The sequence below is a fragment of the Ambystoma mexicanum genome, chromosome 13, assembly GCF_040938575.1.
Source record: "Ambystoma mexicanum isolate Mex_15411 chromosome 13, UKY_AmexF1_1, whole genome shotgun sequence".
NCBI lineage: Eukaryota > Metazoa > Chordata > Amphibia > Caudata > Ambystomatidae > Ambystoma > Ambystoma mexicanum.
Window position 1 is genome coordinate 671,853,113 of NC_090938.1, and position 288,358 is coordinate 672,141,470.

Here is a 288,358-nt window from a genome sequence, read left to right on the forward strand (position 1 = left end):
CACCCAAGCTCAACACAAGCATAGCACCGCACTCCAGCCATAAACCTACCACCACACCACTTACCGCCACACCACCAACACACAAGTGCACCCCAAATGCACCTCTTACAGGCAGTGCCTCGTCAACCCCCAGACCCGCATAGTCACCTTCCAAACAAACTCCAACATGAATATTCATCATCCCTCCATTTAGCCGCATTAACCACAAAGGAGGCGATTACATAATGGGGGATGTAGAGGTGGAAGGAGGGAGTGGAAGGAGGAGAAAAATAAGAGTTCGGAAGGATAAATTACCAAAAAGACTTTCCAGAGAGGAGGGGTGTGGTTAAGTGGCTAAACTGCAGACATTTGAACCAGAAGATAAGGAATAGAGTCAACCAAAATGTATCTTGGCCTGATCAGTTTAGCTGTACTCCACTTTTCTCGTCTGCTAAACACAGGAGTGCTTGGAAATAAACTGGACAGTAGTATATTATGCTACATTGAATCAAAATGACTCAAGAGGAAAGGGGGCAGCTGCAGACTAGCAGCAAAGTTGAAGACTTCACAACCAGAATATCAAGGTCATAATCCAGGATTGTCCATTTAACCAAAACTGCTTGCACTTGAGTAAGTCACTAAACACCAGTATAATGGACAATAGAATATCAAAGAGACTGGAAGGAGGCATGTGGTATATTGGCAGGTTTAGAGTCATGGGAATCATGTGAGTATAGACATTTACCAATTTCTATGTTGCTGCTTCCAACCGTCATGGACTTTGCTTTGCAACCCTGTGATACAATACATCAGATAACTGGTCTGTTGGATCAGTGTGCCTTCAGCTGGTGTTTGTTTCCACAATCAGTCGGTGTTCATTAGCGTCCTGTATTCTCAGTTTCAGATTCACTCTGGTTCATCATGCGGATCATTTGATGCCCCTTCCTATGAGGTCACTGACGCGGTCAGGGTTTCTGAGAGCCTCATTTTGTGAAAGAATTCCGCTGATTTCAATTCCTGTTTGCTTATTTGTACAAAATAGTGTGATCTTGGGCAAACCTTTGGCTTCAGATTTTGTGGCAATGCATATAGAAATATGAGTCATTTCAAATATAAAAGAAAGGTAAAAAGGAACTGAGAGGATGCAGTTAAGTTCCAAGATACAGATTTGGAGGACAACAACCTCCTAGGCCTGCGACAATCCGGCTTTAGACCCAGGCATGGGACGGAAACAGCCCACCTGGACCTAAAAATCCAAATGGATGAAGCTAAAGACAAGGGTAGCCTGGCCATCTTGCTCTTGTTGGATCTTTCCGCAGCATTCGATCTGGTTGACCACCAAATCCTGACCAAAAACCTCTCCTTGGCTGCCGTATTCTCTCCAAATGCCACTAACTGGATCCAATCCTTCCTTTATAACAGGACGACTAGGGTCTTTGCACCACCGGCTGCGGCAGACCCAGTCACCATCCAGTGCGGCATCCCCCAAGGGTCCTGTGTTTCACCTGCAATTTACAATATCTTTACTAAGCTCCTTTTTGATCGTCTTGATGATCTGGGTGTCGTACACGAATTACGCGGACGACACCCAGGTCCTTATTACCCTCACTGGATGCTATGAAAAGGATACTGTAAAACTTAATGAAATCTACCTAGAAATTTGGCACACAAGCCCGTCTCAACAAACTTGACCCCCGCTACCAAACTTTAACCATTGACGGTAATATCATCAAGGTCGCCAAAGAGGTCAAAACCCTTGGTGTCTACCTCGACTTCACACTTTCACTTAAAAAGCAAATAAAGTCTACAGCCTCCACCACAGCCTATAGTAACAAACTAATCAATGCATGCACAACCTTTCTGTCCACCAACAGCTGCCTCACTCTAGCGAGGGCCCTAATCTTGTCCATACTGGATTATTGCAACACTCTATTCCTTGGTTCTACTAATCACAACTTCAACAGGCTTCAAATTCTCCAGAACAATGCCCTTTGTTGCGCTCTTAACATTTATTTTATTTTTTATTTTTATTTTATTTTACATTTGTATAGCGCACAAACAGCCCATCGGTATCGTGGCTCTGTTACTTGCAGGGAGCTTAGTTACAGGGAGGTACAATATAAATAAGGGAGGTATAATATACATATTTCACATATTTTACATAGTTTACATTGGTAACACATTAAAGCAGTCAGCTAGTTGCAGATACATTTGCAGGTTTATCAGGAAATGTGGCACAAGCTCCTATAGAGAGTGTGGTGTTGATTAGGCGAACAGAGTGGTTTTCATGGCTTTGAGGAAGGCAATGAGTGAGGCTTCGCCACGAAGCATCATAGGATGGGCGTTCCAGTGTAGGGAGGCAAGGCAGGGGAAACTAGCGCCTCCTGCCCTGGCTCTTTTTACACTGGGCACGATGAGTATGTTTGCGTAGGGTGTTCTGATTGGCATTGTAGATGTGGCGGGGTGGATTCTTTGTGATAGGTAAGCTGGTGCAGAGAGGTGGATGCATTTAAGGGTAAGAGTCAAGGCTTTGAATGTAACCCTCTCCTTTATTGGGAGCCAGTGGGCTGATATTCTAGCGACCGAGAGGTGTTCTCTTTTAGAGCTACCTTGGGCTGCACGCAGAGCACTATTCTGGATTACTTTGTTTTTCTAGATTTTTACTGGAGGTCCCTAGGAAGAGTACGTTACAGTAGTCCAACCCTGAGCCGGTGATAGCTCTGGCTATGTTGGTGCAGTTCTCTTTGGAGAGAAAGGGCCTGGCAGCGTTAATGAGTTTTGCATGGTAGGCTGCAGAAGAGGCAATTGCATTGACTTGTCTCGTCATGGATAGATTGGAATCCCTATAGACTCCAAGGGTTTTCACTGTGTCAGATACTGTGATTTTGATGGAGTCCATGGTGAAGTGGCTGAACTGGGTGTCAAGATTTTTGAGCATGTCAGTGGATCCTACCAGCAGGAGTTCTGTCTTGTCAGAGGTGAGGCAGAGTCCGTTGACAGCCATCCACGTTTGGATGGTGTTGTAGATGTTGTTAAGAGTCGTGGAGTCTGTGTCGTAGTTGCCTGTGAGAGTGAGGAGGATCTGAGTATCGTCAGCATAGTTGGTGTAGGAGATACCCATGGAGTCAAGGATGAGACATACCACGTGCTAATCACATCTCGACCATTAGACAAGAAGTACGATGGTTACCGGTACGTGACAGAATCAAATTACGCACCCTTGTCATCACTCACAAATGCCTGTCCTCAATAGCACCCCAATACCTTTCAGACAAATTCTCAAGGCACAGCTCCACCAGAGCTCCCTATCTACACAGCCTCAACATACCCAAGTTCAACTTAAAATCAGCCGGAGGATCGAGCTTCCCGGTACTTGCAGTGAAGTGTTGGAACTCGCTCCCTACTGACATTAGAGCAGATCCCTCCTTCTGGTCTTTTAGAGCCAAAGTGAAGGACCTACTCTTCTCCCAGCAACTTTAGCTATTTACATATCAGAATTGCTTTCCAGTAGCCGAACTAAGATTTATGTGCCCATTTTAACTACTGTGCTTGTACTATCTAGCTGACTACTGCTATGATCATTCTGTAACTGATCGTCCCAAGGTCCCCGAGTTGCCTATATCGCAACTTTATTATAATTGTATACTTATTATGTACTGCAGAACCATTTTGTAACTGGTCTTCTCAAATGTCCCAGTGGTGCCTATATCACTATATTACTGTAAATGTCTAAATCTTGTGTACTGCATCTGTGACATATGTTCCATGTTCGAGCGCCCAGATACCTCAGGGTTAGGCTGCGCTATACAAATAATAAAACTAAACTAAAGTAAACTATGGAACCAGAAGAAATGGGTCCTAATCTTAGCTCCGATGTTTGATACATGACAAATTACTTTGTTTTCCTGTGCTCCACTTATCTGCATAATGGCCCTCATTATGAGTTTGTTGCTCAATCGGTAATTCCACGTGGTAAATCCGATGAGCTTGGGCAGTAAGGTCTAAGAGTTACCTTTTGCTGGAGATTAATCAACCTTTTCAATGCCCAAACCCATAGTATGGTGGTCTGTTAATGTGGCAGTAAAGTGACAGTAATGGAATTACCGCCACTTTACCGCAGTCCCCCCCCCCCCACACACTAACATACTCGTAATGAGGACCATTGTTTTTGTTTTATTGTCCACAAAAAAAATGCCCCAAGTGCATGTTTGGGCACGTGTACTCACTCCTCGTTTTAGATTTTTTAGGTGGAGATAGCCTGCCTTTGTCGTCTGTTATACTGTTTCAGGGCACTGATGGGGACCTGCAGATTAAGCCCAGTCATTAACTGGGCTGCTTGTCCATTATGTAATTGATTAACCAAATGTGAAATATGATTTTCCACATGTCAGTTTATTTGCTCCTTTGAAAACAAGAAATAGTTCCCAGAAAATGTTAAATGAAACACAAACTTAGAGCCCCGGTTGGGGCATCTTTTGGACACCTGCCTAGGAGCAAAACACAGTAGGATACAGTACAATACGCTTCATCCTGCGCAGTACTCTTTGCCTAAAAACTGGGTTTTATTACACTGTAACCTGGGATACCTAGAATCAAAATACAGCAGCATGTGGTCAATAGGCCTTACCCTGGCATACCTGGAAGCAAAACGGCATAATACGCTTGATCGTGTGCGATACTCTTGGCCTAAAAGCAGGGGTGCAGAAGAATACGGTAGAATACACTTTACCTTCAGAGACCCAGAAGCAAAACACAGTAGGCTGTGATGCAGAATGCTTTAATTGGGAGACCTAGAACAGGACACTGTAGTATCCACTTTAATATTTTTAGCCCGTGCCACCTTGAGGCAATATCATACAAGGTGGCAGAGTGAAGGGTATGTTTAACTCTGGGGTGGCAAAGGCCTGAGTTACTGTGGGTGGCATAGGGCAGCATAGGGCCACTTGTTAAGGAGTCGTTCCTGTTTTTAGGGCAGCTTGGTCCAGAGGTAGGTGCAGGGTTTGTTTTTAGCCGAGTAGGGAAACGGGACAAATGAGCCGGCATGGCGAAGCCTGCTCACATATAAGAGCTACATCGAGGGGCCAGCGGAAACATCGCCTGTCTGGGCCTCCATTGCATCCTTGGCCCCAGAGAGTGCATCGACCATCGCAAGGCACTACGACAAATCCCTTTTAGCAAGGAAAGCCTCATGGAGCTTCTATAGCCTCAACAGAGCGCTTGCTCGCTTCAAAGTGGCCGCGGGCCCACCTCCATTGTTTGTAAATCTGCCCTGGGGGCTATTGATTTTAAAGATTGTGCAGACACATGAGCATGAACTGGTGTCCTGGTGGGCGGGAGAAGCAAGGGAGTGGGACAGAAGTCTGGAATTGTAATTGGGGGGTCCAGGAGCACGGGATAAATGGAGTGCATTAACAGTCACCAAAGACACTGGGGGACCAAACGAAAAGAAGGAGGCGGCAGCACTTACCAAGGGTTGAGTGGAGAGAGGTGCTGAAAGGAGGGTTTCCACAGAGGCGGAGGGCACCAGACACAGTGTTCCTGGTTTCTGGACCCCATTGAACACTATTTGGGCATGTATTGTATTGCATCATTAGTATAGCCAATGTATTGCTGAAATTCAGAAAACGACTGAAAACCTGGCCAGAATCAGAAGGGAACGAGTAGGAATAAAAATTCTGGCAAAACAGAAAGCCCAAGGAGGGACTGAAAATCCATTGCCTAACCATCCCCAGCTGGTGGGCCTAGGGAGGACATTTTGGACCTCTTATGTGCACACACTGCCAACCTTACAGAGGAATTCCTCAGTAGCCAGGGGCCCCCCCCACTAGAAGTCAAGGGAGCGACCCACAACTTTCCTAACCTAACCATCTATATCCCTAGGGGGGGAAACACACCTCTATCACCCATGTCCGCATACCGCTAGACTTCTACAGAAGACAATTACCACACCGCAACATACCTACCAACTAGGATGCCAAACAATATCAAAGCACACAGGATGGTCATAGATGCCAACCAAAGCAAGGAGGTAAAACAAAAAAAAAACCTGCTAACCCAATACTAAAACCTAATTTTTCCGCAAACTCTTCTCCTACAGAAACTCAGATGACCACATCACTGCACAGAAAACGGCACATACTGCACCACACTGCAACACAACCATGCACAACAGCACATGGGAATTGATCAGACTCGAAAATCGAACCTAAGCTCAGCGAACAGTGCAAACCAAACTGACGCTGCCAACAGAACATCATATCTCGCTTTCCAATTCCCACTGCACCCTACTAACCACTCCCACAGCCTCCTTGTTTCACACCGTCCTTTTTCAGATCTGCCAGAGCGCCAAGGGACCACTCCGGCGGTGATAGTGCACGGTACAAGTAACCTTTAAGATTAACATTAACACAGCGCCTTTCACCATTGGTATGGTCACAATGTGCTGAAGTTTGAACGCCCTCGGGGGACCGAAGTCCAGGCAGGAGAAAATTCAAGAGGTGCTAGCTAGTATGCGTGTGTGCATAATGGCCAGTACCAAGATCTGAAGGGTTGGCAAAGTCCCTGCTAGCCACCCATGTTGAGCTAGCATGTTGATGGGTGGTGAGAGGAAGTCTAGAGAGGGTATGCAAGAGCAGGATAGTCATTATGTGTGCAACGATCTATGAAATGTGTGTTGTGAACAGTAGCTACATTCTTATGGCAGAGGTGTTTGAGTGGTGTATGATGGCAGATGTGGCCGGATCGGCAGCCGTGCCTTCAGCTAATTAACATAAGCAGGATCGTGAAAGGTTCAATACATTGGCTACATTCTAACTATTACCTAGATTAATGGCTACAATTAAGGCCCACTTAGATTCAATACAATGGCTACATTTTACCTCCACCCATATTAAAACACCAGGCTACATTCTGCCTTCACTTGGATTAAAATGCAATGGATACATTCTGCGATAAAAATAGATTCAATCAATACTACAAAATAAGTGTAATACGGTGGCTACCCTCGAAGAATCATCTAAGATACATGGCTACCCTTGCAATTCTTCTAAGTGCAATACAATGGCTAACCATCCCAATTCTTCTAAGCGCACTACCTTCACAACTCTTCTAGGTGCAAAACATTTGCTAACCTTCACAAATCTTCTTAGAGCAGCACAGTGGCTACCCCCCTTAAGGATCCCTCTATGTAGAGAACATTGTTTGGCCATCGCAATTCTTCTAGGTGCAGTACATTCGCTAAATATACAATTCTTCTGCATGTAAATACATCTGCTGACCGTCACGATTTTCCTAAGTGCAATACAATTACTAACTCAGAGCACAGTGGAATTCAACACATTGAGAACAGGTGGTAGTAATATACCATCTAAGGGCTGCATGGAATGGGCAGGAACATCGCCTGTCTGGGCCTGTATTACATCCTTGGTCCCAGAGAGTGTATCGACCATCGCAATGCACTAATACAAATCCTTATTTGCAAGGGAAGCTTCGTGGGGCTTTTATAGGGGCTTCTATAGCCTCAACAGAGTGCTTTCTCCACTTCAACGTGGCCGCCTTGGGCCCACCTCCATTGTTTCTGCCTTGCCGGTTTTGAAATCCTGCTTCTGCTACGTGGATTGGCTGGTCCCTGATTACTTTGTAACTGAAAAAGAGAAAGAGGGGCAACACACCCTAATAATTTATTGATACATCTGAGCATCTATAATGCTCGTAGAAAGTTAAGAAATGCGTTGGGGGTGAGAAAAGCAAAAAAGAACTGACCACACCATGGCCCTCATTACGACCCAGGCGGTAAGGGGTTTACGGCAGCGTAAACAGCGCCGACCCTTACCGCCTGAGTACGAGGTCCCTTAGCGCCATGGAGCTTTTAACACCTGCTTTTAGCAGGTGTTAAAATCTATGGCGCTAAGGGACCATGGAGTTAATTACGCCACCGTAATTTACGGTGGCGTAATTAACGCCTTCCCCACTCCCATTATGCCCTATGGGGCGAAAATGGGAATGGGGAAGGGTAAAATGGGAAATGGGGACTTACCGCCCCGCCGACCTCGGAATGGGGCGGTAAGTCCGCCTACCACCATGGCGGAATTGCAACCTTAGCGGCATGGACCATGGTGCTAATAGCACCATGGTCCTCCGCCAAGGTCGTAATGAGGGCCCATGTCTTGAATCCGGGGAACAGAAGAAATTAATGAGATTGAGTCCCAGGGTTTAGTGAGTCTTGACATAGATCAAAAAAAACGAGCTGATTGGAGGGCAAACAAGTAGAGGATACAGAAGGTTCCATCTGTCCCCGCCAATCTAAAACCCTGCCTCTAGTCGGCGCTGGTGTGCCGCAAATCTAGTAGTGGATAGAGAAAGAAAAATAAGGACAACTATTATTTTCTTATCAACTCTTTGTTATTTCAATTCAACTCAAAATTCTCTCATGTTAACCCCAGTCAAGATTTCAGTATATAAAGTCCTGTTACAGTCAGGGGGACTAGTGTCAAGCCTTACTCCGATTGGATGATATTTGTAAATGCTGTACATTTTCATGTAATCTTTATGTGTATTTGTAACAATTTTTCTGTAAAACAATGTATGACATCCATGTAATTGCGTAACCTTAAGCTGAAAGTATTCATGTATCCTTCATGGTATACATGACTGCATGACTGCATGACTACAAGAATACATGACTGCTGGGGATATTTCTCAAACAGTATTTTGGCAAAGGTTACTTTAATGACCAATACTGTGGGTGAATATGTTCCTATGTTACGACTTGTGCTCTGGCTGCAGAGCTAAAAAAACATGATATGAAGACTGTTGACCAAAGGCTAAGACTATTTTGTTTTTGGGTCTGCCCTAGGTTCTGATGGGAAATGCAGCAGGAAAATCCCTGCTGTCTGCAAGTCTGTGTCAACCAGTTTCGGTGGACTCTGTAATTATTGCCGCCTTCTTCAGGACTGTCTTCTTAGAGGGTTGTAAGGAATAGTCGCTTATCAATTAATGGTTGTGTGAATACTGGCCATTCTCACGCCAAATCAAACTTATAAATACAAAATGGAACAGTCTCACCTGAATGAATTTTATGGAGACATTCAGTCTGCCCAGGTCACTCTAGTGACTCAGGATCGGGGTGATTGTAGGACTGAGTGTGTCAGATAGCACAGGGAGTATATCAACTTCCTGTGGCAATGCAAAGGCTTACTCCTTACGAACGCCCCGCTGTACAGTTGAGCCGGAATGGAGAAGCCTGCTCACATATGAGGGCCGCATCGAAGGGCCAGCAGAAACATCGCCTGTTTGGGTCTGCATTACATCCTTGGCCCCTGAGTGCATCAACCATCGCAATGCACTACGACAAATCCCTTTTTGCAAGGTAAGCCTTGTGGTGTTTCTATGGCATCAACAGAGCGCTTGCTCTGCTTCAACATGGCCCCTTGGCCCAACCTACATGGTTTCTGCCTGGCCAGTGTGGAATCCTACCTCCGCTACGCGGAGTGGCTGGACCCCGATTGCTACATCCTGTACAAGTGAGCCAGCATGGGGAAGCTAGCTCACATCTAAGGGCTGCATCGAAAAGCTAGGAACATCGCCTGTCCGGGGCTTCCAGCAGCCCGGCGCCAACCACCTTTCATTTCTGTCCGATCTTCCCTTCTTTCTGTGATGATCCTAAGCACCCCACCTGAACCGTTGCTTCCTCTCCACGCCACATTCATTTCAAGGTAGGAAGGCTAATTCCCCCTTCCTCTGGCCTGTGCTCACTGACTGTCTGCAGACTGTCCTGTGTCTTATCCCACTCATGAGACTAAGCCGTAGCAATTTCTACCCTTACTGCTCTCCTTGACATTTTACCTCTCCCTCACTCCACTAAACTTGTCTCACCGTACTGTGCATTACTTCACGCTGACTCCTACAGTAAATCTTCTCCTCTGAGCCACCAGCAACCTTTTGCTTCTTGAGGCCTGTTACTGCCAGACCTTTCTTCTTTATTGAATTGCCCTCATTTCTCCTTTCTTTTGGCTGTATTGTTGTATTGCCCCAGCTTTATGGGGTGAGGATCTCAACTGTTGCTTGATAACTACCTGCACCTGCATATATGTGATGTAGCTGCCTCCATAGGGCGAGACTTTTCATTGTTGTTGTTACCCACCTTTGCACCTTCATATGTGACGTATCCCCCTCCATAGAGTGAGGCTTTCCAGTGTTGTGGTTACCTACCTTTCCACCTGCATATATGGGACGTATCCCCTCCATAAGGCGAGGATTTCCATTGTTGCTGTTACCTACCTTTGCACCTGCATATATGTAGCCCCCTCCATAGGGTGAGGCGTTCCATTGTTGCCCTTTACCTACCTTTGCTCCTGCACTTGTGTTCTAGCCCCCCTCCATAGGGTGAGGCTTTCCTTTTGTGCACCCACTCCTATCTCATTTGTCATTCCAGCCTTTGCTTGTACCTACTCTTCTGATCTTAATGACCCCTTCTCCTTCGTCTCTCCCTTTCCTCCATCTTCCGTCACCTCCCCATCTCCCCTCTTAAGTTTTGCACCTTCACGCTCTGAATTGTCCCACGCCTTAATAAAGTTAATTACTTCCATCTCTTCCCCTTGTCTTCTCCTTCCTACACTATCATTGCGCCCCCTCGTCTTCTGTTTTAGTACTTGCACTCTCTAAATTGTCTCATGACTTATTAAGGACGTTTCTTGTCCGTCTATCCAGTTCACCCCTTTCTGTTCACCTCCCCTACTCCGCCGCACTCCTCACTTTTTTTTTTTTAAGCATTTGTACGATCCGAATGTTTCAGGACACTAGTAGGAACGTTACGGTTTGTTTTCCCTTGTACCCCTCCTTTGTCTTGAAGAGGCTTGAAACACCTTTTTGTGTATAGGCGCATTACAAATAACCAATAAATAAAAATAAAAACAAATAAACAATCCAGAGCACAGTGATGGCTTTGTTCTTCACCCTTACCAACTTGCCTAGTTGTAGCTGTTGTGTCTCTTGTCAGGCGTCCTGGCAAACGGGATGGGAACTGCCCCTTTGCCTCTGGCCCTTTGCAGGCTGCCCAGGTTGGCGTTAGTTAAGAGGCACAGATTTCAGTCATGTGTTATGACCAAAGGCCTATTGGCAAGGGCAGGGCGGGTGGTAAGGCAGGGGCTGGGCAAAAAGAATGAAAATAAACGCCAGAGGCTCGGGAAACGAGGACCATATCAAAACCAGGCAAGGCTTACCCTCCACTGTTCAGCACTCCACAACTATCCAGCTTAGATTTTCTAAAAATTATTGAACTGCAATAGACTTTCTTGGAAATCTTTACCACGGAATCACTGGTTTACTTTAGAAAGGACTTGAATGTAACCTACAAGTGCCATTGCTTGCATAAGTGTAGTACATTTCCACAGAATTACTCTTGGTACCAATTCCATTTGGAAACCTGCAGCAAGAACCAGTGTCCAGGTAACAGCTTAGTTACAGACTGTTTGAATAGTACCTAAGGGGGTGCTTTTTGTTAAAATGTAAGGAAACTGATATTTAAAGAATATTTATTCAGCAACAATGGTCAAAACTATTATTATTAAACTGCATATTGAAATAACTCAAACTGGCCCACATTGGCCAAAAACGTGGCCCATTTTTACTAGTCTACACTAGTATTTTACATTTTTGGTACAGGCATTGCCCTATAGGCCAGTCCGAGCCTGGCAGCTCATCTTCCACCCAGTGGCCCCCACACCCATTATGGAGGAGCAGAGGAGCCAGACCAGTGAAACACTGAGCACTCCCTCAGCTGCTTTTTCCAGTGGAGGGAGTGCTCCTGGGCTGACTGAACTGGCAAAGGGGAAATGCTTCCCCTTTGACAGTTCAGTTCCCCAGTCGCACATGCTCACTGAGTCATGCAACGCTGGGGGCATTTTGCTTCGGTAGCCTTGCATAGCTCAATGGAAATTCTGGCTGGGCTACTGCAGGTCTGTATGTGAGAGAGGGAGCTCTGGCGCATCCTCACACATATTGACAGAGCAACCTGGAGCGGGGCATTACAGCACCCACGCGCAGGCCCCTACAGAAAATACGTATATGTTAATTTATTTAATATGTGTATGGATGCGTGTATGCTTGTGTAATGAGTGAGCGTATGGTGATGGGTGTTCGTATGAATGATGGTGTGTGCGTGTGTGTGTGTCCGTTGAGCTGATTTTGGCGAGTGGGGCGTGTAGAGGGGAAGGAGGGTTGTACAACAAAGGCATTTCCACTACCCACCTGCCAAAATCACCTCTCCTTCATAGGTACTGTGGAGCCCAGGGGACAAGGATGGTATTTTTTTTTACTGGATATCTATCATAGATGTCCAGTCAAAAATACCACGCTTTCCCCCTTCACGCACCCAGCACCAATTGCAAACTGTTTGGCTTTTTATATGCTCTAAAGTACAACATTTTAACCTATTCAAAAAATTATTCACAGGCGGAACGCCCCATCCCCCCCCGCAATCAACCCGCATTGATCGGTTCGTGCTCCCACGCTGCTCTCGGTCGCTATGGCATTTTTGTGGAAAATACTTATGTCCCTCCATTTAAAAAACTCACCAGCTTCCACTGGCCCTTGGGCTGTGTTGGGAACAGGGAGCCCAGGGACTGTGGTGGGAGGTGGATGGGCGGGAGCACTGGGATAGTGGTGGGAGCAGGATGGGGAGTGCCCAGGGTCTGTGATGGGTGGGGAGAGCCCAAGGACTGGGTAGGAGTGTGATGAGGGAGCCCAGTAACTATTGTATTGGGTTGGGTTATTTATATAGCGCTCTTTCCCCACTTGTGTGGCCTCAATGTGCTTTTTCCTGGTTGGAAAGCCCTCGGTGACCGTAATCAATGTTGTGGAAGATTGTAAGTAGTTTAGCTTAGGGAATGCATGTGTGCATGTTGCCGTTCTAGGACTTGGGTGGCTGGCAAGCCTTGACTAGGCAGCCCAAAGAGGTCAGGCACGTGGGTGGGCGCTGTTGGAGGTTTGCGATAGATTGCTATTGTTGAGAAAGTCTGTGTGGGCAGCTATACCGAGCTCCTGTCGGATGGTAGTTGCTGTATGCTAGTGGCAGAGGTGTTGAGGTACGTCGGGTGTTTCAGTCTGGAAGGCTATATGTGATGCTAGACCGGATGAGCATAGCCATAGCAGCATTCTATTGTGCATGGATGATTGGCTGTGCCTGCGGCCTGTGTCCACTATGGTGGTGTGAGAAATACGTACCGTATGTTTCGTAATTGTTTGGCTGGGGCGATCTTTGTCCAGTGCATTAGAGGAAGCAGGCCTAGATTTGAGATTCGTGTACCTTTGAAGCCTAGGTTTCACAATGCAGTAGGGTTCGCCATATAATAGACCATGAAGGAGCCTACACACGCATTTGAGAGTCCTGTATAATGGGAGAAAGGCCTAAGTTTCACAATGCAGCAGGTTTCACCATATACTAAAGAAGAGAGAGGCTACACCTAGATTTGAGAGACCTGTATAGTGGGTGAAAGGCCTAGGTTTGATAGTGCTGTAGGTTTCAGAATAAAATAGTGGGTTTAGCGTTATAACAGGTACATATGGTTTGTCATATCTATATTTGAGAGTACATTTATAGTGGGAGAATACTAGTGTTGGGTGTTCCCCAAGAGTGATGCAGGTAATATTCGCAGTTCTATCTTAATACTCGAAGTTCTGCCCCAATGTGTCACCCTCTAGATGTGGCTCAACAGCTGAGTTAAAGGTTCCTGAGGATGTGACGGAAGTGATTGCTCTACTCCCCACTCATGCCCCACCTACCTGGGAGGTCGCTGCTGGTTGAAGGCTGGCTGCTGGCTTCCCCTGCTGACATCTGCAGACACGATATGGAGCCTCCCTTTGCCTTGGGGCCCCTAGCCGCAGGGGCTGCCCTGGGAGGGTTCATGATAAGGGGAGGAGGAACCAATCAGGGTAAGTGGGAGGCAGGCTGGTTCTTGGGAGTGGGAGAAGGAAGAGAAGAACCGAAGCATCGAGCGCACTGAATGTGCATGTTGCTAAAATAATAAAGCACATGGGAAAAGATATTTGGGCATGCTCTGTGGATCAGGCCTTGGGGTCTCAATGGAGCGCAGAGGAGCGCCTTGTAATGGGGAGCGCTCAGGGTCTGTGATGGGGTGGGGAGAGCCCAAGGACTGGGTAGAAGTGGGATGAGGGAGCCCAGCGACTGTGATGGGAGCCGAGGGACTATACTGGGAGTAGAGTGCGGTGAAGGCATGCAATAGTTGATAGACATTTGTACATACGATCCATTTGGCATTTTTTACGGGGGCCCGGTCTGCCCAACTTTTGCTCGGGTGGGGGGGGGGGGGCAGGCCAAAAATGTTTGAAGACCACTGGCTTAGGGTGATGTATGGTTTGCTAGAATAAACATTAACTGTAAGGACATTGCAAATAATTGATTGTTCAATACTTATTTCGACTCTGGCACTAAACGTACATGTTAAACAAAAACAAAAGCTTAATAAATAATCCATGTCAATTTAATAAGAAATGTAATGCTATACAGTAAACGTATTAAACTATATCCATTCTATTAACATACTGCAGTAGTTTAAGAACTACTCTACCAATGCTTTGGACCCATCGTTAAAATGGGGGGTCAAAATCATTTTGGGTCTATTGACATACATGGTAGACTTATCCCACATAAGCGAGATGCCTATTGCGGCTAGGACTTGCTTTACCAATTTACACCAATAGAGGGACTTTCCTACTGATTCCAATACATCACGGAGACATTCTCAATAGACCTCGAATTAAGCTGAATTCCAAAGCCTTATCTTGTACGAGAGGCTGTAGCATAATTCTGTATTCAATCTCTTATAACCAGTTTGAGGGCTGCACAGTTGAAGGGGCACTTTATGGGAGCCTCCAACAGTCTCTACAATCACTCTCTCACTTGCAGACTGATGTTAGAGTTACCCCAGATTTCGGCCCCATTGGTAGCCGTCGGGATTGCTTGCTTTGAAGATCTCCAGTGCGTGAGAATTAGTGGTACCAGCCAATTTTGGTCAAAGTAAACGGCACCACATCCCCTCGGCAGGGATCGCTTTTTTCAACCTGGGGAGGTTGGGAGATGCAACGAGGCGACTGGCGGCAGTCTGGCGAAACGTAATGGAGGGTTCAGGAGCTCCCGATGAATGGAGTGCTGTGAGGGTCATAAACGACACTGGGACTAACAGAAGAATATCGGGTAGCACTTACCAAGGGTGCATGGAGAGAGATTGGAACCAGAAAGGCAAGCTAAGGGGTTCCAACGAAGTCAATGTATGTTAGACCCTCGCAGACCTCCAAGACCCTATCAAGGTACAATACCCTACCCTGACACTATTGTCTATTCCCTTCCTATACACTGTTTAATTAGCCCAAGTAGGATGAGCCCTACGGTTTTCTTTCCTTAATGTAATGGACATTCACCCAACCTGTTAAGTTTGTCAGTTAAGATGTGAACAATATCCGGCTGTCTTAAGTGCTCTGCTGGTAGCTTCATCACAGATGCCCTCCTGTAGATTTCCCAATGTCCCTTCCCATCACTATACTGGTAGCACCATCCCCATCCCTCAGGCAGACCCACAGTCAAACACCTGTCCACGGTCTCATTCATTGTCCCATCCATCAGTCTGGCCAACAACCAATTCCTCATTATGCCCACTACTTCAGCCTCGTGCCCTTCACCTTGTCAGCTATTCTATCCATTACTACATTCATCACCCCAACCAATTACTCCCCTTTCTCTTGTCCATTACCCGGTCCATTATTCCCACCAGAGCTACGTCCATCACTACCTTTGTGGTGCTGTTCCTCCTCTTGTCCATTACTCCGTTCATCATCTAATCCATTGCTGCATCTGCTTTCCGGTCCCTCTGCTCATTGTGTCGTCCATTACTCGCATCTTTATTGCCGTCGATGATCCTTTTCCCAGTCATCCCGCCATTGTCTTTTGCATTCTCTGTCACTCATTACCCATCCCCTCTTTCCACACCCCATTTGTTTTCACTCCCAATGACTAGCAAGTTATTCAGGTCTTCAGTCCATTCCTATTCATTGTCCAGTGCATCACCCATCCATTGTCTCAACCAACATCCCATGCATCATTCTATGCGTCACACTTTCCCTTTTCTGTTGTCCAATTGCCATCCAATGTGTACATCACCAGGACTATTGTTCTTTCCTTCTGTCCATTGCCCCATTCATTGTTCATTTATATCATATATGGTGCTGGCCATGTCCCCGTCCATTAGTCCATCCATTGCCTCTTGCAGCATCTTCTCTTCTGCCCCTTCCCAAGCCCTGTCTGCTGTCCTTTATAGAATTACATGTATTGTACCACCCCTTGCTCTGCCCATCACCCCATCCATTCCCCTTTCCTTCTGTTCATCATCCTCTACATTATTTCACCCATTGTCCCATGCATCATGCCGCCCATCACTAGTTGTCCCCCATTCGTCATGCCATCCTTTCATATTTCAACATTGTTCTATACAATTAGTCCATCTTTTCTGGCTACTGTCGCATCCATCATCCTTTCAAGCTTCCTGTTTATCAACCTATCTAGGCTAGAGTCCATTATCCTGTCTTTCCCTCTATCGCTGCATTTATTGTTCTCCTATCTATCCTGTCCACGCATGGGTCAGGTCGTCTGCCCATTCCATCACTTCATTTATGGCCATGTCCATTTCCCCGTCCGTAGCTTACCCTTCTGCCTATCATCCAATCCATGCCCTTGTCCATTGTGCGGACCATCAGTTCATCACTGAACAGGTCATCCCGTCTATGGGAGCACACCCCTTTTTTTCCATTCAGGCTTCTATCAGGAGGGATGGAGTCACGGCTGCATTGTACCGTCACATCCGTGGCAGCATCACTGGAGAGGCCTTCTGGTAAAGAGCAAACATGCAAGACAACACCCGCACCCACAGGCCTGCACATATTATTGGCAGGTGATCACTCTGTACCAAGCGATCTCTGCCAGGCACTTATTGTTGCACACAACGGAGTCCTTGGCACTTCCCTCTGTGGAACTCCTAGCACTAGCCCCTTCCCTGTCCCTTCTCGCTCTCCCTGCACTTGCATGTTCTGAATGCTTACAATGCCTAGTAGGACCGCCCCTTTCCTGTTTATCAGCTTTTCTATTTGCCTTTGTTCCCATGTTCCCTCCCCTTTGCCCTCTGGGCGCTTTGAAATACAATTTCTTGATGTATGAGCGGCCTTACAAATGCACAATAAACAAAACCACTTTGTGCTCTCCTGGTGCTCCCATGCCCCCCCCCCTCCCGACTTGAATGAAACATCATTCCGTTCATCAGCAGTAAAGAGGACATTGCAGCATTTATTATATTTTCAAAGCTGTATAATTGTACAAAGTATGAACCAGTAATGATATACAATGATCTCAATATATTACAGAACACTCAACACTGTACAAGACGAAAGCAGACGCAGGTGGTACCATTGACAAATGTAGATGTGCTACCCCCACCTCCCACTATTCACACTCTCCACACATCTCCTTTTGTTCACTGTACTCCCACACCCAAATCCTCACCTCGGTTAAAACACCTGAGCCAGGCCAAACATCTGCACAAATACTTTCAGGATCAAGTGAAGAACACGGCTGTGTTGAACGCTTTGCTGCCCCACACTTCCAAATCTTTGACCTTTGTCACCGCTTTGTGAACCACCTTGATCAGGGACACGGACGCTGCCTATTACCGGATACCCAAAGGAATTTGTAATTGCTTCTAGTACAAGGTGAAGTAGTTGAGGCATAATTACACGACACTGCGTGGAATGTGAGGTAGGGCTTTAGACTTGTGAATCCAATTCCCTCCCACACCTACACTTTCATTGCTCGCATTGTCCATGCAGACCACCCGCTACTACGCTGGTTCCGAACAAAGACATTTTACCCTGTAGGAGCACAAGAATGTAAAAACAATAATCACTATGCAACACATCCAGCAGAATAAGTTCATGGTTGACAGCGTCTCACCGCGTCGACAGGGATTCTAGGTGGCGATATGATAGCAGACAAAGGGAAATGTTGAGGGTTCGAACAACCAGGCCAAGCAATGAAACGGAAAGAGGGCACGGTAGGTGACAGAGTAGCCCCATATAAAACTTTGGTCCCCGCTCTGAGACTTTGGCAGTAGGGCCGTCATCAAATGAGATGCAGGAGTCGAACAGACAGGCAGGATCATGATAGATGACAGAACTCCAACATGAGCCGACGAGAGAACGCCAAGGTCACAACAGGAGCTTGTGATCAGAATAGATCTTGTTAGGAGATCTAGTAAGCAGTTCTGCACCACAAAGGCACACGACATGTACACGCGCCTCCTAATAGAAAGGTCTGAAATGCTAGCTCAATAGGACCTGCGAAAGCATGAATAAATCTAGAAAAAAAACTAGAGCCTGATGCATGAAAAATGGCAGACGCATTGTCAGGCTGGATAGACGGTGGCGGGGGGTGCTTTATAAAAGGTTTTTCAGAGTGCCCAAGGGACGTGTTATGTACTCTATTCCGCCATCCCGATCATATTCTATTTAGGGATGGAGAGGTGGAGGGGATCCAGGTATGTTAGAAATTCAACTCCTGGTTCAGTTTCTTGTGGAAGCTCAAAAATAGAGCATGAAACCTGCTGAAGTTTTATAAATGGTGAATGTGCTCAACAGCCTTTCCGGTTGACTTCACCAACCCTCAAAATTCATAGGCACCTCGTTCTGGGTTCCCACCACATCCCCCTTTAAATCAAGGTCAATTCAGATTCTGATTCCGGCTTGAAAAAAAACATCTAAACTACATGTTCCCAGGAAGTCCCGTCAACCTGTGGCAGCTTCTATGCACTCCTAACATACAACGTGCACAACGAGTCCGTCATGTGATCGGCCCAACTGAAAGCCTTTTTTCCTTTATTACTAGAACGTGGACTCCACTGTGCATGGGCCAGTCAGCATGGCCAGCTGCCACCCTGTCTCGAGCTCACAAGCACACGCAGGGCTAGAATGAAAGCGCGGTACCCTTAAAACACAGATGCGAGCATTCAAAACACCCCCCCCCCCCTACATCAAAATGGCTCACCTGTCACCGTAGTGTCCTGCAGTGGAGCTCTTCGTGGTTTGACAAGTGAGGACGTTGGCATGAAATTATAGAACTTAAGGATGGGGCTGGAGGCAACAAAAAAAAAAAACCTATCAGCCCAGTCTGCCTACGTGCAGTCCAAACTCAGGGTCAACACGAGTACGCGCAGAGAATACCAGAACAGGTAATATTACCTCAGCTATGAGGTTCCCAATCAAAACATTGCCACCCCAGGAACAGACTGGGGCAGGGGGCAGGGGCCGTACATCCAGAACATGCAATTTCATAAATTACAAACATATTCGAACAAAAACAAAATGTCCCTCTCTCTTACACATCTGTTTTTGAAGTTTAAATTAATCTGGTCAATGAATAGAAAATAAGTCTGTATATTTTTTATGTACATAAGTATACAATCCGTAGAGCGCATGTGCTGTTCAGGTCAAAGGTGAGGGCGGCGTCCCATTGACAGTCATGCTCCGCCCTCGGCTGGCAGAGGGCGGAAACTGGTGGCAGTTCGAGGTGCCGTTGTGCATAGTGGAGGCAGGCATGTCGACAGCAGTGCCGCTGGCGTGGTTGTTGGGAGAGCCGTGGCCCGGTGTAGCTGGGCTGGGCAGCGAGGAGCAGCAAGAGGCCGATGGTCCTGTGGCCGGACTGTTGGCCTTGTCGCTCACAGAGTCGCACTCGGATGTCCCGCTGGTGTTGGTGCCCTCGGAATGCGCCGCGTGGTTCAGCTTCAGGCGCTTGTAGGCGGTCTGCACACGATACCGAAGTGGGAGTGGGCCGTTCTGGGTAAAGAAAGCGAGGGGGGGGGGCAGATTAAGGGAGGGCTAATACAAAGATGAGGCACCCAAACAAGTACACTGTAACATGAACATGCCCAGAAACAAACACACAAGCTTCCGTATAACAGTAAAATGTACCATCTGCAGATCACTGGGTGACCGATCCCCCATTGTAAGAAGGAGGCAATTTGGATTCGAGTCTATGTACACCTGGATGAACACACACGGCTACCGACATGCATTCAATACTGCACGTGTGTGTACATACGCGCACAAATTAAGTTTAGGGTTCCAGGTTGAAATGTCTTTGCCGAGTATAATTTGAGTTATAATTTTGGCTCATTTTTGTGTTCAGCATTTAACCAGACCTAGGATCCATAGCTAATCTGCATGTGGGACATGGCAACTTTGCCCCCGCCACCCCCAATAACATTAGCGGCTTAATGGCAGTGATACCTCATGCAACACCTCAAGCCACGCCCCCTTCAATGCCACCTGGAAAGATCAAACCCTGGGGGTGTACACAATGGCGGAGTGTGCATGATGCTGTGACTCGAAAGGAACATTATACACATCCCCCTTTTCTTTGGCTCGAGGAGTACAACCAACACCGGGAAAAGGGGATGTGTGCATGCGATGTATAAAGTCCACCTCATGTCTACCTACTTGTGCAGAGGCCGGGTGGGCCTAAGAGGAACAGCTGTCTAGTTTGATTTTACTTACTTGCATACTGCCATTCCAGAAGTCCATTATGCAGTGGTTTACTTTCATGAAGTATTGTAGTGGTTTTATATTGTGTCTGCTTATTATGATAGTACTTCCCTTTCTAAAGAATTCTCTTTACCTGTATATATATCTAAAACTCTTCTTTGGGCCTATGCATCGTACAAGTTCTTTGTACCTCCCTACATCCCTCTCTCCCTCATATGAGAAGCCTGGCTGCTCCACTACACTACCATTACCTTGAGTAGTACAGACTTATACTTAAGCGTTAACCACCCGCTCCAAGGGCTGGAACAGGTGGTAACAACCCAGGCCACAGTTAAAGGACAGAGTGTAGCGAGGGAGTTTTAATCGGGCCCTTATTACCACCCATTCCAGCCCTTGGTTAACTCTATTAGCAGCTATCCGATGGTCTGGGACGGGGCTAATGTAAAGTATTTTCTTTCCATGAACAGGTTGCCTCACAGCGTTCCATTCACGGAAAGAAAATACTATAGAAACATGGCTAGCATGGAAAAGGAAGGAGAGGTTCTGTACTGAGCCCCTCTTTGATTTCCATGGCGGCCAAACAGGGCGGAGCAGAAGAAGCAGCAGCAACACTCGCTGCCGCAATGAGGTAAGTGGGGAGGGGTTAAAAAAAGGTACCGGAGCGTGGGAGGAAGATGGCATGTGGGTAAACAGGCCATCAGGGGGCTTGGAACGTGGGCTAGATTGGCAGTATCCTGCATTCCTAGCCTCCAGATTGGTTGGCTCCCCCCTCCCCACAGGGTGCAAATAAGAGATGGAGTTTCTGTATTGCCCAAGGATAGTCTTATAAAGTCCTTTAGGTGGACTTTAGAAAAACTGTGCTAACACTGCCGCTGTCCGACAAACACACCCTGACCTCCTTTCTTACAGTGCCATGCATAGAGAAGCCAACACTATTGTCCGAAGGGTGCAACATAAGAATACGAATAAACTTTAACTCAGCTCAGCCTAGAAAGGAACTCTGCAACTTGCGACCAACCTCAATGGCGGAAAGAAATCTGAGGGACCTCTACGCAGTTCTGTTATTTCATCGTGAGGCATTTTTACAATTGCCTTTTAACCATGTACAAAATGGCAAAAAAGGTAATTGCAGTTTTTTTTTATTTCTTTGGGATGCTGGGGAGCCAAATCCCCCCCCCTCCGCCATCTATTTTTAGCCATTCCCGACCTCCCGACCCCCCCAAACCATTACCTGCCCTTTCCCACAAAAAATGTTAACCTTTTTAGTAATTTCGTACATGTTTAAAATGCACACGTAAAAATGGCTGGCGATGAAAGGACGTTATACCCTCTACGTGTAAAGGACCATGGGTACAGTACACATCACAAAAAGGATACATCTAGGGTGTGTAGTTTCACCTCTGCCGAGCTTTGTGGGTCTTGGAAGAAAGCCGGAAGCTCGATGGACTGGTTCACGTGGAATTTAGAAATAAACTTAGGTGAGAACCTGGGGTGTGTCCGTAAAACCAGTTTATCTTTATGAACTGTAAAGAATGGATCCTGCACTGACAGAGCCTGAATTTCACTGACCCTTCTTACAGATGTTATTGCTACTAAGAAGGCCGTCTTATAAGTCAGGTGTTTGAGACTGCTTTTATGCATGGGTTCGAATGGGGGGCCCATGAGTTTAGATAGCACCACATTAAGGTCCCATCCTGGTGGTGGGTTTGAAATAGGAGGGTGAAGTCTCTTTACTCCTTCCATGAAAGCTTTAACCACTGGTATCTTCCACCATGACACCTTGTTATGGGATGTGGTGTATGCTGACAGCGCTGCCAGGTGTACCTTCAGTGAGTTAAATACCAGTCCTGCATCCAGCAGGTGGAGCATGTATGTGACAATTGTGGAAGGAGTGCAATCAACTGGGTGACTTGCTTATTCTGGCACCAGATAACGAATCGTTTCCATTTGTCAAAGTAGCAGTACCTCGTGTTTGGCTTCCTAGATTCTTTTAGGATGTCCATACATCTCTGTGGTAATTTGAGATGTCCGAACTCTATGACCTCAGGAGCCATGCTGCTAGGTTCATTGAGTTGGGTTGAGGATGCACTGTTTGACCTTGGTGCTGGGACAGTAGGTTGTACCAGCCCGGGAGTTTGATGGGTTCGCACACCGCTAGTCTGCGTAGGTGTGGGAACCACGGTTGTCTCGCCCACATGGGAGCACCTAGGACGAGCGTCATTGATTCTCTGTTCATCTTGTTGACCACCTTCCTGATGAGAGGTGTTGGTGGAAAAGCGTACGCAAACATCCCTGACCAGTTCATCCACAGGGCATTCCCCTGGGAGTCTGGCTGGGGGAACCTGGATGCAAATGCTGGGCACTGTGTTTTCGCTTGTGGCGAATAGGTCTATAGTGGGGAAACCTCACTGAGAGAAGATATCTTCTACGATTTCTCTGTGTAGACACCATTCATGTTCCTCTGGGAGGGGATCTCTGCTCAAAGCATCCGCCAGAGAATTGAGATCCCCTGGAACATGTTGAGATGACAGGAAGATCTTCCGTCTGAGTGCCCATATCCAAATTTTCTGGGCAGGCTTGGACAGATTTGGCGAACAAGTCACTCCTTGCTTGTTTAGGTAAAACATGGCTGTAGTGCTGTCCGTCCGGATCTGCACTGACAGATTCAGCAGGTAGGGCTCGAACGCTTGAAGCGCTCTGAATACTGCCAGAAGCTCTAGCAGGTTGATGTGATTCTTGGCCACTGAGTGAGACCAGAGACCGTGAGCTCCCCACCCTGTCAGGCATGCATCGGCTGTGACTACCGCCTGTATCTCGGGATAGTAAAAGGGTTTCCCCTTGGACAGATTTTCTCTTGTCCACCAGTGAAGGCTTTGTACCAGTGTTGGCGAAACGACCACTAGATCGTCCCACTGACCACTTGCCTGAGACTACTGTTTCACCAACCATTCCTGCATGGGACGCATGCACAGGCGCGCGTGGGGGACCAGGTAAATACAGGACGCCATCATGCCCAGCAAACGCATTGCTTTACGTACCGTTATCTGGCGACCGGCCTGATATTGCGGAATTTGCAGCAGTATAACCCCTCTTGCGTGTCTAGGACAGCTCCTAGGAACTGTTTGGAGGTGCTTGGCACCAGACTTGACTTCTTCTCGTTTATTGAGAAACCTAATTCGAAGAGGAGGTCGATCGTCCTTTGAATGTTTGTTCTGAAAATTACTGGGGCCTCCCCCGTGATGAGCCAGTCGTCCAGGTGTGCTGCCGCCACGACCAGTACCTTGGTGAATACCCTTGGAGCCGAGGCTATCCCGAAGGGCAGTACCTTGAACTGGTAGTGCCGACTGTCCACCTTGAAGCGCAAGTACTTTGTGCACTGGGAAGATGGAAATATGAAAATAGGCATCTTTCATGTCCAATGTTGCCATGTAATCCCCCTTTTTTAGAAGGGGGATTACTTCTTGGAGTAGTCATGCGAAATTTTTGGGGCTTGACATACTTGTTTGCAGGCCGTAAGTCCAATACTGGGCGCATTGTCAAATCTTTTTTTGGCACAAGGAAGTAAGTTGAATAAATACCCTTGTTTACCTGTTGTCCCGGGACGAGTTCTACCGCGTCCTTTGCTAGAAGATTGACGATCTCCTCGAGGAGGATCGTCTGGTGGTCCAAAGAATGTATTCTTTGTCGTGGAGGGTGGTTTTGGGGACGCTCTAACAGTTCTATGCAGTATCCTGCGGACACTGTGGACAGCACCCATCTGTCTGATGTGATCCCTTCCCAAGCTTGGGTGAAGTTGGAAATGCGTCCCCCCTACTGGGGATGCGTGAGAAGTTACCCTGAACGGAGCGTCACTGTTTTGGTGGAGGCGTGCCTCTACCTTTACCACGTCCTCTCTTACTACCCCGCCATAACCCTGGGTAGACTGCTGGCTGTTGTTCCATTGTGTACCCTGCCCCTGGGAATAGTTAGACCCTCTCTTTGAATTTTGTTCGCGTGGGTGACGAAAATTGCCATCCCCTCTCTGGTTTGGGGGTTTATTGGTTAGGATTTGAGTGTCTCATACTCGTCCTTGGCATTTTTCAACGCGTCCTCGACCGCCTTTCCAAACAATAGATCCGGCTCCACCGGTTTATCTATCAATGATGCTTGGGTTTGGGCTTTGAACCCAGACTGTCGCAACCAAGCATGCCTTTTGATAACAGTACCTTCTGCTATCAATCTGCTGGTGTTATCCGCGGCATCAAAGGTTGCTTTTAATATGCATCCGGACACGGCTATTCCTTCCGCCGAAACTCGTGCCAATTGGCTTTTTCAGGGTTCTGGGGCGGAATCTATGAGTGCCGCGACTCCTTCCCACTGGTGGCAGTTGTAACTCGCCAGCAGGGTGGTGGAGTTGGCAATCCTTGCCTGGTAGGCGGAAGTGGAGGCTACTTTTCTGCCCAAGCCATACATCTTCTTGCTCTCCTTGGCGGGAGGAGCTTCCGACGATGACAAGGGTTTTCCCGCCCTCTTACGGGTGTTTAACTACCAGGGAGTCTGGTTTCAGATGCACTCTTATGTACAGTGGGTCTGTTTGGGCTGCCCTGAAAAGCTTCTCAACTCTGGGGTTTACCGCCCTAGTGAGATTGGGATTAACAGGGGAAGGGTCTATCCTTCTTTGTATTGATTTAAGGATAGGGATGGCCTGGGCAACAGGTCTCCTTTCTCCCAAAACTCCTCGGCAAAGTTCCTCTCTTCCTGAGCACCCTGGGTGTCAATGTGGAAGTGTTCTGCCGCTCTGGACGGCACTTCATTCAAGAGAGGCTGGTTGTCGACTGGGGAGTCGGTAACCGGGGGTTCTTATCTACCGGGGAATCTAGCCTGTAGGTTTCTGGGTTGGCCTCCTCCTCCTCCTCTTGGTCCTCGTCATCCCCATAGTAGCCCGTCCCAGTTTGTTCTTCCAACACGCCCAAATCTGGATCCTCACAAAAGGATGGATCTCCCTGATATTGAAAATAGGGCTGTATACTGAAGGGGTCTGAAGTAGGAGCTTCAACCCGGGACTTCTTACTTGGGGGTATAGGATCTTTAGAGCCTGAGGGAGTTGACCCGTCGGAGGTAAAAGAGAAAGTGTTCAGGGTTTTTGGTGTAGAAATCAGCCAATGATGACATCCTTGACATGACTCTGTCTATGTCATCACTAGACCATTCTCTTGAACTGGGAATGATTTTTTCTTGGAGGCCTTTCCCTGTTTTATCTTGACTAGACCTACTGGTTTGAACCGGGGTCTTTGGGATAACAGAAGACCGAGACTTGTCCATCTGTTTGTGGAGTAGAATGCTTTTGAGGTGTGTAAGGAGGCTGAGACTGCTTCCTCTGTTTTCCTCTTCCCCATGGGTGGAAGAGTGTTTACCCTGTTTTTTCGCCCCTTCGACACCTGCCGCCGAGGTTCGGGGGTAGTGCCCCTATCTCTGGAGTGTGGAGGTTGGGACTCGGGAACAGCCGTGCGCTGCCTATTGACGCCGACTCCTGGAGTGCGGTCTGGGGATAGAGGTCGGCTTCGTCTTCCGACGATCGAACCTCCGTTACCTTGAGTAGCGAGGCACTCTTGGCAACAGTGGATGGTTGCCTGGAGTCATGCGGCGATCTAGAACGCCCATAGGACACTGATTCGGACCGTTCTCTATGTGCCTTTTTCCGAGTACTCGACGTGTGTGTCGAGTCTCGGTTGGACTTCATGTGTTTTGTGGAAGTGCTGTGGGTAGCGCTTGTGTCGCCGGGGGTCTTCCCCATAGCCGCCTTGCCAGACGACCTTCCGAGGTCGGGGACTTGCGCTTGGCTGTCAATTGACGCCACGTTGGCCTCGCCGTCCGTCGCTGAAGGCGCCCTCTGCTGCCATGGCCTCTTGACGCCTGGCGTGGTGGGCCCAACGCTTGATCGAACGGTCCTCGAGTGTTTTCGGTTTGAACCTACTACACGCTCTGCAGTTAGCCTCGGGGTGGTCCCTCGGTAAGCAGAGATTGCACGTGGCATGTGTCAACCCAAGGGTACTTGCGGTTGCACTTGGGGCAAAATTGGAAAGGGGTAACCTCCATACGCACCTTGTGGCAGTGGGCTAATAAGTGTAGGAATATATAAGAATGTACCTATATATCAAAAGAGTGTAGAGTATGTCCACCCCCCACTCTCCCTACTTGCGGGGCCGAGGCCTTCCGAGGCCCAAATCTGTCGTGCAGCTCCCGACGGTCGATTCTTTCTCCGGGCCGGCATCGAGTGTGGATGTTCGGTGACTCGATGTTGGGGTGGAGAAATGGGGAAATATAACAATATTTTAGCAAAAGTATGGCTATGGCCAGGGAACTCCGCGGAATGCTTCCGACCAGTATGGCGGAAAAAAACAATCTGAGGGTCCTAGACGCGTGAAGGATCATAGGTACAGTGGACGTCACACTAGAGATAGTATTACTGGCATGCCGTGTGTCGACACCCATTTTCGAGTTTTGAAAAACGAACTGTAATACTCTGCAGCTTCCACTAGATGTCGGCCTATGCACAGCATGTGATCTAAGCAGATTCCACAAGCCTCAGAAATATATATAGGTTATATTTGTGTGGGGGTAAACACCTTAATGTGAGCAGACTCTCTTGGGAAGGATGATCACCCTAAGATACGGGTGCATGGGTTTCGGCACAAGAGCGCTGTGTATGAAAGACTGTGTCGACTTACCCGCCTCCAGGGGTAGATGTAGGCAATATCCATGAGGGTATAGTAGTCTTTCAGAGGCTCATCTTCATACAGGACCTCCACCTGCAGGAGAAAGGGAAGCACATTTATGATCAAGGAAGGTGGGGGGCGGATGGTCTCCTGATGGGGGCACAAAATTCTGTGGGCGCAGTTATATCCTGAACACAGCTCTTAGAATGGCATAATTTTAGCTAAAACACAGCATGAAAGCCTGCAGCAATGCTTCTGTTCTCCAATACATTTTCCATTAAAAACTTAGTGCATTTCTACAGGGAACTGCTAAATATGGTTTCTCCAGGCAAACTACAAGGGATAGCAGGCGTGAGTGGAAAGGAGGTGCTGGGAAAGGGCTCCAAACATGCATCATGAGCAAAACAAAAAAAGGAGAAGAAGGGTTAAAATAAAAGACATCAGTGAAAACATAAAATAACAAAAGCACAAAACCTGAAAAAGGTCTGAGGGAGAGAGGGGGCGAGGGGGCAAGAAGGATACAGGTGCCATAGTAAGAGGGGAACAAATACCTCCCCCCAAAAAAGAAGAAAACCTCGTAAGTATTAAAACTGATGTTAAATAACACCAGTAGTTTGTACTCCGTCAGGTTAATACAGTGCTGCAGGTGTTCATGGTTTGAACATTTAAATGGAAAAGAAACCGCTTTGCAGACTTCATCACCTCCATTTCAGTGAACAACTACTGCGATTTCTGGAGCAATAAATTAAAAGCAGTGAAAATCCTGTAAGCCGCCCACCATGTCCCACGGTTCCATGTTGCTTGATGGGATGGATTCGATACACCAACACTGGAGCCGGAGGGCACACCTGCCACCACCAACGTTTTTGTGCAAAAAAACACGCTACAGCACAAGTGGAGAAAACGTCATGTGGGCGAGTGAAGTGGTCCAACAGGACTGAGGTATGCAAAGGACTGGGGAACTAGTCCAGGTTTCCATTTCACTTAAGGTGGAACAGGTCTTGCGGAAATAAATCTGTCTGCCTGCTGGAGAGCTGGCGGATGTAAGCAGCAGGGTTCCAATAAATGGCCCCGACATTAGCGTTCATCCTCTCCAGCTGCAGCACACGCACCAGCTTATTTGGGCCTCCGATTTCGGAATTTTATGTGTTCCAGAACTTCCAGGTGTACTAAAAACGAAATCAAACACCAACACCTGGAAGTTCCCGCTTGCCAAAGCACAGCAGAAGCCCTTCCGGTTTCCCCGGAAGTCAGGCCTGCTACACCACTGGGTTTTAGCTCCCACCCCCGCCATGAAGACGGGGAAGGCGCCGAGGGTAAGGGCCAGGCGCTTACTTTAACATCTCTTTTGCCAGCGCTACGCAGCTCTTCTGAGGTGAAGATTTATTTAGGTGACGGAATTGGTGATATGGCGTTCCCATCCCTAAGGCCGCAGGAGAGCTCCAGTTACCCACAAGTCTGTGCCTTCTTACAAGACTATTAAAGGGAGTCGCAAAGAAAACCACCTTCTTCGTATATCCACGATGTCAGCAATTTTGACACAAAACGGTTAGCTTTTTACATGAATATTAAATATGACTAAATGCAGATTTTTCATGTGCCAGTAAGTGCTGAAGTTATAGGGGTGTGAAAGAAAGGAGATCTTTAGTGTGGCCAACTTTATTAAATGGTTATGCAAGACGCTTAAGATGCCAAGGTGTATGCCACCTCACCGTGCTTTGGCTCCCCCACCCGAATACCCATTTTTTGGGTAACGTTAGTGGCAAATGCCATTTTAAAACTGTATTGCTGTAATGCATGTAGGGTACGCACCCATAAACCTTCTCCTCGGCACCTGTGTTGGATTTCCCATACCCTGTGAGACTAAAGACATGCAGAACATCTAATTTGCATATGTATTGATATCAACATAAGTGACATTACAGAAAAGAACATTAAAAGCAGAGTCATCAGCCTTTAATACCTGAGGGCATCAGGGATAGGGACAGTCAAAAAAGTTGTCATGTGTAGGCCAGGAGACAAATAACTGCTGTGTACTACATGGAGGGCCACTGTTTATGGACCAACTCTATTTTCTAGCAAACCATGACTGAGGCTTCTCTAGCAAAAGCTGCAAACTCCCTTCTGGGGTCTCCCAATGTTGGCAGAGAAGACGCAACGTGATTTAATAATTTGCCTAAGAGCACACATGGTTAAACGGTGAAACAAGAGTAAATCATCCCCTCCAGACACTCGCCTCTCCTACTGCTATGCTCACTCTCTTATTTACGCCAACTCACAACAGAGCGCAGCTATACCCCTCGATCAATTTCGGCCTAGCTGCACACATACGAACAATACTCCATGAGCACCTCAACATCCTGCTAGAACGCAGCTATACCCCATGAAGAAATCGGCCTCCCAGCACACAAACGTCCTACACAGGCCTAATGCAGCCAGAATGCAGACTCTGAGACCAAACACCTAACTGCACACATTCGACTGATCTCTCACTATCATCCCACCTAACGTTAGGATGCAGCTACCATCAGGCAATCACACTTGCTGCACACATATTGAGTGCTCCCAAGCACCCTATACTACCCTACTCTCTCGACGGACCTGTACTGCAGTCCCCAAGGGCATTCAACCCACAAGCGCTTTGAGATCATATCAATGATATATAGGGTGCTATATAAATGCTCACTAACGATAACAAACCAGGCTTTGGACCCGATTTGCAATTTAAGTACTTGAACACATACATATCATGTAAATATTAGTTAAAGTTTGGGTTTCAAGAGCTTAAGTAATAATGTGTTTGATGCTTTGAAAAAGACACAAATCACAAACTAATCCAACAATTCATAAATCATTGTAGAAACCTATTGAGAAAACTTAATATGCTTACAGCTATATTTTCCCCAGCCTGAATAGAAGACTACAGTTTCAGCATGGTCTCACTACAACCACTTGGAAAGACCTCTGGTAAGTTATGATGATAATGATATGTTATTTATATAGTGCCTTAATTCAAAGCGCTTTACAGAGCACATATTTACATATAATATCACCCGACCGAAATTGGTACTCATTTATCGACCTCGGAAGGATGAAAGGTTGAGTTGGCCTTGTTGGGATTCAAACCTGCGACCGGCATATCGCGATCTGATCACAGCAGCGAGCGCTCAACCCGCTGAGCTATCTTACCGGCTTAGCGGTGCAGTGTCTGCCAATGGACGTGGGTCCTCAACCCTAGCCCCAATGTTACTTTCTTTGCCCTCTCCTGCTGCAGTCCGTCCTAGGCCATCCTGCTTCCCCTGCTTGCTTCCAGCCTCTGGATAGGCCCGTGACTGGGTCACGTGGCCCCGAACACCAACGAGGACCGGAGAGTCCTCCATACTGCTCGTGCTCATCAGAGGCCATTTAGTCTCACTACAGCCACATGGAAGAACTCTGGTAAGTGTGATGTTCTCCGCTGCTCGTGGGTCCTCAACACAACACTAATCGAGAGAATAGACAAATGCAGAGTAAAAGACTGCCTTAAAATGGCTAAAAGACTGCCTTAAAATGGCTAAAATCCTTCCTCACAAACCGAATCAAAAGAACCTACCTACCGCCTTTTACTTCAAACATCTTCTGTGGGGTGCCACAAGGCTCTAGCCTCTCCCCTTCATCTCTACCTCCATTCACCCTTTTTGAAAATCACTCAAAACCATGGACTACACGACTACAAAGACGACACACAAAGCCACGACCCAAGACCCAAACAACACCCTCTACAACTGCCTCACTGACAAAGAAAGTTGGATGTCAACCAAAAGCCTCAAATCATACCCCACCAAAACAGAAATAATGATCTCACCCCAAGAGGACAATGCAGCAGACTCCCAACTATACTGGGCGCCTGCCATGGGAACTCAACCGGAGACATCAGTTGTGGTAAAAAAAAAACCTGGTTATACTCATGGACAACGGATTCTCACTGGAACCAAAAGTCAAAGCTATCACAAAGTAATGCTTCTACCTCCTGACGGTAGTTGGAGGGATCCTCCGCTACCTCTTCTTCCCACATAGAACCCTCTTAATTATCTCCCTATTATCATCAAGAATCGACTAGGCAAACAGCCTCTAACTTGGAATGTCAGCTCACTAAAAACAACACATCCAAAACACTGCAGCAAGGACACTCCTGAGACTAAACAGAAGAGACCACATTACACCAGCCCTGAGAAGTCTACATTGGCTCCCGGTAAAAAAAAAAAAAATCAAAATCAACTTCAAAGATCTCTACATTGGCCGCAAATCATTACACAGACAAGGAGCTGAATTCCTCCAGACGAAGATCAACTGCTACCAACAAGGAAGAGACCGAATATTAAGCGATGACCTCCAAATCTAAATAATACGAAGAAAGGAAATTCTGAGGAAATGCATCCTCACGTCTAATTGCCAATCTATGGAACACAATCCCAAAGGAAATTAGAATGACAGAAGACCACCTCACCTTCAGAAAATGGCTGACAATATGGATATTTAACTCACAATGACCGGCACAAAATCAACGCTGCCATACTATACCAAAGGGGATGAAGAGAAGCCACCAACTATTAACACCCCCCCGCTTCTGACTCCTCTCCAGCATACCCCCCCACTGACTTCACACGGTCCTTCAGATCAGTCTAATCCCACTGAAACACACAACCCACACACATCCACCATGAAACTAACTGCTTCAAACAACACCCAATTACTGGACACTGCCCATCCTAACATAAACCCCCTAGTGCGCACAATCCAAACACTTCGAAAGTAGACCCACACTAGATGCCAGTTCCTCCTGGTTCTACAAGCACTAACAGAAAAAAACAACCTCCATCCTGCTCCCTCTAGCCTCACTAACCTACCCAATCCGCTTTCTTACAGAACAGTCTGAGCGCCTGGAGACTATGCCAATGGTAACGGTGCACGGTAAAAGACAACATAACATAACATGCTAAATAATGTGACCATGTGTCCTTTATATTACCAAGAATAAAAGTCATGGTGAAAGAAAATGCTACATAAGATCATCTGCTTGAGTAATTTCACATTGCATGCAGCCTTATGTACCCCTCGCATTTCTTATCACCCACCACTTGCACTTTTAAGAGGTAAAAGTGGATCCCAAGGGACCAATTACTGCTTTATCTGGGACATTAGCCTCTATTTGTTCCTAGTTTAACGATCTGTGGCTACATAGTAAAACCTCAGTGGGTGCCACTGTGCTGACCCGCTTTTGAAATATGACACGAAAAAGTATAATCTCTGCAAGCTGGGAAGGCTTTGAATGGCTGATCCCGCCACAGAGAAGCAAAGTTGAGACTTTCCCCACCCCACACAAGCTGTGCGCTGCTCACAAGACAGTCACAGGATGGTTGGCCACCCGAGGGATTTTTCAGGCTTGCAATACTTTGTATTCAGAGACTTTTAGTCTTCAAGCTACAATCCTTCACGTTTAGCTTAACATATTTCAATAAGGATTTTCAGGGGTGTACTTTACAAGCAATCTCTGTAATACGGTACTATTGAAGTTCTTGAAAGCCAAACATATTTGTGCCAACTAGTGCTTGCAATTGCAAGTATAGCGTTACGTTCCTGTGATGCTGGAAATGCATTGGAGGGACAGGGTCTCCCTGTCCTTGTTCTTTAGTCCTTTTTCGTGTATGTTCTGTGTTATTTTCTGCCCAGGAGTCCATGTGGGACTCCTGGCAGTGCAGCTCTACCTCTTTTTGGTTTGGTGTACAGACCCTTGGTATACCCTTATGGCACCCATGAGTGTGGGGATATTTTTGGGCACCTATGTCTGGCCCACAGACCAGGGTATGAGCTGGTGGCAGCTCCATGCTGAATTTGACAGGTGCTCGGAGTATCCTCCATTTTGGGATACCCAGGCCCTGCCTTTGGAATCAGTGGATTCCTAATAGGAGACAAGATGGCCCCTGTGGCCTCTTGCTTTCTATTACCCGTTACCTTGTTTTTCCCCAAAGTCCTGAGAAGCCCTGACTCTGTCCCTTCCCCGTGACTGGCTGTTGGGTGGAAGTTCCGTATATGGTATTGTGAGGAAGGCCAGGCCAGACTAGCTGGAGCCTTCCCAATGACTGTATGTTGTGGGTACACCCGTGGGGTGGGACCTGGGTGAATGGAGTGTGACCAATATGCACTTCTTGTTATAGGTGTCTGGTTTCTGGTATGTGATACAAAGACTGAGACAGCCCTGCCAGAAACTAGTATGAATGCAGTGTGGAGTACTGAATGGCTGGGCACTTGTCCCAATACACATTCCTTGTTGCGAGTGTCTGGAGGGAGGAGAATGACCTGAATGCACTGTGAGCCTGATTGGCTGCCTGCCTGCACGAATGACCTTCTGGATGATTGGTTGCTAGAGTGTGACCGAGCAGAGTGAATGGGAGACAAAACAGTATATCTGGGGACCTCTCACTGATGGAAATCGTTCAGAAGCTGAAGTTGATACTTGATGCTTAACCTTGAAGCCCACTGCAAGAAGAACAATTGCTGCTCCTGTCCTTCGCCAATCTGAAATCTGCTGTGCCTTCAAGGAACTAATCCAAGAGAGGACCTGGCTAGGATACCTCTCCCTGAGCTACGAGTGACCATCGTGCACCAGCTAACCTTCGCAGAAGCGCCCTGCAAGTCATTCCTCAAAAGGCTGCCGACCGGAGATGGTTACCGCCGCAGAATCACAAAGCGAAGAGCCGTCGCCCACCGCAGCCGCAGTGCTCCTTTGCCTAAGAACACTTTGAACGAAGGACTCCCTGGCTATTCACAGACGACCGCTTTGTCCCGCCGGAGAAAGTCAAGGCCGCCGACGCACCGAGGAGAATCCGCCGGTGGGTTTCCCGCCACCTAAAGACCACAAAGACGCTGATGACCCAACGACCTTGCTGGGCCATAGTTCTTCAGTAATTCTTTGCAGCAACAAACTAACGTCGTTGAGGTGCACCGCATGCCTCATCGACGAGCACCGCCAGGATGTAAGCTGCGGCCTTGACGCCTTTGTTCACCATTTCCTCGTGGGATCTTGATGATCCGTGACTCCTGCCTTAAAGGGGTCGCTCAAGAAGGATCCGTCGACGAACCGACGTTGAACTCTGCTATTCCAAGTATATTGGGGTGGTAGAACCTTTTTAGAGGGAAATGAGACTTATTGAACAATATATTGACTGGGCTTGTGTTATATCTTTATTTACAGGTTGCTCAGGTGGGGGGGGGATCCTAATACAGAAATGTGCCTAGTGGTAGGGGCCCAGTATTCTGCCTATTGTTTTAACCAACCTTCTTTCCTCCTATGTTTATTGTTGGTTCACATTATTAACGGATTTGTATGACATTTGAACTGAGTACAGTTGATGCATTTTAATGGAATCAAAGAGTAATTGTGGTACCACATAGAAACTGTATGTATTTACCATTTTAGATTATCTTGAGCACAAAGTGTGTTATTGTGATTGTGTACATAGCTTGAATCTTATTTATATAAAGAACTGTGATTTCACTAACAGTTGTACATTCCTTTGTGAGTGTTTGGGGACTACACTGTACTTAGGAACCAGCCCGCATCACCTCCTGAGAGCTTAATGGTGGATTGCTCATCCACAATACTATATAGAGAATCTTGGCTGGGGTGCTATGTGCCTTTACTCTGCCATATAGAGAGCAGGAGTACAGATACCCCCTCCAGTCTTTACAGTTCTTACATTGCACAGCAGGTTAAAATCTGGGCTTCACTGCTTTACCAGAATGTGAAATCCTGTACAAAACAATTCAATCTCAATCATAACAAAGATTTGCCCCAAAGCATATCAAGAGAGGCCTTAGCATCTCAGATTTGCTTCTGATACTCTATATTTTATTCACAAAACCGAAAACTGAAGGAATCTTGGATGGAAACCCTGTTTCACAAAGAAAGGAGATCTGGACGTGGAATCTCTGGATGTGTTATTATAACAAAAGACTGCCAGCCATAGTAGCTCAACCCAACTCTTGCCAGACTTTTAGCAACAACATAAGTATTTCTCTAGTTCTTGATTCACCCTCTCAGTTTGACCATTCACTTCTGGATGATAACTAGTGATATGATATTTTACTTGTATTGCGCTCGTACCCAAGTGTTTCAGAGCACGACAAGGCAAGGGAGGGGAACAGGGGGGAACAAAACAACGATCTTACTAGGCCCAGTGACATTGAGAATGTGCAAGTGCATGGGAAGGGAAAAGTGGAAAAGTGCATGGAAGGGAGAGAGTGGAAAGTGAAGAGCAGAGGATAGACAGATAAATAATAAATACAAAAATAAAATAGATAATGGAGCAATAAGCAGGGGTAGTGCAGCCAGCAAGTGCGGTGTTTACGGCAGTCTGGGTAAGTCTGATAAGTGCATAAAAAGAAGAAAAAACGAGGGTGTGGGACTGTATGGGTACAGATACAGTCCCCAGTGCAAGGGGTGACCGGGAGGCAGTGCAGAAGGGTGGCAGGGTGAGCAAGTACCTAGGCCCAGGAGACAGAGGGTGGCCAGGTGTACAGTGCCAAGAGAGAGCAGATCAGCAATGGAGAAGGGGAGCAAAGGCAGATGCAAAGAAAAAGGTCTTGAGGTGCTTCCGGAAACGGAGATGTTTTGCCTCAAGTTTTAGAGTGGAAGGGGGCTGTTCCAGAGGGAGGCCCCGGCCGAAGACAGAGATCTACCCCCAGCTCGTTTCTTTGAGAAACAACTGACCCTGAGGGAGTTAGAGGAAGAGGAGCGAAGAGCTCGAGAGGGGAGGTATTTGCAGAGGGATAGCTGAAGGTATTTTGGACCCATGCCCCAGAAAGCCTTGTGGACAATGCAGAGTATTTTAAATGTAATCCTTGCATCCACTGGGATCCAATGGAGAGATTTCAGAGCTTGAGAGATACGAGCTTGAGGCCAAGGACAAGTCTCGCAGTCCTGTTCTGGATTGGTTGCAGAGGGCGAAGAGTAGAGGCAGGTAGATTTAGAAAGAGGCTGTTACAATAGTCCAACCTAGAGGGAACCAGAGCTTGGGAGACAGTGAGCTTCTGGGGGAAGGGAAGGAGAAGAAAGGAAGAGTACCTCTGAGGTGGTGCAGTAGGAAGTTTGACTTTTTAGAAACCTCAGAGATGTGGGCGGAGAAGGAAAGTGTGGAGTCAAAGATGACCCCAAGGTTCTTAGCCTCACAGGTGGGGATAGGAGGAGGGCCAAGCAAGTGGTCAAACTAACCTCCATCTTCAACTCTTTGCAGAGCGCTTGCCAAACCTTTAACACAAATTGAGATCCTTGATCAGAGATCAACTGAGACGGTAACCCATGAAGTCTCACATTTTGTAAAAAGGCTTGTGCTCAAGAAGTAGCTGAAGCCGTCCCCTTGATTGGAACAAAGTGACTTGCCTTAGACAAAACAATCAACCACAACCAAGATAGTAGTACAACCATTGTCCGGGGGGAAGATCCACAATGTAATCTAAGGCAACTGTATGCAGAGGACGAGGCGAGACAGGTAATGGAACTAGTAAACCTACAGGTTTTTGATGTTCAGACTTAACTGGGACACGAGTCTCACATGTTTTCACATAATTCAAAGGGTCCTTACACATTCCATCCCACCAAAATTACCTGCGCAACAATTGCAACGTTTTCTAAAATCCAGGATGCCCTGCTAAAGGGGAATCATGGCAAAATCTTAGCGCCTCCTCCAGCTTCTCTTCAGAGGGCACAAACAACCTTGCGTTCACGTAAGCTAATCCTCCTTTAATCTGCCGAACTGGATCCTCTTTCACCCACTCACACATTTGCTCAGACATCAATTGGTGAATCCGCTCATCAAATTTCTCAACTTTTCACATCTCACCAACCACAAAATGTCTTTCTTGCAACAACGGAACTGGGGTGAAGGGATCTTCCTTGGTACTTCCTGGATATCATCTCGACAATGCATCAGCCTTGTAATTCGGACGCTCTGGTTTAAAAGTGATTACAAAATCGTATTCGGCAGAATATAAGGACAAATGCAATTGTCGCAGTGTTAACGTCTTGGCTGCACGCAGGAATGTTATATTTCTGTGGTCTGTTAAAACAGTTACTCTATGTCTGGCTCCATGAAGGTAGTGGCTCCACTCCTTGAACACCGTCTTGATCGCCAAAAGTTCTCCGTCAGATATTGTTTAGTTCCTTTCCAGGCTGAAAACGCCTTTGAATATAAAGCTACCAGGTGAAGTTGACCTTTAAACTGGGTTCTCTCGGACAACACGGCTCCTAAGGCTACATCAGAAGCATCCACTTCCACAAAGAACGGTTGTTCAACATCCCGATGCAAACTGACCGGTCCTATGGTGAACCTCCCCTTCAGAAAATGAAAAGCTTCTTCCGCTTCTCCTCCCCACACAAACCTCATTCCTTTCTTCAGTAGTCGTGTAATGGGTGCCACCACCTGAGAGAAATCTCAGAAGCTGGTCTCTCCACTATAACTCCTCTCGTAACCCTCTATAGAAAAGAGAGGACCTTTTCTCCTCTGTTGGCCAACCACTCTACAGGACCAAAGCCCTAAACTGGGTAATATATTTCGGTCAGGTCCAGACTCCCCTGCTTCAGTTCTAATGGCTCACTATCAACACTTTGGATCAGGGTACGCCAGTCAAACATTTTATTAAACTCAGTTTTAAATAAAGTCCAGCTCAATAACACCATCGCTATTCCTCCCATCTAGGTAACAGACCAGGCTGCTGCCTCCCCAGACAAACAGGAAATTAAAAAGGCCACTTTCGAGGCTGCATCAGGAAAAGACTCTGGTCGACACTTCGCACTGCAATAAAAATGTCTTGAACTTTCGTTGGTCTCCAATGGAGCCAAAGGAGTGGTCACTAACGAAATGAAATTCCCAGTGAAAAACGAACTCTGCTCTCAACTCCTGTCTTTTCCAGACCCTCCAAACTCTGGCTCTTCATACAACACAGGAGGATTCCCCCCAGGACTCCACCAGGAAGCACTTGGTCCCACTGCCTATGCTCCACCTTTACTAACCTGAAGACTTAATTCCTCCATCTTTGCATTTAGCTTCAAGGCTTCCCTCCTAGACTCATTTCTTCCCTCAACTCCATTAACATCTTTCCCAGGGAGCTCAACATCAACAATGACTCCATCTCTACTGGGCCTGCCTCAATCCCATTTCACTTGATTTGACAGTAGGATTTAGATTCTCAACACCCAGTCAGGGCACAGGCGATTGTACTATAATGGACTGACCTCAGCAGAACCAGCCCTAGAGACAAGGGGTGCACTGGCCACCTTTACTCCCTAAAATTCGGCAAATACTCCCCAAAAATAAAAATAGGGTGCAATAATACTCCCAAAGCAAAAATAGGAATCAGACACATAGAACATTGTGCCCCTGCTTTCACATGCACAGCTCCATGGATAGGTTTGTACCCGTAGTACCACAGGAAGAAACTATTATTATTACTGCCTGATCAGAACAAATAAACTTGTATCTTTTAATGTGCATAAATAACTAGGTGCAAAGAAATTATTACCAAAACATTTCCGTTTTCCACTTAAAACATATTTTTACTTGCTTATAGAATGCTCCCATTGGGAATTGGAATTACATTTTTAATCCCTACACAATCATTTTACTCCCAACTTAAAAAAATTAGGGAGTAAAATACTCCTACTTTCAAATGTTATCTGGAGAACTGAGCAGAACCCATTTTCTTTTCCTCCAATGCTACCGCAAGTCCCCGTAGTAGCTTGGTCGAGGCAGAGCTCTCCCCCAAAGGAGGAGTGAAAGTCTTTGCCAAGTCGTGTAATTATGATACTATTGAATGGCATTGCTGAGTCAATTTCATGGTCTTTTGGCGCTTCTGCCTTTCTAAGAGAAAGAGGTGGGTTGGGGTACTAATATAGGACTGGAAGGAGCAGTGCAAGGCTGCTCTGTTGTAATGTTGATGTGTGCAGATCTGGAGCAGTGGTTAATGTCTGCTTGGATTTTCATTACACGCTGCCTGCCATGCTCACATGTCAGGCAGCGTATACAATTAAACCCTGCTTGCCATGCTTACAATTGAAATAAAAACCTTTTTGGTCAGGGTTTCATTGTAATTGTGAGTGCTGCTTGCCATGAATGAAAAGTAAACGCTGCCTGGTACTCGTGAATGCCAGGCAGTGTTTGTTAGAGAGAATTATCAGACATGGGCTAATTACCTTCTACCTTAGAGACCCCCAGCTCGTTTTGCTGGACTTTAGGACTTTTAATCTCTAACCTGGAGAGAGAGACCTTTTTCCCCACTCTCTCATGTATTTTTCTGTGATTTGGACTGTGTTTCTTTACATTGTGACACACAGCACCTTCAGTGCAGTGACACAGGGAAGTCTCTTGGATTTCCCAAAGGTTTAAATACCTTCTCTTTGTGAAACTACTGTGTCCAAGAGCAGTGATGTGAAATTGACTTTACTTACATTTTGTAACTTTCTAGACACAGCACATACTATCTTACAATAGGGTGCTGGAGAGGTTACTTAATATCCCCTTTGTCTAGTTTCTCATGTAACATTTTTGTTACCCTTTCTACAATTAATGGCTGGTAGTAGTGGTTTACTTTTTCTTACCATTCTGTGTTCTTACTGTGGGCTGCAATTGCAGCTGCAGTAAGACACCAATGGGTGCCCATTTCGTCAAAATGGCCCCAGTCTTCTGTTTTGCCATTTCTTGTTGGAAAGGTCCTTCTTGAGATTTACTCTGCGCGCCTGCCAGGTTTGGTCCCTTTGTTCATTTTGTCTTTGGCGGAATTCACTGGTGAAACCTGTCTCTGGCTCCAGCGTGTCTGGCAGGGGAAGGAAGTGAGTGAGGTGCCCGAAGCTCCCTGTGCTTAATCCCCTTGGTTGCAGGAATGCACCCAAAGGTGATTGGCCGGCTGGCTGTCCTTGGAGGACAGCCACCCTGCTGTGTGAGTGACAGCTAGACTGCAAATGAATGGGAGAAACCTGCATAAAAGTTGAGGCTTTTTGTTTGGAAGTCAGAGTCGACCACTGGACGAAGGAATCCGAAGACGAACTTGGAAGAGACGCTTGCTGCAACTCCTGGACCGTTGGTTTGCCCGGTGAAGCCCTGCTGCATTGCTGAAGCTCCGAATTAGTCTTGACTAGAGACGCCCTGCAACGGACAACTTCTCCCCTTGGGTTGGTGGGACCAATCAACCCCAAAGTGAACTCGTTTGGACATCCGCTCGGAGCGGGCTGTACTTTCACTGCTGCTGCAGGAACCGAATCGCCAGGGAGAGGAACACCAGAGTGCATCGCTTTTAAGTCAGACCCGAGCTCCAGGAAGATCCTCCAGACTCCCTTGAAGCAGGACTGACCAAGCCTAAGCCATCTTAACAGAGTGATGGACCCCAGATGCAAGGGAAGTCCATAGTGGTATCGAGAACCCACAGTGGTGCTATATGCGAGAGACGCGAGGAGCTGAAACCGCAAAGTGCCGCTGATCTGGAGTTTGCCCATTACTGCCGCCGACCTCCCATTCGTAGTGCAGGAGTCCCCAGACGCCGTCCCTCTCGTCCACACGACTCTGGCCCAGGAACACAGGATCTGCAGACCTAAACAGGAACAGAAGCAAAGGTACTGTAAAACTAAGGAGGACTTCCCTTTTGTTGTGTAGCCTTGCTAGCTCTCAGTTGAGACTTGTCTTGGTTGCCCTTGCAGAGTTGCGTGCAGCGTTGCCCCTCACAAGTCTCCCAGTTTGTGGCCCTTCAGTGATTTCATTTCTACAAACTTTTCTAAAAACATTGTGCAAGACTTTTACTCACCTGCAAGAAGATCTCCAGCTCCCTAGATTTTGCTCAGCTAACATTGGCTGTCCTGGCTCCTTGAGAGACTCTTTTTACCTCCGACTTTGTGCTTTTGCCTTTCCGCCGGGAAAGGGTTAAATTACTTGCATTGAAGGGTTCAAAGAGTACTTACCAGTTTATGAATTATTAGTTAACCTTTGTTTAATTCCCATATCTAACCTTTGCACCAAACTCAGTATTGCTCTCAATGTACCAGTGATAAATCAATGTCCACACTGCCCTAGCTATTCAAGTCACCTGAGAGTGTAGGAAGTGTCTGTGTGCCATCCCCAATGGGTATAATCTAATTAGAGAAACTAAGAGTGTGTTTTGAAGTATATTTTAAAGTGTTACATGTTTTGCTCCCTTCTAAAGAAGGCTTATTCAACTGACTGTTAAATTAATAATTGTGTTATCAAGAAACCTTGTGTAGAAGTGTTTATTTGAATAATTGTGAAATTCTGTGTTACAACATTATAGCTCACATTGACACCTCTTGAGATAAGCCTGGCTGCTCAGTCACTCTACCAACTTGTGTAGTACATGCTTGCAACAAAGGTTGGGTTAACTATTGCCAAGAGGACAAGGCTGGTGCGGTCTCCCACAGGGTACTGCATACAATCTTGCCTAACAGTGTTTATTCACTTTGCACGGCAGAGTGCGAATGTACATGGCAATAGGTGGCAATGCACACATGGGTACACCGCCTTTTACCCTGCACGTTTGCACTCTGCAGTGCTCAACACCGTAAAATTATTTTTAGGAGCAAAATGAGCTCTAAAGTGCTTTTGAAATGTTATTGGGTGTAAGACTTCAAAATTAGGTGTGTGTCGCAGCTTGTCCCCAAAGGGCTGCAGGCCATGCCCCTAATTTCATGACCCCACCCTGCCACTGCATTTTTTTATAAAGTTTATCAGCACCACAAGTAGCCCCTCCAATGCACAATCAGAGGCATTCAAGGCATAACTATCTCATGACCACGGTTGGGTGGGCGGGGGTGGGGGCGTCAAGGCTTAGCGAGCAGTAGTTGTCTAATACCCTGGCAAGTCATAGGCATGCAATCAAAACAGATTTACTGTCCCGTGCTTAAGAGCCAATCGCTTCTCACGACACACGGCTAATAGACCGTTGAGGTCTACCCACTCCAACACACTCACCAGATATAAGCTTCAGACGGCAGGGGGATCTAGCTTCCCTGTCCTCGCGGCCAAACTTTGGAACACATTACCCGCGTCACTCCGATCCGATCCTTCAAAAACAAAACCAAACTATGGCTCCACGAAATTGACGCTTCTACCTCCAATTCCTAACTAAGTCAGTTAGGTAGGATGTATGTATCGTCATAATCACAGATGTGTCACCTGTTTCTTTAACTTCAGTAGACGTAACTTTCTGATTGTACTGTTGTAACTATTTGCCTACTACCATTGGGTCACTTGTTATTCGCTAAGAAAAGCTCTTTTGGTTTTTCCCACTTGGGAAATGCTTTACTCATGTATGTAACCATCTCCTTAAATTTTGAAATGCTTTTCTCATGTATGTAACCATCTCCTTAAATTTTGCGCCCAGACGCCCCGGGGCAAGGTGCGCAATATAAATAAAATAAATAGTCAACTGTTCAGAACCAGCAGAGGACCTACCATATGTAATCAGCAGAGGCCCCGGCTCTGGGATCAGAAAGGAGGTATCTGCAGAGCATCAATTCCCCTGCTGAATAATCAATGGTCAGGTACCAGCAGAGCCCCCTGCTGGTGATTCGGTTCTATGCAGGCAGCTGAGATGTAATCTCCCAGACTAAAACCTTAGCTGTCCAGTAAGAGCAATGGCTTAATACCAGTGATAAAGATCTGGCCACAGCAGAGGCCAAATCCCCTAATTTTATAGTTAGATTTCAGGTATTAGCAGATGCATTGTGCCCCCAATTGGGGAGTCAATGGTTGATTACTACCATGATGCAATGTAAGATTTCAGAAAGTGGGAGCACCGCGGCTTCAGAATTGGGCGGCAGGAGCACTGACCTTATATTTACTGGGTACGTCCATTTTGTTGCGCAGGAACTTGGCCAAGTGCATAATTGTCATGGCAGCCGGACACCTTAGAAAGCGTACGCTGTTCTTCTGTGGGGGACAAAGGGAGAGAAATGTTAGACATGACAACCACAGACGGGAGGGAGCTTGTGAATAAAACCACACATTAGCAAGGGCGGGGATGTCTGTCACATATGGTTTTCTATTCTGGATCGCACATTTAAAGAAAAGACAGAGGGTTCTTCCCACATAGTGGTCAATTTCAGTTACTCATTTCCAGAGTTGTGTTTGTTCTTGGTCCATAGACTTGCACTGGCGCTTTCTTGTGCACAGTCTTGTACATGTTAGGACTGATTTTATATCCTCTGGCCTGGTGGACAAATGTATAGAAGTCAACCTATATTGTGACAGGGACAATTCTAGGGAGCTGTAGCCAAACCAGCCTCAAGAGGTGGTGAGCTTGTAAAGGGTCCACAATGAGTACACACAATGGGAATCACAAAGTACACGTAGACAGACAGTATGTATAAAAATATAGTTATTTATTTATGGCCAAGCAACACTATGAAAAGTGACTAACAGGTAGAAATATCACACAACACTAATAGATTACATATGTGCAGTCACTGATTGAGGGCATAATACAAATCAAACCCCGGTAAAAGAAAGTACAGATTAGATTATGCACCAATGGTCCACACAGTGTTAACCCTAACTTCAAAAGTCCTTCCCCAAGTTTTCTGGGACCTTATGCCCGAAAGTTCTGACAAAGTTTGTAAAGTTGGATAAAATTAAGGTAGGGTCTCTGGGCTCCAGCAAACAGTTCCAAGGGTTGGAGGACAATGTAATCTAACTAATAGAATTGTCCCTAACTTTCAGAATGCTTGCGGCAGCAAGCTAAGGTAAAACCAAAGTATACTAAATGTTTTGCAAAAGTTAGGAAAACTTTTAAAAAGAGTTTAGTGGCAGGTAAAAACAACTGTAACTTACCCCCCGTACTCCGATTCTTCCCCAGACTTGGCAGGTCAATGGAAGAGGGTCCGAGGTTGGTTTTCCCACAGTCGGTTGCAGTCCTCTATTCGCAAGGGTTGCAGGTTCGAGCCGATCTCTGGTTGGTGTCTTTCGCTGGTGTAAGGACTCTCGGATGAAAAAAGCAGCAAAACTCGATGCAGGACCCCTCTCAGGACTGAACTTGGACCAGGCAAGCTGTTTCGGACGGTGATCACTGCAGCACGGCGACGCAAAGGGCCTCACTTGTGGCAGTCCGACTTTTCCTCCTATCTCGGGTCCCCTTGAAGCTAGGACTCTGAGGTAAGTCGTGTAGGACAAGCTGAAGATCCCCCGAATTCCAGGCCGCACCTCGAAACGGCGGCAGCACGATAGCCCAAACTCAGAGCGGGTCAGCCACAGGACGGTTGCGGGACACTTCCGAAAACTCTTCTTCACAGGATACCAAGCAGATGTCAGAAATTGATGTTTCCTCTACTCCAAGGGTCGCAGCGCCTTCGCAGGACTGCAAAAGATTACAAGCAAGAAAGGGCTCCACCAGGACAGCAGCAGAAGTTGGTCACGAGGCCTTTCGGACGGGTCTCCGGTATCTTCACGGGTCTCACAGCTGAACAGGAGTCTTGGCTCCTTCAGGTTACTCCACAATCTCAAAAGAATGAGTGCAGGGGTCCTCTTCTAAAAGTCAGGTAAGAGCCGAAACTCCCACTAGCCAATAGTGGGACTAGCCACAAACACAAACCCAGCAGTGGTCCAATCAGGACCACTGGCGGGAACACTCATGCATACCACCCAGACCCACCAAAACCAGTTTGTGGATTGGGACCAGACAGTCCCAGCTCACATTCTGCGAGCAAACACGCATAGCCCTCCACTAACCTGCCAAAAGCCTCTGCTTTCCTGAAGGATTTTCCTGGCCTCACAGGCCAGGAAGAAGGCTAAAGAACAAGATGGCCAAAGGACAAGCGAAAAACCATGAGGCACGCACATGTTTGGACACTAGCCACAGTTAGTAGTCAAACGCGGTAAACACAGTAAGGCTAAAACGAAAAGCGCCCAAAAATTGTCAAAAGTCACTGCTGCCTCTAGCTTACCCATTTAGCACACCTAGAGTAACCAAAAATCCCCTGGGCGTTAGTCTAGGGCAAAAAAAAAGTGTACCCCATAGTACTGCATTGTAAAAACGCATTGTGCAATGATAAACAGTTACCACAAGTAATAACAAGTTACTAAAAGTAGTAACAAAGTCGCAAGACTAAGGGAAACAATGTTTCTCAGTACTGACAGCCTGGAGGACATGTCGGTTTCCCCATAACAGATGAGCATAAGACAGGTGTAGCGAAGCTTAAGGCTTCACTGCACTGTAAAAGTACAGGTCAGGATCAAAAATAAAAGCAAAAAGTTAGGGGTCCATAAAAATGGAAGGAAAGGTGCAGTAAAGAGAAATCTTTCCTAACAGTACATAGCTCCCAACTCGACTCATGCAACATTCAACTAGTCCTGGCTTTTCAGCCAACAGAACTTTGCATTCTGGCACTCCGTTTTGCCTGCCCTCCTCCCATAGGCCCCCATGAGACTTATGGGCCTAAAAGGATCTGCATTCGAATTGCTTTTGGCTAAACGTGACGTGGTTACTTGGTAACTATGCTTGGATTAGCAGGTGTGCTCCTTAGATTAACATTTGTTACTTTTTCTCCATGAATAATAAATGTTTTATTTTCATTCTATAGACTATTTTGTTTCTCTTATGTTGAATTGACCTTTGCATAGCGCAAGAAAGAACCATAGCATGAGTTTTTTCCCTTTGTAGTGAAACCTTAATACTGAAGCCCTTTTCCGTAGCAACAAAGGGGTGCGGGCAGCCATGAGTACGGCTGAAGACACAAGATGGAGAAGAAACACCAGTTGTGGTAGCCCACAGAGTCACACACCAATTTCCCAGAAGAGCAGAGTGAAAATGTGAAGAGGGGAGACCTAGTCAAGTGAAGTCCCAGAGAGGGAGAGAAGCTTATGAACGTCCAACGCAAGCGATGACCCAGAGGCATAACAAATCCTGCAGACGATAAAGGCATGCAGGGACCCAGAGGCAGCGTGAGAAAAGCACCGCCACACGGAAGGATGCCCCACACCATAAACATAATAACGAAAAGTGATTTTTGCTGGAACCTGATGTCCAAGTTTTGTACGACCAATACAGAAACAAAGTGTATGAAGGTGGGTTGCCTGCTGAAACTTGATGTGCATAGATTGGAACTCCCTGTGCCTGTCCCTGAGATCTGAGCAATCCTACTGGACTTTAAAACTCTACTCTTCTCCCCCAATGGGCAAATGATATGAACTGTAACTATGTACTTTTCTGTCTTGTTCCTTACTATAGATACTTCTGTCTGTAACCAGTGCCTTGATGCCTTTGGGTTTAGTGCGCTTAATAAATGCAAAAATAAATAAAGGATCCTAGGGCCAACATAGACATTGAATGCAACAACGAGCCAAGCATGGCAGCTGAAACCTGATGAGAAAGTTCATAGGGCCCATTGTAAAGTCCATCAAAGGAGAAAGGGTTGAGAGTTGGAAACGAGAAGCGAAGGTTCCTAGAGTCTATGGAAAAAGTGAACGGAACAAAAAGCATTGAATGCTAGATCAAGAACACCGGGAAACCAACTGTAAATAGGATTGGTGTATTTCGTTTTATTTGTGTGTAGCATTTCCATAGGTGTGTGTGTGTTACAATGTGAAGCTTGATGGGTCAGCAGAGAACAAAAACCAGCGTGGAATATAAGAGCAGTCAAATTTTAACAGACAAGATTGATATTAAGAGGGTTTTTTCAAGAACCTGCTCTGGCAAGGGGTTCCGAGAAGCCAACTTAAAGGCGCAACCAGATTACACTTGGGCCTTTAAGCAAATTCTTAGTGGTAACATTGCTGAGCAGTTGGGCTTAGAGTCAGGATGAGGTAGGCTTGGTGTGAAGTAGGCTTACTAAGAACAATGTGTGTTGAGGAACAGCGGGTCACACAGGGAAGTACAAGAAGAACAAGTTACTCTCTTACCTGGTAACGTTATTTCGATGGGATGGTCTGACGACGTATTCCATATCAATGACAGTAATCACCACAGCTGTGCTGCTCCGAAAAATGTTCACCGGATGTTATAAGTAGGACGCATGACGCCCGTAGTCTCAGTTGTAGTTTTTTCCCCCAGAACGTGTGGCACCAAACTACTGCCAGTATGACCACAGAAAGCCTTGTGGAAACGTAAGCTGCAATCGCATAAGAAATTCTGTAGCGGGGCAGGTAGGGAGGGAGCGATATGGAATACGTCGTCGGACCATCCCATTGAAAGAATGTTACCAGGTAAGAGTAACTTGTTCTTCGAGGGGATTGGGTCCTCCGACGTATTCCATATCTGTGACAGACTCCCAAAGCAGTACCAACGTATGGAGGAGGGAAAAAGAATTTAGAATATAGAAATTTAGAATGCCCAATCAAATTGCAGAGTAAAGAACCGCCTTGCCAAAGGCCAGATCCTGCCCATGGATAGAATCTAGGGACTAGTGTCGTACAAAAGTATGGACCGAAGCCCAAGTGGCTGCTTCACAGATGTTTCGAATAGGAACACCACTCTGCAGGGCAGTAGAGGCAGCCATACCCCTAGTAGAATGTGCCCGTAAGCAAACCGGAGGGTCTTTACCCGCCAAGTGGTAACATTCAGAAATTGCCAAAATAATCCATCTAGAAAAAGTCTGCTTAGTAACAGCTTGTCCCAAACGCCTTCCAGCGTAACCTATAAAGAGCTGATCGTCCACTCTGACCCGGGACATGCGTGAAATGTAGAAACTTAAAGCTCTCCTAGGATCCAGCCTATGGAGCCTCTCCTCTTCCTTACCAGGATGCGCAGGAGGTTAAAATGCCGGAAGAATTACCTTCTGGCTTAAATGAAATTCCGACACCACTTTCGGAAGAAAGGAAGGACGAACTCTAAGGACAACCCTGTCCTTATGAAACACAGTGAAGGGTGGCTTAACTGAAAGTGCCTGTCACTCACTCTGCGAGCGGAAGTGACCGCAACTAAAAATACAGTTTTCAGAGTCAACAGTCTCAAAAGGACAAGAATGTAAAGGCTCAAATGGAGCACCCATTAGAAATTTTAGAACAAGGTTCAAATCCCAACGAGGCATCTGGAAAGGTGACAGGCGCCAGAAACACATTAATGAGCTCTTTGAGAAACTGAGAAATTAAAGGAATCTTGAAATAAGAACACTCCTCAGACGAGAACTTAAATATGGACAGCGCCGCCAGGTAACCTTTAATGGTACCCACTTGCAGGCTAACGAAAGCAAAAAAGCCAGAACCACAAGAATGTCACATGAAAAAGGATCCACATTCTTAACCCTGCACCAGTCGCAGAACTTTCTCCAACGGCAACGGTACAGGGACTTGGTTGCAAGCCTTCTGGCCGAAAGCAACACCTGCATCACGTCTTCAGGGAGGTCCCAATCCTTATACCTCAACCTTTCAGAAGCCAAGCGTGAAGGTTGAGGGATCTGACCTCTGGATGGAGAACCTGACCCCCCTCCCGTGAGAGCAGGTCATCTCGGTAGGGAAGACGACGTGGAGGGAAGATGGACTAGTCTAGAAGGTCCCGGTACCACGTTCTCCAGGCCCATGCCGGAGCAATGAGGATCATCCGGGAACCGAACCTCCGTAACCTCTGCAGCACTTGCGGGATGGCGGGGACTGGAGGAAACGCGTACAGCAGTGGGAAGGACCACTCCACCACGAACGCGTCTCCCAAGGCCCCTTTTGGAGGAAATTCCTGAAAGCAGAACCTTTTGCACTTCCGGTTGACACTGGCGGTGAAGAGATCCACTTGAGGGGTCCCCCAAAGGGCGAAGACCTCCATGAGAATCTCCTGAGCCAGCTCCCACTCGTGAGAGATCGCGCTCTGCCTGCTCAGAGTGTCCGCCGTCTCGTTTTCATCCCCGGCCAGATAAACTGCCGAGATCGAAACTTCCTGCTGGATGGCCCAGAACCAGAGCTGCATCGCCTCCCTGCAGAGACGAAGTGACCCTGCCCCCCCCCCTTTTTGTTGAGGTAGTGCATGGCCATTGTGTTGTCCGTCAGAATCAGGACATTCTTCCCTCGCACAGTCGGCAAAAAAGCCTTCAGGGCAAGCCTGACGGCCCTCAGCTCCAGCAGATTGATATGGAGTCTGGACTCCGACAGAGACCAACGACCGCTGACTGTCAACTCGTTGGCATGAGCTCCCCATCCCGTGAGGGACGCGTCCGTCACGATCGTCACCTCCGGCCAGGGCAGCCAAAATGGAGCCCCCCTCATCAGATTGCCTTCGATGGCCCACCACAGGAGGTCCTGGGTGACCGAGGGCGGCACCTGAATGGGGTCCGACATCCTGCCGGAGGACTGTGAGCACTGCATCTTGTGAGCCCATTGCAGAGATCTCATCCGCAACCTGGCCTCTGGCACCAGAAGAATGCAGGATGCCATGAGGCCGAGCAACCTCAAGAACTCGAACACCGGGAGACTCTGGGCATGCAGAAACTTGTGCACCATCTGCTGAATGTGATGAGCCCTCACCTGGGGAGGAAAACACTGTCCCAGGAACGTGTTGAGCACTGCTCAGATGTACTGGAGCCGCTGAGTTGGCATCAAGTGGGACTTCTTTAAGTTGAGGGAGAAGCCCAGCTGGTGAAGGGAGTGGCAGGTGACGGACAGATGATCCAGGACTTGTTCGGGAGAGCGCGCCCTGATCAACCAATCGTCCAGGTAGGGGTAGACGTGAATCCCCACTTTCCTGTGATATGCTGCCACCACCACCATGAGCTTGGTGAAGACCCTCGGGGCGGAGGTCAATCCGAACGGCAGGACCCGAAACAAAGTGTGAGTCGCCAACTGCGAACCTCAGGTACTTCTTGTGCTTGGGATGGATCGGCACATGAAAGTAAGCATCCTTGAGGTCGAGAGACAGCAACCAGTCCTGGAGTTGAAGGGCCTGGTGGACTTGAGAAAGAGTAACCATCTTGAACTTGTCCTTCCTGAGGAGCTTGTTAAAACCATGATGGGTCTCAATCCCCAGTCTTTCTTCGAATTCAAAAAATAAGGGGAATGCCATCCCTTGTTCCTCTCCGCTACAGGCACCAGTTCTATGGTGCCTTTCTCCAGCAGGGATTGTATTTCCTGCGCAAGGAGCGGATACGGACTCTTCAAGGAGAGATTCCCTGGTGGATTGTCGTGAGGCCTCTGCCAGAAAGGAAGACAGTAGCCGTGGGCTATGATCTCCAGAACCCACACATCTGAAGTAATGGCACGCCACTCTACAAGATGCTGCGCCAGCCTTCCCCCAACCGGCGAACCATGGGACATGGCCTCATGACTGAGCTGAAGTGGCTGCGGCAGTGCCTGCGGGCAAAGAGGCAACTGCCCGAGCGGCTTTGGCACCTCGAGTACCCTGTTTTCCACCTCTGGTACTCCTACGGTGGCCCCTTTGACTTGCAGCTCCCCTCGATTTACCAAAGGATGAGTAATATCGGCAGGAACCTCCCCTCCATTGCTGGTCCCTAGGACGAAAATGCGGAGGTTGGCGGACTGCAGCGCTCAATGACTTTGCTGCAGCTTTGGAGGTCTGCAACCTCTCAAGGCTCTCGTCAGCCTTGCTGCCAAAAAGATGTTCACCATCAAAGGGCATGTTGAGGAGCCAGGCTTGCACATCCGGAGCAAACCCCGACAAACCTGCGTATTACGGTGCTCGCTGCCATGGACCGGCTGACACAATCTGCCCTGTCCAGACCCGACTGAACGGACTCACACAAGGCATCCTTGCCATCCTGCACAATAGCAAGAAAACCATCCTGTTCCTCCCCTTCGGGAATATATTCAGCCGCTAATGAAATACAGTTCCACAGAGTGTGCATGAAACGTGACAAGGCACACACGGAGTTGGCTGCCTGTAAAGCCATACCCCCTGAAGAAAACACTTTCTTCGCACAGCCATCAAAACGCTTGTCGTCCCTATCAGGAGGGATGGTAGGGTACGACGCCTGCTTTGCTGGGGCCGCAGCTGCCTGCACCACCAAACTCTCAGGAGTGGGGTGCGTGGTCGAGTAGCAGGGGTCGCTACCGGCTGGGCGGTATTTTCATGGCAAAGACTTGCTCACTGCCGGGAGACTCTCCAGAGCAGCCCAAGCTGCTGCCACCCTTCTCTGCAAGGCCATATGGAATGGCAGTCGACAGCTTCCTCGGAGGTGGAGCCTCGAGAGAGTCCCTCGACGACCTTGGCGCCGAAGGCTCGATGTCTTCTTCGAAGACCTCACAGGCTCCGACGGTCTCGAGGGCGTCTAGGACCAGGACCTGGAATGGGCATGTCTAGAGCGACCATCCTTGTCAGACCGGGACCTCGAAGGTGCCAGGTGATCTCGACGACCGCTCGAGCCTGAAGGCGCCAGGTGATCTCGACGACCGCTCGAGCCCGAAGGCGCGTGAGTGGTGTCTATAGCAAGGTCATAGCCAGCGTTTTTCGACGGCGCAGACGGAAGAGAGCCCTGCGACTGAAAAATCGCCAACATCTCCTGCCGGAATTAATACCATTCCGCAGGAGTGGAGTGCTTGTTGGGACAAGCCACCCGCCGACGGGCGGAGTCCTCGACGAGGACGGGGAAGGCGACCGATGCCGGCGCTTCCGTGAGTGCCTCAAAGAGGCAGAGGAATGGCGGGACCTACTCCTGTACCGAGACACCCCCGACTTAGGCTGACGATGCGGAGAGTCGCTCCTCGAATCGTCAGTCGAAGGGCCAGTGGATCTCAACTTCCGGGGCTTGGCCACCTTACCTACAGAAAGCTTCTTCTTATGCTCCCACAAGGCCTTTGATGTAAGCGTCTGGCAGTCTACACAGTCATCCGTGTTGTGGTCCTCACCGAGGCACCAGAGGCAGCCGTTGTGCGAATCCATCAACGACATCTTGGACCCGCAGTCCCGACACTTCTTAAAACCTAGCCACGGGGTGGAAGAAGACGACATCATGGAAATCTTCACAACTAACAGGTTCAAAGAACCGGAAGAAGAGAACTCGGAAGAACCGAGGCATGCCGAGATCTCCGAAGCGAACACGTTCGCAGAAAAAACCGAACTGATGCTACGGGCGTCGTGCGTTCTACTTATAACATCCGGTGACGTCGGCTCGAGGGAGGCCCTCGAGGACAGCGTATCGACGTCATCGACGCAGGACGCCGAAAAGTTTCCGAAGCAGCACAGCTGTGGTGATTACTGTCATAGATATGGAATACGTCGGAGGACCCAATCCCCTCAAATATACTATTTATTAAACACAAAAAGAATCAAGTTCAACAGACTGCTGGTAAGTAAAAGCTCTATGAAACATATATATATACATCCACCACTTGGTAACACCAAAATGGATTACCTAGAATTCAACACTGTTAGACATAATCATATGTACTGTAAATTAGCTAAAGTGGGAGAAAGAAAAGTGTTACATATATCATCACAAGCCTTAAGGAGGCTAGTGTACCTGAACTTAAAAGAAAATGTATTATAACTATATTAATTATAATTATAATAATTGTTTTTTTATAACGCGCTTAATACCGAAGAGGTTTCTAAGCGCGGACCCGGGATCCAAACTGGTGTTGCTCTGCGTCGTCTTGCTTCCAAGACGAGCACTTTGCCACTGAACTATACAACGCATGCCAATGCTTTATAGGTCCACCCCTACCATTTTCAGAGTTCAGTCTGCAACACGCAGGTAATCTTATCAAGCAGGTTCTTGCAAAAAGCCAGAGTTTAAAATGCTCAGTCCTCCAGCTATGGAAGGGGTTAGACTACAGGGCCCAGTAAGGTAGCAACTTTTTAAATAAGGACTTTATACCCAATGCAAGAAAATTGGGATAGGGACACCTACTCAGGACAGAGGTGTCAGGTCCTGAGGAGCAGAGGGTTCAAGGAGGCCCTTCCTTGTGGTGAGACGACAGCCAGTTGGCGACGCCCCAGCAGAGCTCTAACGCCAGCAAACCTGCCAGTAACAAGATGGGAAGGTGCCGAGGAAATAATGCAGTCCAGTTCCAGACAGGTGCAGGCCAATGACAGACCCAGCGACAACTGGGGCCTTGGAAAAGCAATGGATGCATAGTATCAAACTGGTTGGTCCCATCAGTCCAGAGGAGGAATGCTCCTGGTTCAGGTTTTCCCAGTGGGATTTGAAGGCACTCTTCTGGTACACAGTGGGTGGCTTAGCTAATGCCAGTTGCAGCATTAGTCCTCCGGCGGGTCTCTGGTGAGCCTTCATGTGCTTGGATGTTCTGGTTGACAATCCTGAATGGCTCCAGGTTCTCTTCGACAGAGTTCAGGTTGGAGATTGCCCTAATCCACCGATTGAAGGGACCCGCAAAATGAATACAGATGGAGGATGCTCAATCCAGCAGCAGGACATACCCTGGCTAACGTGTAGATAAGGGCCAGCCAGTCGAAAGCCCAGTTTCAGCCAGTTCACTCGCATAGCATTGGACCTGGAGACCAGGGCTCGGCTACTGCGAAAGTGCATCCCATTATGCCCCAAGCAGGTATGGAAATGCTATTTTTTTAGTCCTTTCACTGAGACGGGCCCTTTAACAGCGCTCCTGACACTAATGTATGTAATGCGGCTGCACAGCACTTCATGTTATTGTCCAGAATTGCTTATGCCACCTTTGTGAATAAGGTGAGCTGAGCATTTCTGAAACTAGCGCAAATGACAAGTGCATTGTCTGTGCTTCTTTTATTTGTGCTAGTTCTTGAGAATCTGGCCCAAAGTATCCCTGTAGCACTCCACTGAAGGTGGTGTGTGCTAGACTGTAGAAATAAAGGTGAAAAAGACACGTGCACCTCAAAAGAAATGCGGGGGCGGGGGGGGGGGGGGGGAGTAGGCAAGTGAGGCATAATGGTCCCCATCCTAAAAATCATCTAGGATCAAATGGAGGCCATTGAAATCAATAGAGTAAAGTCGCAACAAGAAAGGCGTTCCCTAACAACTAACACGCGGAGTGAATTGAAGTGAGTACCAGCCAGGTATGATGAGGGTACTCATTACCAGCCAGAGAGAGGGGGAGAACACCCAGTACCATCCCGGCGAGTTCACTTTTCGATGGATTTGGCATGGCGTCATCTCGCAAGGGATCCTGACAAAGGGCGAGTAAGCCTAGATAAAAGGCAAACAGTCAATGCTCTTTTCCATGCACCCTTTGGATGTGGACGCCCTTGACCAGGTGATCAATACGGAAGCCAGTGATGGTCCCATGGCCAGCAGCAGCCAGGGAATGCACGACATTGCTTCACAGCAGTGCTCTGGCTGGTGGGAGCGAGGAAGGAGACACCGCCAGGGACTGAGAAGTGTCTGCCATGGTGAAATGACCACAATCCTCCAAGGTAGCAAAGGCCAGCACAGTCCTGGAGGCCCACAGGGAGTGGCCATTGCCTGGGCCCCAGGATTAAAGAGGTTACTTTCTGCTGGCTCAGGAAAGAGATGGAGCCTGTAGAACTTGATGCTCCAGGTTCCGAAAGCAAAGAAATGTATTGCACACTGGGACTTGAAGTTCAAGGTTCTAAAAGACATTTCCATCTTAAGTGAGTAGGGTAATTCCTTCCACTTCCTAGCAGATACAACAGAAGAAGCTCTACCCCTGACTTGGGCTCTTTGAACTACTACTTTTTCCATGCATCTGGCCTTCTGCAGCACCAATGCTTCAATTCCTTGTCAATGCAAGGAACGCAAGGCCAGTGAAATATGCTTGAAGTGGAGTGTTAATGTTGATCGAACCACTGCATTTTGAACATACGGAGTGTAGATAACGAATTGCACATTTTGTTAAAAAAAAAAAGAAAAAAAAATTGCGAATTTAAATATAGTCTATTGCCATGATCCAAACGAAACATGATAACAGTCAGCAAGGCTGGTAGTTGCCAGCGAAGCGTTAGGCAGGGGAAAAATAATGTTGAGCCCCTTTTCACTCTTGCAGCCAACTGTTGATCATTGAGAGCTTGTTGTCCAGGCTTAGACCTGAATTTTTTTCACTAAAACTGGACGTGGCTCCAGGTGTAAGGACCATAATGTTGGGGTCAGATCCAAAGGCTGGCGAGCCATTAAAAAAAAAAAACGAAAAAAAAACCCGGACAACTGGGACTTCAAATTCACGCTATGGCACTTCTGGATGCATAGGTTTGTGGGGCGAGGAAACAGGAATTTCTGTCATACAATACACAGCAACCCTGATCAGGAGTATCTTATGTGGCCCCATGCACTACTAAACCTTTGAAATTAAACCATTTGTTTTCTTGCAAATTGGGCGTTGACTCAGGTCGGTCTCTAAATCCAGCCTTAAAAAGGTGTAATGTTATCATACCCATTGTAAATGATTCCATATAATTTATTTATTGCTTTCACGACCCGATACTCTGAAATAAAGCTGGCTTTCACTTGATGAACCACAGCGCTCCCCTTGTGGATGATTTGGTTTTGTTCAAGCTGCTTATGTGATGAGCACAACAGCACTGCGCGGGGAGATCCTCTTGATTAAAAAGAGGAGAGACTCTGGTGTGGTTCATAGAGAGGGCTGGCTGCGCTGGGACATGTTGCTACTGTGCCCCGAAGGTGCTGCTCCTTTCTAGTGGGAGTCCCCGGAAACATGGACTACAACTGGCAGAAGACCCGAGGCATGGAAGTGAGGAGGAGGGGATGCCAGGGAGAGCCCCCAGCCAAAGCGAGAGGAAGACCACCCAGGCATCAGAGGCAGCACCCGGGGCATGGGAGGATAGGGGTGGGACAGAGCCAACATTGACTGAAAATTTATTGAGGATTAGCAGGAGGGCAGAGCTGATCACCTGAAACTTAGCCTTACCTCCCCCGCCCCCCACACACACAGACGCTGGGCGCCAGCTGTCGCCTCTACATAAAGGAGATGACAAGGTGCACAGACCACCTGGAAGCACCTCAGTGCAAAGTGACACATCATTACTTCAGGCAGCTCTATAACAGGAGTGCTACAGACCACCAGGCGGTACCTTGATCTGAAGAACTGCAGACCAGTATGCAGTATCTTTATATGAAGCGGTGCAGACCACCAGGCAGCACCTAGCATGGGGATGCCATAAGCCACTGCGCAACACCTTCATAAGAAGCACTACAGACCACCAGGCAGCACCTAGATGGGGAATACCATAAACCACGGGGCAGCACCTTTATAAGAATTGCTACAGACCACAAGGCAGCACCTAGATAGGGGATAACAAACCACTGGGCAGCTCCTTCATAAGAAGCACTACAGACCACAAGGCAGCATCTAGATAAGGGATAACATAAACCACTGGGCAGCACCTTTATAAGAAGCGCTACAGACCACCAGGCAGCACACTGGTGTATAGGCGCGTTATAAATACCATATCATATCACAGAGTTATACACTACCAGAAGGCAGCACCTTTACATGAAGATCTACAGACCACCAGGCAGCACAAACCACGGGGCAGCACCTTTATAAGAAGCGCTACAGACCACCAGGCAGCACCTAGCATGGGGATACCATAAGCCACCAAGCAGCACCTTTTATAAGAAGCGCTACAGACCACCAGGCAGCACCTAGCAAGGGGAATGCCACAAACCAGTAGGCGGCACCTTTACATGAAGATCTACAGACCACCAGGCAGCACAAACCACGGGGCAGCACCTTTATAAGAAGCGCTACAGACCACCAGGCAGCACCTAGCATGGGGATACCATAAACCACTGAGCAGCACCTTTATAAGAAGCACTACAGACCTCCAGGCAGCACACTGGTGTATAGGCGCGTTATAAATACCATATCATATCACAGAGTTATACACTACCAGAAGGCAGCACCTTTACATGAAGATCTACAGACCACCAGGCAGCACAAACCACGGGGCAGCACCTTTATAAGAAGCGCTACAGACCACCAGGCAGCACCTAGCAAGGGGATACCATAAACCACTGAGCAGCACCTTTATAAGAAGCACTACAGACCTCCATGCAGCACCTAGCAAGGGGATACCATAAACCACTGAGCAGCACCTTTATAAGAAGCACTACAGACCTCCATGCAGCACCTAGCAAGGGGATACCATAAACCACTGAGCAGCACCTTTATAAGAAGCGCTACAGACCACCAGGCAGCACCTAGCAAGGGGAATGCCACAAACCAGTAGGCGGCACCTTTACATGAAGATCTACAGACCACCAGGCAGCACAAACCACGGGGCAGCACCTTTATAAGAAGCACTACAGACCACCAGGCAGCACCTAGCATGGGGATACCATAAACCACTGAGCAGCACTTTCATAAGAAGCACTAAAGACCCCCAGACAGCACCTAGATAGGGGATACCATAAACCACTGAGCAGCACCTTTATAAGAAGCGCTACAGACCACCAGGCAGCACCTAGCAAGGGGAATGCCACAAACCACTAGGCGGCACCTTTACATGAAGATCTACAGACCACCAGGCAGCACAAACCACGGGGCAGCACCTTTATAAGAAGCACTACAGACCTCCATGCAGCACCTAGCAAGGGGATACCATAAACCACTGAGCAGCACCTTTATAAGAAGCACTACAGACCTCCATGCAGCACCTAGCAAGGGGATACCATAAACCACTGAGCAGCACCTTTATAAGAAGCGCTACAGACCACCAGGCAGCACCTAGCAAGGGGAATGCCACAAACCACTAGGCGGCACCTTTACATGAAGATCTACAGACCACCAGGCAGCACAAACCACGGGGCAGCTCCTTCATAAGAAGCACTACAGACCTCCATGCAGCACCTAGCAAGGGGATACCATAAACCACTGAGCAGCACCTTTATAAGAAGCGCTACAGACCTCCATGCAGCACCTAGCAAGGGGATACCATAAACCACTGAGCAGCACCTTTATAAGAAGCGCTACAGACCACCAGGCAGCACCTAGCAAGGGGAATGCCACAAACCACTAGGCGGCACCTTTACATGAAGATCTACAGACCACCAGGCAGCACAAACCACGGGGCAGCACCTTTATAAGAAGCGCTACAGACCACCAGGCAGCACCTAGCATGGGGATACCATAAACCACTGAGCAGCACTTTCATAAGAAGCACTAAAGACCCCCAGACAGCACCTAGATAGGGGATACCATGAACCACTGGGCAGCACCTTTATAGAAAGCACTACAGAGAGGCAGCACCTAGATATACCCTACCAGAAGGCAGCACCTTTACAAGAAGCACTACAGACCTCCATGCAGCACCTAGCAAGGGGATACCATAAACCACTGAGCAGCACCTTTATAAGAAGCACTACAGACCTCCATGCAGCACCTAGCAAGGGGATACCATAAACCACTGAGCAGCACCTTTATAAGAAGCACTACAGACCTCCAGGCAGCACACTGGTGTATAGACGCGTTATAAATACCATATCATATCACAGAGTTATACACTACCAGAAGGCAGCACCTTTACATGAAGATCTACAGACCACCAGGCAGCACAAACCACGGGGCAGCACCTTTATAAGAAGCGCTACAGACCACCAGGCAGCACCTAGCATGGGGATACCATAAGCCACCAAGCAGCACCTTTTATAAGAAGCGCTACAGACCACCAGGCAGCACCTAGCAAGGGGAATGCCACAAACCAGTAGGCGGCACCTTTACATGAAGATCTACAGACCACCAGGCAGCACCTTTATAAGAAGCGCTACAGACCACCAGGCAGCACCTAGCATGGGGATACCATAAACCACTGAGCAGCACTTTCATAAGAAGCACTAAAGACCCCCAGACAGCACCTAGATAGGGGATACCATGAACCACTGGGCAGCACCTTTATAGAAAGCACTACAGAGAGGCAGCACCTAGATATACCCTACCAGAAGGCAGCACCTTTACAAGAAGCACTACAGACCTCCATGCAGCACCTAGCAAGGGGATACCATAAACCACTGAGCAGCACCTTTATAAGAAGCACTACAGACCTCCATGCAGCACCTAGCAAGGGGATACCATAAACCACTGAGCAGCACCTTTATAAGAAGCACTACAGACCTCCAGGCAGCACACTGGTGTATAGGCGCGTTATAAATACCACATCATATCACAGAGTTATACACTACCAGAAGGCAGCACCTTTACATGAAGATCTACAGACCACCAGGCAGCACAAACCACGGGGCAGCACCTTTATAAGAAGCGCTACAGACCACCAGGCAGCACCTAGCATGGGGATACCATAAGCCACCAAGCAGCACCTTTTATAAGAAGCGCTACAGACCACCAGGCAGCACCTAGCAAGGGGAATGCCACAAACCAGTAGGCGGCACCTTTACATGAAGATCTACAGACCACCAGGCAGCACAAACCACGGGGCAGCTCCTTCATAAGAAGCACTACAGACCTCCATGCAGCACCTAGCAAGGGGATACCATAAACCACTGAGCAGCACCTTTATAAGAAGCACTACAGACCTCCATGCAGCACCTAGCAAGGGGATACCATAAACCACTGAGCAGCACCTTTATAAGAAGCGCTACAGACCACCAGGCAGCACCTAGCAAGGGGAATGCCACAAACCACTAGGCGGCACCTTTACATAAAGTTAGGTTATTGAGCTTATACCGTGCTACAGACAGCCAGCACCTTCAGGCGGCACCTTCATATGAAGTACTACAGACCACCAGGCACCACCTTTATCTGAAGCGCTGCTGCCAACCAGCTAGCACCTTTATAGAAGTGCTACAGACCCCCAGGCCATGCACTTCCTTTATAAAAAGTGCTACAGACCATGAGGCAACAGCTTGACATGGAGTGCCAGAGACCACTCTGTTAGGGATCACTGATCTGTGGTTCGACAGACCCCCAGTCTCGATGATGCCTTCATAAGGAGAGCTAGTCCTCTTACGACCACTAGAAGCACCTTCATGTAATGTAAAGGGGCCTTGTATAGCACCCTTCTGTCATGTCTATTGGCCTTGTTCTGTTTGGCTCTGTAAGAAAAAAGAGGGAAGGGGTGGAAAATGGGAAAGCAGGAGAGGCAGATGCAAAATATGTGGTGTTGGTGGGTCCAGGTCTAAAGTACCCGGACCTGAGTGGTGTTCTGCTTCTATGGGTTTGGCGGAGACAGATATTTTATCCATATGGAAGAGTCCAAGATTTGGTAGAGTGTGCGAGCGGGTAAAAGGAGGTCATGCATTGATTAGTTCTTATGTGCTAACGGCTGGACCTGTGGTGGCGGTCTGTGGGAGATGTGTGTGTAGTGTAAGGTAGTACGAGATCACAAGATAGAACAACTTGGTGTACTCCCTGCACGCTTGCAGGTCACTCTGTATGTCTCAGTCTCTCTCCCTCTCCCTGCGTTTCTCTTTCCCTGTGTTTCTATTTCCCCATGCCTCTCTGTTTTACCCGTTCTCCATCTCTCTGTGCCTCTACACCTCTCTCGGCCTCTCTCTCTCCCTCTGCCTGCGTCTCTCTCTCTAGCTCTCTCCCCCTCTGTGTGTCTACCTCTCTGTCTGTGCGCCTCTCCCTCTGTGTGCCCTTCTCCCCCTCTGTGCCCTTCTCCCCCTCTGTGCCCCTCTCCTCTGTGTGCCCCTCTCCCCCCTCTGTGCCCCTCTCCCCCTCTGTGCCCCTCTCCCCCTCTGTGCCCCTCTCTCTGCTCTGTGTCTCCCCCTCGCTCTGCTCTGTGTCTCCCCCTCGCTCTGCTCTGTGTCTCCCCCTCTCTCCCCTCTGTGCCCCTCTCGCCCCCTCTCTCTGCTCTGTGCCCCTCTCCCCTTCTCTGCTGTGTCTCCCTCTCCCTTCTCTCTGCTCCGCGTCTCCCCCTCCCTCTGCTCCGCGTCTCCCCCTCCCTCTGCTCAGTGTCCCTCTCCCCCTCTACCTTTCTCTCTGCTCCACGTCTCCCCCCTCTCTGCTCCGCGTCCCCCCCTCCCTCTGCTCCGCGTCCCCCCCTCCCTCTGCTCCGCGTCCCCCCCTCCCTCTGCTCTGTGTGTCCCTCTGCTCCTCTCTCCCTCTGCTCTGTGTCTCTTTCTGCTGCGTCGCTCTACCTCTCCACTCACACCTTCCATGCCATGTGCAACAAGGACCCAGGAATTGGCAAATGAGGGAATAAGGCAGTCTGGAGACTCCCCTGATTACCATAAAAAACATGTGTGGTATGGGAGGTAAGAACTGCTGCTTGAAGTAGCAGGGCTTGGGGCACACATTTCATCTTTCTTAGGATGTGGTTTGGCAGGCTGCACGCCCCCTCTAACCTCACTCTAACTTTCTCAGGTGCCTTGCTCAGTAGCTAGCAGGGACTTCTGTCCACCAAGCAACATCTGTCTGGGCAGCAAACAGCATTTGTCTGTTATTAATCAGATCGAGGTAGGGGCCAGGATACATGGTCTTTTCTCCCAGGGGTCTACCCCAGTGTCTATCACTGGCTTCTCACACACAGCCACTGGGCAACATGAAATTCCTTCATAACTTTGGTTTTAGAATGATGCTGAAACCCTGCAGGGGGAGTCCTGCAGTGAAAAGAAAAGCAGGAAAGATAAATGTTGAGTTGTGGATACCTCAAAGAGCCCCACAAAGCTGGGACCTAAAGGGGAGTGCAACAGCTTTGGGAAGGTGAATGGAAGCGTGCGGACAGTGAAAGAAGGGGCACTTGTGTTGGGCGGGAATAGGATGGGCAGTCCGGTAACACTCCAAACTCGAATTTGAAGCATCCATGGTCTCGTGCTAGGAAATTCTCTTGGCAAGAAATCCTTCGAAAGCATTGCCGAACAGCTAAATAATGTAACCAGGGGGAAAGCAGGTATGCAGTATTTATCTCTTGCTAAGGGTTGCCCGTCCAGAGATGGGGGAAGGGCTGCCAGGGATGACATATGTACACATTTGCAGTATCTCTATCCCCTTGCTAGGAAATGAATTCAGCTAGAGCTCCTTCGAAAGCTTTGTGCCTTCCATATGAAAAACTCTACATATTACTAACCGGAGTCCTACACCAAAGGAAGCGAGGCATCTCTCACGGACCATAGCCATATCCCTCTCGCAGCAAGAAGGGCCTCTTCCCAATAGAGACAGATACACAGCAGGAGGTGCCTCTCATTGAGCAGTGAACCATATACCCTAACAGAGAGAATGGCTTCTCTACCCGACCAGACACATGGGCAATAGTAATAGCCAGATGTGCATCTCAGACAGAGGAAGCCACCACCTGATTGGGCACAGATGCAACAAATCTGCACCCAAACTGCTAGGTACGTATAACGCACCACTACAGTGGAGAATGGCCGCAGGCATGGCTACCTGCACGCATCAGAATACATCGGTGACTACGACAAATGCGGTCTCGATGGTCACATAACTGTTCCGCCTACTCACACCAGACTACGCCTCAACACCTCTGACATCACTATGCAGCAAAGACCTATGAAAATTCAGGCACGCTGGACACATAGCGAGCCTCTAGCACTCGCGCCATCTCCCGACTCCTCTCAGCACCATCCACATGCCTGACCTCATGGGTTGCTTTCTACCAGAGCCTGGCCAGCCCAGATAAGCCTTATTTGGCCAAATCCACACACGCATTCTAATCCTACCCATGACCTCCAACACTCTGGACTTCGTCTCCCAGGGCGTTACCACCACCAGCGATTTGAGACTATAATTATGATAAAAAGCGCTATGTAAATGACAAGTATAATACAATCTCTCCAAACCACAGAAAGATCCCAGAGACTACCACAAATGCTGGCTTTTCACATGTGAACGCACATTCTGCCTGGCTAGAGCGGCATGTACAGCACTCTGTTACTTAGCTAGGTCTGCGCTACACAAAACCTATATACAAACGCAAATACTAGACCCTATATCAGGCTGTGTGGTCGCAGAGCAGAGAGACCACGTTCATCTGTAAACCCTACGTGCTTTGAACATCACTTATCGTCCAGCACTGCTGGGTGGACCCTCACTCACCTTGTCCTTCTCCAGCTCTCCGTTTGCCAGGCTTCCTCGGTTTTCCTCCCTGTTGAAAGTAGAGAGAGAGAGAGAGAGAGAGAGAGAGGGGAAGAGAAGAGAGAGATCAGAGACACTGGCCATCAGTGTTCTATTGCAAATATTCGAGCAGTAGTAGCCACATCTGTATGCTTGACACCCCCCTCTATACGGCATGATCTTCCCTTCAGAAATTCTCCTTAGAAAGGAATGATTATATGTATGTGGTTTATCAAGAGAGAATGTAGCTGGAAAGTACACGGGGGACACACCTGAAAGCAGGGCTTTCACAGAGTTAACTGGCATGGATAAAGGGGAGCTCCAGAGGGGAAGAAGTAGGGCGTTTCCACTAATACACGTGGTATATTGGTTCTGACTGCTTTGTAGGTGACGCAGGCTGTCTTGAAAATGACCTGTGCTTGAAGGGGTAGCCAGTGCAACGTCTGGAGGATGGGGGAGGGGAGGCGGAGTCGAATTTTGTTAGTCGTTAGCAGGGCTGCAGCGCTTTCAGAGGGGCCAAGGTGGCTTCTAGGACCCCCTGTAAGGTGTTGCCACCATCCATGTGGGAGATGACCAGGGCTTGGATGACCTTTGACACTCAGTGCAGGGACGAGGGGCATGACGAAGGGCGAGTTGGCACTATGATAATTGGGTCTTCTCGGCGATGTGCATTTCCAAAAAAAAGTCAGTCGATGGTCAAGTTGAGACATTCTGCACTGGGTTTGAGTTTTGGCGTGAATCTATATCACTTCATTTCCCGCCGATTCGGAATTACGGCATGTATGATGGGGCGTCGCGGGAGAAGGATTATGATCCATGTCGGGTTGAGCTTCAGGTAGGAGCTGGACATCCAGGGTGGACTCGATGTCGTTTATGAAATGGAGGCCACACAAGCGGGGAAAGAGCGCTATATAAATAACCAAATACAATGTTTATGAAATTGATCTTCAGTTAAAGCTGTGTGTTATATGCAACTTGATGCATCTTTGGGCAATTGATTAAAGGCAAAACAATGCCTACCTGGACAGATGCTTTCAGCTACACCAGGGTAATGAAAAATGTTTTTTTTTTTACAAAAATGTATGAAGGGCCAGTATTTCCGTTGCAAGATTAAACTGATGCTGGAAATTGCGGATGACAGATTATTTCTAATACTGCTGGGCAAGTGTCGAATCTCTTTGCATTATAGAGTTTTCAATGGCGGAAGCCTTCTGGGGATGCAGCGATTCGTGTATGCCACCAGCAAAATATTTCAGCCACAAATCATTGGCACCACACGTTAAAGACCGTTTTGGCGCATGGCATGTCCTCGAGGTAGTACAAGTGTTGTGCTACTAAACTGGTGTGGGGAGAGGGAGGCGGGCAGTCCACACTTTGGTATAGATTGCGTGGCATTCAGCTTTGATGGTTAGCAGTGTTCGAAAGACTGCCCACCACAATGTGGCAATTAGTCTTGGGCCAGCTCAAACTGACATTTGCAACACAACAATATTTGCAGCTGAGGGGCACGTAGGGCCCCCTTCTCATTGGGAGTTGGCAACCACGAGAGTCTGTTCAATTACAATCAGACTCAGTGAGGCATAAAACCTGACCACAATGTAGAGATCCGACTGGGCAACCTACCGATCCAGTGAGGGGCTAGTGGTGTGCCAGACACACCAAAGGAATGTGTAAGCATGATTGATAGACTGACATACCGAGTTCCCCTCACTCACCACCTTAATCCCATGCATTCCACCAAACAAAAGTGATCAAGTTTGGAGACATCGGCTATAGCCGGTCAGATAGCACAGCAAGTAACCAAAAACGTAAAAGGCTTTCTGATACAGAGTGTTAAGAGATAGGCAGTGTGTCTGCCAAGGAGAAGTGTTTAAACTTTACCTATTGTGTTGGAGAACCATTTTGATCCGGGGAGAGGAGCCATTCCCCTAAGAAAAAGCCAAAACTTGGAAGTGAATCCCTAGTCCAAAAGAAGGGAGTCATTCTTCTGAACAAGGTGGTCTACTTTATCTCTAGTTTAGTTTCAAGTGTAAGGGACAGAAGTAGAGTTTTGACACAGGACGTTGAACTATTGATTTACATGGACATTTTGACAGAACCCTTCGGGCCTGCTCACGAGTTGGACGGTAGCCCTTAAAATCAGGCAGTAATGCTGTTACCGCTGCATTTAAGGGGCTGCCCAATCTAGAGTCTGGTGTGTTTACTCCCAGCTCTGAGCTGGGGGTAAACACGCCAGAAAAATAAAATTTTTTGGCACAATTACAGCCAGCAGTGTTACCGCATGGTAATTGCACCAAAAATTCCCCATTGGGCCCAACGGAACCAATGGGGAATGGGGAGTAACAGTTAGAGCCCAACCTGTGATCCGGCGGTAATACCGCGGGACAGGTGGATGTTAACGCAAATAAAGTTAGGCGGTATCCCAGCCAGGATACCGCCCAATTCGTGATGAAGCCCTTAGTGTTTTAGCTGAGGCAGGGAAACGCCTCTTAGAGACCGGGAATTTAGGTTTTCTCTTTATTTTCCTGACCAATAAAAGTCTATAGCAAACACCATGCCACCTGCGTTTCATTCTCCTCATTCTGCAACCTTAGATATGTCATTGCATTTTTAATGACAAAGCCAACAGGAGTTGGGGGAAACTGCCATATATTGGCAGAGCCAGCATAGACATGCGTTTTTTATAGTACCATTAATGGCATTTTGCGCAAAACAAAACATGGTATGTTCTTCTATTGGAATACAGGCATTTATTGGTGTAGCCATCATGGAACTGTATGGGCACAGCCAATCTGAAATTGGTTTTATCCTATATTGTGGGCAAATGCATCATGAAAATATGTTGGGAAATGCTACTCTGCACTGTTGGTGACTTGTGTCTATTGGATTTCTGAATTGGGAGTTACCCTACAAAACCAATTGCAAACGGTCTGGTGTTTTACCCAATTTTTCACATAGCCCTCTGCCCGTACAGCCCTTCGGCTAAGGGCCTCAGGCCAAGGGCGGCTCCAACAGAGGCAGCTCCAGGAAGTGTCAGCAGGTGTCCACAGGGGAAGCCAGTGGCCAGCGGTCAACCATCAACTACAAGTAAGGTAGGAGTGACCCAGGGCTAGGAGTAGAGCATCCACTCTACACTAGAACCCGAGCCACTTAGCAAACCCATATTAAGCAAGGTGATTACTCCGCACTGCATCTCTCTTCCTCACCCTCCAACCTAGTCAAAATTCAATCACTGTTTAATATGGACTAATCTGACCTGCTCGCCACAGACCTCCCCTCTCTGTATAGAGCTATACAGGTCTCTCAAATTTAGCAGCGGTTCTGTCTCCAAATTGCATTGTGTGATATTTAGATTGCATTGATAGGCCTCTATCCCACTATACAGGTCTCTCAAATTTAGCAGGGGTTCTGTGTCCAAATTACACTGCGTGATTGTAGATTGCTACAAACCTCACTGTAGTAACTCCTCAGAAAGTGTGAACAATCTCATCCTGTACCGTAGTTGAACTTAGAAAGTGTGCTTTGATAGGCCTCTCACTATACAGGTCTCTGAAATCTAGCAGGGGTCCTATTTCGAAATCGCATTGTACGAAACTAAGGTTTGCATCAATAGACAGTCAGCTACTCCTATTGGGACTTTACAGTTACCAGCTCTACACCTCCTAAAACGACTTAGGCAGCCCACGACAGTGAACCTCAGAGACGCACATTAGGGTTATCCATTGGGATACCCGAACCTAACAACTCAGCAAACCCCATCGTACCCGAGACAACGACTGACTGAACTTGCCATCAATATTAACTGACAAGAACCCCTACAGACCAAGCCCAAATCCCCCACCAGACAACCTTCATCGACGAAAGCAAATAAGGGCAACAAAAACGCTTGCACTCAAAATGCTGCGCAAACGACCGTGACAAAAGGAAAGACAAAGAGCAGAAGGAACAAACACAACCGAACACTACAGAGGATCCACAGCTACACAGCACACTCCGACAAACAGGAACAACAACCAAACCAATGCAGAGAGAAGAGAGAAATCACTCTACCCAACTCTTTACCTCGCAAACAACCAGTGACCTGAGCGAGCCAACCCAACCCACGAACCAACAACAGACAACCAAACACAACCACGCAGAAGAGGAACAGGCAAAACAAGAACCAACAAGAACACAATCAACGCAATTACACCGTACATCACAAAAACCAGAGGAATCGCAACCCAACATCCCCCCAAACTGGGAAGAAGAACCAGATGAGAACAAAAACCCTATACTGAACCTAGAGGAACTCTTCGACAACACTGAGACACCTGTACCAACACCCCAACCAGATATCAACCTGGAAAAAAACCTCAACGCCAATCAGAGGACAACACAGACAATCAAGCAGAAGCCAAACTCCAGCTTCAAACTCCACTGCAACCTAATCAATGCAAGATCCATGTCAAAACATTCAACTGAGATCTTTGACCTTCTCTGCGACAACGACATTCACATCCTATTCATCACAGAAACGTGGCTTGACGACAACAAAAAAATCACACTCCAAAGTTGCCTCCCAACCAACTTCAAATGCCTTCAGGTAAATAGGAAAAATAAAAAAGGAGGAGGCCTTGCGATAGCATTCAAAGAATACCTGAATATAAGAACAGACGAACCTCTCAACATCCTCAACTGCGAAACCATGGTCATACAACTACCAGTGAACCCTAAAACTAACATAACATTCATTCTGGTGTACAGACCACCGACATACGACGCATCCTTCGTCGACAACTTCATAGAAGCCATCACCAACCTAGCCCTCAAACATGAATATCTAATAATCCTGGGGGACTTCAACATCTGGTTTGAAGAAAAACAAGCCAGCTCCCAAAACTACCTAACTGGACATGTAACAACCATGAAACTACAACAGTTGGTCAAAGGAGCAACACATTCAGCAGGACACACCCTCAACGCAATTTTTGCAAAGAAAAAAACCTCACCACAGCACCACCGATACAAATACTGTGGAGCGACCACCTCATCATCCCATTCGTGATAACACTACCGACACAAGTCTGCACTCAGCCACCCAAGCTTGCAGCCATCACAAAAAGGAACTGGAAAACCATCAAACCAAGCAGCATAATGGAACAACTAGAGATGACCAAACCCTCAACTACAGAACTATAGATGGCTGACCTAGACGGGAAAGCAGAGCTACTACACAAGTGGATTGCTGATACAATTGAAAACAATCGCCCCAGAAAAACCATTCACTCCCTCGAGAAAAAGGGCAATATGGTTCACTCCGCTACTAAGAACAATGAAAAAGAACAACAAGAAGATAGAACTGGAATGGAGAAAAGAATACAACCATGACAAGAAAATATTGTTCCAGAAACAAATCCGCGCATACAAGAAGGAAATAGAAAAAGCAAAGAGGAAGCATTATGATGACAGAATCACCAATGCCGGCAACACACAGAAAGAAATGTTCAACATCATTAAGGAAATAAGAAATCCACCTGGCTGCGACAATACTCCAATCCCCTCAGAGAAACTCTGCAACGACCTGGCAGACAATTTCAAGAAAAGAATCAACGACATCCGACCAATCATCCAAAACAAACCAACCAATCAGCATAACACTCAACCAACCGGACCTAAAGAAGAGCCACAACACAAACTCAAAAACTTCCCTTAAATATCAGCTGATGCATTCACAAAGCTGGTAAAACAGAGCAAGAAAGCAGGATCACCCATGGATTCCTGCCCCCCTGATATCTAAAAAGCAATCCTTACACAAGGAACACCATCAGAATATTTCAGAAACCTCCTAAACCTCTCCCTCGCAACAGGGACAGTACCAAGATCCTTCAAATCAGCAGATATCAAACCACTTTTAAAAAACACAAGTGGTGTCTTGGAAGACCTCTCCAACTACAGACCAATTTCAAACATTCCCTACCCGGCGAAACTCCTAGAAATCTACGTATACAAAGTAACCCAAGAATATGCAGAAGAACACCACCTGCTGGACCAAGCACAAGTCGGTTTCAGACCCGCCAGAGGAAAAGAATCAGCACTACTATCCATCTGGGACTACCTCAAGACAAACGCAGATTCAAACACCACCTTAGCCCTGATCCTGCTCGACCTCTCTGCAGCCTTTGACACAGTCAGCCATGACACCCTAACCAAAAGACTGGAAGACATAGGCATAACGGACATGGCACTAGTCTTGACTAAATCATTCCTAACAGACAGAACAGAAACGGTATGGCTTAAATCCTACAAATCGACTCCACAAGTCAACGAGTGTGGAGTACCACAAGGATCCTCACCATCACCGCTATCTTTCAACATATACCAGACTCCAGTAATCAGAATCTTCAAAAAACACAAAATCACATGCTACAGCTACGCAGACGACACCCAAATTATCTACAAAATCTAACATAATCAAACCGACCACTCAACCCTAATCGAATGCCTAAAAGACATCTTTAACTGGATGAGCGCCAACAACTTGAAAATCAACCCAAGAAAGACAGAAATCATGATCATATCCAATAATCAAGAGAACACCACCTGCATTCCATGGCCGACAGAATTAGGAACCGCGCCAACGCCATCTAAGGTAGTAAAAAACTTGGGAGTCCTAATGGACAACAACCTAACCTTAGAACCACAAATAAATGCAATAGTCAAGAAATGCTTCTTCCTCCTTCACACAACAAGAAGAATCCTACTTTTCCTCTCCTTCACCCACAAAACACTCACAATGGTCGCCCTCATCATGTCAAGAATCGACTACGCAAACAGCCTCTACCTCGGGATGCCAGAATACCTCATGGAGAAACTACAACGCATCCAAAATACAGCAGCCAGACTCCTCCTCAAACTGTCCAGAAGAGACCACATCACTCCAGCGCTAAAAATACTACACTGGCTTCCAATCAAACAGTGCATCACCTTCAAAACAATGTGCATAACGCACATGGCAATCAGCGGACAGGGAGCTGAATTTCTGCAAAAGAAAGTAACAATCTACAAGCCAACGAGACCTCTCAGATCAAGCAACGAAATCCGCCTAGAACTAAAACCATACCTTAAGAAAAAACTAGGAGGATCCTCCTACCATCTGGCTGCAAAAACCTGGAACACCATCCCTAAAGAAATACGAAACACCGAAGACAACCTACAGTTCAGAAAACTACTAAAAACCTGTATCTTCAATATCACTGACACAACCTAAGAAATTATAAAACGACAAACAGGAAAGACACGGAACAGGATGACAGAAACTAGGATGAGAAAGGCAACACCAGAACCGACCAAGGAAAACCCCACATTAACGAGAGACCAGAAAAATCTCATAAAACACAGACTGCCACCGCGAGGACAAGTATAAAATCCCATGCTAATCCCACCAAATTAGATTGAGACTGAACCACAAACTCATGCTTACCATGGTAACAGACAGATCGGACCGAGATGGGCAGGACCAAACTCTAACATGGTCTATGATTATGGGTGGGCAACTAGTGGGAAGGCCTCAGGGGTGTCGACAGGTCACAGATCTAGATGAAGAGCTGGAAATGCTCCCGCACCCCACCTTGAGAAATACAAGCCTAGCGCCTTGCTCCCAAACAGCCAGGCCAAGTCTACTGACCCGCTAACAATTTTGCCGCCCTGCATACAACTCTTAAACTCTAAACTAATACACCAAAACCTATAAGCACAACAACCTGCACAACCTTCACTACACAGCAACAACAAACCACACAGACTCACGCAACAGCACATGACGTCTGCCGACCAGGAAACACCCCAAGCCAACAGTGTTAACCGGGCTGCGGCTGCTAACAGGACATCACTGCTCCCTTGCACTTTTCCCACTTATCCCAACTAACTTTCCCCCGCAACCTCCTGCCCTCTTTATTTCAGATCCACCAGAGCACCACTCGGTGGTGATAGTGCGCGGTATAAATATCCTTTAACATTAACATAAAGTGTACCGTATAATGAACCATTTAACCCATCATTCAAAAAACGTTCTCAGGGAGAGAACCCCCTGAACAGATCCTTGGTGGGTCCACGCTCCCTCACTATACTCGGTTGCTCTTGCATATTAGTTGGAAATATTTATGCCAATCGCTGATGCCATTGCTGTAACCTTGCAGCTCCTCAACAAACATGCTCCCGTCTTTCTGACCATTTGGCTGTTTTTGCAGTTCGGTTTCCGGTTTGAGTAATAGGATTAGGCATTTATAACGCGCCTATACAGAAGTCTTTCAAGGCACTACGAGGCAAGGGAGGGGAAACAGAGGGAGGACAAAAAAAAACAACGATCTTACTAGGCCTAGTGACATTCAGATCACGCAAGTGCGGGGGGGGGGAGAAGTGCTGGGGGGATGGACAAGTGCAGCACAATGGAAAATAGGAAAACAACAAGTAGTGCAGCCAACGGGTGGCAAGTGTCTGATAAGTGCTAGAGAGGGGACTGTAGGGTTACAGATACATACCACAAGTGGGGGGGTGCCGAGAGGCAGTGCGGGTATGCAGCGCGACAGGCAGGGGCCTGGGCCCGAGCTCAGAGGGTTGCCAGGTGCAATTGTCTTTGTCAGTGTGTATCACATTGCACTTTCTTTGCCTGCAGCAGACTCCCTGTGTGGTGCAGATTCCCTTTCCAGCCTTTCCTGCATACCTCTCTCTTTTTTTTAAGCTTCTTGGCACTGTAGCAGCACTTTTTTTTCCATGGCTGTTAAAGTACACCTCTTAAATCTGGGACAGTTTGGCTGTCTGTTGTGCTATTTTACTATTATTGTTATGAGTTATAGTGTTTAGGCTAGCTCTGCTGTCTGGGTGGTGCCCTTTCTGTCCCTGCTATGGCCTCCTTTCCCTGGCTTTCCTATATACACTGCCTGCAGTCCTAGAATGCATGCCTCATTGCTGCTGTATTGCCATGCCTCGACCATTCCTTGCTCCTCAGTTCTAGTCCCAGTCCTGCTTTTCGCTAGCGCCCTCTCCTGGTTTCCCTTCAGGCGACCGGTTTATGGAGACCTTCCGTCTGTAATCAGTATCCGTTTCAGTGCATTACCACTTTATCACCACGGGTGCCAGTGAGTTTTGGAGGCACTTGCCTCCCTTCTGCAGTTTGTGTTGTGTGCTCTGCTTTCCTTTCTGTTCTATTTGCATCTCCCAATGCTTGTATTCCCAGCTTTGCTCCTCCCCTCAGTTTTTAGGCTACATTCCCGTTTTCCCCTAGAGGTCCCAGCCCACTCTGGCCACAAATTCAAATTCCGTTTTTAGGTATCCTCAAAGCTTTAGGCATGCTATTCTATTACTAAACGCCAATATGTATGCCATGTGGGGATCTGCACTGATCCAAGTGCGCGGACGAATGGAAGCTGGCCGTGTGTGTGTGTGTGTGTGTGTGTGTGTATATATATAATACATTACTCACTGTAATCGTATTTCTGATGCTTGTATCTGCTTAGATTCACATGCTGTGCATAGGCCGACATCTAGTGGAAGCTGCGGAGTATTACAGTTTGTTTTTCGAAAATGGGCGTCGACACAGGGCGTGCCAGTAATACTATCCTTATTGTGACGTCCACTGTACCCATGATCCCTCAAGCTTCTAGGACCCTCAGATTGTATTTTTTTCTGACATGATAATCCAAGCAGATAGATAGATAAGACTACAAGCATCCATGCGCCTTCCCTCAGAGGGGAGGAAGGGTGGGTCGCATGTGAATCTAAGCAGATACAAGCATCAGAAATACGATTACGGTGAGTAATGTATCCCTTCTGAGGCTTGTGGAATCTGCTTAGATCACATGCTGTGCATAGATTAGCGAGCAGTGTTAGAAGAAGGAGGTGGGATGTGAGAAGGGTCATGAGCAAATAAATGTCTTAGAACCGCTTGTCCCACTTGAGTATCTGTCTTGGAATGGGTGTCAATGCAGTAGTGCTGATTAAAAGTGTGAATAGAGCTCCAAGTAGCTGCTTTGCAAACAGTGTCAAGGGGTACATTTGCAATGAAAGCCAGAGTGGCCCCAATGCCTCTTGTAGAGTGAGCTCTTGGGGTGAAAGGCAGAGTTTTATCAGAAAGAGAGTAACACAGCTGGATACAGTTAACAATCCACTTAGAGATGGCACCTTTAGAGACGCGATCTCCCTCTCTGCTTGTAGCTACGGAGACAAACAGCTGATCTGTTTTCCTTAGTGGTCTGGTTTTGTTTGCATAGTAGAGGACCGCCCTACGCACATCTAGGGTGTGTAGTTTGACCTCAGCCTAGCTTTGTGGGTCTTGGAAGAAAGCCGGAAGCTCGATGGACTGGTTCACGTGGAATTTAGAAATAAACTTAGGTGAGAACCTAGGGTGTGTACGTAAAACCAGTTTATCTTTATGAACTGTAAAGAATGGATCCTGCACTGACAGAGCCTGAATTTCACTGACCCTTCTTATAGATGTTATTGCTACTAAGAAGGCCGTCTTATAAGTCAGGTGTTTGAGACTGCTTTTATGCATGGGTTCGAATGGGGGGCCCATGAGTTTAGATAGCAACACGTTAAGGTCCCATCCTGGTGGTGGGTTTGAAATAGGAGGGTGAAGTCTCTTTACTCCTTCCATGAAAGCTTTAACCACTGGTATCTTCCACCACGACACCTTGTTATGAGAGGTTGTGTATGCTAACAGCGCTGCCAGGTGTACCTTCAGTGAGTTAAATACCAGTCCTGCATCCAGCAGGTGGAGCATGTATGTGACAATTGTGGAAGGAGTGCAATCAACTGGGTTGACTTGCTTATTCTGGCACCAGATAACAAATCGTTTCCATTTGTCAAAGTAGCAGTGCCTCGTGTTTGGCTTCCTAGATTCTTTTAGGATGTCCATACATCTCTGTGGTAATTTGAGATGTCCGAACTCTGACCTCAGGAGCCATGCTGCCAGGTTCATTGAGTTGGGTTGAGGATGCTCTGTTTTACCTTGGTGCTGGGACAGTAGGTTGTACGAGCCCGGGAGTTTGATGGGTTCGCACACCGCTAGTTTGCGTAGGTGTGGGAACCACGGTTGTCTCGCCCACATGGGAGTAACTAGGACGAGCGTCATTGATTCTCTGTTCATCTTGTTGACCACCTTCCTGATGAGAGGTGTTGGTGGAAAAGCGTACGCAAACATCCCTGACCAGTTCATCCACAGGGCGTTCCCCTAGGAGTCTGGCTGGGGGAACCTGGGTGCAAATCCTGGGCACTGTCTGTTTTTGCTTGTGGCAAATATCTTCTCTCAGTGGGGTTTCCCCACTATAGACCTATCTTCTACGATTTCTCTGTGTAGACACCATTTGTGTTCCTCTGGGAGGGGATCTCTGCTCAAAGCATCCGCCAGAGAATTGAGATCCCCAGGAACATGTTGAGATGACAGGAAGATCTTCCGCCTGAGTGCCCATATCCAAATTTTCTGGGCAAGCTTGGAAAGATTTGGCGAACGAGTTCCTCCTTGCTTGTTTAGGTAAAACATGGCTGTAGTGCTGTCCGTCCAGATCTGCACTGACAGCAGGTAGGGCTCGAACGCTTGAAGCGGTCTGAATACTGCCAGAAGCTCTAGCAGGTTGATGTGATTCTTGGCCACTGAGTGAGACCAGAGACCCTGAGCTGTGTGGTGGAGGTGGTGAGCTCCCCACCCTGTCAGGCATGCATCGGTTGTGACTACCGCCTGTATCTCGGGATCGTAAAAGGGTTTCCCCTTGGATAGATTTTCTCTTGTCCACCATTGAAGGCTTTTTACCAGTGTTGGCGAAACGACCACTAGATCGTCCCACTGACCACTTGCCTGAGACCACTGTTTCGTCAACCATTCCTGCATGGGACGCATGCGCAGGCGTGCATGGGAGACCAGGTAAATACATGACGCCATCATGCCCAGCAAACGCATTGCTTTGCGTACCGTTATCTGGCGACCGGCCTGATATTGCGGAATTTGCAGCAGTATATTCCGAATTCTTTCCTCTGATGGAAAGGTCAACCCCTCTTGCGTGTCTAGGACAGCTCCTAGGAACTGTTTGGAGGTGCTTGGCACAATCCGAAGAGGAGGTCGATCGTCCTTTGAATGTTTATTCTGCAAATTACTGGGGTCTCCCCCGTGATGAGCCAGTCGTCCAGGTAAGGGTACACGGGGATTGCCTCCCTGCGTAGGTGTGCTGCCGCCACCGCCAGTACCTTGGTGAATACCCTTGGAGCCGAGGCTATCCCGAAGGGCAGTACCTTGAACTGGTAGTGCCGACTGTCCACCTTGAAGCGCAAGTACTTTCTGTGCGCTGGGAACATGGAAATATGAAAATAGGCATCTTTCATGTCCAATGTTGCCATGTAATCCCCCTTTTTTAGGAGGGGGATTACCTCTTGGAGAGTAGTCATGCGAAATTTTTGGGGCTTGACATACTTGTTTGCAGGCCGGAAGTCCAATACTGGGCGCATTGTCAAATCTTTTTTTGGCACAAGGAAGTAAGTTGAATAAATACCCTTGTTTACCTGTTGTCCCGGGGCGAGTTCTATCGCGTCCTTTGCTAGAAGATTGATGATCTCCTCGAGGAGGATCTTCTGGTGATCCAAAGAATGTATTCTTTGTCGTGGAGGGTGGTTTTGGGGACGCTCTAACAGTTCTATGCAGTATCCTGTGGACACTGTGGACAGCACCCATCTCGCTGATGTGATCCCTTCCCAAGCTTGGGTGAAGTTGGAAATGCGTCCCCCTACTGGGGATGCGTGAGAAGGGACTCTGAACGGAGCATCACTATTCTGGTGGAGGCGTGCTGCCGCCTCTACTGGGGCTGCCTCTACTTTTACCACATCCTCTCTTATTACCCCTGCCATAACCCTGGGTAGACTGCTGGCTGTTGTTGTTCCATTGTGTACCCTGCCCCTGGGAATAGTTAGACCGTCTCTGGGAATTTTGTCCGCGTGGGCGACGAAAATTGCCATTCCCTCTCTGGTTTGGGGATTTATTGGTTAGTTGGCCTAGGGATTTGTGTGTCTCATAACCGTCCTTGGCATTTTTCAGCGCGTGCTCGACCGCCTTTCCAAACAATAGATCCGGCTCCACCGGTTTATCTATCAATGATGCTTGGGTTTCGGCTTTGAACCCAGACTGTCGCAACCAAGCATGCCTTTTGATAACAGTACCTTCTGCTATCAATCTGCCGGCGTTATCCGCGGCATCAAAGGTTGCTTTTAATATGTAACCAGACACAGCTCTTCCTTCCGCCGAAACTCGTGCCAATTGGCTTTTTAAGGGTTCTGGGGCAGAATCTATGAGTGCCGCAACTTCTTCCCACTGGTGGCAGTTGTAACTCGCCAGCGGGGTGGTGGAGTTGGCAATCCTTGCCTGGTAGGCGGAAGTGGAGGCTACTTTCCTGCCCAAGCCATAAATCTTCTTGCTCTCCTTGTCGGGAGGAGCTTCCGACGATGACAAGGGTGTTCCCGCCCTCTTACGGGTGTTTGTAACTACCAGGGAGTGCGGTTTCAGATGCCCTCTTATGTACAGTGGGTCTGTTTGGGCTGCCCTGAAAAGCTTCTCAACTCTGGGGTTTACCGCCCTAGTGAGATTGGGATTAACAAGGGAAGGGTCTATCCTTTGCATTGACCTAAAGATGGGGATGGCCTGGGCAACAGGTCTCCTTTCTCCCCCTAACTCCTCAGCAAAGTCCCTCTCTTCCTGAGCACCCTGGGTGTCAATGTGTAAGTGTTCTGCCGCTCTGGACAGCACTTCATTCAAGAGAGGCTGGTTGTCGACAGGGGAGTCGGTAACCGGAGGTTCTTATCTATCGGGGAATCTAGCCTGTTGGTTTCTGGGTTGTCCTCCTCCTCCTCTTGGTCCTCGTCATCCCCATAGTAGCCCGTCCCAGTTTGTTCTTCCAACATGCCCAAATCTGGATCCTCACAAAAGGATGGATCTCCCTCATATTGAGAATAGGGCTGTATACTGAAGGGGTCTGAAGTAGGAGCTTCAACCCGGGACTTCTAACTTGGGGGTATAGGATCCTTAGAGCCTGAGGGAGTTGACCCGTCGGGGGTAAAAGAGAAAGTGTTCAGGGTTTTTGGTGTAGAAATCTGCCAATGATGACATCCTTGACATGACTGTCTATGTCATCACTAGACCATTCTCTTGAACTGGGAATTCTTTCTTGGAGGCCTTTCCCTGTTTTATCTTGACTAGACCTACTGGTTTGAACAGGGGTCTTTGGGATAACAGAAGACCGAGACTTGTCCATCTGTTTATGTGGAGTAGAATGTTTTTGAGGTGTGGAAGGAGGCTGAGACTGCTTCCTCTGTTGTTTTTCCCCTTCCCCGTGGGTGGAAGAGTGTTTACCCTGATTTTTCGCCCCTTCGGAGCCTTTCAACGCCTGGCGCCGAGGTTCGGGGGTAGTGTCCCCATCTCTGGAGTGTGGAGGTTGGGACTCAGAACAGCTGTTGCGCGGCCTGTTGACGCCGACTCCTGGAGTGTGGTCTGGGTATAGAGGTCGGCTTTGTCTTCTGACGATCGAACCTCCGTTACCTTGGGAAGCGAGGCACTCTTGGCAACAGTAGATGGTTGTCTGGAGTCATGTGGCGATCTAGATCGAGAACGCCCAGAGGACACCGATTCGGACCGTTCTCTATGTGCCTCTTTCCGCGTCGAGTCTCGGTTGGACTTCATGTGTTTTGTGGAAGTGCTGTGGGTAGCGCATGTGTCGCCGGGGGGTCTTCCCCATAGCCACTTTGCCGGACGACCTTCCGAGGTCAGGGACTTGCGCGTGGCTGTCAATTGACGCCACATTGCCCTCGCCGTCCGAAAGCATGGCGTCGCTGCCATCGCTGAAGGCGCCCTCCGCTGCCATGGCCTCTTGACGCCTGGTGTGGTGGGCCCAACGCTTTATCTAACGGTCCTTGAGTGTTTTCGGTTTGAACCTACTAAACGCTCTGCAGTTAGCCTCGGGGTGGTCCCTCGGTAAGCAGAGATTGCATGTGGCGTGTCTGTCAAACCAAGCCTACTTGCGGTTGCACTTGGGGTAAAATTGGAAAGGGGTACCCTCCATACGCACATTGTGGCAGCGGGCTAATAAGTGTAGGAATATATAAGAATGTACCTATATGCCAAAAGAGTGTAGAGTATGTCCACCCCCCACTCTCCCTACTTGCAGGGCCGAGGCCAGAGGCCTTCTGAGGCCCAGGCCGAGACCAGAGGCCTTCCAAGGCCCAAAACCGTCATGTAGCTCTCGACGGTCGATTCTTTCTCCGGGCCGGCGTCGAGTGTGGATGTTCGGTGACTCGACGTTGGGGTGGAGAAATATAACAATATTTTAGCAAAAGTATGGCAAAGGCCAGGGAACTCCGCGGAATGCTTCCGACCAGTATGGCGGAAAAAAACAATCTGAGGGTCCTAGACGCGTGAGGGATCATGGGTACAGTGGACGTCACACTAGGGATAGTATTACTGGCACGCCCTGTGTCGACGCCCATTTTCGAGTTTCGAAAAAACAAACTTTAATACTCTGCAGCTTCCACTAGATGTCGGCCTATGCACAGCATGTGATCTAAGCAGATTCCACAAGCCTCAGAAATATATATATATATATATATACACACATACACACACAGCACACCATTTGTAACTCACCAAGAGTCAAATATCTCTAGCTAGTTGCGAGTGCGCATTTTATTAATGCGCTTTTTATACTGTGCCGTGTGCAATACATTTTGTAGGATTTAGTACTCTTAATACGCACAATAACCGACTGGTAAACAGCGGAGAAATGTGTTACAAAATGGACTATAGCAGACCACGCAGAACCTGCAAGCTCCTCTTTTATTATTGAACAAGTTTACTCCCTCAAGATACCCCAAGAATGCTCCCTCTTGGACATTTCCAAAATGCTTCCATAATCTGATCCAGAGTCTCCTACTTCTAAACAAGACATTGAATGCTGAGGTCCCTGCTGACGTTCTACCTGTTATTTTGCTGGAAATACCATATTGTAATATGGGTTATCACTACTCTAAGAAATGAATAATTAATTTAAATACAGAAAAAAAAATATTTGCCAAGAATTTTAGAAGTAATGTAATAGTAGTCTTTTGTATAGTGCCTTTCACCATTGGTATGGTCCCAGCACGCTGAGGGTTGAATGCCCTCGGGGACAGAAGTCCAGGAGCCCTTTCCCATGAGGCTAGGGAGGTGCAGCTGCTACCAAATAGTACCCCTAGGGGTGGTTTAATGCGCGAGGACCTTAGCCACCTTAGGTACAACCCGTTGTACAACATCACAACACATGCCTTAGGCCCCCCCATAACAAACCATTATACCGAGAGTAGACCAATGTACCTGGAGTACAGCCAAGACAGAAAATACTAGGATGAAGAAGAGCACAAAAAACATGAGGATTACTGACTGTTAGTACTGAGACGAGGTTGCTCACAGGAGGCATGAGGAATACCAAGGAGCCACTGACAACAGGCGTTGACATTATGCTGGGGCAGACTAAGCCCTATAAAGAGGAAACAGAAGGACTTGGATTCCCAGAGATTTGAAGTCTGCACTCGACCCGAACAGAGGGCTCTGCACAGGACGCCGGCAAGTGGCTGAGGGAGTCCGTGACTGGGCCTGCGTCGGTAACCCAGTGGAAAGCAGGTTAGGCAGTGGCACGACCTCCAAGAGGAGGTGGACGGCGCGGGCTCTCTAACAGTGCTGAGATTGCAAGAAGGCACAACTCGCGGGGCCGGCGCAGAAGCAGTGACGAAGGAGATGGCTGCAGGAAGCGGGAGGGAGACTGGCGCTGTGCAGGCTACTCCGAGAAGGTAACGGGAAGCATGGGCAGACCGTTCAGGACGTGAGGGGAGGAGAGAGGTCTCTGCTTCATGCCGGGGCAAGCGTAAGGCCTATCCGATGGCCACCAAGAGCGTGGATCCCAACATTAGAGAAGAGTGCATCCAAGCAAATCTTCCTCGTACCAGTGGCAGGGATACGTTCACTAACCACCAGGGTCTGGGACCCAATAGACTTTGCTGATATAGTCATAGAGTGCCAAGAAAACAAACCAAGTTGAAAAAGATCTCACAAACACCAGGAGAAGGGAGTCATTATCCTGGTGAGAAAACAGAATCCTTTCAAGTACGCTGAAGAGACGCCAGGGGAAGATAATCATTCCCCCTGGCCTTGGAGAGTGCAGACCACTACCAGCCATTCTCCTGGTCCAGAATGTTGACGGTACAGAGTGCTGGAACTACCAGCCAGGGGAAGTGGGCATTCCCTCAGCATCAGTTTACAAGAGGACATTTTTGGGAACATCCCCCTTATACCAGGAGATGGGAGTCAGTCTCCTGGGGAAGGAACGTTACGTTTGAGTGCTTCAAGCCAGGGGAAGGGAGCTGCTAGACCGAATTTATATTGTGGGGGATAGCTGCATTCTTATGGCAGTGGTGTTGTGCAAAATGAGTCTTAGTTAAGTAGTGGGTGAGGGTGCAGAGGGGTGATCCGCGGAGAACGCAAGAGTGTGAGAACAGGGGAGAAATTATGTGTAAAGCTAGACTGAATTTGTTTTGTGGGGGGCATAGCTGCATTCATATGGCAGAGGTGTTGTGCATTATGACTTTAGAGTGGCGCATGTAGTGGGAGGTGACCGAGTGGTAGCCTGGAGACTATGTGTTAACAGGAGAGTCCTTATGTGTGCATCTAGGTCGAAATTATCGTGGGGGATAGCTGCATTCTTATGCCAGAGGTGCTGTGTAATCTGTTTTAGCGTAGTGCCTGAAAGTAGAAGCAATATATTGGTTACCCTTAAAATCCATCCATATGCTACACACTGGCTATCCTCAGAGACTCGTACAGAATGCAATACATTGGCTATGCTCAAACTCATCTAGGTGCAGTACATTGGTTATTCTACAATTGGGCTGGATGCAGTACATTGGCCATCCTCAAATTCATCCAAGTGCAGGAAGTTGGTTACCTTTATGGTTCGCCTAAGTGCAATGTGTTGGTTAGTCAAAAGAAATTAAATACAAAATAAGTGCAGTATACAGGCCCCCCTCAGACTTCATCTGGTTGTAAAAAAATTGGTTGCTTTTGACGCAATATATTGGCTACCCTAGGAATTAGTCAATGTTCATCTGAATGCAATATGTTGGTTATCCTGAAATTTAAACTAAGTGCAGTACAATGGCTATCCTCAAAATGTGACTATTTGTAGTCGTTGGTTGTTCTTCAAAGTTCATCTGGCATCTAGATGCAATACATTGTTGGGCGTTCTCCCTTAAGTATGGGTGGAAAGGTTGTTCCTGGCTTCTTGGTTCAGTATCTGTGGCATGGATTATCTCCAGTTTTCTATTGGGGGTTGTTGGTCAGGTTAGTTTATCTTTGGTGATTGTATGGGAAGTTCCTACCTGTTGTGGTCCTCCTCGATGGAGTGGCTAGCTCAAAGGGTGTGTGCGGGGTGTGGGGGTGCAGCCAGAGTTGGCCAGTGTGCCGGGTGGGATGCTAAATGAATAGATTTAGCACTATCCGTTTCTCTTCCAAAGTGGTTGTGCTCCTACACACAGGTTCCTTCTGCCACAATTGCAGAGTAGGACTCCTTGTCTGCAGTGATGCCTCCGCTGTATGCAGCTACAACCCAGCCTTCTACCCTCTGCACTGCCCCGGGCTTGAAATGGGAAATTTTTACGCTAACATGCATTCATACAAAACAAACACTTCCCACCCGTCTTCGCTGACCCAGATCTAGAAACCCTAAGCGTGGGCACAATACATTTCCCCAAGGACAACGCTTGCTGCCGGAGGACCACTAGTGGGGCAACTGGTGCAGTTCAAATGCATTAAAAGAGAAGTATTACCTGGTTCCTTCGTAAAACTCTATGGATAAGCTGACAATTTCGTCCTCCGTCACGTGAGCCTTCTCCTGCTCTGACACCTCCCCACGGTCCTCACTGGTGCCGCCGGGGGCTAGAAGAAAGTATAAACTGTAAAGAGAGGGTGTGCATGGAAAGGGAATGTATGGGAGGAGGTACACAAGGACAAGAACATTAGTACAGGATTAGCAGGTATTTGTGGATACGATGGCTACATGTTGCAATGCAGTGGTAGTTTGGAGGAATCCATTTCCCCTCCAGAGTTAGATTTTAGGTTTAGAGAGAGGAAAGAAGTGGTAGAGGTCTTAATGCGGACATACTCACCATCCACTAGGGGGCGCGCAGCATAGAACTCACGTCTCCGCTTCATCTCATCTTCAAGAAAAGAAAACAGATTGCTTACAGAGGGAATTGCAGAGAGACAGGGGGGATTATCCGTTAGAATGGGGCAGAGGGTGGACCGCAGACAAAGGGCTTGGGGATGGAAGTGCTAAAGACTCTGGGTGGCATACAAACTAGAAATCAAGGGCCATAACAATCAAAACCACGAGAGGAGGGGCATTCCGATCAAAGATCTTCGGTGGTCGGCTATCCCAAGACCACAAACATCCTACGTTTCCTTTTTCTGTTCTTTTAAGTACTAGATGTTTTCCAGCAGCTAGTTTAAAGCAACTGTCCAGCAGGAAGATGCAAAGTTAAAAGACCTTGAACAACTAAGAGTTCACTGTTTTGTATCAATTATCAAATAAAATGCGGTTTACACAAACCTAATATATTGTTAATTTCCTAAAACCTTATTGAAACATAACATACATTCATTTTAAAAGAAAAGAAAAACAAGAAAAAACTCATAACATATTCCCATATTAACTTCATCCAACCAATACTTCAAATCAACACCCTGAAGGGGGGTGGAACTTTGCTAAAGACACAAACCGGGCGATGGGCGGGATTGCCACCAACGCCAATGATCACGGGAGTCGATCCAACCAGAAGGAATTGAGTGGGAGTTATCCCACATAGAATAAGGGGTACCTCTGAAGAGTCACACCATAAGGAGTGGCATCCCATCAAATACAATGGGGGTGATGTATAAGATACAGCCCATTGGGGGAGCCATAATTAACGACCAAAAAGGGGCATGGAGGATGCCCTAATCAACCCAATGGGGTTTGCGGGAGAGCGCAAAGCACAGAGTTATGGACCCTGGAGAGGAATGACAGCCAAAGACCCTGTGGAGGCGGGCCGGGTGCGGCAACAAACTAAAATGGAGGGGACATTCAAGTTAATCATACATGGCATGCCAAACGATGAGGGAATAGTTCCAAATGAAGACAGCAAAATGATTGCGTACTTTGAGACAGGGTAAGAGAGCGCATTTAGGTTCAGTGGAGCGATGCCAACATTCAACAGTATATCTATCCACTTCCACTGTTCGATAATAAAAGAACTTTTTAGTGGCCAAGAATGACTGTCCTACCATGATATGAAATGGCATTTATAACGCACCTGTACATAAGTGTTTCTGGCTGCTGATAAATTCTAGAGGCCATGCCTACCTGTTTAAGTAGATGGCCAACTTGACTTTCCGGTAGCCACTGGCAACAAGCAGAAATAATTGAACACATTGCGTCGCCACAGACCCCATGACATTGCTTGGGTGAGCATTGAATAGCCTACCTTTGAAAAGCCCCGGCACAAGCTTGTAGACAATGTCTTGTAAGGTTTTGTCAGACCTGAAACAGCAAAGAAATGACAAAGTTGAAGGTGAGCCCATGCAAGTCAGTGGAGCATCAACACAGCTGCAAGCCAGGATACGCACCCCTCGACAGCCTCAATTTCCCCAAGGACATACAGGCGCTACGAACCACAGGCGAGGATTTTACAACCAAACAAAATCGAGAGACCCTCCATTTGAACTACAATTAAATGAAATCTGAAAATGTAGACCATTACTATGCGTAAGCAGGCAGGTGCAGTAACGAGAAGTACAGGGGGAGAGGAGGAGGGCGACGTGCAGGAAAGGCAAAGGGGCCAGTGAGAAAGAGAGTGCAAGGGACGGCTAGGAGGAAAGTGGCAGGGAGGAAGAGGGGGGGAATAAGGGACTAAGACCAAGTGCAATGAAGGGGGCTGGAATGGCTCAAGACCGCTCAGTTAAGTGTAAGCAGGGCGCCATGAAGGCAAGTGCAAGATGAGGAGGAGGGTGGGTCGGGAAGACCAAGTGCAGGGGTAAACTGGACAGGGGAAGGGGGCCTGATTCCCTGTGTGACTCTTAAGGAACCAGGCTGCCAGTCAAGGCAGATGATGAGAATTAGCAGGGAAGGAAGAGGAGAAGAGGAAGGTCTTGAGTAGCTTCTGGAACTCAAGAAGGTCCAGCTCACTGTTTTAGCTATGGGTTACTATTGGGTAACCATGTTTAAAAGGCACTGTCCTTCCATTCAGTGCATTGACTGACATTAAAAGCCCCAACACTGAAAACTACGGGATGGAACGGTCACCTGTAGACAGAAGATTATTAAGAAATGAGGATAAACAAACAGGATTAGGAGAAAGAGTCAAAATAAGAGATTGGTATTAAAAGTGGTTTAAGATTAAGCAAATTGAGATCAGAAGAGGCATGAAGGAGTGGTCCGAAGGGCTGCCCAGAGCTTTGCCTGTGGTTAAGATCAATTCCAAACCTACCAGCCATCACCTTTTGGTTTTTCTTGGGTCACCCCCAGTGGGACAGGTATGCCAAGATGCCGAGCCGGCTGGGCCTGGAGACCAAAGCTACTCCTCACTGACGATGCCCAATGAAGCTGAAATATGTCTGGGCATGCTTGTGGTCTCGTATGGAAGGGATGTGACCTAGCATTTCAGGCTCTACTTCCCCCTATGGGGTGGACCGAGCTTGATTCGCATATAGTCTTCCCCTTTTGTAGTGACTTGGCAGGCTGAAAAACGATGGTCTGGAGGGATGACCAGAGATGTGCCTATGGTTGAGCTTCATTCTAAACCTTCCAGCCATCATATTTTGGTTTGGTTTATGAAGTGAGGAAAGCGCATTGAGACCGAAGGAGAGCGAGATGTCTTCCTGGGCTGTTCAAGATTACGTAAAAGCCTCAGAGTGGATTGCAAGGAGATAAGCCATGGTTGAAAAGGATTTTGAATGAGAGGGATCAGAACAGGAAGGAGGATAAAGAGAGTGCAGCCTGGAGGGCATAGTGGAGGACAAAACAGAGGATAAAGAATCGGGATGAAGAGAAGAAAAACAGCAAGAGGGGGAAGAAGGGAAAGGGCATTAAGAAAGGGCATTAAAAGAAAAGAACAAGGACTCAAGGTGTGGAAGATCGCAGAATCGAAGTGGAGAAACGAGAAGGGGGAAGAAGTGAATAAAGATTATAGTTACAAGAAAAAAAAGATAATAGGCATAAAGAAAAGGAACTGCAGAAACAGCATAGTCAAGAAGATGAGTCACACATCTCATATCAAGGGAAGAACCAGAGATGCGAGTGTGATACAGGTTATCCTCCTACAAGCCCTCTCCCCATATATGAAGAGCAATATTGATAGAGTATAGTGGTAGTTAGGGAGACATGTAAAACGAGAGCTTGGCAGGAAAAGAGATTCACAAATTTCCCCTGGACATGATGGACAATTGTTTTTTTAGAAGTCTTTTTTTTTTAAGCAAAGATTATGCGATTTGACCTTTCCCCCTCTTTGTCCCTCCCAAATTATTCATCACTCTGGATTTCTTTGTCACCATCTCTCCCCAGGTTATATCAAAACCCTCTGTCCAAGGGCCTTCTCCGACCCAAAGAGCATACAGTTCATAGTGTGGACACAAAAAGAAAACTCAAAAAAGGTTCCCACTCCCCTTTCCAGTTGCCTTCCCTTTCACACTTTGCTTCAGTGCCCCCTTACCTCTCTAGCTCCCTCCTTTGCAATCTCTTGTATTTTCCCTTGAATGGTTTTGAAATATAGTGAAAACCTAATTCCCTGGGCACTTTCTGTACACTAGACACCAGTAAAGACGGTCCCCGCTCAAAGAGACCCAAAATCGTAATCTCTACCTAAAGAATGTCATGGAAACACAACGTGTGATCGACAGAAGCAGACGCACCTGATGCTGAGCAGCGGCCGGGTCTTGTGCACCTGGGAGTCGCACATGGGACAGTACTTGTTGGCTTCCAGATAGTGGAGGATGCAGGTTTTACAAACTGTAAAAGAAACGAGACACTTGCGTGAGGCACAGGACACCACCCCTGTATGCCCCCCCCCCCCATCACCCCGCCATCTCTCTATCCCTTGCTTAAATCATCCACCCCTTCCTCTCTCAATTGGTCTTTTCATCGTTCCTTCATCCATTGTTGATCGTTCATCAGGCCTCTGTTGTCCATCCAACTTTCCTTCCATCAACCCACCCCTCCCTTGTCCTGTCCATGCGTCCACCTGTTCCACCGTCCATCCACCCGATAGTGCCTAGAACCACCTATTCATCAATCCCTGGGCCCATCCACCCATGCATCAGTCCTTAGCACCATCTAACCATCCACCCGTCTGTCCGTCAGCCAGTCAATCAATCAATGAATCCACCATCTAACCCTCAGTCCATCCGTGCGTCTGTCCAGCCATACCTTGAACCGTTCATTCATCCATCTATTCATTCCTTGCAACATCCACTAATCCACCAATCAATCCGTCAGCTCCTAGAACATTCCGTCCATCCATCCATCTGTCCTTTGCCCCATCCATCCTTCCATACATCTGCCTCTTACACCATTCATCACTCACTCACTCTCGCCATCCGTCCCGTGCACCAACCAACCGATCATCCATCTATACATTCACCCACCTACACATCTATCCATTCTTTCGTCTGACAGATCCTCCACTGACCCCCACCCCTGCAGCCCATGCCAAGTGTAAGGGCATTGCTAAATGGCAGTACAAAGAAGCACTCGTTCCCAAATAATGCCTCTCTGGTAGGCTGCACATTGTTGTTAGGGGCCCTGAGGCTCGATTTATAGGTTCACAAATGAGCTCTGCAAAAGAAGAGCACGAGGCAAAGACTGGACAGATTCCTTCCCTGCAACACTTGCATTCATTGCACGAGGAGATAAGTCGCTATCGCCTGAGGATTCTGGGTCACAAGTGGGCGTAAGGAGTTTACAGGACACTCCATTTGGCGAGGACTCTTCACAAACGGGTAGCAACTCCCCAACACCTGCAGCCATTTCCCTGCTGAAAGCAAGAGGAAGAGAGGCCAAAGAACAAAAGCCCACTTATTGCGAGTTGGGAGGGTTCCAGCAACCTTTCAAGGGTGCAGGCTCCGCCACCTGATTGGCTCTTGCTCACATTCCAAGCTGTACAGCAAGGCCAGACAGAGGCTGGCATGTTGAGGTAAAGGGCAGGTGCCTCTGAAAGGTTAGTAGGGCTGGTGAAAAGCCACGTGCCAGGTGGGACTAGGAATGTGGAGAGCCAGTGCATTTCTCATCCCTCCCATCGGCTACCATATGGCTTTAAGGGCAGGGATGTAGATCTGCAGCTGGGGCGGGACGCAGTAGGCTCAGGACCCATTTCAGTCTCCACCCAAAGACTTGCCTATGTGAGCCATTCGGGAGACATGTTTAATTGAACTGGTCGAACCAAGCCTCTCTTTGCATTTTATTTTTGATAGACGGGTTGGACGGTGGTGGCCGGGGACGAATTTAGTCAAAGTTATGAAATGTGATTGGGCATCATGTATGGAAGAGACTGAGTGTTGGCCGGTCGCACATCTGGATGGAGCTGCAGAGATTCTCGCGCGGCCCACCTGGAGAGAATATGAAAGTCTAGCTCCTCGCCTCCGGACAGCAATACCAATTAACCAATCCACTAACAACGTCACTCCTCTGCACACACCTCTCAAACGCTAACCAACCACAAGCCTGTAACAATCCGCACAAACGTCACTAGACTGCAACAACAAAACAACTCACACAGACTCGCACAACAGCACACGATGACTACCGACCGAAAAACACCCCAAGCCCAGCCAACAGAGTTAACCGTGTTAAGGCGCCAACAGCACATCACTGCTCTATTGCACTTTCCCAGCTTATTCCCACTAACTCACCCCCCAATTCCCTTTTTTTTCCAGAGCCGCCAGAGAGCGAAGGGATCACTCTTGTGGTGATAGTGCGCAGTACAAATATCCTTTAACATTAACATAGATATTGTGGACGTTTAAATGCCAAAAGCTGGGCATGGGAAAGGGTGTCAAGCCTAAACACCACCTCCCTTATGTTATGGCGATTTATACCGTGTACTGCTGTCGTTTGCATGGTCTCCGGGCACTCGTGTGGGCCTGAAAGACAGCGGGTAGGGGGCTGGTTAGGGAGGGAAGAGGGATAGTTAAGAGGTTGTACTCTCCTGTTGAGGTTTGCAGAACCAGGGGGAACTGCAGTCTGTACGTGTCTGCTTTCTGAGTGCGCTTTGTTGTGTGCACTGGGCTTTTTGTGTACAGAGGGGTAGTGTTCAGTGTCTGGTTTGCTTGTTTTCGGCTGTTTGTTCCTGTGATGGGTGTGTGGCATGTGTGTAGTATGCGGGAGAGGAGAAAGGAGCAAGGGCGGGGTCGTGGTTAGTAGTTCGGCAGGCCAGGCAAGGGGTACGGCTGTGAGGAACCTCGTAATGACCTGGCACTCTGGGCTGTTGGCTAGATGTGCAAAGGCTGCGCATTCATGCACTCGCCTTGCATCCCAACATACGCCAATGCAGAGCTCAGAGGGTAGATTTGTCTGGATAACTCTGGTAATGTGGAAACCGCTTCCAGGTGTACCCCCGACCCTTCCTTTTGGGTGTGAAGAGCTGTGTCCAAGCCCAACCACTATCTTTAAAGGCTACTACTTTACAGTGAACAGCTTTAGGATTTAACTCATATCAAAATGACTTCATTAAAGTCCTATTTAAATTCTCTCCTCTATGATATGATATTTTATTTGTATCGCGCTCGTACACAAGTGTTTCAGAGCGCAATTCCATGATTTATATTTTGCTATAACCTTTGTCCATCATACCAGAAACAGGTGTTCTTTCTAAAACCCTACGCAAGGCAACATTATGTTAAGCAAACTAGAGTATGGTCAAGAGTCTGGCATTGGATTGGCAAACGAGATCTCTTTGCATGCGAGTTCTGGATGCAATGAGGACTGGACTCCCAGAATGCTCCAGGGAACGAGTGAAATCCATCAGTGGATTCAGATTTCCTGTCAACCTGTGTTACTTGAGAGACACAGAACACATAGACATTGCAAGCAAACTGCTATCAAAGACTTGATCATGGAACCTACAGGAGTGCAAACATTCCACAATGGTGGCCGCATCGATGAAATAGCCCCCGCACAAGGCGCACATCAGGTGAGGATTCAGCGCAGTAATTTTTATCCTTGTGGCCCGGTACATGTTGACTCGCCGCCGTGGAGATCTGGGGAAGAAGCACGAACAGAGGTCAGTAAGAGAACGCATGCTCCACAACATGAGAGTGCAGTGGTGGACCAACAAAACAACTCAGTAAATAAAGATTCAAAACGTAATATAGTCACAAACAGGAAGTAGTTGAGATAAGTGCATTGTCTACAACAAAACAAGCGGACCCTCTCCAGGACGGATCTAAATGAACAGCATTAGTGTTCGGCCTCTAGTGAAGATGCCGCTCACCCCCAGGTTCTCCGATCTCAACAGACTCAGGGTTATAGTGCCATGCCACCTCTTGGACCAAAGTCACTGAGACAGGGATAGAATGCTCTGCATGCTAATGGTCATCCATTCCAGGAGGATAGCATTTGGTTCAGCTCTCCCTGAGCCAGGTTTATAGTGCCTTCCCACTAACTATTCCCAAAGTGCCCCTCCCAGCACCTCAGTACAAATTCAATGTAATGTAATTTTCATTTGTATAGCGCTTTTTCTCATTTGTATGGTCTCAAAGCGCTGTAGGTGACCCCCCTCAGAGGACTGAAGACCAGATATGGGAAATTCATCAGAGGAGTTTAGAATGCGTGTGTGCATTTTAGCCAATACGAAGGTAGGTAGGGGTGGCCAAGTCCCTGCTAGCTACCCAGGTCAAGGTGGCATGTGGATGGGTGCCATGAGGTACTCTGGAGAGTATGCAAGAGCAGGCAGACTCATTATGTGTGCAGCTAGACCCAATTTCTGTCGTGGGGGATAGCTGCATTCTTATGGCAGCGGTGTTATGCGATGTGTCTTAGAATAATGTGTGAAAGCAGATGCGTGCAGGTTGGTGGCCATGCCTTCGGCTATCTTCCATAAGCATGCAGTGCGACATGTACCAGTGTGTCTCGGCTGGTTTCTTGGTTTCGTAAAAGCAGCAGAGTTTAGATGGGGGTGAATTCAGAGCGCAGCTAAATTCTAAACATTGGCTATATTCTAAAAATGCAGCTAAATAAGACACTGGATGTACTTAGCAAGGCTAGATTCTACTCAGCGGCTATACTCAAGAAAGCAGCAAATTATATATGGCAGTTTACTCAAAAATGCAGCCAAATATAGCACAATGGATGTACGCAGAAATGTAACTAAATAGAACAGTGGATATACTCAAAAGCGGCTAGGTTTTAAAGGGAGCAAGTATAGAGCAAAGCTAAATTCTACTCAGTGGCTATTCTCAAAATGCAGTTAAATATAACAGTGGCTATACCCAAAAAGCGGCTCAATTTGACGCTAAATTGGACGTAAAGGCTATTCTCACATTGCTGCTTAATTTAACTGGGAGGCAAATTCAAGCGCAGTTAAGTACAACAAACTCAAAAAAGAAGCTAGATTTGACAGAGGGTATACTCAAAATATTGAACTGTGGCCATCCTCAAAAAGGTGGCTGGGTTCAACACGAGGGTTGTATTAAAAATGCAGCTAGATGTAACACATCAAGAGATCACACATTTAAGACTGGCTATGTAATCAAATCATCGTCTCTTATCTGGCGGTTGCTGTAGATAGTGTTCGGGGCCTGGCTAGGGCAAACAGGCACGGGAGGTGCCCTCTGCCATTAGCCGTTTGCTGGCTGCCTGGACATGGCTGCACTGGGGTCCTAGGCTAAAACGCTTCCTGGAATCTACAGCCAACTAGGGAGGGGGTGGGCATGGGAAGGGAGGAATTGGGGAACAACAGGTAAGGCACCGATGCCTAAGAATGAGCACGGGCAACATGGAGAAAATTAACAATGTCCCATATTCTTTGGGGGTGGGGGGGTCCCTGTGGTACATTCTGTACATGATGCGTTATTTATTTAGCATTATATAGTGCTTGCACCTATGCGCTTTACATAGAACATATATGCATACAATATAACCCAGCTGAAGTTGGTACTCATTTATCGACCTCGGAAGGATGAAAGGCTGAGTTGACCTTGCCTGGATTCGTACCTGCCACCTACAGATCACACACAGATCACAGCAATGACCACTCAACCCACTGAGCTATCTTTCCGGCTAAGGCTCCATTTGTCTACAGCTTTTGTCCGCCCACCCACCGTCCTCCAGTATTGACCATGTCTGGCTGGGTCCCCCAGTACAGATTCTACAGGCCCGCGTTGCAGGTTATGGACCCCTATTACACCTCAATGGCCACCTTGTATTCAGCAGTGGAATCCCAGTGCAGAATTGATGCCACAACACTGATTGATCTTACATCCTACCTTAACTATACATCCTACAGCCTCATCCTTTCCACATCTGAACTTATTCTCTGAATGTCTTCACGGCCCTAGCATGTACATTCTAGAGCCAAGTTACTGTGGAGCCCCAAATCAATTGATCACCCCCCCCCCCCACATTCACTTCACACCCACAAAGTCCCCAATCCATTATCTCAGTTTCTGGAGCCTCCTCCAACCCATCTTTATGGCCTTTTAATTTCTAGATCAGCTATATAGAAAATGCCACTCCCAGTAAGATAAATACAGTTTTATGGAATAAAGGGATTGCATTTGGGTTAATTTACATACCCTCAATGCCTTGCTCATGTCGCTTAGAACTGGAGGTGAGCTTCCAGTGATGGTTACTGGATAGTGGTGTGGTGTGCGAGACTTGGCTCAAATTGCTTATTCTACTTTCACAATTTCCAGATCACAACACCATCAGTAGAGAATATCTTCAGCGGGGAGCCCATCACTTGCGCCTCTTCTGCCACATCACTATTGTCTCAGTGACAGCCAAAGTCATATGTAAAGCACGCTGTATTAGTAATACTTCCACCATTCTTTGAACTTCACATGTCTTATCAGCTTTCCCCGGTAAATACAAAAACATGGAGTGGGTGAATTTACACGGATCAGTACGAGGGTCCGCTCGGCAGTATGTACCATGATATGGGCATTCAGTGCGAGGTCGTGCTCAGGACCCAACAAGTCACCCACAGTAGCGTTATTGTGAAATTAAAATAAAAGCCTTTCTATGGTTTGCCCATGTAAAAAAAAAAATGTTTGACTGTTGGAATTGGATGGGTAAATCCGCATTTTATTTACTAAGTAGTGAAGACAGCAGCAACTGCCTTACTCAGAGCGAGGCTTTACTCAGAGCGAGGCTAGAGGGAAGACAGCAGCACGTGCCTTACTCAGAGCGAGGCTAGAGGGAAGACAGCAGCACGTGCCTTACTCAGACCGAGGCTAGAGGGAAGACAGCAGCACGTACCTTACTCAGAGCGAGGCTAGAGTGAAGTCAGCAGCATATGCCTTACTCAGAGCGAGGCTAGAGGCAAGACCTCGAGTCTAGAGGGAAGTCAGCAGCACGTGTCTTACTCAGAGCAAGGCTAGAGGGAAGACAGCAGCATGTACCTTACTCAGAGCGAAGCTAGAGTGAAGTCAGCAGCACATGCCTTACTCAGAGCGAGGCTTTACTCAGAGCGAGGCTAGAGGGAAGACCTCAGAGCGAGGCTAGAGTGAAGTCAGCAGCACCTGCCTTACTCAGAGCGAGGCTAGAGGGAAGTCAGCAGCACGTGCCTTACTCAGAGTGAAACTAGAGGGAAGACAGCAGCATGTGCCTTACTCAGAGCGAGGCTTTACTCAGAGCAAGGCTAGAGGGAAGACAGCAGCACGTGCCTTACTCAGAGCGAGGCTAGAGTGAAGTCAGCAGCATGTGCCTTATTCAGAGCGAGGCTAGAGTGAAGTCAGCAGCACGTGCCTTACTCAGAGCGAGGCTAGAGGGAAGACAGCAGCACGTGCCTTACTCAGAGCGAGGCTAGAGTGAAGTCAGCAGCACATGCCTTACTCAGAGCGAGGCTAGAGGGAAGACCTCGAGTCTAGAGGGAAGTCAGCAGCACATGCCTTACTCAGAGCGAGGCTTTACTCAGAGCAAGGCTAGAGTGAAGTCAGCAGCACCTGCCTTACTCAGAGCGAGGCTAGAGGGAAGACCTCAGAGCGAGGCTAGAGTGAAGTCAGCAGCAGTGCCTTACTCAGAGCGAGGCTAGAGTGTCAGCAGCACCTGCCTTACTCAGAGCGAGGCTAGAGGGAAGTCAGCAGCACGTGCCTTACTCAGAGTGAGGCTAGAGGGAAGACAGCAGCATGTGCCTTACTCAGAGCGAGGCTTTACTCGGAGCGAGGCTAGAGTGAAGTCAGCAGCACCTTCCTTACTCGGAGCGAGGCTAGAGTGAAGTCAGCAGCACCTGCCTTACTAAGAGCGAGGCTTTAATCAGAGCGAGGCTAGAGGGAAGACAGCAGCATGTGCCTTACTCAGAGCGAGGCTTTACTCGGAGCGAGGCTAGAGTGAAGTCAGCAGCACCTGTCTTACTAAGAGCGAGGCTAGAGTGAAGTCGGCAGCACCTGCCTTACTCAGAGCGAGGCTAGAGGGAAGTCGGCAGCACCTGCCTTACTCAGAGCGAGGCTAGAGTGAAGTCAGCAGCACCTGCCTTACTAAGAGCGAGGCTTTAATCAGAGCGAGGCTAGAGGGAAGACAGCAGCATGTGCCTTACTCAGAGCGAGGCTTTACTCGGAGCGAGGCTAGAGTGAAGTCAGCAGCACCTTCCTTACTCGGAGCGAGGCTAGAGTGAAGTCAGCAGCACCTGCCTTACTCGGAGTGAGGCTCGAGAATGCTGTAGCAGGAGCTTGGGATTAATGTATGTGCAGAGTAAATAGGGTTTCAGCTACTATTCATCCGCAACATGCACGAGCTTTGTATATTGCATTTCGCTTGACTACTTTGGCAGAATTCACTGGCAAGTGGACACATATGAATATCTGTGCAGTCAGTGGATCCAGTAATGAAACTTGGGCCCACTTTGTATTTTTCAATACCTGAGAAATAAATATCTGTACGCGCTCCTTTTTTACGTGCTGGTCTAGGAACTGCCAATGCGTTGCTCTGTAAAATGACTGAGACTCTGGAAGTTGTATACAGAGTTTCAAAAGGTATTCACTTAGCTTGGACCAAAAGGTGTCGCATGCTTAGAGTTATGAGCGGACTACCATTTTTTTTTTTTACGTTTATTAATTGGAATTTTTTTATTGTCAGGACAACAAATCTTTTAACATAAGTGTAATTAAATATCATTGGAAATCTAGGGCGTTTCAGGTGTTTTCTGTGCATGTACCTAAAGACACAATTGTCCAATAAAGGATGATGACTGTGTCCGTTATCATTTTTATGTGGATATGTAACCAGGAGAAGTAGCTCATGTGTGTGAGCACCACCGTAGTGTGGGCAAGCACATGTATGTCACATTGTTTGCTATTGCATTCATTGTAATTGGTTATTTATAACACGTTTAATACCCAGAGGTTTCTAAGCACGGACCCGGGGATAAAACCTGTGGTGCACTGCGCCATCTTGCTTCCAATGCGAGCGCGTTGCCCCCGAGCTATCCTCCCAAGACATTCATGCTACAAAGCTTAGGAAATGGCTGTTGCCTTATTGTCTGGGTCCCCAGTCTAGACAATCCATGGGGAATGAGTCTTTCCACAGTCTGACATGGATTTATCAGCCCTTCTCACCAGTCCTATTAGTGTGGTCTTCTTCCTTACTGACTCCAGACGAGAGGGGTCCACGGGCAGCTCCTAGGTTCTGTTCAGATCAGTGCGCAACTGATGAGTGACATGATCGCCAAAGGCAGTCTTTACTGTTTCTGCCATGCTTTTAGTAGGCTGGATGTAGGCAGGAGAGAATTCCACCTTTAGGGCCACTCCAGAAGCTTCCCTCCACATTTAAAGCCCCGGTTGCCCTGCCTTTCCCGTGCTTTGACCAAACAACATGTTTCAACATAATGTGCCAGCAAACTTTTTCAGCACTGTCTTCCTCAGGGTCAAGTGTACAATTTTTCAAACCGCTATCCATAATGCTGCGAGAAAAGTCTAAATCTGTGGGTTAATTGTTTAGAGTGTTAACATATAGTGACACAAAATAGCATAATTCAGGTGAAAAGCTGACAGTCAAAAATCTTCCACTGTATATTGCCTGTGATGGGGCAAAAACAAAACAATTGTACTCAATTTAATTCAGAGGGAAAATGGTACATTCAGCTGCATATTAAAAGTAGTAAATATTATATACAATGATGCAGAAAGCTGTAGCTGATGCCCATACAGGAGGGAGAGCCCTACTTTGGGCAGACCTATGGAGGTAGAAGCACACCTCAGAGCATCGAGGACGTAACAGGAGTCATGCACAAAAAAAGAAGACAAAAAGAGGAAAGACTAGCACACCCAGGACATTCTCTTTCTTTAACAGCTACAGGGACTTGCTTCTTGGAGTTGTCTGCCCTTCCTTCCACCGCCTTGCCTACTGTCCCCTTCCTAGGGTATCTTCCTCCTTTCTCATTTGCTTCCTGTGGCGTTACCAGCTGCCTCAGGTTGTGGGGTACATTAGTTTCCCTGCTTACTGGATCATTCCGTACCTCTCCCCATCTTATCTTTTTCCTCTTAATTTTCCTGAGGCTCTGCCCCTTTGGTCCCAGCCCCAGCCTCTGCGGCTTCTCTTCTCCCCACTTCTAGGAGACCTTCCTCTCCCCAACCACTGGTGTAGCTCTCTCCCCCAACCTTTCTCTGATGTTCACCCTCCTACTTCCTGCTCCAAAGCTACCATCTCTACTCGCCTTTAATTCTACTCTTTCTCCTCTCCCAGCCACCTCCTCTCTTCCAGCCAATTTCAAAGCACTCTCTTTTCTGGCAACACACTGCTCCTGGTCTACACGAACTTCAAACTCCCACACTACTCGGTTTCACTCTGTGCTTTTTATACCTTCCCAACCCATCATTGGGGTTATTCTTTGGGTGAAGGGTTGTAGGTACACATGGTGTCATTCCTTTGAGTTTTATGTTTCTGGTCCACCCCTTTTCTCCGTGGACCAAGGCTTCTTCCTGATGGTCCGCCATCTTGGATCTTCAGAGTCTGTGTGTACCTGGAGGAAACATCTGCAGTCAGCAGTATCAGAGTATTCTTGTCTCCGGAAATGAGATAACTCCATGACTCTGCGCCAGTTGAAAAATCAACTGTTGCTTTAATATACAACCAAAATTACACAGCCCTCTTCTTGACACGTGTTTCGGCTCGCCTGAGCTTTTTCAAAACTGGGCTGACATATATTCTTGTCTGCCTATTCCTGAAGTCGCCTAGTAACCAATAAGGGAACTGAGGTTTCACAAGAGCCTTTTTTGGGGAGTGGGGTTAGCAAGCGACCATCTGCACATCTCATTCTTGAGAATCTCTTCCTTTTAGGATGGTGGTTCCCAGGGGTTTTCATCTCACACCTTGCTGAAATTATACCCAAGCCATGAACCTCCTTAAAAAGGTCTTGTTGACTAGCATGCCCTTATGAAAAGTCCCTACAAAGCTCATAAGTGGTGTAGACCAGGGGAGAACCCACCAATGCCACACTACACCACGTACTGGGTTGTGGCATCCAGCCACTTTGGTTTCTCCATCCCCAAGCCCTAGAGCAGGGTAGGGCACTTTTCACAGTACCCAGTCCCAGTGATGCAGGACGCACACACCGTTTCAGGTGAAGACGTGCATTCCCCCTATCCCACTAAAGAACCCCAAACTCAGTCCTGCCATGCGCCCCACAACAACAGAAGGCCATCGTGCATTTAAACGCCGGGAGTCCAGCCACGTCTGCATTCCTCCTCTGTTTATTTGTGTTTTTAATTTGAGTCCCTCTTTAAAGAGCCGCTTGCAGCCAAAACCCTGGGTTTCCATAGAGACCCCAGTTATGGTTGGAACGCTTCCAAAAAGAGCCTCCTCTAACGAACTGCACCGAGTCCAGAGATGAGTCGCCCCCTCCTCTGCGCGCACCCAGGCCCTGGCCTGCATCGAAAAGAAATGCACACGGGAGAGACTGGTTTTCCTACATGTACAAATTGGAGAAAATTTTGTAACAGGAGCACCTACTGAATAGGGGATAAAAACGTTAAAATGCGTGATAAAGTGAACGCATAACCATCGAAACCTGCATGGGAGGTGGGGGATATTTCGTTCGACCAGCTAATGCGTTTACTGTACTCAGTTGCAGCTAATGGGTTTTTGTACGGGGGCAGGGGGACATACACGTGGAATCATACTCATTAAATCCAAACTAAAAGCATTAGTCACCAGTAAACAATTTGCAACTGGGATTTCCTCCGCCGTAGTTCAGTAAATGGGCTAAACCCTGCATACCGAAACTCGAAGCACATCCGGGGTAAAGCATGTGTGACGGGAAACTCTAGCAAGTTTCCATGGAAATGAAGCAGAGAGCAGGCCAGGTGCGACCTTCTCCAGTGGAGGTAGACAGAGAGGGTGTGCACAGGAACATTGGCTGTACATGCAGAATAAAACAGGCATTGGCAAAGACAATGGCCCTCATTACGACCCTGGCGGATTTTTTCCGCCATCGGCGGACTTTTCCGCCATGGCGCAAAGTCCCTTTACGCCATGGCGGATGGCGGACTTAGCGCCCCATTCCGAGGTCGGCGGGGCGGTAAGTCCCCATTGACCCATTTACCCATCCCCATTCCCATTTCGGCCCCATAGGGCTCAATGGGAGTGGGGAAGGAGTTAATTACGCCACCGTAAAGTACGGTGGCGTAATTAACACCAAGGTCCCAGAGCGCCATGGATTTTTCCGCCCGCAAAAAGCGGGCGGAAAAATGACCATGGCGCTCCGGGAACTCGTAGTTGGCGGTAAGGGGTCCGCGCAGCTAACGCTGGCGCAGACCCCTTAGCGCCAGGGTCGTAATGAGGCCCAATATGTTTTGGCGGACCCACGTCAAGTGCAGCCACAAACGCCCCAATACAATTCAGACTGCATGGCCTCTATAAAACTCACACAATTAAAAGGGATAACACTCAAAGTACTTAACACAAAACAGGTACACACTTCAAACACAAAAAGCAGTGCAAAAAAAAACACTATTCTGTGATGCCGGACATGTGAGACTCATTAAATTGTCAGCAGATGCAACCAATTCTAACGAAGGCGCACACACAGCAAATCACGAGGCCAGAAACGTTCAAAATGAGGAAATGACGGCATATTACCAAGTCACCCGTCATCCACTATTATCCCATAGCAAGTGTTTTTACGTATCCATTTCACACAAATCTCTCACACGGAAAGTCCAGGTTGTCTGTGTAGATCTTGCGATTAAGTTCAAAGAACAGTCACTTTTTCCAGAATGTTCAGACATGGTGGTAGGTGCTTCTAGAGAGGTGTGAATGAGACCAAGGATCCAGCACTGCAACATGGCACCAAGGTTCCGAAATATTGCCCACAGACAAAAACCAGCACAGAGACACAAAACACACCCAGCAAAGACAGGCTTCACCCTAGGGGTTCTCCATGATAAGCCAATCATGTTCAGAAGGTTCATGTACCTGTCCCATCTTCCCAAAAACAGCGTGGAAACACAAGAAACCAGTGGAAAATTCCATCCCTGTGGGTGTCCAAGCCGTCCACCTACCTTGCGCCCCTTGCTACCTTTGGGGTGCTAAAGATCATCTCCTACAGACCATGTTGCATAACTGGTGGCAGATGCATCTTGCCAACATGACTCATTCCAGTCTGTAGGTGCTTAACCAGTCCTGTTTTTTCTTTGCATTCTGGGACTTGTAGTCCAAGTGTTGGAATGGGAAAAGTGGAACCACAAATCCAGAGGCGTTGCTAAGGGGGCACTGCGGGTGGTATAGCCCTGGGTCTTTTGGCTGTAGCCCCAGATAAAAGCTCAGGGGCTACAACCAAAAGACTAGCTAGCCCCAACATTAGCATAGCGCCCGATCTTTTCCAAAGCTAGCAACACCCCTGCACAAATCCCAGAATGCAGATGCCACTATTACCGGCTGCTGTATTATTCCTCCGACTGACCTGGAGTCCATAACCTCTTACTATGCGACTGCACACCGCGGGTCCTCCTTGTAGTCCTACTCATCGCACCCCTGCAATTCAAACGCCTGTCCCCCTTGCTCCTCACCAATGCTTTGCCCCAAGTGTGGTTCGACCTCTAAGATTTGGCGCACTGTTCTGTCCTCTGGGCTATGTACCAGGGCCCGTCTATGCCATTAACGTCTACTGCGTCCGACTGTATCTGAGCTCCCCAGCATGATGTGGCCGATAGATTGCGATCCTACCACTAGGTTCCATCCTTTGAATTTCTGATAAATGCTGCACTGCGCCTCTCTGCCCCTACGCGAGTTTGCGCCTGCGTTTGCCATTGCAACATTGCCCCGCGGATGCGCCCCTCTGCGTTTTGGCTGGGCCCCTCTGCGTTTCGGTTGGCACTTTGGAATGCGCAGAAGGCCCAAATCTCAACGTGTTACATTTTCTCTCATCCGCCAGTTCAAGCCGAGTGAAGGGGTACATGATTCACGTGTCTACGAGCTTCCGACAAGCAATCGCATCACCATTTTTTAGAATGTTTGAAAATGCGCGGGACACCAAGCACGCGCACGTGGCCAAAGTAGTTGCAGTTATCTAGCATTAGGAATTCGTTTCAAAACGATGCAGACACATTCTAGACATACCAAATTGTGTAAAAGTTACGAGTAAAACATGTCAGTCCGGATATGATATGGCATTTATAATGCGCCTATACACTAGTGTTTCAGGACACCACCGTATTCCAGAAAGGCATTCCCTGCCTCGCCTTTTTTGTCGAGCCAGTAGCTGTTGATGCGTGTGGTGGTCCCCTCCTGCCTCCAGGAGGAAAAACCTGCAGGGAGATTTAACACCTTGTGCAGAGGAGAATGCCTGACAGACACTATAATCACTGGAAGGACAGTCCACTAAATTGGATGAACACTGCATACCTGGCTGCCAGTTTGATTTTTTTTCAGAACTGGGTCTACGCCACGGGACTATGCACCCTGCCCCGTGGGACAAACAATTTGAAGGCCCTCCTTCCAGAATGTGACAGCAGACATGGGCAGCTTTTAAACTCCTGGTCTCTGGAGGAACAAACCTTGCTCTTGTTGCAGTTTTGCCAAGGTCACTTCTTTAGCTCCCTGGCAAAGCTTTCCAATGAGGTTGGTCAGGCGCCTAGGGGCGGTAGATACCACACATACGAGATTGCAGTCTTGTTGGATTAGTACATCCCTGCCTAGTCTCCGGGTTTATCCTGGAGACGCCAGGTTTTTACGCTCTTCTCCAGGTCTCCCGGGAAGAGCGTGGCATCACACTCTGCCCACAACTCGATGTGGCTTGCTACAAACAGATTGATCGCAGCCAATCACATTGCGGTATGTCTCCTTCAGATGGCGCATTTGACACAGACTTTAAAAATGTGGGTGGCACAAGTGGGCAGTGTCTTGAGGGAGAGGGGCCGCAGCATCCGATAACATCAGCCTCTGGGTTTTTCTTTAGCAAATGTAGGCCGGTATATATTAAGAGCATGCCACTGCCCCCCCCCCCCCCCAAGCCACTACATTTCTTCCACTGTTTGTTTGCATGCTTCCCTTCACTTTGCAGCTGTGGCACCCCCATTTAAGTGCAGACATGATGCATCCAGCTAGTTTCACGGGGGAACTATCAGGTATCCCCACTCTAGCTTTTACTTTGCCAGCTACTCATCTCATCCAACATAGAACACCCGCTGCTGGGTTTTCAGCATCATTCTGAAGTTGAACTATGGAGAGCCACATCAACCCCAAGCAAGGTGGGCAGGAATTTTCAAGGATTTATATCCAGCCTGTGTCTGCGCGCACTGGGGGAGAGCGGGTTTGAGACCTTTTGGCGACACTGGGGTAGATTTCTGGGAGCAACAGCCAGGGATTCTGGCCCCTGCCCCCAAATGCCTGACAAATGCCCCATCAGCAGGGCCTACTGAGCACATCAGCTGAGCAAGTTAGTAAGGTTTGAGACGGCATAGAGCCTGCCAACCAAAATACTAAGAAGGGTGAATTGAGCCCCGGGGCTCTCAAACTCTCTGAACCTAAATAACCCTCAAGCCTGCTCCCTTCCATCACTTGCCAGTTCCCCAGTACTTGCTGCACACAGTTCCTAATATATACGAGTCAAAGAGAGAGAGAGAGAGAGAGAGAGAGAGAGATTTTGACAGTGGCATATAGAGATACATTGCCAGTGGCAAAATGATACAGCGAAAAGGCAGCTATCTGAATAGGTAGGACCCATATCATGCCATGTTAGGCCTTGCTGTGTGTGCTTTGATTGCCTGCACCCCTCGCCAACCTGCTCACCATCTGACTTTCTACCTTATACTACACTGCTCCCAGGTGCTGCATTCTGAGTCTGCCCACTGGGTTGGCTCCTATGTGTCCCACTGCACATTAGCGCATGTTGAGTCGCATTGTTCTTTTGCCTCTGAGGTTTTGCTCCCAGGTGGCCCACTGTAACTTTACCCCCTGGTGCCTAATGCAATTAGTACCATTCTGGGTTTTGCTCTCGTATTCCCAATGTAATTCACGTGACTACCTCATACCTACCCTACCCTAGACACCCAGCCCTTGCAGATAAGGAATGCAACAGCCACATTTACTCCCTAAAAATAGGCAAATACGGCCCAAAAATAAAAATAGGGGGTGCATTTACTCTCAACAATAAATAGGAGATGGGCATATTAGAGCCTATCCCCGTACCTTCATCCATGCAGTGGGGCAGGATGAATGCCCCCATGGATATGTCAGGACCAGCAGTACAGAGCCACAAGAAGAAACGCCATCATTACTGTCTGATCTGAAGAGGTAGACTGATCTTTTAATGTGCGCTAATAACTAGGTGCAAAGAAAGATTAAAAAACATGGTTTCACAGTTAAAACATGTTTTTGCTTATTAGATACTCCCATTGGGAAGGGGATTTACTCTTACTCCCGAAAAAATAATTTGATGCCCAACTTTAAAAAACAGGGAGTAAAACACTCCCAGTTCAAAATGTTATCAGGCGCACTGGGGACACCACCAGGAGTCTCTGGAATCCCTACTCTGAACTCCCCTCTGGAATTATTCTGACTCAGAATCTACTCAGTACTCACTGCTGCATGCCTGCTGCTTCATGCCCGCTGTGCAGAGGCGTAGACAGGGTAGGGCCTGAGCGGGTAAGGCCCACCCAAAATCTGTAAATGCCCACTCAGCAGCGCCGTGTGGGCATTTACAGATGTTAATGTCACTGGGGTGTGCCCAACTAGATCAGGTTCAGGACCCACTTGCTAGACAATCCTGGATACACCCCTGCCACTGTGTCTTCTATTCCTCCCCTTGTTCCCCACTTTCACAAGAGTAACAGTTCCTGCATGCTGTTCACTGCCAGAGATACAAAGCCACTCCAGGTTGCCTCGGGGCAGCTCCTCACAACTACAATACCTGAAGGGCCCGATTATGGAGACATCGCCATGGCCACACCATGCGGATGTTCCAGGCTGCCCACAAGGACCTTCCATAACCTCCCTGCACTAACCTTCTCGAAGTCCATGCTCAAAAGCCCTACATATATACCAATTAATCCACTCACACAGGGTAATTGAATAAGTCTCCCAACAGAATGTTCGACTGCTACAATACACATACTAATCACAGCCCCGGCCAATGCATTCTAGCACCGCGGGCTTGCAAGGCTCCTCTCTGGACACAAATGCCTCTGTGCTCTCTGCACAAAACAGACAGACCCACGTGCAGAGTTCAACGTGCTTCCGGTCTACACCCATCAACACAACAGCAAAGCTATCTTGCACCCCCCCCCCCCTCATCTCCCCACTAACCCCTCCCTCTTTCAGTTCTGCCAGAGTACGTGGAAACCTTGCAAATGGCAGCGGTCTTCCATTATAAATCACAATAACATCTTGCCCCTTGGTGGTGCCCCTGAACACCCACTGTGACACAGCTCACGGCTTGGCTGTCGGGACAGTCAGGGGGGTGACCTAAGGGGTGAGGTAACTTCCCGAGCCAGTGAATGGTGGGCCCAGGGGAGGAAAGGGGAGGCTCCACTAGTCATTCTTCCTGGGTCCCCATTGCGTGGCAGAGACAACTACACTATCCTTACTAGTTACCTCCTCCCCCACGTGCACAGTGGCTGTGCAGTACTTCAGAGGGAGTTCCTGTATCACCGGCCAAAAAGCTGCAAGATAGTCCTTTAGGAGAAAGGCTCCTCAAAGATCACAGAGCAGTGGCGTGTGTATGGAAACAGCAATAGTCACATGAGAGCAGGGAAAGGATACCTCTCATGAAGGCACAATTCACCAGCATGGACATATTGCATTACGTTCGCAAGTCACCCGTCCTTTCTTCCCAAAACAATGTGCGAGGTGACGCTTCATTTTTCCCCATAAAGCCTGTGCTTAGGATACAACGTTTCCATTCCAACATGCAGCATAGACCGAGAAATACACCATTCTACTAGTTGAGCAACTTCAAACCAAGACATGTTACCAATCAAGCCTTTACTAAATTAATGCGAATTTATTTATAAGGTGCATATACAAGTGAACAGTGTTTCAAAGCGCCACAAGGCAAAAGGGTAGGGAACAAGGGAGAAAATAAAACAATGACACATTTAATGCATTTACTTGGTCGTCATTTGTATAGCGCAACAAACCCAAAGGCATCAAGGTGCCGATTACAGAAAGCGCGGCTTAGGACATCAGAAAGGCAAGGTAAATTCATACGATACAGTCAATAAAGGCAATAGACATAGGAGGACTTAGAAGCAAGATAAACCGTTAACCAATGGTTAGGTAATAACTGTGTTGCAGGTCTTGTGAGAAAAGCAATGTTTTCAGGCATTTGCGGAATGTCCAGAAGGAGGTTTCAGCTCTAAGAGATGGTGGGAGGGCATTCCAGTGTTTTGCAGCCACTATGAATAATAAATAATAAAACTAGTAGTGGCTCTACTAGGCCTTGCGACATTAGGAACGTGCAAGCGCAGTGGAAAGAGGGGGGGAGGGGTGGGAGTGCTGGAAGTGTCCCCTGAGAGTAAAGGGGGCGGGAGCGAAGTGCAAGAGGTGTCTCTGGGGGAGGCAACAGGTAAGTGCAAGGGCGGAAGGATGATCTAAGGTGGCGGATGTTTACCGGCAGATGGCCTGGATCCTGTTGGACGCAGGACGGACCAGGCCGCCAGTCTCAGCGGCAGTGAGGTGGATTAGCAAGGGAGAGAGAGAGGGAAGGAGGTGGAGAAAAGAAAGGTCTTGATCCGTTTGTAGAACTTGAGGTCGTCTGGTTCAAGACGGAGAGAGGGAGGCTGTTCCAGAGGAGGGAGCCAGCTAAGGAGAGAGATATGCCCCCAGCTCTCCGCTTGCAGAAACGTTTGATCACCAGAGAGTTTGAAATAGAAGATTGAGATCTGGAAGGAGAGCATTTAGCAAGAGAGCAGCAGATAGCGTGGTCCCAGGCCCCAGACAGCCTTGTGGATGATGCAACAGATCTTGAATTTGATCCGTGCAACCACTGCGAGCCAGTGGAGGGATTTTAGGGCCGGAAAGATACAGTCCCTGGGCTTGAGGCCAAGGATGAGTCTTGCAGCCTTATTATTCTGGATTAGATAAAGAGGGCAGAGTGAAGAAAGAGGCAAGTTGAGGAAGAGGCTGTTGTAGTAATCCAGCCCGGAGAGGACCAGAGCTTTTGAGACAATGAGCTTCTGGGGGAAGGTGAGGAAAGGTAGAACGCTTCTAAGGAGGTAAAGTTGAAAGTGGGCCTTCTTGGCAAGGTCCAAGATGTGAGGAGTAAAGGAGAGAGGAGTCGGAGATGACCCCAAGGTTTCTGGCTTCAGTGGAAGGAGAGGGAGGTGATCCCATAGGGGGCGGCCAGAGTGCAGGAGGGAAACGGGGAACAGGTGTCCCAATAGGAAGAATCGCAGTCTACTGGCATTAATACAGAGAGGCACCAGGACTGAATAGCAGATATGCTGTTAGGGATGCTAGAGGAGGAAGAGGAGCTTGAAAAAGAGTTGGGTATCTGCATGACACTGGAAATGAGGAGAGAAGGCGGAGAGCAGGTGTGCAAGAGGTGCAAGGTACATATTGAAAAGCCAACGTGAGAGGATGAAGCCCTGGGGAACACCACTTGAGAGAGTGTGGTGGTGGTGGAGGAGAAGGAGCCCAGGAGCACATGGGAAGGGTCGATCAGTGAGGAAGGATGTCAACCAATACAGTGCCTGGTCTGAGATACGATATCCTGGAGCTGCTTTGTGAGAATAGAATGGTTGACTGTGTCAAAGGCGGAAGAGAGGTCAAGGAGAATGAGAACAGCAGGAGAGTTAGAGTCAAGTTTTCCAAGCAGTTCTTCACAGGTTTTCAGGCGAGCAATTTCTGTGCCTCTGGATGCTCGGAATGCAGATTGATGGTCATGTAAGCAACCAGGTAGGTCAGTATGTTGGGTGAAGATCAACTTCTCCAGGAGTTTCCCAAGGAAGGGTGTAGTAGAGATAAGATGGTTGTTGGGTGGACATGAGGGGGTCGGCTGGAGGCTTTTTTAGGAGGGGGTGCACAAGGGAGTGCTTGAGAGAGGGAGGGGCAAGAGCCAGAGGCTGAGCAGTGGTTGCAGAAGTCAGCAAGAGCCGGAGCAAGGGAGGCAATGCTGTTAATGGTTCTGGAGGAGCAGGGCAATACCAGTTTGGATGAGACCTTCATAGAGCGGACTACTCTAGAGACCTCAGCCGTTGTCATAGGTGAGAAGCAGGAGAAAGTAGGTGGGGTGGAAGAGAGGCCAATGGAGGCAGGGGGGTTAGGGGAGGGGTGGAGAAAAGGGAAGAACAGGGAGAGGTCAGAATGTCCTGAGTTTTAGAGGTGAAATGGGTGGCCAGTGCGGTACAGAGGGCATGAGAAGGAAGAGGGGAGGTGGAGACTGCAGATGGATTGACTAGTTCCTTGCAGATTTTGAAGAGCTCAGCCGTGTTGTTGGAGGCTACGGATTTGGATGTGGGCCCTCTTCTTGGAATGGATAGAGAGACGATATTGTCTTTGGAGTAGGCGACAGGCCAGTTTGTAAGAGGATGAGCCAGAGGTCTGCCACTTCCATTCAGTAACTCTGCACTTGCATTTCAGAGCGGCTAAATCAGAGTCATACCAGCTGTTACGCTTGGAGGCAGGTGTCAGGCGGATCCTCATGACCGGGGCAAGAATGGTGGTGATCAGTAATAGCAAGATGAAGATTGGCAAGGACAGAGTCAGTGGGAGAGTCAAGAGGAGGGGGAAGGAGGAGGGATGAAGGTGGAGGCAAACATAGCAGCTGACACTCGTTTCGTCGGTCGAATTACTGCGAAGGAGGGTGGCCGTGCTGGTGGAGGCTCGGTTAGGGGGCCAAGAGGTCCCAGATGAGAGGAGAGAGTGGTCAGACCAGGAGAGAGGTAGTGAACAGGTTGGAGAAGCAGAGATCAGCATGGATGAAGGCATCAAGAGTGTGTTTGGAAGAATGGGTAGGGCCGAAAGGGAGAATAGTGAGGGAGAGAGAGGTACAGAGAGCACAGAAGAGTGTAGAGGCAGGAACAGTGGAGTCAAGGTGGATGTTGAAGTCACCAAGGAGGACTTTGGAGGTATAAGAGAGGAGGGAAAAATCGACCCATTCGGAAAGGAAGAACACGTTGCCAGGGGTTCTGTAGATGGTGGCAAGGGTGAGAGAGAGAGATCCACCAAGCAGGAGCAATAGGGCTTGGTGGGTATGAGAGAGTTAGGGCCCAACTCAGGGAAGATCAGGGCTACTCCGCCATGAGATAGGTTGGGCCGAGGCTTGGAGAGGAACTTGTAGCCATCAGGGATGAGGGAGTCAAAAGCAGTGACGGAGCTGGCATTGAACCACGTTTCGGTGAGAGCAAGGACGTTGAGATCAGTCTTCAAGAAGGAGGCAGATGTCGGAAGTATTTTTGACAGCAGATCGAGCCTTCAGAGTGGCTAAGTGTAGTCAGTCATCACCTTTGTAGGTTTTCCGAGGAGTGGTACGGCGGGTGGTACACCCATCGGAAGTGGTGAAGGAGGTGCAGATAGTGGAACGGAGAGTGGCAGGAAATTGGTGAGGGCTGGCAGGCGCCGGTCAAAGAGGTAAAGATTGGGTTGAGAACCGTGAGCCATGACAGTGCCATTGTGATAGACAATGATGCACCTAGAGGATGAAAAGTGTGCCACGAGTACTTTCCATCTAGCGCCACCATTAACAGGGAGAGGAAAAAGGGCAAAGGGTACAGATCAGATGGGAGGGGTGTCCATAGGTCTGGGGAAGGGAGAGAGAAGAGGATCTCAGTGATAGTCTCTCTGGAAGTAGCACTGATGTAGGTGTCAGCAATAGGTAGGCCAGGATTAGAGGCCAAGAGATCCTTTTAAAGCTTTTTTATTCCAGACTTCGTGAGAGAGGGGGGATAGGCGATAGAGTAGCCGTTAGAATAGATGGGGGAGATGGAGTGCTACTGAGGTGGGGGAAAGAGGGACAGATGGAGAGACAGCACAATGCATGAGCGATCTCACAAAGCGGCCTATCGGCCAAAAAAAGTGCCTCGAATCAAAAATCAAATCCACACATAAAAGAAAATTAGACTTTAAGCAAGACACAACATTATGTGTTAGATCTTTTGGCACACTTTGATCGTTCCCCAAGCCTCAGCTCAGCCCAAACACCCTCAAGGAGCTTTTGAGGGAGTGAATGAAATTTCGAAATGCGGATGGACCAAGTGTGAGCAAAATAAGACAATCTCAGCCCTCTCCCAATTTCCCACCACAGGTGCAGACCCTAAGTGAAAGGCCCACTTTGGGGGTGCGGGATGAGGAAATAAAATTTAAAAAGAACCATTCCCAGTGGCCTCGTGTGGTTGCTTGAGCAGGTTGAGTCTGGTGTTGGAAGAGTTTGAAGTGTGATACAAGCATGTGAAGAAGTGGAGGAGCTATAGTGGGAAACAACCAGAGTGAGGTGGCGAGAGCTTTAAGGCGGTAATAGCATTAGGAGGAGGTGGGGAACAGAGATGTTCCGAAAGGAAGGCGGAATTGGTTTCCCCGTGAGTTGGCGCTACATAAACCACCATACATCATCCACTCTCACAGCTTCCATCCGCTCTATTGATCCTTCTCCAACTGACCACTCTCTTACATTTGAATTTTAAGAAAACCCTTCACTCCACCTACCTCCCTCTCGACTGCACGTTCTCAAAACAGAACCATAAACACACCACACTGGCTCCATACCTGGTCAGTAATTTCCCCCACCCTAGTTTTCTCACCACCCCTAGCCCCCTATACTGAGCAAGTCTTTCTAGTTTCCAACTCTGCCCACAGCTCTCCCATTGAGCATTACCACCTGACTCACACCTTCACCCCAACCAGCCCTGGCTCTCCCTGGAGGTTCACCATCTCAAGACCAACATAGGACTTCATCCAAGGCAGTGGTGCAGCAACCATTTCAATTAATTCCTGACCCATTTAAGGCCACCCGCTCAGTTTACCACTTTGGTGAAAGCCAAGTCTACTTACATCACAACCATATTTCCTCACTCTGATTAAACCCATGCAAACCACCCACTACGCTTCCGGCATGCTCGTGCTGCCCGCCCGCTCCATATCGTTATCTATAAATAAGAGAAAAATGCCTGCTCTCCTTCTCATACAAGATCTATAAGACCTAAGGCACCCCAACAGCACTCCTCTCTCCCCCACCATCTATCGCTGCCTCCTTTGCTCCCCCTTTAACTTCTGTTCTCCTGGTCCCTTCTCTGCTGCCTCACTCCTACACATTTTTCAGATGGGCTGATCCATCTTGTGCCCCCGTGGACCCCTTTGCTTTGTAAACATAAGTGGCCCCGGCACCACGTATCCACGGCTATCCCCTTCTCTGGCCTTCATCTTGAAACAGGGATCTTCCCCGCTCACTCCAAAATAGCCATCGTACTACCCATCATCCTAAATCCCTCCGACAACCCTTGAAACACAGCCAACTATCGTCCTGTCTCGCTTCACCCTACTCCAAAGTCCTGAATGGGTGGTCTTCAACTGGGTTATCAGGTACTTTTAAGTTCATGATCGCTAACTCCCTCCAATATGGGCTCTGGAGCAGTCAGTCCATAGAAACACCACTGACCCCAGTCTCGAGCTTCCCTACACCTCCCTAACACTGTAGACTGGCCTTTCTCACTATCCTGCATGAACTTTAAGCTGCCTTTGGCAAGGCTGAAAACCTCTCTGTTAGGCAAGATTGTGTGCAGTACCCTTTGGGAGACTACAACAACCTTGTCCTCCTGGCAATAGCTAACTCAACCTTTGGTATAAGTCTGTACTAAACAGGTTGGTAGTGTGGCTGAGCAGCCAGGCTTATCTCAAGAGGGGTTAATGTGAGCAGTACAGCTTTTACACAGAGATTCACAATGACAATTATTCAAAGAAACTCTTACACTCCAGGTTTCTTGATTAAACAATTGTTGATTTATTTAAACGTCAGTTACATATGCCTTCTTCACAAGGGAGAAAAACATGTAACTCTTCAACATATGCTTCAAATCACACTCTTAGTTTCTCTAATCAGATGATACCCATTGGGGATGGCACACAGACACTTCCTACACCCACAGGTGACTTAAATAGCTAAGACACTGTGGACATTGATTTATCACTGGTACATTTAGAGCAGTACTGACTTTGGTGCAAAGGTTAGATTGGGGAATAAAACAAAGGTTAACAAATAATTCATAAACTTGTAAGTACTTTTTCAACCCTCCAATGCAAAGTAAATTAACCCTTTTCTGGGGGGAAAGGTAAAGTCACAGAGTCAGAGGTAAGAAGAGTCTCTCGGGAGCTAGGACAGCCAATGTTAGCTGAGCAAAGTCTAGGGTAGCTGAAGATCTTCTTTGCACATAAGTAAAAGTCTTGCACAATGTTTTTAAGAAAGGTTTGTAGAAATAAAAATCATTTGAAGGGCCACAAGCTGGGAGGCTTGTGAGTGGCAAAGCTGCAAGCAACTCTGCAAGGTCAACCAAGACAAGTCTCAACTGAGAACAAGTAAGGCTACACCACAAGAGGCAAGTCCTCTTAACTTTACAGTCCCTTTGATTAGAAGAAATGGTTCCAGCTGGCTTCTGTTCCTGTGTAGCTCTGCAGATCCTGTTGTTCCTGGGCCTCAGTCGTGGGGGCAAGAGGGGAGATGTCTGGGGACAACTTGAAGGTCAGCAGCAGCAATGGGAAAATTTCAATTCAGCGGCACTTTGTGGTTTCAGCTTCTTGCGTCTATAGCAAATAGCACCACTGCAGACTCACGGATACCACTCTGGACTCCTTGCATCTGGGGTCCAGCACTCTGTTGAGGTGGCTCAGGCTTGGTCAGTCCTGCTTCAAAGGAGTCTGGGCAATCATCCCGAAACATGGGTTGGACTTAAAAGCAATGCTCTCGATTTGGTGTTCCTCTCCCTCGCACTGGTTCCAGCAGCAGCAATGGAAGTACAGCCAGCCTTGAGAGGATGTCCAAATGAGTTCACTTTGGGGTTGATTGGTCCCACCAACCCAAGGGGAGAAGTCGTCCTGCGAGGGCTTCTCTAGTCGAAACGAATTCGGAGCTTCAGCACAGCAGCAGGGCTTTACCGGGCAAACCAACGGTCCAGGAGTGGCAAGAGGTGTCTCTTCCAAGTTCTTCTTCGGATTCCTTCGTCCAGTGGTCGACTCTGCCTTCTAAGCCAAAATCCTCGCCTTTTATGCAGGTTTCTCCCATTCATTCCAGCCTAGCTGTCAATGACACAGCACGATGGCTGTACTCCAAGGACAGCCAGCCGGCCAATCACCTTTGGGTGTATTCCTGTAACCAAGGGGATTAAGCACAGGAAGTTTCAGGCAGCTCCCTCATTTCCTGCCCCTGCCAGACATACTGGAGCCAGAGGCGGGCTTCACTCGTGAATCTGGCCAAAGACAAAACAAACAAAGGGACTAAACCTGATTTGGCACGCAGAGTAAATCTCAAGAAGGACCTTTCCAACAAGAAATGGCGTCAAAAAGATGACTGGGGCCATTTTGACAAAATGGGCACCCATTGGTGTCTTACTGCAGCTGTAATTGCAGCCTGCAGTAAAAACACACAATGGTAGTAAAAAGTAAACCACTGCCACCAGCCATTAATTGTAGAAAGGGTAACATAAAAATGTTACATGAGAAACTAGACAAAGGTGATACTAAGTAACCCCTCCAGCACCCTATGGTAAGATAGTCTGTGCTGGGTCTAGAAAGTTACAAAATTTAAGTAAAGTCAATTTCACTTCACTGCTCTTGGAAACAATAGTTTGACCAAGAGAAGGTATTTAAACCTTTGGGAAATCTAAGAGACTTCCCTGTGCCACTGCACTGAAGGTGCTTTTTGTCACAATGTAAAGATGATGCCTATGGAGTTTGTCAGACTCCAAAGTCAAAAGAAACAGAGTATAAATCACAGAAAGATACATGCGAGAGCAGGAAAAGGTCTCACTCTCTCCAGGTTAGAGATTAAAAGTCCTAAAGTCCAGCAAAAAGAGCTGGGGGTCTCTAGGGTAGGAAGGAATTAGCACATTTTTGAGAATTCTCCCTAACACTCTCCCACCATCCTACCCTCTCTCCGCTCAGCATCCAAGAAACTGCACTTGCATGGATTGCTTCTCGTCTTTCAGACCGCTCATCAGAGGCATTGCTGGAGGGGTGGGGGTCTGACTGTGGGGGCTATAGCCCTGGGTCTTTTGGTTGTAGCCCTGCACAGAAATGCCATATCATATCATAGAATCTCAGGGGCTACAACCAAACAGCTAGCTAGCCCCGAGACACGACATTAGTGTAGCTAGCCCTGGATCTTTTCCTAGCAACACCCTTGGCGCTCACTGGGAGTCATTACAAGTTTGCCGGTCCGGGAACTACGGTACCGGTAAGCTTGCCGATATCGTAGTTCCCGGACCGGCAAACTACCAGTTCTGTTCTCGGGGGCCATGACGGCCGCCAGGTCTGTCCTGGCGGCCGTACCGGCACCTGCGAGCAGAGCATGTCGGATGCACCGGCACCATTCTCAATGGTGCTGGTTCATCCGACCTCCCCATTACCATTGAGCCCTATGGGGAGTAATGCATTCCGGCGCCCGCAAATGGGCAATGACCCGGTAATTGCCCATTCGCGGGTGCCGGGAAAAAAATGCAAGTTTGGCGGCAGCCTGCCGGTTTTACCGGCAAGGCTACCACCAAACTTGTAATGAGGCCCACTGTCTCCTGGAACACATACCCCTCAGCAACCCATTTCCCCGATGAGTTCCCCAAGAATCCCTCCTTCACCACCCATGCCTTCTCGCTTGGTAAACTCCTCGCCTCCATTGGGTTTTATCGCATAGTCCCAGAAGATGCCCAGGTCCTCTCTTCCTTTCTCACCTTTACCCTTCAGCTGAGCTCTCCTCTGGTGGATTTAATAGTTTTTGAGCCATCCGCACACTGCAAGGCACCCCGTTGTCTTATGTTATCTGTGTAGTGACTGTAAAAAAGTAATTTATCTCATGGCACATCGTGCCCTGACCCTTGTTTCCTCACTCTTATGGTCTCCCCCTCGTGGCCTTTTCACACCCCAGGAACCTTGGGATTTTCTTCAACCGCGATCTAAAGCTCCCTACAATTCACCCAACTTCACTGAGACTTTTACATCGCTCAACATGAAAAACATCAGGAAACCACAAACCTCCTCCCCTACCACTCTGCTAAAACTAATCTCTACCCTTGCACTCATTCAATTCTACTGTTTTAGACTCCCCTCTCCTACCTTTCCCCCTTGAACAAAACTCGGAAATGTACAATTCACATTCGGTAGAACCCGCCCCCTCCCACTTCTGCTCGGCCCTAAAATGCCAGATGACTGCCCATTCATCTTAGACCCCTCTTCGAATTCCATCTACTCCACTCTACATCAATTGATGGCCCAGTCCCCCCCCAGTCCACCCTCTTCACCCTACACTCCCCTCTCCCCGCATGGTTCCGTGTGGTTTCAGTAACTGCCATTTTAAAGCTGGCTATTTCTTTGTCACTGGTTTTCTGTTTCCTCTTATTTTGACCATGTGAAGTCGCAGTGTAAATCACCGGGTTTGACACCGCAATTGGATTGAACGGATCCCTTGTTATTCATCATGTGTTTATCCTTATCCTATTGTGCATTGTTCTTTCATTAACCCAGCCCCCACTTGCTTTAGGGCCGTGCACGACCCCGGCTGGACTCTCTAAAATGGGGAGGAGGGGGCACTCCATTCTCCTCTGCCGCGCCACAACCCCGGCTTACTATGTAGCCACCTCTCCTCGCTACAGCATTTTTGGTGTCTTCTGTGCCTGGCACCCAGGGATTTAAGTGGGCTGGGGCTAGCCGGGGCACAGCCCTGGTAGTCTCCAAAAAGTGCTCCTGAGCATGGGGCTCCGTCCCATAGCCCTAAATGCATCAAGGTTATATAAAGGGTTGCGTATGGGGCTCAGCACTTCTTTTAAGAAAAAAGGAGAGACAAGAGCACCAAAAGTTTGAGAACAGTTCCCCAGCATCTCCTTTTGTTCTTCACTTCAGAGACGCAGACACCGCAGACAGCCCTTTAACCACACAGCTATAGTTAAAGGGCTGCTTGAGACGATTAGTGTCTCTCCTGAAAAAAAAAAGAAGAGGCGGTATGCGTGGTTATCATTGCTTTTGGTGCGCCCCTACAGGCTCTGACCCAGCAGTCTGCTGGCAGAGGTCAGAGCCTGTGATTAAGAACCAAAAGGAGAGGGACACATAAAAAGGAATGATACTTGTGTGCCCCATCTTCCTACTTGGCTGCCACTGCTAAGTAATTTTGTCCCACGCCCCTTAATTAAGCTCCCTGAAAATTCTCCTCCCACTTAAAGCCCTGCTTGTACCCCTCTCACTCCTTCCCCTGCATGCCTCCAACTCCTCCACAACCCATCTTCCCGCCTTTCCGCCGGGCCTCTGCCACACTTGCGTTGAGCTAGTGCGCCTGGGAAAACGGTCTAATGACGCACAGAATGCGGCACAGTCGACATATTAGAGGATTCCTTGTACCCAGGAGTGGACTGGGAACCAAAAGGGGCCCTGGAAATAATTTTGGAAGTGGTCCCATTTTACACATTTTCAGCAAGCCCAACCCTTTTCCTACAAGAAAATGAGGAAATAAAATAGGTTACCACACAAAAGAGGCACAGGACGCAGAGGCCTACTGGGAAATCTGAGTTTCCATGGGCTGTCCCGTCCACCCCTGGTCGGACTAGATGTCCCTTGACCTTCTCGCCACTACATTATGTAGGCCGGAGAAACCGCTGTTGGCACAATCACTGGTTACTCTGCCACTGTAGAGCTACAGCCAGTAGAGCTTCTCAAGTGATTCTCCTTTTACAGTCACTACACAGATGTGCTTATGCATCATAAGGACCTGCCATTCTGCTGCGATTGTGGAGTTGAAATTCTATAGTAAAAGGGCTCCCCCTGCTGGCATGATCGCGGACCTAATATAATACAGCACGAGGCCTAAATCTAATGGCTTCTCCACAGAATTAAGAATCCATTTTGGAACCCCCTCCTGAGCCGACTGCAACCCAGAGACCATGCAGAGCAGTATAGGAGCTCCCTCTACTGGTGCGATACTGGAGCCCAGATGCTCCATGAAGCAGGGTTTCTGTGGAAAGACCAGAGACTAGTATTATGATTTTCCTTCTTTACTAAACTCTTCAGTAGATTTAAATCAAACAAATTTAAATCTTTACAGAACCCAAAACACTAGGTTATGTTAAAGGATACTTATACCGTGCACTATCACCACCATAGTGGTCCCCTGGCGCCCTGGCAGATCTGAAAAGAAAAGAGGGTGGGATGGGTTAGCGAGGTTGAGCGGGAGAAGAGCAAGAGAGCTGTGATGTGCCTTTGGCAGCCTCAGTTCGGTTAACAACGTTTGCTGAGTTTAGGTGTGCATCCCATGTCTCCCGATGGTTTGTGTAATTCGGTCTATGACAAAATGTATTCCAATCCTGTCTCTAATTTAGGCTCCTGCCCCTAAAATTCCTATACACTGCCCCAGCTTACTCCTACTCCTTCTTCCTTCTTTGCTACTATTCAGCAGACAGGCAAGAGACGTTTTCTCTTTCTATGGGAATTAAGGACGAGTGTGAAATATTAACTGATATAGAGCGCCATGGTATGTGGCAGCACAGGAGCTAGAACCGGCAGTGTATAGGGCTTCCCTTGGTGACAACCGCAACTACCCAGCCTTTCGGAGTCAGACGATAAGTGGAGCCAACACAAGGGGAGCTACTGTGCTCCTTGACTAGTTTTACCTTATCTGAGTTTGTCATTTTCAGCAGGACCGCGAGGCATACGTTGTTGTCCTTGCGGGCCGGAGATTGCTACTACAAGACAGAGGAGGAGAAGTGGCAAAACTGCCCACTCAGCTACGACTAGGCCAGTTGTGATCCCAATCAAAGTTGAAACAGTTAAGGTCTGACAGGTATAAATAACGCTTTTGCCGTTTCGGGTAGCACAGGCCGAGGGCCGGCTATACTCTTCAAGAGGGGTGTGACCTTGTACAGAAGCAACACAAAAAACAAGAGCACTGTGGTACCAAAATAATAGAATGTCCAACCAAGGTTCTATAAAAACAGGGTCTTTAATTAAACTGACAAAAATGCACACAACTAATGAAAATACTACTGGCCTACCCTTGTAAGGGAAACAATGACGAAGCAGCCTTTAAACATATGGCGGGGGAGGGGGCTCTATGTGTTTGTAGACTGGGTTACTTTCAAAAAAGGTAAAGAAGGATGCTTAAATGTTATTTGGGTCCTTTAAAATGGACATGGGGAAAATGGCCACTTCAAATATCTTTAATTCTTGTCTTCCAGGTCTCAACAGTGTCAAGCATGGCTTTTCAGCATCAAATTGGGGGGTCTGGGCACTTTTAGCATAGAGCCGGTGTCATGTTGGCTATTGGTTCCAACAATACTGTGCAGTTCTGCAGCAGTGAACGGTTGTAGGTAAAAGATGTTGGGTATGGCAGATATTGGGTTGGCAATGCTGGAAGACTCTGTGGCCTTGCCTCCGGAGAAGCAGAGACTTGCCATCAAAGTGGCATCCGGGCAGTTTGGGACAGGTGTTGCTCCTTCTGTTCTTTGGTTGCTGGGAAACTCAGTCCAGGGAGTCATATAAGCCCTTTCTTCTATCCTTACCAATCAGGGAGGGTTGTAAAGCCCACTTTCAGGGTTATTTAACCTCCAGTGAGGGAGCATAATCCTGGGTACCAGTGTGTGTCCCAAGTAGGCTCTTGGAATAGTTATGGTGAAGAACGTTTCTCTTCCATGGAGCTCCTGGTCTTCACCTATTTGGCAAAGAACGTTGGAGTGGACTGTACTCCCAATCAGGTGCAAGTGAATCCTTCAAGCAGTGTCCAAAGATGAATCAATTAAGGTGAAGGTTCCTCCTTTCATTAGGCAAAAACAATGCTACCATTGATTGGTCCAAAGCAGGCCTGTTAATGGTCCAATCCTGGCTGCTGTAACAAGTGTCTTTTGCCTTCTGACATTATACCCAGAGTGCTTTGTCTGAAGGAAGTGGAGATAAGGATAGCAAGTTTGGGAATCCAACAAAATTCAAGATGGTAAATCCCCTCTGTCGGCTGTAGCCCTCTCATGGGCTACTCAAACTATACCCCTTCCTCGGTCTGCCTATTTCAAACGAATTCCAATAATCAGCACCCTAATGTGAGGTGGACATTGTAATGACATCACCGACTGAAGCATCAGTTCCTGGAGGATCTCCAAGGGAGTGTTCCTGTTCCCTGGAGGATGTGACATCCCTTCCCAGGGTGAGGGCTCCCTAGGTGGGACACACCAGGATTATTGTGGGGACAACCAGCCCAGACAGCTTAATACACTCCAGGCCCTGTCATAAAAGACCCAGAGTCCACTAAGATTGCAATAAAATTACATCAAGTGCTTATGGCTGATATATATTCCTTGCTGGGGGTCACTGCAGAACCTTCTTATTCTGTAGCAGCAGGGATTCCCCTGTTGGTTTCACCCCACAGCTCAGATTCATAGCAAAGGGCTACCTCTGGGACCGTCACTGGGGGGGGGGGGGGGGGGGGAGACTCCAAAGCAGCAGGAGAAGATGAGCTCCCCCTGAGGCTAGCACCAAAGGGTCGGTGCATTTAGCAGCAGGAGGGCTGCACATGCAGGGGTTACTGCAGAGAAACTTTAGCAGAAGATATGCTCCTCCTGCTATTGTCACAGCAGGGTTACAGTACTTGTGACACAAGGCTGCCTGCGGGTGTCACTGCAGAGAAGTGTGCTCTTAGGAACAGGCTGCCCCCTGCCGGTGTCACTACAAGCCAACGTGAAGGCCAGCTGCTAGAGACGCAGCCGGTTGGAAACACACGCACAGCCTTTCCAAGGCCAAGGCTGCGTTAAGTGCTGCTGTGAACGCAACGTGCTTCTTGATTAAAGGTGTACAATTTCAACAGCCAATCCGGAGAGTGTTGGGGGTTGCCATGGAAACAGCAAAATGCAGAGAACCTGGTCTTGCTTGGTTTTTCTTTTTGTAAGCATAGACACATTTCTTATGAACACGCCTCTCCCCTAGCCCCCTCACAATACGGCCTTAAACCCATAACCCTTTATCAGATGGGTTTTGGTGGTCACAAGGTGACATCCCTTCATCTACCCCCTTCAGTGGCTTCATTCCTCACCTTCTTTTGTCCCCATCTTATTAAAAGTATTTATTGTGCATGAGTGTGCCAGATTGCACTATCCGAGACACACGGCGGTCTCTTTGACACTTCATGGATGGAGGCATGGGGCCCTGAGGAGAGGCGCGTTTCCTAATGGAAGGGCACCTGACTACCCCCCTCCGCCCCAAACCCCCCCTCTTCAAGTGGATTGTCCCCAGCCTAGCGCCCTTGATTAGCACACCATGGGGACAGGCTAGCTATGAATAACCCCCCTGGTCTGCCAAGGTCTTTGGAACCCGGGCCTGGCGTTACCCTTCGTGGACGAAACGTTCAGAGAACAGATTTCTTTGAGTATGGCTGGCCTGGCTTGGGCGTCTCCTTTTCAATAGGAACACAGCATAAATAAATGCGATCCATTTAAATATAATTGTGGTGTTTGGGTTCTATAGGAAGCCATTAGCAACTATTTCCCATGTATTATTTTCATGTTTGGGTTGCTGTAGGGTGAGGGGAGAGGGAACCTACTATTATTTTAGATGGATCGCCCAACACTCCCCAGTCCACCCTCTGAAAAGGGGGGCAGGGAGACTGCACAGCATACAATTATGGATGGGTATCTTTCAGCAATTGTCTACATTCCAACTCAGAGTTCCGAGTTACCCCTTAGACAATGGCCCCCATTCCAAGTTTGGTGGTATTCCGGCAGGATGCCACCAAAACGGAATTAGCATTCCCGCCGGCTGATATCCCGGTATTACTGGGATATTACGGGTGGCGGAAATGCCAGTAACTCCCCATTCCATGGTCTCCCACAGGACTCCATGGATGGGGTTGCTGCAATTACTGGCACGGTGTCAGTAATTGCAGCATTTATTTGCCAGGGGGGTTTGGGCAGGTCAGGGATGGAGGTAGATCTGTGGCCCCCACCAGCAAACTTGTTTCCCCGGTCTATTGAAAATGCCAGTGCTGGAATTACCGGTCTGTGATGGAGTGGCTGTGACCAGAACCCGAAGTCCATGGATTTCGAGAGCAGCGCGGCCCGTGACAGCTCACCGGGCTATGACAGCGTACAGGCAAGAGCGGCATCAGAAAACCACGATGGGGGAAAGGGAAGCACACCGAGGGTCGGGCTGCAGCGATAGGAGGGAAAAGCTAAACAACGAGCAGCTGGTGAGGAGGGAGGCGGCCGGAGCAGTGGAGTAAGGTGGGGGATCAGGTGGGAGGAGGCATATCTGATTTTGAAACTGTTTTTTGTTTCTTTTGGGGAATCCATCTGAACCTGGCAGGAGAACGGAGAAGAGGACGCTGGGGAAGAGGCGTTTGTGTGGGCATACTGAGCCCAGGATGAACTTTGAACTACCGGCCTGGCTGGGACCTGTAGGCTGATAGAACGGAGGAGAGCGGAGGAGAGCAGTGTGAGGAAGACCGTGCTGAGCCACAATGAGCAATGGCGGAGCAGCGCAAGAGCAGGCACTTCAGAATGACGCGGTTCCTGGACCACTGGAGCAGCGAACCCACATCCAGCCAGAGTTGGGACACGCGCTGGCGGGCTGGAAGAGCGAGCTGAGGCGGTTGGCCACAAGGCGTTGCTGTGCAGAATACTGGCGGACGCTGAAGTAAACTGTAGATGGGAGACGTGTTTGAAGTGCTTAGAATAAAATTAAAAAAAGGAATGAAACAGCATCTCTGGCTACGTTATTTCCTTGCTGCAACAAGCTGGTGACAAGTGGTGGCAGCGATGAGATTTGTAGAAGGAGAACACAATGGAAGCCCCAATCAAAACCCTCATTGAAGGGCAATAACAACTGTAGCAGACTTTACAGATACACTGTCAACAGGCCCAGGCAGATCGGCAGACCTTCCAACAGGCCCTACAGCTGCAACAGGCACAATTGTTGATGCAGCTACAGTTAGAAGACAGGCACAGGTGCCTGCCACCGTTCTACCTCTGGCAGAAGACTGGTCTAATTATTTTGTTAATTTCAAGAGTGGCAAGAAATGTCCAGTAGCCACAAGAGAGTTGAAGTCACTATATTGCACCTTTGATGACGGGGGAGATGCAAAGTGCCTAATAGGCGGCTAATCCCACAGGGGACACTACATATGTGGACATGAAGAAAGTAGTGTTGAAGAGACTCCGACATTATGAGGAAACCTACTGGGTGAAATTCCGGGACACTAAATTGTTACTGAATGAAACGCCCAGACAATTATATTACTGGGTTAAGGAGCTGGCAGACAAATGGCTACAGACGGCAACTACAACTACAAACGAAATGGTAGCAAGCATTGTGTTAGAACAATTTGCAGATGCCCTGCCACTCCCCGCACAACGGTGGGTGAAACAACAACACTGACCTAGCTTGGCAGAAGCTGTCAACATTGCCTCCACATACCAGAAGGCAGGCCACGGAAGAATAAGGACATATGGCCAGCCAAATAGGGCTCTGGGAATGGCCGCCACCCCAGGAACTCGTCCCGGACTCGGGCAGGTGTCTAACACCATGGGCAGAAAAAACCCAAAGGAGATGGGGGAATTTCAAGCCAGCCTAATATGTTGCTACCAAGAAGTCCTCAATGTTATAAGTGCAGAGAATGGGGGTAAATCACTAGAATGTGCCCTAAGAAGAATAAGCCAGCGCCCGAGGGAAGGAAGATATCAAGAGGACCACCGACCTACCCAGAGATCGCTGTACCCCTATATCTGTGATGCAGAAGTAGATGGAACTATTGCAACTCATGTTAAGAGCCTTTTTACACAACACGGTGTGTGTTTTGTCACTCTGCATAGGTGTTGCGGGAATGGTGTACTTGAATGGCTAAAACCATAGAGGGACTTAAGCAGAACCAAAACATACTCGAGTGCCAAGATAAGACAGATCTCGACACAGGATTGAAGTAGGATTCTGAGGTAAAAATGAGAACTGGCTATATTAAAAAAAAAGTGTGTCTTGTTAACCTAATACTAAGAATAAACCATAAAGGAGATTTGTGACTTGATGAAGCTTAGATCAGAACATGGTTTAAAGATATGGCAAAAAAACTAGACAGAGATAAGAATTTTTTAAGAGAACAGTACATGTGAAACCTGTCATAACTACCAAGTGGGGTGACGCCATCAAAAGGTGAAAAGGGGGAGTTAATAAATTAATGGTACCCTCCTGCTGTGATGTTATGCATAGCAAGTCGTTTCTAATTATAAATACAACCAGGATATGTTGAACACTAAAAGTTGATTGTCCTTTACTTGTTTCCCACAGATTTCCACTCAGTCTCTTAGCCGGAAGAGAGGAACAAAGGGAGGGACAAGATGTGGTTCCCCTAATGATTCTAAGACGATATCATTGCATTGTACTTTGCAATTGAATGTGGCTCTACCCCTGATGAATTTCCTAATACTTGTGACAAAAGTCTAAGGAAAGAAACATGTTGGGAGTGTTTGTGGATGCAGTATGAAAGTTTGGAATGAGTAACGACTGATGGGTGAAAGTGAAAAGGACTAGGGTGTGCCGGCTCAACTTGAGGAGGTTCTAACCATAGATCCATACTGTAAATTAATTTAATGAGAGAATGAAAAACATGGATGAATTAATAGACCACAGTATATTGTTGTAGTACACTATCAATGGGTAGAAAATTGTATATTTTGTTTTATATTGATGTATGCACGTTTGACATAAAGGTGTATGCTTTTTATGACAATGTTTTATATCTAAAAAAATTTATAAATTGATATTTTTGATACTCCAAATGGGTATGTGAAGATTTAATGATTAACAACACATACAGGTGTTAGATACTAATGGAATAAGGGGAAACAAGTGACCCGGTGAATACATTATATTGTACCAATTTGTAGAGGGCTGTTCATACGTGGTCTAGAGAAATATCTCCTCTAGTCTCTCGGGTGTTTGTAAGAAGTAGATGGAATCACCATAAGAGCAATGGTGGACACGGGGTATTCTGATCAGGTGTCTGCATGGGGATGTAAAAATATATCCTACCAAAGATATCATGGTTAAATTGGCAGGGGAACAGTTAAAGATCAACAGTGATACCTGTGCTTCCTGAACCCTGGGTGGTTGGGCCGGATGTGCCAGCAATGTCGAGGACCATACAATATATAGAAGAGAACTGGTTGGAAAGTGTCCCCTTTCATGACTAGGCTGCGAATCGCAGCAGTGCAGGACCCTCAAAAGTCATGTGGTCAACATAGACTAGAAAAATCGATGAACATGGTGACAGTTAAAAGGCGGGCCCAAGAATTAGTCCGTACCTTGCGGAATGCCTGGATGGCCGCTCAAGAGGAAAGATAAGGGCAAGGATCATACTTTACAAAAGGAACAATGGCTGTACTATCAGGTGGTGCGCCAACCCGATGAGGATCCCATCCGGCAGTTACTTGTACCAGCCAAATTCCGACCGACCGTTCTAGAAGTGGCTCATGTGCAAGTGGGGGGGGAAGGTCATCTGTGTTCTGAGAAAACCATAGAGAAAATCTTGGCTTGCTTCTTTTGGCCCACAGTATATGGGCAGACCACTCGCTTCTGTCAGCAGTGTGCTGAATGTCAGAAGAAAAATAAGCCCCATATACCAAAAGCCCCACTGCAAACCATGCCATTAATATTAGAGCCTTTCCATCGGAATGAATATTGTGGGACCTCTGGCTCCAACCAGCCACGTGCATAAATATCTATTGGTGATCGTGGACTATGCCACCAGATACCCAGAAGCATTTCTGCTGCTTCAAAGCATCAACACAACACATTTGTGATGTGCTAATGCCCATTATTGCTTGAGTAGGAATCCCCAGAGAAATTATATCCGACTGAGGCATCAGTCATCCTCAAGCAAGTGTGTCAAACGTTGCACGTAGATCATCTCAAATCCTTCGTATATCATCCTCAAACGGAAGGACTGGTGGAGAGATAACCAGACCATCAAACAGACGTTGCGGAAATCCATGAGTCCCGCAGACAAGGATTGGGACCGATTGATTCAGTGGATTCTCATGAGGAATACTCCCCAAAATTTGCCCCTTTGAGCTTTTCTTCAGAAGGCAAGTGAGAACACTACAGGATATCCTGAAGGAGGAATGGGAAGAACAGCCCAAACAGTCGATCACCCTCGCAGACTACGACAGTAAGTTGGCGGAAAGAGTGGAACAACTACAGTCTTTTGCCCACACACATCTGCAACAAGCCCAACGCCTGCAAGAAACCCAGTGTAACAAAGGGACACGCTTGCAGAGTTTCCAAGTGGGGGAAAAGGTTTTAGTCCTTATTCCAACGTCAGAGCGCAAGATGCTGGCATCCTGGTGGGTCTGTATACCATAGAACAGTTTCTCGGATCGGTCACCTATAAAGTGAGACAAGAGGACAGGAAATTTCCAGAACAAACTTACCACGTCAATCTCCTCAAGAAATGGGTCAAGTCTGCATCTACCATTGCTCTGGGCAGTACGGAGCAATGTACTTCCTAAAAAATGCATTTTCGGTGGGACAACCTCGGGATGGAGGCCTTGAGAATGAATCCCGATCTTCAAGAGGGTCAGAGGGAGGAATTGAACCAACTCAGAGTTTCAGAAGATTTTCGACTCTACTCGGACGCACCAGGAGAACCTACCATGAGATAAACATCCCTCCGGGGACCACTGTGAGACTACGGCCATATAGGATTCCGGGAGCCAGGATGCAAGCAGTAACCTAAGAAATACAGCCAATGCTGAAAATGGGGGTGAAAGAACCTTCTCACAGTCAACGGTGTTCACCCATTGTGTTTGTGCCAAAACCGGATGGCAGCATCAGGTTCTGCATGGACTTCAGGAAATTGAATGAAGTTTCAAAGTTCGACCCCTATCCTATGCCCTGAATTGAGGTTCTCTTGGACAAGTTTGGGAAGGCTCGATATCTCACGACCATTGACCTCTCGAAGCGGTAGATTCCTTTGCACCATAAAGATGAAGAGAAAAAAGCTTTTGCCACTCCATTCGGATTATACCAATTTACAGTGCTTCTGTTTGGCTTACATGGGGCCCCTGCGACCTTCTAGCGACTGATGAATACGGTTTTAAGAGGGCATGAACAATATGCTGAGATGCACCTAGATGACATTGTTTATAGTACTTCCTGGGAGTCGCATCTCAGGACCATCTTTGAGACACTAGAACAGGCCGGACTTAACATTAATTTGAAGAAAACCTCAGTGGCTTACTCCCACACCACATATCTGGGATATTATGTTGGGCAGGGAATAATTAATCCGCAAGAGCATAAACTCAAGGCCATCAACAAACTACCCCTTCCAGCCAACTCCAGACAAAAAGAGCCTTTTGGGGATTTGTGGGTTACTATACAAGATTAATTCCCCCACTTTTCGGCCATTGTGGCACCCCTCACTGATCTTCAGAAAACTTCCAGGACACTGAAAACAACAGGAGACAAGCTGAACAGGCGTTTCAGGCTCTGAAGAAGGTACTTGAAGAGCGTGCCGTGCTCCATTGTCCTGACTATTCTGCCCCCTTTTATCTGCATACTGATGCAACTGGGGTTAGGGTGGGTGCGGTTTTGTTCCAAAACAAGGATGCCTTGGAGTGGCATATTCTTTTCATTAGTATGAAGCTGTTGCCTCATGAACAAAGGTATACCACTATTGAGAAGGAGTGTTTGGCCGTTAAGTGGGCTATTGAGACACTATGGCATTCTCTCCTGGGCCGACAGTTCACCGTGGTGACAGACCATGCACCTCTGGTCTGCATGCGAGGAATAAGGACACAAATCCCAGGATTCTTCAATGGTTTCTCTCCTTACAGCGCTTCTCATTTACGACGATTCATCACCCAGGGGGATTGCTGGTACAGGCGGACTTCCTTTCAAGGTCTCATACCCTGCCCGAACATCAAGGCTTGGTGGGGGGAGGTCTGTAATGAGTGGCTGTGACCAGAAGCCAAAGTCAACGGATTTCGAGAGGAGCGCCGGCCCCGTGACAGCTCACTGGGGCATTATGGCGCACAGGGGACAGCAGCATCAGACAACCGCAACGGGAGCGAGAGAAGCACAGCGAGGGATGGGCTGCAGCGTCAGGAGGGGAAAGGCGTACAATGAACAGCTGCTGAGAAGGGAGGCGGGCGGAGCAGTGAAGGAGAGGAAAAGTGGAGACAGGTGGGGAATCATTCAGTTCTGATTTTTAAACTGTGTTTTTGGCGGGGAGGGGGTCAATCTGGACCTGACGGGAGAACAGAAAAGGGGCGTTCGTGTGGGTGTACTGAGCCTGGGACGGAACTTTTTACTACTTGCGTGGGGCAGGGGCCCGCCGGGACCTGCAGGCTGATAGAACGGAGGAGAGCAATGCGAGGAAGACTGCGCTGAGCCACAACAATCCCTGGCAGGGCAGCACAAGAGCAGGCAATTCATACTGACATGGATCACGGATCGCCGGAGCAGCCAATAACATCCAGCGAGAGGTAGGACACACGCTGGCGGGCTGGAAGAGGGAGCCGAGGCCGCTGGTTACACAGGGTAATTATGCAGAAACAGTGGCTAAGACTGAAGTAAACTGTTGACGAGAGACCGTGGTTGGAAGTGGTAAGAATACAAAACAAATGTTTTAAATCTTTTTTTTTTTTTTTTTTTAAAAAAAGGTACGAAACAGCAACTCTGGCTACGTTGTTATTTCCTTGCTGCAACAAGCTGGTGACACGGCCCAATTTACCAGCATTCTTTCCAGACTGGGGGAAAACTGTAATGAGCCCCAATGAGAGAAAAGCTGGAGTTGTCTATCAGCTGCTACTTGAGACCACTTGGTGGAATATGTTCCTCTATTTAATGTAAAGTCTTTGGTGTGGGTTTGTCAGAGTGAGTGTAAACCAAATGGACTTGGAAAGGTTAAGGGTTGGTTTGCCCCGCACCGGCTACAATGGCTTTCAAGAGCTAGTGAACTCAAACATGTTAAGAAGAAGCTTGGCAGAAGTAAAGCAGTCTCGGACGAGGTTGCATGCTTGGGGCCACATTATAAAGTGCTTTGGACGTTGGACCATGTGGCACACCCGGAAGAGAGCTGCATGAAGTCCTGTCTCACCTGTATGGCAGCATGTCTTCCAATGAGGAGTATATTTGTTGAGAGTAGGTTTTCTAAGGTGTTGTGTAGGGACAGTTTGAATGTTTGAAAGATAATTCACACCCTTAATTGTTTTCAGATATCAACTTGCAGTAAGACCGGCTCTGCAAATTTGTCACACCAGGATGGCCTTTATTCATTTGGAACTTCCCGTCACAATTTTTGATGGATTGGAAGTAAGCTATGGTATGTTGGAAGTTGTAAATAGTAATTCCAAAACCGATAAATGGAAAAACCTAACGTGGGAGGGAATAACTTGGTCTGAGTCCTTAGTCAAGGGATACTAGTGTGTATGTAATAGTTTTAGATTTTTTATGGTTTGTAGTTTCCAATGGGACTTGGTTTCTATAGGTGGATTAAAGAAAATTGACGTTTGAGGATAGAGGCATTTCAAATCAGAGGATCTCCGAACACTACTCGCCAAGGCGGCTCTTGTTCGATCAGGAAATTAGAACATTTATTGTCTGTAGCCACTGGTGGACATCGTTTTTTGGTACCCCTGAGGAAGATCCAACATTTAGAGTACTTGGGACTGAAGCATGTAGGGTTGGAACAATAAGATTGGGGTATTGACTTAATATGTCAGGTTTATATGTCCGAAACAATTCTATTTTTGATGCCAATAACCACACATACAGTGGAGTAAGGTTGCGCCGTTTCTGTGTTTACATTCTGTACTTTCTCATTTATCCTCGGTTTTCATTCATGTGTTTTATAGGATACATCTTGTGGAGATGATTTTACTTGTTTAGTGGGACATATTGAACAAAGTGGATTTTATTTATCTCTGTTACATCTATGCACTGAAATGTATTCTCTCCTTAGTGTTCCCCCCCCCCCCTCTTTAAGCTGAGACCCAGGCTTTCTCAGGTGTAGGCGTGAATTTCAGCATAGTGGCAGGTCCATGCTGCATCTATGTGGTCGAGTAGCGAGGTCGCACATCCAGACTGCAGGTGGGAAAGTGAAGCTGGTGAAGGCCTTGGGTATAGAGTGTATACACAGACCACCACTCCTCTCTGATAAGGTTTTAGCTACAAGACGAGCTCCTCATTTTATCAGAGTCAGTTATGGGTAAGATGTAGGTCTATTTGAGGTTTTAAGTTCAGGACACGAACATCGTGAAACGTCAGCCGATGGCGATGTCTTGGGTCCAGGCTGTACCTGGCTGGTTTTGCAGAGGAATGTACATGTAATATACAATGCTCAGGGAGGGCTGGAGTAGCTTGAGGCACAGTATGCTTCAAGTGAGCTCCCAAAATGCCTTACTGGGGATTTCACAGACAGTGGCAAGTCAAGAAATGCCCTTTCCCCTCACCTATGGCACACCATGCCGAACTAAAGAGCATATCCCCACCAGGGTTTTGGAGTGTAGGGGGTTAAAATCAAGAGACAAAAGCAATGCAAAAAATGGTAAACACCACAGTCCAAACAGGAAGAATGAACCAAGTACCACTACAAATTATTTCAGCCCATGCCGAGTGCTAGTTTCAGGCTGTTTGTATGCAAATACTGTTGAGCGGGCACAGATACAGAACGGGCCGGCCCTGGGCATGGACAGTCTGTGCTATCGCCTAGGGCCCTGCACGCATGGGGTCCCCGCAGGCGCAAGCTGCCAGCCTGAAACGTAATATTGCGTTGACAAGGGGCTATACGTTGTTGCCAGCGTGGTCTCCGTGCTGTGATGATGCATACAGCGCTCACCTGCCAAAATGCCTGCGAGGGTTTAAGAGTACTCCTGAACCGCGCCCGCCCAAACCCTCCCCCGCCGGCCTGCTAAATAGTGCACAGCAGGTCCCACTGGGGCCTGCACATACTCAAGTACTTCACGCTCTCTAGATGTTACATTATTTAAATAGGAAGCTACTTGTAGGAGCTGAGCAAGCATCGTTTTCCACACGAGTTTGTGTTAAATTAGAAGAAGAACAGCAATAAGGCCATTTTTATTTTTTGTATTCTGCGAGCACACACAAAGCAGCAGTTATCTTCCCAAGACTTCTTTCAAGACAACTGAAATGACACACGTTTAAACTATCTGCCTTATTTTCACCTGTACTTATGTGCCACCAAAAAGCGTTCTTTTTGTCGAATGACACAATGTCCTCATTTTTTAAACATTACGTTGTCAAACACGCAGGTTACCTTTTCACACATTGTGTTTGGTGTCCAAGTCTTGAAAGTACATTTACAAAACCCACAGGTCATTTTGTTAGCCCCATGCAATTTGCATTCTGGTAGTTGTAGTCTTTCATTCAAGCTGGGGGACATAACGCCACATCAAATTTTGCTTAACATATTTTTAGAAGGATTTATATATTTGGCCTAGTGGCTTATGACTTGTGTACAAAGTAGTGGTGAAAGCCAAACATGGGGGCAAGTAGTGTATGGAGGTGGTGGGGAGTAGTGGGCAAGGGGGTCATGATGATTTTTCAGGTCCAGGGATGTGGGAGAAGAGGTCGCTGGCCTGGAGAGTTTGTTTTCCCTGGCCCTGTGCTGATTTAGGTAACATTTGAAGACTTGACCTCCCCGGTGAATAAGCTGTGCTTTGAACACTGCATAAGGCACTCCCGCAGTCGAGACACTTTGCTCCATCTGTCCTAAAGCCAATCCCGGGCACTAGGTTATTGAAACCTGCACTAATAGCTGGCAACATATATAGCTCGCCTTATGTTTAGAAAAAACAATAGATTAATCTTAATTTATTTTGGCTGTCAAAATAATCCTCATCTGTGTTTTGCGAATTAAAAGCACATTGCTAGTTTGGACAATAAGGGAAAATATATATACAGCCTCAAAATAAAAGCAATCATGAAAACCGCTGCAAAAGTCAGCAAAATACACTATCAAATGTTTTCTGCGTTACACTCCAAAGCCAGATGGTGTTTCCAAACCAAGGTTGCAATAGGAGCTGCAGCCGACAACATTTCTACCAACTACCGCTGGGAAGATGTGCACAAGCGCCTGAGCTGCAGACTGGTCCCAAATCCATCCAGTGTTTGCTCCCAGGCTAATCATTTGATCTCATTATGATTTATCTGCCAAAAGTAGAAGTCCCTACACATGATTCAATTCACACTGCCCCCTGCTAAAAAACACGAATTATATTGCACCACACATGATAATAATCACCCAATCATATATTGGGCATCACAAATATTTTAGTCACTTGTATAGCCCGGGAGCTTCTTTTAATACAACTTCCCATAATCCCCTTCAGTATCAAAGACTAATTCTGAGGCATAATTTTCTGTGATGTCACTGCATATGCAAATTCTACAGCCAGTCCCGCATACAGTCACAGTCCTAGGGAGCAGCCCGGGCTGCACCCGTACACTGCTCAACTGGCACAGAGAACACAGAAGCAGGCTTGCATGAGGAAGACAGAAGCTTTCTATATCCAGCCCTCCTGCATGCTGTGCTCTATTCAGTTAATGCCATGTCTCCAGTCCCAATTACACACATCATGATCCACAGGTACGTGAGCGCCCTCTACAACTCGTGTGACGCGCTTGCTGTGGATAGGCTGACACTTGCCAGTTTCTATGGTTACGAGCAGGATAGACCTGGCAGGCTGCCTGCTCAGCGGTGAACAGGAGACGCTGTTCTTGCGAGTCTGGGAGACCCAGCATACAATCGAGCCAAGTGATGGCACATCCAGTGCGTGCACTTTTTGACGATACAGCGCTGCAAAAAAAATATATATATATACCAATGACAGTTGTGCGCTACACAATAGACCTTTGACATTGATATTAAGTGTAAAAAATGCTGGGGCTGCCTGACCAAGGGCATATGAATGTTAGTAGCCATACTGGAAAGGACCAACAGTCTCGTTAATGCCCACCATACCGAAATCTGGCTATACTGGCCAATTCAGCAATGGGGAGGCCACCAAGGGGCGCAGGCAAGATGGAAACCTGATCACAACCCTCCAGCCCCTGTCCTAGTCAATGGTGGAGTAGTGGCGGAGTCAGAGACCCTGCAACCACATCACAGGGGTCCCCGGGCAGCGAAACGGTAGCTGCGACATCAGGCTGAGAGAGAGAGAGAGGTTGCCACAGCTTGTGTTTTCCGAGAATGGAGCACCCTCGCAGTGGGGCTTGGCCAGCAAACAGCAGGCACGAAGCACGAAAGAAGAAAGAAGAAGTAGCAAGGAGCAGGTCGAGACCGCGCCGGTGGTTTCCCCGCAGGGAACGGCAGCGGAGGAGGCGGCGGGGGCTGGCATTCCCATGAGGGACACAACAAACAAAAGGGAACCCGGGAGGTCCCCTGGGTGAAACCACGAAAGGCTGTGGAGCCTGGTGGCAGCAGGGTTCCCAAGAGCAAAGGAGAGGAGGAGCCGGAGGCAAACAGCCCTCCACGCACATGGGCACGCAAACAGGCTGCAGTGGCCGAATAGCCCTCTCCCAGGAGGCACTTCCTGGTGATTGAGAGGCAAGGGGCAACACGACCCCAGTGAGCACAGGGGAGGCGCGCATGGGACAGATGCTCAACCAGCGACATTCAGTGGAGGAGGGTGCAGGCCTGGGAGGGCTCCCAAGAGGAGAGAGAAATAGCACCCCAGTGTGACACAGATCTCGGCGAGGAGACCAGCCCCGATTCAAGGGGTCCCCAGGGGAAAACAATGGACAGCAGGGAAGGACAAGAGGAGAGATGCTGCCCTACACCCTGAGTCGCAGAGAGGAACTGAACTGGAGAACTAAGTAAGGCCCAGGGAACAGAACCAGGGGGCCAGAATAAAAAAATACCCTAAAGCACACCAAAGGAAGAAGACACAGACAGCTAAACAGAGGGGCAAGGGCCCACCACAGGCCAGAGTCGATTGTGAACTATCCAGGAGGCTGGGAGGCTCAGAGAGAAGGTAGCAAAGGAAACACCACAACGCCAGAATCTGGCCAAGTGAATGAGCTAGAAAACGGCACTCTTGCAGTTCCAATACCATGTTCCGCAGAAATTGGCACCATAAAAAGTGACACCCAAATGATACTGGAGGAAATCTGCAGAATGCGCATAGACATTGGGGCGAAGGTGGCAAACCTGTCCATGAAAGTGGTTACAACCAAAGTGGGGGAAAGGTCTGACCAAGGGCAGGAGTGGACGCAGGATACAAAGAAGGGAAGATGGCCAACTGGAAGGTGGCAACACTGAATGTGAAAGGGCTGAACTCCCCAAACAAAAGATTGCTCATGGTAAATATGGTCAGAAAAGCCAAATAGCAATACTATTCCTGCAAGAAACACACTACAGACAAGGGATGGAGCGTGCCCAGAAGGGAGCAGAGGGTGGGCAGACCTTCTGGGCCTCGCATAAGACGGGCAAAAAAGAGGGTGTGGGGATTGTTCTGTTGCAAGCTATACAACTACGGGAGGTGCAGGTGAAGAGGGGTTTTGGCAGCAGGCTCGTGGCAATCAAGGGAAGGATAGATGGACAGTTGATTACCCTAGCGTCCATATAGTCATCAAATGAGCACCAGATGACCTTCCTACGAAAGGCATTCTCAGTGTTAGAGGAGTGGGGGGAGGGTAGGCTAATGGTGGGAGGGGACTTTGATCTAATAGCAGATCCGGCAGTGGACTGGTGGTTGGCGAAGGAAGATAAGATCAAAGCAAAGAGAAGGGAGCATGAAGCATTCTCCCAACTGCTGCGGGCCCAATTCTGGGTTGATGTGTGGAGGGCCAAGTTCCCCCAGGAGGGAGGATACACCTTCTGTTCTCCCTCACATCACACATACACTAAAATTGACCTCTACTGGTACCAAGGGAGCAGGAGCCCAGGGTGTACTCACCATAGGTGGAGGCAGTAACATGGTCCGACCACGAGATGGTCACAACAGACTGGTGGTTAGAAGAAGGAAGGAAGGGGCGGTTGCGGTGGAGATGCAATGATGAGACCCAATATTTCAGGACGTTCTGCAGCCAGAGATCACCCAATACTTTGCAACAAATGGCACAGGGGAGACATGTCAGAAGACATGTGTGGGAAGCGGCCAAGACGCCATTTAGGGGACTTCTTATAGCGAAAGGGCCCTGCAAAAATAGGGAAAGAGCGCTGTTAAGAGGTGAAGATACGGGAGTGGACAGAGAGGGTTTATTGGAGACAATGCGGGACAAGAGACAGGAACTACACTCGCTCCTGATAGGGATGGTGGCAAAGAAGATGAGATATACCAAACAAAGGTTTTTACGAAAGGGGTGAAAGGATGGGGAAACTGCTGGCAAATAGCAGAGAATCTAAGGGCGAGAAGGGGGTCCACCGACTGAGGGACAAGAACAGGGAGGTAATCTGATCCGAGGAACACATCCACAAATGCTTTGCCGACTTCTATGAAACACTTTACTCCCACACTACAAAACTGGAGAAGAAGGAAGTCAAGGAATACTTGGATAAACGTCCCATTCCCCACCTGGCGACAGAGGGGAAATCCATGCGGGAGACCGAGATAACAAGGGAGGAGGTGAAGAGGGCGATAGGCCAGAAGAAGTCAGGGAAAGCACCGGGGGAAGACGGCTACACAGCAGGCTTCTACAAGCAGTTCCAAGAAGTCTTGGCGGGATCCTTGGTAAAGGCGTTTAACTCTGTAAAACAGACTGGAGATATGCCCCCCCGCTCCTAACAGTGATTCCCATGCAAGGTAAAGACAAGATGGGCTGTGCTTCATATAGGCCCATATCCTTGCTCAAAGTAGACGCAAAGGCCTTCACAAGAAATCTTGGTGTCCCGTCTGGAAACACACCTCCCCCGTCTGATACACACCAGACGGGATTCATTGAAAATAGGCAAGGCTCCGATAACCTAAGAAAAATCTTGCATATCCTGTATGACCCGAGGACACAAAGGGAGGGGCCCCTGTTCCTCTCCCTAGATGCCAAAAAGGCATTCAACAGGGTTAATTGATCCTTCATGGAAGGGTTACTTGAGGAGATGAGTATGTTAGAGCGGTGGATGGGCTGTATTAGAGCCCTGTATCACACTCAGATCAAGAGTGACTGGGAACATATACAGAACAATAGAGCTCCATAGAGGGACCAGACAGGGATGCCCCCTGTCGCCCCTGCTGTATGCGCTGGTTATGGAGCAATGGGTAATGTGAAAAACCTGAAGGTGTCTCCCTAGCTAGTCCCCGGGAATCTGTCATCCAGGTGGCCAGGACATGGCCATCGCTATTGGATCCAGTTCCTGGGGGTTTACCAGTGAGGAGAATCGCCTAGATAGGGGGGTCCTCGGGGAGTGGGACACTGACAGGTGGGATGCAGTATCCCCCTTCTTTCAACACCTTTCCACGATCCTACCACAAAGGACATTCAAAACCAATCTCCCCCAACCCCCTCTTTCCTACATGAACACTTCGCAGAACACGAAAGACAACGGACTAACACCAGAGCCGTTTACATGACATGTCCCAATAAAAGAGTCATGCAAAGACAGACAATTTACCAGAACCACACACACCTGACGGCCCTTTCCCTTCCCCACAGGGATAAAAGGTGTAGCACGAGAGCACAGTACGAGCAAGGCAGACCGCACGACCAGACAGCTATCAAGGCCCAGCAGTTCAAGAGGAGGAGAAAGATGGCGCGAACCGAGAGGGTCACAAGGAGACAAGGAGAGAAGCTACCATGCCCTTTCCAAGCCAGGCCCGTGAGACCTCTGTAGAAGGAATCGTAAGACCGCGAACAATAGCTCAAGTGGGCTGGATGCAGATGTCAAAAGGTATAAGGAGCGTGTCTACGCTGATGAGCAGAAGCGAGGGAGACTCCTGCTACCATGGTACCGGCCTTTACTCCGGATATGCAGAAGCCAAGCGGTTCATCACAGTCAGTAAGTCGAGGGGGAGCACCAATTAAAATAAATAAATAAATAAAAACCGGTTGAATGAAAGTGGCAAAGTTCAAAGAACTATGAATTATTAGGGGAAGACCAGCTGCAGAGGGGAGAGGCACCACGTGTGTGCTCACTCAAGAGACTTGGTTTATGCCATATTGAAAGAAAGGCCATAGGAGAGCCGGCAAGACAGGTCAAAGTGGTCATACAGGGGTTGAGCCAAATCCGCGTACAGTCGAAAGTCTTTGACCGACAAACCATTGAAATTAAGTGAATCCCACATCCAGATAAAGGAATTGTAAAATGGCAAGAGTGAACCCGGCGGAGGGATGCCAATAAAGAGGGTCGAAGTATAAAGTCCCAAGAAACATACTGTTTAAATAAACACCCCTGAATCGTGATCTTTACTGTTGCCACCATAGGTTCCTTACAGTATTAAGCCTGAGAAGTTGTAGACACATAGGCAGGCAAGAATATAAAGAGTCTTTTCGCAGGTGACGCATTACTCTACCTCACGGAGCAGTGCTCTTCATTGACAGCCCTTTTAAAGGATCTGAAAGAGTATGGGAAACTATTGGGGTTCCGGGTTAACCTTGCCAAGTCAGTGGCATTCCTAGTGGGGAATTGGGACTATGCAGAAAGCAACTCGATTGGTAAATGGGGGGTTTAAGACAAAGCTATGGGGCTTTAGATACCTCGGAATCGTAATCACAAGGGAACCCGAGAGTCTATTTGAGAAGAACTTCCTCCTTAGATAAGGGAGGACATGCATCGCTGGGGACGGATTGGTTTATCCTGGATGGCACGGTTAAACTGTATCAAGATGACAATCCTCCCCAAGCTGCTGTTCCTCTTCCAAATACTTCCCACAAAAGGTGCCAACCCACTTTCTAGCCACAGTACAGAAGGGCCAGATCAAAACCCTGGATAGTATACAGGGTGCTGGTGTTGTCAAAGGAGGAGGGGGAGTGGGATTCCCAGATCTGGGAGCAGATTACAGGGAGGCCCAACTGCAGATTATGGTGGATCACCTACACCCGGAAACAAGGAAGCAATGGGTCCATATGGACAACCCTGTCTTGCAGCCGGTAACGCGAAGTGAATCGATGTGGGTCCCACAGAAAGAGCCGTAGGAGAGTACTGACACTTCCCATCCTAAAAGTGTACTGGGCGATCTGGTGCCAGGGAAGCACCACCCGATGGTTGTCAACATGGCCCTCCCCCCTCAGTTGCATCTGGGCGCCACCCATACAAAATCACACCAAAGACCCTCTGAGGTTTCAATCATGGTATGATGCAGGTCTCTCGAGGGCGGGACAGCTGTGGGAGGGAGGAGAATTCATGCCAGTGGATTGATTAGAGGATTGTTTGGGGATGAAGGGTCTCTCAGCCTTAAGTACCTACAGTTGAAGGGAGTCCTGATGAAGCCTAATTGGGGAAACAACCTGTGCCGGGAGCTCAACCCCTTTGAGAAATTACTGCTACAGGAAACAAAGGGGTGACTATCCAGGCTATACAGGGAACTGGGGATGGGCGAACTCATTAACAGATAACCAGCACGGGGGAAGTGGGTGGAGGACCTGGGAATCGAACTGACCGACCAGCTGTGGGGCAAAATGTGTAGGGGTGTGAAAAGATACACGTTAAACTGTTACATAGATGGCACTACCCACCTGCAACACTAGCGAAAATGTACCTTACGGTAGATGCGCGCTGCTGGCCATGTATGAGGGCATAAGGTGACTACTGCCACATGTGGCGGAAATGCACACTCATTCAGACATACTGGAAAGAGGTCCTGGGATGGCTAAAGGATTTGGATGAGATACATAGGCCCATGGAGCCCTGCTTGTTGTTGTTTGGTGTACATGCACTGGAGGACCATGCGGGTGGGGGAGGCACAACACATGGTCCACACTCTACTGGTGGCGGCAAGGAGCTGTGTGGCACAATATTGGAAGAGGGGGAGCGTACCCACAGAGAGGGAATGGGTTCAGAAAGCAAAGTCCATATATGACATGGAATACCTGACTCACCTTTTGGATGAGACGCGAACGGACAGAGGGGATTTGGCTGCCCTTCTTTAATAAATATGGAAGATAACCTGCCCTTGGGGGGGAGGGGGAATGAAATCAAGTTGGGATTTCCCGGATGTGATGAAGTTATAAAAGAGACTTGTTGAACTGCATACAGTGGGGAGGGAAAGAGTGATGGGGAGGGAGGACAAGCACAGAATCTTGTGTTATACATGTTGATGTTATAGTTGATGCTTTGAAAAAAATGACAAAAACCTGCTTTAGAAAAAAAAACTAAAAAATAAAAAATGTTCTGCAGCTCTTTACTGCAAAAAACAGGTCAGGCACTCAGGAAAAGAGCCAATTTTAGGTGTTGAGCATTCCAAGTGAAACACAGCGGTCAGAACTGAAGAGAAGAGCTATTATTGTCACATTAAAAGTAAAGTAATCATGCAGCTCTCCAGATGTTGTATTCTAGGACTCCCATGATCCCGCACCATCAACTATGCTCGCATGGGCTGATGAGCATTGTAGTCCAAAACATCCAGAGAGCCAAAGTTTGTAGACGCCTGCTCTAGAGTCTAGCGCTGTAGATTTCAAACACTGGGGGCTTTCTCTCCACTCTGTATGGGAGAATAGGGGGGGGCAGGGGTGAGCCTGAGACTATTTCAAAAGGGATGGTGGTGACCGATTTCATAGAAAGTGTAAGCAGTCTTGACATTTTGGCTTTATTAGCGACGAGTCAGGGGGGTAAAAAAAAAAGGGTTTGAAAAACACTGCTCTAGACATTCCCTGAAGTGGGCAAAAGGACACATATTAGCAACATACAAAACAACATCAATTTCCATTGCTTTTCCCCAAGCCCTTCATTCCCGATATGTACTCCTATTTTCCAGGAACCCCTACCCGATTCCCTTGTCCTGTGCTCTATTTTTCTACTTCCATGCCACTCTTTTCTCTTCTGACATATTTTCATTCAAGTACCACACTCCAGATTCCAATTTCTACAGTCACGAGGTTGACTTACTGAGCACAGGTTCAGTGTGCTCTGTCCTATTAATTTACCAACATGTACAGCCCTTAGAGCCGGATATTATCGCTAAACTCACCCCAGACATGTAACAATTTACAAACTATGCAGAAATAAGTCGTCTGAGTGTTTACATGCTTAATTGTTGTTGCACCTACGTGTGCAGAGACATCTTCAATAATGTACGAGTGCAGCTATAGGAACTATTTAAAAAAACACAATACACAGCAAAAGAGCAGAATTTCTGTACGAAACCATCTCAATCTACAAACCAAATAGAACCTTGAGGTCTAGCAATGACATACACAATGAACCCCAACATTATCCGAAAATGTGGATCAGCATTTTCAAGCATCTTAACGAAACTCTGGAACTCCCTGCCCGGAAAATGAAAATGAACACCTGACCTTCAGGAATGCAGCAAAACATGGCCATTGTCAAAGAGCGACCAAACATAGCTGACCACGGCGCACTGGGTTTCAGTTATCCACCAAGCTACCTGCATGACTGCGATTTAAGCCGATGCTATCCGGATTGCACTCTTTCCCCCACTAACACATAATGCAACCAGTGGTCTAAGTGTACGAAAAGAAGTAGTGGAACTATTTTCCTTGCTGGCCTGCCCCTGCTCCCCACAAACCCCATCGCTGCGCCCCCTCCCACACACAATCCAAACCCCAAAACAAACACACCTGCTATATAAGGGAAAGTTCAGTGCAGGGCACTGAAGTGCAAGCTTCAACTTCTTCCTACACTTTTATTTTGAAAACAAAAAAAAAACAGAACGGTTTCTTTTTAAGATAAAAGTATAGGAACAGTGAAACTTAAAAATAAAAAGTATAGGAGCACCGCTCCCTCCCACTTCGACCTCATAATGCAACCCTCCTTAGTCCTACAAACGGGCAAGTGACACTTTCTCGGATTGGCTGTGAGCCCAGCTTTTGTCAAAGCTCTGATATCTAGGGATAGGCAGTGTAAGTGTTCTTCCCATGTCCTACTTGGATGATTATATCATCGATATAAGCCCAGAAAAGAGGAGTAAGGCCAAAGGACTTGGTCCATTAACCTTTGAAAGGTTGCAGGGGCCCGTCTAGTCCAAAAGGTAATACTTTGAACTGAAATAGTCAAATGGGGGTGGAAAAAGCCGTTTCCTCCTTGTCCTTTGGGTTAACAGGAACCTGCCAGTATCCCTTCGTCAGATCAATCGCAGAGAGGAAGACGGCGGTTCCCAATTGATCAATTAGATAAGCTATGCCAAGGATAGACTAACTGCCAAATTGGGAAACTGCGTTCACTCTCCTGAAGTCAATGCAGAACCGCCATGATTGATCTGGCTTGGCAACAAGTACTATCAGAGGACCAAGGGCTCTGAGATGGCTCAATGATGTCAGATCTTAGCATATTCTTCACCTCTTCCATGACCACTTCGTGCCCTCTGGGATCTGGCAGGGTTTTAAATGGACCACTTTCACTGGAGGCATCCAGATGTAATGAAAAACCCCTTTCACTCTTCCTGGCTCAGATCGAAAGACATCAGGAAATTATTCTAGCAATTCTAACAAATCTCCTCTCTGATTTCAATGAAATAGTAGATACAACTGTAGTGTTCTCAATGCAATCCTCTCTCCACTCCTTGAGGAGGTTTATGTTATTGTTATTGTTATTTTGCACTTATATAGCGCCTTATATACCATTGGTATGGTCTGAAGGCGCTGGTAGGTTGAACACCCTTGGGAACCGAAGTTCAGATCAGTAGAGAGAGTAGGGAGAGTCAAAAGGTGCATGTGTGCACCGGATATGTGTGCAGCTCGTGCGGTACACGTGTGATAGCTGATTCTTATTGGTAGATGTGGTGGTTGAGAGATCAGGAGAATGTGTTCGTTCAGGCAGGATTTATCCGGAACGGATGTGGCTGCGTTAGGCCTGAGGAAAACGCCTGGCTGGGGGTGTGAGACCGGCAGTGTTTACAAAGAATGATGTGGAGTAAGCGGCGGATGTTCGTATGAGAACAGTTATACCGAATGGTGTCATAGTATCACTGTGTTCTAGTTGAGTGGTGATGTAAAGGGGAGGGTAAGCGTGGGGTGTGGTAAGAGTGGTTATATGCTCTTTCAATGTGCAAACTTCTAAAATCAACTTTCCCAGAGAGGCTACCGGGCAAACTTCTAAGTACAATTTTCCATACAGAGGCTATTGGGAACATTTCTAAATTCAATTTATCAGTGAGGCTACTGGGCACACTTCTAAGTGTAACTCTCGCAGAGGCTATTGGGTACACTTCTAAATGCAATTTTCACAGAGCGTCTACTGGGCACATTTCTAAATTCAATTTTCCAGAGAGGCTATTGGGCAAACTTCTAAATGCGACTTTCCAGAGTGTCTATTGGATACACTTCTATAATCAACTTTCACAGATGCTATTGGTAGCACTTCTAAATGCAGCTTTCACAGCGTGGCTAATGGGTACACTTCTAAATGCAGCTTTCACAGAGGATATTGGGCCCATATCTAAATCCAATTTTCCACAGAGAGGCTACTGGGCGCACTATCGATATGTGATATTATGTGATCGATATGGGTCTTAATTCTACCATCGGTTGGGAGACTCGATAATCATATGGCCCCGTTTGCTCTATAACCTCATAAGGAGCCTGCCATTTGGACAACATCTTATTCTCAGATGATGGAAGGAGAACAAGAACCCTTTGTTCAATGAAAAACGACCTAAGCAAAGCTTTCTTATCATGGTAGGTCTTTTGATGTTCTTGAGCCATAACCATGGGAGCTTGAACTATTGTTCTAACAGTAGCCATATGTTTCTTAACCGTTGGGCGGTTTGGAAAAGGGGCAAGGTGGCTTTCTCCCACTCTTGACAAGTCTCCTATAACATGTCAAGGAGATCTCGTGACTCTCTGCCATATAACAACTCGAATGGAGAACATCCTTGAGGATATTGACGTTTTCCGGATAGCAAAAAAGGGCCCACAGTGTCAGGATATCCCAGTTTGTGTCATCTGCCTCTACTAATTTTAGGGCATGCTTCAAGGTCATATTGAATTGTTCCACTAACCCATCAGTTTGTGGATGAAAAGTCCTAAGAGTTTTATATGCAGGATTAACTTTACCTCTGCCATGAGTCAACTCATGATGGTAGTTCCCTTGTCCACTAGGATCTCCTTTGAGAGAAAAATGGGATCAAATGTTTGAGGATTTGTTGGGACATATTATTGCGTAATGGGAATGCTTCAGAATATCAAGGTGCATAATCCACAATTACCAATTTATACATGTTCCCTTATTTCAATGAGTCAAGTCTATGCAGGAAAGGGGCACATCAATTATTGGTAATCAAGCAATAAAAACAATCAGCAGGCTTTACTAGGCAAATAACGTACATGTTTTAAGCTTAAACAGGCAGGATACTACAGATTTGATTTGCTGTACTAAAGCCAAAGGAGTCTAATTTAAATCCATGGTCCCCGACTTGAGGAATTAACGGATCGCAGGTGCCTGTTGCATTGCAATGGACAAACGGACCTCAGAGCTAGGCATCTCTTTTGAGTCAATGAAAACCCATCCAGGGACAGCTATCAAACAATGGAGAATGAAAATATCTGCACACAGGTACTTGCTAAATTTTAGACGCTCCTGTGCATCATCATTAAGATGGTAAAACTGGGATCTGAATGATTTCTCTGGGAGGAAGATGGTTAGGGATACCATAGCACAGACGGCTCCACTTTCCATTTGTGATGCTACACTGGAGGCAGCGAACATGAGCAAAGGGAATGATGTGGCTGTCGGATATTCTGGCCGCCTTTGATACAATTGACCATGGGGACCCTAGTGCAAACAATGAGTGGCCATGTTTCCCCCTTCGTTAAAGGGGTTCTCATCCTTCTTGACAGGGAGGTCACAGCATGAAGCCATTCCTCCTTGTGGGGTTTTCTAGGGTCACCCCCACCTTCTGCTCAATCTATATTCTAACACATTGTAATTTTAGCAAATTATGATATGATATGGCATTTGTAACGCGCCTATACACAAGTGTTTCAAGGCGCGACGAGGCAGGGAGGGGGGGGGACAAGGGGAAGACAGACAACAATCCTACTAGGCCAGGTGTCATTCAGACCGCGCAAGTGCAGGGACAACGATCCTACTAGGCCATTATGCGGCTGCTTAATCTCTCTGGTCAGATTTCCTTACTGCAGCAAAGTCTTGTAACCATCCTCGCCTGGAAAGGAACAAGCGGACTGCAACGGAACGAGTCAAAGACAGAAATCTCCTTCTCAGAGCATTACATTAGGGGGAGCAGTGGCTATCCCTCCCTCTGCTTCCCTGTGTCCGTATGTCTGGTTTCTTTTTGCAATCTAAAGGGGTTCTGGTGTACTCCAATTGTACCACTTCCCCCCAGATAAAAGGTTTGCTGCTTTCAGATATAGCAAATATAGACATATTTTAGCTTTTCTACTCCAGGAAGGCAGAGCAAAGGTAGTGAAAACTGGGACTTCAGAAATATCCTATCTGCAGAAATTCCTGCTTCCTCTAGAAGGATTCAAGCTGCTTAAAATGCAGGTCACATTACACCTAGGCCTTCGCAGTAGAATCCACCCCTCAGCCAGGCACAGGTCTTTACATGGTTGGAGGTATAAAATAGAATCCTTTTTAAGGTCCTCGATCTCCTGCACAAAGACCTATGGGGCTCTGCCCTTGAACACTTGAGGAAGAAAACTCACAGGTACTCTCCCACAGGACCTCTGAGATCCACTAATATTGGGTTTGTATCCCACCAAGCATTCAATGCTCCACTCTGGGTGGCCGCTGGTCATTAAAGTGGGGTCACTGCAATGGAACGGTTTACCTCAAGCCATTAGACTAGCACCAACTGTATGTGGCAAGAACCGATTTCCTTACACAGAGATTGATCTTAACTCCATAAACGAACCCACCTTACAGGGGCGGGTAAGATAAATTAGGTGACAATCCCATTGCTGAACCTAAAACCGCAAGGCTGAAAGACTAAACTTAAGAGGATACTATGTCACTGGTAAACAATAACGTTTACTAATAATTGGAGAAGAAAGATTGAAAGGACCAATTGATCCAAATCTCCAAGTAAGTTACCAAGTGGTGAACGTTGAAGTACTAAACCAACTGAGAAGATAATTATAACGAGACCCACATCAGTCTGCTAAAAAGTGTCATGTGAATGGCATAGTTAATGCAAGTGAAAAGTGACTGAAATATGCCCTGCTGAAGAGTTTTAACTCGAAACACGAAGGCAGATGGATGCGATGCAGAATAAAATTAATTGATGAAAAAGCGAAATAATTTGCACTAAAAGAGTATTTGATTGGCTAGTATGAGGAGAATATGTTTCATTGCTCAGAAACAATACATGAACAGTAGAGCTCACTTTTAAAAGATCCAGGCTATTAGACAGATTAGATAACAAACATCGTGAGAATAGAGAGGAATGCCATTCCTGGGATTAAACTGCAGCACCACGAACCAGTGAAAAACAGCACACAGCTTGTATTTCCCGGTATGCATGGATATTATCGAATTTTGAATGAAGCCAAAACATCTTTAAAAAAAGAACGAAGTAAAACATTTTTTTGCCTATGTGGTTGGGAATGGGAATAGTAGTTTTTGGGGTGGGGGAAAAGTATTTAAAAAAAACAAAAAAAAAAAGGAGGGATTGGGAGGGAATCCCCCCCCCCCCCCCCAAACATCTGATTTTTTTTTCTTTTTTTTTTATATAGATGTGTTGGGTTCGTTCAAAATTCATTCTTTGTTTCATAATTTAATAAAATCACACGCAACTGTATTCCCCTGGCACAGAAGACATTGTTTCTCCCAGTAATTGTGTAAAACCAAACCATCTTCGGCTTAGGGTGCTACCTAAAATCAGCTATTCAAGCACTAGGCTTCAGGTTATGTCTCTCGTCCCTGCATTGTTCATCAGCCACAAGAGACTATTAGTCGCACACTACACAAATGATCCTACCCACGACTGCTGCAGTGTTTAACCCCAGTAGTATAAATAAAGTGACAGTCTCAAGCAGACAGATCCTGACTTCAAAACATCGACCATTGCAAGGACTGATTTTAACATTGGTTGATTAATACCTCTCACCAGCCAAGCCACTTGCCTGTGATTTGTTTGGCTCTTCTGACCCCGCTTTTCCCAGGAGTTTCGCCCAAGCCTGTTCTTGTGTATTCAATGTTCATTCTGTCCAAATACTGTGATTTTAATTGCATTGCCACTTGGCTACACAGGAGGTCACCATAATGTTACGCATTGCTTTTAATGTGCATCAGATGCACAGCGGGAAGTGTGAAGAAGGATGCCAATTACACTTGGGTACTTGACCCAGAGGACTGGACGAGTTTGACTGAAGGCAAACTGTAGATATTACGAAGCATGGGGGTGAGCGCTGGGACTCCCAATAAAGCGACCAGGGAGAACTTTAGTTGAAAACAGCCATGAGTCGGAGAAGATGGTAACAAGGTGGTCTGGGTCAGGCTTGAGAGAAATAAACCAGGAGGGAATAGTGCACCTCTGCCAGGCAGTCACCCTAACAGTTACAACACTGTCACACGTTTCATGTATGTTACAGTGACATTCTACCTATGGCATCATCAATTGTTTCCATGGGAGCACACGACAGGCAGTCACAGGTTCCACACTTAGATGCATTCACAAATCTCATAAAAGCATACACTTTGCAGGTACACCCTCCCCATTCGTAGCACAGTTTACAGGATGCTTTGCAGCGCCCTAAAAGGGATTTGTCCCCCACGATCTTACAACTACCCCTTTAAAACTTCCTATGAGTCACTAGGAGGGATCCGACACTACAGAGGGCTCGGGGGATTGGCAATGTTGAGCCTCTACCATTTTACACCGCTCTCCGGGAAGAGTTGCTGTTCCCTAGTCTTTATACATGCCCCTCTGAGGGTTCCCAGAGTATTAGCATCCATGGCAGTTGCACCGGAGCATGGTGTAGGATTGATACAATTAAACATGCAGTACTCTCTAGGAGGCCTCAATGCAAGTACTTAGTGCATTTCCCCACCACCCAACAAGTCTCTATGCAATATTCACACATCTATAGCCACCACTTATCCAGCCCATTCTGTATGTCTCAAAAAGCAATTTGCTTCACTCTATGCCAGTCTCTAGGTGGAGTATATGCCCAATTCCACTGTATATAGATCTCAATGATGTTTCTGCACCCATCACTCAGTAGGTCTTGGGAAAGGATCTGCCATCTAGATCTCGAAAAAGTGGTTTGCGCCGTAGCACTTCGTACAGGTCAGGAGGTATGTAGAGACTTGCCACATTACAATACACAAACCTCCAAACGTCTATGAGGGGTATTCCCCCACTCCACCACCACAATTTCTACAAGTAAGCATGAGCTCACCTCCACCTTGCATGTTATACAGGGATTCCCCCCATCTGAATTCCTTGGACAGAAGTAAGCGACCACGCAGACTATGTATATTTTTACCCAGCCACAAAAACATAACAATAAAACCCTCTTAATGGATCCATGAATTAACAACTACAGTTACTATCAGCAAAGGAATATCGCCTCGGCTAATCAGGCAATCACTCCAACTATTCAATATGAGGTATGAACATCTATGTTGGTACCAGACACAGTGGAGACTTGGGGTGCATTAGTTCCCGGGGAATTAGCGTACCGTCCCCGCCACCCGATATCCCGATGTTACCAGGCTATTACGGGAGGCAGAGATGCCGGTAACCCCCCATTCCATGGAGTCCCATAGAACTTCATGCGGTGGGGTTGCCTTAATCACCGGCACCGTTGGCAACAGTGCTGGTGATTTGGGCATTTATCTGCTGGTAGGAGCCTGACCTATCGGCAGACTTTTACTTAGACGGTCCAGAAAGGTGCCGGCATACGTTATCACCAGCACCTTATTTCCAGGCCGGCAAACATGTAATGAGCCTTTGAAATGTCAGTTAGGCAACATGCATCACTCTACACCATATCTCAGTAAATGACAAGCCAGTAGTAACAATCACATACTCACCATTTTGATTATGGAAATAGTGGCTAGTGATTTCCTAATCCTTCATATGCCTTCGGTTTTACCTCCCTCAAGAGATTTGGAGTATTGTCAAAAATGCAACTGTTCGTGCAAAGAGCTGGTCTCCTAGTACTGATTTTTTTTTTTTATTTTATTGTAAAACTTCAACTTGATATTTCATATCATGTTTTTGTTACATTTCCAAAAGAAAGAAAATTCATATTCAGATTCTTCTGTCTCTTCCTTGAATAGTCTTAGTTAAATTTAACAATAGATGTTGTACTTTAGGGTAACACAGTTATCAAAAAGGACAACCACCGAGAAGGCAGATCTTTCAGATACTGGTGGCCTTCAGTTGGGTACTGACTTTAGGACTTCACCAAAGAAGTTGATGAGGTTGCAAGAGAGCTTGATATTATGACCTGCAGTTGCGTTATCCCACCAATCATCGGGCTCCTCGGATTGTGTTTTAAATTCCTTTAGATGCACCTCACGGAGATCTGTCAGCATAGGGCAAAATATAGCTAGGTGCTTTAGGGATTCAACTTCTGTAGTTTTGCAAAAGCGGCAGTAATTATTTGTTGTTTGTTTATTCTTTTGCCTCCAGAGCATCTCATTAGTATTTAGAGCGTTCAGTCGCAGCCTTAGGAATTGTGCCCTATGGTGGCGAGACGGACAGTTCGTGAGATATTTTGGTTGACAATTCAGTTTTACTTGACTTCTGGAAGTGGGCAGGGTTGATTTAAGGGCTAGGCGGGTATTGTAGGTTGTAATCCAATCCCATTCCACTAGCTTCTTTTTGGCATGTTGTGGGCGCTTGACTATCTCTTCCTCCGATATGCCTGCGTCAGCCATAATAGAATTTAGTTTGAGCTTCCATGTGTGAATGAGGACATTGTCGGTGGATTCCAGCTCCGGCTTAAAGATGTTATATGCCGGGATGGTGGAGCTGAGTAGTATTTTGCGCAAAGTAGATACAGATTTCCAGACAATTGTCATATACATGGAATTCAAAGCTAGCTCATATCTCAAAGCTGACATGGAGATATGATTCGGAAGCCTCAAGACACGTCTCCAAAACTTTCCTTCCAGTTGGCGCCATAGGTTGTGATTGATATTCAAGGCTGCTTCGCCGCCAAAAGTGATAGTAGGAATTACTTTTTGAAGATAGAATGTTACTACGGGAGTGATAGAAAATTTCCCATATTCAATGTTTATTTTGGCAGCTTGAAGACTCAGGATCTTTATTTTGTCTATCAGATCACTGGTCCATGCAGCTTCGCAAACCGAGTCATTGACCATTACTCCAAGGTAGCGGATGGACTTGACAACATTTAGCACTTTTTTTTCTATGTGCCATTGGAAAGACCTGTCCTTTTTTGACCTGCCTTGGCCGATGCACATGATTTTTGTTTTCTCTGGATTTAAATAGAGCTCGTCAAAGGTTAAAAACTCGTGCAGGCGAAGAAGAAGATGTTGAAGGCCAATTTGGGTTTGATCAACCAACACTATGTCGTCTGCATAAACCAGATGGTTGATGAAGATTCCGTTTAACTTGGGTGGGAAACAATGGACAGACTTTAGACACTCGGGTAAATCAGCTATAAAGAGTTTGAATAGGTCTGCTGCAAGGGGGCAGCCTTGTTTGACGCCTTTAAATGTTCTTATTGGATCTGTAAGATCGCCTTGTGAATTGACTCTGACTTGGATGGACGTGTTGGAGTGCAAGGCGATGATGGGCTCTAACAAATGCTCCGGACAATGCCACAGACGTAGTTTGGCCCATAGTTTAGATCTGTTTATGGCGTCAAATGCTTGTCGAAGATCGACAAACGCCAGGAAGATTCTTTTTTTCGCCTCCATCGCTGACAACTTTAAGAATGATAATATTGTCAGATTCACATCAGTCCCCACGTTTTTCGTGAACCCTGTTTGGCGACAGTCAAGTATTCCTGTTGAAATTGCCCAATTCACCAGATGTTGGCGCAAAAAGGAGCCGAATACTTTCCCCGATAGTATCTAGGTTGGCGATTGGACGATAGTTAGTAGGATCGGCTCGACATCCCTTCTTATATATCGGAACTACAATTGCCCTGCACCAGGAGGAAGGCAGTTTCTTGCAGCTTGAAATCTGACGAAACAGCTCGTAAATAAATTTCGCCCAGTGTGTACTGTGTTTTTTGAGCATGAGATTTGATATCTGGTCCGGACCAGCAGCTCTTAAATTTTTCAGCTTGGAGATTGCATGTTCAATCTCTTTGCAAGAAGGTATAATGTCCCAAGTAGAGAGTGTCGGATCAGGCTGCGGGGGATCTTCAGGCTCAGATTTTTCGTACAATAAGGAGAAGTATTCGCGCCATTTGTCGCTGGTGATTTCATTAGATATTGCTGGGGATGATTTGGAACAGCGTTTATTCAGGATGGCCCAGATTTCACGGGTATTTTTCTGTACAAGGAGTTTTAACATTGTTTCTGCTCGCCGTTGATCGATGATGGTTGAGTGTGATCTTAGCCAATTTCGATAAACTTGTCGTCGGTTCTTGATCTTCGTTGCCTTACAACGTAGATCGCACGGCTCTCTTTTAATTTGCCCGAGATCTTTCCTTAGTAGTTTTTTTGCCAGTGCGATTTCAGAGCTGTATAGATGTTTTGGCAGTGATCCGAACGATCTTGAATTGGAAATTATTTGTGTGTGGTCCATTAGCAGATGTGTGTATTCTACTGTCTCGAAATCGTTTACGCTGTGGCATAAATTAACGATGGCAGATCTATTGATTACTAATCGATTGCCTGCTGCATTTGTTTGTAATTGAAAAGAGTATTTGTCTGGGGTTTTGTTGAGTTCTTCATGCCAAACAAGCCGCAGCAGGTTATGATCGCTAGATGACATCGGCTGCACTTTAAGTGAAGAGACCTTGTGGAAGAGTTCCGCCGAGGCCCAAATATAGTCGAGGGTATTTGTTCGGGCCATGCTATGCCACGTCGGATTTGCAGGAGAGTCGCCCTTTGTTGTTCCATTTAGCATCTGGCAGTTGCGTTCCAAAAGCTCCTTTGACCAAGTTTGGCCTCGCTGAGCTACTTCAAGATCCGGAAGCCGGACGTTTTTTTTAGTAAGTGGATCATATTTAAACCAACTGCAGTTGAGGTCGCCGCAGATGAGTACAGAAACGTTGTTGTGTTCTACAAAGGTGTGGTCTATTTCATTCAATACTGACTGAATGAAAGATGTTGATGAAATCATGGCGGGATTCCAGTATCCATTTATTATTAGAAGATTGGAGACGGTGGCTCTTAATGAGAGTTTGATCAAGGTGCTTTGCACGAATGGGTTAGGGTTCGTGGAGGCAACGAGCGACCACCAGTTCTGGATTTTCAAGAGTGTTAACAAGCCCGCAAATGGTCGACCTTTTGGGTTCTTTCTAGCTGGATTTATCAGCGTAATGAATCCATCACGAGTCGGGGGATCCCGTAGCCACGTTTCCTGTAGACATAGCGCAAACACATTCACCAAAGATTCTTGAAAAGTATTAAACAGATGCGTGAATCCTCTCGTGTTCCAGGACAGTAGAATTAGTTCTTGTTGTTTGGCGTTGACTCATTGTTATTTGCGTGGTCCATTTGGGAATCGTTTTGCGTTATTGGCTCTTCGGTCAAATGACTGATGCGTGGCAGCGTCTAAAATGTCGGGTGATGAGACTAGAGATTGGCGCAGGGCCTGACGCCTGGAGGTGCCGTGACTTGCTTCATGGTCACGATTTGCCTTGGAAGATGAAGCGCCTCTCGTAGTATGAGGTTCGAGGGTGAGATCAAATCCATAAAGCAGGAGATCTTCATTTGCTTGAAGTAGCATGTTTTTTACCGCCGTTGATGAAATATGGAGAATCACTTGGTCGGAAGACGCATCTGTTATATATTCCACAATTTTGATGTCGTCTGATGAGATGGCTCGTAGTGGTGGTATACATGCAAACAGTTTTAGAATGTTTCCTCTATTTAAGTTGACTTCGTTGCCATCTGAGTGGATATTTTGGAGACGGAGTTTCCACTTGCTAGTCTGAGATTCAAAGTTGGCGGGGCCGGGAGCGCGCTGAACTGGAGGCAAGCACAATTTTAGCTGATTTGACGTGTGTTTGGGATTTAGCCTACAACTTAATGGTTGCTGTACTTTCCTCTTTATTGAGGGTGAGCTTTGTCGAACGTTGGTCCTTGATTGTGCGATCTTCGACATTTTATTTGCCTCTAGCTTCTCCCTCATTGATGGCCCAATTGATATTGCAGCTGGAGCTACAACAGAAGCATTGATGGAATTCTCAAGATCAGCTGAGTAAGTCGATAGATCACATAGGTCAACAGAAGAATCTTGAGAGCCATTTCCAGAGGAAGCATCGTTGGAGGCTATGCGCCGTCGTTTTGTTGAGGTCCTTGAAGGACTCAGTCTAGCACTATAGATCTTGATGGTGCATTGTTTGTAGGTTTTATTGAAGTAGTTGTGTGAACATGCCGAGTAAACAGGCTTGCCTTCTTTGAGGTTGTTAGATTCCTTATGAATTTTTTTTTGATTTGCTGTTGTTTTTGTTTTGGTTGTATGATTTTTTTGTTAGGGACCTCAGTTTGCTGTCCGGCAGGCTTTTTCAGATTAGTTTCAACACTTGTGGTGATTGTTTCTGCTGGCCCTTTGAATATATTGAATGAGGTCACTGATGTGGAGGTTTGTGCCGGTACATGTCCTTGTAACAAGATTTCTTTTGTTGTGAGACTGCTTGTTTTCGGGACTGGTCCCTGCAATTTCGAGTTTGTGACCGAAATGTCATCGGAGGGAGCCGGAAGGCTCATTGTTGGATCAAACTGCGGTGGTTCTTTTTCAAATGTCGCTGGTGTGGTTGATACTTGAGAATGGGGGGGATCTTGATGAATTTTCTTGTTTCTTGCAAGAATCTCGGGAGGCAGAAATTGTATTTTTTCGCATCCATTTCACGGCGTCCAACAGGCCTTCCATTAAAGAATCGTTTTGACAGTGGTGACGAGCAGCGAGATCACTCAGCCTGTCTTGCCATCGCACCACATTTTCAGCATTTGATGTCATTTGGGCTTGACGGAAGCACGAAACGTGTTCCAGTTTATCGAGTTTTGCCGTTAGGTTGGAAATGGCTGCGCCTTGGTCACTTATTGATCCAATCAATGATTCAAAAATTTTTGTGAATGGAGCCAAGGCGACAGCCGAGGCAGCTAAGACGTTGTTGTGTATCTGAGAAAGCGCTTCAGGTGAAATGCCAAACGATTGAGGTGCAGAGTCATGAAGGGACAAGGAGCCAACAGAATTGTCCAAGTTGTAATGCGGGTTAAAAGTGGTAAATATTTTTAGCAGAAATCGTCGGATGGACTTCTTCACCACACAGATGGTCTTGGGTGTGGAGTGCTTGCATTCAGCGTTGAATTTTCACATACAGGAGGTATGATGGAAGTACGTTTTGCCTTAAGCTCGGCGACTCTTTGTTGACGACTAGCACGAGCAATCGCACTCCTATCACATGGAATGGAGGGTGGATTGAGTGCTGGTGCCAGTAGCTGAGGTGTGCTAAATGGCTGAACGTCGCTAGGTTGGTCGTTTGCACTCGAGATGGAAGAGCGACCAACGTCTGGAGCTTGGCATGCCAAAGCGCTATCGTTATCAAGTTCGGAGCATTCAAAGGCTGCTCCTAGAGCAGTGCGACCTGCTATTTTTGAAGTGGGAGGATCCATTTGGGAATAAATTGAATTGGTTGTGGCCAAGAAACGTGAGATATTAGCAGCGGCTGTCATTGAATTTTCGGTGCTGGCCAGTGTGCTCTTGGAGCCGCGCAACTGAACCGGAAAGTGACAAGTGCCTCCCTTCTGTAACGGAATGTCATTGACTGTGGGGCGACAAGTTGGCCTCACAGACGGCGTAGAGGGTCGTTTGTTGTTCAGAGCTTGTTTGGGAAATAAATAGTTCGTCACAAGGTTTCCTGACTCAAGGTTCGGGATTGTTAACAGTTCTTCATCAGTCACTAAATGTGACAAGGGATCTTTGTCTGTGGAAAGACCAGCATCATTCATCAAGTTGTTATTGTGATAGGGTGTAGATGCAATTGTAGCCGGTTGCGTCGTTCGTAATGTGTCAGATGTCTTAACATTGAACTGAGGTGCCGGAATTTCGCCTAGAAGGTTCGCTGAGTTCGGTGAGACCACCTTGCTCACTCTGATTGCTGATGTGTCTGTTTCGTTGACAAGTGAGATTTCATCATTAGGAGCTGGATTACAATCCAAATTGATGGTGAAGTGTCTCGGTGGATCGGAATTATCTGCCTGTGTTGCAAAGGCATGGGATGGAACTGTGAGCAATACAGGTGGGGTTAAGGCATCATTTTGCACGCAGTGCTCTTCGAGAGACAACAGGATTGAGGACTTTGGAGAGCTGCTAGCTTCTGTTGGTGGTAACTCATTTGTAGCCATGAGTGCGCGTCCAGTAGCATTGCTTACCTTTGGGCCGACTGCAGCTTTCATCATGGACCAAGGATTTGTAGAGCGTCGTTGCTGTAAGGATTTTTTTCGGGTCTGGGGGCCGTCTGCCGATAAAGTCATAGTTTATGGCGACTCGGCAACGGTACGTAGAATGAGGCCACCAGTGCCTAACAGTCGCTTAACAGACGCTGGGCTTTACTCCTGACAGGCTTAACGCCGCAAGGGTGGTAGCCTCGGTCCTTTGAAGCCCGGCCCGAGTCACGTGATAGGGTCACGTGCCGATGTTGCCACGCCTGCTCCAGGAAGCGTGTTGAAGCAGCGTTTGCGGCAGGAGGCAGCTGAGGACTTCAAAGTGCTTTCTGTGGTAAGTTCCTGGGGCGGAACGCGCACTTATCTTCACAAGACCTCCACAAGACCTCGCGGCGCGACCTAGTCTGCCATTCTGTGCCTCCGCGCTCCTCACTGCCACGCGCTGTCGCTTCGCTAGCTGCAAAGCTCAGGTCACCTCCCCTCTTTCCCCCGACCCTGCGCGCCTCTGGTTCTGTTCAAACGATGGTAACTGTACAGGTGAAAATGTTACTTCCCGAAGAGCAAAGGAAGACACCTTCTCCTTCTTCGCAGTGAAGACGATGTACTGATTTTGTCTTTTGTGAGTATTTTGAGGGATCACTGTGCTGCACTCTGTCAATGCAAGCGGGGACGGCAACAAGAGGAGGTGCCGAGTACACGGGGACAACAGAACAGGGGCAGGAGTGGTTTTTTTGTCCCGTTGCGATTGGTTTCTTTTCATACGCGTTTAAATAGTTTCATTGTAGTGCCATGAGCTATTCAAACGTTTACAAAAACTTTTTTTTTTTGTAATGTTTAAAACAACAACAAAAACCATTGTGTGGCAGGCTGGAGTGTTAGCAGGCTTCTTGCAAAATTAGCAAGCGCTTCTCACTTCAAATTAGGAAGGCCGTCTATTTCATCACCTCAGCCTCGAATGTGGGGACCGTGGACATGCCACGGCCATCATTCTTTTTGCCATTTACTCACTTTTTTCTCTAACTTATTTTTCTATCTCTGACATTTTGTATTTCACTCCATTCTTACTTTCCTGACTTTATTTTTCCAGCCATTTCACCTGTCAAACGTCTCTTTCTTTGCCTCTTCCATCTGCCTCCCACCTCCCCCGCGCCGTGATTTTGCAGCCGTCTTTCTGTCTTCCTCCCTCTGTTAAAATGTACATTGGCCCCACACTCTCCCAGGTAACATGTCCATGGCTGTTTTAAACTAGAGGCCACTGATTCAAACTCCAATAAGTTAGCTTTTCATGTTAATGCACCTGCCGTGGAACGATATATGTATGCAACCAGAAGATCCAGCTGCCCAACACAATGGCACAGAGGAATGGAAGAGAGGGAAATATGGAGAGGAAGGGAAGAGGGCAAAGGTAGGTAAAGACATGGAGAGAAAGAGGAAGGGAGAGAAAGACGGGGAAAAGTGGAGTGGGTAGGAGGGATGGCATGGTGGGAGAGAGAGTGGGGGGTAACGACTTGGGAACGGGTAGCAAATAAGAAAGAATGGACACTTAAGGGATTAATGTCTGGAAAGGGAAGGGGGGATGGATATGGAGGGAGTGTGAATTGGAGAGATGAAAGGAGCAAAAGAAAACTAAATTAAGCATTATAGGGATGAGAGAGGGAGTGACAAATGGAAAAAGATAGAGGAAGAGTTGGTACAGGGTAGGAGGATGGAGGGATATTGGAAAGACGAGTAAGAAGGGATGGGTTAAGTCGTTATGTAGCTACTCAAAGTGCCCTTCATGGTGCAGGTGCTATGACCCCAAACTTTTACATGCACACACAAACCCTGAGAAACAAAAAGGTATGAAAGTGAAAAGATAATCCATGACTCTGCTGAGGCCAGAAGGGATTTGCCACCCTCCAACCGGTGCAGCAGAAACACAGGCCCTTTGAAACGCAAGGCCTCTCTGAGGCCATCCTTGTAACAAAGCTGAGAAAACGGCAACCAATGATTGTGTTGTTCACCACAGCAGCCGAATGACGGCCAGAGATTCTTGTCAATTTTCCAGGGACAGCATCAGTGCCTTTCCATCTTTTCAGTTAAAATGGGCCATGCGCTTCGGGGGGCCACCTGAGAAGCTGCCCCATGTTGGCAGTCTTATGACTCAGCAACGCGCTCCTTTAATTTGAGAAATTAAATGTGTGCTTTGCACTGCAAATGTTACAAGCTGCGTTTGCTGGTGCCCTCTGGCCTCTTGCAGTATCCAGCAACCTTCTTATCACCACCTTGCATTTTTTACTCCAGTTTCATCTACATTAGCACCCTGCTATCAAAGAGTGATGAATAACTTTAAAATGGACATAAGTGTTTCAGCTCCCCGCTGGCTGCCTGTCTTGCATAATCAGCCGCTATTAACTCCATTGCTGCATTCTTTTGTCCCCATTATCTTCTAAGCACCCCAGAGGTGTTTTAGACTGTTTTTCCCAGCTGTAGGCAAGGGGGTCCCAAAAACATTATTTTGAAATGGGCACCCACCAGCCCAAACAGATTTTCAGACAGCCCTGCAGTTTTCTGCTTTGTATTCACGGATCTTAACCCTACCGCCCTTACACCCCATAGTTGCCGGTTTTACTCGTATTTATGCAGGTAAAGCTCAGGAACAGTTAGTTCCATGTGTGACACAAGTTTCCATACTGAGCAGGGGTCCTGTGCTTTATATATATCCAATCACAGAACATTGGTACAGACAAGAACCTCGTTGTTTGCCGTCTCAGCGGTGAGGCTGTGACTTGAATGGGCATGCATTCTGGCCTACCTCACTGCCTTCTTTTGGGCAGATTTTAGGTCGATAGCATTTGTTGATTTGAAATTGGCATACTGATATACTGCACCTTTTTTACATGGACACCATTATGAATGAGTTGTATCAGATAGAAACTGTACATGAAAACATATTTGCATAGAAACATTGCCTGCAACAGTGGTAATTTCAATAAACTGTGTTTTACATTCAGAATGCTTTGTTTGTACAAGTCTCCTGAAAGACATGCAAAGCATGTTGCTGTGCTCTTTTAGACAACTTACAACAGAATCCCAACAATTTTAAGGGGTTTACAACTTATCAGTGCAAATCGTTTAAACCTTTACAGAATTACGGTTAAGCATTCGGTAAGTGCAAAATTAAAAAAATCTCGCCTTTCCTGAATAATCAAACAAAAGTCTGTATATGTATCTTTTTTTTTCCTTCAAGGAAAATTGAAGCGCAGTTAAGGTGAGTAAACTTAGCGCATCAAAATCCTTGACATTCATTGCAATGGGAAATGCATGATAGGCTTAACTTGGCACGTTCCAGTTGATCTCCGCCATAATGCTTATGCCCCATAATGCCATTTTGTATGGCATTGTAAATTCCTTCTCTTACAATATATACGTTCTCTTGGGTTTTGCAATGGGAACACGCCGAGTTAGGCCGATACCGAGTTTCCCAATGTGCTGAATTTAAAAGGTTTTGTTGCGTTACGTTTACTCACTTCAACTAAAGATTCCGACATATTTTTCAGCGCCACTGTCCATGGCCTTCAGCCGAGCCCATTGTATATTTTAAAACAGTAACTGGCCACTAAACATGGTCTTCAGCCATGGTCAGCGGCCGTGCCCACTGAATTTTTTAAATTACTCCCTGCTCAATAGCCATGGCCACTTCATATTTTATAATACTACTAGGACTTGAACCGTTTAAAACGATACCAAGCCACTGGCCATGGCCCTTTTTTCACCCCCGACGTCACTGTAAAAATAAATACTTTTAAACATTTTTTTTATATATTTGCGGTTACATTGTTATGCACCACAGATACCCTGTGTTATACCTGTGGTTATCTGTAGTCATTTTGTAGTCATTATAACTGACCAGATCGGGGGAAACGGTGAAGAGAAAAAAAATGCTTTTTTGCCATCCCAGGCACACACCAAGTGCCCCCCTCATCTGTGCCTGCTCCCCCCACTCCCCTCATGGCCTCCTCACTTACCTGCCCTCTCATTACCCACACAACACTTGTTTCTGTGACGCAGCTTCAGTTGAAATGTCGGGTAGCCACGGTTATACGCAAGAGTATGCCAAAAATGTTTCAACCTCGTGTTGAAAGTTTGGTCCCTAGCCCCCCTCCAACTCTCAAATTTCATATTGGGGGCCTACTCCCCCCATCCCCCGCCTCTAGCCTGATGGCATTTTCATGTCTTTTGACCTGCAAATGGCTTTTTGCTGCATTTTATTTTTCAATACCCTGGCGTATAACCACGGGTATCTCTCACATTGGAGAGGAAAAAAAGAAAAAAAAAAAAAAAAAAAGACGGCGGCTGTTTCATTTATAAACACCCGGATTCTCAACGTACCCTGGTAGATAACTATTTATTTTGGAGACGGGGAACCCCCTTGGCCATCAAATATTTTTTTTAAGTACTGGACGGAATAACCCAAAGCCACAAAAGGATTGTGACTCAACGATTCGGGCCCAGGTTGTTTCAAACCTGCTCCAAATCAATCTAGGATTTTTGGCTGGCCGGTGGCGCAAAAATTTACCTTTTTGTCTATGGAAAAATTAATAGAGAGCTCACTTTTTTATGTTTTAAAGAATCATCCCCCAAACTTTCTAGTCTATGGGAGGAGGTTGTGGGGGAGGGGGCGAGGTGTACAAAATGGTCTGCAAAAATGTCAGCCACAGCCATCACACCAGTCAAAAGTTATTGGCGATTATTTTATTTTTTTATTTCCTATCGCCGCCCTATACTATGTGAGTCGGAGTTTAGTAAGAAATGTTTTTAAATGAAGGCTATGGCTAGTGAGCAGGGAGTGATTTAAAAAAAAAATACAATGGGCACGGCCAAAGGCCATGACCAGGGGCGTTGAAAAATATACAGTGACCATGGACAAAGGCGGTGGCTGCAGGCGAAGATCATGGACAGTGGTGCTGAATATTATACAGTGGGCACGGCTAAAGGCTCTTGCCACTGGCACCGAAAAAAAAAAAAAAAAAATATATATATATATATATATATATATATATATATATATATATATATATATATATATGCACATGATTCCAGGAGACCCTAGAACAAGATTAAGAGATGCCCTGTCTTCACAACACCACTGGGGATCTATAAAGGAAACTAGCAGGTTGGGAGGACACTGCACTCAATTGGGATCCCACCTTGAACAGCGTGCTCAGGGCCACGCAGGTATTCAACTCACAACCAAAATCAGAAAATGGGATCTGCAAACAGAGTGACCTAAAAGAAGTGGCTGCTGTCCATAAAACAGACATTCACTTCTAACCCCCTTTTTTCCTGTGGTGAATTTTAAGACAAAACTCTGCCTCATCCCCAAAGCATTGGCTGGAAAAGTCAAGAGGGAAGAACATATGAACATATGTCCCTGCTTTTCATCAGAGGAGACGAGATGCATAGAATTGCCTTGTTAACAGCCTGGGAAGACACTGTAAAAAACGTATTAGTTGGTGCTACATCACCACCAGAAGTCACAACAACATTGCCAGGCTAGAAACAAAGAACTGCAAGTGGGGGGGGGGGGGATTTGGGGGGGGAGAAATAAACAGCAGATTGGCCTGTTTCTGATATGCACCCTGTCTCTTAAAAAAGTTAAAAATGCTGATGAGACTGGCACACTCCATCCTACACTTCAGGAAGGAACCGAAAACCTTAATCTTAAAAGAACATTTATCTAATTGCTCATCAATCCACTGAACCTTATTTCTCCACCTCTAGAGCCCCCATGCCTTTACTATTCCCAGTGTATCTGCTACTATTCATCCTGAATGTAACCCTGTGGATGAGCCCCTTTGTACAGCACCCCATTGCTTCCCAACTGGGTTCAAGCTTTATAAATCCCATATATACACCACTCTATCAAGCGGATTTGGGGTTTTCAATCTTTTGTTTATCAGATGTTTTGGACTCCCATCAACCCTAGCCATCCAAGTTAATGGTGAGGGATCATGGCATTTGCAATCCAATAATCTGGAGAGCCACAGGTTGCAGACCCCTGCTTTACCAGCCCACTAAATTAATACTTACCAGACTTATAATGCTAATTAAGTACTGTAATTGCATCATTAGGTGCTATCCCAATTTGTGTTTTACAGGTCTCTAGAAGAGGTCTCCTTGTAATGTATACAGATCTCACTGGGTTTGCACTCAACCCGCATTTAGTACAGATCTAGAAGAGAGGTTTGCTGCCCTCAGGACTTTATAGGTATCTTCAGTCCTTCCCATACAGGACTATAAAACATTATACAGGCGTTGACAAAGCTGGGATGGACAGAGTTTCTATATTTGTCTGACTCTGGTGTCTTCATATTTGGTGCAATGAATGAGGGACTGTGTTCAAATCTTCATCAAAATCCATGTTGCACTGGTTACAGGTCGCCTCTTCCTCCATTTTGCAAGCCGTTTTTTTAATATCTACTTTTTGGTCTCCTGACACTGTAAATGGTCATTATTGATCTGTGAAGTATCAACTACTAGGGAATATTTTTCTGGGGGGCAGATCATGTCCTTATGCGGACAAAAAAAATGAAAGCAGTATTCTAAAACATCCGAGGAGCCCTTGGTTGCAGAAGAGGGAAAAATATGCAGTGCTCCAGATAAGATTTAGAAGTGGGAATATTTTACTCCCCATTGTTCAAAGCTGGGAGTAAAATGATTTTTTCAGGAAGTAAACATGCAAGTCCAATTCTCAAAGAGAGTATTTTATAAGCGAGTAAAAATATGTTTTAACTGAAAAATTGAAATGTTTTTGTAATATTGATTTCTTTGCACCTAGTTACTCATGCACAGTAAAAGATATATGTTTACTTCTTCCAATCAGGAGGTTAAAATAGTAGTTTCTTCCTGTGGCACTACATGCACTAACGGTCCAAAACATATCCATGGAGCTGCGAGGGTGAAAGCAGAGACGCAAAATTCTACATGTCTTTTTCCTATTTTTTTGTTGGGGGTATTCTTACTTTTGGCAGTATTTGCCAATTTATAAGGAGTAAAAGTGCCCGATACACCTCTTATCTGTAGGGCTTATCATAAAGGTCTCTTTTTTGCTGTTGCATAAATAAAATGTAGCTGAACCTTTTTGTTATGCTGGGAACTCAAGACAAAAAAACAGACCAATTATTTCTTGACCTGGTGCAAACGTTTTTAGTTTATACAGATTGTGGAGAGAAAAAAAAAAATACTAGTTTACCGGGGAAAGAATTGGTCTGATATTGTCCTGTATATGAATGTCTGTAACTAATTATTGATTGTGTAACCAAGAAACTCTGTGTTGGGCTGCTCTATCTGTAACCCTTAATCAAGCCTACTTACAATCACATGCAACAGCGCCTCGATGCCTCTAGGCTGTAGTGCGCCCTACAAATACAAATAAATAGTTTGCTTTATTCTGTATGCTAAGCAAGTGCTCACTTTTTAGCACTAGTGCGAATGTTCGATATTCTGACCCAGGGATGAATTGCCACTTCGGTAGTCTAAAGCGTTTGATCTTGCTTTCTTTTTCTGCCTCGATTTGCAGTGGATTTTATATAATTCTTCTTCTTTGGAAGGTTGAGGAAGAAACCTCTTCTGTATTTTTTAAAATTCTGATTGGTTTGGCATTTACACGTTAAATATCCATCATCACTTTAATTGACATGGGTCAAGAAACGTGAATGATTATTGAGCAATAGAGGGTGTTACTCCAGTTCTGTCTGGCATGTGAGCTTCTGCGCACCATAAATTGATTTACAAACTAGCAAATGACTGGGTCCCGTTGGAGTCTTGTTACGCAAGATATACAGGCCCTAGGAAGCTTCAGACCCCCCACCCCCCTGTACCCCAAACCACCACTTAATCCAACTTTGGATTCGGTATTTGCCTATGCTTGCCTATGCTGCATTTTGTTCCGCTTTGTAAGATTTATTTCTGCCCATTAAAATGGGGAGGTGTACATGAGATAGTAGCACATTATACAGTGATGCATAAGGTGAGTGTCCCCTGAGTATTACATGGATGTCTCTAGGGGTATTTGCCAGCTTGCCTGTTGTCTCTGTGGGTATTTATACCAGAGTAGTCCATCCTTAACCTAGTTCTCTGGAAGGTTTCACGCCTGGCAGCTCATAGTGGTCTCTTTCTGGGTGACCAACGCGTTTTTTTTGTGTTTTTTTACAGAGGTCTTTAAGATTTTGCTCGCCTGATATTGTAAACAAGTCTTTGGAAAGTGTTTTACAGGACTCTGGAAAACTCCACACCTCAATCCATTACACACATCACTGGGAGGATTCAATCCGACGCTGTATGTAGAAACGTCTGCCTTGCACTTTATATCGGTCTCTAGCAGCACTTTAATCAGGTGCTTTCCGTGTTTTTGTTCATCCAATATATCGTCGTTCTGTATGAGACGACTGTGCACGCTTAAACCCGGGCAAATCCGATGTGTGTTTAAACAGATATGTGCACCTTTCGCGCCTTGAAACACTTGTGCATAGGCGCGTTATAAATGCCATATCATATCACCTCAGCACTATAAGCAAGTCTTTTGGAGGGGGTTTGCCGCGCGCGTCCTTTACCGCCGGTGCTGTATCTAGACACCTAGCACCCCCCCCAATACTTTAAACCGGACTTCGGTAAATGTTTCTTCCGCAAATGTTTCTTCCGCCGCCGATTCAATTAAACGGGTTTCTATGGACGTTTGCCCTCAAAGACGGGAGGTAACACTTCAAACGGCAACCTCGGCGTCCGTTGGTTGGACGGGAGGGGCAGGAAAGGGGTCTCGACAGAAATAACTCAGCGAGCACCACCACCCCCTTGTAACCGACTCTCGATTCGTCTCTTTCTTCGCGGTGGGAGCAGGAAGGTACCAAGTGGGGGTTTCTGTGCGGGGGATTTCCGGGGGAGGGGCCACAACAAGGAGTTGGATCCGGAACGGGGAAGAGGGGCAATAAGGTGGGTACGCGAAAGAAAAATGGGAGCGGGACGGTAGGGGCCGAGGGTTCACTGCGCGGTGGGTCGAGAACCACCGTATATTTTTTTCTTGTCACAAAGGCCCGGAGGAACCGCCGCCATCTTGGTAACGAGAAAAACTGTGAGAAAATCGAAAGGGTTTAGACAGTGTGACGCGGAGACTGGGGCGCGCGAGAAAAGGAAGGCACGCAGAGACTAATACAGTTGGAGACAGTCAAGACACGGGGGGGGGGGGCAGCAAACAGGATGTGGAGAGCCCTCTCCCCCACGTTTAACTGTAAAAAAAATTTAAACCGCCCCCCCCCCAAATCATAGACACATCCACAGGTCACAGAGACCTGCTGCCCCAAGCAAGCCAGACTGGACAGATGCGGTTAACCCCCTACCAGACAAGTGCTCTCAAGCAGACACAACAACCTCTCTCCCCCCACCGGGCAGATATCAAAACTACTCCATTAGCCACACATAAGATGGGTATGCAGTGTTTTGAGCGCTGAAAACAAACATCGCTGGGTAAACGATATTTTTTTCATACCCTATCCAATCAGGTTTTCTTCTAATACATACACCCCCATCACCCGCCTCCCAGTCTGCCCAATGTCAGGTTCTTACCAACCCCACCATTCAAGGACTGCCTAAGACACTGCTCCCATGGCACCACAGACATCCGCTCAGACGTTTCTTCCGAGTCAATCACAGACACAGAAAGCATTGTTTTTTGTCGTCCAACGTTGTTTTCAGAGACTGCCCCAACAAGGCATGAACCAATTTAAACCCTATCCAAGCCGTGGCAAACCTCGAGATATTGCCATCACCAACTATATGCCCTCCCAGACAGTGCCACATTCAGACACGTTCACCTCGCATCCACAGTCCCTTTTCAGACACTGCACCAACACAATCCAATTATCATAGTACACAGTCGCCTCATCTCTTTAGAATAACTGTATCCTACCTAACAGGGCCGACATGCACGCCCATTCGATCACAAAACGTTCTTCTGCTCCTGAATTGCTCCCTCCCTTTGTAACATATACTTACCACGTTTCCAGCCGCTTAACTCCCCCTTGCTCGTTTTCTTTCCTCCCTCAGACTAAGGGCCTGATACTGTTGGCAGGGGCACCATCAGCTAATCCACAGAAAAGCTTATGCTCTCGGAAACTACTGTGCGATGATTTGACACAGTCTAAAAATATATGAGCATAGCATAACCACAACCAGGCCCATCAGTACATAGAGATCACCGATAAAGTGGTTCACTGTACACAGACGCTGATTGCCACAAATCCCAGACACTGATCCTCAGACAGCCACATGCTTCCTAAACGTCTGCTCCTTGTCAGTTAGATACCCAAACGTGCTTTTGCCACCCAACATGAACCGACAACATCACAGACCTTGTCACATCTTACCCCAACAGAAACATTTATTAATATGAATGCCACCCAGAACTCACACCCAGGCTACCTACAGACCTTGCCAGTCCCTGCAAATTCCCTTAATTTAATGGCAACCAATTGCAACATTGCGATCCAACTTTAATGATCAGCCAACCACTGTAACTCGACCCGGCACCCTCAGGCACCTCAGAACACAGCTGCCCCTCCAATCAGTCACTGCCACCAGCTGTGCCAGCATCTTGCACACAATGGCAACTTTCCATAATAGGAACCACTCATCACTTATAGTGTGTCCTATAATTTCTTGCCTTACCCAGACACTGGTACCTCAACGGTCAGCCAGATACCCCAGAGAGTTCCAACAAGGCTTGTCAGACCATGCTAGTCAAAGACTTCCAGATACTGGCCCTTAACCAGAGTCCCATTCTTACCCTTCCCCACCATGCTCTCCTCCAGACACCAACTCCACACCATGCGTAAAATAATCACTTAGATGGCCAGCCACAGCCATATCAGCTTCAAGTATCAAGCCCCTTCCTCCCCAACACTTGCTCTCGCTCGATGATGCCATACCGTTACATACACTGCCATCCCAGACCCTCCAGATTGTCCCTCACCTATGATCTGGCATCCACTGCTCCAAACCGAGGAAGCCACCACAAACAGCACCACATCTATACAAGCAACACTTCAAAACAGACACCACTACACCAATGTGTTGTGTGTAACAGGCAGTGCGTTGCCCCTAACAGACATGCATCCTCTCAAAACTGCCCTGAACTGAAGCACCTTTCCCCCCAAACATAAGCCAGCCCTTTCCCATCCCCACCACCACACATTTGCCCCAAACCATACCCCAAGCACAAAGTCTTTCCTCCACACACTGTCACTCAAACACAAATATACACATCTGTGACATTAACCCAGCTTTACAATCCGCTCCCTCCCCACACAAAGACACGGGATAGGTTGGGAATCCATGAGCGAGAGATTTGGGGATCAGTGAGAACTGGTTTGGGTTACGCAGTATCTGTGTGTTCATGGGTGTAGGGTAGGTGTTCGAATTTGGGTAATTTTTCTTGAAGCAATGTTATCAGTATACTTGTCCTCCATTCATGGTGATATTGGAAGGGCTTATTGCAATAGTTTACAGACACATTTGGAATTACAATGACACTTGTTGGTAGTCACGTTAGTAGATCTATCGAGAATATTCCGGAATGAAAGATGGCTGCTTTTCATGCTCTCCCAAAGGTCGGCAAGCTCTCGATTCTAGCTCTTTTTTGTTCAGGAGTCTACCTTCCAGTTTATGATTTACTTCTGCCAGTTGCTAATTCATCAGTGATTGTTCATCTCAGGGCTCGCTTTAGTGCACACTGGACACAAAGTTTAACACATGTATAGAGGCCTGTTGGCCACCAGATCTTGTGCCTATTCATGGCTTGATCTTTTTAGTTGGAGGTTTGTTAGACTGTAGAGGGTGTTGCAGCAGTCTATTTTGTTTTGGGCTAGTGCTCTCCGGCTTGCGTGGTAGTCATGTGTGAAGTGAAAATGTTATTTCATAGAGGTGCTAATAGTTGGGGTTTTTTGGCGCTGAGATACATTTTAGGGTGGCGAGTACTGACTTGATGCTTCTAGGCCATGGCAAGATTGTTGGTATATATCATATTCATGGGATTGGTTGTTGGTATAGGTTTAATTTATTGGTAATTCACACAGTGCTGGCTCTGAATGCAGTAAAACTGTTAACAGCTAGTGTAAGGGATGTATTTGGGGGAAAGCTGCAATAGCAACCTCAGTTGTTGACTTGGTTAGACACAAAACCTCTTCAACATTCTACCCCAAATGTGCAATGAGGATGCTCTGTGTTATTAGCGAAAGTTTGGAAGTTCTTTTAATTTCGGCTGAGGTCAGCAAGCAGACACACATTGAAGTGGGGCCATTCCTGATCACAAGGGAATGGAACAAAGTATGTAGTTCAGTGTGGTGGTGGTGTTGCTGCCCAAGTCGGTCTTTAATTCTAGGATGACAATATTGTGATTATCCATATGGTCGGCTGCAGTTTGGTCGAGGTGTAGCAGCATAAGAGATACTTTGCTGAGGACGAGAAGCTTTGACTACAGTTTTCTGTGTAGTCAGAATCGAGAATGTTAATCTTAAGTGTGTTAATTATTAAAGAATGCTGTTTAACGGATATGTGCCCACCCTTTTAACCAATTTAGTGATGAAGGGTACATTTGATATCAGGCAGTAGCAACTACAGTCTTTCGTGTCCGCATTCGTGAGATGTGTTTGACAAAAGGAAGTCGTAACCGAGTGCCATGTAAACCAGAGTTTGGAATTTAAAAGGAGTCCACATATTGTTTGTAGTGTACATGGCCGATTTACGAAACAGGTTGGAAGTGCCTACAGCCCAAGTGATTGTCCATATGATACATTTTTGCTGAGTTCTTCTGATGTGGCGGGAGGTCTTTTTTTTTAATTTGTATGCAGAAGTTTGTGTAAGGCGCCAACTTGCAGAGGGTGCTGCTTCACAGTGCTACGAGATGATGGGAGACCTACAACACAATCTTGGAAAACCTTTGGGTTGTGATAACATGCACTGAGTGGTGGGGCAAATATAAACAGTAGATCGATGGAAATATACATTGAAAGAGCATACATAGCTATTTTGAGGGTGGACAAGAAGCATGTGTTGGATAGCCTTTCAGAGGGCCAAGTGAGGCAGATTCGAGGTTAACAGATTGACATCTACGGGTAAGTGCTGGTGTGGTAATAAGAGTTAGAGGAAGAAAATCCCATGAAACGAGGGAGAGGGTAAATCAGATGGGAATATGTCAGTACTTTCTTTAATCTCTAGTGGCTGGGTACATTTTTTCAGATAGGCAGATAGGTATTTCCAGAATTTGGCTCCTAGTGTTGCGTGTGACTTAACCCTGTTTGTTGTAACATTGGCATGGTGACGTTGTGGGTGGATGTTAGGTGCCTCTAGGAGAGGAATCTGCTGAGTAGTCCCCCCACTCCTCCTCGAGAAAGCAGTGGTTTAGGCAGAGGCCCTTATGTGGGATCCTTTCTTCAATATTTTGCCAGTTCATTGTTTTCAGACCCACAGAAATATGGTCTCATGGTTTATATCTGAGAATAAGCATGGCTGCTTTATTCTGAATTAGTAATTTTGTTTGTTTCATGCAGCCGTACAGAAAGGGCTCCTGCTTTCACGCACACAGCTCCGTGGATATGTTTGAATCAGTAGTGCACATAGTATCACAGGAAGAAACTACTATTACTACCCTCCTACAGGAAGAAGTAAACATGTATCTTATAATTTGTATGAATAACTAGGTGCAACGGAATAAGGGTGCCGGTGCCCTGATTTTATGGACATTCAAGTGCAGAATGCATTTCCAACGGGTTCCCGGCTCCGGAGCACCCAGCATACTCGGCACCCCCGATTAATGACTTAAATCATACTTGGAGAATTGCAGTGAGTGGGCTTGTAGAGTAGGTTTCGGATCTTGTTCAGTTTACATGTTAGAAAGGGTGCTGGGTGGTAACCATGACATTGTCGGGACCAGAGGTCGAAGTGGGCGGGAGGGGAGCTCCTATACTTTTTATTTTTAGGTTTCGCCGTTCCTATACTTTTATTTGAAAAAGAAACCATTCTGGAATGGTTTAGTTTTAAAATAAAAGTGTAGGAAGAAGTTGAACCTTGCATTTCAGTACCCTGCACTGCACATTCCCATAAATAGTAGGTGTGTTGGTTTGGGAGTTTGGATTGTGTATGGGAGGAGGCACGGCAATGGGGTTTGTGAGGAGCGGCGCAGACCAACAGGGAACATACAGTTCCACTACTTCTTTTTGTACACTCGACCACTGGCCGGGACACACTTGTAGGGGAAATGGCGGCAGACGGATCATTTGGCCTGGCAGTAGTGATGCTTAATATGAAAATCAGATCTAGACTATGACCTGTACAGGGCCCTTCTATTCATTTAAATTCAGAATTATTTGGCTTGTTTGTACTTTTACAGAGTCTTTCCTGACATTGAAATCACCTATGATAAGGTTTCCGTTGGTTAAGGATTGGAGGGGTATAGACATTTTGTTTATGCTGCCTAGCAATTTGGTAACATACACCCACACTCCTCAGGCATCAACGAATCCGCACTGAGAAGAGGAAACTGTTTCCAATGATGGGATCTGCATGGCTAGCCCGATCTGCGGACAGTTGATAACATTGGAAACTGTTAATTTAAGGTCTCTTCCTCTATCCTTGCACTCTTAACCAAAAGTTGAAATTTCTGGGGGTATTGATCCGACAAAGATGTAAATTGCTCTGAACCCATACTGACACAAGGGCAATGATGGGCAGTTTACAACCAAAACTTAGGTTGCAGATATTTTGAGAGTTAATTAGGGCTACTCCTGAGTCTTGAGATTCCTTCTCTCCCCATAAATTAAGATGACCCCTGCACCGCGTTTACAGTTGCCTCTACTTTCACAAATAATTGCAATACAGTGATTTAGTACAACAGATTCAATTGTGGTAAAGACTACACTCCAGCATGCCGTAGGTTGTTTGAATTAAAGGTAAGTATTGTAAGTGTACCCAGGGATACTGGGGCATCGCAGGCAACCCTGCGATAGATCACTGCCATCTCCTCCCTCCTTAGACACAGCTTCTTCTCCCCCATAGCTCCGCACATTCCCCTCTCCCACATCAGACACCCTGATAGCCGCTGCCCCACCCCTTAGCCGCACAAAGAAACTGACCTCACCACCGCCAGCCTGCCAGCCACCCGCTTCACTGACACCCTCTTCTCTTTCCATCAGACCCGTGTAGTATAAAGTACTTTGTTGGCAGGCCAAGTCAGGCAAAACCCTGCCAAAATAAACACAGGCAATCCATAGACGTCTTGTCTTTCATTTCTGGGTTTCATTTGAGGACAGGCACAGACCTATAGTTTGCTGAACACTGCTTGCGTTTTTCCTCAAAGTTTGCCATGGAGGAGGTAGCAGGGTCTCTCCTCTAATTTATTCAGGAGTCTTTCTTCAATTTACTGGATTAGTTAACTATCGCGAACATGTCTGTACTGCATGGAGAGAAAACTGGTTTCTCAATCTCTGTATATCCAGGCCACGCTATTGGCAGATCCGCGACACCTCTGCTTTTCTGGTTTTGTCTGTGTCGACCAGTACGTGTATCCAGCTTGTGGTCACTTGGTGTGTGCTTGTTAGCTTATTTGCCCAGCTTTTTTCTCCCTAGACGAGTAGTCTGCAACATTTGGCTCTCCGGATGTTTTAGACTGCAACTCCTATTCTTCCATGTCAAAAAAGGCAACATTGAGGGGGTTGTAGTCCAAAACATGTGGAGTTACAGGTCGCATACCCATGCCCGAGACCTTGTGGGAATAGAAGAACACAGGAATCCACTGGATACCCCCACAGTAGCTTTCTCTCTTTTAAGGACTCCCTACGGCATCTTTTTAGATCCCAAGAGCAAAATCTGGTGCCATGAGTTAGCTGATCCTACAGTTCCCGGTAGTGAAACAGGCTTTGGGTCCCCTTTCTTTCTGTGGCACCATAATTTAGAATGTGTTTGTGAACATCAGGCAGCAGAGAGATTTTCTCCAGATGTCACCCTCCTGGTAATTCTGCGGGGTCCATGTTTCATATTCTTCGGATGTTGGGCCTCAGACTTCACTCCAATCGGGAAGTGAGTTTCTGCTTTGGTTGCACAGTTGGATATAATGTGTTTCCTGAATGCCTAAATGGGTTTTTATTCTAGTGTTTTACTGCCAATTTAAATCTACAATATTCTGAGCCCCAGACAAGACGAATCTTATGTGTTGGACTTTTATATTTATTTGTTTTTTTTAACGCACCTAATACTGTACCCGAGTTCAGTTTCTAAGCGCAGATCCAGGATTCAAACCTCTGTTGCTCTGTGTGGTCTTGCTTCCAAGACCAGCGCTTTGCCCCAGTGCTATCCTATGTTCACAAAAGAGATATTTGAATTTGTTTTAGCTGGTATTTCGCTGATAGACCATGATTTTTATCTTTACAAAATGTACCCACAGGGCAGTTTGTGGCTTGTGGTACCTCTCTGTGAGATTTGGCACTGGAAGGCGTTCATTCAGAGCAGAACCGCAAGACTTATCCTTGGCCTCAAGCCCAGGGACCGCATCTCTCTGGCACTGAAATCCCTTCACTGGCTCCCCGTGGCGGCAAGGATCAAATTCAAGACCCTTTGCATTGTTCACAAGGCTTTCTGGGGCCTCAATGCAACGCTGTCTACCCAACTACTGTCCCTCACAAGCTCACCGCTCATCTACCTCCAACCTTCTGCGAGTGAGCAGGTTCTCCAAGCAGAGATTTGGGGGAGCGGGGATCCTTATCCTCAGCAGGTGCCTCCCTCTGGAATAACCTCCCTGCCACTCTCTGTCTTGAGCCAGATCTCCTTAGATTCTGGAAACTCTGCAAGACTTCCTCTTCTCCTCTTCCTTCTCGCTCCCTCTACCCGGCTAACTTAGTTCTCTGCTTTTCCTCTCTCTTCCTCCGTACAGCATGCTAACTGGCCGCCCGGTGTACCGCAGAGTCTCAGTGGTCCTTAATACCCCTGCCAGTCCCCCCTCACACTTGCCTCATGGCCCTACACCCTACCACAATCAATGCACTTGAGAAATTAACCCAAGAGAGTGGCTCTCTCTGCACTTAACCCAGTCTCAACCGACTGGGTGTACTTGATCATCCCCCTCCCTGTGACCCTCTGCACTTGCTTGATCCGTACACACTGCGCCGAAGATCGTATGTCTGTGCTCCCTTGTCTTCACCCCTTAATTGCACTGTCTAAACTGCAGAATCGCCGTCAGGCCTATTGGCCGTCCCACGAAATGTTAAATGTACTTTTTACGCACACTCTGCCTGTGCAGACTATCATCGTCTCAGAATTTCAAAGGCTTTGTTTCTTTTTCCCCCCATGCTCCCACCCTCCTTGGGCACTTTGAAACACTTGCCTTTGTACAGGCACTATATAAATGAACAATACCATACCAGGGAACTAGTACCCTGATATGGCAGCCATTTTATCTCTGTACCATCCATCATCATACCTGTGGCCTGGTATTCCTCCAGTAGTGTTGGCAACGCATGGATGCAGCTGCTCCCTCCTAGAAGGCCTCAGCCCCGTTTAGAGGCCCAGTTGTCCATGCACCCTACACCCTGGAGCATAGATGTACAGGGATGGTATTTGATCATAACTGCTAACTCTTAATTACAGCCAGCACTAATGTAACGTGTTGTTGGGGTATCAGGTGGAGACAAATGTTTTTCCTAAGTTGATGAAACATGCAACAATTCTGCTTTTGTGTTTTTTTCCTGTAGACTCCTTCAGTGTCTGGGACGGGCTTGGTGTAGGCGGGATAAGTTGACTCTTCTGCAAACAGTTGGTTGGGACAATAGTGTTGCTCTTTATGCACACCCACCCTCTGCCATATGTGTTACGGTCACCCAATGCTACCCCGCCCAGATATCCAATAGATGTCACTCTCCTCTGCATAGAGACCTGCCTCCCATTTACATAGTTGACGTCCTGTCAGTGCCCAATAGACAGATCTGCCAAGATTGCCCTCTTCGCCAATCCAGATGCGCCCGCCATATATACCCACTCGCCCCAAGGAGTCATCTGTCGCCAGTTACACCCCATCCCACTGATGCCCCTACTACGCCAATATACACCAACCCATTGCAAATATTATTCAAATACCTACCCCTCCTGCATACATACATCCCACTCGAACCCCGGCTATCCCCCAGAGATGCCACTCTCCCTCCATGGTGCCCCATCAAAGGAACGAACATGGACGCCTTTTGCCTTCGGTAGATGCCCCCCTTCGAGTTACCACCCTTTCCTCTGTAATGCCCGCATGTAAACAGCGCCCCTGCCACCATACCCTCCCCCCTCCTCGTGTTTTCTACCTCTCTCGGACACACATACACCCTCCGCGTCCTCACCTGAAGTTGGCCCTCCCGGGTCGCTGCTGATTTTCTTCCCCGATGGCGGCGGCGGCTGCCCCGGCGGGGAGGAGGGCTCCCGTCCCCCCCGCTCCTGGGCTCTCGGCCCCCGGCTTCTCCCCCGTCGTGATGCCCTCCCGTCGCCTGCAGCGCTCGGAGCTCTCCTCCCCCGTCGCCTCTAGATCCCGGCGCCTTCGATCCTTTGCTTGAGCCGCCGCGCTTGCTATGCCCCGCGCCCCCTGGATCGGGACGTCTGCCCCCCTCCCACCGCCCGCTACCCCCCTATCGTTGGTGCCCCGGATCTGATCCCGGATCCCTGGCAGGGGTCCCAGTGTCTCCAGTCCCCTAGATCCTCCGTCTTGCCTCCTCAGTCCCCCGTCTGGCTGAGCACCCCAGCTTCCCCGGGCTCTGCACCCCAGCTTTTCCGGCGCTTCTGCTGGGCTCCCCTCCCCGCCTCCTTCTTGTTTCTCTCGCTCGCTGGCTCCACTCAGTTTTGCAGCCACAAAATGGCCTTTCTCAGCCAGACATCCCCCTGCCCCGCCCCCAAAGCATGTGACCGGGTGGGGGGGGGGCTGGGGGAGGGGGCAGAGAGTCAGAAATAGGGTAAAATACAAAATAATGAAAAAAGAAACAAAGAAAGAAAAGAAGGGAGCGAGAGAGACGATGAAGGGGGACGTGTTCAAGGAAGTAGAGACGAAATTCAAGGGACGGTGAAAGAAAACAGGAAAGCTAGACTGTAAGAGGGAAAGAAACGCCGGGGAAAGGGAAAATGATATCATGGAAGCGGGTCATTCCCAAAACCAGGATTGCGAGGAAAATGAAAAACAAAGCTAACAAACTGAGCCTAATTCCGATAGAATAACAAGGGAGGAGGATCCAGAGACAAGGAAATACAAGCGTAAAAAGGGGGGTCTCTGTGTTGAATAACGAAGCCAAAGGGAGTACTATGAGGGGGAAAAGACTATAAAGGGGTTTCAAAAAGATCCCCGACTATGGGGTTTTAAAGCGACGTTCTGGGGGGCTGGGGCGGGGTACGATATAACAGAAGAAACTGATGAAACGCATGAGGTGCAAAATGTTTGCAACAACGTGATGTATCTGTTCTAAAAATTCCGCCTGCAGATTCCAAATCCCTAACTGAGGTGTTGTCTGGTTACACTCCAAGCATAATAAAGTCTGCCTCCATACCCCCAAAATAGCCCACAGGAACGCCCCTATCCCTGTGAGGGTAAATTACCAGTATAAAACACTCACCATCGAACCTGTACAAACTCATGCCCCCCTTTCTCAGACAGCCCGAAACATGCCCCGTGAAGGGGGCGCAAAGAAAGGTAAATCATCCAAGACTGACCCCTTCCCGCCCCAGTTCCTGGAAGTTGGTCTACTTCCCCGAACCCCTTAAAAATACACCGACACTTTCTGGTAGAGTTCCCAACCACACCTCAGTGACCACAATACCTCTTCGCCTTCACCCCCGAAATGTGCCACGTGAAAGGAGCCTTAAGGAAGACATCCACTTTACTATTCCGCCCCTGGACACAATCGCCGACCCCTTCCCTACCTCGTGAAGGGCAGGGGCTCGTTGCCTCCCCTGCCTACAAATACAGCCATAAATCGCCGCCATACAGCGCATACAATAGGTGGCTTCGGCACACGAATACCCCCCTTCACCACAAAATAACTCCTGTGTTCGCACACCCTACCAGTAACAGCCCCCTCCCTTCACTCCCAAATATACACCCGCAAATTCCCAACATACATCACTCAAGGAATCGCCATCCGTTCTAGCCTCCAGAGGGGGCTCAAACTAAATTACCACATTCCTTGCTGAACCCGCGCCATACTCCGTGTGGAATGTCTTTTCTCGTGCATTAAAAATACCCCCACGATTGGCCGACATAAAACACGGACGCAGAGAAGCGCAAACAGTTCTCTGAAAGACTCGCGCTCTGGGCTAGAAGATGGGACATTGGCAAGGCCTCCCTGTGCCCAGGAACTGAAAGCAAGGCGACCGTACAGAAATACAATTAAACGGGACTCCCCGGCCCCCACGCCACGTATCCCCCAAGTGTGCGAAGAAAGCATACTGGCTTCAATCCAGAGGTTTATCGCTGACGTGCGAGAATTGTGCCCTTTTGAAACGAGTGGCGGCGGTATTTATTCTCCACCCGGCGTTACCGCCAGGTTGTGGCATTGCTGTCTACCCTCGATCATCCGAGGGTTGCGTTATCCTCTGATGTGTATTGCCTCATAATGGCCTTCTTTTCTATCCTTTCTCACCAGGTAGCCAGGTATTTGTTTGTATTTTGTATCGAGAAGTGGCGTTATTCTTTATCGCCGGGTAGTGGCACATAGCGCTGGCTAGTTGGTTGATATTCGTTTCGGCGATATTTTGAACTCTTTAGACCCGGGCACATCCGAATCCTTTACTTTTAATAATCCTCGAGTAACGGCGTTATTTTTCCCCTATCTTCTGGTTATAGCGTTATATTTGGACACAGGCGTTCTTTACTCCCCTTTAACGCCGGTCAGTGGCGGCTGTTTCTGCAGTTAGCAGGAGACCGAAGCTGCACCCGCACTGCACCAAACCAGCATCGTTTCACGGGTGAACCTAAAACCGCCAGCGCAAATCTCCGCTGTGGGGTTCATTCAGAACCCAGTCTGGAAAAAAGCCCCTGCGCTCATCACTTTCCGCCCATGGCCCTCACTTTCCGCCCGTGTCCCTCACTTTCCGCCCATGGCCCTCACTTTCCGCCCGTGTCCCTCACTTTCCGCCCGTGTACCTCACTTTCCGCCCATGTTCCTCACTTTCCGCCCATGTCCATCTTTCCTGCGACGATTTCCACCTTACCTTCCGCACGTTCGGCGACACCCCAGCACCCACCCCCTACACACGCACACTGCACACGTGCCTTTTCACACCCGCCCTGACATTTTGTTTCGCCCCACCGCCAGAAACACGCACACTTTCCCCGGGAATTTGCTACGTTCTCTCGCGTTCTTCCGTCTTACATCGCACACGGGCTCCCCTCCCACCCCTCCTCTCTCCGCGGCTGCCTTCTTTTCCCATGAAAGGTCTCCGTCTTTTCCCCAAACGCAGCACTTGCTGCCCACACAAATCGCTGCAGCCACAAAGAGCCACGGCTTCCCGCTCGCAGGCTCTCTTTCATTCCACAGACACGTTCCCGAGCTCTCCGACTTTTCCCTCCTTTCCAGAGGGACACGTGACGTGAGTTCCGAGGGGTGATTTAGCGGGTGCAAACGGCTGCCCTGCTTCTTTCACCTCACAGACGCCCCCTTCCCCACACACTGCACGCTTCCCTCTCTGTTCCCAGGGATGTCCCCATTGCCCCGCAGCTCCCTCAGATATCCACTCTCTCTTAATATTTCCTTTACTGTGTCACTGTTCCCACTTTCCCGTTGCGCGGGGAGCTCTTCATTTCACAACCCCGCCCCCCTTACCCCTTATTACTCTTTAGCGGAGCTCCGCTGATATGTTGTCTGTTGTCACCCGCCCCGTTCACTGCCCTGCTCTTTCTGTTCCCCCTCCTGCTGATATCCCCATTTTCACAGCTCATCCCCCCGTTTCCCCATTACATCGTTACTCCCGCGGGTTTTTCGCATTACGGTGATTTATCCCTCTGATTAAATCGTCCCTACTGATTTATCTCTCCCCCTGCTGATTCGCTCATCTCTCTACCGATTTCTCTATTCCCATATCTGATGTATCCCACCTCCCCTGCTGATTCCTCCCTCCCCTTCAGATTTCTCTTTCCCCTGCTGATTTCTCTCCCGCTGCTGATTTCTCTCTCTCCCTGCTGAATGCTCCCTTGCCCCTGCTGATTTATTTCTCCTCTCTCCCCCTGCTGATTTCCCTCTTCCCCTGCTGAATGATCTCACCCCTTGCTGTTTGATCTCTCCCCTTATGAGTTCTCCCTCCCCATGCAGATCCACCCAGCCCCCACTGAAAACTCTCTCCCCCCTGCTGATTTCTCTCTTCCATTTGCTGATTTCTCTGTTTCCCCTGCCGATTTTTCTCCCCTGGCTGATTTCTTTCTTCCCCCTGCTGAATGCTCTCTTCCCCCTTCTGATGTCTTTCTTCTCTTTCCTCCTGCCGATTTCCCTCTTCCCCTGCTGAATGATCTCACCCCTTGCTGGTTTATCTCTCCCCCTTCTGATTTCTCGCTTACATCTGCTGATTTCTCACTCCCTCCCGAATGCTCTCTCCCACCTGCTGAGGTCTCCCGTCACACTGTGACGCTCTCCCCTCTGCTGATTTCTCTTTTTCCTCTGCTGATTTCTCGCCCCCTGCTGATTTCTCTTCCCCCTGCTGAATGCTCTCTTCCCCCTTCTGATGTCTTCCTTCTCTCTCCTCCTGCCGATTTCCCCCTTCCCCTGCATGAATGATCTGACCCCTCGCTGGTTTATCTCTCCCCCATTCTGATTTCTCGCTTACCTCTGCGGATTTCTCCCTTCCCCCTGCTGATTTCTCCCCCCTCCTCCTGCCAAATGCTCTCCCCCACCTGCTGAGTCCTCTCTTCCCACTGCTGGTTTGTCTCTGTCTCTTCTCTAATTTGTCTCTTTCAGTCGCTTTACCGCCGCTGATTTTCCTATTTGAACACCATGTACACCCTTTCCCCAGGAGTTGCAATCTATTGGTCCCCATTGCTCATGCTCCCTAATCCGTTCCTCCTCGCACTTTACTCTTCGTTGTAGCTCAGCCCCCATACACAGTTCACCGCTCCAGATATTTAATCAGCTCCGGTTTGATCAGCGGGGTTTCTAAAGCTACGGCCTTCCTGGAGCTGCACCATTGATTCTTCCAGAAAATGTTTTTAAAAAACAAACGCTTCTGAGAGGGCTCTTCCCCAAAGAGGAGAAAAGAAAAAAAGCAGCAGTTAAAGTTGAGCGGGCTTAATGGCGTCCTATAATTACTTGTATAATTATAGCCGTGCGAGGCGGCACAGCCGGCACGACAGGTTCTGCCCAGAGGAGGTCCCCGACGCTCATCGTGCCCGGGTGATGCCCGCCCCATGGGTTATCCCCGTGCACCCGCCCAGCTGCAGAGAGAAGGCCGGGCCTGCCCGCAGATGCCCGCGAATGCTGCTGCCCCGTGGCATTGCTAGCCCCGTGCGCAGGCTAGGCTTGTGCGACCCACACCCGCAGGAACGTCGCTAGCCGGGCACCACTGCCACAAAGCCCTTGAGTTTACCGCGGCGGTACACCGTGTCCCGGGCTTTCATCGAAATACATTACAACGTGGTCATATTGTATGACTTGAGGGTAGAATAGTGACGCATATGTAGAGGGGCAGAGTAGAGTGTGTAGGTATGGGAAAGGACGGGGATTGTCGGTGCATGTAGGAGACGGCCATTAAAAGAAAAACAACTCACGGAAAAAATGAGCAGGAAGTAAACGAGCAGGTAGCCATTCATTTCCTTAGCATGCTCGTGTAAGTGCAGTAGTCGAGAGTGGCAGGCGGTGGGGGGCATCGTGGGCAGGGGCTACCTAGATATGCGTGCCCGGTTTTGGGAGGGAGGTTATGGGGGGGAGGTGGGGTTGGGGTACTAGAGAGAGATTTGAAAAAACAAGGGGCCGTGGTAGCAGGCTGCGGCAGTCCTGTGTTCCCATAAACCCGCTGCTCCCTTCGTGGCAGAAGGAAAGCGCCGTTTTAACCACTTCTATTCGGTGCACGGGCGCTGCCATGGTGGTACTAGATGGTGCTTTTCTACACGGATGGATCGGTTTGAGGGCTGAAGTGTACTTACCGGCCTTGGGGAAGTGCTAGAGGTCGGGGCGGGGATGTGTATCTAGGGTCTTAACGTTCACTCCCTGCACTCTTTATGCCCCAGACGTCGGTCACAGAACTGTGCCCTCCGGTGCCAGCCATGCCAGGGCCAGGCTACCCAAAAACGGCCTCTCTCCTTCCCACAAGGTATATTGCGACAAGTCTGCAGGGGTGCAGCGTGGGCCTGGCATGGGTGCCGTGGGTAGGCAACACGGTGTTCTAAATGGCCGTGATCTGCTGCTCTGCCCCGTCCTGCTACAAGGCAAAGGCAACTTTGGAGACTTTTAAAGGGCACATCCAGCTGCCTGACTAATGGCTACTGCATGATTGTGTTCCACAAATAAAATAGACAACTTTGGAAAAGTGACATTGTACGAGTTCGACCTTTAGAAATGAAAAGTCGGGTGAAACGAGAAGATTGTGGGCGAGCTGTTCGTTGACACCTACTGGCCAGCAAGGGGATTGGCGGGGAGGGAGCTGACTCTTGCAGGTGGGCGAGTTGGCAGGTATGCGAGCGGAAAGATGAGAAATATCGAACGTTGTGCGTGTGTGTGTTCAGGTCGGGGGCAGGCTCGGAATGGCCTATAGGGAAATGCCACCAAAAACGCAAAATGCTACTGTGTGCCAGTATGTTTGGTCGAGGTGGGCCACTTTGTTGGCCAATGGGGGCCAGTTCAATGAGTTACATCACCACGTGGCTAGTTGATTTGAACATTGTTGCTGAATAAATAGTCTTTAAATGTCACAATTTCTATCACATTTATCAAAAAAAACTCCCCCTTGGCTACTATTCAAACAGTCTGTCACAAAATGAATGAATTAGCACTTACAAATGTGGGGCCCTTTTTCATTGGTGCCCAAGACAATTGTATGCCCCACTCCGACCGTTGTCGTGGGTCCGAGCCACTGTGGGATCGCGGATCCCCGCCATCAGCACATGGAGTCGGGGGTCCTGTTTCAGACTCGTGTTGTGATTGGCTGGGCCTAACGCCCAGTAAAGTCAGCCTCTCTCTGAGATTTTTGGTGACCTCGCTGGGTCTGGAACTCGTGCACGGCAAGGCCCTTGCCTTGCGCCCAATACGCCTTTGCGCCTGACTCCAATCTTGTATACATTTCACGTAATCTACGGTCTGGCAGGTACCACTCATGCGAAGGATGAAAGGTCGGTGCTACGGGAACGTCTGCTGCAGATCACAGCGTGGGGAGAGCGGCGGTCTAGGGTAGCTGATTGTGTAGCGAGACAGGCACTGTGGTGCAGATCGCGGCATGGGGCGGGGTAGTGTGGGACAGATCAAGTGTGTCTGGGAGGAGCGATCAGTGTTGGAGAGATCACTTTGTGTGGATTCTGCGGGTTCTCTGGTGCAAGTGTGTGTGTGTGTCTGGCGGGGGTAGTCTCGTGCAGATCACGGTGTGTGCGACAGGTAGCCTGGTGAGGATGGAGATCTGGCGGAGTGCTCTGCGTTGGGGTGGGGGGGGAGAGTAGTCTGGTTCAGATCACTGTCCTTGCTGTTGGGAGTAGCAGGGGGCGACCTGGCTGAGGTCACTGTGTGTGAGGGGCTGCAGTGTGGCGCAGATCACGGTGTGTGTGTGGGAGGAAAGAGCAGCATGGCGAAGATCACGGTGTGTGCAGTAGGGCAGCCTCGTACAGATGTGTACAGTGGTGGCAGTCTGATACAGATCACTGTGCGTGAGGGGCGGCAGGGTGGGCCGATCTCTGTATGTGTGCGGTAGGAGACTCGGATCACTGTGTGTGCAGCGGGGCAGTCTGGTACAGATCACCGTGTGAAGGGTGGCAGTGTGGGCCGATCTCTGTATGTGTGTGGGTGCAGAGCAGCAAGGCACATATCACGGTGTGTGCAGTGGGGCAGTCTGGTACAGATGTGTGCAGTGGGGCAGTCTGGTACAGATCACTGTGAGTGGCAGCAGCGTGGGTCGATATGTGTGTGGTAGGAGAGAAGCATGGCGCAGATCACTGTGTGGGCAGTGGGGCAGTCTGGTACAGATCACTGTGTCAAGGGTGGCAGTGTGGGCCGATCTCTGTATGTGTGTGGGTGCAGAGAAGCAAGGCACAGATCACGGTGTGTGCAGTGGGGCAGTCTGGTACAGATGTGTGCAGTGGGGCAGTCTGGTACAGATCACTGTGAGTGGCAGCAGCGTGGGTCGATATGTGTGTGGTAGGAGAGAAGCATGGCGCAGATCACTGTGTGTGCAGTGGGGCAGTCTGGTACAGATCACTGTGGGAGGAGAGGCGCGGCAGTGTGGGTAGATCTCTGTATGTATGTGGGCGGAGAGCAGCATTGCGTAGATCACTGTGTGTGCAGTGGGGCAGTCTACAGATTACTGTGTGAGGGGCGGCAGCGTGGGCCGATTTCTGTATGTGTGTGGGAGGAGAGCAGCATGGCGCCGATCACTGTGTGTGCAGTGGGGTAGTCTGGTACAGATCACTGTGTGAAGGGTGGCAGTGTGGGCCGATTTCTGTATGTGTGTGGGAGGAGAGCAGCATGGCGCAGGTCACGGTGTGTGCAGTGGGGCGTCTGGTACAGATTTGTGCAGTGGGGCAGTCTGATACAGATCACTGTGTGTGAGTGGCAGCAGCGTGGGTCAATATGTGTGTGGTAGGAGAGCAGCATGGCGCAGATCACTGTGTGTGCTGTGGGGCAGTCTGGTACAGATCACTGTGTGTGAGTGGCAGCAGCGTGGGTCAATATGTGTGTGGTAGGAGAGCCGCATGCAGATCACTGTGTTTGCAGTGGGGCAGACGGGTACAGATCACTGTGTGAGGGGCGGCAGGGTGGGCCGATCTCTGTATGTGTGTGGTAGGAGACGCGGATTACTGTGTGTGCAGCGGGGCAGTCTGGTACAGATCACTGTGTGAAGGGCGGCAGTGTGGGCCGATCTCTGTATGTGTGTGGGTGTGGTACAGCATGGCGCAGATCACCGTGTGTGCAGTGGGGCGTCTGGTACAGATGTGTGCAGTGGGGCAGTCTGATACAGATCACTGTGTGTGAGTGGTAGCAGCGTGGGTCGATGTGTGTGGAAGGAGAGCAGCATGGCGCCGATCACTGTTGTCAGTCTGGTACAAAAGATCACCGAGTGTGAAGGGCGGCCGCGTGGGCCGATCACTGTATGTGTGTGGTAGGAGATCAGCCTTGTGCAGCTCACTGTGGTCAGCTTGGTACAGGATCCCGATGTGGGGGTCGGGGAGGAGGGCACATTCCCTCTCACCCCTACAAGACCTGCCCGCCTGTTTTCAATTCCTACAGACGGATTGCCGATTTCTGGCATTTTTTTGCATGACATGAATCTGTTCCGGTAAAGGAGGGGATGTTTTTCGCCCGAAAGAAAGGTTTCGATAGCACGTAAAGCCCACCCAGCTCCTCCTCAGTCCTCCCTCTGACCCCCCCCGCCTCCCCCACCCTTACAACGTGCTGTCATCCGTATGTTTTCCAGTCCTATCACTTTTCCCCAATCTTTTCCGCTCCGCCCCCTTCTTGACTCGCCCTGCCTTCTTTCTCCCACCCATTTCCTCTTCCACCACGCCCCTTCTGCCCCTCACACCTCCCACCACTCCGAGTCCCACCCCTTGCTCGTTTCTTCATTTCGTGTTTTCCCTTTCGGCACTCATTCCTTCCATTCTCGATCATCTTGTGTTCTCTTCATTTCCCATCCCCACCCCCAATGCACCCTCCTTCTATCTACACTGGTAGATTTGCCCCCTTCTCTTCTCTCCCTTCCTGTCTCCCCTCTTCACTCAAGTTTCTCCTCCTGTGCGAACGTGTTTTCTCCCCTCACTCGTCCTTTATTCCCTCGTATTCTTCCCTTGTCTCCCCTCCGTCTCCTGTTCCCCCCTCCACCCGCCCCATCTTTTGCCGTTTCCCCCTTTCTCCCCGGCCCCGTTTTACCGGGCTCTTCCCATGTTTCCACCCCTCTCCCCTTCATCTCTCCCGCCTCGCCACGTCTCCCACTTTCCGCCTGATGGCTCACGTCCCCCTTTCACTTCTGTTTTCACCGCCTTTCCTCAATTCACCTTTGCCCCCACCACTCACTCTCTCCCGCCTCTCGCCCCACGAGGCCTGCGCTCGGTATGCTTACTATTTTCCCAGACAGGGCCCGGCCCCTGTGCAGACTGGTAGACGGCGTAAATTGGTAGCCCATTCCTAAAACTCTGGCAGTAGTTTCCAGTTCCATCCACACCCCAGCCAGCCACTGTGAACACCTTTGCGCTCAGAGTGCCTGCCACAGAGAAATACTTCAACGGCCATTGCTAAAATGGCTGGGTCAGCTGGAAATGGGTGACGGTTCTCTCGCTTCGCTCTTAATCAAATAATGTGCATGGACCATGGTAAAAAATAAACCCAACTGACCGTAGTTTATGCTTTCACACAGAATACGCAATTTTCTTATTTTTTCGCACTACCATGCTCAGGCCCTTGTTTAAAAGTATATCAACTGGTATTCGTGATCAGAAACAAAATGTCTTTGTTGTTTGAAACAAAATGAATAAGACACAAATAATATGTATAAGAAACAATTTACTATAAACTGTGTATACATTGTGCATACCAATTTCATTTATTTAAACAAAGTGTGCTCACGACCATACTGAACATGGGAAAACGAATTGTAGAAGAAAGAGAGTTAAGATGAGAATAAAGCTGCCATTTCCCCTGGGTGACTTGCAATTCAATTAAGTAAACTACAATATTTTCCACAGTTGAATTGATTTGCTCCAATTTTTTTACATTTATTTTATTTACTTTTTTTAATTGAAATTTAAACAATTTTTCTAAGAAATGTTTCCCAAATCTTAATAAGTATCTTTCATCAGTTCATAAAGTCTTGTTGAAATCCAGCTTCAGGAGTTTGGCTCTAGTAAGCCTAAAGCCTTGCCTCCACTAAAACGATGCAAACGAGTTGCAATCCACCAATCTTAACTTTCAGTTTTCTGTAGTGTGTCTATCCAGTAGCCCAGTCTCCTGCAAAAAGCCAACCACTGCGATTACCCAAAAGGTTTTCTCTCTGCTCAAAAGCCGACACCACCATTCTTCTTCATCATAGAACTGAAGATTTTTAAACAAGTTTCCTAAATGACGAGAACGTCTCCCGGTCAGGCCCCGGCAGCGCAGTAGGAGATGTTTTAAAGTTTCTTTCGTATCTTTCTGGATACAGAAATGGCAGTCTGGTGAAGGGCTTAGTTTTCGCCTTGCAAGAATCTCGTTAGTATGCACAATGTTCAAACAAATACGCAGGAAGTGGTCACAGAGCTTCCTGTCTGGACATTTTGCCAAGTAGGTGCGGGTTATGTTGACTTTCGTTAAGTTAATTGGAAGGTCCAACGTCGACTTGACTGAACTGGCGTCTTCCAGCGTTTGTATCCATTCGGTTTAGATGATCCGTTTTTTTACCCGTTCCGGGTTCTGGATACGTTTTGCTTCGGAACTGCCAACCTTTTCCAGCAGTAATCTTTTCCTGGCTGTCCATTCACGTAACATTTTACAGGAACCCGCTTCAATTTCTTTGCCGATTGCCGTAAGGATATAAGGTGGAGAAGATAACAACATTTTTCTATATATCAGAAGTTTGTTCCTGGCCACTATGGAGCTGAACGATTGAAGTGACAAGTCCCTCCTGATCACAGAAATCGGGGTGGATGAAGGCAAATTCAAGATTTTCTTCCAATATAAACCTTCCAGCCATATTTTCCCTGGAAGATTAGGCATCGCTTCCATTCCATAGGTGAGATTGGGAATAATTTTGGATTTGTAAAAAGTCAGAAGCGGGGAGATTGTGAATTGTCCATATTTCCTGTTAATTACGTTGATATGAGAGATCAGGAGGCATGTTTTTCCCTCCAAACTTTCTTGCATTGGAACCTCTTTGATGTTGTTATTTAGGGTTACACCTAAATATTTAAAGTTTTCCACTAATTCAAGTGGGAGATTAGCAATTGACCACGGGAAGTGCTTTCTTCTTGTCTTGCGCTTCTCGAAGATCCAAATCTTTGTCTTCTCACGGTTCAACTGCAAATGGTTTTCTTTGAGGTAGGTGGCCAGGTTAGAGATTTGCCTCTGCAGACCTTTTGGCGTGTAATCCATTAAGATAATATCGTCTGCGTACAAAAGGCGCAATATTTTTGCATCTCCCAGTGTTGGTGGAAAGGAGCGGACTCTGTTTTCGAACTCCCCGAGATCGGCAATGTAAGCATTGTATAGGGCCGGGGCCAGAGGGCACCCTTGTTTAACCCCCTATCAGTTTCGATCCAGGAGAGAATAATCCGGTTTGATTTAGCCGCACACACATTGAAGTACCTCAGTATAAGGCGTTGGTAGGGTTCAATATTTATGGGGGACATGCTCGATGTTCAAGCTTTTTCCAAAGAGTTGTTCTGTCGATCTGGTCGAAAGCTTGAAACAGATCGATGAATGCGTTGTATATTTTTGGCTGTCCCTCTAGAACCTTGGCTTTCAGTGTACTGATTGTGAGAATGTTCACAGACGTACCCAGGTTTTTTACAAAACCGACTTGAAGTGGATCTGCCGAGTTTGAATCTAGTGTCCACTGCTGAAAGTTGTCCATAAGCATAGAACCGAAGATCTTTCCTATTGAATCAAGGAGTGCGATGGGGCGATAGTGATTTGGATTGTCCCTAGCCCCTTTTTTATATATCGGGACCACAATCGCCTTTTTCCAAGATTGGGGGGCTGTTGCAGACTCCATGCACTTTTTGAAGACTTCAGAAATAAAGGAACTCCAAGATGGTGCTAGTTGCTTTAAATCAAAGTTAGTTATACCATCGGGACCTACGGCCCTCGCGTTGGTGAGTTTTCTTATCTTGGCTAAGATATCATCGTACTCAGTAGAGTTGTTCCACATAGTGCTTGTTGGGACGAAATTCGACTCTTTTTTCCCATTCGGAGCACTGTATAAAGTAGCAAAATGTTTTGTCCAATATAGTAAACAAGATCTACCTCCTCATTCAGGCATGGATGGCCTCCCACGGCCTCTGCCTGAATGACGACAAAACAGAGATACTGATCCTGGGTTCTGACTCCAACCTCAAAAAACTCAGCCCCAACTATCTTGCCTTCAACATAGATGGCAATATAATTAAAGTGGCAACTGAGCTAAAAACTCTAGGTTTGTACTTCGACTCCACATTATCTCTCAAAAAACAAGTCAACTCCCTTGCCTCCTCCACAGCTTACACCTGCAAACTAATCAGGGCCTGCAAACCCTACCTCTCCAAAACCAACTGTATCACACTCGTCAACGCCCTAGTAATGTCTAAATTGGACTACTGCAATGCCCTATATGCGGGCGCCAGTAAAACTGTCATAAATAAAATGCAAATACTGCAGAATAATGCTCTTAGAGCAGCCTTGGACATACCCCGTAGAGCACACATATCCAACATCAGGAAAGACCATCATTGGTTAAAAATTTGTGACAGAGTTCTCCTCAAGACGCTATCTGTCACCCATAAAGGACTGAACAATACAGCACCCCCATACATTTCGGCCAGACTGACCAGAAAATCCTCTAGTCACCACACCAGAGCTTCTAACCAATTCATACTTGAAACTCCCAGATTCAGACTAACAAAAGCGGGTGGAGCAAGCTTCCCTGTTAAAGCTGCCCGTTCCTGGAATGCACTCCCTACTGCATTGAGAGCTAACCTACCGTACTCTAGATTTAGATGTAATGTGAAGAACTGGCTCTGGACCAATAATGACCAGCAAAATGATCCCCTGCTCTAGGCCCCGGACCATTGCATACCATAAACATGATACTTCTGAAACCCGACTTGAGACTATCTCATTGCCCCTCGTGATGTGAGGTACCCACATCCTGTATCTCTTGTATATATGTACTGTAAACACGTTAATAATACATGTAATGCATCTTCTGTATATATCCTTTGTATGTAACCTAAGCTTAAGTATTCTTGTGACTGCTGTGCCCGGCTACCCCTGGGTTTGGAGCGCATTATCAAATAATAAACTAAACTAAACTAGCTCGCTTACAGGATTCGTTAGCATGCCTGTTGGGTTGTCACTGTTCTTTTTTTATAAGAGACCAGAAATCTCTTGACTTCTAGCTACAGATTACACGTAGCATTTCCTCGGCATCATCTTGGTATCTCTTATGTTTGGTGTTTTTGAGCCATGTTCGGTAGGAGTTCCTGACATAGTTTGCTGCTGCCATTTTCATAAGGCAGTTAGATTTTTTTGCTACGCGCATTCATTTCCTTCATGATTTCCGTCTTTCTACTACTTGTGCATTATATATATGAGTAGAAGTTTTTGGGAGTGTACAGGATCTTTTCTTTTGTGGAATTGGAGCTTCCAGGGTCGGTAAGTAGTCCACATTGCTGACAGGATTGAATATGTAGTTCTGCTCATTATAGTTCTTAATGATAATCTCTATGGCCTTTTCCGTCAGCCTTATTCTATTGCCACAGGTGTTAACGGTAAAGTTCGTCGTCATGTATGTGGCTAAGGGCTTCGTAGTTGGCCATTCGGCGATCGGGATGTTATGATCGCTGTTATCGGTGTGAACAACCTCGAATGACACCAGTGTGTTCAACAAGCTTCGTGAAATGTGGATATAATCAATCGTTGCGGCTTGTCCATTTCCCTGCCAGGATGGAATCAGGGGGATGTATGTCGAAGATACATAATAAAAGTTAGTTAGATCTCTCAAATCCATCAATTTGATCCATAAGTAGGCTCTCCCCCTTGGGTTATTCAAACGCATGGACAGGTCAACATTCAGATCACCCATGCTGATAAAGTGGGAGGACATCTCGTTCTCCATTGAACTGTCGATTAAAGCTTCCAGCTGGTCAAGACATTTCTCAGTCTCCACTCTATCAGGATTCCAATAAATATTAAGTAACAGGATCTCCTCTGGGAGTTTGTTGTGGTCAATCGATGATGTTTTAGACCATGTAATAGATGTTGCCAGAATAAATTCCGTCGCTAATATCACTTTTTTTTTTAGCTCAAGCCAGAACCAATTCTTAGGGCTGTGATTAGCCCAGATCTTGGTCTGCCTTTTTCACTTTTTAAGGCCGGAGAGTGGGCCAACTCGTATCCATCAAGTAAGGGTTTATCGACGAGCCATGTTTCTTGAAGACAAAGGGCGTCAAATTCAGCCAGGTTCACATCAGAGGATCTGGTCAAGTGAGAATACCCCCTCGTATTCCATGAGCACATTCGCAACTTTGTGGATGCATCTTTCTCTTTGTCCTTAAACTCCTGGGGGCAAGTCAGTGTAGTGTTGACTGATGGCTAAGCTTGTCTCGTTGTGATCCTAGAAGGAGCTGGCCTATCACTTTTAGACACCCATGTTCTTGGGGTACCAGGTGTGTTTCTTATGTATCTTATCAAGCCCTCTTGGTCTCTCCTGTCATCCAGGGAGCTTCTACTTTGTTGAAAATGAGGTCCCTTTGGTGTTCTCCTGATTTCCGGTGACCTGGCAGGAGTCATGGGTCTTCGGATTACGCGATGAATTTTATGTGAGCTTTTTCCCCCGTACCCAGATGGGTCCCAGATCCCATGACCCCTTTTGGATTCACCATGGTAAGGGCTCTGGGTGGACCGCCCATTGTGCTTGGAGGTCTTACGGCGGATTGTTACTCCACGTGGGCTAGCCGGAGATTTGAACATGCGTCTGGTGCCAAGTCTCTGAGGAGTCTTTAAACTGTCCGAATCCCTTCGCAAAGGGAGGGATTCCTTCATGGGGGTACCCTCTTGTGCAATACTTAGTTCAAACCCCAGCCTCATTAAATTGTCCTTTGCGTTCCACAACTTTTTCTGCGTAGGACGCAAGGAAATATGTAGGAAAGAGCTGTCTTTCCTTCCATTCGGATTCGGTTCCAAATCTTAATATCCTCGCTGATTCGACCTTGGAGCGAGTTTACCTGATTGAATAAAATTAGTAAGGCCCTGTGATTCAATGTCCAGTTGTCTTTTACTTCACAGGTCCTTTGGAGTTTAAAAGTTCTCGTAGAGGCCCGTTTTAAAGTTGCAGGTTCACCTCGTGAGTGAGAGGGGCGAAGAATTGTACGGTTTTGTGTACTTTGCTGAGCATCTGTGCTCGGGAAATGTAATGAATTTTGGTAGGAGGGGGAGACCAAGCCCTACTCCGCCTGCTTGAAATCCGCTATGCATTTTCTTTCATACTTCTCTCACGTCTAGTGATTTGCTCCAATAGTCCTTGTGGAATATAACAATGCTTGTTCGCAGAAAACGTATATACATAAATCATATGCTAATTTAAAGGAGGGACATGTACGTCAAATAAGGTTACTCATTTACTAGTTCAGGAGTCCTGAAATTCAGTTCAGAATGCGACACCTATTTTGTCAGTGCGGTCACTGTTAGTTTTCTTTAATGCTCTAAAACAAATGATGATGGGTCACCAAAAGGCCAGGGGTAGCGGAAGTGACATCACACGACCCGTGACCTCTGATGACATCACAGGAAGGGATGTCATCTGACCCCCACCACGAAGTGACATCACGGGAAGCAATGGAAAACAACCTTTCACCCCTTGACAACACAGGAAGTGGCATCCCATAGTATTGTTTCTAAGTACACTATGAAAAATATGGTTACAGTATTCCTGTAAAGTGACACACATTGCATACAAGAATGGATCACCATATATATCGTTAATATCAGTGCATACAGGCCCATATTATCAAATGACTGTGAATGCAAGCAGACGTCCAAGGCCAAACGCTAATGATGTGTTATTATATAGGGCTTATGCTTAAGCGCTTCTTATAGAACACATATACATACAATATCCCCCAACCTGTGTTGCTTCTCATTGATCAACCTCAACAGGAAGAAAGGCTGAATTGACCTTGCCGGGAGTCAAAGCTGCAGATCACATACACATTTCAGCAGCGAGCACTCTACCCACTGAGCTATTGTACCAGCTATAGCTACCAGAAAACCAGCCAATCCAGAAACAAAGACCCATGTGCTGCTGGCCACAGCCCAAGAGCTTCAATGAAAAAAACAAAGTTTAACTTTTTTTTTTAGGGGTAGCAAGACTTCAGGCGTTGCAGTTGCGACCCCTGCTGACCCCTAAATGACGTCCCATCGGTGTAACAATATATTGGGAGACCACACTCAACATAGGGAGTCCCCCAGCCCCATTTAAGATGGCCCACAATATATAATTTATGTTGGATTCAACAAGCCCTATCTATGGCTCATAAAGAGCCACAGAGACCCCCTCCACCCTATGCTGATAATGTGCCAAGAACCAGGCCGGGGTATAGAGAGAATATATATTTATTTAAAGTATATATTAAATACATTTTTTCCTTTAATGCCTACACACGCCAAGTTCTCTGTGGCAACAACAAAGCTGCGCCCCAAAATGCACTTTCCTTTTTGTAATAAATAGGAAACTATTGCTCTATCAAATTTAGATTGAAAACAAAGCACAAATTTGATTTTAAAACAAGTTACACATTACACATGCAGTGCTGGAGACATGGAGTGTCCCTGCACACTTGAAAAGGAGAGCAGTTTACAATCACACATACTTTGAGGATACTTTTTTAGTTATAGAACCTTTCTTTTTGACCCCCAAAGGCAATACCAAAATCGTTCTGCTATCAGGGTCACTTAATCTCAGGAAAGAGTGTATATTTTTCAAGGGAGAATTAAACTGGGTTTCACTTTTGCAAAGCACTTCTCTCCCCACCACCAAGAACACAGGCGTCAGTTATAGAAACAGATCTGGCCTTTAAACAGAGCGCCCCTCTGTTTAAAGGCCAGATCTAGGGAGTGGGGACAGCTTAGGAATTTCAGTTTGGGCCACTGGCACCCATTTGTTTAAGTTTAATGTTTAATGAGTGGTGACAATTGGGAATTTCCTTTTGGGACAAACACCTCTTTGTTTTGAAGGGCAAGATTTAGGAATGGTGACAATTATACAGTTTGTTTTATAGCAAGGACACACCTGTTCATTCGAGAAATCTGGGGTGGACCAGAAAAATGAAGGCACGCAATTACTTTACGTGACTATAACATAATTTCTGCTAGGAAGGAGGGCAGAGGGTTCAAACTCCTCCAAGCCCCCCTGCAGCAATCTATTTGGGAGTTAATTAAAATAATATTCTGTCAAATATTCTAAGGGTCTACACAATTTGCCCTCATCCGCTATGAAGGGAAGATAGCAAAGCAGGTAGATCCCCCCACACACTTGGTTTCAAATGGATCAATTCTACTTACATTGGACCTCTGTTTTGGGACACTCAGTGGGAACAGCACCGGTCTGGTCACAGGCTGCTGTCAAAGATATTTCCAGCATCCATCCCTTATTTGGCTCTCTTTAAGACCCAAAGCCCAGTCAGCTGTTGTCATTCCCAGTTTCTCTCTCCCATGAAAAGTTAATGCTCCATTCATTTTAGACCTCTCCACCCAAGTAAGGTCAGACAGCTGTCTCAGGATACCCTGAGGTGGAATAAGAGCAATTCTCCTTCAAGATGTTTAGCAGCTCTCCCTCCAAGAAAGTTTTAGGGAGGATGTCTCTCTGTCTGTCTTTTTCCTTTGTCTGTCTGTCCCTTTTCTATTAAAGGGATAGTGCGCTCACAATTTGCATTGTCCCGATCGTTCAGGCATGTCTTTTTCAGCATACTGTGATTGATCATAAAAAACTTTCCTGTGTATCTGACCTTAGTTTTCCTCGCTTATACACATGCGAAAACAAGGGATTAGGCGCGGCCATCTTGTGCCAATCTTATCCGTTGCTGCATCACCCTAAGGTCGAGTGCCCTCACGGCACTACATCATATCACCCGCCCCTGAAGCTGACATCACTATTCCAAACGATATGCTCCACCTATTTTCATGACGCGAGTGGGCAGCGTAGCCAAACGTGCCCAGCCATCACCCACGTCATAACGTCAGTTAACGCACAACCCAGAAGATCAACACACACATCCTCTCAGAGCACATCCCAAACTAGATTTGCAACCATTCATTTTTAAGAAAACATCATTAATCTGCAATTTCGCAAGTGCTTTTTTTAAAATCAAAGAACACTCCAAAAAACACATTATCAAGATCCACTCATTGGGATGAACCACCAATAGTTATGTGTCATTGGGCTCCAGTGGCAAAAGTTAAAAATGACGCACATGGTGTTTCTCTAGGGGAAGATGTGGATTTGACGCATCAGATTCTTGCTACACCGTAAACGATGACAGGTTGCTTGCTCCTTGTTGCTGATACCGCCAAAGGGCATATCGGTCCCGGTCGACTGTCAGACATTAGGGTAATGCAAATTGAGGCATTTAGACGTATCTGCCATTGTTGATTGAAGAAGCCATCCACGGCAGCTGAAAACGATGGCATTTGCCGAACGGTACAATATATCTGTGTAGATAACAGAATAAAAATATATTTTAGTATCCGTTCTTTATTCAAATTCATCCTGTAATTCTGCACTGGATGAAACCGAATAATGAACACAAACCACACACAATGAACACACACAAACAACATGGGGGACTATTTTAGACTACGATGTGCATGAAAGATTAGCGCTGAGAAGTTGCTATAGTTCCCAAACGTATGGATAAATGGACACAGAAATGGGACAACTGACAGATAGCATTGTAACAGAACTGGAAATATTATCTATCGAAAAGTGAACCAAGTACCCTTGGAAAATGTGCTGCCCCTGGCCCTTTCAATAATGCAACTTTGATTGAACACCCTGATATTCCATGGGATGAAGTGGTTTAGATATGACTAGCCTGCATACGGGTTGTGGTTTTGGGTCGTCTATGAATAATCGTCACAATATGCTCCAAGGAACAATCCATAACAATGTCAGTAATCCATATCGGCCAGAAACCGAAACCTTTGCTCATTCATACTTAAACTAAACACGAATAACAATTATTAGTAGAATTATAATAAACCACGCGTTACGCACTCAGTTTTTTAAATATGGCGTGGTATACAGAACAACATATTCTGTCCACTATTTACGTCAAATGGCATTTTTGAACGTCGCTGAATTTTGCAATATGCAAACAGAACAATTTACCCTTTTTTAATCGCAAAATTATTATGTATAGTTCAATTTACATTAAGTTTGGAAGTTACATTCTCTTGGCGTAACACGCAGTGTCCGCTCTGAACAACGGTTTGCATACATTGAAACTAAATGTTGCAATGTCCACTCTCAACACAGTAAATCTTATAATTTTTGCGGATATTGCACAGCTTCTGTCCTTCTAACCTGGCGATTGCTTCCTTTGGTCCAAGGTCACATAACAATTGAAGGTTGTTTTCAGCATGTATGTTTGGTAGGTTACGTTTTTGTGAAAGAATGCCACAATATTAAAACATACTGGACCAGATGCTGCAGTGTGAACTGATTAATTTCTTTTATCCCCACAAGCATCATCCCACAAAGTGACCTTCACTCCATGGAGCAATGAGCACAGCTGGACCATGTGGCATTTGAAAAACCCACGAAAAATAAACAAATTGTTGGCTGGCATCCACCAATGCCACAAGATCTTGAATACTGTCTCACCAATCACTAGTGCGGTTTTATGAACCCATTTGTGATGTCATTTACGGCGCTGTGGCCTTCCCATAGACAAAAGCATTAAATCGGGAGTCTCAACGTTCACGAAGAGCAGCTACCTTTGATGATTATTTTTTAATTCCGGTAAAAAGTTAACCTTGTTGAACACTGCAACATATCTCTTTGCTTCTTTCACAAGAGGTTTCTATTCATTATGTTGTGAGCGTAACATAGGACAGCCGTTCACAATATCTATCCCACCTGAGGCAGCCCTTTCTAAGTTCAAGCAAGACAGGTCACATTGCTTGCCCATACCAGGTTAGTTGTATTAATGATCCGACTAGGCCTTGTGTCAGTCGGACGTGCGTGTGCATAGGGTCATTCCATGATTTTCAAATGTGGATCCGGGAAAACTGTAGCCTTGTGCTCAACATTGCAGTAGTGCATGAAGTCACGCAATCGCAACGGTCAAGCGAAAAGCTTATCTTCTTGGGAAGGCCGTAGCAAGTCAGGAAGGGGCCTGAGGCGAAGAAGAATTGGTTGCCACTATTCCAATAGGGTGTGCCCTTGGTAGCAGATCAGTTTTCGAAATCTGAAAACAGCCGCTGAGTGCAGGCCAACCCAGTCAACATAGAATTCCTTTGATAGACTCTATCCGTTGTACCGTCAATCTCAGCAAGAAATCACAAAGTCTATAATAGGCAGAGTATAAAACTATAGCTTGAGAGGGTGCTAACCTCACAGACTGCGCTCAGTCATACATATGCCACAACAATGTGGTATTGATTTAGTAGAGTTTTGGACTTAAGAAATGAGTAAATAAGTATGAGAGACACCTGGTAAGTGTTTAGAAAGTAAGGTTCCTGTATTTCAAATCCAACAAAAAGGCAAAAGCAGTATTTGCATACATTTCAATTTTAACCAAAAAAAGGGGGTGAAAAGCCACGCTTTGGTAATCAATTAGTCATGCATAGAAGGAACTTGGTCGCACTTGATTGTTTACACATAAGCTAGATATACATTCAAAAAAGAAGAAACTTGTTTTTGCCAACACGTGTTTCAACCTATCTAGGCCGTCATCAGGGCGTAAAGTTTGTAATAATTGGTACAGTTAACATATTCAATCGGCAATCCGACGGCGCAAGATAACAATCGGCGGATTGCACTCTAGCTGAATACGGCATGAATATATAACGGCAAATCATGTTGGACATTTGTAATTACTTGCAACAAAATTATTGACCTTTCAGGAAACTGATTTCCAGTAAAAAACTGCCAATGTGACTTATATATTAACGCCAGAAGAAAGTATATGATCTAAAGACGTTAGGCATAACTGCACAAAAGACTCTCTCTGCAAACAAGGATTGCCGATTGAATATGTTAACTGTACCAATTATTACAAACTTTATTTATATTGGGAAGTGAACTGTTCTACAAGTGCCTCTTTAGGTGGACAGGGCTAGTTTGCATTGTTTTGTGGCACTGTATGTGTCCTAGGAACAAAATCCGGATCAATTCCGTGAGTATGCATGGCCAACACATTCAATGTCAAATCTTTCACAAATTTGAATTCAATTTCCTGGTATATTAGCTTGGTCACCCATTGTTTGCTTTGTTTTGTGAAGGCCTTGAGGTAACGAAGCATCCCGAAATATCCTGCATTTTTTGCTTGTTCCCTTCCAAGGTTCTCGTTGTGCACAAGTACAGCTGGTATTGTTCTGGCCGCTATACCGTCTATGCCGAAATGCAACCTTTTGGGACTGTACTTTAGGCACATATTGTGGAACACCTCCAAATCTCTGATATGACAGAATTCTGTGAGTCCCTTCATGTCTCTTGAAAGTGATTTATCGTACATGAACTTCTCAAGAGCTTTGTGTGGAGGTTAACATGGCACCAACCACTTTTTTTTGCGTTCCTTCTCCTCCGATAAAGGTCAATGTGCACATTTGTGAAAATGTTGGTTTTCTGTCTGAGTGTACGTTGGAACAATGGTGCATCAATGAATGCCATTTTTCAAGTGGAATTTCTGCAGACCCATCACAAGTTTTGGAGCTCCACCAAAGATGGTTGTTGATAGACTGACACCACTGTAAGATTTTTTCCGAACCCTTTTTTCTACCAGCAGCTTAATTTTTTTATTGACTGATTTGGCAACGTGCCATACATCAAATTGATGACAAATGTGTGGAAACTGCTCTCACATGGCCTTGGCTATCGAAACATGCCTGTCAGTGGCTATTAGGTCTATTTGCATTCCCCTCGATTGAATATGTTCGACGGATTTGATGAAACCATGCTTCTCCATGGCCACAGAAGATGGACATTCGGACACCTGCACTATCTCCGAACTCACCATTTTTTTTACTTTTCATGTCTTAAAAGTGGTATGTGCATTATTTTGCTGAAATTCCTGGGCTGTCACACTGTCTGTCGCCAGCTAGCCAGAAACGTTTGCCAGAGAATGGGCTTTTGATTGACATCTGTTCAATTTTCCAGGCGTGACTAATAGCTGGGAATAATAATTCCATTTGGTATTTGTAGTACTGGGTTTTAGCAAGGAACTCAATTCCCACAAATTGACAGAAACTGGAAATCTTACCGAAAGTAGACCCGCTGAAAAGTAAAGCTGCTGAACATAGTAGATTTCCAGCTCGCACTTTGCCCAGCATCGGTAGAGCGTACCATGAAAATGTATTATGGAGATGGACACAGCTGGCGTGTATTTTCAGGTTAGTGCCTTGTAAAATACACAAGACACATTCACCAATGGATGCCCGCATATATTGCCCCTCAATGTATGGACACATTTCAGCATCTGTACAATCTCTAGCAGGCAGCTGTCGAATACAATGCATTTTTGCTCCTTTAACAGCCAATCGTCTGGCATGAATGTGGTTTGTGACTCGACTGTGGTGGACAAATCGCCAAAACTAGGCAAACTGAAGTCGAGATATTTAGCAAGTTCCTCGGTCCATTGCGTTGAAGCTTCATTTGCTGTTATTTCAGGTTGTAATATTTGCACACAAATTGGAGAAACAGTTAAAATCGATTGTTTCTTGGGTGGAACATTTTTTGGCGGGTGTAAATTGTGTCAAGAGGTCTGCGAGGAATTGCAATGCATCTTCATTGTATTCTGTTTCATCTTGTTTAGTTGTCACATGGTAGCAATGGTCCATGGACACTTTGCAGGGTTCGGCAATCACATTCCATTCAGTTTCCGGCCATTAGGCATATGCATCACAAGTCTGCTTATTGACTGGACCACACTGCACCTCAAATATTAGTTGCTCCGTTGTGAAATCTGTTTGGCAAACAACATCTTTGGTTTCATTTGATGTCTGTGTCTTTATACTTCTCTTCCTTCTGGGCCTCTAAGAGATGTGTTGAAAAACATGCTCAATGTATAGCACACAAACAGAACATACCACTTTAAAAACAAAAACATATGACTAAAACGCCAGTCTAAAACTTCTACAAAACAAACCTGTTTGTTCGTTACCCTTGTTTTCTTGCTTTTCTTTGAAACCATGGGATTCTCTTCTGGTCCATGTGCCTCCTCTTCTAATTCAACAGCTTGTGAACATTTCTCGAATCGAATATTTATTAAAAAAAATAAAAAAGTCTATCATACTGGAAATTAAAAAATTTCTTCGCACAGAGCACTTACACACATAGCCTCAAACAGTGAACATTATTTAGTCATAATATACATTTCAGATTTCACATGATAACCTTCCGAGATGTCACAGGTACTTGATCAAAGATCACAGTGGAAAACATACTGAATGTAATATTGCCCTCAAACTTTTAAAAAATATATTCTGCATTAGAGAGGCAGTGTAACGTTAAAACCGAAATCATAAAACTTTGAAACAGTGCACGGTCACATGCATTTCACTCTCTAATAATATCATTTGTAGGATTTACTTTCATTCTTCCAAGGGAACTTTAAGTAGGCATACCTTATACTCTGGACTGGTTGCAATGGAGGAAGTGATTGTAGTCAAAGATCCAGCATCCCCCTGTAACACAGTACTTGTTTTAGTACAGATCAAAACAGCTAAATGGAACTCAGACAAACAGATGCAGATGATGGAACATATAGAGAGAAACCCATACATGCCACTTAGTGTTACTAACCGATAGCACACATAAACATTTTCATTTAATTTGAAATTGCAAGCATAACACATTCTCATAAAGGGCAAGTACAATAAAATTACTAGATAGGCGAGTGAACTTGATGTTGACTCCGGAAAAGAAATTGATGCAGAATCTTGCTCCTTCATTTTCTGTGTATTATCATAAAGTAGTACAAGGGAAAATTAAAGTTGTATTAGATATGAGGGAATATCCAACGCTCGAGAATATCACTTTGTGCATGTCGGTAGGACTCACCATTGGGACCCTGGACGTGTCAATGGTTTCGTAACTTGTGAGGGTCTGTGCTTCTATCGCTGCGCTCTATGTAAAAAAAAGGGACATGTCAAGCAGCCGATTACGAAAACATAACGTGACCTTTATAGGGCACAATGGCATTATTTTAAAATGGTCATAATTGCTTGATTTATTAGAGGATCAAGAAAGCAGGGACCAATGAGGTATATTGAAATCTAGTACAGCAAACATTCAATACAATCTGGTAGCTATGGAAACAATAGTAAGACACTTCTGAAGTAAATATACACCGAAAGCTCAAATCTGTTCATGAAGTTACCATTTCAGTACCCTACCAGATTTAGATCGAGAGATCATAGAAAGCACTTACTTATGCAGCCCATCATCCTACATAACAACAAACACAGCTAATTCATCATGTAGGACTCACTGGAGGCAGTGTGTGCATAAATTCGGTTGGAATTGCGTTTGGAGGTATTTTACAAAAAATTCGGAGTCAACTCTTTTTTGTGTACTCGGACTGTTCGTACATATTGTCGGTAAAGTGCCGGCTGCAGGTGCGGAATCCATTGGCCCTCACGTCCTTCAAGACATCCTGGGCTCTACTTTCAATCTCGTCCACCGGAAAACCACAATATTTAACCCATTTTCTTATTAAATCAATATCCTTCGGGAATGTATGCAGGACCATGCCCAGACTCTTTGCATGGTTCATAGAAGGGCAACCGAGAACCATACAAACAGGCATTCTTGAATAGTCGGTAAGATCTGTATACTAATATCTAAATAATAATAAAAAAATATTGTATGCATGTGATTGATGTAATTATATTACAGAACTCTATGCAATAGTTGTTTTAGTGAAACCTGTGTAACATTGTCGAATGAACACAGTGATAACTGTCTTACAGAAATGATTGGTATACCGCAATTATTAACGTGTTACTCGTCCGTTGAATGTTTTTTCAAGCATCAAAAGGGAACATGCATACAAATAAGGACCATGAAAGATTTAATTCTATAACAATGGACATTGATGCAATGTGCTATTTTTCGATATCAAAATAGTTGAAACATTAGACAATGGTGAAGTCATTGGGCTAAATGAACATTACAATGCGCGGTAAAATTGGTGGAAATAGAACAAAAAATTGAGATCAGCAATCGATGAATATAGAGAAGTAAATCGGTGACCTACCAACCTTACCTGGACGAACAAACAAGCCGATTCAGCAAGCAGGGAAGCAACTATCCAGGGAACAAGTTGCACAACAAACAGATACCTTACTGAGCACAGAGATGTTCTCCTGTTAAATGTCAAGGTGTTTATAAAGGATTAAAAAAGATGGGTGTGTATATGAATGTGTGACATGTTTGTTGCAGTGTCTTGCAGAGGGGAGCCTCGAGACAGTGGGTCTGGGGAGGCCATAAGAGCAATGGTCACCATGTAGAAGAACCACTTTGAAGTGTACATGGTGTTTGGCACCTTGGCCCAACCCACCCACCCAGCCCCCTTGGGAGTGTATGGCACCGGTGCGAACTGCCATTGATACTGGAGGGCGGATGGATGGGCATGAGGTGAGCGCCAAAGGCCCGGAACACTGCTGCAGGGAGACACACTTTTGTGGATTGCAGGGGCAGGGTCTTAAAGAGGGGGGGCTAGAGACAGTGGGTCTGGGGAGGCGATGAGAACAATGGTCACCATGCAGAAGAACCCTTTTGAAGTGTACATTGTGTTTGGCACCTTGGCCGTTCCCACCCATCCAGCCCCCTTGCGAGTGCATGGCGACAGGTGTGAACTGCCATTGGTACTGGAGGGGGGATGGATGGGCATGAGGCGAGCGCCAAAGGTCTGGAACAATGCTGAAGGGATACACACTTTGTGGATTGCAGGGACGGGGTCTTAAAGAGGGGGGCCTTGAGAAGGTTGGTCTGGGGAGGCCAAGAGAACAATAGTCACCGTGCAGAAGAACCCTTTTGAAGTGTACATGGTGTTTGGCACCTTGTACCATTCCCACCCACCCAGTACCGGAGTGGGGTATAATGGAGGGGGGATGATTTGTTGCGGACGAGGTGAACGTAATAGGGCACCAACCTTTCTTTTATGTCCCTCATAAACCATTGATTGTGTTCTTGATTCACTGAATAATTGAAACTATTTGTATATGCTCATTTGTATTTTATTTAGTTTGGTGATGTTGATTGCACAAACAAACTACAGATTGTATACTTGAGGTTGCAGCACAGTGTGTGAAAATCCCCTGTACTGTTCGCTGTCACTGGGGAAATTTGCGCGAATGGCTCCAACGACACAGGCAGGTATTACTTGTCGAACGCGGAATCCAAGCCTCCCATAAAGCCACCATCTAAACGAACGGTAGGACACCAGCCTGTATCACCTGTGGAAGAGAAACATACATACTGTCATTGAATTAACCATATAAGTGTTCCACCCTTACTTGAAAATGCATCCTGAATTCTATGACATAGTTGCCTTTACAAACATTACTTCGTTGATAAATGAACTTGGACTTTGAAATCTAGACACATTACAAAAGTGAACCCCCCATTCCGACCACAGAGAAGTATTGTTTCTTAGTTGAAAGTGAAACACACATAAGCGATGAACACTCCAGTTTGCAAAAAGCTAGAGAAATATATCCAATTTGAAGACTAAATTAATTTGTCAGTGATCGATCAAAGTTACAACAATGTTGGAGACAAATATGAAATATTATTCGTCTCAGTGGTCAAAATGACATCACACCTAGAGTACACTTACTTGTTACTTAGATTGCGAGGGTGAACTGTTGCGCGAAGATCGTGCATAAGCTCCATCATAATCCTCAACACAGACCTTGTGAGGCAGGCTGCCCTGAAGTCATGCAGCTCGGTAATGCATAGCAGAGGTGTGTCTTCTTCTGATATGTAGACCAAGCATCTAGAGTTTTCTATGCAGCAACAGTTCTCCACCTCGGTTGGCATGACCTTGCAGCGATTACAGGTACACCAGGTGGAAACGACTTCCATGCGACTGGGCTCAGGCTCATGCTCCGGGGATTAATCTTCCGAACTATCGTTCAATTCCCCATTGTTTCCGCATCTTTCTCTTTCAATTACTTCCTCTTTGGAATACTCAGGCTTGTACTAGTAGGGCTGCATTGCTGTCATTATATGACACAATTTTGAAATAAAAGGCAAGTAACGATTGAAATCAATAGTAATGCTAGTGTAAGTATCTGTTTGCATGGGCTTTGTGCCAAGAAAGTAGCTGAACAGAGCAGAAACGAGTCACAGGCAATCCAAAAAAGACAGTAAAACGATTGAAAAAGCAACTCTGATGTTGTTTGATGAGAAGGGGTCTGTTTATACTTATTGAGGAAAGAGGTGTCCAGCCATTGCCATGGAGACACAACAATAGCTTGCGCACAGAGTACCTGACACAAGACGTGAATTGGCTTTGAGAAAAGGGGCGTAAGTATCTAGTGATGTCAGCTTCAGGGGCGGGGGATATGATTTAGTGCCGCAGGGGCACTCGACCTTAAGGCGATGCAACATCAGATAAGATTAGCACAAGATGGCAGTGCCCGACCTCTTGTTTTCGCATGTTTAAAAGTGAGGTAAACTAAGGTAAGATGCATAGGAACGTTTTGTACAATCGATCACACTATGCTGAAAAACACATGCCCGAACAAATCAGGACAGTAACATTGAGTGCACTATCCCTTTAAAATCAGAAAGTGTCAACTTATTAGCATCACATTTTCATTGGACCTCCTACCCCCAAGGTTCCACCCCTGTCTTGTGATAGGCCCTGGGAGATCAATGATTGAAGTGAAGCGGAGAGTACACACCTTCTATCATTTACATTTTGTTAGCGGTCAGCTTTTTCACTTAGAAAGTGCCTACATGGCAACATTTAGTAATTTACCAATAAATGCCATAAATTATAGATGACAGATAGGTGGAACTGACTTTTGTTTTGCAAGTTATTGCGTGTACGAGCTATGATTTATTTGCCCTTTATGCAAAAACTAGCATAGTTAGGAGTGTGAAATTTCCTAAGCAGATATCTAATTTAATAAGCCATTAGCTCCCCAACTTTCAGATTCATATCGTTTTTGGGGAAGCTAGATACACTTTTTATGTTGTACCAAAAAGTCCCCAAATCGCATTGGAATGAAAGTCACATTAACACAATTGCCTTGACCTTGAAAACAGCTTCAAAATGAGACCTGTCACAACTCTGTAAGTATTAAGGTCTAAATGTTATTGAATAAACTGACATCTGTAATGTAAGTCAATAGCAATATATATTTATACGTGGGTTGCAGTTTCGTTTTTGATTCTTAGGGCCTCATTACACGGAAGGCGGTAAGGGTTAACGGACACCAGTAATGGTACCGGTGACCGTTAACCCTTACCGCCTTACTACGAGGTCCCTTTGCGGGTAGGTACTTTAACGCCTGTTGTTTAGCAGCCATTAAAAACCAACCCGCAAAGGGACCAGGGTGCTAATTACGGTACCGCAATTTGCGGCACCGTAATTAGCGCCTTCCCCATTCCCATAGAGCCTTATGGGGCAAAAATGGGAATGGGGAAGGGCAATGGGGGAAGGGGGAATTCCCGCCTCGCCGACCGTGGAATAGGGCGGTAATTCTCCTTTACACCAAGGCGGTGCCGGTATTTTACCGGCATGGACCAAGGTGCTAATAGCACCTTGGTCCTCCGCCTACCGTGTAATGAGACCCTAAGTCTCATTTCCCTGAAAACATGTATGCCAGGCTTGTGTTCGATTCTCTGGGCTTAATATTTTTTTTAGCCTGCAATAAAATGATCAGTCACTCCTGTGATGTCAAAAGCTGAGCTAAGGGATACAGCAGAGATTGTATCTCTGTCACCAGATGGTCTCTGACATCATGAGGCCGTGCTGGCATTTGCCATTTTGTCCTTGCAATCTTGAGTTCACCACAATTCTGTTCTAATAGTGTACCTTTTCAAGCACTACACCCACCCAGGTTGGCTGTGTGGAACAAACACATCGTAAATACCTTCTATGCATGAGCCTCAAAGAGATCTCCCTTCCAGATAAGGAGCCCAACAGACCTGCAATGGGGGAAGTCGCTTGCGAAATCTATGCAGCAACACACATGGCCCTGTCTTCCTTGGGCTCAAACGAGATTTACATGTTGCACCTGAAAACAAAAATATCTTTTTCAATTACTGAATTCTTTTCCCAGTGCAGCATTTTACTCCTTTTAACCACTTTCATGTTTCTGTTATTGTTCACTGCACTTTTGAATCATTGTATTTTCATCTTGCTTTTCACATCATTGGTTTATTACTAGTGTAACTAGGGTAACAGAAAATTAAATCCTGCTGTTCATTTGATCATTTACCATGTGCATTTTCATCCTCAGCAACATTTTTGACTCCATGCATGTGTGACTTCAGCTGCGAAATGCACACGCCTTTCCATTTAGCATGTATGTTTCTTTGCTGCTTAATTTTCAGGATGCACAACATTTTGATGTGTGGCACTTTCAATGACATATGCCACTTTTTGTCAATCATTAAATAACAAAGAGGGACAGCCCTGAAGTGGGAAGGACAAACGGCTGGGAAAACACTGAAACCGGGGTGTACTTCCCTCTGGAATCCAAATCTATGCAATGATTTAGTGCAGATATACTCAAACCCTTGTAAAAAACCGCCAATGGGGCACTAGAACATTTGTCCGATTGGTAAGCAGCCTGGAAATACATGTAACCATTCTGTTGTATTATCACAGCTTTTTATTATTTTGTAATAATGTTGTTGTTTTGCTCATTTAAAGCATAGTGTCATTCAAACAATTGTGCCCATAATATAATACTGTAACATAAAGGTTCTTGAGCATTGAAATGAACATAACACTGTGGTACATTTACAGCAGAAAACCCAAGAAAAGGGAACAGGGGTACAGCCTAGTGTGGACTCCAATCTAAAGGCAAACCAAACAGCAAGCGTAATGGGGCTTGTAACTCATCAATAAGTTAACATTTGTTAAATGATAAGTGATGAAAGAAACATATAAACTGATGCATTGATTCCAAAGTCTGAGTTAGTACTCTAATAAGGCGACCTCTAAGAAGTATGACCTCATGATAGGTGGACATCTAGGTCTTAGGTTAGAAATTTAAGTGCAGACTTGATCATCACCCAGAATTGTGGGCACGGTAGCTGTGGACGACAGATGACTACAGATGACCAACTTCAACCCAGAGGAAGACAAACTAACTCTGGACAATTCCAACCATTCCAACAACCACCTATGGTGCCTTCTTTAGGCCAAGAGGGGCCCAGAGGTGGGTACTGCCCCCCAAAAGCCCCAATTCCCCTTCTTCAACTACCCTAGTGGAGACAGCCGAGCAGATGACACAGAAACAACTGGAGGCATTAGAGATGACCCCTATTTTTAATCTGTCGGGAATTCCACCTACGAAGAATTGAGACATCATTACTAGCCAAGGGACTGTCTTTTGTACTGACCAACCATACAGACTGGTTTCAACTGGACCTTGAATTGTCAAATGTCTTCCGCACCATCAGAAGGAAGGCCTTCTTTTTTGAAAAAAGACCTCTTGCCACCACCAGAAGACATAGGTCTCAGACCTAAATCTGACTTCAACCCAAGGGATACTGGAACACCATCTTCCATCTTATCTTTTGAAAAAGCTATCCGGCAAGAGCTCCTTAAACTTCAGTCGACGCCTGAACAGCTCAGACAGAATTTGACATGAGGAGAAAGGAAAGCCCTGAAAACCCTTGGTGACAACAAATCTTTAGTGATCAAAGCAGCCGATAAAGGCGGAGGGATTGTGGTACAAAACTCTACACAATACTATGAAATGGTGATGGCCCTCCTTAATGAAGAGGGTAACTATACAAAACTGAAAAAAGATCCCACACCGGATATTAAAATCAAGATCCAGGAAGTCACCAGATATGCTTTAGAACAGGAGTGGATTACTGATAAGGAGGAAGCATTTCTGAACTCTTCAGAAGAAAGGACACCTGCACTTTATGCACTCCCTAAAATATACAAGAACAGCACACTACCCCCAGGGAGACCCATGGGAAATGTATAGATCATTTCATCAAACCACTGAGTCAACGCACGCCTACTTACCTCAGAGACACTATGGACATGATTTCCAAATTTGAAAACCAGCCATTTAACCAATCGAAAGATCTTATGGTTACACTGGACATCAATAGCTTGTATACCAGCATCCCTCAACATAGTGCAGTGGAGTGCATAAGAAGCCACCTTGCCCTGCACATGACACAACAATGGGTTCCAATCAACTTCATAGTTGAGTTGCTTGAATTACCACTCACTAATATTTTTTTTGTATTTAATGATACTTTCTATTTGCAAACATGTGGCACAGCCATGGGGGATGTATTAGCACCCAGCATAGCCATCATTTTTATGGCTGAGTATGAATTTGCACATGTACTGAATATTTCCAATCCATTTCTGGACTATGTGACACTGTGGTTCAGATACATAGACAACATTATTTTCATTTGGAAAGGAGACAGTAGTACACTCGACCGGTTCTTTGGATGGCGCAATACATGTACACAGGAGATCCAATTTACCATTAGCAAAAGCAATCAGAACATCAATTTCCTGGACCTGACTATTAGACCTAAGGACAACAAATTGGAATGCTCCATTTACAAAAAAGCAACAGACAGGAATACGGTGTTACACTGTAGCAGTCGCCATCCAAAACGTTTACGGGATAATCTCTCCTATGGACAGTTTCTCAGAATACGTCGCAACTGCTCTCAGTTCGAAGAATTCCAAAAACATTCCAGTACCCTGCAGCTCAAATTGACTTCTAGGGGCTATCTAAAAAAACGTATTCAAAATACCCAGAGAAGAACCCGCTTCACACCAAGGGAAACACTTCTGGTACCTAAACAACACGATAACACGGCAGATAACATCATGGCTTCTGTTTCCACATTCGGCTCAAGTACTTCCAAACTTAAGGCACTCTTCAGGAAGTTCTGGCCATTAGTCCAATTGAGTTTTCCCTCTGAACCAAGACCGAGAATGGCACTCAAGAGGTCCAAAAATCTGAAAGACCTGTTGACCCACGCTAGAACCAGTAAAAACACCACACGCTCCACTCTATGGAAGTAGGGAGATCCGCGGTCACCATCCATGCGGCTCATGCACTGCTTGCAGACAGACACGCAAAATCAACTCTTTCTCCATTGATGGCAAAGATTGGCAGTTAAAGCACTTTTCGAATTGCAAATCGGCCAATGTGATTTACGTGATCCAATGCTCCTGTGGCCTACGTTATGTAGGCCAAACCTCCAGACCCATTCATAAGCGTATAGGAGAACACAGATCAAGAATACACTGTAAAAACCACGCTGCTCCCCTGGTCAATCACTTTATTGAGTTCCAACATGGGCCCGACTCCTTCTCCTGGTGGGTGGTTGATAAAGTGCAAGACAAATTTAACATTGTGAATGCGTTGAACTTTAAAGAAGCATGGTGGATGTTTAAACTCAAATCCACTACCAAAGGTCTCAATGAAGCACAACCAGGACACTTCTACACATAATGGCCCAATCACTCTTTCATCCAGTCCGCTTCTTTATGGAAATTTCAGGGCTCGCTTTGACCCTCAGGTATGCCCCCTGTGGGCACTATACCAGCAGGTGCGCCTCACCTCCATCTACCTCCCTGTTGACCTCCTGATTTTCTCCTGGCCCACTATTCCAATTAGATACTCAGATTTATTCCGCAGCATTAGTCACTGCGCATCACATAACGTCCATTTATGCCACCTGTGACCCTGGGCCCCCCCATTGCCTCCCCTCGACACACCTCTAGTGGCTACGCTTTGTGCCCTTCTTGTCTCCGGGTTAGCCCTGAGATTCATGCACTGGGCACCTGCTTCTAGTGAGCACAGCCTCTAACTGGATAGGGTCTGTTCTGTGCCCTACACGTCTTTGATGTGTTAGCAGAACTCATAAACCTAGAAATGAATTAACTGATTTGGTTGTACTGTCTAAACCCACCTGGCCCAGAAACCGTTTTTGGTGTACATTTATACTGACCACTTATCGTGTGGGAGCCTGATGTCATGCTATTTAACCAACATATAGGAGTCGGTCCACTCATCTGTTTTACTGCCACAATTGTATGAGATTTGGTCCGGGCTCACTAATATTTGTTGCTATTACAGTTTTTGACGGACAGTAGTATCCATGTCTTGCAGTTAAACTGTTTACCTGCTTTTCTGTCACTACTATATGGGACTGTTGTTCCGTATATATGCACATGTTGTAACAACAGTTTATATTACTAAGAGCACGGATTGATACATTCACATATGCGGTTTCACTCACATGCCCAAACAACATGAGTAGATTGGTTGCCTTCATTTCGAGTTCCACCTCAATGTTCACACGTCATTCTCCGGACGAATGCGCCCCTTGCACTGTCCTTTCCCCGTTCAGCTCCATATTGGCCAGATTCAGTAGATACGCGCATGCGCCATGCATACAGACACTACTCCTAGGCGCATGTTCATTCTTTCAATTTATACTGCTCTCCTTTCTCCTTACGGCAGAGCTAGCACAGGCTCCCACAGAGGACCATTGCCTCCGCACACAGCGCCCGAATTCCCAAGGTAACTCACATGCCTCTCAGCCCGCCCGTTCGCCCACACAGGGGTTGTTGTTTCTGATCAGACTGACCTGCCCTTCCCTGTTCCCATAGGTCGCTCTTACACTGCTCCAGACCTCTACTTTGCCTGCTCCACCTCATGAAATCTCCAACCCAGGATTAGGACGCGGCAGCTTAGCAAGATTAGGAGAACAAACTGAGGTAAGCACTAAAACGCCCTAAAACCATGGGGAATTCAGAACCATATGTACATAACCATTGAGGACTTAATAGACTGGAGCATGAGTTCTAAACTCAATGGAGAAGTAATTCCATAATAATTCTCTACAGATTCACCATCGGGTGTAAAGTTAACCCACTCGACTAGGAGGACAATTTGAATACCCCTTACTGGAACAAGGACATATATCATTGGATTATGGTACCGGTTGATCTCCTGAACAAAAATCTTCTCTTTAGAACATTGATTGAAGAATACTGACGTAGGAGAGAGGCAACTGAACACCCATTGGTGCATCAGCTGAGGACAGCAAACAGGTAACTCTTGAACCATTGGTATTATACCATGACTCATATTATCCACATATGGGTCTTTATCACAAGAACCTTTCTGGAAGTGTAAATAATAGTAGGTTCATCCTTATATTTATTCTTTTAACCTTACAGGCCGATTTCACTAGCATAACAGAAACGGTTGCTATAAGAAAGAACACAGGTAATTATGAGATGAAAATGAATGACAGATATAAAACAAGAAAATGTAAATGTAACAGATGAGTGACAATACTCTATTTACTTATTTGTTGTAGATGTGATAACTGCACATGAAAAAGGATAGACAACTCCTGAAGAAGGGGATAGAATACCCCAAAACGCGTAGAGACACATAATCTAATATTGGATGTTCAATAAGAAGTATTATTGAAAGGAATGTAAAACTATCTGATATTAATGATTTGAATTTGTTTATCCATACCATGTTGAAACAAAACATAAGCTAAAAGCTAATACCAATTTCGAAATGCACTTTGTTTGAATAATAATGAAGATTGGAAAAGAATGTTCTTTTTACTATAAATTGATTGATGAAATACATCACAAGATTGTTTGATACTATTCTTTTGAAATTTACGTTTATAATAAGGTTTGAACCTACAAAAAACATATTACTTTTTGGTTGTATTTACAATAAACATTGGGTGTGCAGGGGACGGGAGAGATTCACAAGGTTGTGGACATCTGTTGTATTGTATCTTAGGACGACTGCCTTCCCTACATCCATCTCATCTCACAAGGTAGTGCTTGTGGTTTGTTCCCATATGCTCTGTCACTAACCTTAATATTTCCCCCATATTGGGCACAACACTTACTCTATCCCATTTTCCACACAGGGAGCCTTATCCTGCCTTCATGATTGTGTTACCTATTTTGCGGTGACCCCAGGATATCGCCCTCCAAGGGCCCTCCTCCTGCACCAGGCGTCTGCCTTGACATTGCCTGCAGTCCTTATTTGGAACACATCTACCTTATTACCTGCTGCGCCTCCACTTTTTCAGAGCCAGCCAGTGTGGAGCTCCCAGCTAGGTGAGTCCCTTTGGCCACTGGAACGACAGGTTGTTATGCGTATTGTATATAATTACTTTTTACCCTTCCTCTTTTATCACTTTCACGCCTTTTTAATACATGGTCATTCTTTTGTTTGTCCCTCACACAGAGAGACCTGACTTTTATGGCCCTAGACGAAGGCTCCCCCCACCTCTGAGCGAAACGTCCGCAGCCAGCATGCCCACAATTCTGGGTGATGATCAAGTCTGCACTTAAATTTCTAACCTAAGACCTAGACGTCCACCTATCATGAGGTCATACTTCTGCTGGGCATAGGTGAACCTCGTCCGAGGTCGCCTTATTAGAGTACTTACTCAGACTTTGGAATCAGTGCATCAGTTTATGGGCCTCATTACGACCTGGGCGGTAAGGGATTACCGGTACCGGTAAGGGCACTGGTGCCAGTAATCCCTTACCGCCCAATTACGAGGTCCCTTTGCGGGTCCCTACCATAACGGTTGGTTTTATCAGCCATTAAGGAAGGGACCCACAAAGGGACCTTGGAGGTAATTACGGTACCGCAATTTGCAGTGCCGTAATTACTGCCTTCCCCATTCCCATTGAGGCCTATGGGGGCAAGAATGGGAATGGGGAAGGGCCAATGGTGAATGGGGAATTACCGCCCCGCAAACCTTGGAATGGGGAGGTAATTCCGCCATTCACTATGGCGGAATCCGGCGTCAACCATGGCGCTAATAGCGCCATGGTTAACGCCTGGGACGTAATGAGGCCCTATATGTTTCTATCATCACTTATCATTTAACAAATGTTAACTTATTGATGTGTTGCAAGCCCCATTACACTTGCTGATTGGTTTGCCTTTAGATTGGAGGCCACAGTAGGCTGTGGCCCTGTTCCCTTTTCTTGGGCTTTCTGCTGTAAATGTACCACAGTTTTATGTTCATTTCAATGCTCAAGAACCCTTATGTTACAGTGTTATATTATGGGCACAATTGTTTGAATGACACTATGCTTTAAATGAGCAAAACAACAGCGAAATAATAAAAATCTGTGATAATACAACAAAATGATTACGTGTATTTCCAGGCTGCTTACCATTGGGACAAATGTTCTAGTGCCCCATTGGCCGTTTTTTACAAGGGTTTGAGTATATCTGCACTAAATCATTGCATAGATTTGAATTCCAGAGGGAAGGCCACCCCCCTGTTTCAACGTTTTGTCAATCAACCAACAATGTGCCTTTTCCATCTTCACATATTCCTTCTGTCAACTGCAGAAATAACAGTATTTGGATTTGCTAGGCACATTTAGCAGTATTGAAGTTGTACGGCAGGCTTTTCATTCACCAGTGTGCCTTGCCATAAAAGCAATGTATTTCAAATTAGAGGCCTAACCTGGCCTTTCCTTTTGTCATGCTGGGGCTGTCATTAATCCCCACATCTCTGTAAGGCAACTCCTTATCAATCGAGGGAATGCACCCCACTCTACAGGGGTATGCATGGAGACCTTTCATTGAGATGGGGGTCCTTCCTCGCCTTCGTCGCAACAACACTTTAGCAATCAAGCCTTTAGAGGTGGGTCGCACGGTGTCCGTGCTCAGTGCCTGATGAATTGTTGTATAAATTCAATTGATTGTCAAAATTGTGCAAATGAATGCAGAACGTCCTTCCACAGTCTTTCGTCAGGCTTGCACATGGTTTTTATCACTGCTCACTATTCTGGAGATGGGTGACACGGACACTCATGACTTCAAATAATTTTCAAAAGTGGTAGGACGGAGTAACTCCTTTCCCATGAAATAAGACCTAAAAGATGTATTGTAACCACTCCTCATTCTAAATGTGAGTGGCTTGGGTTGTTTGTGGGTACCATTCACCAGTAGCTGTTGCAAGCTATTCTCTCTGTATAAACTGACAGCGTTCGTTCCGTCTGAGCTCCGCCCGCCCCCCCTTATTCACAGCACTGGTGTTCATATTTGACATTTTAACAGTGTAGGATGTTTTAATCATGCAACATCTAATTCGGTGGAGCTTTCCATCCACCCCAAACCAGGCAGCACAATTTTCCATTATTTTATCAATTTCTTTTCATGAATCTGGGACCCCCAATTTAATAACATTGATTCCTTACAGCTTCCCTCTCCTTTACGGACAAGAAACACACAGGGTTGCACAGAAGGTCAATTTATTATGAAACTAGAAATAATTTAACACATTGAAATATAAATACGTGTTACACACTTCACTTCAAGATGATTCTTTTTTAGTTTTTAATTGTATTATTAATGTGCTATAGTTCCTACAATTTTTCACATTATATACATGTTACCATTAGTTAACATAATACATTAAACAACTGCCAGCTACACAATAAAAGTTGATATTCACACATTTCATTTTTAAAATTTAAAACCCAATATTAAGATTAGAATAGCACCTTTTGAGTTCCTTCATGTAGAACACCTCCTCTGTCATTTGATAAACATTCTCATTGCAGTACATGTAGCAATTAAATGGACCTGTCCAATTCGTTCATCATGCACAAAATTGCCTGATCAAATCTCTATGACATTCACTGTTTTACCAACAACCAATGTCAAAGTTTCAAACTGTTTCCAAATTCCAAAAAGGGTTATTTTTAAAGTGATGCTATCATTGTTTAAACAGTATGACCAGAATTAATTTGTTTTCATTTTTTCCACAGCATACACATATTTCTCACGATTACACATGAGGCCGATTCATGGAATTAATGTGCGCTGAAATTTTCAGCGCAAGCGTGCGAAAGCGTGCGAATCGCAGTGCCAGTGCGAAAATCGCAGCGAAACCCGTGTACAGCGATTCATGGAAGTCTGTGCTCGTGTAAATCTCAGGATGTGTGCCAAAATCATGCGTGGCGCACGCTGGCGCACACATCTCCGAACAGCGTGCGCTACGCGCACAGCGAAATCGCACATAGCACGGCGCACACAACAAAAGTAGGAGGAACAGGGGGCGTGACACGCGGAATGGGGAACAACTCGTGAAAATGTGGGCGTCACAGGGGAAGTACAGGAGGCAAGTGCGCGGAACGCCCACATGCACATTCAAAATACGTATTCATGGAATCGAACGGGGCTAAGGCGTGCGCCAAAAAATACGCGCTAATTAGGAAACACGTACGCCAGCAGGAAGCAGGCGTACGTGGACCCGCGCAGCATAAAAGTGCGCGCAAACAACAAACAAGCACAGACGCCAGGATGAATATACCGTTCCTAGCAGCAGTGGTCGTGGGATACCGCAGGAGGAGGAGGAGGATAGTCAGGCCCAGAATTTTTACACCCAGAACCAGCCTTTTTGGGATGCCTGATGACCAGGTGTATGGGAGGTACAGGTTTCCACCTCACATAATACTCAACCTGGTCAGTGAGTGGGAGGATGACCTCACATCACCCACCCTGTGCTCCCAGGCACTCAGCCCTCTGCAAGGTCCTCAATGTACTGCACTTCTTGGCCACTGGATCATTTCAGCGGACAACTGCTATAGTGGGGGGGGGGTGTCACAGGCCACGCAGTCACGCTGCCTACACCAGGTCTTGGCCATCATGACTGCACGCCCATCAGTCCGCAGGCACATATACCTGCTCAGAACACCTGCAGAAAGGTCGTCCAGGATTTTTACGGGGTGGCACACTTCCCCAAAGTGCTAGGTGCCATTGACTGCACCCATGTGGCTCTACGTCCCCCCAGGGCATCAGAGCACATCTGTAGAAACCGCAAGCACTGGCATTCCATCAACGTCCAGGTAGTATGTGATGCCAAGGGAATCATCACCTCAGTATATGCCAACTATCCAAGGTCAATCCACGACAGTTTCATTTACAGAATGTCAACCCTAAACCGGGACCTAGAAGCTGGGCGGCATGGCGACACATGGCTGCTCGGTGAGTATAAATGCCACAGCACATGCATGCATGTCAGATACTGAGCAATGTCACAACCCCACTAATGATACCCGTCACCACCTCCCCAGGGGACAGTGCCTACCCTCTGAGCACCCACATGATGACGTCAATTCGGAACCCCACCACGCCACCCGAGGTAAGATACAACACAGCCCATATTGCAACCCGGGGCATAGTGGAGTGCACATTCGGAGTGCTCAAGTCACGCTTTCGCTCCCTTGACCGTTCTGGCGGACAGCTGCTATACGCTCCCCCAGTAGTGTGCAGGATCATAGTGGCAGCATGTGTCCTGCACAACGTTGCAACACGCCGGGGCCTGCCCGTGGACATGGTGGTGCCTCCACATCCCCAACCACATACACGTCCGCTGCGCATGGGAGCGGAAAGGGCACGGGGTGAGGCAGCCCGTACGCAACTGGTGGCTAATTACTTCAGCTAAAATCACACCCCTGTGGAGTGCACACAGCCCTGGCACATACCATCTGACAATCAATGATGATGACATAAGGGACAGTCAACTGTCACAACCATACCAGCCTGAGATTGGTCACCCGGAAGTGTTACATTGTGTGCATCCCTACCTACACAAACACCACCAATGCTGTGTCATCAAAAGACACACTTCTATGCTGCTAAAATCATTACCCCCTTGCAAAATACAACATGACAACAGTGCCATGTCACCCAACCCCTCCCCAGCACCGCCACCCAACACACCATGGCATGTCATGCTATGTGAGAGCAAACAAAGCAATCCCCAAAACATGACACAAGTGTCAAAGTACAGTGTCCCTAATGGAAACTGCCCACACACAATATGCTCCCAGTAATGTAGAACTAACAACACACATGACCAAATACTTACCAACAATACAATGCAGCTACACAACCTCAAACATAGCATAAACATGACAGTACTAAGTTAAAGTAGTGGTAGTCTTACAACCTGATCATGCCAGCACATCGGCCACTTACAACTGTACAGTGCTGCTGCCACGCAAATGTCTAAGTGCACTGCTTACAACATGAACTCCATCTCCAAAGTAGACGGCGTTGTGAAGACATGAAGAATTAACCTGCAAATTAGGCGAAAGACATGGATGCACAAGCACATAGCAATACACCATGCAGTGTACAATTCAACAACAATATCCACTAGGAATGTATACACAGTATTGACTACAGACTGCCCACACAGCTCGTGGGAGTCCTACGTCACTGTGTAAGTCACTGTCACTTGGGCACACCCTTTGCAAGCCCATGGAAACGGGAAGCAGGAGGGGTGTGTGTCTCACGAACCCAAGCATCTAACCCAAACTCAGGACAAGCCTGCATGTGCCCAGCCGGAATACAGTGGATGCCCACGGGAGCCACACAAGGCAACACACTGTTAAAAAAAAAATCAAAAATCAAAAATGGCCATGTGGGGGCTGGGGGGAGGCCACCCAGGAGGTCAGAGGACAGGGTGTGCACCAACAGCCACCTGTGTGGATGTTGGGGAAAAAAAACACCTCCATGGGCTCATGGCCTGCACGGCTATGCCATTGTGGGAGACCTGCTGTTGTCGCTCTCAACACCCTCTGCTGCTGCCACAGGAGGTGGTGCTGCCACAGGAGGTGGTGGTGTTATGGGAGGCAGCCCAGGCAAAGCCCTGGTATGGTCCTCCATGGCAGCAAGCATGCAGGTGTGGAAGGTCTCGTTCTGGAGGATTATAGTGCGGAGATCCCCATGCACCATCTGACGTGATGCCCGGATCTCCTCCCGAGTTGCCTGCATCTCAGCTGAGAGCGAACGTGTGAGCCGCTCCAGCTGCTGTTCTGTCCTCAAGTTCGTGGAAGCCTCAAGGTCAACAAGAGTCTTCCTGAGGTGATGGAGTTCTACCCTCAGGGCTTCCCTGTGGCCCTGGGACTCTATTGATATCGATTGGCGTAGAGTCTCCAGTGCCGCCCGTCTGTCCCTGTTGGACGCCAACATGTCCGCCCTGTGTGATTGGCAAATGGAGTCTGTTGCCTGCTGTAGTTGCTCCATCTGCCTTTCAGGGGGGACAATGGAAGTGGCCACCCTCTCCATTGCTTGAGCCATCATCTCAACTAATGCTGCCTGTTGGGTTGCCATACCGTACATGGATTGTTCCCATGTGGTATTGCCTGGTGACGTACGGCTACCGCGTCAGCGAGCACCACACCAGTTTGGGGCAAGGCGATCTGTGCTTTGCTGTGCCGGCACTGCCTGAGGCTGCAGGACTGCATTCCCCCGCTGATCTGCTGGCCCAGGAACAGGATCAGATGTTGTGGAGTGTGACCCTGCATCCGTAACAGCCAAAGGCGGACTTACCAACACTGACATCCCCATAGAGGGTTCTACCCCTGGTACAGGTAGGTTGGACAGAACAGAATCCCTGCCAGAAACACTTACCTGCGACGGCACATAGGTCTCATCATCCGAATCAGCACCTGAATAGAGGTCTGGGGAGGTGCACCCAGAGGCACCCCTCGACAGAATGTTCTGCATCAAGATTGGGTTCTCACCCACCACCACACCACATCCCCCACTGGTGCCCGGTCGTGCCTGAGATTCCTCCTGGGTCTGCACCATCTCCTCAACCTCAACAGCATCAAGTGCGTCATCCCCTGCAAAAATATGAAAGACAAAAAATGGAAACAGGCATTAGCACCATAGCACACAAATAGGCCTGACAAGCTACAGAACCAGTACATGATTTACACATGTCCCACATGACTATAACCCTCCCATGCATGCACTGTCAATGAGTTGGAAGGAGAGGCAAAAGGCAGACACTGATGACACCAAGATGGAAGAGCAACACATATGCTACATGCTGGGTAGCACTGCCATCACACATTGGCCTGTGAGTGGCATGTCCAATACACATACATGACACATGCCATCACACAGATGGCATGTACCATAGCCATGGTACATTCCACAAGTACATCCATATGTCAGTGAATGAATACTGTCAGCCATCCATGTGAGATGGACATGATGAGATGAAAAATGCTACATAGTGTGACAAAATAGGCATGTGCCACAAACTGCAACACATCCAGTGTACAAAAATACAGTGATTGCAGGCCGATGTACACATCAATGGTTGGTCATTCAACATGCCAGGAAAGAACTATCATGTTCCACATTCAAACAGGCCCCAAAAATTCCTGTGATCAGGCCAATACTCAATTAGCCTGACTGGCCAAATCATTCACCTAACAAGGTAACACATGTGGGCCAATGTGGGGTTCATCAATGACAGAAGCATGTCACAAATGTGACAATAGGGCTGAGGAATGCGTAGCAAAAGTGGTAGAATTGAAAAAATCAAGCCTGAACGAACACTGAAAAATACAAACAATGTTGTTGCAAGATGCCACTTCAAGGGCAACTGCCGTAATGTTGAGCAAAATTACTAATGTGGGCAGAAGGGATACTGTCACACCCAAGTCCAAGGCCGCTGAATGTTTTGGATGAAGCACATGGGTGACCCATACCACTGAGGCACACACACCCTCACCTGGCACTCAATCAGAACCCGTCACCCAAACAACATACACATGCATTACACACACATGCATGGGCACTCACCGGACAATGCATCATAATCAGGTAGTCCTCCCACACCTTGGATCTGTTCCTCTGTGACGAAGGCCCCAGCAACAGACTCATGTTCAGTGAGTTCGTTGTCCTCTTGTGGAGAACCACCGCCAGTCACCAGAGTAGCGGCATGATTTGAGGCCAGCTTGTTCTTTGCTCTGCGTTTCAGGTCATTCCACCGCATGTAGCAATCATCAGCTGTGCGCCTCACAAATCCAAGGGCACTTATGCGGTCAGCGATGGTCTGCCAGTGTGCCTTACGTTGACCAGGTGTGGTCTTGCAACCTGCAGTCACCAGCATTTCGTGGCTATGTGCCGACACATAGCCCACAAGTGCATCAATTTCCGGATCATTAAAGCAAGGCTTCCTTGAGGTACCGGAGTGTGTAGCCGTGTCTGGGGTCGCAGCCTGTCGTGCCAGAGCACCCTTCTTCCTCTTCTTTAAAGGTGGAGCAGCAGATCCAGAGTTTGTTTGTTTGTTTATTTATTTATTGTGCGCACCGGACCCTGAGGTAGCAGGGCGCATAAGACAAGAGGACTTACAGCTTGGTTACAGAAGTTACAAATATACAGAGCATGGTAAAAACAGTTTTCTTGGCTCCACAGGGTGAAGGTAAGGCAGTGAAGTGCATATACAATACGGTGTGCAGACAGCAAGTCGCTTACGCCGCTCTGGTCAGTAGGGGCAGAATCAACGGTGGACTGGGTAGTAGGAGTGTGGGAATGCACAATGACCATAGGTCTTGATGCAGGCATTGATTGCAGGGTAATGTTGGCAGGGGGAACGTCAGTTTGATGGACCGGTACTGACACTGTCCTGGCTGGGAGAGTCAGAGCTGGGGCAGATGGAGCTGCAGCTGCCCCTGCAGCCTCCCCACCCTGCATACTTGGGGCAGCAGATGACATAGCTGCCCCAGATCCACGTGAATTGGTGACAACAACTTGCACCGCCACACGTGGCATAGACTTGCTGACCTGAAAGTCAGCCAGGGAGTCATCCTGTGCCAGGTCAGGTGCCACAATGGGCTGGTCCAACAGGGGCTGAGCTTGGATGCAGTCAGCCATGTTTCCCTCAACCATGGGGGGGGGGCATGGTTGTCCCTGATTGTTCCTCCACACATGGGGGTATAGGGGCACCCTGCAAATCCCGGCCACGTCCCCTACCGTGCCCACCACGCCCACCTTTTGAGGGTCGGCCACCTTTGCCTCCCTTACCGCTTGGTCACCTCCCAGCCATGGCACTGATGTTGTGCGTATGGGAGTTGCAGTAAACTATTGTCCTGGGCAATTGGGGGTCAAAGGGGTAGGATACTAGATGGAATTCGTACCCTAGTGCTCTAACAAGGCTGCATGTGACCCCTGGGTGAAGATGACGGGTCACGCAATGCACAGGCAACCCAAAATCAAAAATTAACGTGCACGCAACCCTCGTAGACCATGTGCGTGAAAAAATGAACCTGCACTACGCTGTGGCACACAGAAACACAAAAATAAGCGTACGCGTAATATACACAGCCTACAATGACCTCTGAAGGGGAACGCGACACACAGGGCAAGCACAGTTGCTAAGTACGTGCGGAACTCACTGTCTGCCTGGAAAAAACGTGAAAAATACACGCGTGTGCGCGTTGACAACACCTCCGCCGAAAGAAGAATTGTACGCTGACTGAGGAGACAGGACAAAAGGAGAAGTGAACTCTGTTTGAGGAAACAGGCCCAACAAAAAATCACAAAACTATATATTGGATCAGTAGAACGGGTTGACTCTGGCAAAATTTAGAACATATCACATTTTATTTAAGTTACTTTATTACAAAAATATATCTTTGATTTCATAAGTACTCTTAAAAATCCAACAATTCATCACCTCATTCATACCCTAATACACTCCCCATTCTAACATATCTATCTAAAAAACACCAAAATCTACCCTGCTCTCAATTTTTGGCAGAGCATCCACTATTTATTGTTGTTTAATAGCATATTCAAAAATGACCCAGTCCATAATATCAAGTGTCATTATGTAGCTGATGTGGTATTTGACCAGATATCTTGTTTGTAGAAAAACGTCGACACGTGTTTCGGTCAGAGACCTTCTTCAGGACGTCGGGCAAGAGGACAATACTCCGCCCTATTATAAGCTTGCATAGGCCAGGATTCAATCCCCAAGAAGCAATTCCTAGGATCGTGAAAAAGGACCACAGGAATTAATCCTCCACTGGCCTCGGTATTTATATCGAGCATATATCTGATGGTACAGAGAACAACTCGTGTGGAACCTACACGGTTGTGCAGGCAGGACGTACACTAATGTACTGAAATCACTAGATCCTCAATGGACTCCTCGATAACTGGGTCCAATCAATCGACCACTGCTTTTAACAGAGTTGGCGGTTACGCGCGAATGGAACGCCGTCCGTAGCAGTGGTTTTTCTTGCCTTTGGCTGTCGATTGATTGGACCATTATGGGTGTAGAGTCAAGTATGGGAGAGTACCCGGTAGTCTCTCTTGCAATCGCTCCAGCCGTCCCCTTTTCCAGTGGGTTTAATGGAGCCGATTTCCTACTGGGTGGTCTGGTGGGTAAGGAGTTGTTGGATGCTTGCCCAGCTATTGAACTGGGATCAATGATTTTAAGAGCAGGCTCTGGAGGCTGTTTCGTTATCGCTGAGGAGGGGACATCCTCGTCAGTTTGTCTCCGGTCTCTGTCGCATTTAGAGCTAGTTGCTAATGTTTTGAGCTCTTTTTGGGATTCACAAACTTGTTCCATGTTTTGCGTTTTCTGTGCCACTCCGGGCGATGTTTCACTTTCCTGCTCTTGTATGGGCGGGACTATATTCCTTCTGCCCTGCAATTTCTTCATGCTCGAGGAGATCTGTTGCTCCTTTGCCCCCAAGTTGATTGACTATTTTAGCAAAGATTCCGGGGCTAGCGAGCATTGAGAAGTTGGTGGCGGATCAAATGCCGCTTGTCGTTCCAACCTCCTATGTTTTGATAAGGGCGGATAGTCTTTGATGGCTTCCAATATTTCCAAATCAGTTATTTCAACGTTAGGGGAGAAGCGGCCGACACTAATGCCTTTGAAGAAGCTCATTAGAGACGGCTGAGAAGGGGGGTTTTCGTTCTCTTTCCCCTTTTTCATGTTCAAGGCTTCAGTCTCTCTGCCATTACTTTCTTATGGGATCTGATTTGTCAATGGTCGTCCCTTCCTTATGAGGTGTTTCTTTCCTCGAAAAATGTTTATTCTGGTCTGTGGTGCGGGGACGGGCGCCCTTGGTCTTTTCTTTGCGTTACATGGGGCCGCCGAGTCCGTTTCAGTTGGAGTTACTGATCTCGGAAGCCCAGCATCCACGCCAACTCCTTGGCCCGCCTCTCTCGACTGGCCCGACTCCTCCCCGCCCCTGGGCAGGACTAGGCACACCCCCGGCAGCTCCGTCTGCTCGGCTCCCATGCAGCTATGGATCTGTGCCTGTACGGCAACCAGGGGGGACGGGTCCACCACTACCTGCCCCTCCCCCGTTTCCACCGCATCGCTCTCCGGAGGCTGTCCCCCGCCGTCCCCCGCGACGGCGGCCGGCGTCGTGTGCACAGCGCTTCCTGAGATCTTCAATGGACCAGGATTTCCGCCAGTCGAACCAGTCGAACCGGGAACTACACCACCAGACGACGCCAACCCGGTCTCCCCTCCGGGAGTATCAGGTAAGCGGGTCAAAGGGTAGGAGTTTCCCAAGTTCGTCATGGTTGTTGTTGGCGTTTCCATGTTTGAAATGCATGAGTTCGTTGTTGTTCTTAGAGGAGATTCGAGACTCTTCCTTAACTCGTTTTCGGCCACGGCCGAGGTCAAGACAGTTGCCGGTGGAGAATCGAGGTGAATTTCGGTTAAAATGTCATTTGGGGATTTAAGCATACCATGCTTAGTAGGTCTTCCTCGTTTCCCTTTTGGGCTTTTCACGCCTACATTTCTTTTGGTGTTTGGCAAATCCAAAGGCAGCGGTTCGTCAAAGTCCCAGTTGGGACGTGTACTGGTCAGCCTGTGCTTTTCCTCAATTGGGGGGGAGTTGGCGGCGAACACAACTCCCACAGCCACGACAGCCATGACTGCAGGACTGCCACTCGCCGCCACTCCGCGTTCACTCCACGTCCACTCCGCGTCCACTCCACGTCCACTCCGCGTCCCGCGGAGGTTCTTGTAGATAGATTGGTGAAAAGCTCCTCCTCCAACAATGAGAGGCAGGGAGGACAGACTCTGCTTTCTGAGTAACCTGCAGGACTGCCACTCGCCGCCACTCCGCGTCCGCTCGGCGTCCCGCAGAGGTTCTTGTAGATAGATTGGTGAAAAGCTCCTCCTCATACAATGAGAGGCAGGAAGGACAGACTCTGCTTTCTGAGTAACCTGCAGGACTCCCACTCGCTGCCACTCCGCGTCCGCTCGGCGTCCCGTGGAGGTTCTTGTAGATAAATTGGTGAAAAGCTCCTCCTCCAACAATGAGAGGCAGGGAGGACAGACTCTGCTTTCTGAGTAACCTGCAGGACTGCCACTCGCCGCCACTCCGCCGTTATGATATGATATTTATTACACGCCTATACAGAAGTGTTTCATGGCGCGACGAGGCAAGGGAGGGCAACAAAGGGAGGACAGACAACAATCGTACTAGGCCAGGTTTCATTCAGATCGCGCAAGTGCGTGGGAAAGGGGCAGGACAGTGCCATACATGGGAATATATAATGACAATAAGTAAAGTAACAGCCAGCATGTGACAAGTGCAAGGCTAAGTGCAGTCATCAGGTGTCAAGGGCTGGTAGGGGGACTGTAGGGATACAGAAACAGTTCCAAGTACGGGGGTTGCCAGGTGAGCAGTGCAGGTGTGTGATGTTTGCGGGGGAGGGACCTGGGCCAGAGAACAGAGGGTGTCCAGGTAGCCAGTGCAGTTCCAGTTACAGCCAGGAGGTCAACAGAGGAGATGAGGAGAAAAGGCAGAAGCAAAGAGAAAGGTTTTGAGGTGCTTCCGGAACCGGAGATGGTTCTCCTCAAGTTTAAGGGAGGCAGGGAGGCTGTTCCAGAGGGAGGCACCAGCTGAAGAAACAGATCTACCACCAACTCGTTGCTTGGAGAAGCGACTGACCCTGAGGGAGTTGGAGGCGGAAGAGCGAAGAGCTTGAGAAGGAAGATATTTAGGAAGAGAGAGTTGAAGGTATTGAGGCCCCAGGCCACAGAATTCCTTGTGGACGATGCAGAGGGATTTGAACTTAATCCTCACAGCCACTGGGAGCCAGTGCAGAGATTTCAGTCCTGGAGAGATACGATCCCTGGGCTTGAGGCCAAGGACAAGCCTTGCAGTCCTGTTCTGGATGAGTTGCAGAGGACGGAGAGTAAAAGCAGGCCGATTTAGAAAGAGGCTGTTGCAATAGTCCAGCCTAGAGAGAACCAGAGCTCTGGACACAATGAGCTTCTGGGGGAAGTAGAGGAAAGGAAGAATACCTCCTGAGGAGGTGCAGCTGGTAGTGTGACTGTAAAGGACCAGAGGGGGGTGTCTCTAATTCCGCTCTCTATATGGTAGTGGAGAGGCACAGAGGACCCCAGCCAAGATTCTCTATTATTGATAACGCAGTCGAGCAATCAAGGCCTACCTTCTCAGGAAGGTGATGCGGGCTGGTTCTTAAGTACAGTGTATTCCCCAAGCACCCACAAAGGAATGTCCACATACTGTATCGGTTAAAACACAGTCTTTATATAATTAATATTCAAGGTTATGTACCCTATCACAATAACTCACTTTGTGCTCAGAAAATGAACACTGTTAAATATATACAGTTCTACAGTGGTACCACAAATATTATCAGATCTCATTAAAGTGCATCAACTATACTGTCAAAATGTCATGCAGATCAATAAAGAGGAAACCAGCAGTAGAGAGAGGAAGGAAAGCAAGATGGTTGAACAATTGGCAGAATACTGGTCACTACCGTTAAACGCAGCTCTGTGTGGAGATCCCCCCCACCCGGGCAACCTGTAGAATAAAGATACAAGCCCAGTCCATATATTGTTCACACTAGACTTCCCAATAGTTCTGCAACCCCAAAGTACCTGGCGTTGTAGTGTTCCTCGGCGGGGAATCGACGGCCCTTCTTGAGTGCCTACCCTTTAAGGCAGGAGTCACAGGTCGTTGAACGTCTGACGGAGAACAGGGTGAGCTACGACGGTGAAGTGGCAGCTTCGTTCCTAGCGGTGCTCGTTGACAGGGAAGCGTAAACGTCCTACAAGGAAGAGGCCTGTGGGGCACCTCGGTGTTGATAGTTCTGGACCGCAAAGAGTTTGAAGGACTGTGGCCCAGCAAGGGCGGCGAGTCGTCAGCGTCTCTGTGGTCTTTGGGTGGCGGGAAACCCACCGGTGGATGCTCCTCGGCGCGTCGACGGTCAGGCCTTCTCCAGCAGGATACAGCGGTGACGATGCGGATGAGAGCGTCCTTGGATTCGAAAGTTCTTAGGCAAACGGGAGCACGGCGGCTCCGGTCGGCGACGGCGGTCGGCGACAGTGGTGGACAACAGTCCGGGTGCTTCTCCTTGGGATTCCGCAGCAGTCCCCGTCTCGGGTCGGCAGCCTATAGAAGGTCTGTCTACCAGGGAGCTTTGGCAAAGATCAGCTGGTGCCCGATGGTCCTTTGTAGCTCGGGTAGAGGGCACCTTACCAGGTCCTCTCTGGGTCAGTCCTTGGAGACACAGCAGCTTTCAGATTGATGAAGGAGAGCAACAGCAATTCTTCTCATCCAGCGTGGCTTCAAGGTCAAGCTTCACTCCAGTTACTCGTCGTAGTAGACTTCAGCTTCTGAACACGATTCCTAGCAGCGAGAGGTCCCCAGATATACTGTTGATCTCCCATTCATTCTGCTGGGTCATACTCAAGCATCGAATCACGACTAAGGGCATTCATGCAGGCAGGCAGCCAATCAGGCACACAGTGCATTCAGGCCATTCACTTCTCTCCAGACACTCACAACAAGTTATGTGCATTGGGACAAGTACCCAGCCATTCAACACTACATATTGCATTCATACCGGTTTCGGGCAGGGCTGTCTCAGTCATTGTGTCAACCACCAGATACTAGACACCCACAACATAGAATGCGTATTCATCACCCACTCCATTCACCCAGGTCCCACTCACAGGCGTACCCACATCATACGGTTGTTGGGAAGGCTCCGGCCACTCTTGTCAGCACTTCCCCACACTACCATATATGGAACTTCCACCCAACAGCCAGTCAGGGGGAAGGGACAGAGTCAGGGCTTCCCGGGACTTCGGGAAGATCAAGGCAACAGGCGATGGAAGGCAAGAGGCCACAGGGGCCATTTTGTCTCCATCAGGAATCTACTGATTCCAATGACAGGGCCTGGGCATCCCAAAATGGAGGATGTGCAGGGCACCAGTCATTTCAGCACGGAGCAGCCACCAGCCCGTACCCTGCTCTGTTGTTCACACAAAGGTGCCCAAAAACATACACTAGGGGCACAGGGTTGCACCTCTACCCACGGGTGCCATAAGGGTATCCCATGGGTCTGTTCACCAAAACCAAAGGAGAGAGCTACACCGCCAGGAGTCCCACATGAACTCCTGCGCGGAAAACATGACAGAACACACAATAAAAGGCAGTAAAGGACAAGGATATGGAGGCCCTGTCCCTCCGATGCATTTCCAGCATCACAGTGACTTCTTGAAGACATCAGAGATGTGAGGAGAGAAGGAGAGTGTGGAGTCGAAGATGACACCAAGGGTTTTAGCCTTGCAGGTGGGAGCAGGAAGAGGGACAAAAGGGGCTGGCCAGAGAGGTACAGGAAAGGAGGGAGCAGCTGTGCTGATGAGGAGAATCTCAGTCTTACTGGCATTAAGGCAGAGGTCATTGGGGGCACACCACTCCTGGATAGCAGACAGATAGTCAGAGATGAGGGAAGGAGAGGAGGAGGCCGAGGGTAGCCTGAAAATGAGCTGGGTGTTTCCGCATAGCACTGAAGGTTGGGGCAGAGAGTAGCGATGCAGTGGGCAAGGAGTGCTAGGTATTGGTTGAACAGCCAGGCAGAGAGGGTAGACCCCTGGGGGACACCACAGGTAGAGAAAAAGATAGCGGAGAGCAAGGACCCAAGTTGGACCTGGGAGGGTCAGTCAGAGAGGAAAGAAGTCAGCCATGCCAGACCGTGACCAGTGATACCCAAGTTATCACGGAGACAATTGAGCAGGATGGCACAGTTGACAGTGTCAAAGGCAGAAAAGAGATCAAGCAGGATGAGGAAGCAAGGGGTGTTAGAGTCAAGATTGGAGAGCAGGTCTTCACGGATGTTCAGGAGAGCAGTTTCCATGCTTCTAGCAGCTCTGAAGCCAGACTGATGGTCATGAAGACAACCAACAGATTCAGTGTGGAGATTAAGCTGGGAGATGGCCAGTTTCTCTAGAAGCTTTCCCAGGAAGGGAGTGATGGAGATTGGGCGACAGTTAGCTGGGCAGGAGGGGTCGGCAGATGGTTTCTCAAGAAGAGGGTGCACAAAGGAGTGATTCAGGGGGGCTGGGAAGACTCCAGTGGCAAAGGAATGATTGCAGAAATCAGCCAGGACAGGAGCCAGGGAGTCGATGTGGCCCTTGATAGTTTTGGAGGAACAGGAGTGAACCTATTTCGGTGAGACTTTCATAGATCAGACATGTCTAGAAACCTCGTCTGCAGAGAACAGGGGAAAGGCAGAGAAGGAGGGAGGAGAGGTGGCTGCAGAAGGGCTAGAGGAAGAGCAGGGAGTAGAGGGAGGGAGGAGATAGGAGGAGAGGGAGGACAGGATGTCCTGAGTTTTAGAGATGAAGTGAGAAGCCAGTGTCATGCAGAGGGCATGGGAAGAGACAGGAGAGGTAGAGTCTGTGGCAGGATTGGCTAGTTCCTTGCAAATTTTAAAGAGTTCTGCCGAATTGTTAGATGCCACAGAGACGCGTGCTTGGATATGGGCTCTCTTCTTGGTTAGGACAGAGAGCCAGTATTGCCTTTGGAGCAGGCGGCAGGCCAGTTTGTCAGAGGATGTACATGAAGCACGCCATTTCCTCTCGGCCACCCTGCACTTGCGTTTTAGGATGACGAGGTCTGAGTCATACCAGGAGTTGCACTTGGCTTTGGGCTTCATGCGGATTCTCACGACAGGGGCAAGGATATCAAGAGTATCAGATATAGCAGAGTGGAGCGTGGAGGGGGCTTTGTCAGGGTGAGTCAGCCAAAGGGGGTGGAGGGATGAGAAGGTGGTGACGAAAGCCTCAACTGATACGTGCTTCATGGATTGGATGACTGAGAAGGAGGGTGGCAGTGATGGAAGTGGCTTGGCCTGAGGGGTAGGGAGGGTTAGGTGGGAGGTGAGAAGAAAGTGATCACTCCAGGAGAGAGGGGTGGTGAGAGGGACAGAAAAGGGAAGGTCTGGGGAGATCAGAACATCCAGAGTGTGCCCTGCAGAGTGAGTTGGGCCAGAGGGGAGAATAGTGAGTGAGATAGAGTCGCAGAGGACGCGAAAGATTCCAGAGGGAGGACAGGAGGCATCCAGGTGAATGTTGAAGTCTCCAAGAAGGAGGAGTTGAGTGCTTGAGGCCAGGAGTGAGGAGGAGAGGTCCGCCCTCTCAGAGAGGAAGGAGGAGATTTGACCAGATGGCCGATAGATAGTAGCCACAGTAAGGGAATGGCTACGGGGGAGATAGAGCCTGCAGATGAGGCATTCAAAAAAGGAGTAGGCCTGTGTAGAGGTGACAGAGGCAGGAATCCACTCAGGGAATATCAGAGCTACACCCTCTCCAGAGCGGTTGGACCTGGGCGCGGAGAGGATCTCGTAGCCGTCAGGTAGGAGAGTGTGATCTTCCAGAAGGCGGCAGTTGTCAGAGGAGTGTTTGACAGCAGAGCGAGAGTTAAGAGTTGCAATATGGGTTAAAGAGCTCACAAAATGCATGTTTTAGGACAGGAGAGAAAACACACATAAGTTTGAGAATCCTGAATGGAGGGTTCACAATGCAAGTTTAAAAAAAAAATTGTAATACTGATACAGTGTATATTATATGAAACAGGGGGAAAAACACAACTAAGTTTGAGAATCCTGAATGGAGGGAGAAAAGGCCTAGGTTCACAATGCAATTCTTTTTTAAATACTGTTAAGTGCATATTATAAGAAACAGGGGGGAAAACCTTGAGTTTTATTAGACTGAAGGTGGAAGGGGGGGTAAACAGGGAAGCCTGTGGGACTATCCTGGATGACTGACTGGTAACTGGCATCCCCTGCGGACACCTGCAGACACAACAGGAGCCGCTAGTGTGGGAGCCGCTCTTTACCTCGGGCCCTTAGCCGTAGGGGCTGCCGGGAAGAGGGCTGCCCAGGGGAAGTCAGTAAGATACAAGGCACTGGCCAATCATGGTGGAGGGCGGGCCTGGAGGTGGGAGGGAGGGCGGGGCAGAAACACAACGGACCGGGAGGGAAAAGAAACAAGCGGGGCCCAGGGGTACCAGCAAACAAAGGATTCCACAGAAAATAAACACACAATCCCCCAGGGGACTCACCAGCACAGGAGGATCAGGTGCAGCAGCAGTCTCCCACTCAGCCAGGCATAAATGGCGACGGAGGAGCACCGCAAGGTGCTGCAGGCAACGGAGCCAAAGCACTGGCCAATCACAGTGGAGGGGAGCTAGGAGGGGAGGTGGGAGGAAGGGCGGGGAAGAAACACAACGAACCGGGAGGGAAAAGAAACAAGTGGGGCCCAGGGGCATCAGCAAACAAAGGATTCCACAGAAAATAAACGCACAATCCCCCAAGGGGACTCACCAGCACAGGAGAATCAGGTGCAGCAGCGGTCTCCCGCTCAGCCAGGTGGAAAATGAATAAGACATAGCTGATTAGATACTGAAACGTTGCAGGTGCATTGCATAGGCCAAATGGAATTGCCAAATATTCAAAGTGGCCATTGTGATGAATCCCGCATTGAACCCCTGCCTAAAGTCTCCACCCAGGTGGACATGGAAAGGCAGACGCTTCCTGATTCTGACCTTGAGGGTGGTGTACTGCGGGATGGTCACCTCGGAGGAGACAAGGCCCAGGGTGGTGAGAAGATGCCATGAGATGAGACACAATATTTGTCCTTTAAGAGGGAAACCCTTTTAAAGTTGCCAGAACCGGTAATGGCCTATTGTCATTATGATGTATCTGAACCACATATACGATGTGTGGCTTTGAATGAAAATGACTTTAAAACCTGAAGAGACATTAATAACAGAAATACATTGTGAGGTATTTCAGGATGAAAATCCTCCCTACTCCAAAAGGTATAATAGAATGAAACCAGATATATCGGCTTAAATAGACTGTATTCCTCAGTAACAACATATTCTAATGGTTCATACTTAAATGAGACTAAGGGAAAGAAATCTACCATTAGAAGTTTTTGAAAAGAACTAGCTTTGTTGTTGGGGACTACACGTCCAATAATCCCATAAGTACTAGGGCGAGGAAGAGGACTGAACAGGCATGCTGTAGTAGTAGTAGTCAGACAATTAAGCCTAATAGCCCACTCCTGAAGGAACCTGAGCAGCATAAAAGGCCCCCTCAGATGCAGGCAATTAGAAGGAGCTGGAAGTGTGGCTGGAGTTTGTGCAGTAGTAGCAGAGGCAGAAGGAAGAAGGCACAGTGTTGGAAAACAAAGCAGAAGTGGGAGAGCCAAAGGGACGCCGGGACTCTGATGCAGCAGATTTTTTTCTGCTTGTCCTGTGAGGGTCGTTCTACCCCAAACTCTGAGGTGCAGAGGCTGCACAGCAGAAGGCATGCAAGAAGGCTGCTTTTCCCCATGTGAGCCTCATTGCAGAGTTTGCTGTGCATAAATCATGTCAGAGAACGAGGCGAGGAGCTGTTGTAAACCTGCGGGTCCCAGAAGTGAGAGGGGCTCCATAATCGAGTGGCCAGACCAGAGACACCTTCAGCAAGGAAGGGTTTGGGTGCCCAAGTGAAGCTCGAAGCAGTAGAAGTTGCGCAACACATGGAACAAGGATCACAGAAGCTGCTCAGTCAAACCTGGCATTCTGATCCCTTGTGCAAGCACTGCCGGCAGCAGTATCAAGCTTAATATTCACTCGCGTATGAGCAGAAGCGAGCTGAAGTTGTTCATTGAGTTCTTAAAAATGGGACAATTGAAATGTAGTACTCGCATGTGATCGGGTATTCTCTCTTTCATTTGCTTGATGAGCAAATGCTACGGAGAGCCATTGTTGAACACTTAAACCTTGTACAACTTATGAAGTGGCCGTGTGTGTCTAATTTCACTTTTCCAGAGAAGCGTGAACTTTGGACCTGTATTCACGCGAACGACAATTGCTCATAAAGAAATGTGAAGTGTTTAAACATTGTGTCTGCAGTTGGAGAGAGAGCAAGCATTGCCAAAACCAAGAGTATTTCCCTATTAAGACTGAACATGGCCTTTCTCAAAGTCAGAAGACAATCTAACCAATACTGTGAGTTTAATAGAAGTTCAACCTTGTCTGTGTGCAAGCATTACCTGAAGCCAAAAGAGTGGCACCAAGTGCCTCTGGGTAATTATATTGGCTAACCATTGAGAGATGAAGGTAAAGTTGGGGAATGGAAACCTGCTGTTTATAATTATTATTTGAAGTCGACACAACCTATCTTGCCAAAGACTGTAAGAGAAAGAGAGAAGTGGATCTTAAAGGCAAACCTAGGTTGTTATTGTGGCAGACAGACAAGAGAGGCAAGGAGGCTGCCCCTTATGAAGAGAGATATTCAGTGTAAGAGTGTTGTGCCTATTTGAAGGTATTGAAATACCTTAAAGTGAGTCTTGTCAGAACCAAAACCTGTTTAAGTCACAAAGACCTGAAGCGTTGATGATATATCTGGTTGTCAGTAGATGCAAGACCTCAGTAGTACAAGTGAAGTGAAATACTATGAGATAAAAGGAGAATGTCCTCACGATAGACTGTAGCAGAAGTGAATTTGTTGAATTAGAATCAGCAGCACTGAGAAGTCACCCTGACAAAGATATCTGTTGTGAATCCTAATCTTGTGAACAGAGACATAATAACTGTTAACCAAGAATTGTGTTTCACTAACATTTCTAGAGGTTGTATTTCCGTTGAACTGTGGCAAGTTTTCTTGGATGACAAGAAGTGGTGGCAAAACCTTGTGTCTGGGAATAACATCGGTGCTATTTTGAGGAAGTGGAAAGTCCTTATTTAACATAGAAGAAAAGCTTTGCTATTGGTGGAACTATGGTTAACAAACTTGACTTTGACATTGAAACATCAAGAACTAATCTGAGGCTATACTACCTACATTGATTTCCTTGTTTCCGTTTTTTTTGTTGAAAGTTCGAGCTGAATTCACTTTGAATCATGGGGAAGGGAACTCACCCAGGTTATTGAGAGGTTATCAAGAAAATGTGAATATCATTGTTGACGTTATTTGAATTGCCATATATTTTGTTTGTATTTGATGTCTAAATGTGAGGGCCAGACATCCTCTGTTAGTGTTTCCCCTTAGTATTGCACTGGGCACACAGAATACAACCAATTACAGTAATCATGGACTTACTGGTACCTCTTGTCTTGATTCAGATTGCTGAGCCCTGATGCGAAGGTATGTTTATCGATGATTGTAAACCTTCCCAGCAATCGGCCACACTGGCAGAATAAAACCTAAAGCCAATGCAGTGGATAACTCAGAAGGGTGCAGCATTCCCGATTACGAGGAGAGCCAGGATCTACAGGCAGTGGTTTCAGCAGTGTTGTAGAGTCTCCTAGAAGAGGAGGACCAAATCAGTATGGCAAGTTTAAGCCGACTAACCCACTATTTTCCTTTTTGGCATAAACACCCCAGGGAATGATCCCTACCTGAACTGGAAGCAGCTGAAGTTCAACTTCGGAGAAGAATCCAAGGAAACGAATAAGGAAGGAAGGTTAGCATGGGACTATAACCCGCACGGCGCTAGGGTCGCACTAGAGTCGGGGTTGATGCACCAAATTTACTGCAAAGAGTCTCTTAAGTCCAGTGCACATAATACAGTCAGTGTTGGTTCCAATGTAATAACAATCCAAAGTTAAATGCTTTCTGATAAGTCAGAATCTAGTTGAAGAAGAAAGCAGGAGCCGCTGAGATGTGTAGCAGAAACAAGAGTGTAGCAATCCTGGGACAGCAGAAGTGAATAATCCGAGCGGGAATGCACAGTACAAAGAAAAAGAACGGTAGCATTGAAAGAGCGGCTGATGTGTGCAAGCCAAGAACAACCGCTCGTAGCTTTACTGTTTTGATACTGAAACAGTGTCCCAGTATTAGTGGGGAAAGTCTTTAGTGTTTGATGCTCTTTGCCACGGAGCGCTGCGAGGAACACAGATTACAGCCCGAACTACGGGCTAACGCGTTGTAGTGTAGCACGCTGCCAGAGATAGCAGCTGAACCGCAGTTTGATTAGCGGTACTTCCTGGAGTTGTCGACGGCGAAACAACGCGTGGAACACAATGCAGCCGAAGGAATGCTGATTAAAAGCCCCACCAAAGACGCTGCTGGAAAACAACTGAAGGGGAAGTCAGAGACACGCTGCGGACAGAACGCGGCAGCTCCAAAACAGACGCTGAATGAAAACAGCTGATGAAGGGGAAATCAGAGACACGCTGCAGGCAGAAAGCGGCAACTCCGAAACAGGAAACATTGACACAAAATAGCTTCTGGAGCTGGAATAAACGAACCATAAGCGCAGAGCGCCAGGAGCATCAATTACATGATAAGAAGCACCGGGCTCCCACCATAGTCCACTTTAAATGCAAATACCCCAGAAACACGTGATGAGAGTCACATGACTACGGATTACTGGTGGAAACGGCTTCCTCTCAACAAACGCTGTCTCCAAGGGAATAGCCCAGTAAGTCTGTACCTGGAATAGAACGGCCTTGCAGCCATTCTGTGGGCAAACTGTTGTTTGTAGTCTCTGCCTGGAGAATGGAGAACATACGGGAACCGATCTGGCAGGCATGACACTTACTTTTGTTAGGCAGGGAAATCCTCATCAGAGTAGGGATAGTAAGACATTTAATATCATTTATAATTTAATAAAATGGCATGTTTTGAACAATCATCAAAAAGATGTCCGCCTTGCATTGCTGACCCCTCACACCATACTTGGTGTTAAATGCTGTCTTTCATCAAGTGCTCTAATTCGAGCCAAATTATAAGCCCCTCCGCAGGTCCAGTTTAGAAACAATGTTTGCTGCTCATAATTGGCCCATCAGCATCAAGATAGGTGGCAACGGGTCCTATTTCGTACCATCATCCGGTTCAATTCATGGTAATCCACACATGGCCTCAGTGGCCTGTCCATCATAGGGGACCCTGCTAGTGAGGTTGAATGTCTGTTGAAACATTGCCTTATACTTTCCTCTTGGTATTTCTTCAGCTCCGCTTCCTCTCTGACCCCTAATGGATAAATCAAGCCATAGGTCAGGTAATAGCTCAATTGGGCAATCATATTCTCTATGTGGAGGTAATTGTTTTGTGTCTTTCTCTGAAAAACGTCTTGTCATACTGTGTCAGTATAATGCACTTGTCTTTTGTTTCTTCCATAAATACCCTCACCGTGGTATGGTAACAGAGGTTGTCTGGTTTCAGGATACAATGGTCTGTACACCAATCTGAAGAAAAGGTCAATGTCTGTCTTCCCCCGATTAATATAGGAGTTATGCTTCCTTAGCCACAATGTGCCTAGAATGACTGGAAAACCTATTGAATGTATGACATCAGACTGAATATTTTCCAAATGATCAGCTTTAGTCACCATAATCAATGGTGTAGTCTACTTGCATGCATCCCCGATGTTAAGGGTCTCTCATCCACTTCCCTTATGGGCTCTGGCCAAGCCTTTCACTACGTAGGATTCACATGTGCGATTACAAAATCTTGATCAATGAAATCACCAGCAGCTCCTGAAGTTACTAATGCTAGAGGCGCTACAATGAGTGACAGAGATATCTGGGGAAAGAAATGTCTACTGAGATTGGGTTAACATACTTCGAGCATCGACTTATGCCCCTTCATCCTGGTAGAGCTCATTCCGTAATTACATGCCTCCCCAAGATATGAATTCCCTTGTGTCCCCTTTTCTCTTTCTGTTGGGGTAAAGGTTTTCCTACAGTTCTTACTCTGCAGGGGTTCTCTTCCCTCCTACCTCGTCACCTCCCGATAATGAGAGGCTTCCTTCTGACTTTGTCCACACCCGAGGTCTCCTACATTCTGCCTTCTTTTACCCACCCGTGGCCTGTGCCTGTTTTTCAATCTAATCAATTCGATTATCGTGGTGAGCTGATTAATAACCCAAGACAGTAAATTCTTCAGTTCTTCTTTTAGTCCTTTATAAAAACATGGTTGATGCTGAAGTATCTGTCCATTGGGCTGTTGCTTGCAATTCTCAAAACCCAGCAATGTTACTTACATCCATAGAACCCTGTGAAAGTGTCAAGGTGAGCGCCCTGTGATTTCCGAATACCTGTAAGCCGGTGTTGATGACAGTTCAGGATCGAGCTTGCAAGTGGTGTCCCGATGAAAGGGTGATGGGGAACCCCCCCCCCCATCCCAAATCAGAAGGTGGGAGCTAGTGAGGGACAGGAAGCAGTTTCCTGGCACCACACATAAGAGATTCCCCACACATTACGTGGTACCAGGCAACACAAGGCGCTGAACGTGGGAAGTCAAGTAGCAGAGAAATTAAATGGAGATGTAGTAGAAGAGAGAAAAGAACTGGAGTAACCAGCACCCAAATGATAGGTGCAGGCAAGAGGGAAACATGCAGGTACCAGACTCTCCAGCTAGCAAGGCAGGAAAAATAACTGAATTCCAGGAACCAATATAAGGATGAAAAGAACTGAGCAGCGCTCAGCGGCATACTCCAAGTCAGGAAAAGGTTGCGACGCACCGATCCCGGTGTTCGCGCCGTTTATATGTGGTGTCCTGTGCATTGGTTGCCATGTCTCCATGGCTATGGACCAAGCCGTCCCAACCACGCAGGTGCGGAAAAAATGTTATGGTGGCCCCGAGGAGGGATGAGTACCTGACCTGGGCTCGCCTGCGAGGGCGATTGCGAAGCCACCATTGGGCCCACCACAGAAGGAAGACGTGGCGGGCCAGTTGGTTAAGTCCCGCAACAGTACGTAGTTTTAGTTCAAATGGGGCTTTCAACTGTGCTAAAAAGCATCATAGTCTTGTATCCATGATCTTCTTTATGAAATGAAAGGCATTTTATACCTATTCTTCTTTACATGAAAAGAACAGCATGAAGGCAATCTTTCCCTCCCTAGAACCAAACTGTTGTGGTTTGGCCATGGAATGCAGCTGACCAAAGGATGTGAAGCTGTTTAAGGTTTTTGGGTCTCCTGAAAATGTCTCATAATTAGCCAAACCTAATGACAGAAAAGCCATGTTATGGGTGGAGCCATATTGCTCCCTGATGTCTCTTCATAATTGGTAATTTGTTGGATATTATGGGCTAAAATGGCTTGTAATTTAGCAATTTTGTCTAACAGGATGCCTCTTTCAGTTTGAGATGTCTTTAATTTGTTCTGTATCTCCTAGATTGTCTGTGCCATTCTAACCGTCCAACTTAAATATTTTATAATGGCTTGGAAATCTGTCACGTTTGCAAGGAAGCTCATCTAGATTTGTACACCAAGCCCCTGCTACCAGACCTTAGAATCCCTGGATGAGTACCGCACCCTAGAATTCCACCGTTCAGGGGTAAGGTAGGGAAACAAAACAAGGGAAGGTAAGGAGCAGGGTCTTCACAGGTTCCCCATAGATGAAGAAAGGAAAGCAATGAGATGCCAGGATTCAACAGTGATGACCAATAGGAAAGTCACTGAATCAAAGGATTTACCCAGTAGAGGGCTTAAGTCCCCTGTAGGGATCCTGAATGGTAGGAAAAAACCCCGGAATTCAAGGGAAAAAGTGCTCCTGGAATACTGCATCCTGTGAGAGGGAGACACGGGATCCCTACTGGGAGAAATGTAGAAAAGTAAAAATTGTCCAACAGTGGATGAGCAAATTGACAGCCAAACAAGAAAGAACATGCAGAAAGATTTGAGCGCACTTACCAGGCACATCAGTGTGGTTGATTCAGGGCAGCGCAGGGCCAAACCGCTGCAATGGCTTGGAAACGAACGCAGATTCATGGAAGGAGGACGTGTGGGGAAAGCTGTGGAGTTGAGCACCATAAGCAAGGCAGGAACAAGGAAGCAGGAAGAAGCATGAGTAAAGCGAGCAGAAAGCATAACAGAGTGGCAAAGATGGAAACAAGACAAACTTCCCACCCGATAAGGGGATTGAAGAGGATGTTCAAGGTCACTAGCACAAGTCTGGGAGACACCAGCTGAGAGTAGTTTACTGGGGCTGGAACAGAAACACAGAAGAAATCCACTGAAGGACATTGCCAAACAGCCCTCTAATCACTGCCCCAGTTATTCATTGCTAAGGTAGACTTCATTAGTAGTTCCAGTCCTTTGTCTATGTTTTTTCCATGTGTGTAATCTGAGGACAACCTTGGAATGGCTTGGAATGGTAGCTGATTCCATAGAAAACCTATACAGAACCTAGCAGAACCGTTTTCATGTGGTCTCGTTGCTGCCTTTCTACACAATGTCCATCTGGTCCAGATCTTCAAAATCCCTGCACTGGTCCACTTCTGCCTTCCTCTTGTCCCTTGGGGCCTGACAGGTGTTTCAATATTGCATTATAAATTGTGGTAATGTAGTTAAAGTACAGTGTCTAATTGATTTGATTAATTTGATATGATTCTGTATTAAGATTTATGTAACATAGAATGCATTGATATTTAACTATTTTTTTGTTTTGGTAAACCCTAAGGTAAACCAATGCAAGATTTACCACCAGATGATATATGAGTGAAGAATCCATTTTATTTGTGCTTTTTGAGTGAATGGTGAACCCCTGCACTTGTTCTTGAGGAATCTACAGTACACCCACTCTGAAACCTCATATTGATGCATTGTTTGTTTTTTCCACGGAACATCACTTACATTTCAATGCACTTATAACCCCTACACCTGTTAGCCACAGCCATTTTGTCGTAACAGGCAGTCAGATACGGACAAGCAAACATGGTCTGCTTTTACGTTATGAACCAGAGCAAACGCCCCTGCCGGTGACGCTTGCGGCCGCTGGAGGAGTACATTAAACGTGTTTACACAACCACATGTGGCCATGCAAATGTGGTAGATGCTCGCCAGAAGTAAAGTATATTAACATTGCCTTTCTGCGTTCATCTCCAAATCTTTTTATCAGTAATATGATTTCCAAAATAAAAGCAGTCAGCGAAGTAATTTAATTTAACGAATGGTAATAACATCCTGTATACATATAAAAGTTATTAAGAAGCCTTATGGAAAGTGATCTTTCTGCACATTCAAAAAGTACCCTTTCCAGTCTGCAACAACATTACCATATGAAATAAACTATCTCTCCCTACTTCTAAGGTGTTTTCCCTTCCTCAACCTAGGAAACTTTAATGACTTGTCAAAATGTCAGTCCAAAAATATGTTCTTCCTCTGTCAGAAATCTAGCAATCTAACCCTAACACTTAAACCAAAAGTAAAGTTCCTTCACCAGGAGACTCCCATCTCCTGGTGGCTTGCTGCAGTCTTCTCGTAATAGTAATTTGTTCATTGTTCCTTCAAAACATGGCCTAGGGGATGACCCCTTCCCTTGGTTCCTTTATCAAAGTTCTCCAAAGTGATCCTTCAGCATTTTTACAGAAAGCTTGTATCAGTTCCTTCAACTCTTTCCTGGAAGTAGAAAACTCACATGCACGGTGGAAGACCAACCGGAGCTGGCAGAAGCAGAGGAAGCCCCGAAGAGACCTGCAAAACACCAGTGAGTCAGAAGCAGATGCCAAGACATATGGGTACGTTGGCATGCAGGTGACCCTGGGGTGCTCTGAAGTAGACCACTTGGTGAGAATTTTGAATACCAAACAATTGAATTGATGCAAACTGGGAGCAACTCTCCTAATGAGGGATTCCAAATAGGGGACAATTGTAACCATCATTACCAAAGCTAGAGAAGAGCAATAATCAGACAAACAGGGCGCAACTCTCCCAAAAGGAGATGTCAATTGGGAGATCATTTTAATACATCTTAGTAGTAGCCAAGAGGTTGCACAACCAGAAGACAAAGGCCACAGGAGCAAAGCCCTCCTTGTATGAGAGCAAGGGGGAGAGAGCTGTAACCGGCATTGCCTAAATCTAAAAGAAAAGCAAGAGAGCACTTTTTCTTTTGTGTAATATCACTTTGGAAAAAGATGTAACACATTTTGTTAAGAGTCAAAATACTGTAAAGAGAAGCAGTTGTTGGTTCAAATCTCGTTTATGATTCTAGTGTGGAGAACTTGGAACAATCGTTACCACGGAGTACAAATTGTAGTAGTAGTAGGAGTTTTATCCTGGCAGGCAAGTAAACCAGGAACGGGACCAATTGTAGTTAGTCCTGGCAGGTGAGTATACCAGGAAGAAGAAGGTGATTCTAAGTAGTGTGGTTGTGATAAAAGTTGGTGGAGGAAAAGAAGTGTTAATTCCATCACGGTGTCTTGTTGAACTTGAACTGTGGCATTTCAGAAAGTAATTGTTGAACCATCCTGACTAGTGTTTCTTCTGAAGAAGGAGTATGATGTGTTAAAAAGTGTTTGGCCTTTTGAGAAAAGAACACTTGCATTTGATTTATGAATTTATGTTTGGAGGAAAATACTTTTGTCTTACCAAGCAGAGGAGAAGACTTTTGTTATATCAAGGAGGAGGTTGTGGAAACAGTTAATTGTTTGCTTTGTTAACAAGCCTTTGGAAGAGAGATATTCACTTTGCCAAGTGAAAGGCTATATTGAATCGAAAAGACTTTGCATGCTACATTGAATAGAACTTTTTTATTGCACAGAACATTCTTGGAACTGAACTTTGTTCTAGATATTCCTGAATTGATCCAGGGGACGTGAATATAACCCTGGTCACAAAGATTACTGTTTATAACCTTTGAGTTTGACTTGATATGTTATTTTGTGGAATTTAAGGCAGCCAAACAAACCTTGTATAGTTTTGTTGTCTATATTAGTGTGAGGGTCAGATACTTTTTGGACACTAGGTCATTTTTCTTTAGCCTTAGTTTGTTAGTCAGGGACATCATTATTAGAATGGGGAAAGATAGGCATTTGTCGCACCCCTTTTTATTTAATAAAATGGCAACTTGTGAGAAAACTATGCATTTGTGTCCGTCTTACATTTCTGACTCCTCAAAGCTTCCTGCCAGCTCTCAGGTCAGTCCAGGAATGTCCTGTCTTTCCTCTCTCACTCCAGCTGCAGCATTCCGACTTTGAACTTCCCAGGCTTTGTTTAGATACTCCTGGCTTCCAAGGTGAGATCTCCTTTGTCCATTCTCACTTTCCTGTTTATACGGTTGACACCGCCCTCTTGAACGGCCAAAACTGTTTGTGAGTCTCCTTGGCACTTTTCATGCCTACAATGAGCCACCTTCTTACAGTACATGTCTGACTCGTCATCTGGTCACTTCATATGCCTATCATATTCCTCTTCATCTCAGTAGGTTTTATACTTGTCACAGTCATGGGTTTACAGTAGCAGATGGTTCTACTATCTAGGATGGATCAATAGGACAACCATGAGGGTAGGGGTTTATGTGCTTTGGTGGTGGTATGGAGGTTTTTCCCCAGGTGGACATCCTTATCCCCAGGAAGGGAGTCACTCCCTGTGAGGTCCTCCTGCATATTACCACCCCTAGGGGGACTATTGGGTAGCAGCCTCACCTCCCTAGCCTCATAGGAAAGGGCTACCCACTGGGGAGAAGTGATGTCATCCCATGATACGTCACATACTTTTCCCCTCATGACGCTACCTTCCCTATCTGATTTTATAATTGGAAAAGAAGCCATGTCCCCCAAGATGTTTTATACTGGTTCCCAGTCCCAAATAGGTGGTTCTTTATGTGTATGATTAATAGGGCCTAAAGATTTTATTTTAAGGTCTATCCAGGTGATTTTGGACATCCACTGTTGGAAGTGGGGAATGTTACTACCTATTATCAACTGGGCCAGTAGCATAGGAATTACTGTTACGGGGACACACATTTCCTTCCCTACGATGGTGATAGGCATTTTAACGTGGTGGTATTTCTCAGTGTGTCCATGGATGCATTGGACATTATTCTTTGGTGTTCCTGTCCACACCAGAAGCACTAACTCTGGGCGTATAGCAGACCCCTTACTACCACTATCTAGTTGGGCCCAAACCCTTCAATTTTGACTGGTAGCAGGGACTCTATACATGGTTTTGCTGCCCCCTTCATAAAGGTATTTATTTTTACTGTTGTTCTTATTACTTTTCCTCTCTCTCAACCAAGCATCCACCCTTTTCCTCTGAGCTTACATTAATGAACAAGTTACTTTCTTACCTGGTAACGTTCTTTCGATGTGATGGTCCGACGACGTATTCCATATCTATGACAGGTAATGTCACAGCTGTGCTGCTTCGGAAAATCTTTGGCGTCTGCGTCCTGCGTCGATGACGTTGATGCGCCGTCCCTGAGGACCTCCTCCGACGGCCGACGTCACCCAATGTGATAAGTAGGACGCACAACGCCCATAGCCTCAGTTATAGTTTTTTCCCAGAACGGGTGCCACCAGTTTTCTGCCAATCAGACACACAAGGCCTTGCGGAACGCAAGCTGCAATCGCAAAAGAAATTCTGCAGCGGGAAAGGCAGGGAGGGAGCGATATGGAATACGTCGTCGGACCATCCCATCGAAAGAACGTTACCAGGTAAGAAAGTAACTTGTTCTTCGAGGGGATTGGGTCCTCCGGCGTATTCCATATCTATGACAGACTCCCAAAGCAGTACCAAGCAAGGAGGTGGGAAAGAATTTAGAATACAAATTTAGCATGCTCAATCAAATTGCGGAATAGAGAAGTGCCTTGGCAAAGGCCAGATCTTGCCCTCTGATGGAATCGAGGGAGTAGTGACGTACAAAAGTATGTACTGGAGCCCAGGTGGCTGCATCACAGATGTGACGAATAGGAACTCCCGTCTGCAGAGCAGTAGACGCAGCCTCCCCTGGTAGAATGGGCCCGCAAGCCAGCCAAAGGATCCTTACCCGCCAAGCGGTAACACTCGGAGATAGCTAAAATAATCCAGCGAGACAAAGTCTGTTTCGTCACAGCTTGTCCCAAACGCTTTCCAGCGTAACCAATGAAAAGTTGATTGTCCACTCTGACCCGGGACATGCGCGAAAAATAAAAGCTCAACGCTCTCCTAGGATCAAGCCTATGGAGCCTCTCCTCATCCTTACCAGGATGTGGAGGAGGATAGAACGCCGGAAGAACAACCTCTGGCTCAAATGAAATTCCGAAACCACCTTCGGAAGAAAAGAAGGACGAACTCTAAGGACAACCCTGTCCTTATGAAACACAGTGAAGGGTGGCTTAACTGAAAGTGCCTGTAACTCACTCACTCTGCGAGCGGAAGGAACCGCAACCAAAAACACAGTTTTCAGAGTTAACAGCCTCAAAGGGCAAGAATGTAAAGGCTCAAACGGAGCACCCATAAGAAACTTAAGAACAAGGTTCAAATCCCAACCTGGCACCAGAAAAGGTGACGGAGGGAACACATTAGTGAGCCCTTTCAAAAACTGCGAAATTAAAGGAATGTTAAAATAGGAACACTCTTCAGACGAGCGCTTAAATATGGACAGCGCCGCCACATAACCTTTAATGGTCCCCACTTGCAAGCCCCTGTGGGCCAAAGAAAGCAAAAAAGACAGAACCATGGGAATGTCACATTCAAAAGGATCCACATTCTGAACTCTGCACCAGTCGCAGAACTTTCTCCAACGGCAACGGTACAGAGACTTAGTTGCCGGCCGCCTGGCCGAGAGCAACACCTCCATCATGTCTTCAGGGAGGTCCCAATCCTTATACCTCAACCTTTCAGAAGCCAAGCGTGAAGATTGAGGGATCTGACCTCTGGATGGAGAACCTGACCCCCCCTCGTGAGAGCAGATCGTCTTGGTAGGGAAGACGACGTGGAGGGCAGATGGACAAGTTGGAAGGTCCGGGTACCACGTCCTCCGGGCCCACGCCGGAGCAATGAGGATCATCCGGGAACCGAATCTCCGTAACCTCCGCAGCACTTGCGGGATGACAGGGACTGGAGGAAACACGTACAGCAGTGGGAATGACCACTCCACCACGAACGCGTCTCCTAAGGCTCCTTTTGGAGGAAATTCCCGCGAGCAAAACCTTTCGCACTTCCGGTTGACACTGGAGGCGAAGAGATCCACTTGAGGGGTCCCCCAAAGGGCGAAGATCTCCAGGAGAATCTCCTGAGCCAGCTCCCACTTGTGAGAGTTCGAGTTCTGCCTGCTCAGAGCGTCCGCCGTCTCGTTGTCGTCTCTGGCCAGATGAACAGCTGAGATCGACACTTCCTGCTGGATGGCCCAATATTCGAGCTGCATCGCCTCCCTGCACAGCGGAAGTGACCCTGCCCCCCTCTTTTTGTTGAGGTAGTGCATGGCCACCGTGTTGTCCGTTAGAATCAGGACACTCTTTCCGCGCACAGTCGGCAGAAAAGCCTTCAAGGCTAGCCTGACGGCCCTCAGCTCCAACAGATTGATATGGAGTATGGACTACGACGGAGACCAACGACCGCTGACTGTCAACTCGTTGGCATGAGCTCCCCATCCCGTGAGGGATGCGTCCGTCACGATCGTCACCTCCGGCCAGGGCAGCCAAAATGGGGCCTCTTCATCAGATTGCCCTCGACGGCCCACCACAGAAGGTCCCGGGCCACCAAGGGCGGCACCTGAACAGGGTCCGACAGCCTGCCGGAGGACTGAGACCACTGGAGCTTGAGTGCCCACTGCAAAGATCTCATCCGCAGACGAGCCTCTGGCACCAGAAGAATGCAGGATGCCATGAGGCCGAGCAGTCTCAAGAACTCGGACGCTGGGAGATCCTGGGCAAAATGAAACTTGTGCACCATCTGCTGAATGTGAAGAGCCCTCACCTGAGGAGGAAAACACTGCCCCAGGGACGTGTCGAGCACTGCTCCGATGTACTGGAGCCACTGCGTTGGTGTCAAATGGGACTTCTTTAAATTGAGGGAGAAGCCCAGCCTGTGAAGGGAGTGGCAGGTGACGGACAGATGATCCACGACTTGCTCGGGAGAGCTCCCCCTGATCAACCAATCGTCCAGGTAGGGGTAGACATAAATCCCCCCTTTCCTGAGATGCGCTGCCACCACCACCATGAGCCTGGTGAAAACCCTCGGGACGGCAGGACCCGAAACTGAAAGTGCGAGTCGCCAACCGCAAACCTCAGGCACTTCTTGTGCTTGGGATGGATCGGCACATGGAAGTAAGCATCCTTGAGGTCGAGAGACACCAACCAGTCCTGAAGTTGAAGGGCCTGGAGGACTTGAGAAAGTGTCACCATCTTGAACTTGTCCTTCCTGAGGAGTTTGTTCAAACCGCGCAAGTCCATGATGGGTCTCAATCCCCCGTCTTTCTTCGATATCGTAAAATAAGGGGAATACCATCCCTTGTTCCTCTCCGCTACAGACACCAGTTCTATGGCGACTTTCTCCAGCAGGGCTTGAATTTCCTGCGCAAGGAGCGGATCCGGACTCTTCAAAGAGAGGCTCCCTGGTGGATTGTCGTGAGGCCTCTTCCAAAAAGGAAGACAGTAGCCGTGGATTATTATCTCCCGAACCCACACATCCGAAGTAATGGCTTGCCACTCTACAAGATGCTGCTCCAGCCTTCCCCAAACCGGCGAACCATGGGACCTGGCCTCATGAATGAGTGGTAGCGGCTGCGGCGTTGCCCGAGGGCAAAGAGGCAACTGCCCGAGCGGCCTTGGCACCTCGAGTACCTTTATTTCCACCTCTGGCACTCTTACGATGGCCTCTTTGACTGCTAGCTCCCCTCGCTTTACTGAAGGACGAGTAATAGCGAAAGTAACCTCCCTCCATTGCTGTCCCCTAGGACGAAAAGGCGGAGGTTGGCATACTGCAGCGCCCAACGACTTTGCTGCAGCTTTGGAGGTCTGCAACCTCTCAAGGCTCTTGTCAGCCTTGCTGCCAAAAAGGTGTTCACCGTCAAAGGGCATGTTGAGGAGCCGGGACTGCACATCAGGAGCGAACCCAGACTTCCGCAACCATGCAAACCTGCGCATTACGGTGCTTGCCGCCATGGCCCGGCTGACACAATCCGCCAAGTCCAAACCCGACTGAACGGCCTCACAACCCGACTGAACGGCCTCACACATGGCATCCTTGCCATCATGAACCATAGCAAGGAAACCATCCCGTTCGTCCCCTTCGGGAATATGTTCAGCCGCTAATGCAACACAGTTCCACAGAGTGTGTGTGAAACGAGACAAGGCACATATAGAGTTGGCCGCCTGAAGCGCCATACCCCCCGAAGAAAACACTTTCTTTGCCCAGCCGTCAAAACGTTTGTCGTCCCTATCCAGAGGGATGGTAGGATACGATGCCTGCTTTGCCGGGGCCGTAGCCGCCTGCACCACCAAACTCTCCGGAGTGGGGTGCCTAGACAAGTAGCAGGGGTCGCTACTGGCTGGACGGTATTTTCACGACAAAGACTTGCCCACTGCCGGAAGACTCTCCGGAGCAGTCCAAGCCGCCGCCACCCTTTTCTGCAGAGCCATATGAAAAGGCAAAACCGGGTCAGTGGGGGGACCGAGATCAAGGATGTCCGTGAGATCATCCTGAACGAACTCCCCTGGGGGAGCTGACCAACCCAAGTACTCGGTGACCCGAGACATAAGGTGCCGATATGAAGAATCGCCATGAGTGCCAGGCTCCGGCCTACAAAACTCCACCTCCGGAGAGGTGTCCAGTCCACTGGCATCATGCAGCGACTGCCACAGGTCATCAAACTGGCTATGGCCCGAGATAAGTTCATCAGGAGCCGTAACCGGAACCAAGCCGCCATCAGAGCCTTCATCACCCTCAGAAATGTACTCCAGGCGGGGAGAGGAAGACCTCTGGGGACCAAAGCAGTGCCTGACCTTAGCCAGAGCCTTTCTAGGGGCAAGCCCCATGCCACAGGGCCCCTCCGACACCACCGCCTTGAAAGGTGTCGAGGGCGCCGAACGAGTCGGCACTGGCGTTGACAGAAAAGGCGTCAACGTCGAGCTAATCGGTTCGATGTCAGCTGCAGCGCCGCCAGCATCGGCGGCGTCGACACAGGCCTCGAAGCCGGAGCTCCGAGCGAGTCTTTCGACGACCTAGGTGCCGATGGCGTCAACGACCCCCTCAGCGGCGGAGCCTCGAGAGAAATCGTCGACGACCTCGGCGCCACAGGCGTCGACGTCTTCTTCGAAGACGGCACAGGATCACGCGGTCTCAAGCGCGTCGAAGACCGGGACCTAGAATGGGCATGGCGGGAACGGCTACCCTTGTCCGAGCGGGACCTCTCCCGCGAGCCGTGCTGACCACCCGAGCCCAAAGGCGAACGAGCGGTGTCTCTCGACCGATGCCGACCGACTTCACTCGGAGGCATGGACGGACCGGTGCCCTGCGATTCAAGAATCGCTAGCATCTGCTTCCAGAAGGAAGCCCATTCCTCCGGTGTCGCTTGCATGGAAGGATAAGCGACCCGCCGACGGGCGGAGTCCTCGGAAGAGGACGGGGAAGGTGACCTATGCCGGCGCTTCCGGGAATGCCTCGAAGAGACGGAGGAGTGGCGAGACCGACTCCTGGAAGGAGACCCACTGGACTTCCGACGATGACGCGGAGAGTCGCTCCTCGAGTCATCTGTCGAAAGCCCCGCAGACCTCGACTTCTGGGGCTTAGACACCCGTCCTACCGACAGCTTCTTCTTGCGTTCCCGCAAGGCCTTTGCCGTGAGCGACTGGCAGTCGACACAGTCGTCCGTATGGTGGGCCTCCCCGAGGCACCAGAGGCAGGCGTCGTGCAAGTCCGTGACCGACATCTTGGACCCACAGTCCCCGCATTTCTTGAAGCCCGGACGCGGGGTTGAAGACGAAGAAGACATCGCCACGAACAGGTCTTCACAACAAACCGAACAGGTTCAATGAACCGAGAATTGAAAACAGAAAACTCCAACGAGTCGAGGCGTACCGAGATTCACGAAGCGAACGCTTTTACGGAAAAAACGGAACTGAGGCTATGGGCGTCGTGCGTCCTACTTATCACATCGGGTGACGTCGGCCGTCGGAGGAGATCCTCGGGGACGGCGCATCGACGTCATCGACGCAGGACGCAGACGCCAAAGATTTTCCGAAGCAGCACAGCTGTGGACATTACCTGTCATAGATATGGAATATGTCGGAGGACCCAATCCCCTCGAAAGGTGATGTTTGGGCATAAAGGATTGTATTAAGGACTGACAGGGATGTTTTTGTTTGAATGGTTTTGGCAGGGGAGAGAGAGAGAGAGAGATCTTACATTTAAAGGACTGTTCTCGTGGCATTGTTAGTTCCTCTGCACAAGTAACATATGTGGCCCTTGTTCGGTATCACTTGTTCACCCAGAGTGTTCCCCTTGCAAGTATAGGGTTCCTTAAATAGGGATATTTCCAGTAACTCAACTTCTACTAGTGATTTTGGTGTTTCCCAATTGTCCCGAATAGGTGTAAGGTTTTCTTTCTTAATTGGGTCTTCTACATCTTTCTGTTTCACAAAGGAACTACCTCGAGAGGATGCCAGACTGATAGTGATTCCTTTATCTTGGGGCAGATTTGTGAGACTCCCAGGAACAGCTAAATCCATCCCCTCCGACTGAGATATGATTTTATCTAGGAGTATTTGCCCTCCCTCCACCCCTATGCAACCTAGACATAATTCCTTTTGGAGGTATGATTGAGGGGGATTCCCCTTTAAGTGGGAGATGTTTCAATGGGGCAAAACTCCTTTTTGGACCCTTTTGAATTTCCAGGTTCCCTAGTCTTTAAGGGGGTTACAAGGTTTATCGGAACTTGGTGTTATCTTGCCTATTCTTTATCTCTTATGAGAAAGCTGGTCTGCAGGAAGGACAAAAGGGAGGTAATTTCCAAGTTTTCAGAATCTCGGTTCTATTTATAGGGAAAACCTCTTACAGATTCCTGAGAGATTTGGAATTCTCTATTGGGTAAAGAGATGGTGGATGCCGTTTGGGCTTTACTGAAGTATGAACCAACTCAGTGGGAGAATCTTTTTTTCAATGTCCTTTTCTTTCTATCTCTCCCTCCCTCGGTGTTCCAGATCTACTGTTTCCTGTAGGGGAATGTCATAGAAAAGGTAAGCCAGTAAGTCCCCATTCTGGATTTGCAAAGGTTAAAGGGAAAGATTTAAGAGAATGAGTTTCAACTCTTCTCTGGGCTGTAGAAAGGAGAGGACAATTAGTCTGGTTCTCTGCCACATTCTAGCAGGTGGGGTTATATAAACTGAAAGACCGGAGGAAAAAAGACTTGCCAGGAATCATAAACTAAGGACCACCTTGTCCCTTCCTGGTATCCACTGTTCCCTTGAACTAAAGATCTTATAGTCATTCCCTTCCTCCTTTCTCTTAACAGGGAGGATAGTGTAGGAGGTTATTTTATATATTTATTTATTGTGCATTTGTAAGGTGCTTATACATTAAGTAAATTGTGTTTCAAAGCGCCCATATGGCAACAGGGAGTGAACATAGGAATTAAATGCAAATATAACAATGAAAGATAGAGGCGGTCCTACTTGGCCTTATGAGCATTCAGAACGTGCAAGTGCAGAGAGAGAGAAAGAATGCGGGGGTGGATAAGTGCTAGGAGTACCACAGAGGGAATTGCTAGGGAGTATGCAGCTGTTAAGTGACTTGGTGAGAGTGGTCAACTGCCAATAAATAAATAAGTAAGTGCAAGCCTGTTATAGCAGAGGCAAGTGGGTGCCTAGGCAAGTGCTGAGACCAGGCGGAGGGACAGAAAAGGGCCTTGACCACCAATCTCAGCAACTGTGGGCTTTATCAGAGGAGGGAGGGAGGGAGGGAGGGAGGGAGGGAAGGAGGGGGTGAAAAGGAAGGCCTTGAGGAGCTTTTGGGATTTGAAGAGATCCGGCTCAAGACGTAGAGGAAGGGGGAGGCTGTCTATAGGAAGGAGCCATCCGAGGAAAGAGATCAGCCACCGGCTCGCTGTTTAGCAAAGCGCTTGGCACACAGAGCGTTAGTGCCGAAGGAGCGTAAAGATCTGGAGGGAGAGTATTTAGTGAGAGCTAGTTGTAGATAGCGTGGTCCCTGATTGATTGATTGATATTTTATTTCTATTGCGCTCGTACACAAGTGTTTCAGAGTGTGACAAGGCAGGGGAGGAGAACAGGGGAGAACAAAACAGCGATCTTACTAGGCCCAGTGACATTGAGAACGCGCAAGTGCATGGGAGATGGGGGAGGGGAAAAGTGCATGGAAGGGGGAGAGGTGGAAAGTGTGAAGAAGAGGAGAAACAGATAAATAACAATAAATAAATAATAAAGCCAACAAACAGTGGTAATGCAGCCAGCAGTTTGCAAGTGCTAGGTTTAAGGCAGCAGACAGGTAGGTCTGATAAGTGCAGGAAGAAAAAGTGGGGGGCTGTATGGGTACAGATACAGACCCCAGTGCAAGGGGTGGCCCGGAGGCAGTGCGGGAGGGTGGCAGAATGAGCCGGTACCTGGGCCCAAAAGACAGAGGGTGGCCAGGTGCACGGTGCCAAGAGAGAACAGATCAACAGGGGAGAGGGGAGCGAAGGCAGAAGAAAAGAGGAAGGTCTTGAGATGCTTCTGGAACCGGAGATGGTTCTCCTCAAGTTTTAGAGTGGCAAGGAGGCTGTTCCAGAGGGAGGCCCCATCCGAAGACAGAGATCTACCCCCAGCTCGTTTCTTAGAAAAAAGACTGACCCTGAGTGAGTTGGAGGTATAGGAGCGAAGAGCTCGAGAGGGGAGGTATTTGCGGAGGGATAGCTGAAGGTATTTTGGACCCAGGCCCCAGAAAGCCTTGTGGACAATGCAGAGGGTTTTGAATTTAATCCTTGCAACCACTGGGAGCCAGTGGAGAGATTTCAGAGTTGGAGAGATACGATCCCAGGGCTTGAGGCCAAGGACAAGTCTTGCAGTCCTGTTCTGGATTAGTTGCAGAGGGCAGAGAGTAGAGGCAGGTAGATTTAGAAGGAGGCTGTTACAATAGTCCAAGCTAGAGAGAACCAGAGCTCAGATACCATGAGCTTCTGGGGGAAGGAGAGGAAAGGCAGAGTACCTCTGAGGAGGTGCAGTCGGAAATTTGACTTTTTAGAGACCTCAGAGATGTGGGCGGAGAAGGAAAGGGTGGAGTCAAAGATGACCCCGAGGTTCTTAGCCTCGCAGGTGGGGATAGGTGGAGGGCAAAGGGAGGCTGGCCAGAGAGTGAGGTGAAAGGATGGTGAAGGTGTGCCGATGAGGAGGACCTCCGTCTTGCTGGCATTCAGACAAAGATAATTGGTGGCACACCAATCTTGAATGGCAGTTAGGCAATCAGAGATGAGAGAGGGAGAGGAGGTGGCAGAGGGCAGCCTGAAAATGAGTTGAGTGTCATTAGCGTAGCACTGGAAATTCAAGCAGAAAATGGAAATGCAGTGTGCGAGAGTTGCCAGGTATTGGTTGAAAAGCCAGGGCGAGAGGTTAGACCCCTGGGGAACACCACAGGTAGAGAGGAAGATAGATGAAAGGAAGGACCCAAGTTGGACCTGGGAGGGTCGAGATGAGAGGAAAGAGGTCAGCCAGGCCAGAGCTTGACCAGTGATACCCAAGTTTTCGCAGAGACGGTTGAGCAGGAGGGTATGGTTGACCGTGTCAAAGGCAGAAGAGAGATCGTGGAGGATGAGGACAGAGGGAATGTTAGAGTCAAGGTTGGTGAGCAGATCTTCCCGGATGTTTAGGAGAGCAGTTTCCGTGCTTCTGGCAGCTCTGAAGCAAGACTGGTGGTCATGGAGACAACCAACAGAATTGGAATGAAGGTTAAGCTGAGAGATGGACAACTTTTCCAGGGGTTTACCAAGAAAGGGAGTAATGGAAATTGGGCGATAGTTAGCTGGACAAGAAGGATCAGCTGTGGGTTTCTTGAGAAGAGGATGCACAAAGGAGTGCTTCAGAGGGGAGGGGAAGGATCCAGAGGCAAATGAGTGGTTGCAAAAATCAGCAAGGGCCGGAGCAAGGTTGTCAATGTGGTCCTTGATGGTTTTAGAGGAACAGGGATGAACCTGTTTTGAAGAGGCATTCATAGATCGGACCTGCCTAGCAACCTCATCAGGGCTGAAAAGAGGAAAGGACAAGAAGGATGGCGGGAGGGTGGCTAAAGGAGGGTCAGCAAGCACAGATGGAGAGGGAAGAGGAGAAGTGTGGATGGAGAGGGTGGACAGGATGTCCTGGGTTTTTGAAGCGAAGTGAGAGGCAAGGGCATTGCAAAGAGCCTGGGGGGCAACAGGAGGGGTAGAGACTGCAGCAGGGTTGGCCAGCTCCTTGCAGATTTTAAAGAGTTCGGCTGAGTTGTTAGATGCCGCAGAGACACGAGCTTGAATGTGGACTCTCTTCTTGGTGAGGACAGAAAGTCGGTATTGGCTTTGTAGCAGGCGACAGGCCAGTTTGTCAGAGGATGAACAGGAAGTCCTCCATTTCCTCTCAGCTGCCCTACACTTACGGTTAAGTGTAGCTAGGTCAGAGTCATACCAGGAATTGCACTTGGCTCTGGACTTCAAACGGATCATCATGACAGGGGCAATAGTATCAAGCGTATCAGAAATTGAAGAGTAGAGCAGAGACAGGGCTGTATCAGGATGAGAGACAGCCAAAGGTGGAGGGGGGGAGAAAGTGGCGGCAAAAGCCTCAACTGACACACGCTTCATGGGCCGGATGTCAGAGAAGGTAGGTGGCAGTGTTGGGGTAGGCTTGGGGGGAAGAGAGGGAGAGATGAGATGAGAGGAGGGAGTGATCGCTCCAGGAGAGAGGAGTGGTCAGAGGGTTGGAGAGGGGGAGTTCAGAGGAGATCAAGACATCGAGTGTGTGCCCTGCAGAGTGAGTCGGGCCAGAGGGGAGGATGGACAGGGAGAGGGAGTCGCAGAGGTCACGGAAGAGTACAGAGGAGGAGCAAGGAGAGTCTAAATGTATATTCAGGTCACCGAGGAGGAGGAGTTGAGTGGTAGAGGCCAGGAGGGAGGAGGAGAGATCTGCCCACTCAGAGAGAAATGAGGTGATTTGACAAGGAGGCCGGTAGATGGTAACCACAGTAAGAGAATGGGTAGGCGAGAGAGAAAGCCTACAGACAAGGCATTCAAAAGAGGAGTAGGTCTGAGTGGGAATGATAGAGGCAGGAATCAACTCAGGAAAGATCAGGGCTACCCCCCCACCGGACCGGGAGGATCTGGGTGCTGAGAGGATCTTGTAGCCATCAGGGAGGAGAGTGTCAAAGCTCGTGACAGAGCTGGCGGTGAACCATGTCTCAGTAAGACCAAGGACATCAAGGTCTAGTTCTTCAAGGAGGTGGCAGATGTCAGAGGAGTGTTTGAAGGCAGAGCTAGAGTTGAGAGTGGCAATATGAAGAAGGTTACCAGCCTTAAAGACCTTCCGGGGAGGGGTACAGATCAGAGGTACGCCCTGCGGAGGAGAAAGAGCCCTAGGAGGGGCAGAGGAGGAGGAGGAGGAGAGAGAGGGCAAGGTAGCCAAAGGGGGAGAGGAGGGGACAGCTGGAGATGAGAGGAAATTGATGAGGCGAGGGAAGCGCCTATCAAAGAGGAGGAGATTGGCCCGAGGGCCTTGGACCATGAGAGTGCCATGTAGGTAGACATTAATGATGACTTTAGAGGAGTCGAAGGAAGCCATGAGAACTTCCCAGCGAGTGCCACCATTAATGGGAGAGGAGGAGATAGGGCAGAGCACAGAGACCATATGAGGAGTCCATAGATCTGGCGAAGGAACGACAAAGAGGATGTCAGTAAGGGTCTGTCTGGCGGAAGCATTGGAGTAGGTGTCGGCGATAGGAAGACCAGGATTAGAGGCCAAGATATCCTTTTTGAACTTCTTCCTACCAGACTTAGTGAGAAGGAAGGATAGTCAATGGAGAAGCAGTTGGGGAAGATAGGAGAAACAGAAAGCGCCATTGGGGTGAAAGTAAGGAGAGGATGGAGATACTGGGGGGGCTAAGGCAGGTAGGTGTGAGACAAAAGAGAGTGGCGAGGTCACTGGGCTGGCAAGTTACAGAGAAGAAACAGTATACAAGCAAAATACAGAGAATTTCGCAATGGGCAGCAAGATATGACTTTTTTGAACAAAGCAAAAACAGCAAGATTTGACTTTTTAGCACAAAGCAAAAACAGCAAGATTTGACTTTTTCAATCTTGGAATCGGATGTTAGCAAAGGGTTTTAGGAAACACTGCGCAGCAGGATGACAACATGGGAGTAACAAGCAGAAAGAACAGTGATAGTCAAAGGCAGTAGACGTGAGTCCATAAGGAGGGAACTAACCCATAGTTCTGGAGGTGGCAAAGTCAAGGCAGTCCGGATTTCTTAGAGGAGTGAGGTGGCCGCATCATTGTGGTTAAGGTGCAGGGAGGACCCCAATTCCGGAAGCGGACAGGGAGCAGACAGGGGCCTTAGAAGTGGGCCTTTGGTGAGAGGGCCGGCTGAAGCCTGCCGGTACCTGATTGGATGGAAGAAAACACTCAGCAACCAATGGGAGTGCAGCACAGGGAGAGGTGATTCAGCACAGCCTGCGTACACAACAAAGAAAACCACAGTGGCCATCTTGGAAGGGCCAAAAACAGTCAAATAAGCAGCAATAGTAGGAAAAAACGAGTGCTTTCAAAATAGCAACGCAGCTCCAGGTATTAAAATGCTCAAAAAATGGCTGCACAATGAAAATGCCAAATAAAACGGTCCTTTCCAACAATATTATGCAAATTTCCTCTATTTTTCTTTTTCTTCTTTTTTTTTCAAATTTCGATGTTTTAGGTTCAATAATTCCCCAGGAGGTGCAGTAGTGCACAGAAAGTGCACCTACCTAATGGAATGGTCAGCAGCCAGCCTTATGGAAATGGTCCCGGACAGCCTTATGGATGATGCAGAGGGATTTGAATTTGATCCTTGCAACAACCGGGAGCCAGTGGAGAGATTTTAGAGCTGGAGAGAAGCGGCCCCTTGGCTAGAAGCCAAGGATAAGTCTTGCAGCCCTATTCTGGATTAACTGGAGGGGTTGTAGAGAAGAAGAGGGCAGATTAAGGAAGAGGCTATTGCAGTAGTCTAGCCTAGAGAGAACCAGAGCTCTAGAGACATTGAGCTTCTGGGGAAAAGTGAGGAAAGGAAATTCCTTTGAGGAGGTGGAGTTGAAAGTGGGCTTTCTTGGCAAGGTCCTGAATTTGAGGCAGGACGGTAAGAGAGGAGTCGAAGATGACTCCAAGGTTTCTGGCTTCAGATGAAGGGGAAGGGGGAGAGCCCATGGTGGGTGGCCAGAGTGAGGGGAAGAAAGAGGGAGCAGGAGTCCCAATGGGAAGGATCTCAGTCTTGCTGGCATTGAGGCAAAGATCATTGGAGGCATACCAGGACTGGGTGGCAGATAGACATTCAGGAATGATGAAGGAACTAAGGAGAGGATCAGAAGGAAGTTTAAAGAATAGTTGTGTGTCATCTGCATGACACTGGAAGTTAGGGAAGAGGGTGGACATTTGGTGTGCGAGCGGACCAAGATACATGTTAAAGAGCCAGGGAGAAAGGTTGGAGCCCTGGGGGACACCCCATGTGGAGATAGAGGTAGGGGAGGAGAGGAGCCCAGAATGACCTTGGAAGGGTGATTATTGAGGAAGGAGGTCAGCCAATCCAGTGCCCACTCTTAGATACCTAGGATATTGTGGAGCCGTTTTATGAGGATTGAGTGGTTCACCATGTCAAATGCAGAGGAGAGATCAAGTAGAATGAGAACAGCTGGAGAGTTAGAATCAAGAGAAGCAAGCAGTTCTTCAGTTTCCGTGCCTCTGGATACTCGGAATCCAGATTGATGGTTGTATAAGCAACCAATAAGTTCAGTGTGCTGGGCCTGTTGGGGGAAGACTAGCTTCTCCAAGTGTTTCCCAAGGAAGGGGTGATAGAGATGGGTGGTATTTAGCCGCAAAAGATGGGTCTGCAGACGTTTCTTTCAGCAGGGGGCACACAAGTGAGTGCTTGAGGGAAGAGGGGAAAGAACCAGCAGGAAAAGAATGGTTGCAGAAACCAGCACGTGCAGGGGCCAGAGAACCAATGTTGTCCTTAATGGTTCTGGAGGAACAGGTGGAGACCTGTTTGGAGAAGACCGTCATGGAGCAGACACGTGTGGTGACCTCATCAGGTGTGATAGGAGAGAAGGAGGAGAGAAAGGCAGATGGGTGATGGGAGGCCAAAGGAGGCTGGGGGCAGGGGAAGCAGGGGTGCTCAGGCTGTCAGGTGTTTTTGCAGTGAAGTGTCTAAGCAGTGCGTTGCAAAGGGCCTGGGAGGGAAGAGGTGTGGTGGAGACTGCAGAAGGGTTGGCTAGATCCTTGCAGATTTTAAAGAGTTCAGCCATGTTGTTGGATGCACCAGAGATGCAAACTTGGATGTGGGCCCTTTTCTTGGAGTGAATGGAGAGTCGGTATTGCCTTTGGAGCAGGCGACAGGCCAGTTTGTCAGAGGGGGAGCCTGAGGTCTGCCACTTCCGTTCTGCAACGCCGCACTTGCGTTTCAAGGCTGCAAGTTCGGAGTTGTACCAGGTGTTATGCTTTGACGCATGTTTGAGGCAGATCTCATGACTAGGGCAAGAGTGTCAAGAGTATTAGTGATGGCAAGAATGAGGTTGCTGAGAGCAGAGTCAGAGGTAGCGTCTGCAGTGGGAGGAGAGGGGGTATGAAGGTAAATGCAAAGGCAGCACCTGACACTCGTTTCATCAGACGGATGTTCGTGAATGAGGTTGGCAGGGCTGGAGGAGGTGCGGTCAGGTGCAGGGTGAGGGAAACAAAGGCAAGTTCTAAACAAACACTGGCACTATAAGGACCACCAGCGGTTTGAGACCAATCAAGTTGTTGTGATTCTCCCTCTGTTGCAAAGGGGATTGTCCCTCTATTGAGATCTGGGTGGTTTTTGTACTCATGGAAAATAGGATGTGGGCCAACTCTTTGGGCCTCATTACAACCCAAGCGCTAAGTGTTTAACGGTGCCGTAAAAGGCTGCGGCGCCGTTAAATACTTAGCGCCTAATTACGAGGTGCCTTTGCGCGACCCGACCTTAACGGCTGGTTTTTCCAGCTGTTAAAGTAGGGACCCGCAAAGGGACTTTGGTGCTAATAACGGTACCGCAGTTTGCGGTACCGTTATTAGCACCTTCCCCATTCCCATTGAGCCCTATTGGGCAAAAATGGGAATGGGAATGGGGAAGGGCCATGGCGGCATGGGGAATTACCACCCCACCAATCTCGGAATGGGATAGTAATTCCCCATTCCGCCATGGCGGACACCGGCATGCACCGCATGGACCATGGTGCTAATAGCACCATGGTCCTCCGCCTGGGTCGTAATGAGGCCCTTTGTCTGGTTGTCTAGAATTCACTCCTGACACCATATGTGAGGGTGTAGAAGGAGACTGACAAGGAGGGGTCACGTTTTGGGCTAAAAACATTTATTATGAAATAAATAGCCTATCTCTCCCTACTTCCCCGGGGCTGGCCCTGCCTCAACCTAGGAAACTTTAATGACCTTTCAGAATGTCCATCCAAAATAATTTGTTCTCCGTCCTGTGTCAGAAACCTAGCAATCTAACACTTAAACCTAATTTCTATAACAAAAGTAAAGTTATTTAACTAGAAAAATGACTGCTTTCTCCTGGTGGCTTGCTTCAGTCTTCTCATGATAGTAATTCTTTCAGTGTCCCTTCAAAACAGGGCCAGGGTAATAACTTTGCCGGAACAGTGGTATTGGCTTGGCCACTGTGAAGAGGGAGAGGACTCCCTTTGAACTCTGCTGGAGCAGTGGTATTGGCTTGGCCACTGCGATGAGTGGGGTATATCCCGATGGACTCTGCTTGAGCAGTGGTATGGGTTTGGCCACTGAAATGCGGGAGATGTCTCCTGATGCACTGGAGTGAGCTGGGCCTCTTCCCAGACCCTACCCAGTCTTTGCACCTTTTCTGCCACCTTTGGTGCCTTGGAGTGACAGCTCTTATTCTTCCCGGGATTTCGGTGGCCTTTCCTCCTCCTTCTCGCTTCCTGCGTGGCTCTGAGACAGGCTTGGGTTCTCTGCATTGTTTCTGGTCTCGATGGGCCACCTTCCAGCCGTCACACCACCACCAGGTGAGTCGGCTCCTGCTGGCTCTCAGGACACTCCAGCAACTTCCTGCCTTTCCTCTCTTGCTCCTGGACAGACACGAGTGCTCTGAATGCAACGTTCCGACTTTGAACTTCCCGGGCTTTGTTTGGGTACTCCTGGCTTCTGCAGTGAGATCTCCTTTGTCCGTTCTCGCTTTCCTGTTTATACTATTGATGCTGCCCTCTCGTAACGTCAACACCATTTGTGAAAGTCTCCTTGGCACTCTTCATGTCTCCAGTGAGCCACCTCATTACAGTACTTGGCTGACTCTTCATCTGGTCACTCCATATGCCTTTGGCGAGTGATTAAACGTACGGGGCAGCATCAGAGGAACAACTCCCCGGACTTCCAAAGATAAGGAAGAAGCAAGCCAGCCAAATTTAGACGTGCATACATGATACTTTGCGGTGCGCTTAAGACAGAACATGCACTGAGGACAATAAATTGCCTACAACGCTTGGCACATGACAGCTGCCTCCCAGAGCTACAGTCAGTTACAGAGCACTGAAGATGGAGGCACTGCCTGATCTGCCATAGCAGATTTCACGGAGAAACGCCCAAGATAAACTACCTGGTCTTGAAGAGGATGACCCTAATCGGAGTGGTCATCAAAACCGGTGGACCATAGGTCCATGAGCCCTCTCATGACGATGTTCCAATCAGTTAAATTGAACATGCTAGGACAATAAGTTGCCCTAGTAGGGCTCATTGCGACTAGGGGCTCCCACATGCTTTGTGGGTGTTTAATGTTTTAACTACCCAGTACTAGGTCTGTTGTTGGGGAGGTCTCAACTTAATTGGTGATTAAATATCATAGATAAATTCCTATGAGAAGTAACCTTCCATATAAATAACAACACAGAGAAATGATCTAGTGCTAACATTCTCTACCAATACCTGTACTGTTCTTTTTAATTGTTTATGATTAATGTCAATGTTGTCTCTAGACGAGGGAAAGCTTTCTCGCTATCCCTATTAGATAGGTGGTACACCACTGGTCTTTCTAGGGACAGCTTGCCCTGGCAGAGTCAGGGTGTGCTTGTGAATAGGGACAGTCTTTTAAGTGTTTTTTGACAGTTATTTTGAGAGTTATTCTTACAATAGATATATACTCCATTGCCCATTCTTTTGTTCTAAAATATGTTGACCATAACAGGAGAACTATAATAGTAGTGTATTACGCTTGTAGTGTTTTGTCCTAGTTGTTTTTTGCACTCCATATGCCTGTCATGTTCGTCTTCATCTCAGTAGGTCTTATTCTTGTCACAGTCATGGGTTTACAGTAGCACATGATTCTGCAAAAGTCTCAAGGTGAAGCTCAGGGGCCTGACCCAGATGGCATGAAGGCAGAAACTAGGGGAGAATCACTAAAGACCAAAAACAAAGGCCAACAGGATCCATTGTCGAGAAATGGGAGTCAGCAAAAATCCAAAAGGAAAACACAATAATCGAAGAACAATCCGTATTCAATCCTTCTGGATCTTTGTTTATAATGTCCTCATTAAAAAAAGATAAAAATCCAGAAGGAGAAATTATATCCAAGGCGTCACAGCAGGCAGGGAAAAAGAGTCACAGCAAATCCAGGAACATGCAGCAAGATGGAAGCAGAAGGCAAGCAAACCATGTACCAAAACAATGGAGAAGTCCAAACCAATGAAGTAGAGAAAAAAGCAAATGTGAACGAGTCACATAGAAACAGATTGAAAATAGCACCAAAACTCCACTCACCACAAAAACAGTTGAGGAGCACTGTGTTTTTAGTCCTGGTTCCTTTTTGCAAGTGGCTTGCGTGGCGGCGTACTAGGATGTGCGTGTGATGATGTCACACACCATGCTGAAAGGGCTTCTGGGGTTTCTAGTGTGGATAGTGCATTGCACGTGCGATGAAAGGATGCCAGCGCTTGGCCAGTGCTGCCTGCTGTGCAAGATGCAACGCGGGATGGCAGCCCCCTGCAGGTCTGGCAAGTCGCATGAACCGCTCAGCCGTGGTGGCGAAAGGTAAGTTCTAACAGCAAGAATACCTGGTTGGAGCAGAGTATGTGCAGATAAGTCAGAGGGCCTCATTATACATAGTGCGGTAAGGGTTTACCGGTACTGGTAAGGGCACCGGTACCGGTAAACCCTTACCGCCTTACTACGAGGTCCCTTTGCGGGTTGGTACTTTAACACCTGCTTTTTAGCAGGCGTTAAAAACCAACCCGCAAAGGGACCAGGGTGCTAATTACGGTACCACAATTTGCGGCACCGTAACTAGCACCTTCCCCATTCCCATTATGCCCTATGGGGCAAAAATGGGAATGGGGAAGGGCAATGGGGGAAGGGGGAATTACCGCCCCGCCAACCTTGTAATAGGGCGGTAATTCCCCTTTCCTCCAAGGCGGTGCCGGTATTTTACCGGCATGGACCAAGGTGCTAATAGAGTATCTGACCTCCTAGCCCTTCGGGGAGCAGATGGAAAGTTCACTAAATCCAGGAGAAAGCAGAGATCTCACAAGAAAACAAGCTGGAAAGAAATGAAAAAGCTGGTACATGAAGTCAGTACGATGGTATTGTGCAATAAGAAAGATGAAAAGCAAGGGTGGCACGTATGCTGAAACAGAAAATGTAAAATAAATCCACTTAAAGTAAAGTGAGCTGGGTACACTCTATCCAAACATCGTGACTCGCAGCAAATGTTACAGTTAAAAAAAGTGAAAAAATATATCATCTTCCAAAGATATATAAAATATCAGAAAAAACCAATAAAATTCCCAAAAATCAAATATAACATTTAACAAAAAAAATCTAAAATATCAAAATACAAAAAATCAAAATACTATTTTACTATTCAAAAATATAAAAATTCAAATATAAAAATAAAAGAAAATCGAAAATATCAAAAATAAAAAAGATTACAGTTCATACAGTGCTGTTTTCCGAAGATGGGTCACTTCCCCATGTCAAGGGAAGATAAACTGTTCCCATTCAAGCAGGATTTCTAAGTTCAGATTTTGGGGGCGGAAATAGTCCATGCTCAGGAGTGCAGTGTCCTAGCTCTTCCTACTCTACTATATATAACCTTTGCTGGCCAGGCACAGGTTGTGCCTCACTGACCTGGTGGTAGATCTGTCTCATGACTGAAGTAAGGTGTTTGAAATATGCCAGAACTGAATCATCAGTCAGTGCCAAAGGCAACCTGTTCACAGAGGGAGGAGCTGCAGCTGGCAGGGGCATTTGTCTTGCCATCAGGATCTCAAATGGGCAGAGTCCAGCAAGCAGCTGGGCATATCTCTCATGTACATGAGGGCAAGAGGCAACAAGCTTGGCCAGCTTAGTCCTGTCTCTGTGCACACAGTTGCCAGCTTGTAGCTCACCATTCTCCTTTATGTTTTCCCCAAGCTTTGTGTTCTATTTCATCCCTAGGGTAGCCTGAAGTGTGTGTAGCAATGGTGTCAGTATTTTATACAGGATTGTGTACTGGTAAATTGGGAAGAATGATCCAGGGACACAGAACTCAAAGCATTGTGCAGACAAGAGGGTAGGGCAGCAGTGACAGGGTCAAGCGGAGTGCTGTAGTAGGCCACAGGTCGTAGTGCACTATAATGATACATGCACCTAAGATGGGATGCCTTCTATTCCTATAGCTGGAACAGTTCAGCCAGACACTGGGGAATCCAGGAACTCCCCCAGCCAAAGTGTGCTGAAGGTTGTTCCTGTGTCCACCAGCATCCTGACACGCTTGTTACCTACCTGGGCAGTCGCGTAGGGGAGAGGGCCAATTGATGGAAAGGGGATGGCTAGGGTGGTACTTAGTCCGGGTTCCAGTTCCCGTCAAACTTGAGGGGACTGGAAGGGACTCTGGTCTGGCTATTGGGGCCAGGGTTGCAAGGCAGTGCTGGAAGAGGAACAGTGGCTGTTCTTACTAATGGCTGGGGGATGAGAAGCATTGGTCTGGCTTCTGGCCTGGGGTTGTCTAGGCTGGGGTGCTGGTCCAGAACCAGCATTCTGACCTAGGGGTCTAGGCTGAACAGGGAGCTGAAATGGACTAGGTGGGTATGGTGCAGGTAGCTGGGATTGGCCCTGAGCAGACAGGGCTGCGGCCTGGTTCTGCTCATGCTGAACCTGCTGAGGACGGTTGTACTTCCAGTGGCCCCATTCCTTACAATAGGTGCACTGGTCCTGATGCACAAGGAGGCCTAACTGGGATGGGCACCAGGCTGGGGGTGGATACTGGCCTAAGACAGGCTAGGGTATTTATTGAGAGGTATTATAGCCCCAATACTGGGGATTCAGAGGGGGCATCTAGAAGTAGTGAATGATTCCTCTGCGTCCTCTCCCTCTCCTGCCAAATCAGTGCTGTCCTCTGGAAGCCCAATACTGTCTCCCATAAGGTGCCTGCAGTAGTCAAATATGCACACTGGGCAGGGAGTGGGAAGGGAGAGGAATAGCTGGTTGGGGGAGCGAGCACAGAAAATCCAGGACATCCTCTGGCACAGAAGGGATTACTGGGGGTAACACTAGGAACAGTCGAGGGTCACACCTATAACTGGGGTCATTTCTCATTTTCTCTCTATTATGCTGTTCTAACGTTTTCTCTAGGGTCACTTGGTGTTTCAGCCACTTCTTTTTGGCCACAGACATACTTTGCTGTGACCACAACATGCCGGCCTCTCATCCCCCTAACTGCCGATTTCCCTTTCTTCTTTTTAAGAACCTTATGCACTACAGCTAGGTGAGTCTCATCAAAGGATCCTTCTAGCGGCCAGACCAGTAGGTTCTGGCGGCTGGTTTGTTTTTGCCTTGCTTGCATCCATCTGACAATATGTGGGCCATGTTCTGTAGCCATGAGGGGCACAGGGGAATCCGAAGAAAGGCTTACTCCCTTGCTTGCAGAATTTCCCATTCTGGCAGGCAAAAAGATGTTGTACACAAACAAAACTTTTTTGACCATTTTTCTCAGGACAAATACTAAATCACTACAGAGCATACGCCAGCACCATTGAGTCCCTACTATCCAAATCTGTCAACCGGGGTTACACTCGCGCACTCACAATCGCTCACAGGCACTAACAGATGCACACTCATAGGCGCTCAAATAGGGAAAGGCTTGGGTGATAAACTGTTTCAAGACAGGGGGCGCAGTGATGCCAAGCTACTGGCCCACTTCCAAAAGGAGGGTCGGGTACAATTCCCAAGCGTCCCTGGAAAACTCCTCTGATTCAGGCAGGCAGGCAGGTCATGCACTCCGCACAAAAGAGTTCCAGGCAAAGACAATCTCTAGAGGCTCACTCTCGTGCTCCTAAAGAAATACACGGCTCTCCCAACCAGGATATGGACACAATCAAACTGGGTAAGTGGGTGAGGTTGGATCCTGTACTAGTCTTGTTCATTTCTAGTGAGTGTCTTTGAGATGTGTTTGGCACAGACAAGGTGGCCCTGGCACTAGTAAACTGAATTGAGTGACAGGTAGCACACTCTGAAACAAGGCTGCAGGTGGACCAGTACCCAAGGTGAGCAATGAGCCACAGCTACCCTTGTTCACCCTCCAGTATGGGCATAGAAGGTGAGTTCATTACTGGGTAGGTGACCCCCTACTCCACACTGGATAACATTAGGGGTTGAGATCTCGAGCCTATGACTAGTTGGGTAGATTATCCCGAAAGGTACACCCTACAATTTGCCAGTACAAGTATGTGTTGTTGTGTGGGTGTGCAGCTCCTCCAACAGTGGCAAAGCGCTAGCGCCTCACCACTGTGGGAGTGGAGCCTGGTTTGACTGGATGGTTACATTTTCCTACCATCAGGGTTACCATCCCCCTCAGAGACTAGGAGCCCTCCCAGCAAGCTACAAGCTGGCAATGCCAGTGTGTGTGAGACTGGTGATCCAGTTCTTACCTTACTACTCGATACGGCAGACAGGCAGCTAGACACTGATACAGCAGGCAGCGTGAAGGGCAGGTTCACCTTTTCTCTGGGACTGCTAGGTCTTGTTCCATAGATTCTGAAAAGGGGGAAATTTAGAATCCATGTGTTTGGAAATGGCTGTTGCTGAAGGCAGAAAAGGGACAGGGAAGAGGAGCACAGGCCACAGAGCAGGGGTGAGTTCAGTCAGAGAAGGTGAAGACGTTGCAGTGCTCTTCAAGTGATCAGGGTGTCATGAGGACCGGCAGATGGAAGCATTGGACACGGTTGAAAATCTGCCATTAACCGTCCATTTCAAGTCAGATTGACAGTCTAGTCTTTTCCAGGCACGTCCTTTATCACTTCCTTTGCCCCGCCCCCCGGTGCGTTGCATCGCTAGGAATTTTTCTTGGTTCCGCTCTGCTCGCTCCATCTCGCTCCGGCGATTCGTTTATTGTTACACTTTAGCATTCCTCCTGTTTTTCTAGCCAGTTTTCCTCCTAGTGCCTTTTCCTGTCTGTTGCTGCTTTCATCACTGTGTTTTATTCCACGCTCCTTCTGCGAGCTCGGCTCGTCCATTCTGCTCACATTGAGTCCTTACTGCTCTGTCTCCCTCTTTTTGGCTTCTACCTTTCCCACTTCCGTCCTACCTTGGACCGCCCAGCCAGTAACCAGGTTTGCTGTTCCTTTTCTGTCCTTGTTTCCTACTCTTTCCGCGCAGGGATACATTCTGTTTATTTGGGGTTTACGTTGCGTTTCCCTTCTTTATTTTCTTTTTGCCCTTTTCGCTTGCCTTCTGGATTTTCCACGTGTCTATTTGATACATGTTGCTCTCTCTCAAAATCCTGACTCTTGCAGGCTTTTCTGTCTCTCTTGACCACATCTTTTTCTTTACTCCTATCCATTTACAGTCATTCCACTTCAGGTGCCGTGTTACCCTACGGTCACCCTTTCAAGACATTGCAAACCCCCCAAAGGATTGTGCCTTCCGGCTACTTCCTCCTGTGATTCTATTGAGGAGAAGAATCTAGAACCACCTGTGGAGTTGTTCAACGTAAGGCTTTTCCACATTATACGCCATTCTACTTCCTATTACAAATTGGACTACAATGGCTGCCCAATCAATGAAAAAGGTTTTATTTTTGCCTTTTGGCTTTTTCCCCATTAGGGCTGCGCCAGGGGAACGCAGTTTGTGTTGGCGCTGTTACACAGTCCAACAAAAGTGTCGAACTCCCGGAACATACCTTACCTCTTCAAGAAAAAAGGATGTCCCGAAGAAGAAGAAGAAACCCAGCTCTTGGCAGATTCAGAGTACGCCTCCAGCTACAGTGAAGACGAGATCCAGATGAGAACCACATTCATTGACACAGGGTCATAGACCCAGTTCTAAATCTGAGTCACGGCACCAAAAAACTGTGGACGTGGGAGGCAAGCCCAAATGGGGGAGGCCATGTTGCAGACCCCAGGCAGGGCCACAGTTTTGGGCCAGGGAAATAACAGACCCCGATGAGTTTGTGTTGCGTGTGCAGACGGACTGGGTCCCCCCTCTGGCAAAAAAATGGGAACACGAATGAACGCACCACAGTCTTTGCAGAAATCAGGAACAGATTATTATAGGCAAGGGAGAGAAGTAGGCTTATTACCAGCAGAGTAAGTTAGGCATACTGGACATGGATGGTTGTCTGCACTGGGCTGCGGACACAATGGGGCATTGATGGCATTGATGGCAGGCATACTAGCTCGGCACACCTGGGATATGGGGGCCTTGGGAGTACCCTTGGTTGCAGGGCAGAGGTGTAGCCAGGATTGTCTAACAAGTGGGTCCTAAAACTAATGTAGTCAGGCCCACTGCAGTGACATTAATATCTGTAAATGCCCACAAAGTGCTGGTGCGTGGTGTGATGAATCCTGCTGAGTCATCACTAATCCTCAGCCTAAAGTCTCCTCCCATGTGGCTTGGGGAAGGCAGTCACTACTTGATCCTGACCCTGGGGGTGGTATTATGCAGCAGGATCACATTGGAGGAGATGGCTGTCTGAGAGAAATGGTGACTCCCTTGGGAGGGACGCAGTATACATCCCTTTGTGAGGATGAAAATCCTATAGTCTCCAAATACCTGATAGCATCTTTGCCACTACACAAAACCCACCCATGTAAAACCCCAATGGTAAAATGGGGATGACTACCAAAATAGATTACGTTTTCCTCTTCTGGAATATATCAATCACATGTGATAACCCTTAACTGCAAGAATACTGTCGTGAGTAAATATCCTAATCCAAGAATTGTTATTAAACATAATGTTGATATGACATCTAATGTTTCCTCTAACCATCATTTGAAACAAATTAACTGTGGGAAATATAAAAACGTTATGGACTTCAATGCCCAGAATGCCTTTAGTACTGAGACGAGGAAGAAAAGACAAGAGCTGATGAGGATCACTGGTGAGGCTAAACAAAATGTGTGGTCTAGTTGTTCTAATTCTGAACACCTGAGCAGGAGATTTAAATGGGAATCCCAGCTGCAGCTGAAAAGGAGAGCAGGAGTGCAGGAGCAAGGAAGGAGAAGGAAAGCTGCTGGTGGGGCAGAAGTTGGAGTATAACGGGAAACTTCACAGTTTAGGGAAACTTGGACCCTATATTGCCACCAGCCAAGAATATATAAAGCAGAAGGAGAACGGTGAATAGTGTACAATTCCAATCATCTGGAACATCAGTTTGGGGAAAGTTGGAACCTGCATTGCCAACAGCCAAGAACATATAAAGCAGAGGAAAAAGGGCAAATAGGGTACAACTCCCCTCATCTGGGACATAAGTTTGTGGAAACCTGGAACCGACATTGCCAATACCACAAAGAGAGGAAACCTTTGAGACGTGTGTGAAATTAAATCTCATTCCTGGCAGGAGAGTAAATCAGGAGGGAAACCAGTTGTATGAAGTTGAAGTGCATTCCTGGCAGGAGAGTAAACCAGGAAAGGAAAAGTTATAGTTATTTCTAAACAGAAAACATTGTGGTTGCAAAGAAGAGCGTAAATGAAGTTAATTCCATTCCTGGGAGGCAAGTGAACTGGCAAGGGAACATTTGTCTTCAAGTAGAAAACTTGGTTGTTATAAGGAATAATGAAGGAAGAAGATATTTACTTCATAATTGCTTTATGCTTTGACAATTTATTATGTAACAAGAGACCTTTGGTATGCTATCCTTATAAAGACATCTCATTAAAAGGAAAGGTTGTGAACATTTACTAAGTGATCATTTTTGGTGCAGGAAAAGAACTTTTGCTGGAAGAAAGATGTGTTTTGGTTTCTAAACAAGTGTTTTATGGAAGAGAAATGTCTTTTCGTTGTACATTTGGAAGAAGGGTTGAATGAGAGAAACCTTTTTTTGTCTTGAGTTGAATAGAACATTGTTGACACAGAACGTTGGTAAATGTCTTCCTGGATTGACTCAGGGGAAGGGAGACTAACCCTAGCCACAAGGACTACTTTGTGGGAAAAAGTTTGTACTTTTACATTCTAGTAGGGGCAGATATGCGTTTATCTCACCCCTATTTTATTTGAATGAATATGACAAACTTTGAGAAAACTTCAGCCTTGTGTCCATCTTTCATTTCTGACCCCTCACAGTGGGCATTTACAGATTTTGGGTGGTCCTTGCCCACTCAGGCCCTACTCTGTCTATGCCTCTAATGCAGGGGGAAGGGCCCAAGGAGGAAGGGAAGTGTTAGAGAGGGAGTGCAGAAGGAGACTGATAGAGACAGTGAGGGATGAGAGAAGGGCGAAAGGAAGAGGGAAAGAGAGAGGGGGTACAGTGAAAGAGAGGCACAGTGAGAGAGATGCACCGTAAGAGAAGCACAGTGAGTGAGGCACAGTGAGAGAAGCGCACAGTGAGAGAGGTGCACAGTGAGAGAGAGAGGCACACAGTGAGAGAGAGGCAGAGTGAGACAGGCACAGTGAGAGAGACACATAGAGAGAGAGACATAGAGAAAAAAGCAGACAGAAGGAAAGACAGGAAAAGGGGGACAGAGGGAGACACAGAAGGAGAAAGAGAAGGGCAGGGGCAGAGGAGAGCAGGTTGGGGTGAAAAGGGCACAAGGAGAAAGAAAGGGGAGAAGGCCAGACTAGGAGAAGTGTACCTGCTAATGGCTTCTGTAGTTCCTCTGCCCTCACCCCAGCGTCCAGCACACCACTGCAACCAAAAAGGAGAAAAAGCCCCAGTCCTCTGTCCACTTATAAGGCTGTTGTTCTACCCCCCGCACTCCCCGAGCCCGGCCACAGGGTCCAAGGAGGAAGGGGGCAGGGATCACAGGGTATAGGATGACACATGCCGGGAGAGGTTCCTCTTCCACAGCTTTCCCTTCCTCTCCAGAGCCTTTTGGGCAGTTCCAGGGCTGACAGGAAGGAGGAAAACATAGGTAGGCCCCCTTGGGAGGGGACACTTAAAGGGAAGGCAGGTGGCCGAACATACCCCAATATGGAAACAGTGGTTCCGACACAGCTGTTGCAGGGTCCAAAGGGGATTAGTGACAGGAAGAGGAGGCAGGTGGGCAAACATACACCATGATGCTCCCCCTCATCTAGAGACCACCCCCAGGATGAATCTGTTACCAGGGACCAGGGGGGTTTGGTAACAAGACGAGGAGGCAGGTGGCACACACACCCCATGATGCTTCGCCCTCATTTAGAACCCACCCCCAAGGATGAATCTGTTCCCAGTGTTCAGATGGGCTTGGTGACAGGAAGAGGAGGCAGGTGGGCAAGCATTTTCATGGGCAATAGATGCTGTGGGGAGAGGAGGGAACCTGTCTAAGTAAGGAGATGTAGGGACCAGTCCCACATGCTGCACTAAAATCTTGCAGCTTTCACCTAAACTGGGAGTTCTCCAGGGAAAGCGGGCCAGGCCTTGGATCCCCTGTGTCTGGGCCAGTGCAGTCACATGCAGTGTAAAATGAAAAATACATTTGGGGAAATGAAAAGCCACGCAATAAATTAAAATGCAACAAGCAACATACAATACATTAAAATGCAACAAGTGACGTATATGAGAAACACAGGTAAAGGCTGTTAGACCTCCAAGTAAAGGTTGTTAGGCATCCACCCATGGAAATTGCCATTTACACATTCCTGTAGAAGAGATTTGCATCACCTGTTTTTCCATCATGTCCCGTGACTCCTCCCCACCGCCATTGGCATGGATTTCTTGGTGTAATCTATGTGTTTGACAAGAAGTACTGCAGGTTGCCTTATTTCCTGGCCTATTTTTGCACTATCATTGACTTTGATAATGGAGCATTAAGCCAGCTCTGTCTCTAGAGTTCATTGTGTATACCCACCCAACAGCCAGTCAAGGGAAAAGGGAACAACAGAGACATATATGGTGTTTCCACCCAACAGCGCCTAGAAACGCTTGTGTACAGGCTCGTTATAAATGCCAGATCATTTCATACACGCCCACCTTCCAAATATTAGACTCACCACCCCAAAGCCCCTCAATCCTTCTTGACACGAAGATAAGGGCGACCCTTCCCTGAAGCCACTAAACGGCCTATGCCTTTTTGAGTCTGTCTTTGGCGAGATCCCTTTTCGGGGAATAAAGCTTCAGACCCAAAACTCCCCTAACAGCTACTGAGATTCAAGATCAGACACTGAGACCAGACAATTGAAGACCAAGAAACAATGATTCGGCTGCTAGACACTGAAGCAAGAAGTGCAAAGGTTTGCCATGTATCTTTCTCCTTTAATGGCAACCTTGCATACTGTCAAAAGAGCATGCAATGGGAAGGAAGTAAAAGACCTCCCACAAGATTGGGATGTTTCACATTCCAACGCCTACAAGGGAAATTGCAAATACAAGCAGACATCTTAGAATGGACTATTGCACACCTCTGCAACACTCCCACCAAATGTTAAGATTCAACATTCAGGGATCACTTCAACTCTGATGGCAAAGATGAGACCCTTGAACAATGATGCAGAGATGCCCACAACACCATGATTGGCAACATCAATCCCCAGGCCAGGGGCGATAGAATAGATTCAAGCCACTGCCAGGCCACGCTAGATTCCACCAGCCATTACTTTCTTCGGGCAGAGTTAGTTATGAGTTCACAGGATTGGGATCTACTGGAATATCTTTCTTCCAATGGGCAGCCAGAGGCCTTTGTTACCATCAGTGTCGTGGAGAGGTTGAGCCATATATGCTCTTTGGGCTTGGCTTCGATTATATTGTTTAGCTGGAATTACCTTTTGGCGTCATTCATGGATAACATCATTTCTGACATTAGGTTAAATGAACTATACATCTGGAGAGATGGTCTGCTGGTTCGGTTCCCTTTTTGTTTCTAAATCCCTAGGTTGTTTTTTGCTTTCTTTCCTATTCCTAGTTTTCGGTGTTTGGTGAGTTGTACTGTTGGATGTGCTGTGTATGCTGTTTATTTCTCATGATTTATTCTGCCTTATGGGAAATTCGTTTATTATGCTCTATTTGTATTGTTTCTATTTGACAGTCTTTGTCATATTTCTCCACTCTCAACTTTGTATTGCAGGGTGGGACAGAGGCTTGTGTATATACTGAGGGGAGACAATGAGTGAGAGGTGACTCCTGATAGGAAGAGTGTGAATGCCCTACCCACCCACAGGCAGGAGGTGCATGTCAGCCATCAAAGCAAGAAACAGTTAGACACAAGGTCGCAATGGCAGTTATATGACACGTGACAAAGAATCACCATTCCAAGATGGTGGAAGATAAAGACAAGATAGTGACAGGAAGTGTGAGTAAAATACTTCCAGGTCTTAGAAACTGTGAAAGGGTAAAAGAAGAAAGAAAGGAGAAATGGGTGCCTGGCAGCATCTTGTTATAGCCCCATAGTTAGTGGTCCTGGTATGGTTGTTGAACCACGTGTACCTGTGTGTGGCTTTTGGATCTCCTGTTCTTGGGTCTCTAGGTAGCTTGTTGGGGTGATCAAGAAAGGTCTCCATGATCAAGAGGGGTTCATGTAGCATGCGCCAAATTTATGACTTGGGGTGCGGCGAACTGGACGCGATGTTGCATTTTCATGTTTATCCAGTGTAGTTAAATGTGAATGGGATATGTTTACTTAGTGTTACTTTTTGGTTGAATTGATACATATTAGCTTTGCACGCATGTAGAAAGACAAATGTGAAACCACCAAATGGAATATAAAACACGATCAACAAGGAGTTTTCGTAATGTTCATGCACGGAAGAGGGCTGGTCATAGAGAACCAACTGTGGAGAAAATATGACAGTTAAACATGCATGCACACTGATACACATACACAGGCGGCCTCAGTACGGGTTTGGAGGCAGCCATGGAGCTATTAGCTCCATGGCTGCCTCCAAACCTGGCTCCATTACTGGGTTCCTGCAATGAGGGATAACCAGGTCATTCCGACATAGGAGAACAGCGGTAATTCCTCCTTGCAGGAACCCTTCCCCATTCCCATTTGAGCCCCCATAGGGCTCAATGGGAATGGGGAGTGAGGTATTAACGGGCAGATTTCTACTGCCCCGTTATTCCCTCCCTCTTCCCCTCGCGGGATCTGGAAAGGACGCCTGGTTTTACCAGGCGTCTGATCCGGGTCCCGCAAAGGGAAGCTTGTAATCTGCGCTCCCGTAATGAAGGGGGCCAGTCCCGTACCAGCCCCCTTCATTACGGGAGCGCCAGGGTCGTAATGAGGTCCAGGGAATTTATTAAATCTACATGCAGTGGGCCTTTTTTTTGCAAATGGTTTAAAACACAGCAGTCAGGGTTTGTCTTTGAGAAACTGGTTTTGCAGAGTTTCAGAGGCCAGAGGATGGGCAAATAAGTAACTACGGCCTTAGCTGATGGTCAGTTCAGCTAAAGAAACCAGTCATGTTTTTTTATGGCCTGGTAGTATCGCAGAAAGCAGATATAATTTTATGTTCATGGGAGCATGTAGAGGGGTTTTGGCTATTTGTTTTGACCAGAAATTAAACATGGGGTTAAGTGGCACTGGAGGCCAAAGTAATTGATACCCAGGAATTTCAATTGTATTTTCCGATGTGCTGTGTGTTTTGAGATGATAATCATTTAGATTAGAATATTTCAATGCAGTCATTAAGCCAGAGTGGATGAGATAGCTATCGTCAGTTGAAAGAGAATCTGTTTACTCAGCCTCCTTCATATCGCTTGAAATATCTATGCAAACCATGTGCAATTATGTTTAAGGTTAAAGGGCTCAAGCCATTTGTTACTAGCAATGAATTATATTTGCACACAAATGTTTAATTGTTTGATGTCTCGACCTACCACGGACGAATCCCAAAAAGGGGTGTGTTATGAATATGATCTGAAGATGATAGTTCCGATAACAAGTGGCCAATGAGAATGTTAGAATTGGAGAAAGATGGGATTTCTTTGTGCATGTTTTGTCCAATAATGTGTGGGTGGTGGATTGCAATAAAATATATGGGAGTGTTTTAACTGTTGCAAAAATGTATATAATGTGTTAACTTATGTGGTTTGATGAGACTTGGGTTAGTTTGACTTCATGGCGTCATCTAGCTACTCCCTGGATGATTGTACAATAAACTTGCTTTAGGTACATATGTGCACTCGTCCCTTATGTGGGGGTCCCGCTTTGGGTTAAGGTGATTAGGGGCTGGCCCCTGCAAGCTCCACCCCAATCTTCTTGCCCTGTCCCTTCTCCAGCACTCATATTGTGATTCTAGTCACACACACTCCTCTGGGTGTCCTGGCATATGTCTACTTGAGCATTGCTCACAGGATTCTCTGCAACTCTCCTGCTGCTAGTCTGTTCATTGGTACCATCCCTACTTGTTTGTCTCTATCCTGTGCTTCTCCTTGTGGCTAGGTCACATTTGGTTGCAGTCTCTGTGACAGTGCCTATCTGTGCCAAATCTCTACTGCAACTACTGTCCTCTTCTTTCACTTCATTACACTTGTCTGTTGGTCGATCCACTTCCACTGTTTTGTGTAAGCTTTCAGTGTAAAGTGAAGTGTCCTCAACCCAATTTACACACTTTCGTGTTGTGTTTTGCACTAAACTGTCAGTTTTCTTTTCCTTGCTACCTTAGGATTCTCACCCATACTGCGAACGGAGTCCTGTGGCATCTAGTGGGGTTTGGCGTTTTGACAGATCATACTGGGTAAGGCTGGAACATCAGGGGAGAAGCACTGCTTACTAGGAAGAGAAGGGCAAGAACTAAGGTCACTCAATACTGAAGTTATTCTGTTTGTCTTGTTCTATAGATGATCCCTCCAGGAACGGCGACTTAACTGCCAACTGTGGTGTTTGCTCTTCTTCCCTGTGTCCTGCACCTGAGGATGGGCCTACTTTTAGACAGCACCCTACTCAGCCCTGGGCAGGGAACAGAGTGGAGCTGGCAAAGAGGTTGCCTGGAAAGTTATTTACAGCCAAACCAGGCCTGACAGTGCAGAATCTTTTCGAGTCACTAAGCAGGGACTGGATCCTTAGGGTTGCACAACCTAACAAAGGGTAATCATCACCTAGACTCAGACTGCCGCTCTCGGAAAGATAAAGCTGGAGACTGAAACTCCTCTTTGAAGCAGAAAGGTAGTCAAGTTGGGTATGATTGGTAAAAACAGGCAGTAATAACATTACTGTCTGTTTTACCGCCCGGTTTGAAACTCGCAGCAAAAACAAGAATGTTTGTGAGTGGAGGTCTGACCTCCACTCACTATTTTGATAATGGTGCTGGAGGTACTACTGCATGCATTAACAGAGACACTGCCCGATGAAGTCCTAAAATCCACAACCAGGCAGCAAATTACCATTACCACTGACGGTAACCACCAAACTTGCAATGAAGCTCTTAATGTAGGTTTCTTGTAAAATGAGTGGTTACTAGTGATCTTCATTTTAGACATATGCTTGCTATTGATCCGTTTGTGGCGTCAATATATTGGGTACATAATATTACATTTCCTTTACTCTGTGCAAATGGCATCAGTGTGTGGGCTTGAGAGTGTAAACCACCTTAAAACAACTCAGAACATCGCTGCATGTACCTTGTTTGGAGGTACTTCCCAACTCAGATTCAGGCATCCTACACATACATGCCAAAGTACAATTCTGCATGTGCAACATACAGAACATCACAGCACAACCCCACAGATATGTTCTGTTTCAGTCTGTTGCTAAAATTACTTGACATCCTTATGACTGTTTCTTAATGTTGTGGCTACTCTGTGTTTATGAATGCGATGTATCCTGTGTTTCAGAGCATGGCCCACTAAAAACCCAGCTAGCAGCAGCAATGAACTACAAAGTGGTGACTTAGTCCCCCAAGGTCACACCAGTGGCAGCTAAGTGCCTCACAAATACCAAATAAGATAATATAATGCGTGTGAGTCTTTAAGACAAAGTATGCATGGAAGCACACAGACACAGCTCACCTAAGCCGCAAGCCCCATGGCTGGGGGGGGGGCTGTGTTGGGGCATGGCAGGGGGTATGGCTGCGGCCAATGTTGGGGGTGTGAAGGGAAGGGTTGCTATGGGTAGGTTTTTTCTGAGGGCGGATGCCATCCCTCCTCCCCTCTGGGCTTTTTAGAGGCCGTGTGTAAAACATTAACTGTTTTTGTTATGCTGACCTCAGTTGCAGGTTTACGGGCTAGGCACTTCACCACTGCACCACATAACCTGATGAAAAATAAACAACTAAAGGTGAAATGGAACATTTCAGGACCGGATGTTCCAGGAAAAAAATTGCCATTGATACTTGGGGTTTAAAACGTGCACCTTTGACGTTTTCAAAACACTATTAGAAGAAACTATCCTCTCTTGGTTTTTGATGTACGTTGATGTTATGATAGGCAAATGCCATTCGGCCTGTGCAATTTTTATGGTAATGCAAAGCCAATTGAATGAAATGTGCATATTTGACCTTGATATGCTAATTTGTGGTGAAGTCACATCCCATTTCGCATATTATTGAGTCCCCCACTTTTTTTTTGTTGACCCCTGCTGCCAACACTGTGACACAGCCCACCCAGCGGAAAACGGGATGCATGTACTCCTACAATGTCCCAGGTACGTAAAAACAAGAAAATAATACAATGGAAGAAATCCCAGAGAGGGGCGAAAACATAGCAGAATCCATAGCAACCGTCCTCACCACCAGAAACTCATAGAATCACACGTAAAATAGTCTGGCACTTCACAGGTGAATCTGCCACACTTTGTGAACACTTGTAAATCCACGAGTCGAGTTATGCAAAATGGCAATGATTCTAGCTTCATTCTCTCCATCATCAAGGGAATAAGTACCAGCATACCAATCGATGTGATTTTACAAATTTAATCTGGGTTTGTCTTTTGTATTTTAAAGCTTTAAATACTTCCAAAATAATGGCTATTGACATTTTCATTTATAAACGTGCATGAAAACCTTTGACTTTTACCAAAAAGCAAACCGTTTTTTGTGTCAAACAAGGAGACCTTAAAATATGCTTGCCTAAGGCCTGCAACATCTGGTCCACTCTCTTCTGTCTACCAACCCTTACACCCAAAATGCCTACATAAGAAGAAAGATCAAGTAATGGGCTAAACAATACCAGCATGCGAGAAGGCAAACCACACAGAAGAGAGCACAGTAATGTAAGATACATTAGATGATTTGACCAGGATCAATGTATTGTCTGCTGGCAAATCCGGATAAAAGCATGAACGTGTTTGTTCCATGAATTTGGATACTTTTTCACCTCTTGGACTAACAGTTCATGCAATCATTGGAGGACGATTGCCTAGGTTTTACAACACTCCATCTGAGCAAACCAATTTCTAGACCTTCACCATTCGGATGATATTTTCGTTTTTATACCAACCCCTATCTGGTACAGGTACATTGCTGATAATAGCAGATGTTGTTCTGCAAAACCAAGTACATATGCAGGCAGGTTTATAAACTTCAGACATAGGAAAGGAAAGAATGTGATATTCTAATTTTGCATATGAACACATCTCTGCAATGGGTGCTTCACACACTGAGCTAACTTCTGAACCATTGTGACACTCAATAATATGCATTTCACCGTTGCCTATGGCACATGATCAACATAATTCCAACAGAAGGGAAAGAATGCTACAGAGTTGTGCCGTAAGAAACACACAAACTATGTATACCACAGTGAACACAGAAAGCAATGCATGATGAATTGATCAAGGCAGAATGTAGTTGTCAAAACAGAAAGGCAATGGGTTTAGAGCCTCATCAGCACCCCATAAAATATCCTGACGTGTGTCCTGACGTGTGCTATTTAAAACTGGTGAGCACTGGAATCTTACTTCTTCAGATCAGGCAGCCCATGGGGACCCCCCCTCCAAGGTGGGGGCCCTGAGCAAGTGCCCCTTTTGCCCTCCCATAAAAACGTCTCTGCATTGAACAGAGATACATGATTGGAGAAAGGCAACTTGGAGAAGGCAGAGTTCAGAGAGATAGAGTATATGAGTCAACATGCATGGAGAGAAAGAGGCAGACTTAGTACCCAGCGTGCTCAACTCAGCGCATGTCACCAGATCTCATTGCACTACAATGTCTTGAAGCAACAGTGCACTGCGTGCCAGGGCCGAAGGAGTGCAACACATGAGGGCCACTCTCGGGGCGATGGAAGGGTCACTGTGTTAGAACATAGGTCCTGAACACGAGTTTGGCGGTATCTGGGCATTATTAGCATTAACATCGGAATTAGTCACGCAGAAAACGCTGTATCACGAGTCGGCAGACACGTGCACATGTTACGGGCATTAACGCTAATACCACTCTACACAAATAACGCTAATGCCCAAAATCCCAGCCTAAATAGCGCTAGCTCCACCGACATCACATGTTAACATAGCGCTGTAATATCATGCAGGAAATACGTTGATGCCAGTACATTTCCCTTTTGGAAATCACAATCCAAAATAAATCGTAGCCCCTGGTAGCCTTCCAGAGCAACTGAACCAAAAATATGTCACAGAAGCATGTAAGGGGCAAGTCAGCACAGGATCGGATCCGTAATCCCAAATTTAGCGAGTCTGAGCTCAATGTCCTTGCAGAGGAGGTTGTAGCCCATTATGAGGAACTGTACAGAGCCCCACAAAAAAAACAAGCTCAAAGCGCTGCAACCACATCTGGGGTGCCATCAGCAAGAAGGTGTCTGCAGTCGGCCGTGTACTTAAGGATGGGGAAGACTGCAGAAAGCGCTTCAACGACCTGCAGGTCCGGGTCAGGGGCACCCTAGTCCAGCACCGGACAGACTGCATGGCAACCAGAGGAGACTCACCACCACCGGAGCTCATGCCATGGGAGGAGCAGTTCAACAGCATCATCGACATGGCAGGGATAGAGGGAGGTGGAGGAGTAGAGGCAGGCGCTGCCACCCAGGAGGTCAAAGGTGGGTCAACCCGCTCTCAATACCAAATGTAATGTGAACAGCCCACCACACCATCCCCCAGTGTTGATATCAATAAGCCAGGCATTGTGACTGGGTGCAGTGTGTGGGAGCCACCACAGGCACCCACAGCAGCACCCATGTATGTGCCTGTGCACCTAGGCCACCCCTGTGAGCCGGAGCTGTGGGGAAAGCATCCAAGGGACACATCCAAGTGCCATGCCCCACACAGCCATGGCGTGGGCACAGCAGTGCACCATTTCCAGCTGGCCTCGTAAACCAGATGCTTACCAGACAAATGCCCACGCCAGCAATCAACCCCTGCCATGCCACCACTGGGGAAGCCACATTCCCAAGTGTGTCCCCCCTCCCGCACCATGCACCATATATACCAACCCAATGCAAAATGCAAGCAGGCCAGGCCTGTGCATGATTTCAACTGACCTTTGCAAACCCCCTGTAAGTACTGCAATGCATGCCAAAACATGTGAGCGAATGTGACCTGATGCCATCCCCTATGTCCCCTACAGGCACGCAGGCATCACCTCAGGCGTCCAGGGATGATGAGCTAGCGGGGCCATCCCATTGAGCTGCCACCCACTCCTCCACCAGCACCCCACTAAGGGCCTGACAGGGCACACCAAGGCGGAAGACCCACTCCACACTGCAGCAGTGCCATGCCACCACCAAGGCCCAAACCTCCAGGGCCACACCACCAGCAACAGCCCGACCCTCCAGGGCCACGCCAGCAGCAACGGCCCGACCCTCCAGGGTCATGCCAACACCAAGGGCACAACCCACCAGGCCCTACCAGGAGGAGGCTGTTGAAGTGGCCCCAATATCAACAACACAGGAGGACGGAGGGGCAAGCAGCGACGACCAGCAGGCAGCTGCGGTGCCCATATCTGAACACATGCAAGTGCCAGAAATGAGCACACCACCAGAGAGCCATGACCATGTGGAGGTGCGCAGCCCAAGGCCACAGTGTCTGGCACGCAGTTGTCATGCCTACACCCCAGTGGCTGACGGGGACACACCCTCATATGTCTCATCATCTGGCAGCCCCATCAGGCAGGACAGCCCCACCAGGTGGTACAGCCCCCCCCAGGTGTTACAGCCCACCCAGGTCATACAGCCCCCAGGCAGTACAGCCCCCCCAGACAGGACAGACCCCCCAGGTAGGTCAGCCCCCCAGGCATTGCAGCCCCACCCCAACAACCCCTACTGGTCCCGTGGCTGCTGTGATGGCAGGACTTGACGTCATAGAGGCACGTCAGTTGAGGATTGAGGGCCTTGCCAGAGGACACAATAGGCACGTGAAGGCCATCAGCCGTGCCATAAGGGGTGCTACAAAGACCATGGCCAGGGACAATGGCCACACGAGGATGGTGGTAGAGGCATGTACAGCATCCCTCACAGGGTTAAGGCAGAGGGGAAGGGAGCTATGAGAGGGGCTCTCTGCATTTGCAGAACAAATGAGGGAAACCAACAACCCCCTTCGGCAGCAAATACAAATCCCTGCCTCCATCCCATCTACCTCCACCACATCCACCCCACCGAGGAGTCCCAACAGGGAACCCCACAACGAAGGTCACAGCGCAGGCTGCTACACCACTCTCCAGAATCCAGTGCACATGGGAAGCGGCCACGTGCCCAGTGATTGGACTGTGCACTGTCGGCCTGAGGGGCCATCACATGGACACATGGATGGGTTGGGGTACGGAGGACTGTGTGCAGGGGAGTTGGTGGGGGGAAAGGGGGTTGTGTGCAGGGGAGTTGGTGGTGGGGGAGGGAGGACTGTGTGCAGGGGAGTTGGAGGTGGGGGAGGGGTGGGCGGTTTTGTTTCACATTAAAGCCTGTTGAAAACAGACAAAATGCAAAGACAATCATGATTGTGTACTAGTGCTCTTTATTCAAAATGTGCAGGTTGTGTTATGTGTCCAGTCAGTGTGCTAAAAATATTTGTCAATCAGTGCCTGTTGGGCCATCCTCCTCTCCCTCATCTCATCCCTGTGTGCATCTGGCTTGGCTCCGGCCACATGGTCCTCATCATCATCAGCCCCTGGGGGTTGCCTGTCTGCGTCAGGGGGTAAGGCACATTCTGACTGAGGCAGATGTTGTGCAGCATTGCACATTCCAAGACAAATTTGCCTACTTTTTCCGGGGCATACATGAAGGCCCCTCCAATGTGATCCAGGCACCTGAATCGTGCCTTCAAAAGTCCAAAAGCACAATCAATGTAGATGCGTATCCAGCTGTGGGCATGGTTGTAGGCATGGACATGTGGTGTTCTAGGATCACACAAAGGGGTAATCAGTCAGGTGAGCTGCGGGTATCCTGAGTCACCTGCATGGGATGGGATGACAACATCAGGCATTTGTACCATGCGCGGGTCTGCAGATTCAGAATATTCAGCCATAACGCACCTTGGGCATTCCTGTGAGCAACAGGCAATGCAATGTGTGATGGGTGTCCGTCCTTCAATTTCATGCCATGTATTATTTGTCCTGTACATGCACCCTGTATTGTTGAGGTGATTGTGTTGTGGCAGCTGATGGTTGACTGCACACAAGATGGCTGCTGTGGCACCGGTGGACACGGCACTACAGGTAAGGGGGTGCATGGGCCAACTTTACTCATCATGGATAGGCATGAACTCACAGTTGGGACCTATAATGGGGTGTAGGAAATGTCCCTTCCATTATCATGCAAGGGGCACCGGGAGCCTTGTGCCCCGGGTTCCACCTGCACTGCACCTTGGATATGGTTGGGCCAGTGGTGTATGGAGTCCCACAGGGTGGGGCTACTTTTATGACTGCGTGAAATGGGGAAGTAGGCATTTGTCTTTTGATGTGCCTATATCACTGGTTGATGGCAAATGTTAATTGCACCAACAATTTCGTTTAACAGTTGATGCATGTTTTAATGCACTAATGGGATACTCTTTGTGTGGTGTTCATGTAAATGTTTACTCTTCGATATTAATTTAACGCAGTTCTTTAGAGAATAGGGAGTGGTAGCATCTCACTTTGGATTCCTATCTGGGGCCCTGGGTGGAGTCGTTATTGGGGGATTGGGGTGTGGATCTGCACTGCAGCACATTCCAGATGCATTCTGGTCATTGTGGTCTAATGTGTTGTGTTTACAGTGATGTGTGTCCATCACCATGTGTGGGTCCAGGTGTGCCTGAACCTGTTGATGGGTACATGCCTTGCTGGGGATGGTCTCCTTCTCGTTCTCCTCATCCTCATTCCACCCCCAGTGCTCCCTGTGCCCTGCCCTGGTTGTCCAGCATTTGTAGCTCCAGGCGCAGCATGTGCAACTGCATGTCAAGCTCCCAGCAGAGAATGGCATCATGGTGTTAAATAGTGTGCTTGGGGCTTGGGTGTGTCTTTTGTAGTGCTCTCGTGTGCATAGTATGCACCTGTGGCTTTATTCCTGGCATCTGGGTTCATTTACCTCCAGCTGGAGGTAATTCCAGCTGTATTATTGCCGCTTTTTGGGCAGTGATACTGCTGGAAATGGGGTTGTGATAGGTCTGTGATAACGCGATGTATTGTCGGCTGTGTTACCGCCAGCTGTAATAACATTGGCTGTGCTACTGCCGGCTGTATTAATGCTGGTCCCTTTTGGACCTGGTGCTACTTTTGCAGGGTCGTGATCGGGCAGAGCGGTATTGCAGGTGGTAATACCATTACCACCGTATTTAAGGGCTACTGCCCAACTCGTGATGAGGCCCATAGTTTGTTCTGTGGCCATCTTGCACCTTCCTGCATTCCCATTACATGGGAGTCAAGCTGCCCTCCCTGGGCGCCTGTACTGGCCTTTGAACTGTGAGGTATTCTACTGTCCAGAAGACACACCTTGTTTACTGGGGAACAATCTCCTTCAGAGGTTATCACCTGTGATCGACTGTGTGAACACGGTCCTCTGGACACAGACTAACTGGCCTACAAAACTGAAAATGAGTATGAATTATGTGCATTTGAATGGCACTTGCCATTTAATCAAACAACGTTCAGAGAAAGTGGAATTTAATTTCCAGAATAATCAGGTCCCATACATCACCGCCATCTCTGTAGGAGAACAAACTGGTGATGGGAACTCTTCTCAATTCTTGAAAATCAAGATTCCTCTCAGTTTTAAATGTCATTACACAATGGAAGGGAATACCCTTAAATGTTATGCCAGTCCAAAGTCAGAAGAAACATAGAGTCCCATGAAAAAGGACGATGAAGAACCAGCTCAAAGTCTGAATGACCTTCAGAAAAAGAGGCGAACAATTGTTTTTCCCCATTCAGTTAAATGGTGGGTAGGAGCCTGTGCTCGCCAAAGTGCGCCTAAATAATGGAAAAAGGTTAATCAGCGAAGGATTATTCAGGAAACTCCCAAAAGATCAGACCACTCCCACATTTATATTGATTGATAAGTGTGAAGTGGGTCTGGAAACCCCAAATTCCAAACATTTCCTGCCTAGCAGGGGTATGCTAAAAAAATTCATTTGGCACCAAAAGCATGGAACACAATTGGCGGGTCATGAGAAATGTCCCTTCTGCCTTTTATTTAGGTAGTGAGATTCTCAATTGATTCGTAATCAATTTGGATCTAATTAATAATAAAGTATGGTCACGACTGGGGGCTAACCCCATGGGCTTTGATAACATCGAAAAAGCATTCTGGTCAGCGCAATTGCTGCCTTATGCTGTTGAAGTTCAAGTGTGAGAGAGGTTACCATCCCAGGAAAGGCGCGCCAATTCACGATTCCCCTCAAAATTAAGCAAGAACAGAACCTCAAACATTAGGACGTCTATATACATTTTAATTCTCATCTCCAACAACAAGGTTTGTATTTACATCTTACACCGCTAGTGGATCTAGAACATGACATAATTCAAATATTGGTGGATAACAATGACCCTCAAAGTATCACTTTGGGTGCAGACACCTTTATTGGAGTGGCGGTTGTTGGGATGGAAATGAGTATATCTCACCCCCCTAGGTGCATTTGGGTGAGGCGAATGCCCTATGAAATAGTGTAGTGTACTAGGGGGGAGAGAACTGCACTATGAACCTCGCTGCGGATATAATATAGCATAAGCAGCAGACGTATAGCCTTAGAAGGCACATAGAAAGAAACGCCATTTTGTATTCACAGGCTTGCATGGCCACGCTGCACCAGTCAAGCTTCATGAGAGGATTTCAGCAGGCTCAGACCATTAAGGCAGAATGAGTTCACACCACCATTTCTCACAGAAGCTCACTTCCCCCATTACTGTTGCAAATACTTAGTATCATTGGGAGGAATGCAACCTGCAAGGCCGTCAGACAACTCCAGGCTCCTCGCAGTGCCCATTCATCACAACCAAACTGCCAGCAGGCATCTAACTCCCACCCAGCCGAGCCAGAGCCCACACCACTGACCCAACCCCCACACCCCAGCATTCCATGATAGTGAGTGACGCCCCAGCCACTAGCATCAACCAAAGTCACCATAAAAGATCTAAGCATGCGCAACTGTTTCACCCTTCAGCATAAAACACATCCTTTGTAACACGAGGTACAGGGAGGGATACATTATAGATCAAGCAAGGGTGGAGGCCTTGAGTGCGAGAGGTGCAGTATCAACAAAGCCTAGAATGCGTGGGTCAGTATGACTGTATTTCTCCCTCCCTTCCCCCTGGAACGAATCCCCTAAGCCTCCCAGGTGTATGCCACAGTGATATAGTAGTAGGCTTAGTATGCTAGCATAGTTTTTACAAAGTTACTTATGAGAGACCTGACCTTCACTCCTTGGCAAGATGAGCCCGGCTGACCCACGTCGAGCCTGGCAGGCAGTGAAGAAACAAACCAATTGTAGCCTGCCATCCCCTATGGAGTAGGACCATGTTTAAGTTTGTAGCAATCAGCTGTGCAGGTTCAGACACTATATGTGATGTCATCTGTGACGCTGTGGCCTCTTAAAAGTATCACCATTCAGTCTGAAGGCAGAACGTTCCTGAGTAACAGAGTCCTTTGCTGATATTTTGTATTCTGTACAATTAAACCTTGTTGTCATTGTAAGCTAACTCTTGGCTTATTTCCCTAGAGGGTGGCATTCATTCTTGAGAGTGTGTAAACAGGGACTTGCCTTCACGGTTGATGCCCAACATTATTCTATTGATTTAGGTAATTAAATCGTCTGACCAATTCCAAACAATTGTTTCGACACCAGTGACTGTATTCCTCCAGAAAAGATTTTTACCGGTCATGGGGGAAATTTCTTAGTGTACTCTCCATGCCCTTATGGAGTGAAAGAGGTAACCTGTGACATCAGGAAGGACGAGGTAGTATTTTGAGTCAACAATGACTACCTTGAATCCATGGAGCCTTCTGTCCAGGTTAACACCATATGAAGAGATCTCTCCACCCAACTGGAGGATACCGCTGAAATAGCAAATCCAAGGTCATTCCAGGTTTCAAGCAGATGGTAGAAGAAAGGGTCAATCTTGCTGATGCCTGTAAGACTGAGTAGCAAAGACAGAAACTGAAACAGGTATTCCTGGCCTTCCAAGATATCCTTTCAGTAGACTCATATGACTATGGTCGTATATCTTTTAATTCAACCACCATACCCACGGACCCAGAGAAGGCTCCAGTATTTGTTAAACAATACCGGTTACCTCTCACGTCCATGGAGTCACTCACTGACATTATTAAGAACTTAGAATCTGTGGGATGATTCGTTGAATCCACATTACCTTTAACATCCTTGTACTGAGGATACTAAAACCAAATGGACAATGGAGACTTTGTGCGGACCTGAGGGAGTTAAACAAACAGGTTCACATGTCAAGATGGCCAATTCCCTTTATCGACAAGGGCTGGCACAGATCCATGGGTCAAAAGTGTACACAGCCATTGACTTGACCAACGATTACTGGACGGTACCTGTGTGTAGGGAAGACCAATACAAGCTGGCCTTTACCTTTCGGGGGCAGCAATATATGTGGAACCGAACACCCTTTGGATACATAAATTTTGCAATGAGTTCAACATCTTTCTGCATAAGGCCATGCCTGATTTGGGCGAAAGGGGAAATCTGGCCTATGTAGATGATGTCCTGATCAAGAGCTGAACTGTGCAGGAGCATTTAGTAGAAATCTGCTGTGTTCTGAACCAGTTGTAGAAAGCTGGAGAAAAAATTGTCCTTTCAGATGGCAGGGTAGTGTAAAACGTGTGTGAACTTCTTAGGGCCCAAAATCACCCCTGAGGGTCTCAACCCCCAGGTGAAGAAGGTGGAAGCCTTATTGAAATTTAAAAAAAACCCTACTACTTTGCGAGAATTGAGAAGCTTTCTTGGGCACAATAATTATAGTTGAAGGTTCATTGAAGACTATGCAGAGATCACTGAACCGTGAACAATTTATTTAAGACCGGAATCAAGTGGGAGTGGGGTCTGGAACAATCTGGGGCAGTTAAACAACTGAAAATAAGCCTTTCACAAGCTCCTTGTTTGGCTTTTCCCATCAAGAATAAGGGAATCTTCTTGGAGACTGTGTTTTCAGATACCTGCCTAAACGCAGTATTGTGCCAAAAGTACAACAGGGTTAACAAAATCATCATGTACGCAAGCAAAACTTTGTCCTATGTGGAGGAAAAATTCAATGACTGCGAAAAGGCACTCCTGGCAACGGTGTGGGCATTGAAGAACTACCGCCCACTCATCCAGGGGGAGCACATAGAGACTCCTCATCAACCCTTGGAATACATACAGAGTGACAGGATATATGCAGGGAATGTAAGTCATTCCAGAATTACTTTCTGGATTCTGTCCATGCAAGGCTTTCCTGTGGACACAGATATGACCAAAACAAGAAGAGTCCTCTAGCGTAAGGATTTGCTGACTTGCATGATTGTGCTCAAGATTGTGCTCAAGAAAACTGTTTTGAGGACAAAAGTATAATGATCCAAAACACTATGGAGAAATAGTTAACATCCCAGCACAAGGTCTATGAAGAAGTGTCAGCGGATGCACACAGTTTATGTGAATGGGTGCTCCTACCATGTTGATAATAATAGGGAAAAATAACTAGTGGCTGGCATTTGGAATGACTGAGTGAGTGAATGATACCCAGGAGCCCTCTGCTGGTTAAGGAATAGGACTCCAAAGTAGTCAGGTGGCAGAGTTGATGGCCGTTAATCAAGCCATCCTCACTGCAGTACAAAACCAACTCAAAGAACTGGTCATAATCACTGACTCTGATTATGTCAGGAATGCGTTCATAGAACACCTGATTAACTGGAAGAATTGAGGCATGCTTTGTTCTAACAATAAATCCTTAAAGCATGGGAAACTGATCCAGGTGACTGATGATCTGGTGATCTTTAATGAGATAACTAGCTACTGGAAGAAGATAAGAGGTAATTCCAAAATAGAGGGGCCGGATAAGACTGAAAATTACCTGGCTGACCAGCTGGCTTAAACCAAGTCACAGCTTTCTGCAGGTCACAACCACGTTTCCACAGTGAACTCTCAATTTCCCAGTGGAGTAAATATACCCCGGATGCAGATTTGATCACGGCACAAAAAGAGGACCTGATTATTGGAACATTCTATCGACACGTTGAAGACCCTGTGAGTTTTCTTCTAACAGAATTGGATTATTCTGATAAAGAGGATCTCCGGGTGTTAATTAAGTTTTTAAAATGTTCAGAATCCTAGACAGTTTGTTGGTACGGATATCCCTGTCTGGATGTGAGCAGTGGGTGGTACCTACCTCATTGCAGAGCCTGTTGTTGAATCATGTCCATGAGGCATCACTGATGGTCATAAGGGTTTCATATGAAATTGGAAATCTTGCATGAGGTTGCATACTGGCCACACATGGGCCAGGACCTCAACATTTATTTAAAAGGGTGTCTTGTGTGTGCTCAATTTCAACCCAATTCTCTCACACATAGACCTCCCCTGCAGAAAAGGGGAATGGCACTGTATTGATCAGATTTGCAAGTCGAATTCATCAGGCCAATGATTCGCTCCTCTGGAGGAAACAATTACATGTTGACTGTAACATGCTTGTTCACAAAGTGGGTAGAATGTCTTCCTGGCTGAGACAGCTGCTGTACTAATAATCAACCACATATTCTCTCATTTCAGCCTCCCGCAAAGGCCTACGTCGGATGGAGGAAGTCATTTTAACACTGAGGTGATGACTAAGATGTGGGAGATTTTAGGGGTAAAAAGAAAACTCCACATTGCCTACCGCATGGCCTCGAGTGGAGGTGTTGAGAAATACAACAAGACAATCGTGCGCATCCTGAAGATGTTCGTGGCTGACTCTGGACCCAGTTGGGACATTTGATTACCGCTTGTCCTGATGGCTATTAGGTCTACACCATCTTCTGCAACTAAAATGTCTCCATTTAAGCTTATCACCGGACAACAAATGGTGTTACCTCAGCATCGGCTCTATAGAACTCAGGAGCAGACACTGATTAACGCGTTAACTACTCATGAGTACATTGAGAACCTAAGGAAGCACCTGCAGCATGCTTCTGCCTATGCAGAGCACAATTTAGACAAGTCGGCTGAAGGAATGAAATCATACTATTATTTAAAGACCACGAAAAAGGAGTGAGATATAGGTGACAGGGTTTACCTGTAAACTTTTCAGAGGAATAAGACCAAGAAACATACATTTGTTCTGTCTTGGTGTGTAGCAGTTTTTGAGATTGTCGACAAAATCTCACTTGTGGCCTATAAGATTAGCATCCCAAAAGGAGAACAGACGGAAGAGAAATGGGTCCATATCAATCAGTTAAAAAGCTGTCATCCCAGACAAGCATTACGACTGATCGAGGAGCACAATGAAATTCGAGCAGAGGAACCCTCTAAGGAATGCAGGTAAGACAAAAACCCTGAATAGAAACTAAAATATATATAACAGGTTAGTAGTTTAATTAATATGCATCGGCAATGTTAAAATGTAAAGTGAAATGTGATAAATGTCTCATAATTCTGTTCAATGTTATCTCGATTTCTATGCAATGTTGTGTTTCAATGTATATGTAATGTTATCCACGGAAATACATTCTGTACAAAAATACTTAACCTTTATTTTTACTCCTCTCTTTAAAATCACTCATATCCTTCCATTCCAGCCTTGCGCCCAGGAAATTGAAAGGAACGGGGCAAGAGGAGTGAAAGGAGGATGGAGGCCCTTGCAAACTCTGGAAACTTGTAGAGGAGGTCCCAAATGCAGCCTGCACTCCAACCGTCCATTTTGAAGTACCAGGAACGTTCACGCCAAAGTATGTGATGTATGCTGAGCAAATAAACCAACAGAGAGCCGTAGTGGGGCTCTGTCCAGTACCTATCAGAAGAACAGCACCCATTGAAGTACCAATACCAAGGAAACCATGGACAGTAAGGTATCCATTCAGAAAGCCATATCAACCAATAAAACAAAATGAAGATCGCCAGAGTACAGTCCCTGAAGAAAACAAAAAGGTCTTCATGGAAGACGAATGGTGATGTCACAAGATCCTGGACTGACTCACATATAGAAGATATAACGACCTGAGAATGATAAAAAGAGACAAAACGCCATGAATAAAGGATATCGTGCACCTAAAGTGAAAGGACGATGCCAAACATAAGAAACTTAAGCCATGAGCATGGAGAAGATATTCAACCAGTTTACACATGTATGTACATATGGTTGAAACCGCAAGAAAGCTAAGAAAATCATGCGGCTTGTTATGCTTAGTAGAAAGATAGTACGGTAAGCACCACCTATACATATCTACCTCAAAAGAAGCATGTTATATAAGTATATTTCCACTTCGCACAAGAAGCAGAATCAACCAAAGGTTACTAAAAGGCCACACGAGAAGAGTTTCCTATTTAGCGAAATCAACACTAAAGTGGCAGAAACGAAACTCAGCAGAGGCAAATCGTGCCGGGAAAACCAAGGTCATATCTGTCAAGATGAACGAACAGTAGCTACAATTAATTGAAGCAAAGAACAGAATATACTGCTCTGGAAGGTCAAGATAAGAACCCGAAGGCAGGTGGTGGGCGAAACGAAAATCAAATACAAAAATTGATGAAGAAAAGGCAAATTCACAGTGTCGGAATTACGAGACCAGCCAAGCGAGCAGAAGTAAGACCTTCACACCTACACATGGCAACAGGCCAGGAGAAGATATCAGTACTCTTCAAGACAGGAGATGCAGTCTCGAGGCCAACCACAGTGAAATAATTGACACATGGCCACTAAAGTGATGATTGATTGTAACAATGATTGGAGGAGGCCGGGGGAACTAAGGGGCCCCCTGCACCTGGCCGACTGTTCTGCTGCTAAGCAAAGTGAAAATGTATGAGTGGGGTTGGTGCCAACCCAATCACAATGGACCAAGTAATCTAGGGTCCTATAGTTAGTAGAACCAATGGGACGTCTTACTTTTAGTGACGTCTGCCGTAGCCAGTTTGAAGGTAGGACTTAGATGTCCCACCCGACAGTGTTTACCCAATCCCCTTACTCCGTTACCATATACAGATATAGTACCTATAGTAAAGTTACCTTTTCCAAACCAATAGAATAGTATGCTAACTTTTAAGCGTTAAACATCAGTGATGACGAGTTTTTGGTGTAAATGATGTGTTTTTTATGAAGTTCGTTGGAGTTGTGAAGCGAGAAGGAAGATTGCACATCTGCTGATATCCATGAGACTCCCCGTTTTTTGTACTTGTCATTAAACGGACTCCCTTTTCAAACCGTTGAGTTGTCATTATTGATTTGGTGTTGGAGTATTAATCTGCACCCGCATCCATCTCACGGGTGCTGCTATCTTATTTTAAAGTGCTTCTGAGCAAACCCCAACTCTATGGGCCGATTGGGGTCTCAGAGCACAAACTGGAAGATGTAAAGCAAGGCCACCAAGAATGGGCTGTCCCTGACCAACAAGAGAGAGACATATTGATGAAAAAAAGATTGTAAATCCCACTCTTCCCTGCTCTTTCCCTGATGAGGAATCTGATTAAAAGAATGGGGAGTGGGGTTGTGGGATACTTTTGGCCCAAGACAAAAGGAAATGCATTGAGCCACATTGGGCCTAAAAGTGCTGAACCTAGAAAACATACTGTGAGCTGACCGAAAAAAGTACAGCATTTCATTTTTAAACTGCCACATCAAAATGCTATTTCCAGAGAGTAAAATCAAAGGGCACTGTGTGAATGACAAAGAACTAAAAAGAAAAAGGCCTGCTCACCATTAACTCATGAAGAAAAATGAAAATCAGCATTTCATTTGCAACTTTCACACATTAAAGTGCTTTGTACATTGAAAATTCAGAGTACAAAATGGGCCTTGCATGTGAAATGTAAAGCCATGAAAATAGCTTTCATTACATGTAAATGAGGCCTACTTTTCAACACCAGTAGTCTTGCTGACAAAAGAAAGATGCCTTAAAAATGCAGACATTTTACAGTTTGGAAGGAAAGGAACTGTTTAACAGTGAAACCCTGTGGCCTAAGCCATTCAAATTTAGATCATAAAGTGAAGTGGACATTGATGTCATGATGAGATATATTAAAATACTTCACATGAAAAATAAAGGCAATAGATTGAACAGGCAGTATTTCATTTCAGCTGCAACATTAAAAAGGCCTGACGTGCCCAAGGAAATGTAACCTTCACAATTATAAGTGTCTGTTTCTAGAGGTATGACTTTAAGTTTCTATTTCCTGAGAAGGGCACAGTTTCTATTCCGAACACTTAAGTGGCCAGGAAGGAGTTTTATTGGGCCTGTTCTCTGAGATAAGCAATAGGATCACCCATTAGCCTTGAGAGAACAAAGGCTAATGTGTTTACCCCAGGCTAAAATCAACAATGCAGTTGCAGAGCCTGAAGCATATGTTTCAAGAGAAATGAAACCTCAGACAAGAAATGAAACCTAGGGGGCTGTTTGATGATCAGAATCATATGTATGTAATTATGTGGCCATTGGTTTATATTAGTAATCACATTTTGCCCATTAACTTTGGAGCCATGATACTTACAGATATGGGACATGTATAATTTTAACGCGTATCCCAAGGCTGTTTTGTTGTCATCAGAATATGACATTGGGGACAAGAGTTACAACCTAAAATGCATTTCTAGCTACCGAGAAAATGTCCCAAGGCTGAAACTTAAGGAGGTAGTAGATTAGTGAATGATTTAACTGTATATTAAATATAATTACTTGTATTATTTGTGAGTAAAGTGCAAAATAAAGTCAGTCGGACCGGCAACCTCCTGCCGAGATGAGAGTCATCTTAATAGGTCTACAATAATTACCTGAATCTGAATATATATATATATATATATATTATGTTTATTAGTAAAAAGAAACTGTTCACCACTGAGGACTTTTTTAGTGTAAAACTGACATGTAAAACAAATGTAAATGCTAGTAGGTGTGTTCCTCTTTCCCATCATTTAAACTATAACTCTGGGGGCCTATCCATAGAGAGGGGCTAGGCCTTGGGTGTGGGGAGGGCCATAAGTGTCCAATTCAAATTCAAGGATAATATGTTAACAACTCCTGATTTCAATATTCCAGAGGTGTGGTTTTGAGGTTACAATGTGGCTGCGCAGGTCAGAGAGGAGGAATTTGCCTGAAACCACCTTGGTGGAATGACTGCAGGATTAAACTTGCCTGGGAGACAGCAATTGAGAAAGACTAAAAGCTGGCTGTGCCCTATGATGAAGATCCCAAGTGTGGGTGAATGCTGCAGGGTGCTAACTGAACCTGGGAAAGCTGTTTGACCAGACCCCTGTGTTCTCCTGAACATGCAGTCTTGATGCCTTTCCTGAGCACCAAAAACCGAGATTTTGAATGTAAGTAGCTTGTCCAACAGAACCAAGTGTGGGTATTTGTTGACTTAATGCTTTCCCCTTCATTAATGGGTGGGGGCATGGAAGTAGATCCTTAGTATATTTTGATAAACAATAATTCAATGAATTCCCCTGTAGCTAAATAGCATGGGGTGATTTTGTTAACCTTCGAAATTAACACAACTCATTCCCAGTGAGAATGAAAACTAAAGTTTGTTAATGTAATTGGGTACACCAGGTTTCCTTGTAAACCCCAGAATTCCATACAGGGAAGGGGTGTCCTTGTCCAAAAACGAAATTCCTAACTGTCACCTTTCCTCAAATCTGGCATTTAAGCAGAGAGGTGCTGAATTTCACTGAAGGTCTGGGTTGTTGGGTGCAGGGTAGAAAAGTGCTTTGCTAAATGAAACAAGGTGTAATTCCTAATAGAAAAATGCACACTCTCTCCTGAGATTGAGAAAGTGACCCTGATAAAAAAGAGATTTTGTATTGCTTCCGGGTGAAGAAGGATGAAGGGTTTTTATCAATTCAAATTATTATCAAAAGTCTGTTGTGCTTTCAAAACTGCTAGCATTTTCAAGTGTGCAGGGCAATAAAACATACAAAGCACTGCATGTGTGAAATTGCTTTTGAAAATAGAAAAATGTTGCATTTGATTTAAATGTAAACCTTATCAAGGAATGCTAATGCGCATGATCTTGTAATGTTCCAAGGTATTGTTTAATTTTGGCACAAAGGGGTTTGTGGAACAGGAGGTTGGAACTGTATTTTGCCCTGTGTGCCATCTACATGAGACCCAAAATTGAAATCTCAAGAAATGTGTTTTTGTGTTGAAGCTTTGTTTTGTGCCAGAGAGAAGGTGGCTTATGTAATCATTTGGTGCAAACATTAATTGAACCTATTGTTAAATAAATATATATTCTTTCTGTACCCCAGCCTGGTTCTTGCGTATTGATGGCAGAGTGGAAGGGATTTCAGTGGCTCTATATGAGTCATAGAGAGGGCTAGTACTTAACAGATTCAAATGATATATTGTGGGGTGCTTTAATTGGGGGGGGGTGAACTCCCCATGTTAAGGGTAGTCTCTAAATAGATTGTTACACCAGTGGAGACTGCCATTTCCACAGTCCTGTTGAAGATATTTACATCATCTGTTTTTCCATTGTGTCCCCTGACTCCTCCCCATCCCCTGTGGCATGGATTTCTTTGCGCAATCTATGTGTTTGTTCTGCAAGAAGCGATGTAGGGTGCCTTGTTTCCTGGCCTGTTGTCGCTCAATCATTGACTCAGATGATGGAGCATTAAGGCAGCTGTGTCTCTGGAGTTCATTGTGTGTACACGCCCACTTTGCAAATATTAGACTTAAGTCACCCAAAAGCCCCTCAATCCTTCTTGACATGAAGATATGGGTGACCTCTTTGCCGAAGCACTACACGGCCTCTGCCTTTTTGAGTATGTCTGGAGCAAGACTCATTTTCAGGGAATAAAGCTTCAGAGCCAAAGCTCCCCCCACAGCTATTTGGATTCAGGATCAACCACTGAGAACAGACAAGCAAAGCCAAGAAACAATGATTCAGATGCCAGACACTGAAGCAAGAAGTGCTACCTTACAAACCGTCAAAAAAACATGCAACGGGAAGGAAGTAAAAGCCCTCCAACAAGATTGGGATGCTTCACATTCCAATGCCTACAAAGGAAATTGCAAATACAATCGGACATTTTAGAATGGTATATTGTAGACCCCAGCAACTCTCGCTCCAAAAAGGCTAGGACCCAACCTTCGGGGATCACATCAACTCTGAAGTCAAAGATAAGACCCATGAACAATGATGCAGAGATGTCCCCAACACCATGATTGGCAATATCAATCCCAGGTCAGGGGCAACACACTTGATTCAAGCCACTGCCAGCTCATGCTAGATGACACAATGACTGCGATGCAGGACATCAAGCAACATTGGTTCCATTGGGTAATTCCTATTTTCTTCGTGCAGAGTTAGTTGTGAGTTCACGGGATTGGACTCTACTGGAATATCTTTCTACTAATGGGCAGCCATAGGCCTTTGTTACCATCAATGACGTGGAGAGGTTGAGCCATACATGCTCTTTGGCAGAGGCGTTGCTAGCGGGGGGCTAAAGGGGCTATAGCCGTGGGTCTTTTGGTTGTAGCCCAGAATATAAGCTCAGGTGCTACAATCAAAAGACAAGCTAGCCCCGAGTCCCGCCAGTCCCGACATTAGCTTAGCCCCTGATCTTTTCCAGGCCTAGCAACACTCCTGCGTCTTTGGGCTTGGCTTGGATTATATTGTTTAGCTGGAATTACCTTTGGGCGTCGTACATGGATAACATCATTTCTGACATCAGATTCAATGAACTATACATCTGGAGAGCTGGTTTCCTGGTTCTGTACCCCTTCCGTTTCTAACTCCCTAGGTTATTTTTTGCTTTCTTTCCTATTCCTAGTTTTCAGTGTTTGATGAGTTGTACTGTACGATGCGCTGTGTACGCTGTTTATTTCTCATGCTTTATTGTGCCTTGTGGGAAATTGCTTTATTGTGCTCTATTAATATTGTTTCTATTTTACAGTCGTCATATTTCTCTACTCTCAACTTTGTATTGCAGGGTGGGACAGAGGCTTGTGTATACAGTGAGGGGAGACAATGCGTGAGAGGTGACTCCTGATAGGAAGAGTGTGAATGCCCTACCCAACCACAGGCAGGAGGCTCATGTCAGCCATCAAAGCAAAAAACAATTAGACACAAGGAAGCAATGGAAGTGATATGACACGCAGTGAAGAATCACTATTCCAAGATGGTGGAAGATAAAGACAAAATGGTGAAAGGAAGTGAGAGTAAAACACTTCATGCTCTTGGAAACGTGGAAGGGTAAAATAGGAAAGAGGGAAAATGGGTGCCTAGCCACATCTTGTGAAAGCCCAATAGTTAATGGCCCTGGTATGGTTGTTGGAACCATTTGTGCCTGTGTGTGGCTTTTGGATCTTCTGTTCTTGGCTCTCTAGGTAGCTCTGCCCCAATCTTCTTGGTCTGTCCCCTCTCCCGCACTCCCATTGTGATTCTAGTCACACACACTCCTCTGGGTGTCCTTGCATACGTCTGCTTGCAAATAGCTGTCAGGATTCCCCGAAACTCTTCCGCTGCTTGACTGCGCATCGGGACCCTCACTACTTGTCTGTCTCTTTC

General features: G+C 47.1%; 1 protein-coding gene and 1 long non-coding RNA gene across 2 annotated transcripts; one reads left to right on the top strand and one right to left on the bottom strand.

The window, feature by feature from the left end:
- Window positions 1-17,306: 17,306 nt before the first annotated feature.
- PCGF2 (polycomb group ring finger 2) lies at window positions 17,307-170,555 on the bottom strand. Its single transcript, XM_069634694.1, has 10 exons — window positions 170,023-170,555; window positions 89,362-89,495; window positions 86,154-86,250; window positions 83,732-83,787; window positions 82,376-82,426; window positions 82,037-82,145; window positions 63,158-63,206; window positions 43,136-43,234; window positions 27,282-27,362; window positions 17,307-19,866 (listed from the first exon to the last, which is right to left on the bottom strand). The coding sequence occupies exons 2-10, from the start codon at window positions 89,471-89,473 to the stop codon at window positions 19,516-19,518; spliced, it is 1,005 nt and encodes a 334-aa protein (XP_069490795.1). The 5' UTR covers window positions 89,474-89,495; window positions 170,023-170,555; the 3' UTR covers window positions 17,307-19,515.
- Window positions 160,223-206,442, top strand: LOC138521680 (uncharacterized). The gene is made up of 3 exons (XR_011283094.1): window positions 160,223-160,591; window positions 205,886-206,078; window positions 206,209-206,442. It is a non-coding gene; the product is annotated as an uncharacterized lncRNA (long non-coding RNA).
- The last annotated feature ends 81,916 nt before the right edge of the window (window positions 206,443-288,358 follow it).

What these genes read in the sequence shown, in the direction of transcription:
- PCGF2 (XM_069634694.1), bottom strand. Translation starts at nt 89,473, where the DNA reads ATGTACCGGGCCACAAGGATAAAAATTACTGCGCTGAATCCTCACCTG. An exon ending in TGTGGAATGTTTGCACTCCT is followed by an intron (nt 86,251 to 89,361) that starts GTAGGTTCCATG and finishes TTTCTTTTACAG; the next exon opens with TTTGTAAAACCTGCATCCTC. An exon ending in CGGCCGCTGCTCAGCATCAG is followed by an intron (nt 83,788 to 86,153) that starts GTGCGTCTGCTT and finishes TTGCTGTTTCAG; the next exon opens with GTCTGACAAAACCTTACAAG.